Source organism: Pholis gunnellus, assembly GCF_910591455.1.
Source record: "Pholis gunnellus genome assembly, chromosome: 3".
Taxonomy (NCBI): Eukaryota; Metazoa; Chordata; class Actinopteri; order Perciformes; family Pholidae; genus Pholis; species Pholis gunnellus.
Window position 1 is genome coordinate 15,076,531 of NC_136529.1, and position 270,788 is coordinate 15,347,318.

The following is a 270,788-nucleotide window of genomic DNA, read 5'->3' on the forward strand; positions in this document are numbered from 1 at the left end:
AGTTTTCTCATCTGCAGGAATCTATCTCTGCCTGCAGGCTGCTCTCTCCCACCGGACCTTCATTGCATCGCATGAAGCAGAATATGTAATGTCCTGGCTTTGCAGCCAAAGCTATATGACGTGAGGTATAGAGGCTGTTAAAATCTGCCAGAGAGGTGGAGGGAATTCCTCTCTCCTGCATGAGTCACTGCTGCGCTTTCTGTTGTGATCTGATCTCATCCAGAGGCTCTTACCTTGATCTTCACTATCTTACTGGCTTCTAACTTGACACTACCTTCTGTACCTTTCATCTGTCGGCTGTCTGGTGGTATAGCCCCCTGTTGTGGTTGATTACCAGAAATCCTGGCATGTCTCTGTGGACTTCTCTCTTGAATTCATGTGCGTTCTCTATTTCAGGACTTTCCTAAGTCATGTGGGCTCTGTACCGTTACCCCTGAGGGGGGTAAATTATTGCACATATTAGCACATCTACACATTGTTGCCTTATAGACGTTAACCTGCACAACCTGAAACTTGTGACACCAGGAGACACTGCCCTAGGCCCCATAATCTCAGTTGAGATTGTGAGCGTTAAAGCATATTGTAGGAGTTACCTGCTCCTGCTGAAAATGTGTCAGTGGGGTTTCTTTCTTTACTTCTGAGAGACAAAGCAGAACCTCAGTGTCGCTGCACAATTGAATGTATCATTTATATGGTGAAACTGTAAAAAGATACAGCAATCACTTTTGTATCACAAACCTTTTGTATCACAAAATATGAGGACTTTATTTTGGTAAAATGTGAAAAATGTGAGAATATTTAGAACATTTTCTGTGAACTTCTTTAATAGCACATTTAATAGGTACTGTTTTGCACTTTTCCATTTCACCACCAGAGGGAGTCTCTGAAACAAGAGTGCTTTGTAAAGTCAGACCATCGGTTTTAAACAAGTGACTGGTTGTCAGTGTCTTTGGCATGAGTGAGGACCAGTTTGCTCTGTGTTTGGGTGGAAAATTCCAGGGCTTTCTTCTGCTATTAATAGTGTGGTTGCTTCCCATGTAACAGAAGAAGTGTGTCACTTTTGGAAAAGGGATTTTGGAGGACTTTCAAGGCCTTGCAAGCTGTGTCACCAACAGGTGGGCATGTTGTTGTTGGGGCAAGTAGATAACCAGCAGAGCCACAAAACATTTTAATCGTCACCACAACATACGCACACACGCACACATCAGCAGCGAGACTCATCATGCCATTGGACACACTCACTGGGTTGATTTGCAGGCTGACAGACAGACAGTGTTTATGCAAATAATTATGATGGTTTGTATTTCATTGCTCAAGTACAGTTAAGTGTGCTGCTTTGGTCTGTCTCTGCTCTCCGTATTGGCTGCTAATAAAGATCCATTTTCATTTGAACCACCTCACTGAACACAGATGAACCAGTGTCAGCTGATGGTTGGTCCCTATTTATTGTCCTGTGACCTCAGTGAGTCAGTGAATCACAGGCCCACCTCTCCCCTGGTCACTTAATGAGCTCCACTAATGCATCGTGAAAAGATGCAAACAATCATCACAGTTTACTGATCATCCGTGAGTTTTGAGTCACATGTTTTTGGAGAGTGGGGGTGAGATGTGGGCTTTAAATCAACAGATGATACAAATTGTCACTTCTTAAGTTTCCATTGGTTCAGTCAGGCAGTTTCTGTCCACTTTGAAATGATCAATTGTTAAACTGTTTTTTATTGTTTGATATCAAGCGATATCAAGCAGCAAATTCTTTCTGTCATTGCATTTGCATTTTTGCATTACTGTGCGTGTCAGACCACTAAAATAAGCTCTCCTAATAAAGCTTCTGTCAAGAGCTGAAATGAATAATCGATTGACTGAAAATAGATCAGCAGTTATTATAAAATTATAAAAGCAGTCATTTTTCATTCAGCATCTGGTTCCGGCTTCTCAATTATGAGGCTTTTCTCTATTGTATATCAATGTAAATGAAATATTTTTGGTTCTCAAACTGTTGGTCGAACAAAACAACTTTGACTTTGCATATCCAGAACGATTAATCAATGAATTTATACAGACTTTCTGTCGACTATTGAGCATTTATAACATTCTGTCATCGCAGTTTTACCAAACAAAATAAACAAATAAATCAAAACAAGAATGGTGAGTGTCCCAAAGTAGAGATATCAGTAATAAATTGTGTGCATGCACATGTGAATATCTATCTTTAAGTGCATAGAAACAGGTCATGTGTTCCTCACTTAACCATCTCTGTGAAGCTACACTCTTTTTTATTACCTTTAGCTTTGATCCCTGACTCACCTTTGGTCACAGGAATGGGAAATTAACCTCTCAGTGGGTTCGAGCAGTGCTAAGTAGAGTCTGCTACATGTACATGTATGCATGTGTATATGGGAGTATATGATCAGTGCTTTTGTGTATTTGCCGTGTGATGGGGCTGCAGAGAGGATTTTTTGTTTTGAGAACTTTCCTGATGGACTTAGGTAGAGAGATACACCGCATCAGTCTGAATGCTAAGAGGCCATGAGGACTTTGTTTGAATGTTTGTCCTGTTTTATTCCCATGGGAATTTCTGTGCAGGGTCAGAGATTAGGTTTGCTTGACAACGGCCTTATCAATAATGGCAGCTCTTCTCTCCTCTGGGAGAAAGGGAGTCAAAAGCGGTGTACAGCTACTCCCCCGTGGTCCGTTGATTAGTGTCTTGGGAACAGAACAGGATGTGTGGAAACAACAGAGGTAATAGCAGGGAAGCTCAAGCTGGGGCTAAAAATGACACCAAACCACAGGCTGTTTTCAAGAAATGTTGTTTTAAGAAAGAAAGTGGATATGCACATTGTCTAGCTTTTGTCAGAAAACTTCCCAGCTTGCTCTGATTTTATTGCTGTAAGCCAGCAATGTTATCAATGGCAAAACACATACTCCTCCTCCTCCTCCTCCTCATCATTTACCCGAAACAAGGGATGACGTTTCAATTTGTAAGCTCAGAGCAGAAAGTCAAAGATAGAAAATTGCCTCAAGCTAGTACAAGATCACAGAAATGTGTTGCATGAGAAATCCCTACAAGCACTATAGCATACAATGCATTCTCTTCTTTGAGAGTACATAACTGTTCTAGGTTAGTTAGTTAGCTAGGATCTCACAGCTATGTTTAAGCTTTGCACTCTCAAAAATATATACCTCCACCACCACAGGTATGCCTGGAATGAGGACACGTTTCTTTGCTTTATCCAAGTCTGGAGCAAAGTACCTCTAGGCTTACACAATTCTTATTTATTCATGATTTGTGTGTTTTTTATGAAATATGTGAACGAGTACTTGAACCAACTATCTTGCACAAATCAAGTTAATCTTTTGTGTTTTATCTCCAAGATGTATCAAATGTAAATGTAAATCAGCATATTCACATTCACTAATATTGTTCATATTTAAGATGAATGCAAAGGTGGCAAAATATATTTTTAGCTTTGTAAAACTTTGAATCACATGTTTACTCGCTGTATTAAAAACCCAGGCCCATGATTGGTGATGAGTAGGTGTTGATTGTGGTTAGTATCTATGATAATTCTAGGATGTGGAGGTAAAGTTTCTTCTTCTGTTAAAATTCATGTAAAATCTTAGTCAATCGTGCAAACATGCAACTTTGAAATGAGGAGGAGAGGAGATCTGACATTTAAGACACTGGTAGGCACAAAGACTCTCAACCTCTCTGCCGGTCAAACTGGTTACTATTGAGTTGGGAGGAAAGATGAAAAACAAACACTGTCATCGTAGTTTCCTCCGAGTCTTGTGTACTGTATATTGTTGGCTGGATTTTCTTTCCAGCTGGATGCTTTTGTATGCGATGTTATTGCATAAATGTAGGATCTGTTCAGAATTCCGTACCATGGTGTTGTTTGTGTTTTGTGTGTCTTTCATGCAGATGTTTATGTCTGTGTGTCTGTGTGCCTATATTAGTCTGACCTTCATCTGGAGAATTCCTTGATGATCTTAATTTAACATAAAAAGATTTTTTATACACAGTGAAATACAGCAGACAGGCCTCCCTTGTTCCGTACAGACAGCAGTCATGTGAGAGAGGAAGGAAACACCCTCCCCTGGCATCATGTGATCGGTGCAGAAAGTAACACGTCATGCAGCATGTCGATGAGCTCACTTGCATGTACACACAATCTTATATTCACATACCTAAGCTCAGTCATACTAGTATTGACCTCACAAACACAAGTGAGCACACTGAAGACATTCAATTCAAACATCTGATAATCGCATTCAAATGATTGAAAGCATAACAAAAAGTCCCGTCAAGTTCAATTTATTTGGCTACATGCGAAATGTGACTCGCTGCATGGTCGCATCAACACAGACTCAACAACAGCAAGCGGAATAAAAAGTATCTGCACGTAATGGCAGTAAAATATAAAGTCACAGCAATAAGCCAATTAGAACAGATGCAATTAATAAGTAAGAGCAACTTATCAAGAAATCCACAAGCCAAATCTCATATTACAGTGCTACAGTGTTGGTAAATACATATGAGGCAAATAAATAGTTAGAACGCAAATTAAGTGTTTTTATTACATATACTAAGAAAGAATGTTTGAATCCATGTGTAACAAAACGGGCCATTTAAATGGACATGTAATAATTGCTTTTAAGTACTGTTATGCATAACATGATTTAAAGGTTCGCACTCAGGATGATTGAAGTGGTGCATCATGAATAAGAAGTGGGAGGTAGAAAAGAAGTGGAAGTGGCCAGGGATGCGTGGCCTCCTCCATTTTACAGCACAATAGAGCCTAAAGTGGTTCACCCCAGTCCCTCCCCTTTTCTGCCACGTGGTATGTTCCAACTCAGTATTTAAATCCGGGAGCTTGAAGGCTGTGCTATTCATGCAATGAAAACCGGTGTAATCCAGGAAGCAGCTGAGAGGCAGAGGCAGAGAGAGATAGAGAATCAGAGGAAAGAGGGGGAAAAAAAATGCTTCAGCAGCACATTTGAGGCGGCGACAGTTAAAACAGGAGAAGCGGAGAGAAAAAGAGTGGGTATTGTAAGATCCTAGTGTTAGAGCAGCTTGTGTTTAGGAGGTAGCGTATGCTGTCTCTCTCTCCTCTCTCTCTGCTGTCATTCTCTCTGCTCCACTGTGCCAGCGGGGGGAGGGTGCATCGGTCGTCCCAGGCCTAGTTACATGTCCCAGCATCCCGCAAGAGCTCACACAAGGCCACTGCGACCGTAACCGAGACTGTGAGAAAAGGACAAGACAGTGAGATAGAGGTACTGTAATCTGCGAGCTTAATGATGGACAGTATCATATGCTGTAGAGAATGTTAATGTTAATACGGTCTTGCTAGAAGTTACTGCAGTTCTGTGTGAGGCATGGCACTTATCACTCTGTCATTAAACACAGTTGCTGTGTACTGGAATAAGATGACCGCATGTAGAAAAGCAGTGTGAGGAAATATAGAAATGAGGAGGGGGGGGGGGGGGGAGTTGTCTTAAAGAAAGAAAGAGAGAGAGAAATACGTCATGCATCTGTTAGGTTGGTCGGTTGCGTTGATGCTGATATTCGGGAAGCTGGATGTGTGCCGTAGTTTATTGCAGAGTGTGGCTGTTGCAGTGAGTGAACATTTGGGGCATCTAGTCCCTGCTGGTGTCTGCTACAGTCCTGCATGATGCAGTAATATTGCCCGGTGGATTGATCACTGAAATCCTTGTGAGTGTTCAGACACAAACAAAACATAATACAGCATATGGAGCTGTAAGAGTGGGCAATAAATCAGGCGGTTGCAGCAGTTTCAGTTGCTGATAAGGTGCCAGGGATGCTGGAAGAAAATGAGTATCTGATTCAGAACTGCATCTTCATCAACACTGTACTCTTCAGACAGATACTGTAAACTGCTGGAGTCTCAGTTTTTAATAGTCCACCTGAATATGTTTGTTGACCTTCCTGATGTTTGTAAGTGTCTTTGTGAGAACAGCTGACATCTGTTTTGTGTGTTGGTGTACGTGGCAATGACGAGTCAGATCGTTCTCGTCTTAAAGGCTGTTTATGTTATAGAAAGCTGCGGAGTAGCTGTCAAGGTAGATGTCTCTCACCACTGCACTGAGAATTATCTTCTATTTTCTGCATGTATTGAAATGTATTTTTGTCTCTCCGGCGGTCCTTCATTAGGTGAAAAAATAGAAAGAAAATAAAGTGAATTTTGCAGGCAATAGTTTTTAGCTGGCAAATTCCATCACCAATGTTGGTTCCCTTGTACTGATCTCTGCTACTTATAATATATTTAAAAAAACAAGACCCAAAGTAAAGGTTTATTCTCATCTGTGGTTGCTAAGAAACATCTGAAGTGGTGTCATCATCACTCTTCCTCTCAGGGTATAAAGTCAAATCTCTTTCAAAACACTGGAGCCACAATCGCATTAGACCAAAAAGTAAACTAAAACACATTTCTATGGGACACTATGGCATATTTATTATGCAATCAACAGATTCTCTTATTCTGAGATGCCCATCATTTGTTGCTGCTGTCCATGACTTTTACCGTAGTAGCAGACAACAGGCTCCCTCGTGTTTGTATAAGTATTTAATATCACTACAAATATAAGTAGACAGCCTTTATTTAGATACTTTTGCTGTTGTGTTGAAGTTTATATGGGTGAATAATTAGGGAACAAACACATGTTCAGCTGTGTAACAATAAGAAGAAGGAATGGGCAATATTTCAACATTATTTGTTAATTGATTTTCAGCAGAATTATATTGTAATGACACAATATTTACGTTATTATTCTACGACTTTCTATCGTCAAAGCTAATGATTTGGAGCTAACTGTAATTAATAAGTATGTTTTTGGTGTTAACTTTTGAGACGTACGAAGTCTGGTGTCATGTAATGACAATCTAAACATCGGCTAGATTATATTTCCTGTGATTTTGAACGAATTTGCCATGTCATGATGTAAAGTTGTGAATATTGCGATAATGATATCAACTATATTGCCTTTCTATTCTATTCTCGCCGTACTCGCCATACCTTAATCGAAGCATTGAAGATGAGTAGCATAAATATTTTTGACAACTTGGCCACTGGTGGGTGGCCCCATCATGTCGGGGCAAAAGAGGACGGCCACAACATGTCCGCTGCTGCTCCGTGTGCTTGACGAGTTGATATCCGTGCAGAAGAGGCAGTGCAAGGCCAGATGTATTCACCAAAATGCCAGTAACCTTGGGTCTTGTTATTGTGTTGACGACGTTGCACTGATAATAGTTGTGTAACATCTGTCATCTCTACAGGGGCTGCCAAATCTCATTAGTTCTCTGTGATATAATGTTTATCATGATGGGAAGCTTTCATACCAATGTGGGGCTTATGGGACTGGATAGTCGTTGCATACAAAGTAGTATTATTGTCAAAATCCACTTACATCATATTACACAACCTAAAAGTTGTCAGATTGTGATAGACTAGTGCAGTACCCATTCGTGGGCGTGGACATTCGGAGCGCACGCTCACTATCGCTGGTTCATTCAAAGTTTATTAATGTTGTTGCATGTCCAAATTGAACCAACTTCGGTACTGCATGTCCTTCGGTCCCCCAGCAATTCACCCGCCAACTGTGAAGTTACCCGCATGGACAGTTCTCGAGATATGTGATCCCTTATATATCCCTTACATAGAGATCCCTTGCTTTATAGTAAGATTGATCTGGTCATGGAATATTTTTAAGGGCATAACTGTACACTGTTTTGGTTGACTACTGCCAAAACTAGTTTACTGCTACTTCCGTCCTGCATGATTGGGAGGATGAGACGCGCTGCAAACATTGTATTGATCCTCAGAGAGCGGAGGCAGCTCCACAGATTCTAGATGACTGTCTCTCTGGAAGGGTTCAAAAGAACAAGTAGCGCATGTGGGCGGTGTGCAGACTCAGGTCCCAGGGATGTGAGAGAAAGCTGAGATGGAGAGCTTTGTCAATATTACTCACTGGTCCAAGAAATTGTCTCACAATGACTACATGGAGATAGATGGGTTGACTCATTCTAAAATAGAAGAGACGCCCTCACAAAGTATACAGCGTGTTTGAGGTGAGGCTAGAGCCTGGGTTTGTTTGCCAGCTTGTCTGCCAAAATTCATTCGCATGCAATCTGGATCTGCACAGTGGTTTGGGAAAAAAACAAAACGGTGCCTGTGTCGAGGCGTCAAAGAAATACTACCAATAAAAAGGAAATGAGGGTGTTTTTTTTCCCGTGTTGATCCACACTCTCCCTAATGAGATGCACAGTTTGAGAATTTGTTCCAAGGACAAGCCCACAGTCAACAGCCTACATTTTTATAATTGTTGGAGTCCACCATGGCATTTATCTTTATTGACCGTTTAAATCTAATTTTGGTTATATAACACTGTCAAGAAAAATTTAACAGTACCCTTTTTCATTTACCTGTCTAGTTACTGTTTGAACATCTGTTTTTAAATTAACTATTAACTGAATGAATCATACAGGCCTTTATGACTGATACGCGTTTGATGAAGTTTCATATCAGAATTGGGCCTCTGCTGTTGTTTATATGTTTATGTTTTATGTCTCTCCTGGCTGTGTTTTTGTTTGTTTTGCATGTCGGTAGTGATTTTTGAAAGAGGTTTCACATTGCAGAGCAGAATATGAGCCAAAAAACAAAGTTTCATTGTTCTGCTTTTCTTTGTTATTGATTTTGTAGTCTGGTGAGTTTCTCTCAGTCTGTTTGTATTTACTTGTATAGATGTGTTTTGTGTTGTTTGTGCTCCCTACTACCAGTCAAGTCAGTTTTATATATATAGCCCAGTTTCACAAATCACAATCAATCGCGATCATTTGTCTCTGAGGGCTTTACAAACTGTACAGCATACGACATGCTCTATCCTTAGACCTCTACTACCATGATGTCACTGAGATAAATAGAGTTGGGGGTGCTGTGGTTATTTGTGGGTGACAGGCCGGGGGATTACATGAATACTATGCTGGGGTTTACTCTGTTTGTGTGTTTGTTCATGTGAAGATATCCACACACGTCTGTGCACTGTGCATGTAGACTGATATATTGGCCAGGCTGATATTAGTTTATCTCAGAAATATTTGGTGGCCATTATGTTGGTAGCAAGGAAGCAATTTCAGTACAGATATGACAAAGATATAACAGAGTTAATTTAGAAAGTGTTGCCAAAGTTTATTTAACGGTCTCAGTACATATTGTGGTCGCATTTCTTTAAAAAACAAATTTATGTCATCTTTTACATTTTTTTATTTCTTTTAAACTTTCATATCTACCTCAAAAATACAGTATTGGTTGAGCTATGATATTGCATGTTCTATGTTTAAACTCTTTTAATGCCCTTGAGCGTATGATTGTCAGCGGATCGTATCAAAGCGGTAACTCACATCCTGTTAAACTTCTATGTGCCATATTGAAATGTTTGACTATGTCATGCTACTACAGTATACTGTGGAGAGGTACCCGCTCTGTCCATTCCTGACTTCACGGCCTTGGAGGCAGACAGCAGATGGCAACAACTAATTGTCCCAGGCCAGACACAGTACCGACAATGCCACCAATTATAGAGGAGAGTGAATGCACCACTCCAAAATTCACAGACTTGTTATGAGTGAGTGAGTTACTGTGTGTGCACATAACTGTGGTTCTCTTTAAACTGTGGTTCTCTTAAAGTGAAATGTATGGCTTTTTTTTTTTTTAGAAAGTACACAGGAATTAGTACATTTGATGTTCCTCATTGTCCCTCAGTCTTTGGAGAGAAAGGTATTTGGTCTTTTGGTGGTTTTCCTCTCTTGCCTTTGATTTATTCTGGAGTGGAGCAGGCATCATCTGTTTCCTGCAGGTCTAGAGTGGGGAAGGCCCCTCTATGCCATTCACAGGTGCTTGTACGCATGTGTCAGTGTGTAAGGTAATTCTTTACAAGTGTGTGTGCATGCCTGTGTGTGATTGAAGTGACACAGTATATATTGGTACAGCTGACGATTCTGTTCTTGGACATAGCACAAGGATTTTCCTGCAGACACAGCCGCTGTCACCGGAGCTTCATAGGTAATCATGGTGATGCACTATCTGCATTCGTTTAACTTCTGGCTAACTGTTCGCAACTGTCTTTGTGTTTGATGTCTTCGGTGTAGATACTAATGGGCTAATGTGTCCATATAACTGAAGGAAGGAAACAAAGGAAGTTCTCTTGGCCAAAGATTGCTCAATCTTGAAAACTATTGTTAGGCTGTATTTTGTTGCGTCTTGTGTTACAGCAACTACTGCAGTAACTGGTGGAAGATGTAAATGATGTAAGTGACTGATATTCTAGTTCTACATAAAATGAATTGATAACAGCGGTTGTTTGTATTAGCTGTTTGTCCAAAGTCTATAGTTTTTAATTAAATTAATGTGAAGTTATATTGCACGCTGTCGTGTGCACATAGTCTGAGCCAACTCTGTGCTTTCTAAAATCATAGGTCTCCCCTCTCAATCCACCATGCGTTCCAATCTTTGGTAAACCAAGTGTAAATTATTGTTGTTTTTTGTCTGTGATGGTACTAGTCAGCTTTGTCTGTTTCTACATATTTGTCTGTCTCTATTTTACTTTTTTTTTATATTCATAGTGAAATTGGCATCATTGCGATTGAATTAGTTCTGAGCCGGCAAAGCACCCAGAGGAGCCATGTCTATCTGAACCCGAACGAGTTCTGTCAATTGCTTCGCACATGACGCTGGATGCAGTTGGCTGTATGCTATGAGTAATTGAACACTGAAGAGTCCACGTTATATGTGTGTGTGTGTGTTTGGAGAGGAGTCCTGTGGATTGAAAATCCTTTTCCGTCAAAGCTTTTTCAATAATAAACATTGACATGGTAAAGTACAGGCCTTATCAATCTAACAATGACTCCTTTGCATAATCACACATAACACATAGTATTTTGAAAGCCTGTATGCAGGTCAAATTGATACGGCTCTTTCCCACAGACAATATGCTTCATACAGAGGTGGAAAGTATACATTTGTCCACTGAAGGTACAGTGACTTTACTGACTCTGGCTTACCGAAGCAAGTCGCCACGTTACTCAGCAGAAAAGAGGGTTTGTGTCTCCAGATGCAGCAAATTAAACCTAGCTCTATAGGATTCAGTAGACAGTATAACTTTTATTTTGCTGACATTTTACATAGCTTAGGAAATGTGCATTGATTTCACAAATGTCAAACCCTGTCTCTGTCTGCTTACAGACCTGTGTGGTGCATCTGGGCCCAAGCCCCTCAAGCCCCAGAGATCACTTCCAGGGACGCCTGTTTCTCTCACACACTACCCAATCGACCTGCGAACATCCATGGACGAAAAATACAAAGAGATTGCTGAGGTAAGAATTCAAATCCACACTAATTACATTAGAGCTTTTAAGTACAGCTAAGCTAAATAATCTTAGCATCCATGCACCAGCTTTCCAGCCATTCAGATATTTGAATTAGCTATTACTGGTATTTGTTTGTATGTGGAAATTGACAGTTATGAAAATACATGTTAGCTTTGAATTCTAAATAATAATAATAAATATGTAAAAATTAATAACGGGATATTGTCTAGCTGGCTTCTGCTTGAAGTATGATTTCAGCTTCTACTATCTTACCAGTTTAACACTAGAAGATTATGTTGTGTTCCTTTTATTGAATGAACCGCCAAATAATCAAAATTAAGAATATAGCAAAACACATTAGAAATGTTTCAAGTTCATCAAAGTTTTCTTATTTTGTCCAGTTCAATATCTGCCTTGGCTGTTTATGGCTTTATTTGAAGGTAAATAAAGCAGGGGGGGAGGGGGGGGGGGGGGTGTGTGAGCCCAGAGTCCACAGGTGCATGGAAGTGGACCTGTTTTCCTGTTTTATGACACCATATAACATATGTTTGCACAAAGGAGCTGTTCACACGCAGCATGGCAGAGAGTGACATGCGAAGCGCACCGTATGAGTTTCCGGAGGACAGTCCCATCGAACAGCTCGAAGAGCGACGGCACCGCCTGGAGAGGCAAATCAGCCAGGACATTAAGTGAGGAAACGCAAACACACTGCACACACAAAGCCAGTTAAATAAACTCTTAACATAATCTCTGACAGACAGAGCTCTCCCACACCTCCACCTTTTACACACAGTCTTGCTTTCACCCATGCACACATGCTTATCGGCTTCCAACAGACCAGTTTGTGGGCTAACTAACCTCAGCAATCGGCTAACAGGGCTAGCCAGCACATTGCACCTGCTCTGGTCTTCAATCTTCTTCTATGCAAAACTTTTATGAGGAGGTGGGTTCTGTCTCGGTTGCCGGGGTTGAAGCTATCTGCACCAATAAGACGACCGTGCAACCTGCAAGCCCCTGTTTACCAATCAGGGTGTACAACTACTACCTTATGATATTTTTCTGTTGGTGCCAATCCCCTTGATCACTTAATACCTTATGCTTTGTATGTATATGTATATATGTAAATGTGTATGTGTGTGAGAGAGAGCTTGTTTGATTGTGTGTGCATATATCTGGTCTCTCTGCCTTTGTGTGCTTAATTTCTTCTTACTGCCTCTGATGCCAATCTGCCCCTGCCTTGCCCACGCTATCCTGCGCCGCTGCATATCACCCCAAGGCATGAGCCAGAGATTTTGCTCCGTGCCAAACAGGACTTCATGAAAATCGACAGTGCTGCAGACCTAGAGTGAGTGAGATCTGCTTCAGTATGTATGATTTGTGTCGTGATTTTGTCTTTGATTGTTGATTTTCTTTCAATTCATCTCTATTCAGCTTGTATTCTTAGAAATGTGCATGGCAACTACTTGCCTGAATTCTTTATTATTCATAATCACTGTAAACTTATCGCTGTCTAGTCTAAAAGTATTTAGGAATTGTTGGTTGAAAGTGCTTTTCTCCAGAACCGCTGACAGATTATCAGCATATTGGATCACATCTTCCCCCTGCTGGTGACTAGATGTACAAATCCGTACTTTGTTCTTTTGCTTTTTGCTCTCTAAAGACAGCAAGTCTCTCAAGTTTGAAAGTCTATACTCTGTATGTGCATTTTCTATTGATCTTGATTTGACTTCCTTTGTTTTCTTGATAATTAAATGTCCGGTGAACCCTGAGAAATCTTACAGTTCGGTCACTGTAGGTTCATTATTAATTCAAAATAAACTGCACTAATGCTGCCATTACAAATGTATACATTCTATAACATCTGGATTATCTTCTCCATCATTCACTTTTCTGCTGCTGCTTATATCCACATATTCTCCATCTGGTATGCTTTTGCCTACATTTCTCTAGTTTTAAACTCTCCTTCTTACTGTCCGTATCCTTGCAGGTTATTGAATGAGACGAGTTGGGACACTGTTGATGATGGCTTTAGGGAAAGGGCATTGCCACTGGAGAGAGAATACCAGCGGGTGTCAATATCTGGAGAGGAAAAGTGTGGGGTGAGGAGCTTTTTTCAAGTGATTTTTTAATGTGTTTTTATCAGCAATTAAACTTAATCTCTTGTAAGGTAATCCCATTTTCATTGCTGTAAATTGATATCTTCCCAGGTGCCATTCATTGACCTCGTTGATGCTGCAAAGTGTGTGGTGAAGGCATTATTCATACGGGAGAAGTACATAAAGCGATCCATGCAATCCTTTTGTAAGACCACAGCTCATGCCCTGCAGGACCTCGGGATGAAGCCTCTGGATCTGACAGACTATGACGATATAGCAGAGACCCCTGTAGATGCTGGTATCTCATGCACACACCAAACATGTTCTATTACCGTTAGAAATAGCCATGAGTGTTTTGTTGAATTTCACAGAGATGACCATTGTATCCGTTTTACAAGGAGGCAGTAGGGGCCGAGCTATACACTTTGAAACTGTAGCCAAGATGCGGTGACAGAGCAGTTTTGGTTACTCCATGTACAGTAGCAAAGGAGAAACCTTTAGTTTGGCTTCCTGTTTTGTGCTGGGAATACCTGTCAACAGAAAGGCTCCAGGCATTTAACAAATACCTGGCCCTGTTCTGCAGGGGAGTCTTGTTTATTTTCATATTATTATACCCCAGAATACCAGAACCGATTCAGCATCATCAGCAGGCATCAAGGGCTTTTTATAATCATGTGGTGTCAGGGGTAAAAGGGAGAATTGCAGTGTAAAGAATATTTGATTAGTCAATCGACAAAAGAATAATCAGGATTCAGGATTTTCTGCTTTTCTTTGTCTTGATAGAAAACTGAATATCTTTGCCTTTTGGTTGGCTAGTCAGACAAAATAAATCATTTTAAATCAGGGGCAAAGTTGTTTCAGCAAAGCCAAGATGTTGCAATGTGACATGACGTGAAGCACCTAATGGGCGTAGGTTTCATTTCAACACATTAAGTAGAGGGTCTGCGATTCATTTCCTGCATTCTGGTGAATTTTGAAAGGAATTTTTGAAAGGACTTTATTTATGTAATGGAAAACACAAAATTCAATCACCAGGTGACCATCTTATAAAGTAATGGAATTTAATGCAGTAAAGCTCTTGAGCATTCTGTATTGCTTTCAATTTATTCCACGAGATCAACTGTTTTCATTTAATGTTATTCCTGCTGAGTCAACGCACATGTCGGCATGATTTACTCTTCTTTCCTTTCTGTTAGTTGAAATAACCTTTTTAAATGTGCCTTTTCACCTGAAACATTGATTCATTTTAATGAACGCACGTGCACTTGGACTTGAAGAGTGCATATATGTTTCAGCAAGATTTCTGCTCATGTTCAAAACTTTCTGTGCATTTAAAACATATTCCACGTATCTGTGTTTTCTGAGAAGTCACACCTGGCATATAATCTGCTGTTCATTACTTTATTGTTCTGGTGATGTGATAGTGTTCCCTTCAGACCGTCTGACAAACACAGTAACGTTTGTGACTCTCTGGATGAGACAAAGTTTAGAGAAGCGGCTGTGCACTGCTCTTCATCGGAGGTGAAAAACTAAAACTAACAGAAAACTAGCTGTTTGTGATTCTTCCAAAATGCTTCCATCACACACTGTCGAACATCATGGAGGAACACATTTTCCCAAGGAAAGATTTGTTGAGCACAAATGGTACATTTTAAGGCAATACAACTGTTTCTTTAAAAGAACTGATCCCATGAATGGTACCTGACATTTTACTGACAAAACTATTAATGGTTTCATTCAGAGAATAATCTGCAGATTAATCGATTGGTTAGAAAATAATAGTTAGCCGCAGCTCCAAATGCAGCATTTGCTCCTATGAACCAAACAGTTGAGTATTTTTCCAGTGGACTGTAGTCTTTCTACTCTTCACGGTTTCCCTCTTTATGAAAACAATAGTTACTTATTAGCAAAGTGTTTCAGCTCTCTGCAAGCTTGTCTCATGATATAACTAGGGCTAAGGTAACATCCCACGTTTTGTCCAAAGAGGTTTTCCAGGACCATAACTAATGGGCGTGTTCAAGCTTGAAAAAGCTTGACAGTCTTTAAGATGAGGCAGGCAACTCATAACTGGGTATGTACTGTATATGTATATTGATATTGTGAGAGCTAGGAAATTCCAGAAATAAAGTGAAGAACTTGCTAAAATAATCTCCCCCTTAACACCCTGAACTATGTGGGCAAAACAATTAAGAAACAAGACACACTCCCTCAACAGCTGTTTTTTAAATTTGCCTAATTTAGTTGTGATTCTTCAATGAAAACACAGTATTCGCTCAGGATCAATAATACAAACTCCCACACTGTGTCTCATTTATCTGAGCAGTTACCAAGTCATTGTTTATCATTTGAAGCACATTTTTGTATCATGGATAAACGACAAAATTAATATAAATTTCCTGTTTTTCCCAGATGCCCCCGTTCACCCTCCTGTCTCAAAGACACACCCCTATGACATGGACCCCAAGAATATGCCGGCAGACACAGGATATGGTTGCAAGATGGAGGGTGGACTCGTCCACGTCTACAACAAGAAAACCAACATGGACAAGTATGTTTTTGTCCCTGACAACAAGTTAATTAGAAAAAAAAAGGTTGCGTGTTCGTTTTACTTTTATACTGTTCTCCTTTTCAGAAGCACAGAACTGGACCTGCCCTATCCTGACCTGACGGAGTATATTGAGGACATGAATGTTATGATGGCCCTCATTATCAACGGCCCAGTGTGAGTGTTTCTTTGATACAATCATTCTACAAATGTCAATGTTAAAATGTTGTGTTTATTTTAAATGACGTGTCCCCGTGTTTCCTCTGTATGGTGTTAACAGGAAGTCTTTCTGCTACCGCCGCCTGCAGTACCTGAGCTCTAAATTCCAGATGCACATCCTGCTGAATGAGATGAAGGAGCTGGCAGCGCAGAAGAAAGTTCCACATAGAGACTTCTACAACATACGAAAGGCAAGTGCCAACCACAGTCAATCCATCGCTACTATTTTGATATCATCCAGTGATTGTTGTTAGTTGACAACATTCTCAAACTACAAAAATGGGACTTCAACTCGACAAGGACTGAACCTAAGGCTAAGATCAAAGGTCATATCTGCCTCTCACATATTCTGCTCTGCCCTAACTACAGGTGGACACACACATACATGCATCCTCCTGCATGAATCAGAAGCACCTGCTGCGATTCATCAAGAGATCCATGAAGATAAACCCAGAGGAGATCGTTCACATTGAGCGTGGCCGTGGTCAGACCCTCAAGCAGGTGTTTGAGAGCATGAACTTGACGGCCTTTGACCTGAGTGTAGACACTCTCGACATGCACGCGGTGAGACATTGTTGTATGTTGTGTTTGTGCTTCATACCATGTGATCAAGGTCCTGTGCCATATAATAAAGAAAGAAAAACAGGAATGGGAGCAGCTCTATCCAACTAAAGTTGTGCTAAATATTTCTGACGGACTGTGTACAAAGGAATACTGTGTAATACATTTGATATAGATAAAAATGAGGTTTGACAGGTTGTGGTTCACTTATCAGGACCGTAACACGTTCCATCGGTTTGACAAGTTCAACGCCAAATACAACCCCATTGGAGAATCCATCCTGAGAGAGATCTTCATCAAGACTGACAACTGCATTGAAGGAAAATACTTTGCACACATAGTCAAGGTGTGAAGTAATTCATATGTAAAGTATTTATATTCCTCATTCAAACATTTTATCAATGCATACACAAACTGATGCATTGATATCTGCTGTCACTATTTGTCCAGGAGGTGATGTTTGACCTGGAGGAGAGTAAGTACCAGAACTCTGAGCTGCGCCTGTCCATCTACGGTCGCTCCAGGGACGAATGGGAGAAGCTGGCTCAGTGGGCCCTCAAACATCGCGTGTACTCTGATAATGTACGCTGGCTTATCCAGGTGCCCCGTCTCTTGTAAGTACTCCATCCACTTTGCTTTTACCTTGAAGCTGTACTGTTGTCAGGGGTGGTCAAAAATGTGGTTGTAATGAGAGCACGAACCAAAAGAAATGAATTGTTCTAATTTCTGAGGTTATGTCCTTGTATGAGAGACTAGATGCTCCTCAACTAGTGTAGACATGGGTTACCTCTTCTGGCCTCTACAATTAAACCTATATTTGTAATGTATTGTGCTTTTAAAAAAACAATAATCATCTCTATGATGTCACTGTTCGATCACTACCTCTCCAGTGATGTTTACCGAACAAAGAAGCAGCTGGCAAATTTCCAGGAGATGTTGGAGAATATCTTCATGCCTCTGTTTGAAGCCACGATCAACCCGCGCAGTCATCCTGAGCTGCATCTCTTCCTGGAGCATGTGAGTATCACTTCACAAGAAAACCAAGCTATCCTGATGATTCTGCCGGTTGTTTCTATCCCGTTTGTTGCATGTGTGTCCACAGGTGGTGGGCTTTGACAGCGTGGACGATGAGTCTAAACCTGAGCAACACATCTTCAATCTTGACAGTCCGCTGCCAGAAAACTGGACAGAAGAAGACAACCCACCTTATTCCTACTACCTCTACTACACCTATGCCAACATGACTGTGCTCAACCACCTGCGAAGGTATGGCCCAGCTGGAATCATTTATAACACACAAGAATCAAGAGTTAAGTTTTAATGTTGTTTTTGTAAATATATTTGACTGACACAGGCAGAGAGGCTTTCGCATGTTTGTGCTGCGACCTCACTGTGGGGAGGCGGGGCCGATCCACCACCTGGTGTCAGGTTTCATGTTGTCAGAGAACATCTCCCACGGACTGCTGCTCAGAAAGGTCAGGAGAGGTCGTCCTGGACTGCTTCTAAAAGACTGCTATGGAAATGTTCAGTTTGACCATGTTGAAATAACATTGTTGTGCTGGCTGTGTTCTAAAACTAATTTGGAAAGCTTGCTTAAAGATTTCATCTGTGTTGAATTTCCCCTTCTTGCAAACCTGATGGCATCAGAAAGCTTAATTACATTTTTTGTAACTATTGGATTGGACTGCTATATGATTTGGGAAGCACAAAGAGATTTACAAACTATTGGGCCTTACATACATATAGATTCAAGATTACATTTGTCTCTCATGCTCTCTCTATATTTGATATCCATCAGGCCCCGGTGCTGCAATATCTTTACTACCTGGCTCAGATTGGCATCGCCATGTCCCCACTGAGTAACAACAGCCTGTTTCTCAGTTACCATCGCAACCCGCTGCCAGAGTACCTGTCCAGAGGCCTCATTATCTCTCTGTCCACTGATGATCCTCTTCAGTTCCACTTCACCAAGGTCAGTGTGAAGGAGGTTTGTCTGACTCTACACATGCCCTACATTTAAGGTAGACCATGTAAAACGATGGTCAGAAGTGATGAGGCTCTGTGTGGTTTTTCCGGATCCAGGAGCCTCTGATGGAGGAGTACAGCATCGCTACTCAGGTGTGGAAACTAAGTTCCTGTGACATGTGTGAGCTGGCGAGAAACAGCGTCCTAATGAGTGGGTTTTCACACAAGGTAAACTAGTTTGTAACTCTTCTCATTTTGTGTATTTAAACAGGTGCAATTCAATACAACCGCTCTGCCATTAACTCATCCTATTATGAAATTGAAAATGTTCAATTCCATGTTTTGTTAAATGTGGTGTTCTACTGGACTACATTAAAATAAGAGATCTTTCTAATTGTTAGTCCTCCCTATTTATAAACAAGACGGTGAAATGCCGCCAACCCATATGAAGGGCAGATGAGGTGGTTTGCTTCAGAAAACTTAAAGAGGGAATGTCTTTCTGTGTTTTACTAGTATCTGAGCCTCCACCTCATGTAGCTTCTCTTAATTCCAGGCCAAAAGCTACTGGCTGGGCCCCAATTATTCAAAGGAGGGTCCTACGAGCAACGACATCCGTCGTACCAACGTCCCTGATATCCGCGTGGCGTACCGCAGCGAGACGCTCTCTGAGGAGCTTCAGCTCATCACTCAAGCTGTGCGCACTGAAGAGCTGGACACCATCAATGAGGAGGACTCTCTGTCCATGGGCCCTCTCTCGGGACAGCGCTGAAGTCGCAATATCCAGGACTTGTCCTGTGAACCCTCAACCCTGTGGTCCACCCAGCATGACACTGAAGAGACGTGGCGTGAGAGTAATTCACCACCAACCATCACTATAGAAGTATGCCGCACACACAGCTACACAGCTCCCCAAAAGCCAAGGATACAGAGCTTTCCAGAGCACTTCAGCTTCTACATTCTTCCTTTTCTTGTGTTTGAATCATTTTTAGGTTTCAGGAAAGGACTTTAACCCCATATCGTTAAAGTTCCAAATACATAGTCAGTGTTTTCCCCAACCTTTGTTTCTGCTTTTCTTTGTGGCACGTTCAGTCTCAGTCAGCGTAAGGAAGGTTAGCAGAGAAGACCACCACCAGTGATTCTTGTGAATGAAAAGCAGAGAAACACTCGCCAGAGACGCTTTAGGGCAATGTTGTCTTTATTTCTTTGTCCATGACCAGCCTGTCCTTCCAAAGTCTATCAGATGATCCCTGTGAGCGACATGTTGTATTTCACCTGACACATTACATAGCATGTAATGGATCTGTGTACTACAGATACACTGACAACCAGCACATTTAAACTCTCTTCACTGCAAACTTGCTCTGAACGTTTCTTATCTTCCACTATGCAGTCATGCTGCTTAACTGAACCCAGTGCATCGATCATCTTTATTATACAACCGTACAATGAAGCGTTACGGATGTAGTTTTAATGAAATAATAAAGGTCAGGGTTGGACGCACAAAACAAACTTTGACAGGTTTCATGTTTTAAGCTACTTCACGGTTGCGCAAAGCTTGAAGATGTACAGTAACTGAATCAGAGAGAAGAGAATGTAGCTTCTGTCTGAATGCTGCAGTTCTAGATATCAGCCATGCATTGTGCTTAGTGTGGTTTCAGATCATTTATTTGCCAAATGCACACAAAGAATCGTTCTTCCGTGATTTTAATGAGCTCAGAAAGTGACATCTAAGGGAGAAAGCCCTTCGAGTCAGTACTAGAAGCAGACTTCCTGGTGGTCGACTGCAGACATTCCACGAAGCAAACAGTCGTCTTTAGCTACAAATGAATCCGGTAAATGATGAAAATCATCTTTGTTTTATGGTGTATTTCTACCAACTTCCGATGTAGAAGATATAAAAGGGGGGAATGGGCATAATAGATTGGAACCACAGCACAAATAAGTTTGATGGATTCAGCATTGTCTAAGAGTTACTAAGAGTTAGGTACCTCACGATGTCTATGAATATATGGACCCTAGCTTTCCTCCTTTTGTCCCTGATTTCATTCATTCCTTGTGGACAAACCAGAAAGTCATGGATTTGTTTCCCCCCTTTGCATGCAGTGCACTGTACATGCACTAAGCCAAAACTTCACAGTGCCTTTTCATTTTTTAGCTTTGCCCAGTTTTGGTCACCTGGATTGCATATGTTTTCCTCAGTCATGTACAGTAGGCCTCTACGCTGTTGTAATATCCGCACCGATGGAACTGAAACCACCTCGCTGCATGCTCGGTGTAAAATAGCTTTTTACCGTGGCCTTCGTTTGACATGGAAAATGTACTTGTTTGTAGTACTCTGCTCGTGTTTTTGTTTTTTTTGTTGCGCATGGCTGCATGAGTAATGGATGGCAGGAAATAATGAGTTGTTTACAGCGAGCTGTAACGTAAAGCATCTTAACTAATTCAGGGCTGCCGACCAGCTTTTCGAGTAAAAAGTGTGTTTGCAGTAAACAGATTTAAATTCGGCGTTGTTCACCATGTGGAAAGGAGCAAACCATGCTGGGACATGGTTAAGAAGGTTGCATGGTTCTTGTAGCATTTAGCTGTTTTAAACCCGCCCCAAATGTGATCAAAGCTGGGATCACATATTGTATGGAACAGCACCCCCATCTTCATGTTATCGCACCGCTCTACCTGCCGCTGGACACGGTCCAGCGTCCCATCAAACTGTGAGCATTCTTCTCAAACCTAGATGCTGCTGTTGAGTAATCAGAAAACGTCAGCCTTGTTATTTGAATAACCAGTATCAGTACCTCCACATGTTTTGCTTTATAGATGATTAGGGTGAAAGATGAGAACCTGCATTTGTTCAGCAAGAATACAGCAGCTGTGTGTTCAAGGGTTGCACCCGCGTTGTGCGCTGAACATGGTGAGATGTGCTTGTTTGTTGGATTTCATGTATAAAGTGTATTTTTTTAAGGGGGATATAGAGATAAGAAATTTTATATTCACACTATATTGATGTCAAGGTTTACCACTTAGTTTTGATGCCGTTGATCATTGTGAATTCACATTATGTCATGAAAATAGTTATACGGCTTCATTGTTGTTCGTCTTTTTCATTTCGTAATCAGACACAGTGTTTGAATGTCTGTCCCGTCTGTTATTATTTTACAGTCGCTTCTTCACACTTTGTTTTTTATTCCTGATCATTCTCAGTTCATTATTCATTAATGTTCAGTAGGTACATGACAGATACCTATAGATACCATGATAGATAGCCATTCCAACACCAACCTACACACGCACATTAAAACTACCCCTCATTTTTATGTCACTTCAATAGAGTTGTCTTTTTCTGATTGGGGGATTTTTGGTTGGAAAGTCTCATTGCAACCATTGATCTCCACTGACTTGTCCAATAGCATCAGTCCATAGCACAAAGGATTGTTATGTTCAAGTATTGCAGCTTCGTTCTGTTAGTGGCCTTTCTTAGTTTGAATGTTTAGCAGCCATATCTTTGACTACTCTCCAACATGTTGTGAGGTAGTTATGGGAATAAGTGTTTGATGACAACGCTTTATCACTGAGAGACGATTATAATCTGACCTAAACCTTTTCCATTCATTCATCTTTACAGCTGGTTGTTTATACTGTGTTTGTGTCCCCTTCATGGCTTCATATGGTCTTTAAATTTACCACAGAGCCACTTGTCTGCACTCACGACATAGTGCAGTCTACCTCACAAATATGAATCTCTGATAGTTGTCATGCTGGTGCTCTGTGTTGTCCTTAGTAACAGCACACCACAACTCATGATTATTTTCTTGGGCCGTCCTCGACCAAAGACATTCTTTAGTCGACTAACAGTCATATGATTTTATCAACTCATTGATTAGTTGATTTAATTTAATCCACAGATCTGTAAAACTGAGTTCTTCCTTAAAGAATCAGAGAAAAGCACCACTTTGACTCTTTTGTTTCCCAGAGATGTGCTTATAAGTACCTTGGAGATAATTGATTTAACATAAAGAGGCGTAGAAAAATGGCTAATCAACTCAAGAAATGTTAGTCAACTAAACCAAAATGACTGATTAGTTGACTAATCAACTAAGAGGGGTCAGCCCTATTTTTTTTTCCATTCATTCATTATTTGTATTGTTTTGTCTGTAAAATAGAGAAAACTATGAAAAATGGTAATCATAATTCTGTGTGATGAAGTATTCAAATTGTTTATTTCAGTTCAGCAGTCCACTATCATAGACAACTATAGAGAAAGCAACACATGTAATCTCACATTTGAGAAGCTTGAACCAGTACATTGGTCATTTTTACTTATTTGATCATCACAATTGTTGCTTATTATTTTTTTGACGATCAACTAATCGATGAATCCCAGGAGATGATGGCGCATGAGAAGTGATTCACAAGAGATAAAAAGCTGAGACCATTTAAAGATACCGTTTTCTCTGAGAAGTCACAGTGATTTTTTTGGATGTCAACACAAAAACTAACCAGTTATATTTATAGTTCACATTGATTTATTTCTATTTAGCTTCATCGTGCATTAATTACCAAATACAAGGTATTCTGATGCTCACACTTGAGATATTTCTTTTTGTTCAGCTGATATTTTTCTCATAAAGTATCTTTGTTTTTACATAATCTAGTCACTTTCTGACCAGGATTTTGACTTTTTCCTCATTTTATGTCCATTGATCTGTAGCCATATTATTGCCTGAAATGGATTGCCAGTGTTTAGCAGATACTTCTGATAAGGTTCATGTGTAATGTCTGAACAATGAAATAAAGCATGTTTATTCACTAAAGCGCTGTGTCCGATAACTTTTATTTACAGGTTAAATTACGAATTAAATTAGACTTTTTGTGTTACATAATGTGGGCACTTTGCTAAATGTCTTACTATACACAGTTATCATAGTATTGCTGGATACATTGTCTAAATGCACTTTAACACTTATCATCTAATAACTTGATTTAAGGACATTTTTAAATGACAACTTGACTAATATACATTTCAAAATGACATTTAAATTATTTGATACAAGGTTTCTGAGTATAATATATTGTGCCAAACAAGCTGTAAACATAACCTCACTTTTAATTGCTTAATATTATCTGAAAGCTCACAGTATTTGGTGACATTGGTGACTTGTTTCGGACCATGATGATTTCTTATTCTCCTCTGATGTTCTCTTGTTGGTCTCTTTTTAAATGGCAACCTACAGTGTTGAAACACAAAAGAGTCAGAGGGGTTTGTTCACACCAGAGTGGACTGGAGACAAATGAAGCTGCACTGTGTGAGTCACTTACAGCCATGGCAGACTTGACCGCTTGTAACTGGAAGAAGACTCGCCCCCCTTCTTCTAGACACACGGTCTTCAGTTCCTCTCTGGTCATCCCCAGCAGCATAGAGCCGCTCAGCCCGCCCAGACAGCGAACAGTGCTGCAAGAGATAAGTAATATTGATCTGTTTATAATCAATTCTGGGGTTCATTCTAGCAGGAGAGGTACTGTATACTTAACAAAAATGAAGCTGTTTTAAGTTGCCACTGAAGTAAATTTGAAAAAAAAACAACAGCAAAGTATTTAGTATTGCACCACAAAGTTGTAATATCAACTGTAAAACCCAAAGCAGAAGAGGTCAACATACATTTTTGTCCCTAATAAGGCTCCCAAAACACTGTATCCTACATTTCCCATAATGCAACTCAATAGTGTCTTTCACTAAACCCACCTGCATCATAAATGCCTACTTATTTCTAACCACAAACCTCGAGTTTGCAATATAGGCTTTATGTTCAAGTCAATCAGTAAAGTTAGTCATAGACCCAACCTCCAATGATGCATTTACATACAGCTATACATATTTACAGTTGTTTACATTTGGGTATAATTGAGTATACTTTTTGTGAGAGACAGTGCCTCATAGCTTTGAGCAGGTTTTATTTATCAAATGTAATTAATCAGTCAAATATAGCTTTACTGTAAATGTTAATTCAATACTAAATTGAATGACTGTATGTACTTACATTTTACTAAAGCCCTTGTCTTCCAGCCAGGCTTTCACTTCTGCAGGCTTGGACTTCTTTGTGAGGACAGGAGAACCTCCAGTATGCTGAGAAAATGTAATGATAATGCAATGTGATATACTGTTTGAGAAGAAGTGTGACCTGAGGGCAGTGAAGTTGCCGCTTTCCTTCACCGTCATTCCCAGGATCCCCCAGTGACTTTGGCTTCCTTTAATAGCGAGTTTAAAGTTACCTGTGGTGTGTTAGCCTCGATAGGTTGCTTGTCATGAGCCTCCATGACATTATTGGGTACAAAGCCCTCCTCCCCTCCCCTGTTCCTCACTTTCCACCACTGCTTCGACGTGTCCAGCAGCTGTGGGTGGACAAAGAAAAGACTAGCTGCGGTCTTGAATAAATATGTGCATGTTGTTTTCTCTTTTGCCACCAATGCCACTATGAGGGAACATAAAGAGCAGTTGCTTCATGTCCCTAACTCACCTCAACTATTTCTCCTTTTCTGACGGTGAGCTCTCTGTGGTTTCTTGCGATGAAGTCATTCGTAACGCACATGCAACGCAGTTTTGACTCACCTGAGCTGAAAAACACAAAGGGCATCAAAAATGTAAAACATTCACATGATATTGAGTTTTGCTTTATGTGCTTGGGCGTACCGTGTCTTTTGTGAGGGGAGAGGTGGTGGTGTCCACTTGGTGGAAGTCTACACAGAGAGAGGACATGGTCTTGTTATGTTTTTCATCTTTCTCCCGCTTCTCTCCAAACTAGCCGTCTATCAGCGCTGGTGTCATACTGAATGTCTGATGTGAAGGTTTACCTGGCTGGGTGCAGGTTGTTGATGCTCCTGCCTCCTCATAGGTCCACTGGGTTCAGGTGCTGCAGTCACCTCAGTAGGCTGCCAGCCATCAGAGAACTCCAGAGTGTATGTTGGGATGTCCTCGTCGTCTTCTGGCCATTTGGTGCTGGTGATATTGTCAAAATCAAAACTGATTATCATCCTTCCACACAGCAGTCTGATATATTTGACTAAACCTTAAGTGTATAAGCAGTAGTCCATTGGTTGAAGAAGTACTCAAATACGTAAAAGTACTTCAATAAAAGTACCAATGCAACAACGTCAGGAATATTACATGTACAAGTCTGGCATTCAAAATCCTGCTTCAGTAAACTAATAGCTTTTGAAGTTAAAGTTCTCATTCCACAGAAAATTAGCCCAAGCAGAATTGTAGTGTGGTAGCCAGTGAACCCATTTTTTACTTATTTATGTCCAGTTAGTTTAGTCCATTGTTTGTCCTCCAAAGAGTCACAAGTTCTGCTACACAAATTAATATTAATTTTATGGATTTTTCTAAAATCTTTACTATTTGAAATGGGCCTTGCACAGTTGATTTAAATTAGAAGTTTAAAGGGGAAATTTCTCTTTAGTGGGAACGCTAACATCTGAAATGTTGACATGGGGCCCCAATTACACAAAATAATAGGAACCACTGGTTTAGTATCTAACAATAAGTAGTAAGTTTACTCTTATTGTATGTTTTTGTATCTCTTTAACTGCCAAATGAATGTAATGCAGTCAAAAGTACATTTTCCTCAGAAATATAGTTGAATAGAAATATAAAGTAGCATAAAATGGAAACACTAGAGTAAAGTACAAATACGTCTAAACTGTTCTTAAGTACTTGTACTAAGTTTCCCCCACTGCAGATGTGGAGTGAGGTGAAGCTTAGATTTTGGTCCAACACTGTCCAGTGTCTCACCTGGGGATGTTCCAGGCGTCTCCTAGAGACTGCCACAGCTGGTCCTCCTCTGCAGAGGCTTCTTCACTCAGGAGAAGGATACACTGAGGCGTCAGCAGCGGTGCGACGGTGGTCTGAGGCAGCTCCTCAGCGCAGTGAGATGCCACCTGTAGAAGAAAAGCATAACTCACTTTGTTGTGCAGTAGTCATGTAATTAGGCCAAGTGCACAGAGGGTGTCTGCACACTGGATTACAGCTCCCACAATGCAGACACAACTGTCTACTAATCAAGCAAATAAACCGGATAGGTTGATCCAGCACATGCATAGCTAATTTTACCAACATAGATATCATAGAAAATTATTTAAATATAAAGTAAAAATATATAATAATGAAGTGACATTAATTTAACAAGAAGGGTGTAGATAATACATGTTAAAGGCTGAGCTAATCACACATAACATAATGCATTCAGGGTTTTAGGTGTATTTCTAAAAATCTTTTTAACAAGGATCATAAATTCTAAAAATACAATATATGTGTTGAAGTTCAATTTTAAGAGATATAGTCACTTACGAATGCTAATGCAGAGAATAAGGAGTGAACAAATTCAGGAGCGCTGGGATTATTAATCATTCCATTGAGCTCCCCCTGTCAAGGGAAACATTTTACTGTTACACGTACTGTGCGCTTCAGAGTGAACAGGAATAACATTCACTGTGATGATAGTCTGCAAATGAAGGACACATACCACAAGGTTGAAACCACATTTGATCTTATGGAAACACACTTTAAATTCTGCTGCAGGGGGCATACCGTCCATGGCTAAAGAACCAAAATAAATACATAATGAAGACTCACAACTAATTGATTTTTTTTATAGAATTCACATTTTAAAACAGAATATTCCATTACAAATGATCTTCCTTCATTTTCTGCATTAAATTACCTTTTCCCTTCTTCTTTTTCTTCTTTTTCTTTGCATTTTTAGCTACTATTGCAGCTACTTTTCCCATGAAGACTTCTATATCACTCAAAATATGATTCAAGATATCCTGTAAAGAAAGAAAGAAGAAGAAAGTAATTTACACATTCCTTTGCTTTTAAATGTTACTAAAATGTACTAATAACCAATTATGTCACAGGTACACTCACTACATTCTTGTCCACTTCTGTGTATGGGCGTGGGGTAGACAGAGGTTCTTCTTCGTTGGTTGAGTGCTGCGGGGATGGCACCTCCTCCCTGGGAGTGGGGGCCTTCTCCTCCTCCTTCTCCTCCTCCTCCTCCTCCTCCTCCTCCTGAGGTACAACCAGTTCAGGCTCAGGGACGTCATCATCTTCTGTATGGACAAAGAAGAAGGAAGGTATATGTTGATTTTGACGATATCATTTATAATCATATCAACAGTTGTATATCTCCTGTCACTGACTCACCATAGTCAGGAGCCATCCATGGGGGCTCTGAGTCAACTGCAGGCTTCTGCTCTTCAGGTTCATTGTACTTTGCAGCGTTGGGAAGGTTTTTCATTCCCTGATGTCCTGCCAGTAGTCCTGCATTGCTGTTTCAAAAAGTGTGAGAGGCATTGTGAGGAATAAAATGAAAGAATGAACTTTCAGGTATTTGTTCTCACTGACTTTAAGTTCTTACTTGATGCTTGAATCATGTCTCCCGCGTGACAAAGCTCCTGAGAGATCCCTTTGAACATGGTCAGCCTGTGAACAACAACAACAAATATTAACTCATTTACTTAATTTAACAGTCACAGTTAGATTGATTTCTATGGGTTTGTCCTCACCCTGACATCCTCACACTGAAACATGAAGACAGTGGTGGTGTGTTTTCTCCCGGGCCGGACCGACACTGTGAGCAGGGATTTAAACACTCCAGCGTCAAGCACAGCCTGCAGATCCAGGATGTCGCCGAAAGCCATGGACTCCAGCTCCTCCTGAGAAAACAGAACACGTCGATACACATAAAACCACGTCGTAGACCTCTGCACATACATTTATTATAAAGGAGAAACCAGCATAAAGTATCTTCAAGTTCAGGTTTATTATCATTTGTATGGGAACCACTGTAATCTATACAATTACAAAAAAACTGAATATTAGTTCAGTGTTCTGCCACCATGAACCTCTTCAATGCTCCTTGGCTCCAGATCCTAAAAGTCTATATTTGAAATGATCAATCAACACCATTCTACCAAAAGATATTTCTTAATTTAATCTACTTACTCATAATACATCTTAGATAGAGTATTTTTATACCCAAAGGTGGTATACAATGTGCTTCACAAAGAATCAAAATGATATAAGTAAATAAATCACAGTTAAGTCCTACTGTGGGTATGGTAATCTATGGCTAACGTTTTTAATCATAAGCAAGTTTGAAAAGATAAGCTTTAAATTTTCTCTAATATTTTCTAATATCTGTTCGCAAATGTTCAAAACTACTTTTGTTTTGTCCTGTTTTAACAGAAGAACATTTGAACCCCTCCTAATTTTCAAAATGCAATTAATCTCAAATATAGAGTTGTGTATTTTCTGCGTAGAAGCAGATGTTTTGTTTGAAGATAATATAACCAAATGGCAGCATGTACATACAGAAAGGACTGGGGCCCAGGAATGAACCTTGGAGTACACCATAAGTAGGGAACCAAAGAAGTCTTGACCTGTTAGGTGAGACCTAAACCAGTCTAGACGGGTGTCGGAGAGCTCAATTCACATTTCTACTTTCATGACTGTGGTATTCAATTGAGTTGAGATCTGTTGACTGTGAAGGCAATAACATAACGTGACGTAACATAACACAAGCTTTTGTCATGCTCATCTGACTATTCACTGATCCTTTAATCCCTGGGTGGGGTCATTGTCATCCTGTAACAGACGAATCCCATCAGATTTGAATTAAAACTTGTCACCTGTCTGTAGGCCTCGCATGCTGCTCACCTTGGTTTCAATGTCTGTGAGCAGCAGGTTGGCACCTCGCACCTCCAGCAGCATGTTCTGACCCCACACACGACCCATCCCGTCCAGCACTTTCAGCCGCTCCACACAGTCTTCTACGCTTCTCAAGCCCTTCCCATCCAGGTCACAAGTGAACAAGTGCTGCAGCAGCAGAGAGACATTAAAACACCACATTAAACATGGCATGATTCAGAAATGGTCATATATATATATATATGGATAATGTTATACCTCCACTCTGTATTGAAATTTGTTCATCATCTTGTTTACTGATACTGCATACTCCCTCCTTTGCACTGTTAATCATAAACGAGAGCTCAGTGTTAGTCCTGAAGAGGAACAGAACATCCATAGGTGTAACCACTGCACATGTTGAGTACAGGGGTGTTGACTTACAGTAAATTGACTTTGCACTGGGCCTCGACAGATTTGACACCTGCGATGACACCTCATCTATAGAGAAACCACTGTCACAACAAATGCAAGCAAGTTACAACATTGATCATCTGAGATGAACAAAGTAATGAATGAAACTATCAATTGATGCGTCAACAACATAAACTTGTGAAAGCCATACTTGGACTGGATTGATCCTGTGAAGCTGCTGGTGTCGTTGCCAAAGGGACTGTTACTCCTGAACATGTTCAGCACTGACCTAACACACCTGCCATGTCATACATGATATGAGTTATACACACCATAAATCTGTAATGTCAGTGGTATGAGCTGTGTCAGCAAACTACGTCTGCAATAAATCTATAAATCGTTTCTCTTGGGAAGTGTGACGGCCATCAGTGTTTATTCAAAGCTGACAGAAGCTTAAAAAACTCAAGTTTTGTTCAGTTTTAATTGAGAAAAACACAACTTTTACGAATGTCAAAAGCAAAATGAGCCTTTGCTCAAACAACACCTTGATTATTAGCAATAAATAAATAAAATACATCTTGATAGTCATCAACAGTCACCTAGCAACACAGCCCTGTGATCCACCTAACAACGACATCTTTATGGTGCTGTTGGGATGTTTCAAGGGTTTGTATATTTTAAAGACTGTGTCTAACACAAGTGAAGATAGAAATAGTTAACACTATATAAAAACAAAAAGGTAAATTATCTCTTTCAATACAATAAAACAAACACTAAAGCTGTATGAATGGTTAAGTTCATTTTACAGTAAGTCAGAAAAGTACAAAAAAATTGTTTGAATTCAATCTGTTTTCAAAATCCTATATAATAAAGGTCCTTTAGACCGAAAGCTAAAAATAAAGTGTTCATCTTAATGTTCTCCGCATTTAAGTGTGCGGGTATCTGTTCTACCAGTTTGAGCTTTTTTGACACTTCCAGCACCTTATTTAAGATCAAGCCGGGTGAAGCAGTGGTTATCCTGCATTCACTATAAGGAATAAAAGGAAGATCATGGTGACGTAGAGTTCGTTTGAATTGCGTTAAATGAAATGCGAACACGCAGCAGGCATCAAGTACAGATCACGTACACATACAACAAAGACATATCCAGTTTATTGTGGAGATTCAAAGTCAAAAGCTCTTACCTTTGATATCTGGTAGATGAATACTGTTGTATTATTTAGAAGAAATACAACTCATATTTTAACCCTGTACCTCAGTCAACGACAAACACCCAAGACTTCCTCATAAAGGAGAAGCACAAAGTCCACTGTCAGTAGCCAAGTGATCTGTGGGATTCTGAGTTGACTCAGTTAAGGGCGTGAGACCTTTAGTGCGGCATCCCGTCTGAGCAAAGGTTAACAGATATGGAGCTAATTCTCCTGGAAAAGCTTAAAGGTCTCCCGGTCTATAAATAGATTTTGGGGCCCTATCAGCATTTTGTCATTTTTCCATCTTACAATGTTGTGTGATTACAAGATTTGAGCTGCAATGCTCCTACTCCTCTTTTGATTCTTCTTCCTCATTAAAAACACACAATGTGTGCATCCTATCATAGATAACTGCCTTCAACTCATCAGGTTCACCTTACAGTGAATTGAAATACCTACAGAGAAAGAAGAGAAAAAGTGCATTGCAGTATTTATATTTACTCTTACTAACTTCTGTACCGAAGGTGTCATATCTTTGTAACTCTACCATTTTATTGTACTTCAGTTATATAAATGTAAAGGACAATCTACTGAAATCAGGTTTATTTATATTCAAAATCCAGTTTTTAAATGCTTCCATGTGTCTTCCCAAATAACCACTTCTTCATATATTATAAATGTGGGGCCATTAGGGAATTTGAAAGGGAATTTCCTCAGTGTTGTCAAGTTGTAGCACTTCACATCTCTGTCAGTACTGTGTCCATCCACTTGGCAGACTGGCTCCACAATAAAACCCCAATCTCTTGATTTGTAATGTCACAGTACCAAACATTAACCAGAACACATTCCTTAGTGATGTAATGAACCCAGTAAACAACATCTATCAATCTTTCATCTTTTTTTATTGACAATTCAGGATTTTTTTCTCAACAACTTCCATCTAATGGGACCCAGTGACTGCATTTTTCCATAAAATATATTTATACATATATATTTTATATATATAATATCACTTTGCATGGTTCAACTTAGGATGTCACATTTTTGCGTGGCAACTCAAAAATACCGGTCACAGCCGACGGGTTGTTGCATTCTTGTATAAGAGGGGTCTAAAGCACGTCTGACGCACTTTTTGGCGATTGCTGTTCCCACACCAAAATATAGGGCTACGCTGTGGCTCACCTTGAGTACCTGTAGACAACACCATTATTGAACTATTCTACCCAGCCACTGGCCTTAAATTGTAGAATATGATAAATAACAGCAGCAATCCAGGATGTTTTATGTCATGCATTAATCTAGAAGTACATTCATTTCCCTGCACCTGCCCCAATGACCTGTCACTCATACTCTATATTGGTCACTCTAATGATATACTTGGCAATCATCAGATGGCTGAAAATCAAATGATTGTAAAGAAACAAACAACCTCACTTGGAGGTTCAAGCCCTTTACTGACGCTGACACAAAGTAGCAAAACTGTTTTAAAGTGTGACCATTTTTGTGTGTTATGTTTGTAGTGCATAGCTTCTATATATGATGATTTTAATGTAAAGTGGCTTTGAGTACTCTGAAAAGCGCTATATAAATAAAATGTATTATTATTAAAACACATTACTCAATGTTGTACTCATCCCAGGCCTGCTGTTGTTAACCTAAACCACTGGAAGTCAGCAACGCTGCATTAACTCATTCAGAAGGTGCAAAGCTGCAGTTAACTCACAAAGCAGTCAACCTGCAGCTGGAGCACAAAAGTAAACAAACACTGTTTGTACAAGAACGCATTGCACAAAGCCGACTCTTCTCTGCCCAGAAACCAGTTTACCATGATAACAGTCATTCATAAACTCCCATGTTATTTGTGCTTTTTTTATTGATAAAATAAACATACAATCACAGGATGAATTCTACTAGATGTAAAACATAATTCAGCACCTCAATGTGCAGTGGCATCCATATTAAAATAGATCCAAAATAGCTGAATGTTCAGTGACTTCCTGGATACAATGAATGACCTAACAATCAAAGATGTGAATACAAAAATGTAGATGGAAAAACAAAATCCACTGAAGACAAAACTGCTGGCCAGGTGACCAGAAAACTGATTGCAAACTGAGTAAAGATGTGCTGTTAAGGCATAAATGAATAGAAAAAAGCAAGCCGTACTTTATTTCATATTTGGCTATATTCTATCCAACATATAAAAATCCCACGTGAGTTGTGTTGCTTCAAAACAATATATATATATATATATATATATATATATATATATATATATATATATATATATATATGAGGTCAAAAGATAAAAAAGGTATTCGGCACAGTTTCTCGAGTGGTAATCACTGACCAGTTTTGGATAAATAAGGCCCAGGGCAATTCCTGTAACTCATTAACTATGTTAAATGTTCCATTGCAGCAAGCAGGACTTTGGCCCATGCAGTCGCCATATCTGCCTTTGGTACCTGCACACACAATGCAGAGTGATGCAGGATTGAAGGCACTACTTTATATACAATAAAAAAGCCTTGTCACATAACATTACTAGAGAAAAGCACAAGAATCCTACAGTATAGTGTGCACACTTCTAAATATGATTACGCATTAAGTCATTATTTGCCAACGGTAGGTAACTCCCAGTAGCAGTGTGAAACATACAGTGATATATGTTGTATGTTAGTTCACAGTGCGCGCTGCTTCACTGTGCCTGCAGAGCCTGGACGATGTTCAAGGCTGGGCCGGTGGGCAACGCCCAGCCGTCCTGGCCCTGGTGGTTCTGCAGCAGGCAGTACAGCTGCTTTAGATGGGTCACTATGTTGTCTTTGATATCCGGGATTGAGATCTGCAGACGAACGCTGCCGCTGTCAAAGGACCGCGTGTTGTCGCCAGAAAACATCTCGCTTATCATGCGGGCCACCACTGGAATGATCTGTAGGACAGAGGACCAGCATGAGCCTCACAGTCAGAGACTCTGAAAAGAGTGCAGCTAATTGTCTTGTAGTTTACATGTTTACCCAGATAAATAGCTATTATCAGTATGAAAAGACAAAATATAAGTGTTAAGAACGGCAGCGGAAGTTATATTGAACAGCTTTTAGTTCCTTTAAATAATAGAAATAAATGTTTAAATAAGACTGGATTTTCTGGTTGTGCCATTTATAGAAGATAATCAACATGCTAAATATTTTTTCAGCATTGAAATATTTCCATGCAGATTACTATTCTTCCAACTGTAAACAGAGATAACGTTTGTTCATGCACAGGTATGAAGTGAAGCTGATTACTGGACTCTATTGTCCCATGATGACCACAAACATTCATTAATTCTTGTTACAAACAACGATTCTCACCTGAACCATGATAAGTTTCCTCTCTATGGGTCTACCATCAGGCCACTCCTCTCCAAAACACAGGTTGATTTCAAACTTAGGAGGGATTGGTGTCTGGCCACGCTGGTGTGCTATCACTCCTGTACACCACACAAACAGTTCAAAGTTATTACTATTAGAATTCCATCTAAGAGATTATTACATTTTTTAAGAGCCCCAAAGACCAAAATCCTAATAGAATCTGCATTTAACTCAAGTTGTTTTACAAATTTTCCCAATAAAAGTGAGAATTCTACTTACCACCGAGAAACGACTCCAGGCAGAAGAGCTTGATCTTCCTCTGGCGCTCTATAAGATTTGGAGCAGCTGGATTTGGAGCACAGGGACCAGACCAGTAAACCTTGCACTGGCAGAGACGCACTGCGTAGATATCGTGACCGCTGACCTCCAGGATCAGGCCTCTGTCCATCACATCCAGCAGGCGGTTAGTGAAAACCCGTTGCTTGTCATTGGTAATGTGCTCTGTGGTCGGAAAGCGCAGCTGCTCCAGGTTCACCGGCCCGAACAGCTCCTCCTGATTGACCATTGGGCCGAGGTCTCCGTAGAACAGCCTGCAGCCCTGCGGGTTACTGATGTTCGCTGTGGGACACATCTCCTTCCCTCTGTAATGGAACTGCACCTCCAGGTCTGTCACTGGGTCAGAGAGAAATGTAGAAACAGGTTAAAACCATGTTTGAAGTACGACTGAAAATATGCTTTAAAAACAGGGACGGTTCACCCAAACAACATACACTTACAATTTTCTGACTGACAGTGAATTGAGTATTGGCTGTGTGGCATAGACCTCAATTATTGTCATCAATAAGACACATTATTCCACATTATGATGAACATGTGCGTTGTAGTAACAAAAACTACAATGCCCAGTTGTTTTAGGAAAATACAGACTGTGTTGAGCCATAGTAGCTATCCCCAATGCTACAGCAGGTGTCCCCACATTGCATCAGCCTGTTGCACTAAATCTATCTGAATCCACTGACTGGAAAACAGGAAAAAAACAACACGGTGGTCTGTCTCTTTAATGATGTTCAACAACACTAGAAGAAGTGCTTACTCGGGAGGGAACTGATCCACATTTCTGGAGAGGCAAAAAAGGCGTCGGGTAGAGGAGGGTGCTGCATCGGGTGATCGGGCAGGGGAGCAGGGGGCAACAGGGGAGTTGGTTGCATCTCCACATCCACAGGCTCCTCTTTAGGCCAGATTTTAACCGACTCCTCTTTGAGCCAGGCCTCATTTGAAGGGGGACAACTGGAAGGCTGCGACTCTGAGCTAGGAGACCACATAATATGGGGAGAGGGACTGGTGCCTAAATGAGGAAAGAGAAAAGAATGAATTAGCTGAATTATCAAAAAACAAAATTGACCACTTTACTTTTTTTGGATGTACTGCCAGGAAATAGGCGTAATGTGCGAGGAGAAATCCTTCACCATTGGATGGGTATGGAGGGAGAGACTCTGGGGTATCTGGCATATCTTCCTCACCACCATCGTCCTCATGTGGAGTCCAAGAACCAGCGTCTGAGGAGGCTGTGGGGAAAGTATTACAACATGAAGTGAAGTGAAGGACAAATAGTAATCGAGGATGAACGAAGTCTCCGGCTCTTATTTACCTTGGTTAATGGGGGGCGGTGGGATGTCGCAGACATCATATATCTTCAAAGGATTCATGGGAACCTCTTTGGTGCCATCGAAGACCAGGTTGAATTCTCTGCTTTTGTTCAGGGCACATCGAAGCTGAGCTTTCCATTTTGCAGGATCAGGTTCATCAACTCCCTCTTGAAATTTCCCAGTCTCCACGGCCCACGCCTGGGGGAACATTTGAACATACAGGGGTATCAATATCACAGTCCTGTTATACATTATTTCAGATTCCTGCACAGGATCCACATAATTATACCTTTTTTGTGAGGTATCTGTCCAAAGAAATATCCAAGATAATAGACAATGATGTCATCGTGTACATTAATGTGCATGACACATGGTTATGAATGTATTTATTTAGCTATACCAATAAATGTAGAAAATGTAAGAGACTCATCTTCATCATGAAGCATCTGTACAATGCGTCACCCATGTATGTGCTCAGTACCAAGAGGTTCTGGTTTTACTAACATTACACCAAAACACTACAATTTCACTTTCCCATCTAGTTTGGCGTGTCCACAGGGACGAAGACAATGCAATGCACTCATACAAGGAATGTACACAGTCCATGAATAACTGCATATAATCTCATAGCAAAACAAGAGCAAGAAGTTCCAACATCGCCGTCTCTGATCTTTAATTGCAGCGACACAAATACAGACCCAATGCTAGTTGTCCTCTCTACTACTCAACCATTATGTCCTTTAGCTTACCTACATTACACCAGGGCTTTCCTAATGTTAGAGGCTCGACAGAGGTAAAACCAGATGCTGCTCCAGAGACATGCAAAGTTTCTTTTTTAAAGCATATTTAGCAGGTAAGAACCAGTATAGGCCTTGCAAAATATTGACATGTGAACTATTTACAAGTTGTCTGCCTCGGGGTGAACAAACACGCCACTATACGTTCCTCTTTTAGCGGACTTTTTTTTTTTTATTATCTTGACATCTGGTGTATTTTAAGAGCCATTAACCTTAAATATGGTGTCCTCGTCCTCGTGCTGGGGTGTGTGTCGTGTGGCGTGTTTCCATGGGATCCTGAAGCGCATGGCCTCACGGTCAATCCACCCCAGACCTGGGTATCTCCCGCAGTCCACCTGAGCGACCAGCCAGGGCTTCAGACGGACCCGTCGAGGAGTGACCGACATCCTGGCTCAAAAGACAACACAAACCGGTGAGTCCCGCGGTGGATTGCTCCTGTGAGTCATTTTTTTTAACAGACAGAGAGCTTTACTAAACTCAGTGACAGACAATGACGCGCAGCGGTGTTCACACGTCCGGGATATTCCAAACATTTTAAAACGGCCACACTTTGACAGGCGGAATGACCTTTGACTTATTTAGTTATTTGTCATATAACCATAGCTGCTTACAGGTTAGACTGTGTGTGGTAGGTCAGCATATCTTTAAATGTGAATATGCAGTGAAATAGATCCAAAACTAAAATAGACAAAGCGACAAAACGCGATACTATCAAACGACACACATACCTGTGGCAAACCAGGAAGTTGGCGAAGTCTGTCCTCGTCGGCCTGCTAACCAGCAGCCGGAGATAAAACCGCGTTTCCTCTGTAAACCTGCTGCGGATTCCCTTAAAAGAAAAAAAAAACCTCACTGATATGAACTCGGACGAAGGCGGGTGCGAATAACAACAAGTTAATCTCGGAGGACTCCGAAGAGCTGTTGTCGTTCACTCCGGCTCAGCCCGTCCCCTCTCCTCACCGAAACTCAGGTACGTGCGTGACGTCACGCCGGTGACACGCCTTTTTTTGAGCAGCTGAGTGGATAGCTTTTTGTGGAGCACGTGGACTGGACACTTTATTTTTTCCATCTGAGCATCATTTTTTATAAATGCTTTTTGGTCCATATATACGAGCATATATCATAAAGGCCTAATGCACACAGACATTTAAGAAACACTTTTTTCCCTCAAGGGAACTAACTTACCGAATAGTTATTTCACAAGAAGGATTGGGAGGTTTTAGGGCCGTCTTTTTTTTTCACTGATATTTATGCAATTCCTTTTTTTTTTCAACGGACATGTTTATATTTTTCTGCATACTTTTTTGCTTTGAATAGTGTGAGAAAAAAAACACACTGTTTTATCCTAAAAACACACTGTTTTATCCTACGGGTTTACTATGAGGGACCTACGTACGTAGAGCAAAACACTGCACACTGGCAGACAATAGTAATGACTCAGCCGACAGGCAGAGTGGGAGTTTCCACATAAAATAACAGTCCATTCATTGAGAACGTGGTACAGGACGGTGGACGGTTGATGATGATCTTGTCACTAATAGAAGACAAAACAGCCAGACAATAACAAGCCACTCCCTGAAACTACTCACGGGTTTCTCTGAGTGCGTGTGTCCGACATCCAGCTGCACACATTTGCCTTTGGGCTTCCTGGTTTCGACATAATATCCACAATGAGCCTGTCGCCATGTGTGTGATGCTAATTGTTTGCATTCTGAAGTAGATGGCTTTCTGGATAGTGGCTGGGTGTGTTGAGTTGTTTTGGGTCCAAGTGCCAGCTGTAGCATCCCAAAGGATGAAGGACTCCCTGCAACAATGTGTTAATAGTTCAGCATCCCATAAAGTCTCAACATAAATGTAACATAAAGGGGACTGTAGAGGGGTCACCAGATAAAACAAAGAAAACACCCCACACAATGAAGTACATTTAATCAGACTTTCCTTACATTTTTGCCATCTTGTTGTACTCATCTCTCTTCGGGTTACTGAAAATGAGTCAAATGAAAAAGGCAAAAACTACCAGACTGTCCACATTAATGTCATTGCCTGTGATGAGGGGAGATATTACTTGATTTTAAGTCACAAAATACCTAAATGTTTCGTAACCAGCTACAACCAAGTCATCAAACACTTGTGGAGGACTCTATGGGAATTCTTCCAGTCAGTCTGTCAGTCAAAGACAGTTAGTTAGTACCTGTGATCAATTTGAAAGGACAACTTAAGGGAAACAATTGGAAACACACATAACTTAAAACAAACAGTCAAAATCCAAATGGAAAAGGATTCAGACTAGCGGCTGATTAAAGAGGAAAGGCACATGATTTTGATGAATGTACTTTTATTGTTTATTGTAAAATATACATCAGAGCTACTGTAAATCTACAGTGTAGTGTATGTGGTAGTAGTAGCAGCAGGTAGTGTTTTGCATCTAGTTCATTCAAAGCATAAAACTGCTCCACAAAAATACCTGAAAAAAAGTACGTGCTGCACTTTGACAATGACCCAGAGATTGGCCCACATCCGTTAGTCCGTTAGTCCTGATGATTTGTGGGTTATCCTGAACCCACCTATTCAGCTGTGGCACAGTTGTATACAAAAATGTATTGGGGTCCATACAGTTGGAAGTATTAGATGTTGGTCCTCATCTCCCCTTGAATTTGTTGGACAATGTGTGTGAGGTCCAAACTCTCTGTTAGTGTCGTCAGCAGCATGCTGTCATTTTGAACCCCCTCCATGAACTCTTCAAAGGAAAGTTCCCCTGGAAAAAAACAAACACACACTCTGAACTTAAATCCCCTCTGCTGGTGATAACAGAGATTCATATTTCGTCGATAATTTGCCAGGATTGAAGATATTCAGTTTTTTTTCCGTCCACTCCTCCAACCCAGTTGGTGCTCATTTTCTGACTGAAGATTTTGCCCTTGGGCCTTACCATCTCCATTGATGTCAATCTTGTCAAACACCATGTTGGTAAAGTCCTCCGACGACACCTTACTAGGAATCCCATTGATTGCACGGATGGACTAAACATAACACAAAGAGAGGAGATCAGGTTAAAAACTGAGACATGTAATTGTTGCCTACGTTTCTTCAACCAGTAGATGTCAGCTAAGTGTCAGCTTTTTGTCTCTGCACCTTGTATCACGGCAGTATGTTCTACTCTCCTCTAAGCCGGAGGTGTGATTTCTGTGCCATATCTCAGTCAGACCCGAGAGGTCCGAGCCGGTGGTTTCAGGATAGTTCTTGGGATTTACTTGGATCTGTTACAAAGCCATGTGTCACGTTTCAACATGAAGGCTCATGCCCACCTTAATTATCTGAAGCAGCTCCTCACGGTCGATGTATCCACTCCTATCTACATCAAACAGTTTAAAGTACCAGCGAAGCTTCTGCTGCACTCCTCCCTTCAGCACCAGGCTCAGAGCAGCTACATACTCCATAAAATCAATGAAGCCATCCGACAAAAGAGAAGGGCATTATGGACATTGTCATGAGCAGAGCAGTGTGGCATTCAAGGTATACTCCTGCCTTATTCAAGTCTGTGCAAAAAACTGTCAAATTGTGGAATCAAGGTCTCTTGCCCACCCATTTTATGACTTCTTTAAATGTAATGCACACGGATCTACACCTCCATGAAGAAGAGGCTGCAGCTGTCTTGTTTTCAGGTTAGCGTCAATGGGATAAGCCCCCTCTCTAATAGAAGTGTCTCTCAGTCAGATTTCTATTGGCAGAAACAATCTCGTGATGAAAAACACAGTCACTGTTTTTGAAAATTGAGATGAACATGACCCAGATTCTTTGCTCTTACAGTTTGCCATAATGAATGAATAGACATGAAATAGATGTAGTAGGTGGAAATAAAGTACATGCAAACAAATATCAATCTTTGTGGGTTTTCTGATGAGGATGTTGATGATCATTTTAATCCTTGTCTTTTGGTAATAGTAGAAGCAGATAATCAAGATGATAGGTATATTATATATATGATCTGGATTATGAAATAATTGCAGGATTATCAAATATATAAATAAAGGTAATGAGAACTAAACTTCTGTCTTTTTGTGCAAAGGATGCTTTTAAAAAACATTTGACCGTCAATCCTATTCGGTAAGGATGAAAAGCAACTAACGATGACCATACTTAAAGATTCAGCTTTACTTAACATTAAAATGTATATATTACCCAGCCAGGAGATTATAAATCTACTTACATTATTCATATCAAACGTTGAAAACATGGTCTCAACATAGGCGTTGGATGTATCCGACAGGTTCCTCAGACCAAAGAACTGTTTGAACTCGTAATAGGTGAGACGTCCCGATGGGCAGTCGGTCATGAATTTTCTGTACCACTGATGACTCTCACAAGCTTGTAGTTCCTCCACAGCCGACCCAGTGTAGTTTCCCATGTCTGTTTATCTAAAAAAACTAAAAAAGGGATATAAGAAATCCTGTAAAAACCATAACCAGAATGTATCGCACCCACCGAACATCCGTGCACGGCCGGTATGCAGACTAAAAACAAGTAGCAGGATGCAGAGTGTGTGTGAGCCAATCATCCCTCTGTGATGTTGAAGGCTCAGAAGTTGTAATCCACTTTGCTTGCCAGCAAAGATTTAACAAAACACAACAACCTGGGAGCAGAAATACGTCCTATTGTACAAGATCACACCAGCTGCAAAAATGATATCAATATGAATATATATTAGATACATTCATATATGAATACATATGAACGTTTGTATTCATCATTATTACTCAACTATGTGTTCAACTGTCCAACAAAGTCTTCCATATTTAGTTTGATGTGTATCTTTTGGGATAGATAACTATTAATCTTTCCGTGTGTAAGATTATCCAACATGTCTCTCCTTAGCAATTATTTCGGTTGTTAGTGGCCAATAATAAGCCTACTAAGCAAATGTTTTCTGTATTTGTGAATGTATTTAAATATTTATCCCCCCTTGTTGCTGTTTTTTGAAGGCTTCTTTTTGTTCCATCCCTGTTTTGTATTATTTACATGCTGAGGTAGCTGTATACTCAGGGATTTGTGTTTCTTAATTTGATTTGATGCATGCTAACATGCTTACGATGATGATACGTATGTTTAGCATGTATAATGTTTTCCCTTTGCACTGTGTTGGTGTACTGTGTTATCTAACATTCACTAATTAGCACTAAATAGGAAGTACCATAAATACAAAAGTAGGACTTATTGTATGTGGATGTTCACCTGCTTTACTGGCCCTCTCCTTCACTGGGTTGTGTTCTTTAATGTCAATGTGCTGTCATTGTCTCGCAGGTGAAATGGGAAAATGGGAGCGAGGAACATGGACGAATGATTTTCAGAGGGCCTGGGAGTGAAGAATTCGGTCAATCAACTCAACACTGTGAATGTGTTACACCTCTCTAACTGCAGACACTGACATGAACTCAACCTCACAGCGAGCGGGTCATCGACACATAGGAGACAAGAGAACGTAAACTCTGAGGTACGTATGGGTAAGTAAACAAGGAAGCCAACCATAAAATGCAGCATTAAACATTTTTTTAAATACACATACATACAGTGTGTTTGGACATTAAGTTATTAAAGCTCTTTGGGGCAAAGATCAGTTTAAAAACATTTAGCCATATTCATAAACCTTCTTTCCTTTAGACTTCTTACAGTGATCTCTCAGCTTACCCTCGCTTCATTGGGTTGATGGCTCTGTGTCACCGTGTTGCTTCTGACCCTCTTAAAGCGCCTCCATCTGCTGTCAGTTACACTAATGCGGCTGCTGGTTTGTTTGACTGAACCAGGATGTCAACAAACTGTGAACATCCCTTTCTACTGAACACATTTGATTTTATGGTCCTAAGAAAAAAGAGATTTTGTTACAGCAAGATGTTACAGCATGCTCAAGGTTCAGGTCACTTAAATTATATAATTTTTTGGAAGTAAATTGTCTTATTTGCCTTGATTTGAATATGTCTGCTTCCACCAATCAATTGAGGTTAATACAATTTTGCTTTACTGCTTTATTTTTTGCTTTGTTTTTTTTTAATAGAGATAAGTGAATCTGTTGTCCCCGGACATATTTGACATAGAATGGTGCAGGAATGAGTCCTAAAATCCAGAAATGATGTAATATTTCTGTACTTACGGTTCCTTGTCTCAAAGTCAATGGTTTTTTTAAATAGGTTTTTGGTTAGATACCTGAAATAAGGTCTGTGGTTAACACAAGTGTAGAATATTTTTATGTTTTTTCAATGATATAAAATATGTCAGTAAAAACCCCTCTCATGAATGTGGAAGCTGTTGAGTGTCTTTAAAAGGAGGGTTTCTAACAAGAGGCTAAATAAGACTACTGAATGGCATCACACCGAATAATCAGCCTTCCTAGCCTCGTTGTGTTTACTCGCACTCATGCAACTGTGGTGTAGTTTGTCTATAGCCTCACGTTAGCTTTTTACTTCTGCTGATTGCATTCAAGCTTCAAAAATCATAAAAGTGGTGTTCAATTGTTGATTATCTTGCTGCACGAGATTGGTTTCTTTGCCACAGAGCTTATTTTCTGCAATAATCCAAAATGGAAATATCTTATTGGCTTTTTGTAGAGGGGACCAGTGCGACGCTAACTAGGGGTTGGCCTACAGAAATAGTCACCCTATATAGATAAGAAATAAACACACAGAGCAATAATTAATTAATAATAATGTTGTTAAACACAATGTAATGCAATATATTAAAGGTACAGGTACAAATGTAAACATGCATACGACACATACAGTCCATAGAGCAAACAACACATACATAAACAAACATAAATCTATGCTCACAGACCTCACTGTGAACAGTTTTCATTGGAAATACTCTCTTCAGAAGGAATACTGCTGACAAAAATGAAGAGATCTTTATAGAGATCTGTAAAGATGAAACGCACTGTAACTGCTGTCATCTTAGTAACTGCACAAATTCTTCCACACAATGAATCTGGTTCTGGTATCATCTCTAGTTTCGTTTCCATTTATGACTGATTTATATCTCGTCATGATAGAATGCAAAATATGTATGGTCTTCACTTCCTTTAACGTCAGTGTCTTTAAACCAATAATGTCTGCTGACTTTGTACTCACTTTGGATTCTTATTGCACAGGCCAGGGCCTGTATGATTTATGGATACAAAGGCAAGTAGTAGTTGTAACAAGTAACAAATGTTGTATAGTGGTGCATGTATTAGTATTGTCTGGCACCAAGGCACAGACATGTTTTCTATAAAACATGACGTACCGTTTCTATCAACTGTGTTCATATGCAACTAAAAGTCTGCCATTAATGAATGAGCATAATGTGTCAATAAATAACTGAATAAATGGCCCAAAGAGCTCATGATGTGCATTTCACAATGTTCTTGGTGGAGTTGAACTTTACAATATGTTCAGCACTGGGAAGCAGCTAAAGCGCCAAAGGCTCTTGCCAGCACATTCTTCACATTTCAGCCGGCATCAGTCAGCATGACGAATTCCCCCTGAGGACGGAGGAACTGGATGGACCGGTCTGGTTGTCTCCAGGGCAACTGAAGGTGCGACATACAGAAGTGACAGAAACACTGAGGGAAGGAAAGGATTGACTGGTTCTCTGGACAGATGATTATTTTATAACCCACTATCACGTAATTAGAGCACAAGGCCAAAACTGAACTAAATACAGATTATTAACTTAATAACACGGATATTTAAATGGAGGTATGTCATATGTCATATTGACATAAATCTGATGAAGAAAATAGATCAATTGGCTTTACTGGTTTATTACTAGTAAGATTCATGGATCCGTGCAAACCATAGTCTATGATGAAAAGGAGAGCATTCAGATCCTTTACTTAGGTTAAAATAGTTTCAGCTAAATTCACCAAATACTTACTTGACACAATTGTCTTACTTAACTGTACTAAGTAAAATAAACAGTGAATACATGGTTTAAACTTTTGACAAATAAAATAAATTAACTCACGGTCCAATTACTATCTTTACATATTTGTATTCTGTTATACTGTGTTCTTATAGTGCCAACATATAGTTCCCATATTTGAAATAATTTATATTTTAAGGTATTTAGACCTTGACAGATTGAATCAGATCTTCATATTTTCTTCCTTGACATTACATATATAAGTGTGGAGTAAGACGTTTTAGGTAGTCTATTAAATATATTTAGTTTCATGTACTAAATGCTAATATACGATATGTAATACATAAGTGTACATGCATAAGTAACTAGTAACATACAAGTAGTGAAGTAAAATGTACTATATATCCCTCTGAAATGTAGGGGAGTTGAAGCAGAAAACTGAAATGATCATGTGAAGTAAAAAAAACTCTAGGTTATACTAATATAGAATAAGTAAATGTACTTAGTTACCGTGTGTTACTGGTCATATCTTTGTGTAACAAAGATCTTCATTTACAGTCGGTGGGTGCTGCTGTAGGTTCGCTGTCATGGGTCAGCTCAGTCTGAGCTTTAGAGGAGTCTTGATCCTCTTTAACATCAACTTCACAGTTAACCTGCTTATGTCGGTCACATGCTTCACTTTCCTTCAGTAAATAATGCCACAGAATCTGTTTCAGTAAACTGACACAGATTTATGCAGAAAGGGGGATTCATAACAAAAACTTAACGTTTCAACCATAATGAATGAATAACTGAGCAAACACCCAGAGGGATAAATAGCATAACACTAACTGTAAGGCTAATAAGGCTTCTGACAAACTCTACTTAAAAAAGAATCAGTCACAGGTAAAAGACATCACACATTAAATCTTTTTTAAGTAAACACATAAATATTATCAACAAATTGTACTTAAAGAATCAAAAATACTCATTCTGCGGCCCTGTCAGTGTTATGTTAGTATGTTATTATGATTATTATTATTGATGCATTACATGTAAGCAATACCTAATGTGTTAGCTGGTTGAAGTGGATTTTATTGCTTCATATACGTTTGGGTAGTTTAATAATAATAATGCATTATATGTTATAAACTGATCATAGGTTTTGTATTTCAAATCTTGATCATCAGACTATCGCTGTAAATAAAACAAAATACAATGTTTCCTTCTGAAATGTGGTGGAGTCTAGAAGTGTAGATTATGATGGAAATACTCAAGCACATTTAAGTTGTATTTAAGTAAAGTATTTGTACTTTAGTTAGCTACTTACTTTCCATCTGGATCACTGCATAATACTGACTTCGACAATCGTTATAGAAATGAAGTAGAATAAAGTTTAGACTACTTACTTATGACCAGAATGATTATGACACATAATAGATACATAGACACATTAAAAGCAGAATATCCATTTTATTTCCCAACATCTTACTTCCTGTAGAAAGAACCTTGGTGAACCATACAAAACAAAACAAAAACATAAAAACTTAATGTGCTGCAAAGTTGAAACTGTGTTCCTAATCATGTTTATCATGGGCTGCCTTATCAAATTGGCCTGATGTCTCGACAAAATGACTAAACGACAAAACTGTGACAAGTCAGCACATACCACAGTACTTTGAAGGCTAGCTGAGTGCACGAGCAGTTAGTCAGTGCGCAGGTGAGATTTGTTCTGGAATGAGAAAAGGAGAGTCCAGGCCTCACCTGTTGGGAGTGTATAGATACAGGGAGGTGCGGTGAAAGAAGAGTGGGCGGGGTTAACTCATTTTTTTTCTGTATGGCCCAAATAGTTTGCACCAAATTATTGGAGTCGAGTTTACCTGGTGCGCGGTGGTGCACCTGTCGCGAAACTAGCTCAGCTGCGCTTTACCTCGGATTTACCTGTCGATTCAAAATGCGCCAGTAATCCTGCCGTCCAGTCGTATCTACACGACAACTAATCAATAATCATGAAGAGGGGAAAGTTGAATTTTCTGGGTCGAAAGACCCAGTCTCTTTTCGACACCAATATTAAAATCAAGGACATGGGTGAGTAGCCAACACTGCCTACAGGGCTCATTGGTTATAATCGAAAATAAGCATTCAATTTAACGATTCACTGAAGAATAACACGACCTTTGTACTTGATGTTGACATGGACAGAAGTGTTAAAGCCACAGAGCTCCAATATGTAGACTTAATGGGCTGCCTGTTGATCCTAAAGCAAATCTCAACAGTATTGTATTATGTTTAATGACATGTCCTGATGTTCATGTAGCTGCAGGTGCCGTCAATGTGATTCATCCATGAAAAACCTGTTCTCAAATGTTAAAGTCCATTTTTCTTGGTATATCTTTGACCTTGCATGTCTGGCTTCACGCTGACCTGTCGTCCGGCAATTCTGTTCACTTAGTGTGAGTCAGTGTTGCCTCAACAATACTTGAAACAAGGAATTTTGTGGGAATATCTAGAATCTCCAACCAAGGAAAATTGGAGGAACTGAATGTAGCCAAGATATCATACTCTGTAATTGGGATTGTGTCTAAAACAGCTGCATTCAATGTGTATGTGTCACTGTTTAGACACCGTCTGAGATTAGTTTATGTGAGTATGAGTCAGCTTTAATCATCTCAAAATGATATCCAGTGGTGATCGTGGTATCACCTACACTTATTGTAAGTGAAAGATCCTGAAGGTGGTGATGATACAGATGATCTAAAAAAAATCACATCACTTTTGTTTAAATACCTTGAGGGATTGGAACATGTATTAGTACTTTAAGAACATATAACAGCATACTATATACATACCATTACAAATGCGTCCATCTCCCTTTGCTGAGGAAGACCATGAGATGCGGTTAAAAACTCTAGAAAAAGATATTAAGTGGACCTTGAGTTCATTGTTTATTGCCAAACTATAAAAGCAAAGTGTGAAATGATAACCATGTATTTATACAATTATATTGCTTAGCATTTGAGACCAGGATAAGACATCTGAAAAGGTACACCATTATATTAGGGTAACACCAGACAATATGCACTCTCATGTTGAGATCAGTTTACAGAAATACTAACCAGGTGTCTGTGGCATTACTTTCATTTGATTGCAAGAGCAGGAAACAAGAGGGATTGCTATGCAAAGCCGCAACTTGAGAGAGACTATTTGTCTATTTAAATGAAGCAGGTGCACAATGAGGAAACTAATAATTAAGTTAGACTGGTTCAACACCAATGGCAATTCTTTCAATAGTTGTTCGTACTGAGTTAATTCCACAGTTGTATTTGGATTGTAACATGATGGTTATACTAAATGTGTAAAGGAAACACATTTTGCGTTCCTTCTTTGTTCATAATATGAAGCCTTTTGGTCTCTCTCCATTGAAAGATGGTGTTATTGAAGGCTGACAGAACATGCAGACTAAGTGCCTCTCAGTGTCAAGTTTCTTTCCTCCGTCACTTATGCACGATGACTGGAATGAACAGAGAAGGAATGAGCTGAAATGTTTTTCTCTCCAACAAACCTCAGTTTAGCAGAGTGGTGTCTCATTCTTTCACTTATAAAGTTGGATATGTTAAGCGATTGTGTCTTTGTCTCAGTGCTCATTCAACTCATCTTTACCTTTTGCCTAATGGGGCTTTGAACTGAGATTTTTTGACCACGTCTACAAAACATTGATGAAATGTTATAGAAATAGAAATACCTCTTCGCCACTTTGACTTCAAAATACTTCGTTATAAAAAAAATCTGTAAATGCTAAATTTATCCCTAGAAACTTTCAAATCCTGAGATCAATTTGCAAAGTGTTGCAAGCAACAAATGATATCTCAATTTGGAAATAGGATTAATTATTAATTAATTATTGCGTCTTATGCTGCAAGTTGTGTTGTTGTAAATGGACTTCAGGGACCAGCATAATTCAACTTTCACTTCAACACAATGGTGGAGTATAAACAAAGATCTTTTCAGCTTCCTTTAACTATTTAGTTGTCAACAACAAAACGGCCTTTAACAGCACATGAGATCTCACAGTAGATTGTTAAGTTCAATGACAACAACTAAGAGGCCGCTTTGGTATCTCATTACCTGCCAAATGACCAGAATGTACTAATCCTCACCAGAGAGAAGAACAATAGACAGATGGACACGGTGCAGTTTTGGATGGTGAAATGTACTAGAGGCTTTCTGAATTTTACAAATTTCAAACACTGAAAAATGTATTTCTGGAAAAATATTCATGAATACTGCATACTGTCAGTAATGATGTGAATTTATTGTTCTTTTAAATCAAAAAATATCTGCCCGTGTTAAACCGTGTCTCACACCAACCACATTGTCCTCTGGCCAAACCATTCTCAGAGCTTTGAGCAGAAATGAAATGGCTAAAAGCATGAAGAGGATACAAATCTTTTGCATTTTATTTCCTCAGAAAATGCAGAACTGGTGCTGGAGTCATCAGCGATCCCCGAGTCAGGAACTGCCAGTGTGCGGGCCAGACCAACTGTCAACCATCACACTGTGAGTATCTCAGTAAAGCTTCATGGTGCATGGACTGAACATATTCTCATTTAACACTCAGTGTCAGACATTGGAAAACCATTAGATATACGTCACTCTGAGCTGACTCCCCCCTGTCGCTTACATGCAATGGAAGGATTACTTCATCTTGTACTCTGTATCTACAGAGCTGCACAGATGCAAATGAACTGATAAAAGACAGTTTAGTGCTTGACTGTGTTTGAATCTGGGTCAGCTTAAACAAGCACAAGGACAGGACATGTAAATCAAGTGTTTGTTAATTAATAATTTGTAATTTTGCCAGTTGAGCATTGACGCCAGTTGAGTTTCTGTCCGTATGTGTTTGTTTGGTGAGAGTCACTTTTAGTTCTAATAACCATAATATATCCTCATGCGTGTGTGTGTGTGTGTGCTAACACTGACACTGTTCTTTAAACCATATGCCGTAGGCTGTGAAAGATGGCATAACTCACAATGTGATATCAACAGCTTGTGGCTCCTTATAAAAATCACTTTTTAACACTTAACACTCACAGGGACCATTCTGCAGCATAATAAGAACTTTAGCTTTTGATAATCAAAGAACATTTAGCTGATAATAGTTTTCTATGTTTACTTAAGTAGACTTCTACTTGTGATAAAGTATTTTTATAGGTACTTTTACTGAATAAAAGATCCCATGGCTGTCAGGCCTCCCATTATTTTATCATGGCACAGATATAAATAAAGAGCTCCTTGTTGCTCTGGTTCCCACACCTCAAAGTTTGGGAGTGTTCTGTGAATGTGGCATGTGTGGCATGTGTTGGACATGGCACACCTTGCAGCACATGGGCAGGACTGCTGAGACGGCTCCGACAGATGAAAGTGAGTCATAGTACAGGAAACAAACAGACAAAATAAAACTGGATCATATACGCCACCTTTACTGACACGCCCTCAACCTGTGTTTTGTAGCGTTCTTAATTTTCCAAAAAGCTACTCAAGTGTCCTGTGGGTTATTAGACAAGAGAGACATGTGTCACTTGAGGCGTGACATCAGGCAGATTTCCAATTTTTTTTAGTCTGGAATACAAGCATAAAGCAGTATTCCAGCAACTTTTAGATCCTAAGTCATTACCAACCTTATTAATAATACATTTTTTAAGTGTAACTGGTGCGAGCTTGTTGCTTTATTGCATCACATTAACATCAAGTGGTACAGCAGTGAAAATATGTTTTGTGTTGCTGGAATGATTTATTTGTTTTGCCCTTTCGAAGGGCATACAGCCTGTTAACTCTCATGGACATGTATTGTGTCAACACAGTCTGTGTTTATTTTTGGAGGTGTTTGGGCCATGACGAGAACAGCAAATCTCACTCACGCACGCACGTACAAGCACACAGGTTTCTAAGTGACAGCCTGCAATTTTCTCAGCCAGGCCCACATTAACACAATGTGATGAATAAAAGGTGTATCCTACAGCATGAATCACTGAGTGCTCCTCATAAATGAAGTATGCAGTGTACGAAAATGATCCTTTCGAAATCTCCGTCTCCGGTTTAGTCATTGCAAACCTAAGAATAGCCTAAAAAAAGCACTTATTTGGAAACAGACATTACAAATTCATACTTGTTGTAAAGGAATGATTTTTACATTGTATTATATTCACTAAAAATCATTATATATATATTTAAATTGATTTAACTTGAAATTATTTGCAAATACAGCTATACATTAGGTTCTTCATAATACCAAGACCTGAGAGCCACTAAAGTTATCACTGACTTGTTGATGCCAATAATGTAGCAAGTATTGGACACGCTCCTCTGTTTTCAAGGTACAGTGAGCTCTGCAATAGTTGAGAACTGGTTTATTCACTCTTGGAGTGAATACTTTCCAGCGCCTCTTAACACGATGTAGACTTCATGTCATGTATACTGCTGTTCTTGAACTAAGCTTTTTTTCTTAAGTCTCAGATGTTGAAATGTCAACATTTTGATGTTTTTTTTGTTTTCACAGTCCGCAATCGACAGCTTTCAAGGTTTTGCCGTCCCGATACCCAAAGTCCCCCTCCTCCCCCCTCTCAACGGTCCAAAGATCAACGGTTCAGGTGAGCGTCTACCTATCGCAAATATGTACTTTAAGTTTAGCTTGGAAAACACGAGAATTTCATCATTTACACTCTGAAGGACCCAGATCATTTGCAATGTGCCTTTACTCTGACTCACTTGATGGATCACAGCAATCAAAATGTCTCCGCAAAGGGTTGAAAATGCAGGGCAGGTAAATGTTTGTTCAGGTTGTTGCTCAATAACCCTCCTGAATGTGTCCAAACCGCCACACCAGATGGCGAGCATATTTACAGAATGGGAGTGTTGGCATTAACAGAGTGGATATCATTTGTCTAATTTTAGCTGTGAGTAATTCTAAATGTAAGTGATATTACTCTATCACTTGTTTATCTGACTTTAAACTCATTCCTTTCAGCTTGGGCCGGGCCATAATTCAAAGCTTTTGACAGTTTATCGTCTTTCATTGGAATCATACTGTGATGAAATCATACAGTATATCAAGATATTGTGACACACAATTATGTTATTTAAATTGATAATAACAAGCACATACTTACTCAAATTGATCAGAAAGTCTGGTTATTTTCCACTTAAGTTCTTATTAAATGAGGAAAAACTCATTTGTCAAGTGTTTAATTCACACAAGAGAATGCAAAACCATGTGGCTATTTCATAAAGACCTTTTATTTATTGAATTACCAGAAAACATGCTAAATCATGATATATATCGTTATCGAGATATGAAGTGACCTTGATTGGAATAGAAGATTTTGGCCGTTTCGCCCAGACTTGATTTCAGCAGTAAACATTGTTGATTCTTTATGATCTATCTTATTTCTACTTTTAAAAGATTCAGACTAAGGGGGTGAGCTAGGCTCCGATATTCGACTACTCTAGTTATTGCTTATAATTATTTTTGTTTAATAAACAACATAAAACAAATCTGGACTAGGCATGGACTGTTTGAACGCTTCACACAGTTGGGCGCCTACTTAGCCTTTGAGCGTCTTTTTTCAGGAGTCGCTACTTAACATTTCTCAATTACTTGAAATATGATAAATATTGTAGTTTCTCCTCCTTCACAATGTACAAAAGTGCTAAACTTTTCTCAGTTATTCTCTCTTTTCTTTCTTCCCTTAGTTGGTGGAAATCACTTGTCCAACGGATCTGTTACATCTGTGCCTGACCTCGAAGAGGAAGGAATTGCTGTTCCTCCTCCTCCTGCCATGGCTCCTCCACCCCCTCCAGGGACTTTTATCCCTCCTCCACTAGACTTCATGGGTGACCTGAACAGTCTTAATGTGGCACCATTTCCCTCTCTATCCATGCCCGATCCAAAACCGACCTCACTGGCACCATTCATAGAGGGGAAAGACTTAACCTTCATGAAACCGCCACCAATGGCTCCGCCAAAGCCTCCATCTACTTACTCCAATGGCTCTGCATCACCCGTCCCCATTTCCAGTCCACCACCAGCCAAAGTTCCTGAGCGTCCGATGTTCTCCCCACCACTGCCTCCTTCTGAAAGGCAAAACAAGACTCATAAGAAGCCACCTCCAAAACCCATTAGACTGTCCTCTATATCCAACTTTGACTCCCCACCAGGGACTCCTGCCCCACCTCCCCCTGTGCAGACATCCACACTGTCCACGTTCAATCCTCAAAACACAGCAAAGCTTTACTATGTTCCTCAGACCTCAATTCTCAGTGGGTATGAAGAGCACGACAAAAGACGAAAGCAGATGTTGCTCCTGGAAGATTCTGCGTCCGTTGACTCTGCCCCAGTTCTTGTCCAGGTGGATGGGAAAGCCCCTAAAGTGGCTACACCGTATAAACCTGCTCCCAAAGATGTACAGGAGCTGAAGGAGAACTTACAAATTACCCAACCCTCTCCATCACCTGGACCAGTTCTTGTCCAGGTGGATGGGAAAGCCCCTAAAGTGGCTACACCGTATAAACCAGCTCCCAAAGATGTACAGGAGCTGAAGGAGAACTTACAAATTACCCAACCCTCTCCATCACCGCCTCCTGAGCCAAAGAAGGAGATTAAAAAAGAGATAGTTTCAGTACAGCCTGAAATAGACAAACCGCGCCAGACTCCACATCAGATGTCACCACAGCTGCCGAAACTAAACGGTACTCGGGTGAATTCAGAGCCCATTAATGACAAATTTGTAGAATCTCCAAGTAAAATTCGTAAATTCAGTCCGTTAATAGATCGTAAACTACGCAACCTGAAGGGTAGTGAAACCCACGGGGCACGAGATGGACCTGCAGCGTCCCCACTGGCTCTTTTAATGGCGGCTAAAGAAAGAGACAAACATAAATCGAGTCACCCTCCGTCGCGGGAAAACAGCACCAAGAAGATTGAGCAGCCAAGTGCAAGCATTCACCCGAGTGACACCAGTCCCAATTCATTTGTTGTCACCCCAAGGTCCAGCTCATCCTCTACTCTAACAGCTCTGGAAAGAATACAGGAGAGTCTAAAGTCTGTCAGTCCTGCTGCACGTACGCAAACCATTCAGACTCCAGTCAAATCCAGAAGTCCTGCTCTGGTCGAGGATCCGATGCCATCCACCCGTTCAGCTCCCAGTAGGACGGCAGCATCCCCAAGTGCGACCCACCTGGTTGAGCAGAGGCTAAACGTAGTGCAAAGCCCCTCAAATTCTCAAAACACACGGCCTGAGGTGTCAAGTATGCCATTACTCCCTCCGCCACCAGAGTTTGGTGATTTTGACGGGTTTATGGAACCGCCTCCTTCCGTCCCTCCACCTGACCCTCCCATGAAAAAGGCGCCAACACCAACTGAAATCCCTCTCCCTCCGTCTCATGTTCCACCTCCTCCACCAAAACCCCAACCCCAACCCCCAGCAGCTCCAAAACTCCCACCTCTTGACATCGACGTCAAACCAAAGTTTCAACCCCAGCAGAGACCCAAGGCGGCCCCTGCTCCGCCCCCATCCACTCTTTCACCCAGCCAGGCCACGCTCTTGAGCATCCTTCAAAAGAAGATGTTGGAAATGGACCACAAAATGGCCCCAGTGAACGAGGCAGAGTCCACTTCTGATGACTGGGGCGGCCCCCTGTCCGATGAGGACAATAAGGTCCCTGTTGTCCAGAGAGCCGCACCACAGAGCAAGAATTACCCCGCGGTCAACAAAGCAGCAACACTGAACATGCAGGAGCTGGAGAGTAAATTGGTCAAACATTATCAGGAACCCTCTTCAGTGAAAGTTCCCACCAGGTAAGAGTGCTCAAAATGACGTCTTCACTTTTCTGAGACAAAAAGCCCAGCGTCTGTGTACAGAATCAACTCATATTCATGAATTGTGTTTTTCTTTTCAGCAACGGGACGCAGTCAAAACATCAGTATGGTATGACCTTTACTGTTCGGCCTGGAACCAAGCAGCCCATTACTCTTGTCAGAAAAGGGGATCCGTAATGAGACGTGTTAAAGAGGTGTTCTTCTGTTTAGCACACATCGCACGTGATTGGATCATGTGTTTTTGCATCAGAAGAAATTTGTACATTGGAGGGGAAAAGCACTTTGAACAAATGCTACTAGCAAGTATGTTAAGAATGTCTTATAGCAGTGGTCTGCCGAGTTCTGAATGTATTTCGCAATCTTTGGAGAACACATTATCACTGTCAAATCGTGTTTTCTGTTTTGTATTTTACTTCTGAAGTTTCTGGTTGACCTTTTTTTAAAATTCTATTTTTTTTTACTGCAGATTTTTATTTAGTGTATAGGTTCATGTTTGATATGTTGCCTTTTTAACCAAAGCTTTTTTTATCAGCCTTAATGCCACATGGGTTTATATTCATACGAAAAATAATATTCAAAGTTATTCATGGCTGGTAAGAGTATGGTGAGTGAATCTACATTACTCTCAACAAATTCCTGACAAAGGTTTTGACGGATAAATCTGTAAACCTAATTCTAAAATACAATAACGTACAATGCAACTATTGTGGTCCATGCTGTAGTTATATGGCCCATAACTGAAATATTCTTTCACTGTTACACATACATGATGTAGGTCCACTAGAACAAAGCCAACAGTTAATTCAGACAAGTGTGTTTATCCCTCAGTAGGATTGTTTCTCATATTTATTGATCTTGGAAAAGCATTGCCATCTGTATAATTAATTTACTGCAGTAAACTTTCATGCTGTACATATCCGTTTCTATAAGATTACAAAAGTACCTAGATATTGTAAGATGTAGTTTATGTACCCTTCATTTTGTATAATCAAAATATTTAGAATGTTGGTTGTAAAGTATTTAAGCAGAAATTTGCATCTACACCAAATGTCCAAGAACTAATCTGAAAATAAATCCAAGCAGTAATTACATCTCCTTGAGTTTTTTTGTGCTCAGTATTTAAGAATGTGTGTTAGCGTCAAGACATCTTAGTCGAGAAAAGACAAAATTGCAGATGACATGGTGCTTTTGGGTGTGCATATGAAAAATAACTGGAATGACAGCTGCACTGTGGCACCAACAAAGATTTTGATCAGCAATACCTTGAATAAACTGGGCTTTTGGGCTAAACAAATTCACGTGTTGCAAATCTCACTCTGTTTTCGACCCCTTTGTGAAATTAATCTCATTTAGTAAGGCATTACATAACACAGTAATTATACATATAGCGATATTGAGAATAGTTACACCTCTGGCATTTCATCATACTATTTAAAATGGTACAGAAAGTGCTGGTGAAGTCAAAAGTCAGTTTTTAAATGAATACATTAAAGTAAATAAGTTGGTTCAGAATTTAAGGACCAATATTATTCCCACTATATACCAGCATGGCACTAAGTGTTGTAAGGTATTTTACTGAGATGTGTGCTTATTTTATTCCTGCTAAGCAAAGTGTCTCTCACCCTATGCATCATACAAGAGCATCAGTAGCTAACGCAACAACGGAGGAGTAGAAGTGATTCGTGAGTTAAAGTGTGCGGGCAACAGAGTGCTCCTGATTTCAACAGGTAAACTCACCATAAACTAAATCCACAATATTAGTACACTTGCGTAGAGTCATAGTTCGTAGCAGGAACATGCAGACACATTCAATCTGACCGTAGCTGAAAAATATTGCGTACGGTTAGCTTCTATGATTGCCTTGATCAAAATAATTCTACTAGCTAAACTAAAAGACAGCGCGGCGTCTTTCTATGTGAGCTAACATAAGATTAATAAACATTTATATGTTTGGTAATACATTATTGACTGAATTGGGAGAATATTTATAGCAACGCTTTATGGCTACATGATTTAGTGTGTGGATTATAGCAGCCATTCTCAACCACTGGGCTCCTCCGAGCATAACGTCGTGGGCCGTGGAGGTACTGTCAAATGGTTAGAATAAATCCATGGACCACCTTATTTCAGACAAAATAGGGATAAAAATAGATTTCTTCTCATCCCCTATACTTTCAAATGTTCTTAAGAGTCCAGGGAACACAACGAAATGTCAAAATGCTCTTGCCATCAACATTAAGTTACCTTTAATGTAAAATTATGCCATACAAATGGGTTGCCTTAAGTGTAATTACACATGGAAATGCTATACAGAATGAAGGAAGTGGATAGAAAGAGAACGTAATCGTAGCAATGCACTGAGGCCAGGACTGGGAGCGCCAAAGTATTCTGCACATATGTGGAGTACTAAATGACAATGAAACACTTCAATCCATATTTCCTGACTGACAGATTCAACTTTTTAGATATTATGGATGCCCCTCAAAAATAGGGGGGGAAAGTAGTCATCTTAAGCATCTGTGGGTCTAAGAGGACGAGTTGGGAGCTTCAGCAGCTGGATCCACCGTATGGTGAAGCACAAGGTGATCCCAGCCTACGGTTGTGAGGGTGTTGGAGCCACCATGGAGCCAGCACACACCTTTGACAAAGTCCTGGTGTCGCTGATCTTTGAGTCTGCAGAAGAAGAATATATGATTAGTATTTTTGTTTAATGGTAGAGGACTTTAACCTGGTGTTTAGTATTTAAGTGCAAAGACTCACATTTCTTGCAGATCAGAGTTCAAAACAACGAGTGAACAATCATCACTTATGGAGGCGAGCAAGGAGGCACTGGGGGGGTAAGAAAAAAAAAGAGTTTAAATGCTGTAGCGCAATAAAAGAGCTTATGATACTATGCTAGAATTTATGTTTACCTGTGTGAAGAGAAGGCGAGCCCATTGACTCTACGGCTGTGGGCGTTCTCTACCCGGGCCGGCTCTGTTCCCAGGAAGTCCTTCACCGTCACTCGGCCCAACTCATCACCTAAGGCCCAATAAACATAATCAGAAACGAAGGGACTGACAATTTAATGTCTCCGTCAATCAATAATCTGCTGCTGGGCCTTACCAAAAGCAATGGTGCTTCTGTGGTGGGGGTGCCAGGCTACAGTGGTAGGGGAGCAGCTGGACTCCACATCTGAGACAAACACAAAGACGACGATGGAATATGCATAATCATAAATTAAAAAAAAGGTTGCGTCTTGACAAGATGTACTATTACATTCTGGGAACAATAGTCAAGGCTTGTATCAGACAGACAAAGAACCACCACGCGCTGATTATACGCTCATCTGTCAGCGAAACTAATTACCATTTTAACAACATTAATTCCAGCACTTTCCTGCAGAAATGTCTGGACCTGGTTGTTTAGGCTGGGAACATGTTGCTCACCTATTCTTGAGGCCGGTTTGTTTGGCTTTCTCCTGTCCCACATCAGCACACGGCCATCCTGATAGATAGAGGACAACAGGTTGAGTTTGATGAAGACAAGTATAGTTTTACAGTTCTTGGTCTGCTCTTTATTACTTCTAGACAGAATTTATTGTAGCTTTCTTGTGTTGCACGAAAAGAGGTTCATCCTTATTAATATGCACGTTTATGCTGCAAGTTGCTCCGAAATGTAGTTCAGGCAGTTACCGAATTGTTGAATGTTGTGTTTTTAAACTATGCATAACAACTGGTATTCTGTGTCTTACTTGGCCACAGGAGATGAAGAGAGACTCTTCTGTAGGACTGCAAGCAACACAGCTGACTGGCTGCGTGTGCGCTGGAGGAAGAAACAAAGTTAAGAGACATATCGTCAGTTATGTTTCTTACCATCTTTATAAATTAGCTTTTATATAACTACTGACATGTCAAACTCAAATTATTTAAATGGAGCCATTTATTATGCAATCATTATTTGTAAATCACTCAATCTGCATTAAAAAGCACATAACAGGCAGTTATAGGACACATGCTGAATACTCTTAATTTAAGTAGTTAATGAGAAAATGAAAAGTTTCAAAAGATGACCATGTCAGTTTTAGCAAATAAATAAAAAAAAGAAATCTTGGATCTGAACCAAAAGAAAATCAGTTCTTTAAACCCATGGCTGAATTAAACCAGATCAAATGTTATTATAGTTTGTTCAAGGCTTTAGAAGATGTTGTGCAAAGAAACAGAAGAGATACAAATTCTTATTAGGGTTCTTATGTTTTACAAAGTGATTTATCTCTACTTGACTTTAGTAAAAAAAGATTTAGACTCTAAAACTTAAACTGAATATAATTTGATTGATTTTAAAAACAACACTTTCTCTTACTACTATCTAGATATTCTGAGAGCAGTCGTGAGATGTTCCCTCACCATTGTAGGTAGTGACAGCAGTCTCCTGACTGAGATCCCAGACTTTAATTCTGTTGTGAAGAAAGGGAAAGTGCATTTTGATGAGAAAATGTGTGAACCCAAAATCCCAATACCTAAGTTTAACACACAAACAATCAACATGCTTCTGTTCGGCAACCGCGCATGTATATGTGAAGAATGGTGTCTCACCGACAGTCCATGCTGCCAGTGACGGCACTGTTTGCTCCAGCAACTGGGCTCACTGTGGTGACAATGTGGTCGTGCTCATGTTTGGTGAAGCGGTTCACCAGTAGACGTTCATCCTCCGCCAGTTCCCAGAGCTCCAAGGCACCTGCACAGAAACCAGTCCAAAAAAAACCCACATTTAACATTCAGGTCTCAAGACCAGTGGTTTGATTCATAAACGATATGAATCTGCTTCTTACCTGAGTCTGACGCAACAAGAATACCCTTTTCTGATACCCATTTGACATCTGTGACTCCGGTCTCAGTCTGCACACCAGCTTTGCAGAGTTCCTCATTGGGGGCCTGCTTAGAGTCACTGTAGATCCAAACTGATCCCTGCCAGCTCCTGCCAGTGAGGCTGGAGGCACCGAGCAGCAGAGTACCATCTGTGAACAGGAAAATAAACCAACAACGTTTAAAACAGCTATATTAAAAAAAAAAAACTGAATTATTAACAGTCCCTCTCTAATTCGGCTATCATCCAATTTACAAAGTAGCTGCTTTTAAGGCTGCGAAATGCAATTTGTTTTTTTAATAACTAGCCAAATGCAACACACTAGAGAAGCTGGGCTGCTATGCTCGTGCACAACTTTTATAAATATAGATCTTTTTTAATTTAACATATTGACGGATTGTATATACGCCAAATGACCAGAGGACCCCTGCACACCAGTACATCAGTGAATACACTCAGGCGTATAATAAATAACTAGCTGCACCACGTGTCTACCTGTGTAACCTCCAGCTAGCTTGCTTTGTGTGACCTACCTGCTCTGTATTGCGCCGCGCTCAGATGCTTCTCCATGCATGCGGGAGCATTGGGGGGTACGTTCCACCGGTTCTCCTTGATCATGCTAGTATCCACCGCACTTTTCATGAAGACTTAACGTACGTGATCAATGGCTACAGATGAACTTCTCCAAACAACTTTAGCGCGATTCTTACGTTAGCTAGCTAGCTGTTACTGGCCGTCTGCAGGAACACCGCAGCTTTCGTCTTTGGTTTATTTGGGAAAGAAAGCTAACACGTTAGCCAAAGTTATCGTTTCAAGAATGAATGAGCAGCATCACATGGGGCATGGAGGGGGCCGATGTGAACAGACACTTCCTGCTCCGGGTCTCTTCTTCTGCGTCTTCTTCTTCTTCTTCGTTTTTTAGGCGGATTGCAAAACCAGCTGTTAGGTGCATACCGCCAACAACCACAGCGGAGTGTGTGGAACATGATCAGTTTACATTACATTACTGTAAAATAAATAAATCGATTATTCTATTAAACAATCCTGTGTCCGAGATGGCGCATTGCTTAACACTTCTGGAGTTAACGAGGCTATTTAATTTATGTGATTTATTTAATTTGATAATATCATAAACAACATCATACACATGATACTCTTGTGCAGCTGTTTGCAAAAAAAGGAAATAAAAAACACAGATTAATAAAAAATAAGTAATATATAATATTACTTCTACTGGATAATCTTCTGGCCGAGATGAAATCTCTTCCAAACCTTGTACCAAGAAAACACAAGACTCTCTGTCCTATCTATTTAGAAATATGCTCTGTAGGTCAGTAAGTTGTGGTCTCGTTATTCGTTTTTTATTTGAACATCTATATAATTAATGTTTATTGCAGTGTCACTCACCGGTCTTCACCATTTACTTTATGTAGTTGTATATATATATATATATATATATATATAGACTTTATAATTGATCTTCACCAAGAAAAGACACGTCTTCAAAAACAGAGTTGTATCTCTAGGCCTGCTGAGGCTAAATGTCTTTGGCCAATTCCAGTAGCTTGTTCTCCTCGGCCTGCTTTACATGAATGCATCAAAGGCACATGTATTATGATCGGAACATCAGACAGCATCAACCTTGTTTCAAACACCTCTGTAAGTACAATTTCCAATTAACCATATATATGAATGTCACCAAATGACTCATCAACTCGTCCTCTCAAAATAGTAAGTTATATTTCTTGTTATACAAATTGAATGACACTGAGCATCATTTGCTTTTCTTGGAATACAACTAGATTGGTTTCGACCTAACCTCGGGGATTTTCAGGATGTTAGATGGCACTACAGTTCATTATTATGTTGCCTGTTTATTGTGATGTTCTGACAGGCTATTATTTTGTCCTCATTGATACAATTGGTCATCTCTCAAAAATGTGGTATGACCACATTGTAGGAGTGGCAATTGTGAATCATTTTTAAGGGTTTGCATGAAAGAGTTAAAAGAAAATTCCTCTCATTGTTTGTGAACCCACAAGCAGAACATCTACAAAACATACAGTACCACATTTTGAAAAGAGATCTGTAAATGTAGCAAGTATCTTAGTAATACAATAAAGTTACCAATAGGCTACTTGAATAAAAAAATTAAAAAAAATCTGACATTCAGAATAACATAACAGGAGTTCACGAGATGTGTTTTGTTCAGTCGAAACGCAGAGATTTAATGGCGAGTTGTAAAGTTGAAGTCAACTAACTGAACAGGAAGTCTGATGCGCTCATTGCGCAATAAGCAACGTCGTAACGCACACGTTTAATTTTTTTTAAATTGTGCCCTATGGTTTCTAAATTCTCAAGTGGTCCCTGTTATGCGACCTACATATCAAACTATACCAACATTAAACAGAGAAAGGGGGAAATAATCATCACCATCTTGTAAAACCACAATATAACACACTAATACGAGTCCGTACACGCTTTTATTCTGAAGGTGAACAAACGGAAGTGGCAGTTAATTTGCTGCTACCTTCACACTTCTGTTTCTCGGTCTAAAATCGATAAGTGATTGGCTTTTCTTGATTATTAAAGATTTTTGGAAGTCTAGTAACGGGCTCCCAGAAGGTAAGCGCACAACTATTTCCAGGGGTTAAAAAAAAATATGTCCCATCATGTGTCGTAGCCTCACTTAACGTTAGCTTTGTAACGTTAGACGTTGGTACAGTGATGCCTTTGTCTCGTCTCTAACTAGCGTTAGATGATGTTGAAGGCTAACCGTGAAGTGTAGCTAACTGTTAGCGCCTCTGTGGTCAGTACCTGTCCGCACTTGAGTGACAGGTAGGTGGACAGCTGCCCGGTTTGTGTGCTAGCTTACTGCTGATGTGTGCACTCTGGACGGCAGTCTGTACGCAGCTGGAGGACATTAGGCAGAGCGGTTAATGTTGAAACCTCCAGACAGACAGCATCATAGGTGTCCGTTGATAAATGTCATTCTAAGTGATAATAATGAGCTGGAGTGGTTGTCACCCTTTTATACTCGGACTATAATGCGCATTAATAAACCTTCAAGTAGATCGGAGGGCCTGTTGACAAAACACCGTTGAATTGCTTATTTCTGTTGCCATCTTATTTGAGAATGTATCCAAATGTAACACTCATGAGCAGTTGTCTCAAGTATAAGATTTAATTAGGGGTCAAAGTTAATTTGGGGTGACATGAAATCACTCATCATGGATGACATGTGGCGGTGCTTCCAACACACACATGTAAGCATTTATAAGGTATATTCTGTGACTTCAACAAAATAACAATATAAACTGTAACTCAAATATTCCTACATTTTAATTTTAAAGTTTAATACCATCTTGACAATTTGTTTCATGTTTCGTCAGAGGCACCCCTCCATCTCCCCCCTTTATAAAGAACAAAATGTAAAAGTGAAGCTGTAGAACATAAATGGGTCAATGAAAAGCACAATACAAATATGGAAACAGCTTAGAAATGTGTCTCGATCTTATTCTGTTCCTCCAAATGTGTAGGCTTTGCCTTGTCATAGCTCCGCTACCTACTATTACATTATTAATATTAAATGTAGAGACAGAGACACGATCAGCTCCAATAGGCCTTTTTTAACCGAAGTGCAAATCATGAAATAGATGATGACCGAGTCCTATTTAGGGGATTCAGTTTCAGGGTCCTAGTATGTGCATGCTGGTTTACGCTCACACAGCTCTATTGTGGTGCTACACGTGAATAGAACGGTTGTCTCACCAGTAAGGCCGGTGCTTTTCCTGCCACAACAGATCAAAATGTGTCGAATTAAACATCTGCTCAGCTCTTCAGTATTGGTAATCATAGCTTCTCATTCACAGCAGTAGTCTGTTGCATTTGATAGGAGAGGGGTGTGTCATGAAGGGGAAGAGGCCATTTAAAATGTGATGTTTAGTCTGTTTTAATATAGAAAATAGCAAACAATATCAGGATGACCGTATATCCAGTGTCCCTCATTGAGATGATTCACTCAGTCTGCATAGTGTACACATTGTTTATATACTGTAATGTTTATAGCTCTTGTCTGCATGCAGTGACACTTGTTACTTTGCTGGTTTTTTACCTCAGGGGTCGTCATGGCCTTGAAAAGGAGAAGGGCGACGTCCCCCTCTAGCAGTGTGAGTGGAGGAGATTTTGACGATAGCCAGACTTCATCGTTAGTGTCTTCAATTGGGAGAAAGAGGAGAAGGACCTCAAACATTCCAACTGTGGATCCTGTAATTTTTTACAAATTTCAGTTTCAGTTTTTCTTTGAACACACTTGTCAGAATTTATGCTACCACACCGATTGACTGGTTGGCATGGGAAAGGAGGCAGATATGTTTCAATGTTTCATCCTTTGAATTGCAGATTGCCGTGTGTCATGAACTGTATAATACAATCAGAGATTACAAGGATGATCAGGGCAGGATGTTGTGTGAGCTGTTCATCAGAGCCCCCAAACGAAGGTAAGGAAAGGGATGAGTGGTCATTGGATACGTGCACATGATTGCACCCTGGAATTCCTTAAATATCAGTCAAGGTATTTAACACAAACATTAGATGCAGAACAATTACAGGACTCATTTTCTTACAGGAATCAACCGGATTATTATCATGTGGTGTCTCAGCCCATTGACATGATGAAGATCCAGCAGAAATTAAAGATGGAGGAGTATGATGATGTTGAACAACTCACTTGTGACTTTCAACTGTTATTCAACAATGCAAAAACATATTACAAGGTTAAAAAAAAGAAAAACAACTTATTATAAGATACAAATTATTTACAACTCTGTCCGCAGTAAATGAAATTATGATATTTACCAACATGAATATGAATTGCTTGTATCTGTCTAGTCTGACAGTCCAGAGTACAGAGCAGCCTGTAAACTTTGGGATCTTTACCTGCGAACCAAAAATGAATTTGTTCAGCGAGGCGATTATGACGACGATGATGAAGAAGTTTACGATGCACACGACAACCCCGGAGGGTCTACTGAGGATGAGGTGACACTCACTCACATTACTGATAACATAGATTTACTATGACTCTTCATTCAATACACACCGCTAACAAACATTCATCTGACGGTTAGAATCAAAGGGCCTCACGCAAGAACCACTTGTACAAACCGATTTGTTCTTAAATGGCTAGAACTTGCCGTATTCACCAATTTTCTCTTATCGAGTTTTTCACTAATGGATTGTATATTTCATTACTTTGAAGCAGTTCTGCGTTAGAAAATCATATATAAATTGCACTTCATAATTATGATGACATTATCCTGTTTGACTCTGCAAATCATATTATAATATAATTCAAAATTGGCTATTGGTGCCACTGTATAAAACTACAATATCACTACTGACACCTCAAGCTCCAAAACAACTTCAACGATGCACTAATTGATGGTTAATTGGTCTCTGTATATAATAAGGTCAGTGTTAACTCTAACCAGGCACGTCATGACTAGTTTACTTAAATTGGATGACTTAGTGCGTCAGGCAGATGGATGGTTCTTCACATGCAGGTCTATGAAAGTTGCCGTCCAGGGGAACGTCCTCCGTTGCAATGCCTGATAGCACAACACCATCTACAATGGAGCGTATTCTTTTCATCCCATTGACACCCTCTCGTTGCAATCAGTAATTGTCTTGCTGTGGCTAGATGTTTGTTTTTAAGTAATTTTGATATTGAACAATTTCGTGTGCTATTATTATGATTATGTCGTTAGTTATGCTAATTTACAATTATCATGAAGCCCCACTTATTTACTCACAGGTTGAGTTGATCATGTTTACGCTGGTCATTCACACAGTTATCTGAGGTTAGGAGCGTTTGATGAATATGACGTGGCACACCACCGTACAAAACAAAAGTAAGAAAGTTAAGATAACAATATGAAAATGTTTTTGCATGAGGCCCATTGTTTCTAATCTGTTGAACCATTCCAACCAATATGTCTACTATGATGGTGTTTTTAAATTTGATACCTGCAACTCAGATTTACCTAAGGATGAAGTGGTCTGGTACATAAACTTTGAAGGATTTTGCTTTAATTTGGAATAGTATACTGCATATCATTAAGGGTGATGTAGAATTCCCTTATCTAATCCGTGTGCCCCCTTGTGTATGACAGAGTGCACCTACCTGCTTGAAAGAAGTCCTCGAGCAGCTCCTTGACGCCGTGGTCTCTTACACTGAGCCCACTGGCCGTCTGGTCAGCGAGCTGTTTCAGAAGCTTCCCTCCAAAATGGTACGAGCACCTTCAGTATGACTTTAGTTATTATCAGTCAAATTAGTGATTTGGCTTTAATGTGTAGCTTGCCTTTTTCTTTTAGCAATACCCGGATTATTACGCCATCATTAAGGAACCAATAGATCTGAAAATCGTTGCTCAAAAGATTCAGGTATGCTATTACACCTCCTGCATCAAATATGCACTATAATGTTTAAAAAATATATTTATGTCCAAAAATGTGTTTGCCTTCTAGTTGAGCCACTACAGGAGTGTTAGTGCCATGGCTAAAGATGTAGATTTGCTGGTCAAGAATGCCAAAACGTACAATGAGCCTGGATCGCAAGTGTTTAAGGTGAGCGTGTCAATGAGAATATGACACATATTAAAATACCATTAGCGGTGTTTGACATGCAGACCACATGACCTGCTCGTGTGTTACAGGATGCAAACACCATCAAAAAGATTTTTGCACAAAAGAAGTCTGAGATGGAACATGGAGAACCAATCAAGTCCAGCATTCGTATAAGGTGAATAGGAGACAACACTGGAATCAAGTCGTGTTAGCTTTTGCTTTTAACTCTGTCGCCCTTGTTCTGTCTTTCTCTGTCAGGAATAGAAGGTCTGCCCAGGGAGACCGCCTCTCAGCTATCACCATGGCTCTTCAGTATGAAAGCGATGAGGAAGGCATACTCTCGGGTACCTCTTTACGTCATTGGCTTTGGTGCCTTGTGCAATATATTGTTGTAATTGATGGGTGTGTCATTATTTATTATCTTCTCCTGTGTTTGTCAGGTTCTGTCCACTATGATGAGGGTGAGTCTGAAGCAGAGAGTATGAACATGGACATGAGTAATCCCATCTTCCAGCTGTTTGAGGCTGTGCGAGGAGCCAGGAACAGCCAGGGCCAGTTGATCTCTGAGCCTTTCCTGCAGCTGCCCTCCAGGAAGGATTACCCCGACTACTACCACCAGATCAGTCAACCCCTCTGCCTCCTTCAGATCAAGTATGACAGAGCTAGTACTGATCTGATGTCTGTGCGTCTTTCATCTTTGATGTTCAACATTCAACATGTTCAACATTGAAATATATCTTCTTTTTTTTTTCCACCCTGAGTGATGTCACCACCTGAATTTAACACAGATTTGAAATGTTGTGACAATTTATTGTACGTTAAAGTGGATTGTTTTTTTATTTAGATCCCTTTTGAAAGTTAATTAAAAGAGCCCATTGGTGAAACATAGCCTCTTAGAAAGTAAAGCATTCAGTATTGATTTGAGGGATTTATATCAATTTAAGGTTAATATTTTCAAGTCATTTAAAATTAATTAGCATAAAAAACATCTTTTATTGTCTCGTGTAACATTTTGGCATAGTTTGCATCTGTTTATCAAGTGAATTTTAGTTACCCTGAAAAAGTTTTAGAAATGTTAATTAGGTATTGTTTATCAGTGTTTATCAGTGTCTTAATAGATGCTGTGAATTCAGTATCAGATAACAAATCTACCAGAAAAATGTAATATGTCCTACAACAAGTGGTTTCCATTTATTGTCAAGGAAAAGGTTAGTGGCAATAATACAAACATTTGTCTTTTTATACAAGCAGAAATGTCTCTGAATCATCAAACACTACTTGAGTTTACACCCACCCAGTTTCTAATCCATGTTTCATCATTGATTTGTTTTTATTTTGTTTCACCAACATTCTGTCTTTTTTATTTTCTACCCCTACGGCATCACACACTCACTATACAGTACAGTATTTTCTGTGCCCTCCTTTCCAAATGTGAGAGCCCGTAATTCCCCACAGGAACAAGATGAAGAACAATGAATATGAGAGTGTTGAGCAAATTGACTCTGATCTGATGCGGATGTTTGAGAATGCCAAACGCTACAATGTTCCTCACTCGTCCATCTACAAACGAGCACTCAAACTCCAACACATTCAGCAGGTCAGTCCCAACTTAGACTTTTTTGCCAGCTTTGGGGTATTTTAAGAGGCATTGCAGCGATTAGATGTATGTTACCTGTTATCTCTGTAGATGAAGAGAAAGGAGCTGTTACAGAGAGATGATGACGACGGAGACAGCATGCTCTCCTCTGCCACGTCTGACACCAGCAGCACAAAAAGAAAAAGGTTTGCACTTTTACTTACTCAATTCTCTGAAGCTTTTTGTTTAAATGTGCGTGAAAGTAGAGCGACAGTTGATCTGCATTTGGTTTCCAGTCACAAGAAGAATACAAAGAAAAACCGAATGAAAGTTCTCTTTGCTGCTGTGGCTGAGGCGCGAGAAGCTGGTACTGGTCGGAGGCTGTGTGACCTCTTCATGGTCAAGCCCTCGAAGAAGGACTATCCAGACTACTACAAGGTCATCCTGGAACCAATGGACCTCAGGACCGTTGAGCACAACATCCGCTCAGACAAGTACATGACCGAAGATGCAATGGTGGAGGAAATGAAGCTGATGTTTCGCAATGCTCGACACTACAATGAAGAAGGCTCCCAGGTAAGATCTGTTTGGTATTTCTAATTAACTGTGAGTCTAATTTAGCCTGAGGAAAAAAACTGTTTCTAGGAACCAGGAGCTTCCCATGACAAACTTTCTTTGTTGTGTTCAAGGTTTACAACGATGCTGACATTCTAGAGAAGATCATGAAAGACAGACGCAAGGATCTTGGGCCAGTGACCGATGATGATGACATATTGTCCCCAAAGTTGAAAATAAGTACTTAACTTTGTCAGTACCTTGTCAGTTTAATGAATTAAAGCTAGATGTGTGTGAGTTGGTTATCATTAACACACACATACACTTTATTTGACTGCAGGAAAGAACAGCATTACACTGAAGAAGTCAAAGTACTTAACACCCTTACAGCAGAAGCTGAATGAGCTTTATGAGGCCGTCAAGAACTTCACAGATAAACGGGGTCGTCGCCTCAGCACTATCTTCCTGCGGCTGCCTTCTCGTGCCGAGCTTCCTGACTACTACATTGCCATCAAGAAACCTGTGGACATGGAGAAGATCAAGACCCACATGTTGGCTAACAAGTACCAGGATGTTGACGCGCTGGTGGAGGACTTGGTGCTCATGTTCAACAATGCCTGTACTTACAACGAGCCCGAGTCTCTGATATACCGCGACGCCCTCATGCTGCACAGGGTGCTGTTAGAGACGAGGCGTGACCTGGAGGGAGGAGATGATGCTCACGTACCTGATGTGCCCCGCCTCATCCAGGAACTAATCCGCAGCCTCTTTGTCTCCGTGCTCGGCCACCAAGATGACGAGGGCCGCTGCTACAGTGATTCACTCGCTGAGATTCCCGCCCTAGATCCCTCAAATCCTGAGAAGCCACCACTCAACTTTGAGATCATCAGGACTAATGTAGATCGAGGCTGTTATAAGAGGCTGGATGTGTTTCAGGACCACATGTTTGAAGTGCTGGAAAAGGCTAGACGGCTGAATAGGTGAGGTGCTGTTGAACATCCTGTACAAAATCAGTCGTCTAATCACCGTTTATTCGTTGATGTTGAAGGATTATTGTATTAAAGAAAGCTAAAGTTGTGTTGCACCATATGTCTATTACAGGACCGATTCTGAGATCTTTGAAGATGCTGTGGAACTGCAGCAGTTCTTCATCCGAATCAGAGACGAGCTGTGTAAGAACGGAGAGATCTTGATGTCTCCTGCTCTCAGCTACACCTCCAAACATCTGCATAGTGATGTAGAAAAGGAGAAGAAAGGGAAGCTCCCCAAGGAGTTTGAGGAGGACAAAATCAAAAGGGAGGAGGAAAAAAGGGGTATTTTGATAAATATATAATAACGGTCACAGTACATAGAAGTTCTGTCATACGTTGTCTCAGCACATACTGTGGCAATGATTCACCGAGTCACTTGTGAATTCCCAGAAGCTGAGAAGAGAGAGGACTCTGTTGGAGGATCATGGCAGTCTAACCTCCAGCGCACATACAGTCAGGACTGCAGCTTCAAAGACAGCATGTACCACGTGGGAGACTACGTATATGTGGAGCCTGCAGAGCCAAATCTCCAGCCTCATATCATCTACATCGAACGCCTTTGGCAAGACGATACTGGTAAGTCAATAATTTGTATTTTTTGTAAGAAAAGCATAATGATATTTTATTCCGATTTTTATAAGGTGCAGTTTCTTCAGTTAGCAGTTCTAATTCATTCAGTTTTTCTCCCACCTCCAATGAATGCAGGTGAGAAGTGGCTGTATGGCAGCTGGTTCTACAGGCCAAATGAAACGTTTCATCTCGCCACAAGGAAGTTCTTGGAGAAGGAGGTTTTTAAAAGCGACTATTACAACAAAGCTCCTGTCAGCAAGATTCTGGGCAAATGTGTGGTCATGTTTGTCAAGGTAAACGCTGTGTTTCTCCTGCATGTTTTGTCTGTTTCACCTGTATCTTTGTTAGGTGTAGGTTTTGTTTTGAAGCATTGGCCGTTTGAATGTGTATTGAGTGTTGACCCAAACATTTATGGTGTGTGGAATTCAAGGAGTACTTCAAACTTCATCCAGAAGGCTTCAGAGCTGAGGATGTCTACGTCTGTGAATCGCGCTACTCTGCCAAGTCCAAGTCTTTCAAGAAGATCAAGTTATGGGCCATGCCCTTGAGCTCGGTTCGGTTTCTCCCCAGAGAGGTCCCCCTACCTGTCGTCCGTGTAGCATCAATGTTTGCCCCCAAACAAGAGGAGAAACCGCCAGAGATGGTGGATGAAATCAAAATGATAGATGGTAATGTAGACAAGGTAAATGCCAGTTGCTTTTTTTCCATGAGAAATGACAGAATACACGTAAAATAACGCAGACTACTGTCAAGACAACTGTTTGTGTCTCCAGGAGAGGGAGGATGTTCCAATGGAAATGACCAATGGGGAGCCAGCATGTCAGTACTATGAGCAGCTCTGCTACAACAACCTGTGGCTGAAAGTGGGAGACTGTGTTTACATAGGCTCACATGGACTTGTGCGCCACCGAGTGGGCAGGTAGAGAACATACAGTTCTTTTCAGCTGACCATGGGGCACCTCCTTCCCTTCAATCGCTAACACGGGAACTCTATATTGTGTTATGGTTGGAAAATATGGAACACAGGGAGCTTGGCGTAATGGCAAAGTGATTTGTTGGTAATGTGTGTGTTTGTAAATATACAAATGTCTGATTTCCAATGTATCTAATGCAGCTCTTTTATCTAAAACAGAATTGAGAAAATGTGGATGAGAGATGGAGCAGGCTACTTCTTTGGTCCAATCTTCATCCATCCAGAGGAAACAGAGCATGAGCCCACTAAGATGTTCTACAAGAAGGAAGTGTTCCTGAGCAACCTTGAGGAGACTTGCCCTATGACCTGCATCATCGGTACCCTCCTTACTGTACATGTTGAATAAATGTATAAAGTTTCATGTGTGTAGTTAATAGAAATCATTACACATTCACTGAGTCGGTCTTCTTGTTTCACAGGGAAGTGTGTGGTGTCGTCCTTCAAAGACTACCTGTCATGTCGGCCAACTGAAGTGCCTGAAGAGAACGTTCTACTCTGCGAGAGCCGCTATATCGAGAGTGAGAAGCAGATGAAGAAGTTTAAGGGTCTTAAGCGCTTTTCACTCTCTGGGAAAGTGGTGGAGGATGAAACTTACTATTTTAGGTAAAAAAAACTTTAACATACTGAATTATCTGTTAATGTTACTGTGTGGCAGCAGGAAAGGAAAGACTCAAATCTTTGTTAAAGAACTACACTAATCAGAACAAGCCTTTTACCGTCCTGTGTAGGCTGCATTATGTCCCTTGTTGTGTTTCTTCGTGATTTTTTACGGGTGTTTTCCAGGTTAATGAAAGATTAGGGCCAATTTGAACGGTGGATATATTGCACAGTTTCTTTTTCTTATTGTCTTAATCAGGAAGCTCATAGTACCCCAGAAGGAGCCATCCCCTCTGCTGGACAAGAAAATTGAGGTACTGGAGGCCAAGTTTGCTGATATGACAGATGAGGAGCTAGAGGATCTTGGGGATGATGATGGCGAGCAAGGGGACCGGTCTCACCCTCGGATGCAACCTTCCATGTCTAGTGACATGGAAGTCATGCCTTACACTCCCCCGCAGGTCAGGGTGGAAAAGTATTCACTCACAAATGTAAATTTCCTCTGCAAAGTAACAAGGAATTAAGTGACTTTTAGCATTCTCGTTAATGCACTCCTGTGTTTTGGTTGCAGTCCACACAAAAACCCATTAAGGGCCTTTCAAAGAAGGAGGGCTCGAAGCGAAAGATCAACATGAGTGGCTACATCCTGTTCAGCAGTGAGATGCGAGCGGTCATCAAAGCCCAGCACCCGGACTTCTCCTTTGGGGAGCTGAGTCGCCTCGTTGGCACTGAGTGGAGAAACCTGGAGGGTTCCAAGAAAGCAGAATATGAAGGTGAGCAGAACTTTTTGGGATTCTAGTCTTCACCCAGTTGTGAACCACATGGAATTAAGACCTTTTGCTCGTCTTTATTGCTTTGCAGAGCGAGCAGCTAAAGTGGCAGAGCAGCAGGAGCGCGACAGGGCCCAGCATCAGACGTCCCCTAGAACAGGTACCCCAGTAGGGGCACTGATGTGGGTGGTGCCTCCCCCAATCCCCATGGGGATGCTAAATCCCAGCATGACGCCTGCGTCAGGTAACCCCTCATAGATGCAGATGGATCCCCAGTGTACATTAGAAGGCTGACTGGAAGAAGAAGCTGAACTGCTCGATGCATTCACATTTTAAGTTTCCTAATCTCACCCACGTCCGCATGTTTGTGATGTTGCAGTGTTGTGATTTAATTTTATGTTGCATCTAACATTATTTCACTTTCCTGATTAGCCCAAACCTTGCTTGTTGTAGAGTACCCTTTATTCTTTACATCATGGTTGACTCCACATATTTGAATGCAGAGCTTGAAGTGTAAAAGTTGCTGTACACCATTGAGGATTGGGACTGAAAAGTTAATCAGCACTTAGCAGTAGTGCATGTGCACTAAATTGTTTTCATTGTGCGTTTTTCATCCGTTCATATCCATCATAATGATCTGGTGATTAAATAAAAACATACATATTAACATGTTTCTGCATGCCAAGTAGAGCAAGTAGTTGATGCATGTTTGACTGACGCATGTCGCTGTCTTGTGTTGCTGCTGTCCCTTCCTAAGAGGGTATGGTGGGTGCATATAGGTCAGCTATGATGCCCCCGTGGGGCCACGGTGAAGGCATGGTTAGTATGACTGGCATGCCACCACATCTCATGGAGGTGCCTGTCTTTCCTCAACATCTCCTGCCTGTTATGCCTGGCTTCCCTGGAATGCCGTACTTTGGTAAGAGTGCTGTCATAACCTCCCCACTTGCCACGCAGTTGCTTCCTGTCTGCCAATCTGACTTGCTGGAGGGGCTACCTGTACCAATAGGCTGAGGTCCTTAAATTGAGCACAGAGCCTTAACTGGGACTCGGTTATTCATTCTCCTCATTACCACTAGACTTGTAGGTAATTATGTCATGGAGAGAAAGTCGGTGTCTCCAAAAAATATACCAGATTTTTTTATTTTAAAAGTTCATAATTGGCATTCCTAAGTGTTCTAATATCGATTCAAATTACACGGGTTGATTTCAGAAACGGACTTTGAATTTATTATTTGTAATACAAACCAATATTGAGTGGCCTGCTGAACGTTTTGACTGTTTCTTGATGTTGAATATCCGCAGGTGTTAATGGCATGGGAGGTGGTCCTGGAGCAGGAAATATTCATGGATCCCAGGTAATCTATACGGCTCTGTAATCATCTGTAATCTATGTGTTCAGAGAAGGATATGAGACTCTTGGAAAACATTAAGAAATTCTTTAGGCTGTGTTCTCCATGAAGCTATTCTAAAACATTTTCAGAAATGAGAGTGAAATCTAGTGTCTGTGGGTTTTTTTTTTTTCAGCCTTTCACAAAGTTGAACAGCAGGCAGAATATTTATGAAACATCCAGTCCATCATATGTGACAGTCATATGATGGACTGCAGGTGTAGCGAGTAAAAAGATACATATCGCAGTACATCTGCTCTGCGAACCATCCGCATCCTTTATGTCTTTAATGTAGCCTAGCTGCAGGATTAGCAGAACAGATTGTAGTTTCAAATCGACCACACTAAACTAGTTTCTTAGTTATGGTCACACTTGCAAACAGACAAACGGACACACATGTATTTTTTTACTCTGTGTATCTCAATTACGCCTGTGTAATTAATTAATTAATCAGTTAACATCAAGCTAAATACAAGTTAATGTCCAGTTATAAATGTCATCTTTTCTGCATTTACACACCTGTGCACCCAGATTGTGTTACTTTTTCCCACTTTGTAGTTGTTTTGCTCTTGTAGACTGTAGCACAGTGTCCCTAAAAGATGCCTTTAAGAAACATGACACACATTACTTATTATTACTTATTTTGCTAATTACATATCGAACTAATTTATGTCAAGCTGAACACATTCACTTAGTGTTTTGAAAATCAATTGAAAAGACTAAATTACCAACTTCCCTAAAACAGTAAAGCAAACTGAAGGTCAAGGGGCCCCTTGAAGGGGTTCCAGACAGACAACATTGTAGGGCCAGCACAATGCCACCAGAATACAGACGGATTTGCTTCTAGATAGGTTGATGCGTGATCTTATGGTCTCCTTAATGGGGCACTTTACTTGTGTTGGCCGCCCCATTCCTTAAATAGTAAACCATGTACTTGAAGCCAACATGTGCCACAACTATGTGACACCTGTGAAGTTTGTCACACACACCAGTTGCAGATTGGGGCTTCAATTATCTTAAGATGTTGATGAAATGCTGTATAAACTTCAATCTAAATCACAGAAATAATAGATTTCTTATACTATTTTCATTAAATGGGACAACAGGCTCCACCACCGTACCCGGGCCAGATGGGACAACCTGCACACCAGCAGCCCTCCACTCCGATGTTTGTGTCCCCACCAGCCAAGTCTCAAAGGCTGCTCCACTCTGAGGCATACCTCAGATACATCGAGGGCTTAACTGCAGAGTCCTCTACCATTAGCAAGTGGGATCAAGCTCTCTCAGGTGTTTGTTTTTTATTTTTTATTGCAAGTGATTAAAGTTAAATAAAATGACGATTACACTGGCGAGCATAGCTTGGGAGAGCAACAAAAAAGAAAAACTCCTCTTAGGATGCAACACACACGCATTGAAATATATTTTTTACAAACCTATAAATGAATATCACATATTAACACAACATTCACTTATCCTAAAAGATTATTAACAAATGAATGTAGACTGGTGAATATCCTAATTTTAATGTTTTATTTCTGCACTTTCAGTTCAAAAACAAGATGTGCGCCTCACAAAAGAGCAAGAGAGCAGACTACCATCGCACTGGCTGAAGAGTAAGGGCGCCCACAAGACGATGGCAGATGCACTTTGGCGCCTCCGTGACCTGATGCTGCGAGACACTCTTAACATTCGTCAGACGCACAACCTGTAACTGCTTGTATTCTGAGCCTCTGTTCCCACCGTTTCTGTGTGACAGGAAGAGGGTCAAGCTCACTAATAGTGTTCAATTTGTGTTGTCGTTTAAACATGTGTTTGTAGTTATAAAAGCTGCTTTCTGTGTTGAAGCTGGTTTTTGTTTTACATTGCAGATATATTGTTCTAAGTGCATTATTGTCAATGGCTGTCGTTTTGTGATGAATGCCTTCATGCTTTCACAATTAAAATGTGACGAGCTCAGTTTGCCTGTCTTCATTTACCTTGTCGGTCAGGACCTACTGTATATTACCATTAGAGATGCATCACTTGAAGAATAGTACAATACCTGCCACTTGTAAGGAATGTTCAAATGTCTCAGATTTAATTTAGGCATCTGCTAAAAGTGAAAGTAGAAAAGACATTTCAAGTTAACTATATAGCTGAATGACCTTTCAATATTGAATGATAATTTAAGGTAAGCAAGGGGCGTGCCTTGCCGCTTTCGTCTGTCATCTGCGCCTGCGCAGTATACCGACCGCGCAGTTCCTTTTCCTCTAGACGTTTGAAAGCTGGCACGGCGAGCACGTCTGTGTGGTTTGTAGTGGCTCCCCATCCCGGCTGAAATATACTGTAACGGTAAGCCACCCTAATGCTTTAACAGTTAATATATCCAGTAATACGGGATTCAAACCTGACAATTGGTTCAGAGTCCCAACATCTTACGTGTAGTGCGTAATGTTTGAAAATTAGCTAACTTTATGGTTAGCACAACACATTAGCTAGCGCTAGCATTAGCTTGGAGTAGACCAGCTTCTGGATCAGTCTATTCACTGGAAAGTGGATATAGCTGTCCATGCTGCTTTAGATAATATTAAACGTAATGTTTTGGTGTAAGACGGTGTATTAAGATATTAATTATTTTTAAATATAACTATATAAGATCAGGTTCTTGCGATATAACGACCGCCATGTGCTTATATTTCAACTTTGAGAAGACGAGAAAACCTGTAAACTGCTAGCTTAGACGTTGGACTGCTTAAACTGATCTGGAGTCAGCGGGGCCAACTGACCTAATGCCAGATTGAGGCTAAGTAGCCTAGCTATGTTAGCTGCTAGCAAGCTAAAGTCAATGGCAAACTAGAACTATGACTGGAACTAGCAGACAGTCGGTAAACTTTGGTTACGTTATCAGGAATTGCATTGACTTGTTAAATCAGTGGAACTCACGTTTTAATCACAACATGGATTATTTCAACAGTTACATTTGGCACACATTTCCTAACTTTTAATCACGTTAACACGAATTTACAGGAACAAATATACACGTTTTAGTAACCTTCCGTTAAGTTTGTGTACAGGATTAATCAGCATTAACTAATCCATGTGTAGTAAGGTAATTAGCCTCTTAACCAAATGAAATTGGTTTATGTCTTTCACTCATCCACTCGTTGGTTTTATCGCCTTTAGTCACGAGCATGGAACTGAATGATGCTAACCTACAACGCCTCACCGAGTTCCTCAGGAAAACACTGGACCCAGACCCTTCAGTCAGACGTCCAGGTAACGCGCCTCAATGCCACAGCATGAGCTTGCATATCTTCATTGTGAAGTCTCTGCTTCGCAACACCTGATTTCTATTTATTGTTTTTCTTTCTTAGCTGAAAAGTTCCTTGAATCTGTGGAGGGAAACCTGAACTACCCCTTATTACTACTCACTTTGCTGGAGAAGTCCCAAGACACAGTGATTCGCGTCTGTGCTGCTGTTACCTTCAAGAACTACATCAAAAGAAACTGGCGCATTGTGAGTCTCACTAAATAACATCAAGTGTACATGTTGTTGACTCTAGTGTCTTGTATTTAGAAACAGTGTTAGACTGTATGGAACAAACCGTATATATAGTAGCATTTAGTACAAAGTCCAGATGGAGCCATTGTTGTTATTATTGTTGAACTGTGCACCGAGTTGATTTTTCTGCTTTTGTGCCATGTTTCCCAAAGGTTGAAGATGAACCAAACAAAGTCTCTGATCCAGACCGAACAGCAATTAAAGCAAATATAATAAATTTGATGCTAAGCAGCCCAGAACAGATTCAAAAACAGGTACATCCTCAGATGTTGCATTACCTTTTAAAGGATCTGATTCACAGGTGTAAAGGAAGAAGCCCCTGTTAATCCATTGCATTTCCACAGCTGAGTGATGCCATCAGTATCATAGGAAGGGAGGATTTCCCTCAGAAATGGCCTGACTTACTAACTGAGATGGTGACCCGCTTCAGAAGTGGAGACTTCCACATCATCAATGGAGTGCTTCGTACTGCGCATTCCCTCTTCAAGAGGTAGAGCTGACTTCTTAATGGTTTCAAATGTTTTAATGATTACATTTGAACTGAATTGTTTATCCCCTCCCTTATTTTCTTTCAAGGTACCGCCACGAGTTCAAGTCAAATGAGCTTTGGACAGAGATCAAACTAGTACTGGACACATTCGCCCTACCTCTGACGGAGCTGTTCAAGGTTGTGATGACTTACAGTTCAATTACCACAACGCATACCAGTAGGGCTGCCTCCTCTTAGTCGAATAATTGGTCGTTTTGGTCTTAGTCGACTAAGATTGCTTTTGTCAATAAGTCATTTGTATGGTTATTTCATGCTTAATTACTTATTTTCAAGAAACGTCTTCTCCTCCGCAGACTAAGCGTGAGCTCTGAGCATGAACACGTTCATACTGTATGCGCTGTTTGTTATATTATTCTCCAAAACGCCAGAGAGGGTACAAACTAAATCAACAGTAAAGAATCAAAAAGACAACACGTGTAACACATAAATATGCCCATATAATGTATGTGTAACCGGTAAAAAGCCATAAACAAACCTCCATAATGCCGAGGAGGGATTGTAATTATCTGTACACTCATATTCATGGACAAATGTATTGCCTTTGTACAAGCCCTGTAAATACACAAGTTAAGTATTGCATGCATTATAAAGAAACAAAGGTTGAATATCCTGTAAACAATTTGATTTGGCTGCAAAATATTTACTCTGATGGAGATTTTTTAAGACCTTTCTAAAGCATCTCAAAACGAATTGACCTATTTTGTATAATCACTCCAAATGTGAATAGTGTTTTTATCAGTTTACTGTATGTGACAGTTTCGAAATGGTCCGCAAAGTTACAAAAACTCAAGAGGTACACGACCAAGTGCCACGACCACGTCTACGTCTGTGGTGATAAATACTTGCTTGGGTCGAGGACAGCCCTACTTATGAGTTGTTGTATAACATCTGATAAATGTTGACATGGATATGATGACATTCCAATATGAAGTTGTATTTGTAGTTAATTATCTCTCTTCTTTGCTGTAGGCCACTATTGAGTTGTGTCAGACTCACGCTACAGACGTCAATGCCTTGAAGGTCCTCTTCTCTTCCCTCACACTTATCTCCAAGCTGTTCTACAGTCTTAACTTCCAGGTCAGTTCAAGTTTGCATTGTTCTTGAAGGCTTTGCTCTTTTGGACAGTTGCATTGTTTCTTTTGTAGCTAAAGTAAATAAACGCTTGATAGCCAATCACAACACTGAAGTGTGATACATTTGCTCCACGTAGAGTTTAAGTCAGCTTCTTTTAGTAATCATGGACACTTTCATCAGAGATGTGCCTTCAAATGTCCTCTGTACTATTACACAGGACCTTCCAGAGTTCTTTGAAGACAACATGGAAACCTGGATGACCAATTTCCACGGCCTTTTGACTTTGGATAATAAACTTTTACAAACGGCTGTGAGTTATTTTTTCTCCTTTTTTTTCCATTCATGCAATACATTTTCAACTGTTGCACTGTGTTTCAAACTATGTTTGTCTCTTATGACGACTCCATAGGATGAGGAGGAAGCCGGTCTCCTGGAGCTGCTGAAGTCTCAGATCTGTGACAATGCGGCTCTCTACGCTCAGAAGTACGATGAAGAATTCCAGCCGTATCTGCCGCGCTTCGTCACTGCGATATGGAACCTTTTAGTTTCTACTGGCCAGGAAGTCAAATACGACCTGGTGAGAGTACCGATCCACGGCTGTGTTTCTGTGTTCTGGTCTTTTGAAGTTCACTTTTACTAACTGTACACCGTGTCTTTGTTGCAGCTCGTAAGCAATGCCATCCAGTTCTTGGCATCAGTCTGCGAAAGGCCACATTACAAGCATCTATTTGAGGACCAGAATACACTCACTAGCATCTGTGAGAAGGTCATTGTGCCCAACATGGAGTTCAGAAGTAAGTAAATGCTTTATTCTCATCAAATTGCACCTGGAAATGTCCTATGTGGTTGGCTGAGTCGGGGCTCTGCTTGCTTGGACACAAACATTCACTTGTGTGCTGTGTGATACCGACCAGATTGCTTGTTGTGCCTAATTAGGTGCTGATGAGGAGGCCTTTGAAGATAACTCAGAGGAGTACATCCGGAGGGACCTTGAAGGATCTGGTAAAGATTTAGATCATTGCTTCTCACCTCCCCGAATGTAAATTATTGACATAAATACACAAAAGAATATGTAGTTCCTCCTCTCATTTTGAGTTTGACTGTTGTTTGGGTGTCTCTCCTGGCAATCATCATTAGCTGGACTCCATATGCTCTTTAGTTACATAATCAATTGGTTACACTTAAAACATTAAGTTTCAATAGAAGGTTTCCACATAAAATAACTGGACAGGTAACATAACCATGTCCCCCATTGGTAACATTGTTCCTCATTGTTTCTCAGACATTGACACTCGTCGTAGGGCGGCATGTGACTTGGTGAGGGGCCTTTGTAAATTTTTCGAGGCCCCCGTCACAGCAATCTTCTCCGGCTATGTGAACTCAATGCTGGGAGAGTACGCCAAGAACCCCGGGGAGAACTGGAAACACAAAGATGCCGCCATCTATTTGGTCACATCACTGGCATCTAAAGCACAGACACAGAAGGTAGTGTTGACTTGAGTATTGAATTTAAAGCTGACAATACAATGAACATTTATAACCACTGTTTATATGTTCTGAGTGATTGGCTCAGTACTTGCGTTGTCCTTTTTTCATCAGCATGGAATAACACAAGCCAATGAGTTGGTGAATCTGAATGAGTTCTTTGTGAACCACATTCTCTCAGACTTGAAATCCCCCAACGGTAAGAATACCATTTATAAATATGATGTAGAATTACAAAAAGTATTATGTACTACAACAGCTGGCTCACTTTAGGTTTGGCTCAGTGAGCTGTGGTGTAATTCCTTAGTCTGACCCGTCATGTCCCGCTTCACTATATAATGATACAAAATATTGTCTAATGTATACACATGTATTAACATCACATACTTGTTGTCATTGTAGTTAATGAGTTCCCAGTGCTCAAGGCAGATGCCATCAAGTATGTCATGATCTTCAGAAGCCAGGTATGAACTATTACTTTCTCTGCAATATTTTAAAATTTCAAAATGCAAAATGAATACATTAGAGAGCTTCTTCTCCATCATCTTCCTTCAGCTTCCTAAGGAGCAGCTGCTGCAGGCAGTTCCTCTGCTGATAAGTCACCTGCAGGCGGAGAGCACAGTGGAGCACACCTACGCTGCTCATGCTCTGGAGAGGCTGTTCACCATGAGAGGCCCCAACAACACCACACTGTAAATATGGAGCGATGTCGAAAAATAGACTGATATTTGTGTGAACCAAAACAATTTGTGAATATTGCTCACGGGCATTAGGTCATAGTGAGCACTTTCTCCATTTGTAATATTTATTAGGATGTGTGAAGTAATCAACAATTTCTCAAATTGGGAACATTGCGAATTAGTTTAGCTTTACTCCAGAGCTTTACGTTCCCCTTACAGCAATAATAAGTACGGAAAGTCTTGGTCCATCTGTAGAGCTACTAAACCCATTACTTTAGCCAATCGTCCTCTGTATGTTTTTCAGCATCACGCCAGCAGAAATGGCACCGTTCACTGAACAGCTGCTCAACAACTTGTTCAAAGCTCTGGTTCTTCCTGGTTCTGCTGAAAATGAATACATCATGAAAGGTAAACCTGACTCTGTGTCATCTAAATGCTCCTCGTGATTGTTTCCGTTATTTTAAGTAGCCTCATCATTTCTTTCTTTCTTTTACTCTTACAGCCATCATGCGCAGCTTCTCCCTGCTGCAGGAGTCCATTGTCCCCTATGTTCCCACTCTGATTGGTCAGCTCACTCATAAGCTCCTCTTAGTCAGCAAGGTAATGCACACTTTGTTACCATTTATGGACACATAGATTCACCAAGATCCTGGTTTGTTCAGGGGGATACACGCGTCAACTCAAATCTCTTCCTTCCATTCTCAGAATCCCAGCAAGCCGCACTTTAACCACTACTTGTTTGAGTCCCTGTGCCTGTCTGTCCGGATCACCTGCAAGGCCAACCCCACCACGGTCAGCAGCTTCGAGGAAGCACTCTTCCCCGTCTTCACTGAGATCCTTCAGAACGATGTCCAGGGTGCGTCACATTTGCCTATAGAATTTATTTACGTGTGTAGATGATGTGCTCATAAACCCGGATGGTGGCTGAACAACTCGCACTCATCCTCCTTTTTGTCTTCTGTTGCAGAGTTTCTTCCATACGTGTTCCAGGTGATGTCTCTCCTCCTAGAGATCCACTCCAACTCTATTCCCTCTTCCTACATGGCTCTGTTCCCTCACCTGCTGCAGCCTGCGCTATGGGAACGGACAGGAAACATCCCCCCTCTGGTGCGCCTGCTTCAGGCTTACCTGGAGAAGGGAGGTGCCTCTATTGCCGGCTCTGCTGCAGATAAAATAGTAAGTGACGGCAGACCGTGTTGTGTACAACAGAACATTTTTTTATTCGCAGTTGTTAACGGTGATTGTTTCCCGGTTGGTTTTATTCGTAACATTGATGTATTGTAATATTTATAGATTATATTGTCTCTTGAATCTCATCATGCTCATCTTTCCCTTTCAGCCGGGCTTGCTTGGAGTTTTCCAAAAGCTTATAGCCTCCAAAGCCAATGACCACCAAGGTTTTTACCTTCTCAACAGCATCATAGAGCACATGCCCCCGTGAGTTGACTATAGTTGTGTTTTCAGTGGATCGTCTTTAAAATATTGCACCTGGTGAAATGTATCTTGGTTAAAGTCATGACATGTTTTGTTAACTTGAGCTGTTGTTGTTTTTTTGCCAGAGAATCTATCATTCAGTACAGGAAACAGATCTTCATTCTGCTGTTCCAGAGGCTCCAAAGCTCCAAAACCACCAAGTTCATCAAGAGTTAGTACAATCATCTCGTAACCAACGTTCATGTTCTGTTCCGAGCTGTTGAGATCTCGAACGTTGTCGTTGACAGAGCATTTAACTGGTGATATCAGCCATCATAGTGAAAATGAATCGTCTTATGATGCCGTTATTCTGTCTTTCTCACAGGTTTCTTGGTGTTTATCAACTTGTATGGTGTCAAATACGGAGCCATTGCACTTCAGGAGATTTTTGACAGCATCCAGCCAAAGTAAGTGTATTTTTAATAGAAGCCACAAGATGTTGACAGAAACACAATTATGAGTAATAGTTGCCTGAAATCTCACCATGTGATGATGCTGGTGTCTTTCTCCCGCCTGCAGTAGAGTAAATATTTCCTGATCCCAATGCTTTTGTAGGTCTCTAGTGTATCTTACGTTTGTAAGGGCAGAAGACCAGTGGTGAAATGTACAGTTTTAATCCTGATTGCCTTTTTGTGTTGCAGAATGTTTGGTATGGTGTTGGAGAAAATAATTATTCCAGAGGTACAGAAGGTGTCTGGACCAGTTGAGAAGAAGATCTGCGCTGTTGGCATCACAAAAGTCCTGACTGAATGTCCTCCAATGATGGACACAGAGTACACGAAACTCTGGTAAGAGTCAGCCTGAAGGAAACACAACCATTGTTTTCCTCTTTTTCATGAAGTTACTTGGTTAAAACCCCCCACACGCCTCTTATCACGACAGTGTGGGACACTGTACACCTGTGTTTGATTAGATTTGGTGTCCCCAAAATGTTGCCTACAGCTACATGGCAGAAACGCTCTCCTGATACATACTGGATGTGTTATTTTTTTTTTGTCCTCAGTAAACTTTAAGCAATGATTTTGGTTTTAATGCGTCTGTTCAGGACCCCTCTGCTCCAGGCGCTCATCGGTCTGTTTGAGTTGCCAGAAGACGACAGCATCCCGGATGACGAGCACTTCGTCGACATTGAAGACACACCAGGCTATCAGACGGCATTCTCGCAACTGGCCTTTGCCGGGAAGAAGGAGCACGACCCGATAGGAGACTCTGTCGGCAATCCCAAGATCCTGCTGGCTCAGTCACTCTACAAGCTCTCTACTGCCTGCCCGGGAAGGGTATGTTAGACATGTGGGGAATATTTAGCACATTTTGCCATTAGACATGTTCTGTGATTATTTTCTTTCATTAAAGTCATAATGTTTTCTTTGGAATATGAGACATGTTAGGATTATTGCGTAGCTGCTGTGCTCTGGTGCAGATGATGCAGAAAGCAAATGAGTGATTCCTGCTTCTTCTCTTGTCTCCATGTTTATTTTTTTTGGTGCAGGTTCCCTCGATGCTGAGCACCAGTCTGAACGCAGAGGCCCTCCAATATCTGCAGGGGTACTTGCTGGCAGCCACTGTGCAGTTGGTTTGAAACGGCTGTGATGGTATTCACCTAATCAGGAGCCCACAATACACTGCAGGAGACCTCAGGTCACATGACGGATCCTGCTTCAGCTGAATGTGAATCTTAACAGATTTGGTTTGACTTGACAGTTTATGATGGATTTTTAAGGGTTTTTAAAGATGTGACCAACACTTGACCTGAAAGGATTTGGATATCAAGTTCCAATACAATTGTCAGTTTATTTCATAAATAGCAGCAGAGGTATATTTCAACAGTATTGTGGAACAGCTGAACATCACAATCAAATGGGAGGGATTTCTTTAGCGCTTCTTTTTGTATGTTTGAATTCCTTTTTATGCTTCTGGAGACTGCAGTCTGTGGCTCAGACATAATGGATCATATTTTTTCTGTTGCATGTTATTGTCTAGTCTTTGTTTCTTCTTTGTTTGTTATTGTGAATAAAAAGAGGCACTTGTATAGATCTGTTATCATCACAGCCTCTTTTATATGAGCAATATTAGAATAATGAATCTTGGCTCTTTGGCCTTCAGTTGGCCTTATTGATGAACAAGAAGGAGGAATTGGCTTTTCACGTAGCAAAAAGCCTGACTGCCCTCCAGATCCAGTTATGGTTCTTTGTAACCAACCATACTGGGCTCCACCTTCACATAACAAATTAATATATTAAGATAATACAGTGTGAACCTTTTGACATCTGCATCGGTCCATAAAGTTAAAAGACAGCCTGACAGAGGTCTTAGGATTTGATGTGGCCGTTGGCGCTCTTCAGTTCAACATTCTTGATGAAGGGTAGCATGCATTTGTCACCTCCCATGAAGCGATATGTTGCCAAATTTGCCTCCCAAGGAAGTAATCTACAGAAGGGAAGGAAGGAAAACAAAATAAGTCTAAAGTTGATTTATTTGTCTTGGTCCCAAAATATTTCTCTAAATATTTTTTTCCTCATCAATAATGTCCGTAGCAGTCGCTCTATAATATACTCACGCTCTTGTCAGGAAGGGGATGTACATAATGCGAGGAATGCAGATCATTTGCTGTTCAGCTAAAATGGCTTTCATGGACTGCTGTACGGTGTAGAGAGGATCCAGAGGTGGAATTAGACTCCGAAGCTCCTTCCTGGTAGGTTTCAAACAAAAAGTGCAGACTATAGAACCTATTTTTCCTGTTTTTAATAACCACAAAAGTTGAAATGATGAATGGTGACTTCTCACCTGATTTCACAGCCTGCAAACATCCCAGTGTCGACAATATAAGGGCAGACTAAAGTGGTTTTGATGCCGTCTATGTCTTCTGCCAGCAGCTCGTGCGTCAGTGACTCGTGGAAACCGACGGCTCCAAATTTACTGGCACAGTAATCCTGAAAGAGTAAATACCAGCATTTCTGTTCTTTAGAATGCGTTGTAGGATTTGTGTGTTCAGTTTGTGGTTGAAGTCATTAATCACGTCTCCTACCTCTACACACGCAGTGCTGAATAGTCCAAGAGCACTGGCAATGGTTACAATGTGACCGTGGTTCTTTACTTTCATCTGAGGCAGGAAGGCCTTTGTCATCTGTTGGATTATGAAAGTTGATTTCATTAAAACAGAAATAAAGTTTTGATAAACTGATCGACATCAACCTGAGGCAAGCCCTTCAAACACATAGCAGCCTGCCACAAAACAACCACAAAAATACAAAAGATGCCAGATACACCGTTCCCACAGGTCCTTGATATCATTGAAGGTTTGAGGGGACAAAATCAAGGCCCTGAAAATGGGTAGAAAATGGTTTATTGAAGGTGCTTCAATTTATATATTGTGTGCGAGAATAGAAAAGTGTTTTTTCAGCTTCTGTAAAGCCAGCTAGTTCTCTCTATACTAAATGCTCAGTGTTCTAACAGTAATTAACCTTGAGCTGTGTCTCAAACTATGCTGTTGGTTCCTTGAATTTAAAGGAATTGGGCCAGGAAAGTCATTTAAAGGTCCTTGAAGTTGATGTTTAAGAAGGTGTGGCAACCCTGCAAATATTACAGAAGAACCTCAACAACAGGACGCAACATTAATGTTACTTAACCGTTATGGTATCAGAAGCATTTTATGGGGTGACCCAGTGTTATCGAAGCCAAATATCGAGACGTATTCCAGCATATCTGGAAAAAACAGCTACTTCATCTGCAGAGAAGTATATTTGGCCACAGGTGCGCCTTATTGTCAATAAGTTTGCTTTATTTTGCTTAATATCCATAACTACATTTTAGATTATACAGTCATTCTTCTTAGGAAGAATTGCACCAATTTTGCCATTCATGTGTTTGCCTATTAATTTAAGATATCCACAATTAACTTTCTGACATCTAGAATGAACATTTTGGACATCTGCAACATAATTGTTACTCGAAAAAACTTTTTCAAACATTTCAGATATCGACAATCAAATTGTTAGTCATAACTGAAGTAAGCAATTTTGGCATATTATGTTTTTGGATATCCAGAACAAATATCCACAATTAATTTGTAAATATAAATACAATGTAATTGCATTGTTTCTAGTCAAAATACTGATTGTAAATATCTGAAATGTCATTTTTAATACAATGTATTTTGTAAATTACATTATGGATATCTTTTTTTCAATCTGGATATCTGAAATTAAATTATGACTGGTAACACTTAAATTGTAGATGAGATTTTAGTATTATTGCAGGTATCTATATAAAACTATAATGTAAATATGAAATTGAAAACCCAATACACATGATTTGCAAAAGATATGTACATTTTCCAGGGAAGAATGACAATTGTGGATTAGATTAATATCCCTGTGAATATTTTACAAGTTAGATTTTTACTACAGGAATAAATGTACTGGAGATGTCTCCAATACATATCCAGTAATCTATTACATGTTAAAACAGGTTGCCCGCTGACTGCCATGTCAATAATATTGAGTTTACAATAAGTGTGTTTGAATGTTGCCCATTGTCAATTGTGGAAAACCCTGTTTTTATTACCAGTGTCTTATTTGTAAAACCACAAAGTGATCCACAACATGAACCTGTGGCCTCATAAAGCTAGATTACCAAGCGGGCAACTGTTGAACACTGCATGTCTGTCGCTGATATCTGATGCTTGGTGCTAATGAGCTTACCCGTGTATTGTATGAGCACGGGACTGAGGCCTAAAGAGGATCAAGGGCGGGGGTCACATGATGTCTTTAACTCTGGTGGGCTCGCGTGGGCTCCTTTGATTCTGATGATGAGTGTTTGGGGTTACTGCCACCTACTAGTAACCTCCTGTTAACCTGAACACATTCAACTGTCATTAGTGTAGTGACATAGTGTAGCTCTGCGGCGGCACAGGCTGCTCTGTTCCCTTCACACCTCAGTGCACAAATACAGACCTGGGCCAGCGGGGAGGACTACAATGAATACATGTTACGTAAGTCGTGACAGGATGGATGATGTTTACTGTGTCGAGCTAAGGTGGAGTTTTACGGTTTCAATTGTGCGTAAAAGGTGCGTGCGTCAAAGTCTCACCCAAAACAGCGCGTGGCAGTTCACCAGCAGAGTCCTCTCCAACAGCTCGTCGGGACAGTCCAGCAGCCTGCGTCCTGCCACCACGCCTGCGTTGTTGACCAGAATGGAGACGTCCCCGACCTCCGCTCTCACCCTGTCCGCAGCCACGTAGATACCCTGACGCTTGGACAAGTCCACCGTGTACGTGTGCACCTGAACTCCCAGCTCCCGCGCCAGCTTGGCGGTCTGCTCGTTGGCAGCCGTGTTGCAGTCCCACAGCACCAGATGCGACCCCTCTTTGGCAAACTCCAGGGCGAACAGTCGACCCAGCGCGCCCCCGGCCCCCGTTATCAGACAGAGCTCTCCATCAATGCACTTCAGCCTCGGGCGTAGGAAAGTCTGGATGATGGCATTCAGGATGGAGTAGGTCAGGTCAATGAGCATCAGCACCAGGTCCACTATAAAAATCATGACGGTCCAGTCCTGTAAAAGAGCCAAACAAGCAGACCTCCGAGCGTTGGAGGAGTTGATTTTCTCTCTGTGACGCGGGATAGGACGGTCATTTTATATAACTTGTGTGTGCCCGGATTAGGACGCCGACGGATGGTGGCCACCAATAGAAAAGGCTTTTTGTCTGATGACCAAGGAGCTTCGTCCGACTAACCCGTGCACATTCATGACAAGCTCATAAACAGTGGCCGAGGCAGGGATTAAGTGAACACTCAAATCCAGAGTCAAAGCAGCATGCAACGCCATATGTTAAATCATTAAACTGAGGGAGATGTATACATTTACCAGCATACTAACATTCAAGGTTTGTTTTTTTCTTCAGTATCTGGACCCTGTGGTTAGCAAACCATAATATAACTTAACATATTTTTTTATTTTACCAATAGCTTGTTATCGGAAAGTCAGTTCAGATAAATGTTTGGCACAAACACCTTTAGCAAAAGCAGCGGCCTTCTCCTGTGGCCTGTTTAACATTCAAAAGCCTAATCATAATGGTGAGAAACAAATGAACAAAGGACTCAGTTCAAATGTATTTTCTGTGTTTAGTGTCAGGTGGCTGTAACTGAATAGGTATATAGATACTTTAAATGATAGTAATTTTAAAATAAAGACTGTCCTTTGGATTTAAGGAACACATTTGTTAGTCAAGTGAAATGTTTTAAATATTAATAATTAATATTTTTTTATGAAGAACTAGTGTCTTATAACTATATTTTGATTTGGGTAAGGCATCTACAGCTTTTGGAAAGAGCTGACAATAGGGTTAACTTCTTTTTCATTTTTTTCCCTCAAACATGTCTTTTAGTAAGAGTAAAGATCACATTGAATGGTGTATTATGTAAAAGGTAACTCATAACTTAACGTACTCTTAGCTGTGTTTGACTTGTAATGTAAGATCTTCACCCCAGCAACAATTGACGACAGCAAACTAATTTGCACAAGCATATGTTCAGTATTTTATCCATGACTGGTCACCTCTTATGTAGACATTCCTTTCATCTAAAGAAAGTTATTCCTGATCCATGATGTGAGGTGGATTATCCAACTCAGAGTAAAATGTTAAGGTGATAAACTGCTTGGCACGTGTGCAGAAATCCCTAATACAGTAACATGCTTCTCACATTATATAAGTACTCTTCTTCTCCTGGTTACATTATTAACTATTCATCACAAATATTTCACTTCTTAATTTCAAGTCGCATCCGTGACAGAGTAAAAACAAATGTCATACAAACAAGTCCCGATGAACTGTGTCAGAAATCAAGGAGCAGAAGAAAGGAGATACATCAGCTGCACTGAAGAAGCTGCAGGTGTGTCTGCGGCCGCAAGAGGGCGGAGCTTCACGACCAGACAGGTGACACTCCGGAAATGATTGATTACCGGTCATAGGCCAGGGCCACCTCAAGCACAATCAAATTTAGGTTCACATATGGGTTGTGGTTATAACACGCGTTATTGTACCTGGCCGTATTAAAAATACAATATAATGATGGAACACCCCTTTCAGTCGACTGGATTCGTTATACTGGGACTAGAGAGGTCGACTGGACTCGTTATACTGGGACTAGAGAGGACTAGAGAGGTCGACTGGACTGGCTATATTATGCTTTGAGAATGAACGAGTTGACAAGTTGAAACAGGAGCAGACTGTGGAGGACCTCGCTGTGCCAAAAGACTTGCAGGCTACCATTCAGGTGAGTGCACAACACACTGCTACGTCAACAACCGCTGCGTTGCGGCAACGAGGTTACCAAGCAACGTAGTTGCGTGTGCGCGCTACGCGGTGTTTAAAAACGTTGCCGTGTCTCCTTTGCTGTAATATGTGTGTTAGTGGCTTTCTCTGTGGATCATTTACATGTCCTCGTTGTGTGCTTTGGTGATGTTTTATTCTACTGTTGGTTCTAAAAGAAGTTGTGTTGTGTCTATAGTTCGTTTTGTTGTTGTTAATCATTTTTGTCTGAGTTTTGTCTTTCTTCTGGTTAATTCTGTGAGGCTATACGCGGAGGAAAGCATGTTTCTAATTGATGAGCAGTTGTATGCACAGACTGCCCGTCTGTTGGTTTGGACATCGGGAGGCTCGTTGCTGATGTTCCACTTGTGTAGAAGTTGACATTTAATGAAATCTATTTTGTAGCCGACTCCATAATTTAACCATATCATATCATCATTCATTTACTCAAAATCAATTTTAACTTAACTACTTTTTGCTTTTACCGAAGTACATTTTTACCCAAGTATTTTTACTTGAGTAAAGTTTCTTTAAAGTAACAGTACTTTTACTTGAGTACAATATTGTAGTACCTTGACCACCTCTTGAGGTCAAACGCATGATGGAAACAGCATATTGTACATTTTGTCACAAACTTTATATTGCATCGCAATAGTAGGAAATGCTGACAAGGCAGCTAAAAAATGACAGAAAATCATTTAAGTCATTTATCCAGGAGCTAAAGATGCAAAACATTTGCTGGCTCCAGTTTACTAAATGTCATTTCTGCGTCTGTATGTTTATATAACTGGAAGTTGAATAGGCTATTTTGGGGTTTTGGACAGTTGGTCGGTCAAAATAAAACATTGTAAAATGTCACTTTTGCACATGGGAAATGGTGGTGGACATTTATTTGACATTTTCCTGGAAAAATAATTGATAAGAGAAATTGATAATAAAAATATGTTTTAACTGCAGCCCGTAACGTCACACTAGAGGGTGCTGTTGTACAAGAGTTCCATCACAAACCACACGCTCAGTCATTGTTGCACAATCTCACTGCTCCCTCTCATTTATATTTCAATTTATTAAATTTCCTCTTGTGTATTCAGCGTTTTTTTTTTATAGAAACACATTTCAGTTAACAAAGTGAGTCAACAACACTGGATTATTTTCTTTTATTAAGCATCAGTCAGTAAAAGGAGAAAATAGCTTCAAGGATGCTGATCATAGACATTTTCATATAGCTTCTTCCATGATATTTACAAGTTCTGTGAGTCAAAGTTTAACAGCGCTACATGCATTGAACAACAGGAAACCACAAAGATAGGATTCTACAAAGTCAACCAGTACAAAGTATGACATTTTACAAAACCACTTCCCCACACACAGTAAGGGCAGCATACGGACCTCTGTGAGCTGAACAGAGGTGATTAGTTCCATGAAGAAGGGGGAAGATTCGGAAAACTAAATTATGTGTCTGTATTTGGCTTAAACCTCTAGTGTGGCTTATTGTGCTTGAGGAAAATGAGATTGATACTTAATGATATTATACCTTGTGCATATAGAAAGTGTTTGAAACTTTGTATGTTGACATTTTATTTGCATGGATACTAGAAAGCAGAGGATTTAATACAGAAAAATCAATAAAGTGCAGATCAGAAAAAAGGAAATATCTAAAAAGCAATCTTGACATTGTTAACATTCATCCGACAAAGGACAGACTTGTGGCCATTTAAATAGACTATGGCTTGTTTGGAAGTTAGTCCACCATGACGCATGTTGTGACTGTTGTGTGATGAATGTTAATGAATCTTTACGCCCGCCCTTTTTATCTATCTAGTAATTTTTGTGTTTCTCATGCCTTCATTAGTGAAAGTTATACGAGCATTTGTCATTTTGACATTTTGATATCATTACCATGCAGTGTTAAGGGCTTGGCTGTTACAAATCCCACACACCAGTGACTGTTTGTATAGTTTCCCGTAAGCTTCCATAGCCCCCCTTTTACCAGAGTCATGGATCTGTTCCTCCACGACTCTGGTGTAACTGAAACTTTCCTTCTGCCCCAGGCTCTTCTTTTGCATGCCCAGGATGATATTTATAGATTAACAGAAATGAACACATCCTCAAAAGGATGTTGCAACCCAACGTCATTATGCACAAAAGACTCAACCACAATGCTGGTGCTGGTAATGGAAAAACACACCCCAGTGCATGAGCGTGCATGGTCTGGCTGCGTAACTTTCTCACAAAGCGTGATGACGATTGTCCTGTCTGAAGGAATGCTTTAAAAGAGACAGCCCACAGACAATGTTTTGAATGATCATCCTGTGTGTATTAAAGATTTAGGCTGAAGCTGAATTTGAGGTGAAGAAGCAAAGCGCTACAGCAATCATTGGGGATGTCAGTTGTAATCAGGCTATTATCTGCTATCAGCGCAGTCTGACAGCATAATGACCCAGTTCTCTGTGTGTTTATTTTCTGTACAGTTTGTCTAATAGTCATTTGGGCTCCATTAGACAGTGATTCAGTGTGTGGGTCAGGCGTATGTTAAAAGCAAAGGCACGGAAATATATATCTGGCATTATGTCTAATGATTGCAAACAACCATACAGCATAAATACTTCTATTTCTTTAAGCATAAAGTTCCACCACTAAAAATAGATGCTTTGTAGCATGCTCGCATGTTATGTTGTAAAGTTAATAATGCTATAAAACCATGCTTGCAAAGAGCACGAGAGCACCAGATGATCAACACCCAGGTCGGGTGCATACAGAAAAGCTGGAACAGGATTTCTGGTTGAACTACAGCGGCCTACAGACATATGAGGTACCTCCATGCTGTTTGTGTGCTTGAGCTTTATGTTTTCTAAGAGATGTCATGTGAACTCGTATGAGCGTAATGTTTTGGATCCCTGGAAGCAAACATCTTGCCAAGATTCACAGTGTGTAAATAATCAAATTAGCTTTCGGGATGGATGTAAAAGTGCTGTGTTCCCTCTTCATTTACCGTCCAGACTCTCTTTTCATTCCCCGTCAACAGCTTTCCTCTGAAGAGGCCAGTCCTCTCATCTGCATACATGTTTGTACCCGATTGAGCAAGCATGGTTCCCTGAAATATGTCAGATCTAAAAAAGGAATGCTTAAATTTCCTACATTTTTGAGAGAAAGCAGTAAAATGTACCATCATCCGTACGAGTTATCAGAAAGAACAATTCTTTGGTTCTTCACATTGCACAAAGGATAGAGGGACATACATTTACAAGGAGACAGTGGCAAACAATACAAAGTCGTCTACTACAGTATATTATCTCACAAATGCAACTCCATCAAAAATAATGCAGTACACGTATTGAAATTCAAAACTACGAGATTAGCACAATATATTTGTCTCAAAGTCCATTATTTTAGAAATATATCATAAAAATATACATTTTCATTCTTTTCCTTGTACAATAAATGTGTGCTTTTTGTAATATTCTGCTTGTGTAGTTGTACATGTACAATAATCACACTCCTACAAAACTGGAGGTTCAACAGTGCTGTCCTTCCAGCTATAGTGATGCTCATTTTATGTGAAGTTCAGTCTATCAGCTACAACAGGAAGGATGACACCTTTTGAGAAAGTTTTGCAATAACACATTAAGACTTTTAGATTTTCTCCAGATTAAAACTGATTACACCAATACAAAGAAGGATAAAGAGTTGTTTTTTTTCTGTGTTCACAATAAAGATACTTATCATGTTAAGGTGCTCTCTCTTGCCAGCCGTCGGGCACAATGGGGACAAGAAGGAACTCAATGGATGCAGCCTCACAGTGTCTCTCTGAGTCTAAATGTGTTCTGTGCAGTAAAGAATATAGACCAGCAAGACAATAAACTTAGACACAAATACTTTCTCCTCAAGGTCACTCTTAAGAGATCAAGAACGCTACATAACAATAAATATACTGTGAATATATATTTATATATGTATGTATGTATGTATATGTATGTATGTGCTGTCTGTGGCTCTTTCTCCCTCATACAAAACACAACATAAACTAAGGCCAGTTTTGAGGATGGAAGTTAAAGGAAGCAAACTGTACATTTATCCAACACACTGTTGCTTTTGTAATGCCATAATTATACACTTATACATTAACTAATAACTTAAAGAGACACGTAAGTTCCCTCTTCACACGACAACAAAGTTCTATGAACTACAGCTGAATGAGTTTCCCATCTTGCAGTGCCATGTTTCAATGCTTTCTCTGGTTTGCTACGAATTGGACAGCTTTTGCTATAGTTGCTTTATCCAGTGATGTCAGAAAATAGGATTTTGCTTATAAAAATGATATCCTTTACTCTTACAACTAGGCTGTAATTATTATATGTCTATCTGGACTAAAATAAATGTATAAATAGTAAAAACTATCAGACGGGCATTCCTTGCCATTTCCTTGAGTCTTCTGCTAAATTGATTAATTCAGGAGTCTTAGAAAAAGCTTGAGAGTAAAGGACAAACATCTTTCCCATTGTCCACAGGTATTTCCACGACAGAAGCATTTTTTAATGAAATTCTTCAAATGTTCCCGCAAATGTTTTCAGTGCCTTTTCATATTTTTGGGAAGTTCAGTTTTGCTAAATTCCCTGTGCTTCTTAAATTTCCCTTTCTGCTTCCTCATCTCCTGTTCGTATCTTTAAGTGTTAGAGTGACCCTTCTCTCCCTGAAGTGGTTGTAGTTCCTGAGCCACATGGTTCTCCTGCCCTTCTACCGGCAGTGTGCTGTTCCCCAGCTTCGTCTGCAGGCCCTCCAAGGCCCCTTGCTGGAAGCTGGGGTGAAACCTGGGGCTTGCTCTTTTCAGGAGTCTTTGGGAGGGATTGATGCCTGAACCATCATGCAGGTGCTCCTCCTCATCTGTGTCAGCGTCGATGAATTTATTGATGGATGCATCATGGAATGTGAAGAGGCTGCTGGGCAGTAAATTCTCCGGGCTCTTGCTGGGTGTCCTACTTCTGGCAGTTGTATAGACGGACTCCTCAGGGCTCTGGACTGACGAGCTGTCTGAGAGGGCCCCTGTCCCTAAATCCTCCCCATCTCTGAAGTTGACCTTGAGAGAGTGGCTTTTAAGTGGGTTGTTGAAGCGCAGAGCCCTGGTACTGTCAGCATACGGGCCGAGCTTGGTGCCTCGTCCTGTCTGGGGTGTATTGGTACCCTGGGATCCTTCATGCTCATTCTCCAAAGTGGGCTCCAGGCTGGGGTGAGTGCTGACCTTCCCTGGCATGCTGCTGATGGGGCTGTGGGAAAAGCGAAAGCTCTCAGGGAGGTCAGTGGTGCAGCTGATGAAGCTGTCAATGCTGGACATGCTTCTCATGTCTGCAACGGTTTCTGCTTTGCTTGTGATGGCTTCAGCGGTGATGCTTCCCATCTCTATTTCTGCTCTCTGCCTAACCGCTTTGGACGACGGCCCCTTTTCCTTGCTGTTGAGGTTGGTATGTGACTGGGCCTTGGCCATGTTATTGTACATCTCCTCCAGTTTCTGTGCGCTAAGATGCTGAGGGCTGCTGGAGGGCTTGGCCTGCTCCTGGTAGCTTGATTCGAGGGTCTTGGTGGGGCTGCTGGGGCTCATCTGTGACCTGAGTTTGGGTGTCCTTTTCTGCACACTAGGAGTCACGTGGTTATCATGCATCTTCTCCGTTTTTTCATCAGTTTTTTCCACCATTATATCCATGAGCTCTTCATTGCGGCCAAATGCATCTTTCATGTTCATTGAAACAATGCTGCCATTTCTCTTAGCCCTCTCCAGAGCCTCCCTTCTTTTGATGGCTTTCTCCTGCCTCTTTTGCTCTTTGTAGAACTCAGAGAAGTTATTCACAATAATGGGGATAGGCAGGGCTATCACCAGTACTCCGGCAATGCAGCACAATCCTCCAACTATCTTTCCCAGGAGAGTTTTTGGGTAGATATCGCCATAGCCTACTGTTGTCATAGTAATGGTAGCCCACCAGAAAGAAGCTGGGATGCTTTTGAACTTGGTGTCCTCTTCATCCTTTTCGGCAAAGAACACCAGACTGGAGAAGATCATGATGCCCATGGCCAAGAAAAGGATAAGCAGGCCCAGCTCATTGTAACTCCTCCTGAGAGTGAAGCCCAGAGACTGAAGACCTGTGGAGTGACGAGCCAGCTTCAGAATACGCAAGATCCGCATGATCCGGAAAATCTGAACCACACGCCGGACGTTCTGAAATTGCAGTACACTCTTGTTGGATTCTGTCAAAAAGATGGTGACATAGTAGGGCAAGATGGCCAACAAGTCGATGATATTCAGCGGACCCTTAAAGAACTTCCACTTGTTGGGGGAGGAGAGGAAGCGAAGCAGGTACTCCATAGTAAACCAGGCAATACACACAGCTTCCACATGGGCCAGTTGCGGATTGTCTGTGGATTGACCAAACTCATCTGTGTCCTGCAGCTCTGGAAGGGTGTTCAGAGACAAAGCGATGGTAGACAACACAATGAAGAGGATGGAGATAATTGCCAGGATCTGGAAAATAAAAAACAGAAGAAAACAGTGAAAAATACTGATGAATACATAGTAATGTCTAAGGAATATACCCCGGTGCTGTATACCCTTCTTTTTCCTAGGGGTAGGAATGCCTGTCAATCTAAACTGAAATATCACAACAAATATTGGATGGATTATCATGACATTTTGTGCACATGTTTAAGGTCCTCAGAGGATAAATCCTGCAGACTTTGGTGATCCCCTGATTTTTCATTTAGTACCATCATCAGGTCAATATTTTAATTTGCGCAATACTTTTATTGCACATACCAGTAAATGAAGCCTAAATGAAGACGGGGGACATGGTAATGATTACCTGCTGAACATCAGCATGTTAGCATTATCACTGTAAGCATGTTAGCATTTAGTTCAAAGTATCACTGTGCCTCACTGCCAGCAAGGCTGTAGACACAGTCCTGTTCAGTAATTTGTAGTTTATAAAGTTCTCTTGAGGGTCACCTTGAAAAACAGCTCGATTTATAAAATTTGAGTGTGTGTTGGTTAGGTGACAAATACAAAGAACGTATGTGCATACAACATATGGATGGCTTCAGACGAATTGCTTGTTCAATCTTTTAATCTTTGTGAAACAAGCAGCAAACGCTTCATCATCAGTACATCGCTGCACTGATGATGGTCGAGACTGAAACGATCAAAAGACCGCACTGAACGTGCAATAACTCTGAAGCCATCTGTTTGTTTTTGTGAGAGGTTCCGTCTCATAACCTTCAATCCGTAGTTTGTACAACACTTTAAACTTTCATTTTGACAATTATACTTACAACAAACAAGGAAAAATAGTTCCTGGTGGTATTTCCACACCATGCATCACTCACTTGGCCTCTTTTTAATTTGCAATGTTAAAAGGTATATCAAAGGCCCGGATGTGACGGTGACCAGTGGAGCTAAAGTTAGCAGTTGCCCCTGAACTACATGCTGAAAGTTAAAACGCTCCATCAAAGTGAAATAGTGCTTTAACAATGTCCGAGGAAGAAGGTCAGTGTGAGAAACGCCATTTCAATGTGTCAAAGCGGGGCGAATCCATTTGAGACAATAAATTGCATTTCAGAAACGACTAAAATATCCCAACTAGCGATGGCATTTACTGATGATATTTGTTCACGGCCCATTTCACTTTCTGGCTACTTTCTCCGAAGTCTTCATGAAATGTCATGTCAGCATTTCGAAAAAGAAATGGGGTCAGAGCTACTTCGATCTCTGGGGCAGATGTTTTTGTTCTTTCTCTTCAGGTCATGACATGCATTACAGAGAGAGACAGTGAAGGAGGGAGACGAGAGAGTTTGAGATTGAATTGCTACATTTTTAAAACCTCTGTCACACTTCACCGTCTCTCCATTTCTATACAGTGTGCTTCAATCCTTCAACGCTCAAGGCTACAAGAAGACCACAATGTATTACTTGTTTTACAGAGCACACCATGCATGGTCAATGAGCCTGTCTGAGAGACAACTGGAGACCTCTGAAGCATTGAGCCACTGAAGATATAATCTGCTGAGTACAATAGGGTCTCATCATAGTCCTGGCGATTAAGAAGGCTGCACAGTTGTGGGTGTGTAGGTGTGCCACACCTATTATTCCTGTCCCAGAGTCGGTGTAAAATCCATCACAAGGTCACTGTGGAGGCTGTGTCCCAGGCCAGTGGTGAGCAGGATTATTCCCTGTAGCCAATCAGCGGCCATAAACCTTGAATTAATCTTGACAGGTGACTGCTTGCACGCCTACCTTGGCCTTTGAGGAGAGAGGGACTAAAAGCAGAGACGCCCTGCTGTGGTGGAGGTAAGAGAGGGCAGGAGACAGGCCAGAGGAAAGGCATTTCAACTTCAGCAGCCAAATAATTCAGCTGTAAGAGCGTAGTAAATTAAAGGGCAAACGAAAAATGTAAACTCTTATCAGAGCAATCCCTGAAATAGCCTGCCTCCCGGTCTAGATCCCTTGAGACCAAAGTGATGGATGAAAACTCTTAAATACAAGCCATTAGCGGTAAATGTCTTGTTAATAACATTACCATCAGTAAAGTTGAGGATGTAGAGGTCAGATTATCAGACACCGCAAAGTCTGCAGAGGTTGGAAAAGGAAATTGTACCATTGATTAAGCAGCAACATTTCTAAAGACTACTTTCATTGACTACTGAGCCTCAGATCTAAAATGGACCATCTAGTGGAAACCACACTCGTCAGATCAACAAAAATCTATGTTGATGCACTGACTCGGCCTGAGCTTCGCTAATAAATCATGCTGAATACAAAAGACAGCGTTTGAAACTGAACTTAGGTCTGTAGTGTGTTTGGAGAACAACCAAAGCATGACCAGCGCAACCTCCCATCAAATTATTTCTCTTACTCACCTTTTTCCCTCCCACACAGGGAGTGCTCCAAACCAGGGTCATCCAGAGAGAAGATTATAGGGATGTGACCTCACCACAGAGATACAGAGGGAGAGAGAAGCGTCTGCTGAGGACACTCGGCACTGTGACAAATCTGTGACACAGAGGGAATGTGGCAAACCAGTCTAAGCCTTGCTGCAGAAACTTGTGAGTTTCCTTAGTTAGTCAATGTGATGCGAGTGTGTATGTATGATTTGGGTACGCGACAATGACACTGTTTTACAAATGAGGAAATTTAATATGAATGTCTTCTTGTAGCTGCCAGACAGAGTTGAGCAGAAAGAGAGAAGTCTATTCTCGCGGTGCGGATAAAGGCAATGAAGCTAAAATGCATTTGGGTTAATATATTTCCCTATGCAGCAGGGATATTAGGACGCAGATGCAGTGTTAAAGAGGGATATGTTAAGTGTTGTTTTACCTCATTCTTCTTAATGACAAGTCTGAACAAGACTGCTGCTACGTCAACACAACCCTGACACACACTCATGCATAACAAACAAAACCCACATGCATAATATACACACACCCATTTTCACTCCCAGTTCAGTAATTATCCCCAGGTCTCCCTACCCCACAGGCCAAGAGGCAAGGGGCTGCATATTTAATATCCTCCTGGAGTGCAACTGTGCAAGCTACCCTGTCCTGGAAAAGGTGTGCGTGAGTGGGTGCACACAGGGCCATGGCGGTTTGCAGATCCAGAGAGGTAGCCTAGTTTTCACACTGCTTTCTCCACATAAGGTTAGTTCTGCTTCATGCTCGACCAAGGAAGGGATGGACAGGGGAAGGAGATGCAACACGAGAATCCTCGGGGAGTGTACCAAATGATTAGTAGTTCAACAATCACCTGGTGTGTAGCCAGGTCGCGCTTGTTTCATGATTTCCGATGTCAATGTCATGGCAATGTAGAGACATTTCACTTAAAGACACTAATGTTCACCTGTCAGTCAGAAGATCGCCAAAGTCAATAGTATGCATCCTCTGAGGACTCTGATTTAACACAATATCACGACAGTCCATGCAGATGTTTAGATATTACAATTTTTGGCCAAAATCACATTTTGGCCAACATATGGCTAAATATAAGGTTTCTCTCCTTCACCTCAACAATGACCCTGTAAAGCTCTAAACAACAGTAGAGCACTAGTCTCACTCATTGGCTTACTTTTAAATGGTTTACTGCATCAACTCCAGCACTCGTAGGATCACATTCTCACTTTCAAAATAAATCCAAATAAATTACTCAAAATAACTGATATATATAGCTGATATTATTAGTGTCCAGTGTTTTTCTGTATGAAATTAAAGTTGCTGCTAAAATATAGTCAGAGTAGTGTTATCCGATGGCCGTTAGAGTGAATAGGTTCTCAGAGATATTGACATACAGTCACATACTGGAGGCGTGTAAGGAAAGAATGAAAACAGAAATACAAGAAATACACACGGGTGACATTTGGGTCTGAGAACAGACGACATGAACAATGTGGCATTGTAATTGCCAGCGGAAATCTTTCTAACTGGTATAAAGGGCTTTCTCTTGCGTCATGCTGTGTGAAATGTTGTTGTACTTCTGGTTCTTCCTCATCTTTACTGGGTTTGCCCTTTTCAACACTATGATCTGAATCAATGGAGGTATTGTTACACTTAGTGACTCACTCACTTTATTTTCTCTTGGCATGTTGAGTGCAAGGTGGCATCTCTAATCCTGTTATTGTATTACCACTTCTGTGATTGGCCAATAAATGTTTTCTGACAGTTGACCTTTCCTCCCACAGTCTGTTGTGGTTCTGCTGTAGTTCCCTCTGTGAGATACAGTGTCAGTGTTTTGGTTTTAAGCTAATACTTCAATGGAAAGGATGGATAGAATTACGCTGCCAGTAAACAAAGTTGAGAAGCCCTTTGCAGCTGCAAACACTCCCTCCCCAGGGTTACTATCACCTTCTTGGAAAGTTCCACACAGGAACCGAGGTGCAATGATTCTCACCTGCTGCCCTTTTATATAAACTAATAACAATTAACTCCTTAGCATACAGTTTCCCCTTACGTAGTATTAGGGCGGCCTTGTGAACTAGTGTAACAATATAATTCAGTTATGTGTTTTAAATAGTTTTTTATTTTAGTTTTATTCCGTTTTAGTTTTGTAAAGCATTTTATCATTTAGTAACTTATACACGCATTGTTCACAGATGTTGAGCCTAAATGAGAGCGCTTGAAAAAGATCAAATTGATATGAAAAGATGACAAATATACAACAATAAAGAGGAACAATGAATAAGTAGGAGCAATGATAACGTGCCTTTTTAAAAATGATTACTTTACATTACAGTCCGTTTGAGAAGCAATGAGAGGTTTCTAGTTATATAAGTGTCCCCGGTACAACTTTCCCATCTGTTTTTTAAAGCAGACAAAGCATCTCCCAAATTGACTAGACTCCCTGTGTCCCACACAGATGTGCCCGCCGCCTCATCTGCCTCATATCACCTTGGCTGCCAAGCTTTTCTGATCCACCTTTAAGCCTATATGTATATATATATATATCAGGGAGCATGTGCCTAACCTGTGCTGAGGAGGAGACGGGGAGATGGATGACTGAGCTTGCGGCTATGCACAGGATGTGTCCTTTCAGAAGTGTGAAGGTGGTGTTAAAATGATGAGGCACACAGACGCAGAGCATTGTGTGTGCACTGCTGTATGTCTTCTTTGTTATTAGCAAACAAGGATTTTAATGATTGCTTTTAAGAGTAAGGGAATACATCTAATTCAATAAAAGGTTCCTTAACTAGTTAGTAAGGTACATAAATAATAATTACAGTGGTGGAAAGTAAGTACATTTACACAAACACAGTATTTAAGAACACTTTTCAGGTACGTTTTTATTACTTTATACATATATTCCACTAAAATTAAAATGGAAATACATTTTCGTAATTTATCTGACAGCTGTAGTTACCAGTTACTTTTCAGTTTAAAAAAAATGTACCTCAAGAAAAACACACAAGATTATGAAATACAACATATTGTTTGGCTTGTAACCCGACAAAAAATTCTTCCACCACTGCACTCAAGCTCATCATTACGGCTGGCTGGTGTCCACTAAGGGCATGGACCAGTTTTTTTTTTATTTCGGCATGAATGACAGAGTAAATGAGCGGATGAGAAAAGGAACAACATGAAAAATGAAGTCATAATATAAAAGTGACAGAGTGAGAAAGTGATATGAGACATTGCTCCCCTGTGGCTGATGTACAAAGCAATGCTGACGCTGAGAGTCAGTTCCCCCTGATAAAACATCTGTGCTATCGCCACCAGCCTTTTCACCTGGAACAGAAAACCTTGACTCTGAAACATCTGGAACAGCTGGGTTATCAGGTGTACATCGACGAATACGTGCCAAGATTCCCTCCTGTATCCGTTAGATTATGTTTTACAATATTTTAGAGAATACAGCAGCAAAAGTATGCTTTACTGGGCTGCTGCAGATCCCTTCCTTCCTTGAGTCATTTCGTAAGGCATATAAGTTTGAGCATGTAATGAATAACTGATTCAAGATTATTCAGTAATGAAATACCAGACAGGAGCTTCTCTACTGGCAGAGCCAAAGAGGCTTATCGATCACCATCATGATGTAAGACTATTGATTTCAAACAATAAATTGTTCCCTGATCCCCAGAAATCGCCCTGCCTCCTCCTGCTGTCACAGTCCATGTGATGAAAAGGTATTATTTATTATTTTAATAAGGGTGTTTGAGCCCTTCTGCAATGGAAATGTCATTCCATATCTGCAGATCTACAGTAATTCTGTCCTTTGATTGAACTGTTCATCCGATTGACTCCACACGTTTTGAATGGGCACTGCAGTAGTGACAAAAAATTAAAGTATTTTCCAGTTATTACCACTTCCCTGTATATTTTAAAATGTACTAATATTTATTTAGTCTATATGTGTATGTCATACATATAGTTTACATCTCAATATAAGATGAATGTGTAACAAATCTGTTAGTTAAATATGAATTGATTATATTATTTACCTGTATTATTCATCTCGTAACTTTATTACACTTCATTTCAACACCATGTGCTGCTCAAAGAGTGTCTCTTCTAATGTGGAGGCCGTATTAGATTAGTTATAAGATAATATTTATTTGACAAACATTGCATTATATGTTTTATCAGAAATATATGAATTGTTTTGTTGACTTGAAGGTTGTTGTTTTTTTGGGACTTGTTTGAAAATGTATTTGTAGCATTGTGAACTTGGCTTGTGTACATTTGTGGCATATTAAATATATACTTTTTAATAAAATGCATTACATTTTTATTGACTGGGTTTACCACTAAATGCTTCACACGCAAGAGCAAATTTGTTTCCATCCCATCAACAATGTTTTAGATGAGGTGAATTGTGACGAACCTTTATTAATGAATGTGAGCCGTCCCCCTCTGGACTCTCTGCTGACTCTGAGGTCTTCTTCACAGCATGTGCCGGTCTGTCTATTTAAACTGTGGGAACATTAGGCTGGGGAGTCTCCTCCAGGCTGCAGAAAAATAACACACAGCCTGCACAGCTGAGCCCTACTAATGGAATAAGTATGGCATCTGTGATCCCGACATCTACAATGCTGGTATACAGTGGGTGTTTTTGTGTGGGCCTGAAATGCAGCACACCCGAAAGACTCATGGCTCGCAGCGCAATCACATCTCCACTCAGCAAAGACGCATCACACTCAGCTGAAAATGACAAGTACTCAAAATCTGTCTTTGTTCTCGATACTTGTTTTGTGCAGGCTGGAGCTCCAGCTGTCTCTAGTTGCTATGGTCTTTTCTCACTCTGAAACAAGGCAGCAGTGTTGGCAGGCGAGTGCACAAAAAAAAAAAGAGAACAGAATATATCATGCTGAATCACCACCAACTCTGTGAAAATGGACCATTTGGCAGCATAGTGCACATCAAAATCATTGTTTTATTTTTCATCTTTTATTACGGACGTGTTGGTGTGGTCATTACACAACAGGATGAGTACCAGTAGAGGAAGCTGCCGGGTTACCGCGGCGTAATTAATATGTCAATCAGTCTCGTCAAATTGGGTTTAATTGCAATTAGAGCAACTAATCAACATCAGGGGACAGACAGGCCGCTTAAAGAGAAGCAGTGGCCATAAAACGATCTTTAATGCAGATTATGACCGGGATTCAAACCGAGGTAAGGAGACTACATCAGACCAGGAAATTCATGACGTCTCAGAGAGAAAGTGATTTCTCAGGAAGAATGAATGAATAAAAGCAAATGATTGAGTAAGTTCCAGTGAAAGCACAGAAAGTACACATCATTACACCATTCTGATGAAGAGCAATATGTTTTTCCTGCCGTCAAGCTCTGCTGTTTACTCGCCCGCCATATCTCTGTGGCTACAGAGTGCAAAAGCCTCATTATATGATACGGGAGGATTTCCAACCTGAAGCTTGATATGAGTCAACACAGAGGCCGATAAGATGCCTGAACTGAGCTGGTGTCTGCTGACAGCTAAGTAATGCTCACTAAATTTCCTGTCTCCGGTGACCTGCCGCTGTTCTGTGTTTACCATTAAAAGCAGATAACAATTGGTTCCTGTGACATGATTGGGTGTCAGCACTGAGTGGAGAGACTTACCTGCTGCGTACAGTGAACACCACCTGAAACCGGAGAGGCCTGGTCGCTGCACATACTCCTATATGATACCATATCGGCTTCACACTACAGTTTCAGTGCGAGACATTTGATGACATTTAAGACTGATAAGGCTGATGATCAGGTGTAAACGCATTATACGGTACTGTACCGTATGGTAGAGGAATAGTTTGACATGTTAGCAAATATGCTTTTTCGCTTTCTTGCCAAGAGGTAGATGAGAAGACCAACAGTGCTCTCGTATATCCATTAAGCATGAAATTCCAGCGAGGAGCTTAGCTCAGCATAGTTATCATAAGTCTTCAAACAGGGAGAGATGGCTAGTCTGCCTACATTGAGCTCAAACAAAGACAAAAAAGGGACATTTTGGGTAGTATGGTGATCTGTATGGGATATATGAAGCTCCAGCCAGTTGGTTCAGGTTATCATGAAGACCAGAAACAGCTAGCTCTGCTCTGTCTGTTTTATATCTACAAAAACATTGGTGTTTCGTGGAGGATGAGACAAAGAAGATGTTTCCAATTTTTATGCTAAGCGAACCAGCAGAAATAGGTGTACGACCTGAATCTCTTTCTGCAACTTTTCTCTCGCTATTACTTTTCGTCTCTATTAAAGCATGTGTGGCGCCAGTGGCGGTCATCTCCCTCTCTGTCTGAAGAGAAAGATATTTCTCTGTAAGCGTCTGATGATTGTAAATGGTAAGTCGTAACTTCAGATTACACCCACACTGTGCCCCATTCAACATCGTCTGCTTTGTATAAAAATCTGTGATGAGAAAACAGAATGCACACATACAGAAATGGCCCTGAGCACCAAATACCCAAAGTCAGTGTAACAGCATGGCAACTTTAGGTTCAGCCTTTCCAGATCTTTTTTTTTTTGGCAAAAGGAAATTGTCCAAATTGTTTCTTTAGAAAACGTCATGCAAATCACATCTTAGAATACTCCTCTTGCACACTTAATACAGATGCAGAAGTGTAACATAAAACCATCTATTTTTCATTCTGAAGAAGTGAAACACCCACCGTGAACTGAGATTCCTCTTAAATGATTCAGTAGGAGTGGAACGGAAGATCAAAAAACGTCCTGCCTGACGGGCACTGACGACCATAGCTCTCTGCATGTGTGTGTGTGTGTGTGTGTGTGTGTGTGTGTGTGTGTGTCTGTCTGTACAGTATGTCTCTAGCCTGATATCTCCTACAACAGCGTCAGTCCGCTAAATATCTCCCGGTCCTGCTCATTTATGCCCAACTGTACTGTACTCTGGAGGCCAAGGCACTCTGAGACCTGCTCATCGTCAGTAGTAAAGCGAGGTCAGAGATACATAATGCAAAAAGAGACCAAGAGAAGAAAGCTGTTTGAAGTGCAGCATATAGTGTATAATGTATGCAGCTGGGATGTGCAAGCACTAAAGGGCCCTCAGGCAACAGGCAGAAAAAGAAACTTCAGAAGTGACCTACTTTCTAAAACACCTTAATGAAATGCTTAAAACAAAGTTAATAATGTTGATCAATGTCTGAAATAGAGTAATAAAACACAATTGGTTGTTTGTCCTTCAACTTGACCAAGTAAGAAAGAAAGAAAGTAAATAAGAAAGACACTGAGAGTCTGACATTTACAACAAGAACAGTTTAGAGGAACCTAACCTTTAAAAAAATGAACATTCACTCTGATCTTAGAAGCCTGAGATACAAAAATAAAACCTTCATTATAACTGCCTTTGGTGACGGAGCCTTTCAATGCAGGCAAAAACGAACATGAGGGCAGAATGGGAACATACTATACAACACATTGTGTTTACAGTGAAATGTAAGAACGGGGTATTTACAGCAAACGTCTGGGCCACCGGGCCTCTCAGTCATGCTGTAATAAGAGTGGACAGAGATTATAATGAAAAAAAAGCATGCACAGCTGTCTGTCACAACATATGCCAAATGTACACAATGGCAGGCAGCTGCGTGCGATCTGCGTGAATGACAGGATTTGCACACTGAGGATCAAAAACAGGGCTGGCTCCATCAATGCAGAATGCAGTGGGATTAATTGTCATGTTGTAATGATGGAGGAGGAAAGACAACACAGGCTTAACCTCTCTGTCTTCTTTTTCCTCTCTCACACATTCATTTTTTCACTCTTACACCAGGTACAAGTACACAAACACATATGAACCGGCAGACAGCAGCACATGGTGTACGCAGATCTCCTCAAAGGGATACTGCCGTGGCATACCGCTCAGCTGATAGTTTCCATGGTGACGTGAGGCTTTTTAGCATTTGCATAACAGATGCTGTGTAAGGCATTCACAAAAAACGGACACAGAAAACAGAGGCAAGCAATCATGTGATGATCATGCTGAACCACACAGTGGAAAAAAGTTCCTGCATTTCTCAGCCGGCACAGCTCTCTGATTTAATTTCTCATAATTTAATACTTAGTAGTTGGTAGCGAAAAAGTTCAAGCTCCTGCCACAAATTCCAATAAGACTATTCACACTAGAGCTGAAAGGATTTGTCGATTAATCGGTTTTGTAAACTGACAGAAATAAATTGGATTCTGTTTGTCATTTTTCAAGCAGAAGTGTCAAACATAACCAATGTGAGAATTTGCTACTTTCCTTTGTCTTATGCAATTATAAATGACGTGTTTTGAGGTTTTAGGCTGTTGATCAGACAAAAAGGCAGCTGAAGGCGTCGCATTGAGTCTAAGGAAACTGTCAACAGCATCTTTTTAATTCACTATTTTCTGAAATTTTGTAGACTTAATAATTAATTACAAAATAATTGGCTCATTCATTGATAAAGAATATATTGTTAGTTGCAGCTCTAAACCACACAAGTGCACACACACACACACACACACACACACACACACACACACACACACACACACACACACACACACACACACACACACACACACACACACACACACACACACACACACACACAGAAATGTGTATTCATAAACATGGGTGCCTCAGGGAAATTTAGTTTTTCATGGTGTCAGCAGGATCAGTCCCACTGCAATTCTGAAGCAAGCTGCAATTACGACTACTGGTACAAAACAAGATCAGCTCCTCAAAGTTTATTTATACAACTCTAAATAATCAGTGTTAACGAGCTTCACGCTTGTGTTGGTGTCAAGCTTCCAGGACGGCACCCTTGCTTTTAGCTCATATACCACTTCAGACTTTGACACGCACAATAATGATCCAAACACCTGTCTTTTAGTGAGGTGATTGCTGCCAAAATCATACAGCCAATGCAGAGATAACAAATATGGGTTACAGTATATGGGTTAGCAGCTGCAGTTGTGTTATTATTTGCTGTTGAAATGAGAATGATTCAGCGCGAGTATCGACTGTAGAAGACTTTCGTTCTGCAAAGGCCGAACATCCCAGTTGTATAAAGTGAGAATGACAGTGACCATGATTTGCAAGTGGAACAAAACCTTTAATTGTAGAAGTATGTGTTTAATGCTGCTGCCATCATCGGGGTCCTGAAGCTGAGACATTAGGCAGAGAGAAAGACACAAGTGGTCAGAATTCGGTAGGTGCAATCAAACTGTGCCAGACAAAATCATGATTTAAAATGTCTAATTATGTGCTCTCGTTCTAGTTTCCCAGGTATGGAGCTCGAGTGGAGAGCTACACTCACTGCTAAACACATGTCAGACTGGTGCCTGATGCTCCACACACTACCTGTATCCATCCAGGCCTGCTGTAAACTGTCCGACAGTCAAGCACGCTGGCCCGGCCAATCACTGCCATACATGGAGTCGCTGACCACAGATTAAAACACACTTAGCCGTTCTCCCTCTGCTTCTCTTGACCCTTCTCCTCAACAGTTTCACCTCCATTACCGCCCATTTGAGATGACCCTCAGTTCACCTAATCTGATCTCACTTCCAGTTCCTCGCCACATGCAGCCCCTGTTACGAATCAATTAGAAATCAATCAAGGAGCCGTTTTTATACTGCAGCTGTTATCCTTCCCGCTAATCTACTAATCTGACTCGTCTGCTGCTCGTGCTACTACTACTGGAATGTTTAATGCATCAAAGAGAGGCTGCACGGTGTCCTGTCGGTTACAGACACAATCTTTTTTCATTTTGACAAGTATCTGCCCTGCTGTTGCTGTGACGTTTATATGGGCTGCAAGTGAAAAGACAATCCAGAAGGGATCAGTAAAGTGGCACAATCACATTTCTTATCCTCTTGGGACATTGATTTATCGTTCCTAAAAGTATAAGAGAAGCTGTCGCTGACACTCAGACACATCTCAGTGACACTGCAAACACAAACACACTCCTACAGTATATTTCTTCATGGCCTTTTAACCAGCCATCTCCTCCCTCTCTTCCTGACGTTAAAATCACTTAATGCATCTCCTTCACTTTCCTTGGTCACTTCCACCCCATTTGAGTGCAATTAATTCTGGTTTCATGGTTATTCTTAAATCATTAAAGCAATCTTTATTTCCTATTCCTCCCCAGGCCCCTCCCAAACCAATGTGAACCTTCCTGTCTAATGTACATACTGAGCACGCGATATGCTCATCATTCTCTTTCAGTGCTCAGGACCTCAGCTCTCATCTAACTTACACAAAATCATCTGCACCGTCTCTTAGTTCACAAACTTCCTGAATTACTTCATCTTTAATGTTCAGGTTGGGCTCTCCTATTTGAGCTATGTACATTGATTGATACACCTTTAACCATTACATATTCTTGATTGTATCCTTGTCACCTTTTATATGATCCCATCATATAAAATGAATGACTTGTTCTATTAGCAAAGTGTTTCATACTCTGTAATATATTTATGTTCGAGGCAAAAAGGTGTTTCATTTACAAATCCTATTAGAAATGCAATATAACAATTGACCAAATGTCTTTCTCTGTGAAAAATCCTTGATGTTCACAGGGAGTATGTTTCACAACAAGAATTGCAAGCATTTCTGTAATCACTTGGCATTAGACACTGAGAGCGAGAGATCACACTTGGATTAGAAAGCAAATCCGTACAGATTTGGCTGTTGTTGGCATTATCCACAGAGCCAAGTTCTCCATGGGATAGCCCCCGGGACTTCCGTCTAATACTGATTTTGATCTGGGCAGAGGCTTTATGAAGAGTCTCTAATGAGCAGCCTTCTCCTCTCATCTTCTCAAAGCTCTGCCCTGCTGCAAAACCCACTGTGCGGACCACGAGAGGAAGTTCATCACATAAAGTCGCAAATTAGATAAAAATTACTTGGACATGCTGTCGTCTTCACCACTCTGGAAAAGATAAAGGACGATATCTGTCAATGTTGATTACAAGTCCTATTTACATAACATATAACACATGGTAGTGTCTATTATAATGATGAGTTATTTTAGTTATTTCTTTAGCAGTATGTAAGTATTAACAGTACGGCGTGCCTGGCACAGTTTGTATTTCTCTGCATGCTGAAGCGTTGTTCATTGAGCTGCAGTAATGGTGGAATTTGGAGGATGATGTCTTATTTTTCAGCCTTTCCAAAATAAAAACAAAACAGAAGCAAAAGTCCAAGAAACAAAGTTTCTTTGTTCAAACATAACCTGCAAATCATTGGCATGTGTGGCTTACTAGTTTAGCCGACAACTTTAAGTAACTGAGCGTCACTTCCAAGGACAACTACATTGTTTTGTGGGGTTACAGGTTACATGAAAAAAAATCCCTGCTCACAACTCACACATCCACCATGTAGTTTTACCACTGTTTCGAAGCCTTTGTCATTTCCATGTCTTATTATGGATAATTTCTTTTACCTGGGAATTATTAGCTTAGTCTCAGTCTTTTAGCACAATATAATGTAGCCATTGATTGCATATTTAAGGACCCTTTTACACAATTCATGTTGTAAAATGAGCTGAAAACATTCAAAGGTCAGCTGGAGACGTCGTTTTCAACCAATTCATCGAGCTGATGTTAGCTGAATTAGTTAGCTAGCTACAGCTTATAAAATCCGACAGCAACAGTTGTCATTTCAGCCAACAAATATCAACAGCTGCCGGCTAGCTTGACAGGCGTGATAGTAATTAAGATGGCACGGCTTAGCGAACGGTCAATTAAACAATTCATCAATTCATCCAGCAGCCAGTGAATGCAACACTTCATCGTCTCACTCCTCGGCCTCGGCCCTTGGCACACTCACACAGTGAGACTTTCCAAACTGTCCCAGTTGAGTCTGTGTTTCTGTCCTCAGAGCTGCATCTGGAACCACAAAATGTGTTAATGTAACGACACGGGAGTCAAGTTTCCCACAGATCACCAACCCTTTCAATTTACATCGCGCTGCTCAGTTTACACAGAACCCATGGACTCTCGGCTTCTGTTCTCGTGGGAGATGGAGTTGCCTGAGGTGGTTTGTTTGAGAGATGGATGTCACAGACAGGATGAGGCAGCCAGGCGATGGTTTTCCAACAATTATGAGCTGAAACCCGCAGCTTTAGAGGCGTATCATCTGACTCCGCGCCACTGGTGTTCATTACTACATCAACTAATTTTAGAGAAGGATTATATGGGAGCAAAATATAGTGGTGAGAGTACAGGACCTTCAACACACAGGAGCAGGAAACATGGCACGCATGAACACAACACCAGAGTAACAGACCACGAACAGTATGTCATTTTGCACCTCTGGTCTCTATGCTCACTAACCTTCCATAATTTCATAACCTTCAACCTGTGACCCACATCCTCTTCTCACCTTTCCTGCTTGGCCCAGTTAAGACCTACATGCCTGTATACCTCTGTGGCCTATGTCTCACACCAGACAAAGGTAAGGTGATGTGCTTGTGACCGGTGTCTGGTAGGCGGAGGAAGGAGCGAGAGAAATGAGAGCAGCGAGTAGGCTGAGGCTCTGGCAGCAGACTGGGGAGAACGGGGCCTCCTGGGACTGCTGCCTGGAGATTAGTGGGATAGTGATTGAAACTCACACAATCCACCCACTCTGCACTGCCAGACTATCAGCTACACTGGCTCTTAGTGTAACGCAGTGCGGTATGCTAAGAACAGCATTTGTATTCAGAGAAATGCTTTGGACCTTTCTGGGATTCTTCATAATAAGAAACACCTGCGGTCTAAGGTGAGCTACCTGAGGAGGTGGACTGCTTTCAGCTGCTCCTGAGGGACTACACCTCTGTGGTGACATCCTGGCAGACGGAGTCATGTGCCACTAAGGTGATCTCCTACGTCTCGTATGGCTCGTCTACAGTTCTCTGAAACACCACTCCAGAATGTAATTACAACGAATGAGCATTAGTTCCTCCTCAGTCAGCACACCACAGGAGTCTCGCATAATTACCAGCAACAAATGCTGCAAGGATGTGGCCTTTGATCTTCTCTCACATCCCCATGCGTTCACACTGGATTCTACATATTTCAAAGACTTTTGCTTTCCTCACTTATTAAATGCATACATCACTCTGCGGGCTACTGACAGTGTGTCTGTCGTCCCTTTACAAAACTTACGAGTAAACTTTGCGACCTGACAGATGAAATTCACGGTTGACTACACAATACACCGTCTTCCTCCATAACAGCAAACATTTTAAAAGTATGGCCTTGAATTCAGTTTTAAATAGAAGCAAAATCCGCTGCAATTCTTCACTGTGTTGACCCAGAAAAGCTCTCTCTCTCTCTCTCGCTCACTCAGATGAGAAAGATAAATATAGACACCTACATACAGTATGTGGTACTGTAAATACAGTGCACACCAACATTTATACAACACAGTGTATCATGCAGACATGTGGTAATCTGTCTGTGTATTTCTATTTTAAGTGTGGGATCTTTAGCCATGTAGAGAATCTATTATTCTTTTGCTGACGAGGAGCCTATTATTCATTCTACTCTCTTCTAATAACTGCAGTCAAGTTTGTTGATGTAAGCACAGCAGCACTGCCTCTTTAGGTCTATAACCTCCTCTTACCGTCTACTCTTTGGTACTTCAGTGGGTTTTCTGTGGAAAATTGTTTCTGAGATTCTTCAGAGTCTATTGGTTCTGTGCCATTAAGTGCAAATGAAACACCCAATAGGAACCAATTACAGCAGGCATTAGGTAACAACAAACAAGCCCTGTACTCTTGGATAAAATGCACACAAAACAAATATTCATCTACCAACACCTCTAAAGCTCAGTAATTAGTAAAGGGTACTAGTTTGGCCAGGGTCAGAGTTGCCAGTCCAAGAGCGGCAACTCGAGAAAGTTGCCGCACCCCTCGGCCAAGAAATATTACCTTGCACTGCAGCAAGGGCAATCAAAACAAAAATCCACCTGGTCAGGTTAGAAGTGCTGCTTTTGTGTCTGGACCGCCAGTGTCCGAACCAATCAGAGAACCAATCAGCGACACAGAGAGGCGACTGTTGGTTCAAAACCACGATGGCGGTTCCTGAAAAAGGTAGGGTAGATGCTGCAATGGCATCAGTTATATCAGAACTGGAAAGTTTTTCTTCAAAGAAAAAGCAAAGAACGAGTTTGATGGACAGATGGTTCATCCAATCACCTGCCAAGTCATTTTTTAAAGTGTCTGCCCTTTTCCAAACAGTTTCTGATCACTGCTTCTCAGATTGGTCAGGTTACAACAAAAAAACATAAAACAGCTCATTTTAATTCATACACTTGTACAAACAAGCTTTAACATGTTAATTAGTGAGCTTTATCGAACTCTAGACAAGAAAGGGACTAGCACATTTCTGTGCTTACCATTACTAATGAATATTAAAATACTGTATCTGGCAGCACTTACAGCTATATTGAGGGGTACTGAGTGCACTGTAAAACCACAACATTCAGTGACGTGCCAGTCTATCCAACACTAAACCTCTCTATCTCACTCACGCGCTCACACTCCCTCTTTCTGTCTCCCTATGTGTGAAAGGAAACCTTTGCAGTACCCTCCTCTGATTTATAAAAGAAACATACTTGTGAATCCGACAGTCTGCTGTTGGAAAATAAGACGACTGCCAAACAGTTTGATGTAGTCCAATGAAAAGGTTCCAGTCTGCCACAAACACAATCAACACAATTACAACATCAATGTATCTATTTAAAGATGTGTGTGTGTGTGTGTGTGTGTGTGTGTGTGTGTGTGTGTGTTTCATGGGGAGAATGAAGAGGAAAATAACTAAAAAAGAAAAGGTGTTTCAATAAAAGCACGAGAAAGGTTAGGAAAATGTGCAATTTATGTGCATGAATGTGTGTCTGTGTGTGTGTACGTGTGTGACAGCGTATTTATTTATAGAGGCCCCTTGGGAGAAGAGTGTCATTACTGTGCTAAAGTAGAAACTCTGGCGGAGCTGTGCGAGATGTCACACTAAGGTGGCTTCATCACTCCCCGCAGGCTGGGCCTCATTAGGTTGGGCAACACCCTGTATAATATTAACAAGCACACCTCTTCTGCATTGTCCTTCTAAAACCCCATTAAAACAAAACACCACAATGTCTCTGTGGATAGTGTTTTTTTAAATGACCACAATGTCACAGTTTCCTCTGTCAATTCATGCTGGGGTTCTTATTTTTCGTACAAAATTCATCAAATAGTAAAGAGAAACATACGCTATCTTCAGTTTTTATGCGTTATGAAGCTAGCGTAAGTTCATGCAGGACACGGAAGTTATACGCCCCAGCTGTAACCGGCTGACAGCCAGCCGATTGAATCATAGCTTCCAATCGGCCACGCACCAATCACAGCTCACTCTCACTTCAAGGAGGTTTATTTAAATATGGCTTCCTCCTCACTGATTCATGCTACATCTACGCTGTTACAGACCGCGCTGCTGGCGAAGCTTCGCCTCCTCCACCCCAGCCTCCACCTCTTTGTTAGTTCATCTTCTGGCAAATGGTTGAAATGTATTTAAAAAATGTACCTCTGTCCTGTAAACCCAGGGGGGTTATTGCTCGGTGCTCCCAGTCTTAGCTCAGTAGCTGCTGGCTAATCCGGGGAGCATTCAAAGAGCGGAGCCATTATCGCCAAGCTTAACTGTATTCCATTTGTTGCAATAAATGGTTAAAATCTATAACGAGAGTGTCCCTGACTGGACTGTCATTATTGATTGCCTTGGTTTGAGTTATTCTGTTGCACATGAATTAAAGAGAGTAGGTGGACACATTGATCCAGAGATGGACATGAACTCCCCATGACTGTTTCTCCCTGCTCTGGTCATGCCTAATGCAACAGGTGGTCCACACAGGTGAAAGGTGAGAGGTTCACAACAAAGTGAAGGAAAGATCTAATCTCCCTGTGCTGGCTTAATCTGTAACGATCACCAGGGAAACCTCTCTCCTCCCACTCAAACCAACCCGACTTCAAGAGCTGCATTATCTCTACAAACCTTGCAGGGGCTTTCCCCAGAAACCATTAATCACAAGCTCCGTGTGGGGGCTTGATGGACTCAATATTTTTGAATTGTGCACCAGTCACACAACTGTATCTAAAGCTAATTTGTCTATTGCGCGTGAATGCGCACATCTCGGTCTAAATGTGAGCTGCATGTAAAATGAGAACAGCAGATGACGGTATTTAAACAAAGCTTCCCTGTTTGCTTTTCGTTCTCACTCTATTTGCTAAAGAGCATTAGCTATTGAGACGTGTCTGGAGAACAATAGCTATTTCTCTCACATATCTGCCTCTCTATTCCTGCTGACATCTTCACTCAGTCACATAATGGGTGCAGACCTTAGATAAACCCATTGGACTTTAATGTTTACTGCACAGTAAATGTGTCACCAGCTTCGTTCCTAACGATGCAAGGCGATATGCTATTGCTGTAACCTGACGCTTTGTTTAATTTAGCCTGTCTACCATGGCAGACGTGCTGCTCCACAGTGAGAGACTGGTGGTGATCTTGTGTTAATTGAACTCTGTTGTTGACTGTTCGTCCATGTAGCTTTCAGGTGTTGGGTTCTGTATCAAGTTCAGGTAATACTTACTGTTGCTCAGTCTGGCAGCCGCTGTGAGCGGCAGTTCACACGTGGATCTCCTCCTGCCTTCGTAGAGAGGAGAGACTTCAAACACCGCTACATTTTAAATCCAAGAAAATGTTGTCTGTTGGTGTTTGAACATCAACATGCTGTCTTGTACTGGTGGTGTATTTGTCGAATCACTTTTTGTTGTGTGTGTTGTTTGTAAAAACAATCAGGTACTACCTTCATTTAAACACTTTCTTGACTTTCTTTTATTAAAGAAGCACTTCTCTGCACACACAACAATACGCTAATGGACCTAAAAGGAAGAATGAGGCTGGTTTGAATATGTGTGCTTAACCTTATCTACCCCTGAGTGTCATGTGACCAGTCCCATTTAAAATAGGAAGCCTACGGTAGATGGCCATGATTCAAAAGATGCTCATAACCGTTACAGTGAAACTGTGAATACAGTATATATTTTTTTTTAATTTTCTTTCCCTGAGAATAAATCATGCTCAGTCATTCAGAAACAGCTTTTTGGAGAAATTCTATGCAAGAGAGAAGCAATTTTCCTGGCAGGGAACTGCTTCAATATAACTTCAATCTTTACTTCAACCAGAGTCAGCTACGCTTAAACAAGACTGAGCTTTCTCCTTTAACCGTCTCACATGACCAAAGGATGATTAAGGAGCAAAGACAAGGGGTAGATGCAAGTATAGGAAAATCAGTTGAGCTCTGGTACTGTAGCCAAACAAAAGGACAAAGCTCTGAACTTCCTCAGATACAGTGTGCTTCATTACTATCTTTGACGCTTAAGTGACCCTGGATGAGGTGTACATGACAAAGGAAAATGATTAAAAATGCATGAGCCATCTTTTTGTTCCGCTATCCGCATTTGATGACATGGAGAGTGAAGCACATGGAGCACTTGAGTTTGGGTAAAAAGCCAGAAGAGCAACATTAGAGAGCAGTGTCATGTAAAGCAAAAAGCTAAGAGATGGATTACATAGATTGAGGCTCCACAGAAAAGAAATCTGCTGTCAGAAAATGCATTGTACTGACTACAGAATTTCATTGCATTATTCAGTCATGCCTGTCATTCCTGTACGGGGGGCTGAAACTGACCTTTTCAGTCTCAGCCTGCAGAGTGAGCGATGAAAACCTTGGTGTGGTCTGCAACTGTAGCTCAGGGAGTAGTTTTAGCACATTGCTTTGGGTTCTAATGTCTAACTCTCTGGAAAGTGTTTTCCTCTGCGGGTGACCATGCGGCCCCACACCACTCTGTGTCTTCTTCAGTGATGTTCTCTCGCTGACAGGCCCATCTGAATAATGAATGAAGTTCTGCAGCAAAGTAGTCATGTCTCCGTCTCCTTGCAATTGACCTCTAAACTTTTTAAATGTCAGTGTCAAACCCTGTTTCACCAATGTGTGCGGACTATAAGGAAAGTCAGATAAGGCATTGTGCTCAAAATAAAGCATGGATTTTTTTATAGGTCTGTCAAACAGAGATATGCAGTCGGAGTCTGTGTGTGTCAGTGTGTGCATGTGTAGCATACTGTGTTGCCCCAGCTGGCTTGAGCGATAAGCTAATACTAGATCACCTCTCTCCATGAAAACTGCAGGGCAATGGAGGGGCTACAGTAGCGTACCTCTTCCTGAAAGCATGAAGCATCTAAAGGTCCAGTTGTCAAACGTATATGAAACTGGCTCCAATGCAATGTGGAAGCTCTGATTACAACACGAGTCTTTGAAGCCTCTGAGAAATCGTTTCAGCTTAGCAAATAAGATGTGGAACACACTCTCACCAACACACAAACAATGTAATCCTCCTCTCTGCAGTTGGGCAGATATTCTCTATCGATTAGGAACCACTGGGGTGGGACATGTTACTTCCTTATAGGTGAATTTCTATTCATGTGTTCCCACACACTGCTCAGGCGGCATCAAAAGCATGTTTTAAATCAACAATACTAATGTCTCTCTCAGTGTAGAATAGAGCTTCTTGGTTGCGACTGCACAATGAAGAACTTCATGTGCAGCCCCAAAACAAAAAAATATAGATATCATGACTTAAAGCTTAGCAGAAACAAAAATGGGAAAGCATGCAAGCACTTTGCGGTTCCAACCAAAGCCTCTCAACGTGCCAACTTTTACATCTGTCACTGTAACTGGTGTCAACAGACTCCAAAGTGAAAAAAAGAGTATGGACATTAAAAACATCAACAGTATATGGATGGTTTGTGTGTTGAGTGGATTCAAACTTTAAGTAGTGTATTTATTATTACTTGTTTCTGTGACTATTGTTGCTCAATACAACTCTTTGGTACATCCATGTATGTAGTCGGTCTGAGAGCTGACTTTAAAATTATAGAAAAATAATTTTCCATGAGTGTTGTTATGATGATATAGCTATTATCTCTATGCGATCAAGAGTTTTCAAAGTCGGAGACTGCGGGCCTCATTATGATAACTAATGTAATATTTTTTCACTTCCATTCACTGAGCCTGCCCCCCCTTTGAAAACCTCTAACTTAGATGAATAAAACAAATATATTTATAGAGTTCTTTCTATGTTTAGAATTCATACAATAATGAGAGCTTTAACGCTGTTACTTGGACTTGAATAATGAGGAGAGTACAATAGAAGAAAACTGAAACAGGGAGATGAGGTGATAAGAGAGCAAGGAAGAGACGGAGAGACTCTGATTACCTCCGACCCTTTTGTGAAACTGTCCTTGAGACTCTGTATAAGCCCACTTGACGATACATTGCACTGCAGTCAGTCTGGCAGCTGGGAAACTGTCTGCCATTGATTTGATTTATGGCTATTCAAAACTCACCCAAGCACAATGGAAGAGTTGCCGTCACCCGGCAACAACCCTTGAAAACAACTTGTGAAATACACTCGGATGGATAGCATGCATGCCTGGCTACTAGCATAAACACACACACACAAATACACACACACACAAATACAATAGGAGAACAGTGGGGAGGAAAGGAGAGACAGAAACACATGGTCACAGACAAGACTCTCAGCTCCGTTGCTTCAGAGCCGCTGCTGACAATAACAGAGACCATAAAATCATAGTGACTGCTGCGTCTCCTCTGGTCCCAACGCTGCGAGACAGCGCTGGAGGTTAGAACGAGTGACTGCACTCCGGCCTCATACAGAGCTATCAGCAGGCAGTGGTCTCTGGGAAGTCACATGACTGAGTCCCTCTCTATTGGCTGGTCAGGGTGTGTCCCCCCACTCAACCCAGCTTGCCTTACATCTTAAGGTGTTTGCCATCGATTTCCCCCTCTAGCCATTGCCAGGGTGCACAGAGTTCCCTTCACAAACAGCAAAGCAAAGTGCTTGCAGTGAAGTCAATCAGGCATATCTGATGTGTGGCAAGAAGTGCAGTTAACTGCCTCTAGTCATGGCTGTCTTTGGCTCACTGAGACGTTTCCATGCAATTAGTTCAAACAGCTTCTGCTGAGGCGCAATAACTAAGTGTCAGTTTTTATAGCTCGGTATCCTGTTCTGGACCAAAGCTTCAGCGGGAATAGAGAACGCTGCAAGGCTTTTGGGAGACAAGAACCCAAATTCCCAGAGTGCAGAAGTGTCAAAAGACTTTTAAGTGGAAACTCAACAGGAAATGAATAAGAACTTGCTCCTTTCCTGTTTGTAAGTTACCATTAGGCTCAGTTAACTTAACAACTACTATATATTTATGAGCTTTAGAGTTTATTTTACAATATGGATTTTGAAACGCAGTAATTTGTGTTTTCAATATCTCACAGCACCCTCCATCTCATCCAACGCCAGGAATGGATTATCAATCCAATTTAGTTTGTTAGTGTTTTTAATTGTCTCTGTTGCTTCTCTTTGACATGTTGAATCTTTTTGTTTTATTCTGTGTCAGCCTCCACGTTGATTAAATGTAAATACAATCAATAATTTAAAAAAATCACACAATATAACTGTTTATTTTCTCATCTTTCTAAGCTCTGAGATGTTGCTCATACCTACAATGTTAAAACAAAACCAAAGGGTTAAAAGAGTTATAATATAATTCTAACCGATTCATACTGACTCCACAAAACAAAAGCTAATTTTGATCTACATTCTTGATGCCTTGACCGTGCGAGAGATGTGAGGTAAACTACGAGGCATATTTCTTGGAATAATCCGGTAATAATTTATTCAAATTTTGTAATTCAACTCTTTAAACAAATATTAAGACCGTCACCTGTGAAAGGTAATGTGATATTATACTGCAGCATACCATTTTTGAAACTGCCTTCTCTTATATGGATAAATTCACACATGTCTAAAGCACCCGAAACCATGGTTTGAAATCTTATAACAGAATATTTGTGACTAAATAAGTAACTAAAATATTTCATCCGATTTGATTGATTTTGATGAGTTGACTGACCACCTCAAAACTGTAATCACATGATTCACGTTTTGCTAAATCCTGATTGGTGCATCTCCTTTTCTCAACGGAGCCCCGCCCTTTTCAAAACCAACGAGATGAGCACAGACAAAACCGAACAGGCCGAAATCTCCCGTGAAAGAACCAAAACGGCTCTGACTGATGCAGAAAATGTTTGTGTTCATGTATACGACTCCATCGCCGTAGTAAGCTGATTGAGAAAACCTCGAGCTGCTGGCCTTTAAATACAGCCACTTTCAGATGCCAAACCTCTGGGAGCGTGATTTATAGGGCGGCTGTGATCCCTTCCAAGACTGAGCTGCATCTCAGGGAGTATTAAACAACAGCAGCATGCTTAGACATGCTGTGTTACATAGACTGGTTTCACTCACAACCCACTTACCCTTTCCTCCCACTCGGATATACGCTAAAAATGACAACATGGGCATTCAGCACACACTGCAAGAGCTTATCATTTTTTGATGAAATGATTACCTGCACGTTTTCCCAGAGTTTCCAGGAGTCCATATTGTTATGATGAATAATTTAGTGGGCAGACCCATGGTGGAAATGCAGACTCAAGTGTGTCTAAAACTGTTCAGTAACACCTCAACAATCCCAAGCAGAAAGACAGACTATCAAATACTGCACACATGCTGTCCTTCACCTCTGCTTTTGACATGTCCGAGAGAGTGCTGGTGCCCATGTGTATTTTTGGGGAGGTTATAACTCCCAAAGGTTGATGATGAGGTGACATCTGGAGCTGTAGATATTCTGGATCACACCTTCTCTCTCCGGCATTAAGTCAAGCGTTATTAATGTGCAATTAAAATTTAATTTCAGCACTGAAAAATAAATGAGGCAGAATGTGTGTTTGGGAGCAAGCCATTTCACCGATGCAACTCTTCAATTAAGCCTCAGAAATAAGACTGCATTTAAAGGCTGTCATTTAACTTCAATGTGGCATTTTAAAAATCAGTTTTCTGTCTCATATGGGAAAAGTAAACCACGAGGAAACGGCCCTATTTGTCACTTCGCTTTCTTTTGTTCAAAAGTTGCTGGGGCCCTGAACTGTGCAGCACTTGTTTGTGTTTAGCTGATAGGAGTTCATGCCAGAACATTTTCCGAGGTCGGCCAAAAAGGTAGAATGATAGGGATGTCTGATGACAGGCCAATCTTCATCATTATGTCTCTCACATTAATTATAATCTCTCCCCATCACCGTAGACCATATCAAGTTATGAATAAGCAACATGAGAGTATACATTACTTTAACTCCATCAAATCAACTAAGGATATGACAGTCAATTGTATAATCATTTTACTATTTTCAAAGAAAACAAACTATATTTTCTTTCTACCAGGCCACATGTAAGTTTAAATGAGTTGCATTTCATTACTGTTATATGTTTGTATAGCAAGAAAAGTAAGTTATAATTATTATAAATAGTTATAACAGTTATAGTTATTACTATTATTATGGATAATTATGTTATCGATTTACACTCGCAATAATAGAGGACCCAGAGTATACCCTTGAGGAACCCCACAGGCAATTTTAAGAAAGGGTAGTTTGATATCAGCAACAATAACCTGAGGTATTAGATGAAATAAAACATATTTTTATCGAAATCAACAAATTTGACTTATTATATAAAAAATCATGCCCATCAATATCAAAAGCCTTCAAGGGAGGTGGATACGGTAAAGCTTGGAAGATGTTTGCATCTTAAATATGAGGCCAAACCAACATAAAGTGACAATGAATAGCTTCAGCTACATTCTTTGTCTTGGAGCTCGGAGTTGTTTCATAGATAAATGTGTGGAAAATGTATTAACATTACAGTTTGACAGAAAGGACTTTCTTTTCCCATTTCCTTTTTCAGACTTTCCTTTCTTGTTAACTTAACACGGATTTCCTCTGATGCCAGGATGTCTGCCAGTCAACGTGAATCAATTCCTTTCGCCTACAAAACTGCATTCCCATACAACTAACTGCTCAATTATGTTTTTGGGGGAAACGTATTTTCTCTGTTGCAGTTCTAACACCCCACCCCAAACTCCTTCCTACGTGGACTACGCAGTTTCATTTGAAACTTATTCGTGATACATCACAAGCAAACGTAATACACAACAAAATACGTTCACTCAAATGTAATTCACAATGTTTTGTTGTATGAGGACATCATTTTTAGGGGACAGGGCTGGCATTATTACCAAAGGACCTGGTGTTTGTCTGTGTGGTTAATGAGAGAACCAAGGGGCCCTGAGTGTCATAAATGTAACATGTCCTTAAGCAATGTGATTGCATATTTAAGAATTAAGAAATAATGAAGGCTTCAGTAATTAAAGGTCAGAGATAGATGAGCTGAATAAATTCCGCAGGAACGCGATCGTAATGACTTGACCATGATATCTTACATATTTCTGTGCACACATAAGTTTAAACCAACGACACATGGTGAAAATATTCTAATTTGAATCAGAAAATAAAAGCTTGACGCTGTCTGGTAAATGTAGAGTGACTGAAAAGAGCAACATCTCTAAATGTGCAGATTCCCCAAAGAGTTATCGTCGTGGTAAAATGCAATCGGGCAGTTATTTAACATTTGTGATTGAATATTGACCCAGTCACGTCAGTTCACTTAAAATGCTATTAACATGTCATGGCATCATTGATCCAGCAAAGTGAAGTACTCTTGTTCCTGAAGTGGGAGCTATGAGCCTGTTAATGAGCTGGATGATTGAACACTGGACTGGGGGTGGCTAATGAAGCTAAGAGGGGGTCTAAAAATATATATTCTGAGCAGGAGAGTCTCTTGCAGTCGTGATATGGATTACACTCTAACACTCATTGTCATTCTTGTCATCCTCTGTGGTGTTGCCATTGAAAAACAAACATTCAATAATTACCCCAGGAGACCAGCATGCAGGCAATACACGTCTCAGGAACAGTTATCTGACTGAAACCAATAAAGGGAGTCAATGAAGGCTGTTATGTCTTCACCAACAAAAAAGGCTTTTAATTAACTCACCAGTAAAAACAACACCTTTTCTTCTCAGGATAGTACACCTAGATACGATTATTGATTTAAGTGGAGTAACAGTTTCCAAAGTTATACTATTCTTCAATACACACTGATGAATAGGCTAAAATTTGCTGACAGCTTTGACATTCACCTCTGAGTACAACATCTATTTCTCATTCTCCCTCTCTCATGCACTCCAGCTGCTCAAAGTGACAGATTAAAAGCACTGGATCGGATTTAAATAAAGTCAGACATCAGATCAAACCAGTCTCAGAGAGCCTCTGGATATTGAACTACATTTCTTATGTTCCCTCTTTTCTCGTTTTGAAACTGCTTTTCTAAATTTACACCCTTTTCATTAGGACCAAACTCTACCCAGCAACCTTCCCTTCACCTCTTGATAGATACATCTTTATTAAAAACTTAATTAATATAGACCTGTTGGTCGTATGTCAATGCTATCCTCTCTCATGGTGGCTGTGTAGGACATTACCTTAGCAGCAAATGATGAGCTTGGTTTCTCCAAGAGGTCCCAGAGCTTCTTCCTCTTCTCGGAACAACATGTGGTTGTAAACTCCTCTCCGACCCTCTCTACCATATTCTCGGCCTCTCTCTTCAGCTCCTCGTTCATCTGCTCCTTTTTCTGGTGGTACCTGGCCTGGCAGCAGGACTCCAGGTAGATCTCGTCGATGCCCCAGAAGTCCAGCTCTTGACTGAACGAGAGGGCGCACATTTCTTCCATCATGTGCAACTTCCCGGTGCGGTAGAAGTTCAGAATGGAGGTGAAAGCGCCGGGGTGTCTGTCGAAAAAGTACTCGCTGTCATCCAGGCTGTAGTCGTCGCATACCTCCATGATCGAGTCGTGGGTGTTGCAGTCCCTCAGTTTGCCCAGTCTTGTGCGGGGCAGCCTATCCAGCGTTCTCCACAGGACTTCGTGGAGAAGGCCCCCGACGTTGAGTCTCACTCGCCGGGTGTGGGTCTTGTTGCGGATAATGTCCACGGTATCCGGTGGCAGCAAGGTGGCCGACGGAGGCTCCGTTTTGATCATCTTCACTCAAGTCACTCAAGTCTCTCTGTCTCTTGATAAGACTGGAAGATAAAATCCAGCAGATTAAGAAGACATGGTCCTGTAGATGACCACATCAGGGCCCCCCTCGTTTCTTCTTGTGGCTGTAATACAAAAAAAAAAAAATGATTGAAACGCTGTTGAACAGCCAGTGCCAGTGTCCTACAGTAGCAATGTCAGGTGGTTTATCCACTCATCAGAGAACCAAATAGATATTTTAATCAGCTTTGAGAGGCACAGCCGCTTTTCTTGCTGACAAGGGTGGCAGTGGGGGGTTGAGAGCCGGACCAATGATAAACTGGACTCCACTTGTGAGCGCTGTCCGGTGCTGAAACGCCTGTCTGTCACTCTGCAGACCCTGTCTGTCGCTGTCCGCGGACTGTGGTGCTGAAACGCCTCAGCTCGGTATGGGACAGCGATCAATCCCGATTCAAAGTCGGAGCAGTCGCGAAGTACTCATGCGAATGTGTTGTTATTATTATTACCATACTTCACATTAAGATGGACTGATACGAAAACCGATTATCAACTTTGATTTACAGCCCATAAAACATTATATCCACTCATGAGAGTCTGTACTCGAGTTTCAATTGACAAACAATTATAGCAGTTCTTAAAGTTGATATAATGATATAAAAATGATATAATAGCTACATTATTTCGCGAACATTATAGTCATGCAAAACAACTGCATTTTCGGAAAACATATGAATATTCCTTGGCCTACATGAGCTGGAAATCAAAGTAGTAAATATTGTAATGGTGGTCAGCAACGCCAAATAGAGACAGGGCATACAATATCAAAGTGAAACCAAGTGGGCTATAGCCTATCAAAAGGAAATCTGACATGAACACAATGAAGAAATAATTATACATACGTGTCTCCCGTTCATCCCGATTCATCTCATTGACGGAAATCAGCATTTCAAGTGTAAACGCGTAAAAACGTGCTATGTCCGTGCAGGTGTCCGGTGCTCCGCTGGGAGCTGGTGGAGCCATCATGAGCTACGTGGCGACACGTTGTAAAATATAACTGTGTATCGCCGTGTCCAGTCCACCCTTTTCAGCCCCTCCTGGAGCGATTCAACAAGTAGACTATTAAGAATAGCCGGGAATACTCTCGGTACCTCTCCTCTACCTGCTCACAGTGTGAGTGAGCGCTGGCCGGCGCCTGTGACTGTGAGCGGGATCCTGCAGGGGGCTGATTTCACTCATGCTCCTCCAGCGGCTGCAGCCTGTGTGAGTTTAACCCTAACAGGGCCAGTGAGCCACAGCTCAGTGCATCGACATGGTGTTTCTGCTTTGTGGAGCCGTTTTATAGGCCAGTAAACAATATTAGGAACTCAGATCTTTGGCCAGAACTTTTTCAAAAATGATTTAAAGAAGGTACTATACATCCACAACGATTACTGCAAAACAGTAATCCTATGTAGATTATTATAGACATTTTAAATGTATTATTTAACATTATAACATGACTTGTATAACATCAGTTATGTAATGTTTGTAAAATTGCTATTTTCCACTCGTAGTTGCTGGGCACGTATAGTTAGATTAATAAACTAGTACAAAGAAGAGTAGCCAATAAAAGAGTACCGAATACAGTACTAAGGTAGTCAAAAGTATCAAACACCCCCAAGTAAGGCCACTAAACACACCATATATCCCTATGGGCCACACATTCAGCCTACTATTAGAGACAGACCTACTGTCGTGTCATGGTGATCTTATTCTTCCCTGGATGGTAGCCTGTAAATGCTTCCTAAACTGGAAAGCAATAAGGAATACAATATCTGAAATCAGACTGCGCAACAGTCAAATCAGTCTTGGCAGAGACAACCCAACTGGCACACAGTCAGGCTCAGTGGGAAACATAGTAGTTGATCCACACAAAAGGGCTCAACACACACATGATCGTGCCCCGACTTTTTACATGTTTTTCATTCTTGAACATGATGTAACTAAAATATGAGTATAGAAATAAGAGCATGCTCTTTGTTGTTTCACTGCAAACTAGCACTGTACCTTACAGTCTGTGGCCCAATGATCTGCTTCTTCTAGTAAGTGATCAGTTTCCTTCCAAACGACATATAAATCTAAACTTTCCACTCAGCTTCACTGTGCAAACAGCAGGCATGTGTCAGTGTGACAGATGTGTGGCCGGCTCTGTTTACAGTACAGGCAGTCCGCTCATTACGCTCATGCTCTGTATTTAACAAACGAAACCGTCCTCCAAAGCTGAACTTCTTACAGCTCCTAAAATTGCCACCTTGTGAAGACAAATGTCATCGTTTTATTATTAGTTTGACTCACTAAATATTAATGTGGGGTGCAGGACAAATGTTTTTATGACTGTAATGGACTCACCAATTTATTTACCCAAATACTCTTCAAAAACTTGACAACACAATATTATACACAATGTATTTTCTTACATTTATTGATAAATAACAAAATAATGACATACTATAATATAAATATAGAATACATATTGACATATTGACACTATAAACAATGTGCATGTGTTGAAACGTGCATAACTGACATGTGTAGTTGCTTGTTTTTAAACACCTAGTTTGTATTCCTAGGTTTGTATCGGACAAGCAAGTCCCCCTCCGGTTGTAGCATCCCAAATCCATAACGACTGGCATTTACCTCTGGCATTTCAGCATTTGGGTCACACAGCTCCAAATCATAGTTCGTCAACACCATGTAAACAAACCTGAAGAGTAAACACAGATGAAACATGAAATTAGAAAATTCAAACCAAAATATAACAAACTCCTCCAGTGTAGAACATTTTGAGGCCTTGACCGATTGTAAAGTTACGTGGTGCACTAATTCTAGGACACTCACTGTCTGATTGTATTGATGGCAAACTGCTTTCCCACACAGCCATTGGTCCCTGCGCCCCATGGCATGGTGTAATATTTCAGCAGCCTCCCTCCTTTATAAAAATCTCTCTTCACTGATCCATCCTGATTCAGGAACCGATCGTACTTGTATTTCTGGAAAAGAAAACACATTTAGAGATGCAAGCAATTAGAAAATGTATTCATGAAACTTAGCTTAATCAAACAGTTTAATGTCTGTTTGTTTGTCTAAGCTCGAGTGGACAAGAGTTACTTAATGCAGCCTAACTGCAAAGTCCTTCCCACGCCTATTAGCCGTGTTTCTGTTCCCGTGCTCAGCTAATCCCTCAATGGTCCACTGGGTTTGACCTCTCACTTAGTAACACAGGGCCAGCTTTGTGTAGGCGTCAATTGCACCAAACATAAACAACTACGCTAATTACATCTAAGTCTGCCTCCAACTAGTCACAAAGACAATTACTACTACTACTGCTGGCAGGACAGGAAAACAAACCTGTGGCTCGTGGTGAATCTCAGGGTCCATTTGAGGGCTGTTGAAGGGGAACAAACAAACCCTGTCTCCTTTCCGTAGCAGGTACTCTTGGCCATCAGCCATGTGGAGGCACTTTTCCTGCACCACCTCTCTGGTAATGAAGGGGGCAGCAGTGAGTCTAAGTGTCTCTTCCAAGACGCTATCTGGAGAGGGGCAGAAAGAAATGTTGTTAATAACAGCAAAAGAGCAGCAGCTTTTGCCCTCATTTGCAAGATTTCTCTTATTTTTCTGCACTATATATGTACATGATGTGTAATATTCAAGATTTCTTGAAATGTGAATGCAGACTTTAGTTTCCACCTCATCTTACTGACAAAGAAGCTGTTAAAGAAGCTGGGATCAAGCCCTCACCAAACACAGGTGTGTCCACAGGTCTGTCCAGCGATGAGGTCTCTGAGGTTTCCATCGTTGAGATCCCGCTGAACTCCCTTTTCACCGCTGCCAGAGCTTCAGGATTTGTCAATAAGTAGCCCAAGAGCCAAAATGCAGCAGGACCAACATTACCCTGAAAACAAACAGAGACTCTCATGAAGACAATGATAAGGTTGTCTCTCTCACTCTGGCGTTGCATAGTGACGGCGCAGGTGGTTATTTGTTAATAGCAAATGAGAACGTCAGAAGACAACCATACTGCTCACATATGTTAGAGTTGCAACAAAGCATATATTTCAATAAAAGTTTACTTCAATTAAATAAAAAGGTTGAATTAATCTTAAATGCTGGCGAGGTAAAAAAAAAAAAGAACAGCTTCCTTTTGTGTGTCTGGGATGAGAGCAGCCATGCTCTGGGTAGTCTCACTACTGGCAAAGTGCAGTAATGGTTTACTTAATAAGGAAAGCCATTGGAAACCTGAGGTCCGCTGCCATCCGTCTGCGTCCAAAGGAAGGACAAGCTATGAAGCTATTTAGTTGTACAGCCAACTGAGGCGCTATTTGCCAAGAGTAGACCCAAGAGTGGAAATTTAACACAGTGAATCTATTACCATAGAATTGCCTCTTAAGTCACTGCAAATGCACCACAAAGTGTAATGAACGCTTACTTTAAAATACATAAACACATTGCTGATGATAGAACTTGTAAAATATGCGTCACAAGAACAAGACATTATCCAAACTTTTGGCAGATGTATCACAGACCTGAGTGTGGGACAGCTTCTAAATAATAATGTTTAAACTTAATAATACTATATTGACTGTGATTACAATACTGTTTGTCATTACCGCAATAACTGTCCAAGAGATCCTCTGTATGCCATGAAAACACATGTTAAATGCTCTTGCTAAACTTTTAGGGAAATGTAAACAGTGACTCCGTGACTACGAAAAGTTATGACTCAAAACTTGTAATCAAATGGAAATGAACAACGGTGACAAGTGCAAAGAAAAGGATGAGTAAGCAGCCTGCAGCGTAAGTCAAATGTTGATGTAAACGTCTGATTAATGCCGTTGATGCAATAAACCCCTCCAGCAGGGCTGTAGGCAAGACTGTGTGAGTAAGAAGTCTAGACCAGTTCAAATCGATCTATGGGGAAACACTGTAAAGTGTGAGTAATGTAGTGACTGTGAAAACAATCATTTAAGTTCATTTCCCTTTTATTGACGCAATAAATAGTCTTGACAAGATTCAGCCTTTTGAAGTCCATCACATTGAAACATTGTGCTCCATTACAATCGTCTATATTTTGTTCCTGGAGAGCTTTCATGGTTTTCCCAATCAAAGGCAGAATAACTGCTGTGAGAGCAGAAGTGAACAGCACACCCGTGTGCTGAGTACGAGTACTGCACCGAGGTGGAAGAAGTAGGCCTACACAGACTTTTTACTTAAAGGAACAGTGCGTAACATATAGGGGTGTTTATTGGCAGATATTGAATATAAAATTCATAACTATGTTTTAATCAGTGCACAACAATCCAAAACTAAGAATCGTTGTGGTTTCCTTAGCTTAGAAAAAGCCATTTATATCTATGTAGGGAGCGGGTCGTCCGCCATCTTGTACCGCCATGTTTCTACAGCAGCCCAGAACGGACACTAACGAAACACTGGCTCCAGCGAAAGCCCTTCTAAATAAGCCCTGATGTTACAGGTGCTTTTTATTAGTACTTTTTAATGTCGTTTATCATCAGCTGCAGCGCGCATCTGCTCTGCTCTCTCTGGATGAGCTACTCCAACTACACTCATTCTTTATCAATGTTTTTTATTTTTATTTTATATGCCTGTCATTTTGATTTAGTTAAAATTTGCATCTGCAAAGTACCCAGTAACTGCAGCTGTCATGTAAAAGTGGTGGAGTAAAAAGAAAATTGAAATAGTCATGTGAAGTACCTCAAACGGTGCAACTTGAGCAAATCTACTTCACGACACTAGGGACACCACAGAGACTCAGTTGCACAACGTTAATCCAAGCAGACGACTTTCCTAATCTATAGATAATCTATCATCTGAAATTCTTGCTTTGCATACAAAGAATGCTTCTTCTGACGTCTAACTCACCTGCGTGGCCCAAAGTTGCATCAGCACAGCTTTCTTCTGCGTCTCTTCATCGGCCCCCTCCTCCTGCAGGAGCCGCCTGTAGTCGTGGAGCCAAGGGCTCGACCCCGAGTCCTCAGTCAGACCCGCTGGAGCCAGAAGCTCCCACAGCCTCTGCCGAACACTCTGGGCCGTCCTCTTCTCCTCTGTCACACAAGATAAACATCACACATAAATCATCGAGTGAGTCACAGGCAGAACCAGTTGAACTCAATGTGAAGCAAAGCACAGATACATAAGATATCATTGTGCAGAGGAACATTATTTCAGGTAAGACAAGCAGCACTGGAGGAGGCGTGCATAGTATTGTAATTGGCTGACTTTCCCGTGAAGTATGGGAGGAACAAATGAAATTTAATGATACAGCACACAATGAATAATGAGGCCAGATGAAAATAATGTGTATTCAGTGAGCTAATAGTACAAGAAACATCACAGTCTGTAAAAGACTTTGATGATGAATTGGGAGTTTTTTCTTAAAATGCTACTAGACGCTTTGTAATCAACTGAGTAAGTGAAACTCGTCATGGCAACTGCAAAACAAATCTCAGGGAGCATCCATCAATGATGTCAGAGCACGTTGGTAACAAATGTAAATAGGGAAAACACAGATCACGCCTTCTCCTGACTCTTGACCTGTAATGCTGATGATCCAAATCTACGCACGATGTGCCGCAGGCACAGGCAGAACTGTTTCGTCATTCAATACGTCACAATGCTTTCAGGCTGCCTGACTGAAACGTCTGATAAACTCATGAAGAATATCAGTGGGCACGAGAAGTTTTGAAGCATTTTATAGTGAGAGTCGTTACCTGGCTTTAGTGTGCCCCTCGCCATTTTGGTTAGGAGACCATCAAACTTCTTGTACTCTTCATAGACACTCGAAGGGTCTGTGCTGTTGTTGTTCTGTTCTCCTCCAAACAGCGTCAGGTACCCCGCCCTGTAGAGAAAGGAGATTAGTTTTGCCTTGATGGAAAGATAACCAGCCCCCACAGTTTTTCCCGTTTGAAAGAGACAGAAGCGATCCCCTTTCAACTGGTATTTTTCCACACAAGGTGCAGCATGTCCTTCTGCGGGATGTCGCCATGTCACAGGAAACATTAGCCCCATATACTGTTTCACATTCCAGATAACTGCTCTCCTCTTTGTTTGCTCGTGATATATTCAACATCATGAAAGACAGCTACATTTGGATTCACATCCGCTCTGCGAAAAGGTTCGACCGGAAAGGTGACCTCGAACATTTGTGTGAAAGAGTCAGCCTACATTTTTCTTGCTGTGTTTACAAACAGAGTAATGACTGGTGTGTAAACTGTTTATATGAAAGCTTTTGACATGAATGCTTCTTTTAACATAGTTAGGAGTGTGAGTGCGTGTGTGTGTGTGTGTGCGTGTGTGGGAGGGGGGGGGGAGTACGTACTTGAAGAGTAAGCTGTAAGAAAAGTCAAACAGTCCCTCCTCTTTCCAGTCTTTCTGGTTCTGAGTCATCTCAGCTTTCAGCGAGGCCTGCAGGTGTCTGCTCATGGTGCTGTTCAGGGCGGCAAAATTCATTCCCAGGAAGTGCCTGCGGACACAAAACGTGGTGGTGAAGAAGTAAGAAGGTTAACTGCTGTACGATGGGAGTATAATCCTGTAATCGTATCACACTGATGACATGGTGTTGACACACATCAAAGCTACTTCTTGGCTTGGCTGCTTTACATTACCTAAGGTAATATAACTTAGGTTTTATTTTTAGCAAATTTGGGTCAAGTGGTAGCATGATGAGCAAAGAAAAGAGGGGAAAACTGCACACGTATAACTCAGATGCAACCGAAAGAAGGCAGTGTGCCCAAACGCTGATCCTTATAACGAGTAAGATTGCATCACGTGTTTGGGTTTTCCCTCCTTTCTGTGATGTGTGCCAGTATTTTATTAAAACAGGTGTCTGAGCAATAGCAAAACAAGAAGTCCTAAAAATAGATTTCCTAAAATAGGAAGGGTGTTTTTCAAATATATCCACAGCCATACTATTCACGAGATTCGAGTGGGAGTATTTCCACAAACTATTTTCGCTTCTACATTTATATGAAATGAAATTGAAAACATACACTACAAGCTTTCAGTATGGAGTATAGACTAATAAGGGCATACTTCTTCATCAACGCATTGGCTTTAGCCGGCTGGTGATGTGGGAGCCGCAGGTTGAAGATCCTCTCCATGAGCACCTTTGCATAGCGAGTAAAGTCCAGGGAGTCGGAGTCATTGATGACTGTGTCGTACGAGTGCGGATCCAGCAGCACCGTCACATAACGTCCAGCAACACGCACCTGTACATCATCAGAGCCAAAGTGAGAAACGTATGAGATATAAACAGCTATAACTCTCTCTGCAAGCATTTCTGAGTGCTTAACTGTTTTATAAAATGCAGTAAACACAGTTATACTATCTTATACCACAATAGTTTTATGTCTCTTATATCTTAACTGTGTTGTCAGTTTATAAGCGAATCATATTCACCCTAGTTTATTTGATATCTGTTGAAATGCAATATTCTTTTACTCTTTAAAGAATATGTAAATAAACTTGGGATCACATTTCTTAGAAAATAATTTGATAGTACCACTTACATCAAACTTTGTATTTTGTTTCAGGATCAAGTCAAGCATATCCTGATATCATGTTACTGTATCGGTAACATGCTGTTACATGAATATCAACATTGTTCATTCTTTAAAAAGTATTCGACAGTAATATTCGGACAGGTACGTTTAAACTCTTCCAGATTAGATTCGTAAGATAAAAACAAGCACAAAAGTCAGATTTCTCTAATTCACTGCCCATGACTTCACTTTTCTCCTCTAAACTTTGCATTAAAACTGACGACCAAGCATTTGATAATAATAATGAAAATAATATATCATCAGAAAGTCATACAATTTTGGAAACAGTTGACAAAACAATCTGACTTCAAAGTCCATTTAGTAGCTGATCTATCACATTATCTTGAATTGGGAATTGTAAATTTCCATTTTTTTTCTGAGCAGTTTATTAAGGACTTTAAAGCTAAACTTTTACACAAATATGAAGTCCTCAAAAGTACTCATAACAAATGAACATTTAAGTATCTACAGAGGAGACCAATGAATGTGCAACATCTTTAGGTTTTCTTCTACTCACAGTGAAAATGTCCCCGTGTTTCAGCTTCATTCGGTTTAAGAACTTGAAAGCATCTTTTCCAAACTCAAGTGCATGGCCTAACCATGGGATGACTCCTTTATCTAGAGGGGGATCGCTCTTGGATCTAAGAAAGAAAAGAGAGAAAAGTTAACAAGAAAAGTTAAACTGATTGCGTATTTGATGCTCATCAGTTTATTTGGCACTTTATCTTTACTGACATGACCGTTTTAAAGGTGGGGTCACAACTAAACAACACAGTGATTCTATCTCATTGGACACAGGCATATCCTTTGATATAACAGTATGTTGTGTGAGTGCAGTCTGTGTGTATTATTAAGTTGTATTATGAGATGATGGGTTTAGAGGTAAAGCTCAACTCAACAATAGGTTAGTTTAAAAAAAATCCGATTGCTATTGTAATTTGTAATTGCTTTCAAGGAAAACAAAAACCAGTAGCGCTTCACGAAAGAGACACATTAACGCTGTAGTTGAACCACATTCCTCAGGCTGGTGAATGAACCTGTTAAACGAATACAGTAAATCACAATGTTACTAGCGATACAATCCCGAGACGTAGCCTCAAATGGATTTTAAGTCATCCATGAATTTACTTCAAAATTGACAGCAGTTATTACGAGAAAATAATTGACAAGAGCCCAACCGGTTCGGTGGCAAAGGGAGTATTTACGCAGCGTTCCCTTGTTGTGGCAAATATTACAGTATTTACAACATGTACACAGGGCAATACAAGTGAATCAAACAGGAGCTCACCTCGATCTGTGTGTGAGAATAAAATAAAGTAGGACAGCTTGGCCAAGCAGAAAAATGGTCCAGATCATCTTGTGTGTTTACGTTCCTCGCTGCGCAGAGTCTCTGAAGTCTCCACAGCTCTCACATGGCTTTTATGAGCTCACAATTACGTCAGTGTTGTGCCTCTGTCATCATCTGCAGACTGCTCATCCAACTCAGATATAGTTGGGTGTAGGCCTACTCGCTGACACCATGACGGTAGCCATGGCACGTTGACTTTGATTTGACACAAGAAAATAAAAGGATATTAATTGAATTCTTCTTGACGTACGTTCTACGGGCTGCTTTGTTCCCGTACCAGAATATATTAGGTGGTGACCATGAAGTGTCACCACCTTATATCTGCCTGACTTTGAAAAAATGTTCGTGCTCAAACTACCAATAATAGGCTATAAATTCGGTTTACATATTTAAAACATGGCATTATTGTCCCATGTTATAGTTCATTATCAAGACCCGATTAAAATACATCAAATTCACCGCAAAACCCGTGTCCGTCTTTGTTCAACAGTTTCATGGCGGTTTATTTTTTTAAATTTGCATTAGCCATAACTGATTAGAATCGTATTCTCCCTGTTTGGGAAAAGTTGTTCATTTAGGCAATGGTTTACTGAAAGGCTAAAGGAAGTATAACCCTACATGCAAATGTTCACGCACACCGCAAGTTATTACTGTAAGTAATTACCCTACTTCCCTTTTGGCTTAATATCAAATATCATGACGTGTATCATGACGTGTCCCGTCCTGTTGTGTGTTCAGGTCAGCACGTCATATATGGAGGAAAGAAGGAAAAAAACAGGTTCTAGAGATGTGCTGGCTCGCAGGTAGACCTAAAGGACGGGCTCATTGTGTGAGGCTTTCACCTACTGTCTTCTCTGTAATATCTAAAATAATAGTAATCATAACACATGATAATGCCAACATTAATAATAATGGTACCCTTTCCTGTACCTTCTTTGTTGTAAATGTATCGCTGTCAGACAACATGTATGTATGATGGAATGAATATTTACATCAGCTGTAAATTTGTTTGAATCTTTATTAATCAGAACAATATGGCAATGTGCAGTTCCTGTAAAGTGGATGCAGCGGGTCTGAGGAGTACACGGAAACCATTTTCAGCAGGTTTCTGAACAGCAATGTGACAAATGAACTGCCTCAGTCAAACAGAGAGAGAACTAAGCAACTGCTGCTGAACATGAAAATATATGTTCTCTTTCCAGTTAGCCATTTATCACATTAATTAAACTTTTTAATCCAAAATGAGAAATACAAAAAAAATGATTCACAAAAGCTGCTAAGAGAACCTGAATGAACAAAAAAAAAAGTGAATTATTAAAGAGAATATAAATAATGTTGATCCTACATGGCCTCAAATATAAACTCAGAACTTAAACGCAGGAAGTGAATTAAGAGAGCTCCTTGTCGCCCTTCTCATCCCCCTGAGCATTAACCGTCCCTCTTGATTCATGGATATCCTCCGGAGTTTGGCCAAACACGGCCCCGGTCCGCTTGAGGAGGTAGACTCCAGCATGTAAACCCCCGACATTGACCCAAACAGTGTGCAGCCTCCTCCACAGTCCTCCCATCCTCGAGATAGCCTGGGGAAGACATCAATCTCATGAGGGCAAACTATCAAATGAGACATTTGTTTTGTATAAAACAAGAACTCTGAGCTTGGACAAATACAGCTGGTTCAAGTCTTTTTCCATGACTCAGACTTAGCGGAGTTAAACCTGCATCCTTCAAACTGTGGGAGGATTATTTAGAGAGGGTAAATTGATTCTGCACAGGCTTTTAAGTAGAGTACCACATTAAGATGTTTAAACTTGATGGGGAGCTGCATAAACATAAAAAAAAAAATACTGGCATTTAAAAATGATGAACTGATGGATTGTGGTAGAAGAAACTAAAACCAACACTGGTCCCTTCCACTTCACAATAATATCCTTTATTTGAGTTTGACCAAATCTGGGAAAGCCCATATACCACTAAAGTCAACAGTAAACGCATCATTTACTAACATTTGTGCGACCCATGACCCCATTTGTAGGTCAAAAGGTTTTCACAGCACACTTTCTTCATCTGATTTACCATTTTACTCGGCTGATTGTAACATTCTTTCATGCATGATGAACATTAGACCTGTTTATCATTATTGTCGTGTCTGAGAACAGCCTCAGAGAGCCGCTAGCATGGCGATAACAGATGTTCATGACATAATACACTGGACAGCTTACTTTACTAAAATGCCCTATAGGTATGTGTCATGAGGTGTAAACAACAGATGTTCAGTCTCACGAGGCATGACTGGTTACAGAGCAAAAACTCCAACTACCTTAAGAGATGTGCTTACAGTATATTGTTGACAGGTAGAGTGGTCTTAATGCACATTAAACACTTATACAGATGTGACAGGATTGCTTTGATGAGCAAAACTCTTTGTAACAGTTTGGGAAAATGGTGTATCGGGACACTTTTTCAGCAGTTTCACCATAAATGTAAATCAGGGAGAAATGTACAGCAAGTTTAACTGCAGGAATTAATAACAACAAAAGTGATCCTTGTTTTACGTCACTATGACGTCGTTACGTTATACTTGCTAAGAGCGGCGCGTTTATTCCCTCCCTGGTTCGGCCCATCCTGACTACTGAGAAATGATGAAACATTACACCATCATATGGTCAGTGTGTGTTCCACTTCAAAGCCATTCATTTCTGCTGTGTTCATAGCAAAGGATGTTCCACATTTTGGCACCCACTATTTCATCTGTTGGTAAAGTTTGTAAATGCAATAAAACATATTTAATTCATCGATACACACATAGAATATCCTGTTCTGATCTGGTATCAAAAGAGCAACAAGAGACTGTGATCAGTCAGTTAGTGAGGCTTACAAGATGTCCACTACTGGCTGGGAACTTTACAAAAAAGCAACTTTGTTTAAATGAATTGTTCTCCGAATTACTTTCATGACAACAGGTTTTATACTTGTACACACAGTGTACTATTTAGTTAGTAATCTTGACACGCCTTCATCTCAAACTCACTGATGTGTGGAGAAAGCAGAACTATTGCTAATACAAGGGTGGAGATAAAAACAAAGTTGTTTTTGGGTGGAACATGGTATTTAAATTGTGTATTGTCTTACTGTATACAGAACACGCGTCTAATCAACACAGATGGCGGAGCATCAGAGGGCGCGATGTGCCGTACTGCTGAGCAGGTCCATCTACCGGTTCACATCCCAGTGTAATGTTGTCGACTCCCGAGGACTAATCATGTTTACAAAATGATGCAACTAGTGACAATATGAACTATATTGCCTCAGTTTTTGTTGATGCACCCACTTTCACATTTCTGTGTTGTCTAAGGTTTCAGGACTTTAAGGTCGTTATTTGTTTATTGGTGTGAGTTAGGTGCTGCTTTATGAATAAAAGGCTACTGGTAAAGGCAGTTGTTGTATTTGTATACGGCAGTTTGCTGCATGCAACAGGCATGCAGCCAAATTAACATTTTGATTAAGCGATCAAACTATCAGGAAGTCGTTGGCAGGACAGGACTTGTTGCACTGCGACTTATTTGAAAGTTCCAATGTAACGCAATCTTATTTGCTTGGAAAATTTTCATCAACGTCTTAGCTGGAAACCCGGTTATCTGCTTGAGTGTAAGGTTACCTTGGTAAAACACTTCTTGTCCTGTGTCAACAAGACAGCCTTCCCTGTGCCTGGTGTGCACACTCGGGCCATTTCTCTCAGACAGGAGGGGTACAGGTCCCAGTTATTCTTCCTTGAGCCCATTCTTCAGGAAGACAACAGAAAGATTTTAACTCATAGTTGGGGTGAAAGTGCTGAAAGATATTTCAAAATTAAATTTTCAAACAGTTAAAGCACCGTGGTTATGCTAGAGTCAGCTTAGGCCGTGGTACCTAAGTATTCAAAACATTGACTTATTCAGCATCATTTCTACATACTATTTAATCAGCCATGTACTGTACACCGCTGTTATTATGGTACCTCTTCCCAAAGGGCATGTCAGTGATGACAATGTCCACAGAGCCAGTCCTTAGGGGTAAATTGCAAAGATCCCACTGCACCGTGTCGATGGGCAATCCAGATACACTGTTTGAAATGAGCCAAAAGGGGATTTTAAATCATTATGACGATCAACTACACAAAATTGCAAATTAAAACTACCTCCTCATGAGATGTCCAGCTGTGCAGCCTCTCACCTGCCCTTGTCTGCCCTCCGTTTCTGGATGTGCCATATATTATTCACTGTGCGGTTAACGGCCATGTCATTGTTGTCACCGGCAAGGTAGAATGAGCTGTTAAATTCAATGGCCCCCTGGTGAAGAAAAGCAAAATACACATTTTATTTGATAAAACACACAAGAAAAAGTGTGTATTCATCAGTACACACTCTGATCATTTGACACTTGAAGTCTTCAGTCTGTAGTTCGCTCATGAAATTAATTCTTTGTGGGTCATCAGAAGACTTGATCAGTAGCAGTGGTGCAGTAATGATGCGTTTCGCAGTGTGAGGTGCTGGGCATATGACACTGTACTGTAGAATGTGAGAGCGGTTTAATAACACACGGTGTCGATTTTGAGCACTATTTTTAGCACACAATAGTCGTTCAGGTACAGCAAGTCTCACCTCCAATGGTATAGCTCCAGTCCCGCACATTGGATCAAGTATTATATCTGATGCCTCAGGTTTACAAAGCCTGTCAACAGACAATAGAGTAGGATTAGTTTTGCAACATGATAGGTTTTATTATCATATGGACTCGTTTTATATTCTCATACATGTCAATATAGCATCCACCAGTTCTGCTGCTCTAAATCATTAGATTAACTGCAGATTTACGTTACACATACATTTCTACTCACCCCTCATGCTGTCTTAACACTAGAATATGTAAAGACTGCTTTCACTTGATTTTACTGACTTTTATTGCAAAGTGAGAAATACAGTCATTGACAGCAGATCGAACGCAATTCGCACCAACAGAAACGCTAAACACGACTCTCATAAAATTGTTCAATTACTGAGAAATACTACCCTATGACATCATCAAACCCAACTGCACCTTTCCTCCCTCAACATTATCTGTATCTGAAGCATTCACCGCTTTACTAGAACAAATACAAAATGGAACAAGTAGAATGGCTAAATGTTAAAACGCTTGAATTTCATCACATATTTATAGTTCTTTGGTTAGCACTGCATTACATTGTCGTGATTTGTATTTCTTTGCTCTCATTCATTTATATTACATTTACATTCATTTGTACTCATCTGGAATGTGCACAAAAGGTGTTTCTGTGTAATGACCAATTATTATTATTTATTTTTGGCTCATATACTGAATGTACCTCTGAAGAAACAGTAACTGCAGCATGACCTATTAACAGTGATTTGCATATTCAACTTTAAACAGATAATACACCACTTGCGTGTGTCTATTAAAGTGACGACTCATAAATACAAACCATCATGTCCTTCCTCCACGATGCCTGAAATGATTAAAGGCATTGAACACGGTCAACAATCTTATTCAGCCTCTCATCTAAGAGGTAATGTGGACTTAAATGAACCACAAGTGCTACTCTGTTTTCGGCGTACTAAATCGTTTGGACAAATTGGTGTTTCAAAAGAATGCATTTTAACTTGTCACATACTGTTTATTTATGTGCTAATCTTTAGAAAACATGTTGCTTAGCAGCGGTGTTGATTGTCTACAGTATTTTGTTACGCCTTAAAATCAACACTAAGTTGTGACTTGCAACTTTATCTCCAGAGAAGAGTTGTTCTTGGCCAGTATGATAGTGTTGGAGCGGCCTGCACTCAGTCAGGGCAAGCACTGAGTCATGTCGACCATCAGATGGAAGGATTGTTGCATTATTCACTCTCCTGCTGATGGGAATGTAGTCTGTGTGCCCCTAGTCTTTGTCTGTTAGCACTATTTTCTTCATGCGTGTCTATTTGTGTGAATGGAAGTAGGCAATCACAATGAGATCTGCTGTAACTGTAGGTGAGAGTCTGCGGGTGCAGCTTGCAGTACTTTTGTCACCAACTCTTCCTCTGTAACATTGGCAGATGTCCCAAGTTGATTTCACCGGTCATCACGAATGTCTTTATGACTAAACACAACCTTCATTAAGTGAACCAAAATCATCAGCCGATTAGAATTTTTGTATACCTTATTTAAATTATATACATCTTAACAAGAACCTTACTACCTCCCCGTGACATTCAAAAACAGAGCTCAAACCGTGTTGTAGTCTTACCTGAGCATGCCGTAACACAAGGTGGACCGCAGAGTGGTGGGTCCAAAGTGACTGATGTTTCTCCTGTGAAGACTCTCCTCTGTGAGTGCAATGCCGATCACCACCTCGTCGTTGTGTATGTTTAGTAACACCTACAGTTCGGGAACACACAGTGCATGATTAGAAAGCAATAATCAATGTAACCACGCACACATTTATATATTCTATGGAGCTGAAACAATCATCAGGAAAAGTAACTATTTTGATGTAGATTAAGTGTTGCTTTAGCAGCCTAATATTCGTGTCTATTTAGTAAACTGAAAGGTGCAAGCACAAAGCAAACATTTAGAATTTACTAATTATTTCTACATCTACCTGAACACTGCATTTAAATATCAGCTCACCCAGAATAGGCACTAAAACTGAATTTAGTCTGTGAACAAACTGCAGTGTTAGTAGTCAAGTTACACACAACTGGCAACTGCTGCCAAGAATTAAAAGACTTTCCTACAAAATGTAGATGGCCACAACATGTTATCACGTTGAAAACACTTTTTAAAACTAATTAAAAGCACATCACCTCCATCATATAATACAATGACGCATATTTCACCTTTTCACATCTGAACAGCTCATGTTCTCGGAATATGTTACTCAACAGAGTTGTTATTTTTTTCTTTTTGTTACTCCTCAAACTAAACATTAGATCATGCCTCGCAAATCCATCTGCACCGGCAGGGGTTTGTCTTGGCCCGTGTGATGAATGTATTCACTTTGCATTGGTCCCGTCTGAACAAGGACGCCTACCTCTATGTCAAACTTTGTCATGTCAGCTTTCCACTGGAAAAATTCTTGCACAGCCCCACCAAAGTCTCTGGCTGCCTCGTTAGAGGTAAAGCTGTGTTTATCACCAGCCCTGTTGCACGTCACACGAAACTTGATGACTTTGGCCTCGGGTTCTGCCTCTTCGGAGTCCTGTGCGCTGGTCTCCGCCTCCACCTCAGCCGGGCTCTCTGCCTTCGTCTGGCTTTCAGCAGCAGACTCCGCCTGAGGTAGCTCTTGCTGCTCAGCGTCAGCGACAGTTGCGACAGTTGCATCAGTGGCCTCGCGATTAGATTTTACTTTGGTGCCATTTCCTCCTTTCCGGTAGCCTTTCCTCTTTTTTAGGGTGCCGTTTTGTTTCCAAACCTCTAAGGCATTAGTCCAGGGGAGGGTGGTTGCAAGCTGCATCATCTCCATCAATGTCTCCTCCTGCACAAACACAGTGTTTATTTCCCCTGACAATAAATATCAGCTATAACAGAATAATGCTGGTTTTATGTTACCTTTGATTCTTTGAATGGGTAAAGATGATATTCCTCAACCACAACAAACAGGTTGTCCACAGACTTCAGAAGATGGACCTAGAGAGTCAAAGAACGGACAGACAAACATTTTAGACGGAGGTTTTATGTTCACCCAGGAAAATTAAACACCTTGGAGGAAAAAGGCATGCATTGATTTTAGGTTTCCTACCTGGAAAAGCTCGTCAGTGGTTATTGGAAAGTAGATGCGACCACGATCTTTGCTGATTCGTGCATCAACCCCAATTTTCTCCTTGACCTCTTCTGCAGCAGTGAGCTCAAATCCTGTAGGCACGGTTGCTCCAATGGTGACAGTGATGACGTCCCCGGTGATAGCGTCATTGTTAGTAGAGGAAGAGGTAGATGGTCCCACTGTGTTAGGGCCCGGCTCTGCAGCCCCACCTTCCTGGGAGGACATGCTGTATTTGTGGGCTGCACCTCACCAGACTCAGAGGTATAAACTGAGGATATGTAACCCAGCTGGTGCCAAGCTCAGAGGCTCACATGTAACCCTGGGAGGGGAATAGAGGGAGGGGGTATTCAAACTGTTAATACTGCACATTTTGCAGACATGAGTCATTTGCAAGAGAGCAACGTGTTATAAAGACATATTGTGTACTCGTATCAGTCATACGTTAGCATAGAATACGGTAGAATTAAATAGAGTAAATAAACCTGTAACGTTATTGCTGGAGTAGCAATGCTACCGGGGTTAACTTAGCTGGCTAATGTTAGCTTTGAGGTGCTAAAAAGTTGTTACGACTAAGAAACAAGCTAACGTTAGCCACAGATACGGCTTTTCTTTTAAGCATCACGGCACGTGTTTATGTGATCGGCCCCGGTTGAACTGTAGCCGCAAATGAAACTAGTTTAAGAGTTAATTATATTAAACTTGCTAACTGGAGTCAAACCAACCTGTCAAACACGAGGCGACAATATACGTTTTCACTCAGCAGCAACAACACCAGGACTTCCGGCGGATATCCTACAAAATAAAATCTTATTTTTAATTAATATTTTTCAGTATCTAAATTGTTAAATACATTTTAAAATTACGTGACAAAAAAAACAAAACAATTAAATATCAAATTACAGCAGTAGTTAAGTTAGACATTCGAGTTATTGATTTTTTTTCATAATTGTCACCATTGTTGATATGGCCTTCATTAAGTGGTTATGGTGCTTACATTATAATCCAAATTATTAAAACTATCATAGCTCTACATCTTAAAAACGTTGGTTTGTTTTGAAAGCCAGAGGCCTAAACAGGAAATGTAGTTTGCGTTAGCTTGTTTGATCTTCATCGTGTGTTTCCATTCACTGGCTACTACTTCCGGGTACAGCTTTCCAATATGTAGTCGACAGAGGGCGCCATGATATAATCTTTTGAGCATAGTTTGAGAACCAAAACCATTCAAACAACAAACAATAAAGAAGCAGAATAAGAGAGATAGTACATGAAGAGAGAGACCACGAAGTGAAGTAAACAGGATAATAGAAATACAAAAGACAACTAAACAACTTTAGGAGTTTAGAGGGAGAGAATAGAGAAATACAAATATTTTTCCTTACAATTCTGTCAGTACGTATGGGTTGTTGTTCACCAGTGATTGTAATCCATTGTATAGACATTAGGTTGACAGATACAACAGTTTTCTAGACATGTGTTCAAAATAACCTAGTCACTAAGAAATGTAACATACATAATATTATCAACAATGAGTATTCAGTTGAATCAAAGGCATATCACACTAGTTACTCATAGTAACAATATGCCTGCTAGATCTGGGGCTTTTTAGTGGTTTACGATAGCATAGCCAAAAACACTACCATTGATTTAAAAATATAAATGTCTCCCATGGCCAAGCCAGGCACCGTAGTCGTTTGAAGGTCTCCCATAATCTGCATGTAGACGTGATACGAATAACTGTCTTCTCTTCTGTGTCACACTTCCTTGTGTGATTAATTGAACCTCTGGGCAGTGGAAGTACAAGCTTTAATTTAGTGAGATAATTCTCTGTTTATTAACAAACACCTTTGGGAGAAAATAAAGTGCAGCTCTTTTTATATTTGCTGTACCTGTTTTATAATTGAAGTTAGGTTTAAAACATTTAATTAGGAATAAAGTATCATTCCTAAATGTCTTGTCTGCAGGACATATCATAGCTTGTTCCATGTCTCTCTACATACAGCTTGTTTATTGAACAACATGTTTTTTTGTTTTTCTAACTGATTATTTAAGGTCAAGCTTATTCTTTCCAACTGATTAGTAAGTGTGAAGTCTGAGAGACGAGTGTTCATGCCAGGGAACGAAAAGTCCTGCACAACAGATGGCCAGTGTTGCACAGAGTACAATAAGACAACATTTGCTAACTAAATTATCTTAGAAACACATTAGCAACACACATTTTCCTTATTCTCTGCTAAGAGAATTATCAAAAAGTGTCTCACAGTGAAAAGAAACTGAGTAAAAAAGTAGTGCAGCTCCAGGGTTTGAAGCTTGGACAGAAGATCAGACAGATACAGCCCTGTTTGACGTTGTGTGTAATTCAGGTTTATTCAGGTGAGATGCTCCTCACCTATAACTCAGCTGCAATAACATGCAATGTGAAGAAAAAAACGTGCAAGAACGAGGGAATATCCTCAAAGCAGTCAGGTATGATATATCCTGTGGAATTTTACACTGGCATTGTCTCCCAATTGAGGAGGACACTCGGTGAGATTAATCTTCAGCTCCTTCTCTCAGTGTGGTATTACATGACAAAGTAAGATTAGCAGAGATATAAGCCTGCTTCTCAGGGAAGAATATGGCATATCAAGTAGACATCCCTCAGCATAAGTGCTTAATGATTGATTGATGACAGTGTAAAACGATGGAGGTTGTCAGTGGCTTCCATTACAATCAGTTCTAACAAAAGACAGAAGTCAGAGCCTCTCTATCCTTTAACTGACTGGAAAGAAAATATAATAGTCAACACAACATCAACAATCAACTTCATATTTGCTTAGAGATATGTGCCGGATGGAAACCATTAAAACATTTAAAGATTTTCTGATGCTGTCAATACATTTATCAGAACAGCTGAGAGACAGTAGGCAGCAGCAGGGCAGATTATTTCTTAAAAACACTATACACCTTTATATTTGTTGTATTTTTAATCAACCTCATCATTTCTAAATTATATGTGTAAGAAATTATACTTCCAAATTCAGACAGATTTCATATTTTACAGGTTATTGTTTTGATCGAGCAGCCTGACAACAACAGGTTGTTCTTTAGGATTCATGTGAAAATGTATTTGCTGATAATAATCTACTGCTTTCACTAAAATATTTATGAAATGTATTTGGCAGAAGTGTATATTCTAAATTCTCGAAGTTTCCTGGCTTCTTTATTTATAGATTAAACAAAAGTTAATGGCACATAAAGTGCATCTGAACATAACTGAAGCTAGTAAGCAAAGTTATTTAATCAGAGGTGACTATACCTCGTGCTTAATAAATCCATACAGATTTGTATTATTATTAGTGTAACAAAATCATCATACAGTTTGTCAAAAGTAAGAAGGAGCTAAAATATACAAATATATAGTGAATCCAAAATACAAAAAAACGGATGGATGTAGATGCTGTTGACCCCGACTCAACAAAACACAAGCAAAGAGCAGCGCACAAAACCTGCACTCACATTACATTGAAACATTTACTGCAGATTATTCACTTCAGGCTCCGTGCTGCATATCTGGCAGTGCGGTAGATTCATAACAGTGAAACCTGTTACATCACATGCTGCCTATTTCAAGATTCCCACGGTGCAAAGATCTTTTCAATTCAATGAGGTTCAATTATGAGTGATATGAGATCCAACTCAAATCCGAACAAAGATTCATCTGGATGAAGAAGAGGGAACATATTAGGAAGAAGCAGCCCTAAAGGCTTATCTGCTGTCTGCTTTTCCAAAAATGTGAAGATCACTCCACACTTTAGTTGAGCACCTTCACATTAAGTCTCATTAATGGGTTTTTTTTCTCAGCATGTGAACTATTCTTTTGATATTTTTGAGATGCAAGTGGGGATTTATAAAGTAAAACATGTACTCTAGTTTTTTTTGGGCCCACATTGTCACTTTTATTTGATGTTCAGTACCTGCAAGTGATCGGATGTATAGGAGTCATACAATGTCCGGTTGACAGAGTGGTTTAAGAGGCCGAACCGTGATTTCTACAATCAAATGATTTAATTAATGTAAAATCAATAATCTTTAAAAATCAAGTAAGCAATAACATTTCTGACAAATCAAATCTGATAAGTTCATCATTATTAGAAACATTAGATTTGTTCCATTCGTTGGGTTAGGGTTAAAAAGAAAAACAATTGTCTCTACGCGTTTACAAATTCACTGAGATATTTTTTAGCAGCCAAAAGAATGTGTATGCCTTAACACATAGAAATGATTATCTTTCACAGCATTCAGACTCTATCTCAGAATGGCATTTTTTCACATGTTGGATAGAGAGCCCAGAGCAGTTCCCACTCTTGTTCTATAGAAAGAAATAGTAAAAGGATATCACAATGGATCGTTGTGCCCAAAAAAACAGTGAAGTCACAGTTTCCCAGGCTTCCCCCCTGAGATGCCTGATGAGAGAGGTAGGGGTGAGGAACAGAGGGATGGTGGGAGGGATGAAGGGGCTGCGGAAAGGTTACCTCCACTGACTTCTCTGTGGTAAACACAAACAAAAGCAGAATCCACCCTGCTGTCACTGTGGCCCTCCAGCAGGCCTCTCCATCACAGCTGATGTGTCTGCTCTCTCAGGGCTCCACTCCTCAGACGTGTGGGTGATACATAAGGCCTGACTAACAAATTAGACTCACCACAGGAACTGCAAAGACACAAAACACAGCGTGATGCAGTGAGAAACATAACACAGTAAGACGCCCTTTCTCCGTCTCTCTGTCGTATCTAGACTTGCTGAACACAGGCACAGATACACACACGTACACTGCCAGAGGCCATTTCAATTCCTCAGGATCTTTTCCTCCGGCAAAGAGGGTTGTGCGTGCCGTGTTCAACGGCCAGAAAATATCTTTTCACATCACAAGGCCGGCAAGGAATCCAAACATTATTTCTCAAGTCGTCACTGGTGGGAAAGCAGGAGTACGCCAACATTTGTGTCAATGGATATTCTTTGGGTGAGAGGAACACCCTCTAGTCTAGGCGACTAATTGTTCCACTTCATTTTCACAATTACATATCTTCATATTTCATATTACATTGTCTTTTAAGTTGGTGTTACTGGCTACCAACATGAGCTATAGCTTACTGTAATGTGCTTTACACAGATATGCCCTTTTTGGAACACAGACGTTTGTTTTTTCAGCTACGTCCTCGTACAAATATAAGGGACCATATCACACCGATCGGCCTTGCTGCCCTTCACTGATCACTTCTGAGTTTTATAATTTTTGTTAAAAGATTTCACTGCTTGTTTTTAAAGCCTTGAATGGTCAGGCTCCTGCCTACATCTGTGATCTGCAAACAGCCGCTATGTGCCTGATCGCTGCTTAAGATCCTCCAGCAGGGCCCTGAGAATGGCTCCAAAACCACGGATGGATTTAATATTGTTTTTATTGTAAAGCACTTTGTAACTTTGTTTTGAAAGGTGCTATATACATAAAATTGAATTAAGTTAAAGTTAATAATAATAATAATAATAATGTAGGATTTCGCCCTCTCTTTTTGATAATGATTCAGTTTTATACGTGGGTAGTAAGTAGTGTTTATTTATGAGTCAGTGGTACGATTTTTGGGATGGATTTTTTACTGCAAAATCCTTTCCATCTGTTTCATTTCAAAATGGGGCAAAATGTTATTAAACTACTATCTGTAAAAAAAATGTCCTCCCACCTGTCAGCTTAAAATATGCATTGAAGCCTGTGTGGTGCAGATGGAAATGAAATTCAGAGGACTTCTACAGTGTGGCAGTTTGCAGGTTTCAGCTCATTGTGAGTCAACAGCCTGTTCCCTCCTGAACTGAGAAAAGCGAAGGTGACAGACAACAAAGCGAGTTCCTTGGACTGTTAAAAACACAGTGAAGCACTCAGATGACAGTATCTGTCAGGAAACACACTCAGTCCCTGTCACTATACAATGCTTTGAAAAAAACATCTTTCTTCATGATGTGAATTCAAATATTCTTTTCTCCATACAAGAAACACATGACTCCCATCACAGAGGCACAGAGGAATGAGGAATTCATTGGAACACACAAAAAAATATTTGAACCAAATCGGGGAAGTTTTGTGTTCCTTTCCTTTCAACATGTTAAGAATATTAAGATGTATTATAATGTGTTCTTGGTTCTGCTCAGCCATATTTCATGTTTAGTTTTTGGAACAGTTTGTAAGATGACTTGTTACACGCGTGTAAGTTGAAAGCTATTTCTGTCACTGACATTCTTGCAATCACATTCATCTTTTAATTATCAGCCTCATCTCTGCCAACAGAGAAGAACAGGTGGGGTAATCAATGGGTACAACGAGGGCATGTCGATACACCTGTTTGCAACAATGGAGGGTGGTGTCCCGTTTTGAAGGATAATGGTTTGTCTGCATTTACGGTTACCACAGCAGCAGTGCCTTCATGATTACACCCCACCGGGCCTCTCACTTCACAGAGTCTCTGCTCAGTGTGTGTGTGTGTGTGTGTGTGTGTGTGTGTGTGTGTGTGTGTGTGTGTGTGTGTGTGTGTGAGAGAGTGAGTGAGAGAGAGTGAGAGAGAGAGAGAGGGAGGGAGGGAGGGAGGGGGTGGGGGGAAGGATGTGTGGCTGACAATATGAGGAGGCTCACGTGACGATCTTTTAAATTCCTGTTCCCCTGCAACGCAATTTCTCAGAGTACGAATGCCGTGTGCCTGGCTCGCTGCTCTTACGCACGTCTGTTCATTTTGGGGCACAGAAGCCACAACAAGGACTTGACCGCTTGAAAACCTTCAAGCGACGCTCCGCTCTCTTCATCATGTTGTTATTACAGTTTTGAGCTCGCTTGTGTGTTTTGGTTTTCCTGCTGAAGCGTCTGAGTTGCCTGGTACCAGCGACAGGAGGAGGAGGAGGAGGAGGAGAAGGAGGAGAGGAAAACCGAGCCGAAAAAGAGAAGAATGCAACGTTTGACTGCTGCTCGTGCGTTATTTCTGCACCGATAGGGTGATTCAAACTGCGCGGACTGCGGGAATACAACACATTTTAAGCTTTTGTTCTGTTCAATGCACGGCCACTAGAAAGGAAAGGAGGAAGGCGCTGCTACGTTGCAAGTCCGGGATCATCACCTATAAAGACCCAAGACAGTCCACGACCTGCAGGGTATATCACCCTAAAAGCCCGAGGGACGATGTCATCTACGAAAGTCAAGAAGGATAAGGAGATCATAGCGGACTATGAGACCCAAGTGAAAGGTGCGGTGTGAATGTGATGAGCTGTGTGCATTGTCCGTTTTTTTTTAGCCTGTCTGTGCTTTTCTTTGTATTCGTGTATCATAGGTTAGTGCAGTGTCCCTCTTTAGATTTGACTGTATATGGTGTTCAAACAGAGAGCATTGACAGCCCCCCCCCCCCCCCCCCCCTTCATGGCAGGTAAACCGTGACAGTCAATCCAATGACAGAGCATCAGAGCATTTATTTTCCTCTCTCTCGTGTGCAAAGGTTTCTTAGATTAATTCATCAACAACTAGAGGGGTTTCTGTGTGCTGAATTATGATTTGTCATAATGTGGTTAGGCTCGTGGTTGTGCAGCTTCATGGGTAAAATGATCCCTGTGTGGAAATCAGTGCAGGATGGAGGACTGGCTGTATTATTGCACCTCATTCTTTCACATTTTGGGGCCTGTGTTTGGTTTACTGTGGCTGGTGTGGTGAGATATGTTGATCAATGCATTCAATACATATTCTTTGTACATATTCAGTGTCTTATAATGTCAAGGTGGCTTCAGCTTCAACCCACAGAGCTGATCACTCAATGCTCACCTTCTGCCTTTGATTCATAGTCAGTTTGACTGTTTGACACTCTGTGGCTTAATGTCATCTTTTTTTAAAATCCTTTTCCATACTCCAACGTAACTTCACCTTTGGTATGATTTTTGCTTACTATTTTAGAATCCTAATTATCTCAAACCAGAGGGTAGATTATAGACTGATGGGAGAGTTTCATTAGTGAATGATGAAACTGTGGATACAGTGTTTGCCGTAAGAACATTAGACATGCGGCCAACTTGACTGTATTGGTTACAGAGTCAGTCAATGATGATGACTGTGTTGATTATTTAAAAATATTCAAGCTTTGTGAAAAAACAAGATGATAAATAATATATTCAAAGTATTTGTAGGCAGCAACCTATTAAATACAGGCCACCCAAATAAACAACCACTTAATACATAAAGTGACAGTTTATTCTGCTGTGTGGTGTAAAAATGACGGACGCATACTGTACATACAAGCAGAGTAGACTGGTTATGGGCAGACAGTTCCCTAAGTGGAGCTGGGGTTCAGTTTCAAGGCCCTGGACCCATTACTGGCACTCTCACTCTCAGTGGTTTTACTAATGTTACGCCTCAGGGGCTTCAGCTGATCATCCCCCGAGTCTTGTACAAGTCCAGACCTTTGGCTGTGTGAGCTGTTGAATTTGCAGGATTCACATTCTTCTTTGTGTTGATTGTTGTGATTCAGCTGATGGTCCTACCAAATAGACTTTCTGTGCCTCTGTTGTCTCTTGGCATGTGCTGGTCATTCAGAAAATTGCATTTCTTGTTTCTGCCAATATCTTATTCTGCTGCTCTCGACTTTACTCCAGGCCATTTTTTTTTGGTAATTCAGACATCAATTATTCATCTTAGATCTCACTGAGCCATGGGAGAATTACTCTTGTTTCATAGAGCCGGGCCCTGTGTGCTGCCTCTTTGCATTAGACGGGGCCCTTGAACTGTGGGGGTACGAAGCAAATGTTAATTTATGGTGAATGCTCCTTGTTTCTCATTCACAGCTGGTGTGTTGCATTGCCTACAGACACGGAGGGCTCTGCTCCCGACATCCACAACCTCGCATCAATGGCAATGTTGTGAATCGAAGCAGGCAGTGAGCGAAGCGTAATGAAATTCAAATTGGAAATTGCACCTGTCTTACTCTGAGTTATTGCTTTATGGTTAATGTGTACATGGCAGAAGGGGCCAAATCATCAGTGTGTCATTGATTGGTCCATAACAAGATCGCAGGGTTTCTTTATTATGTATGAGGTCTAATAAAAAAACAAAAATCACTTGGTTTCAGCAGTAGTTCAACAACAAAGAAGAATGCTGCCAGTACTTTGGCGTTGGTGAATTATTGTTTCCTTAAATATACTGGCTGCAAGTGTTATAATATAGAATTTACTTCCTCTATTGCAGTGTAAGAAACCACTCTGCTAAAATCTTAACCCACGGTCATTAAAACCCTTGAGGCTCGCTCCCAAAGCCGAGGTCTCTGAAGAACCTTCGGAGATGGTGTTCACTTTATTCAAGCGGTTCAGCCGGCAGATCCAGCATTAGCATGTCAATGGAGAGGGTTCACAAGCTGAACAGAGAGAGGCTGACTGAGGAGCTCGAGCTCTGTTTTGGAGCTTACCACCGTGTGTTTGCTGGACAGCAGCTCTCCCTCCTCCTGTTTGCCAGTTTAAGAGGCAGCTTGTGAAGTGTTCTTCCCCGGGCTCAGCCATCAGCAGCTGTTTGACATTTACGCTCCAGGTTTGAGACTGAAATATAGCTGCAGTATAAACTTCCACATCCGTAGGACGAGGATGAACTGAACCATCAGTCTTTATTATATAAAACTGGATGCTTTAAAAGTCCAGTGATTATAGGTTAACTAGCTGGCTTAGCATAGAAAGGGAGGATGATAGCAGATATAGGATGAGAGAGGCAGTAATTATACTATATATGAACATAAGAAGAAGCTTTGAAACCAGAACCTGAACCCTTAAATGACACAAGTAAAAGTCAAGACATCCATTGTCTTCCTCACAGTTCTGTTTTATTAAACTGGTTTTGTGTTTACATCTATTTGCGTATACAGTACTTTGACTCGAGAGACAGCAGGTGGCCTGTTCAGTTGGCTGTGTTCCTTGCAACACATTTCTGATTCATTGTACTTGAAGTGCAGCACAGTTTTACCCCACTCTCATTTTCTTACATACTGGAACCTTAGTGTTTGTATTTTTCCTGCAGTATAGGAAATAAAAGTCAGTGTGATCATTGCTTCAACTAGTCTTTTCCAAATGTAACTATTGTCTAACTCAGACACGACCGCGACAATCATTACCCGCACTGACACCAATACACCCACGCACAAAGACGAGCATACAGAAAGACAGGCACATTGTGTTTGAGAGGAGGATCAGTTTTAATGTGATGGAATTCACACAAGGCTTCATTTGCTTTTACTTATTTTTCCTGTAGGCAGAAGGAAATGAAGGCATCTGCTCTTGGAAATTGTTCAGTGTCCTCCAGATGTACTCATTAAGGTCCAGCCCTGCCAGCCACACACATACACAAACACACTTGAGGTGATACTGAGAAGGAAGCCGGGGTTTTTCACCTCTGGGTTCAGGTTTCTTTTTGTTGCGAGCTCCTTTCTGCCAGACGAAATGCAAACAAGTTTAACCTCTCAAGCAGACCAAATAAAATCCTGAAAGTAATTTGATCAACATTCATTTCCAACAGGAGTGTATGTCACAGGCTCTGCATGTATTTTCCCCAATGCAAACCAAAGTGTCTTTTGTGCAGTTACAGTAGATAGAACGTGATCACGCACACCTTTTTATATTTTAAATGATTTCATCATGTTACGTTCTTTGCAGCTGTACATGTCAATCATTAGCTTGCAGTATGCCTAGTGTCAGGAACCACACTTCTCACCCCTTATATGAAAATTAAACTACAGTATGTCTGATAGAATGATCCTAATAATGACCTGAAAAGGTGAGTCAGTTCAGTGAAATGCTGATGATAATTGTGTGAGACACTAGGTGTGTCTGCGTGTTTGTTGTTGCTCCAGGCTACAGACAGCTCTGCTGAGGGAGATAAACGTTAAAATGTAGAAACGTGTCCGTCAATTGATGCTGGTAATTTTGTCAAGATCAGAGCTTGTTACCATCATGGTGGGATTTGGTCAGTTAGCTATCGACATTCTGCTGGGCAACATGAAGCTGGCTGTGTAGGAACTGACATGTTGGGAGTTGGGAGAGAAATGGTCGCATTGACTCACCGGCAGCTTGTTTGGCAAACCTGCTGCTGACTGAGAGAACATTTGCAAATAAGAAAAAAACATCTACTTGCTATTCAGACATAATAATCTTTAGTGGGGCAGCTTGTGTATTCTTTGGTCCAATAGATTTTGGGTTTCATTAAGGGTTGGTTTGTTTGTGCTGTGGAAGTGACTAGTCAAACAAACGGGCAGCTCAAATTGCTCTGTTGCTGAGTTAAGATGGTGTGATTTCATTCTATAAATAGACACTGAAGTGAAGTTAATAGAAAAGTTTGACACTTCAGGAAATATGCCTATTCACTTTCTTATCAAGAGTTAAGAGTAGAAGATTGATACTGCTCTTGTGTGTGTAAGATAAGTATGAAGCTACCTCCAACAGCCAGTTAGCTTAGCATAAAGACTGAATACAGAAGGAAACAGGTAGCCTGTTCCTGACCTACCAGCATCTCTAAAAGTCACTAATTCACACATCTCGTTTAATCCATAGACTGTATTTAATATGGACATAGTCATCGTGACTTGGCCTGAAAGCTTTCTGAAGAGCCGTTGTGAAGCTCGTGGCTCCGGCTATCGCTACAGTTTATCTGGGTCTATGCGGGTGTCGCAGCAGAGGAAACATCTAGTGGCGAACGACTTGAGACGGCACCCACCTGTCACTCAAAGCAGCCACGCCCTTCATTGTGCGTACATTTAAGCCTTAATGTACTTTAAACAGATGAGTTGTATAAAAATCCCCCCTTTTCATGAATAGGAATATAAGCTATAGAGACCTAAACTGTTTTTTGTACCAGCTGCAAAGTTGTGAATGAATGCATGAGGGTCGATGGGGATTGACTCGCTGTTGGAGTCAGCCTCAAGTGGCCATTTGAGGAAAGCAGTTTTTGACACTTCCATGTTAGCTTCATTTGTCAACAACGGAGGTTGCTGCTTGATTTAATCCACACACAAAAATGTAAATTATTGTGTGTGTTCTTGCTAGTTTTTTTTTCTCTCTTCCGGTCTTTATGCTAAGCTAAGTTAGCCGAAGATCGCTTCATACTTAATGCACAGACATAAGAGTGGTATCTATCCTCCTATTTAAGGCAGGAAAGTAAATAATTGTGTTTGCACACGTGTACTTTTCTTTTAAAGTTTTCTAATCGCATTTTATTAACAAAACTTCAGAGGAAAGCAGAAGTTTGACAAAATGTGTCTTTGTTATGGCGGTAAAAGAGGCAACATGTCTCAGACTAAGTGTGACAAAGATCTGCCGTCAGAGTTCTCTCAACTCTGGTGATCTGCTCTGGTCTCTGTAAACTCATGAGCTCACGAATGCAGCTGCTACTTGATAAATTGAGAGTTTGTTCTGTCTGTTTCACAAGGATTTGATAGATAATCAGCTTTTCATGAAACTGGTGATCTGCCAGGCGTAGATTATCATTAAGACAGTCTCTGAATTTTTTTTTTTTTCTGGTTTGTATGCTGGCCTTGATAAAGTAGACAAAGGGTCATTTAAACAGAAACACATTCATTTTCTTGGCTATTTGGTGCCAGTCAGTGCATGAATTCACATCTCCTTTTATTCAGTTGTGTATGCTGAATGAATCTTAATCGAGACTGTCTGGAGAAGTGTAGCTGTCAACACCATGATTGTATTAAAAGTCCAGTAATGCACTGCTGTTCGCTGGAGGACTGAAACCTAGTTACAGGGCTGTTACACTTACATTTAATTCAAATCAAGAGTGATCCGACTGACATAACAAGCATGCATTGAATTTGTAAATTTTCAAAATGAACAGTTATTAAATGAATGGATATGTTTTTGATATACAAACCTTATTTTCGGAACCAAAATAGCAAAACTTTAAATGTGAATTGAAATGGTCTGTTGAATTTTCACTTGAGCTTTGAAGATACACAGACTTTGACACTAAAGGCACTAAAACTAAAACTAAAACTCTACAAGCTCCGGTCGAAGTGATAAGAGTGTTTCGGTTCAGTCCTCAGTAACTTTATAATGTGACATTATGTAGTAAAATAGTATATAGTGTCAGCGTGCGCTCTGTACATTCAAAACGTTTTAATGGATTTTGACTATGTTTGAAGTTGTTTTCTTACTAAAAGCCACAATTTTAAACTGTTATTATTTTATCAATAAACAAAAACGTTTTTTTTTATCGTCTCAAAAGCCCCACAGTGTGACAGATTAACCGGCAGTTGAGTTGCTCCCTTTATTGCCTGGCAAATTACAGGAAAATTACAGGAAATTATGAAATGATTTGTCTTTATTACCCAACAAGTATCCATGGTGAGATGAAGCAATAGTTGATACAAAAAAAATGAATTCATCAACAAACTTCCTGCTGAGAGACCGTAACCTTAGAAACAGAGAAAACAGGGCAGTTGTGTAAAAATAACTCCCCAACGAGAGTTTGAAAAAGTGACTATGTGGTGAAGTAATTAGTTAAGTTCTTCTAGTGCAGGCTTGGGACCTGCTAAATTAACTTTATTAGGCACCGGTGAAGTGCAGTTCCCACTATAGACTTTAGATAATTAAAGAGTCTACCTATTTGCAGCTCACAAATCCCTCTCACCCACTGTTGGTAGAAATAGAAGCAGAAATGGCACAGGCTCAGTATTAGTAGGAGCACACAACTGTGGCATTTTATTTTATCTGCTTTAAGTATTCATTTACTGTAAGGCTGCTAATGATTATTTGAAGTTTATTTATTTAAAACCACAATTTTCCTCAAAGCCCAAGGGTGTGTCTTTAAATTGCTAGTTTTGTCTATCCATCAGTCCAAAACCTGAAAGATATTCAGTTTATTGTCACATAAAGCTGCCAATCGTATATGCTATGTAGCTGTTACAGTTTACTGTAATTGTATGATGTCAGAATGTGCAGAATATGAGGAGCTCCTTTGGAGTCTTTAAAACTAAACTTTGCTCTCTGTTTCACCTACTTGAGCCGATGAAGAGACGTCCTTGGTTCAGAGGTCCACCCGCTCTTCTTTTTATAAATGCATTTAAAACTTCCAGTGCATTTGTAAATACCATATGCTGTGGGAGTATTTATTTTAATTTGAGGCAACCAGAAGGAAATAGTGAAATTAGTTTGAGTGCTTTGATCAGTGAACACTGTTGTCAGCTTTACAAATGTATACCACGTCTCAGTGCATATATATCCCTACGTGCAGCCTCACTCTACGCTGCCACCCGTCCACATCCATCAGACTCCACCACTCCTCCAATAAGCTGCTCCCCGGGGACTGGTGCACGCCTGTGTTGCCATGGAGACACCTCTCAGTCTGGTCCTGCCGTCCTGGATCCTGGATACAGCAGTGATGGGCAGCTAGACTCTGAAAGGGCGTGTTTCCGCTTGGAGTTTTACACGCTCGGGCTTCTCTGAAGCGGCAGACTCATGTAACGTGATGACGATGCAGCCGATACAGAGGAAGTCTGGGACGAATTTCCTCTACTTGCATTGTGAAGCAGAGAAAATATTTTTTATTTTATTGTCATCAGGAGTGTTTTTTTTTCCTTCAAAGCAGTGCGGTTTAAGGTTTATTACAGTTTACGAGATTCAATCAGCTGTTTATCATCTAGCTTATTATCACTGACAGGAAGCAGTTGCCTCATGGCGTTCATTTTCAATAAGAGACTAGAAGTTATTGGAAATATTGCTTGAGACAAGCTCATTTGATTGATTCTTAGGTTGACAGAACATCCAGTGGAAAATCCGATAAACCAGCAGATAATTAGGAAGGAGGATTAGGAGTGAGGGACGACCCAGAGACTGGCAGCTGACATCTTGCTGTAGGACGCTCCGTCGGTTCACCTCTGCTCTGCCATTGATTGATCTCAGCTCCTGTTGTCTTATCTTTGAGTACATGTGCTGCAGCAGCCGGGCCTAATGAGGGAACAGGAGAGAGACAGAAAGAGAAGAACCTGCACTGACATCAGAAGTATGCCCTCATGAATCCAAAATTGCATTAATCATTAGGGATTTAAAAAAAAGAACAGAGAAGTAGGGGGATTAGTTCAACGACTGGAACTTGTATTATAAGACTCAGTGCAAGAGAGAGAGAGAGAGAGAGAGAGAGAGAGAGAGAGAGAGAGAGAGAGAGAGAGAGAGAGAGAGAGAGAGAGAGAGAGAGAGAGAGAGAGAGAGAGAGAGAGAGAGAGAGAGAGAGAGAGAGAGAGAGAGAGAGAGAGAGAGAGAGAGAGAGAGAGAGAGAATTAAGGTCTGGATAAGGGCTGCGTTTGTCTGTGTGTCTGCTTTTCTTGTGAATTTGGCTCTGCAGTGTAGAGCCCAGATACTGCAGAGCTGACTTGGGGATTAGGTTCGTGAAATTTGGCTCAGAGTGGCTTTTGTCTGGTGTGTGTGTGTCTACACACAGTATGTGTGTCTTACTGCATGGTGATGTGAACGCCTAAAGATGTCATTTTCAAAGTGTTTAATACCTTCTGAGGCTGGTTATGATTTATAATTTATCCCCATTACACAGAGACATGTAGTTCTTTCCTCCACAGTCATTGCACCAGTATCCAAAAACATGAAGTGGAATCTGTACTTCTCATAGATTCAGTGAAACACTGACATGCATGCTAAACGTGCCTGCAAAATCTGTAGAGCAGACACATATACTGTCAAACCCATCAATATGTAAGATCAAATGTTAGCCTTATTGCCCCGCAGTGAAGTGATCCATCCCTCCTGTTCCTTCTCTGGCAGCCTGCTGCCCTGTACAGCCCGACTTCCCCTGCTGCCCTCATAATGCTTTGCAGAAAATCCCTCTCATTCACTCAAATTGTATCGCTACTTCATTGCGTCAACATGTCACATGGCCTTCTTAACCACCAGACTTGCATTAAAATGCTGCACCAGTGCATCGCCACTGTTGTCCTGAATTAAGTTCAGAGGGGGGGGGGGGGTGCAGGTTGCAGGTTCATTTTTACGAGAAATGTCTTTTTCTAAGCCCATAAATGTATCCATAATACATCAGAGTCAATGATACCAAGTGCTGAGGAAAGGTGAACAGTCCTTTTTTAGTGAGGATCAGTTTTACATCTGTAGGGGAAGTTGTTGACAAGTTTTTGCACGAAGCTGCATTTTGCACTGAGGGAGACAAAAACACCAAACTTTACAGATATTGCGAGTTCTGTTTAACAGAGCAACTCTCCCCAACAGAGGCTGAATTCAGCTCGAGCAACAATGGATTTTTACAGTCAGTAGAAACTTTTCAAACCTCACTTACTGCATTATCAGTCTCTCTGATGTCCATCTGTATTTTCCAAACACTCAAACATATTTTTGACATGTCACAGATCTCTAAATATAACACCTTGCATGGCAATTGAGATGGAGGCTCTCATTGGATGCATTTGGTCTCCAAAACTTTGTACTGACAATTTGCACGAGGTGTGTGTTCAGTTCACAAACAAGTTTGGGAGGAGTGCAACTCCAGTAGACAGTTCAGTTCATTCAACCTTTGCTAGAAACATCACCATACTGTGCTTTAACACAGCTGCCAACACAGGGTTTTGTCTGTGAGGGTCAAAGGTCAGGAGTCTTCAACATCCCACTATTGTTTTCAGAGGGCTTCCTGTGTGTCCACTGTGCTTTCAATTCCTGTCCTTTTTAAACGCTGAAGGGGAGATTATGTTGTGGAGCAGGTGTCCAGTGGAAGGGGACGGGCTCTTCATGATGACATATACTGTCTGCTCTCATAATATGTCATATACAGAATATGTCATACTGAACATTGTGATTTAAAGAGCGGCAGCAATGCAGGCAATGTTTCATTGCATGTAACTGAACTGGTAGCAAAAATGGCAGAGCAGGAATCTAATTGTATTGTACTGTCACAAGGTCCTCCAATATAGGCTGTATAAAATTATCCTTCAAACAAATAGTTTTGGCCTTAATATCAGCCATCAAGGGTTTGACCATATTCCAGCTGCTCCAGCCCCCTCCCCCGCCCCCCCTTTCTCTATCAGCCTTTTTGTCTGAAGTTAACCCCACCTCCCTTCTTCTTCTTCAAAAAAAAGAATGAAAATAAGCAGATGGCTTCATCTCTAAATAGAAAGTCATAGAGGCAAAACACATATCTGGCACAGACTACATCTGCATGCTAAATCAAGCAGCAACATTCAAGGTTTGACTTGCTCACTTTAAAATGTAAAATAAATGTGTTTTTGGTTGGCTGCCCACCTGCTTGCCCATCCTTAAATCTAGTAACAGTGCAGTTGAAATACATGGTCAGCAACTTCAAATCAGGCCATGTTTAAATTCATTGACTAAGTATAGTTTGCTAAGCGCGTAGAGAGATGCATATATGCCGAGCACCTCCTGAATAATGTTACTACGCACCTGCACCGCAGACGTTTTGATTGGACATCAGAGCTGGGAAATTAATTTTATGGACAAGTACTGTCACATCCTGTTACAACAACAACACCTTCATTAAATCTAAGCGCAAGAGCTCCTCCTCATCATCCAACTCTTCCATATTTCTTTCCAGCTGTGGAGTTTTGTTGGGCCAAACTTAAATGGAATTACGTTTATCACATAAATCAATGACCACCTGACAAAGGATTTGAAAACCACGAGTCCAAACCAAAAAGAAATAACATGCTAAACACATTCCACTGCGGTACTGTGTGTGCCTGCCGTGTGTGAGAGGTGCCGGCACATAACACATAGACGCACAGCCGCAGGAGTATAAATCAAGCTGAAAGTGGGGCATCCATGTTTAGCATCTTTACACAGAAATGTGTGGGTTTAAAGCCTTGGTACATGTCAGAGAGGGATGGAGGTATGAGGTGGTGGCTGTATACTGAGGTTATGTATTACATAGATGTGAGCTCTCTAATATCATACATACATCTTTTTAAAAGCACTTGATGCATTTGAACCAGTTATCATTCTTGAAAGCAATTAAGGCATGTTGTGTGTCAAACTACTCGCTGTGTGTTTTATCTACGCTGTGAACGCTGGTCTGTTTTTCTTCTTCACTTCATGGTAGCAAATCAGAGCAGAATCAAATACGGACATCAGAAGGATTTCTTTAGTCAAGGAGTGTAATAATAGTGCACAGGACTTATGTTGGTGGTATTTAAAAAAGAGAAACAATCATTTTCACTTTAGCGTCAGGCCTACATTTACATTCTCCTCAGATTGAAAAGAACCACAGAGGGGTCCCTCACTTTGTGTAAACCGCAGCCAGTGAAGCAACTCAAAGAGCTGGGAATACTTAGGGAATAATTCTCCAATTGCTCATGGTTTCTGAGAGGGAAGGGCACACTACTGGTGTGCGTGACCTATTTTTCCAAACCCATCTGACAAATGTAGCGCTGCAGCTGCTGGTTCAGAGTTCCCTTTTTGTGAAAGACTGTTTTCAAAAGTCCTCCCTGTCGCTCATGCACATCGGTGTCACATTTTCCTGGGGCACTTCTCTCGGCTCGCCTGCTTTGGCAATGTTTTTCTCTTTTAAAGAAAAACAACATAGAACAAAAAAAAACAAAAAAAAACACTGCATGCAGGCAACATAACTGCATGTCTGCGACAGCCAGTCATTCCTGTCAGGACTGAAGCAGTTAAGTGGTATCCCTCCCTGAGCTCTGGTTCCGGGCTCCCACTAAAAACGGAGTTTTAAGCTGTCAGCGCTGGAAGGGAGAGGGAGGCCCCTGGATGAAGTGGAGGGCTGGGACAATGGTTAACCACAGAGTGAAGCATGCCGCTCGAGGCTGAGGCCAGGCGGCACGACATCACAGGGAGAGAGAAGGCTCGCCCCCAAGACATCACTGCTTCAGTTCTAAATGGCAAGCTTCCCCATGCAGTGAGAGCCTGCATAGATCCACAAGGAGGGCTTGGCTGACCAAATTACACCCTCAACAGCATGGAAACACAGTCTGTGTCACTGCAGCGGTTTCACCATTCAGTCAGCAGTTCATCTGCCATGGCTCAGATATGTATAAAATCCATCCTTAGCCCATATTTTTTTTAGGGTTATAGCTCGCAATGACTCACGATGTTGTAACTCAAGATGTTACAACATGCAGTGACTTACATTAAGGAAGTTACTTTTTTCCATCGCTGAGTTCAAGTGCTTTAACACGCAGACCTTTTGAAGACAGAAGTAAACACATAAATACAAAAAGTCCTTTTGAGTGGAAGAAAAGCTTGATAAGCTGGTACATAAATTCTGTGCAAAGCTTCATGTGATAGATTGTGTATTCGTTTTTATTTAACGCTTTAAATAAAGTAATTCAACATTTTCCAAAGAAACCTAAGACAAAGGACGCTTTTATTTTTCCATCACACTGTTAGTTTGATGAATTGCTAAAGATAACACTAAAGAAAACACTGAAAGCAAGACCCATGATGAAACCAGCTTTGGATGTGCTGTAATCTTGAATTCTTGTCATTTAATTCTGCTGCAAGACTTGACTCAGGAACTACACTGAGGCAAATCGTGTTTGTATGGGACAATAAAGCGTCTTTAATATGAGATGATCAAACAACATTTTGGTTTCTAATAAAAGATGCTCATTAGTTCAGGAGCTTTCTTTCCTCTTGAGAAGTGACACCACTCATCCTGTTTGCAATAGCTTCTTCCATCAGGTTGTGTTTCTGTTCTGCTAAATAGGCCTTTCTCTGTTCCTGAGCAGAGGCATTATTGTTGCTGATGACAGCACTACAAAGAGGAATCAGGTTTCTCTCATGGGTTCCCACTGGCATGAAGGATCTGTAGTCTGCCTGGCAGCATCAGGTTCCTCTCAAGGAGAAATGCTACTCCTGTACTCGCTCCAAGTGGGAGAGTGCATTAGCTTCTCATTAAAGCAGTTTTATCTCACAGTAGGTCCACAGTGTAGATGCCTATCATACAACATGGGTCATCTTACAGCTTGGCATGGAGCCTCACTGGTTCTTCCCAAAAAATGTGATATACCATAAGATTATTGATGATTGATTTACCAGCCCTGCTTGGTTTTTCTCTATGTGACTGTGACATGTAGCATGTTGTGCTATGATGCATCTCAGGTAACGTAAGACCAGCTCAAGCTCTTCACATATTTCCCATAGGATAGTGCTCACTGCATCAGTCCCATCTTGGAGGGTTGATCAAAACTTTTTCCTAAAGTATTTTAAAGGTGCTACAAATAATATGTTATTTCAATTGATTATTACTGTGTCAATATTTAGGCAGCATTTGTCTCAAGATTGGCATTTGCTACAGAAGTCATTACACAGCATTTTGTTGCATGCTGAGTCACCATGACAGATTTTGAGGAAAACATGCTTCACAGTGTTCACAAGTGTTTCTTGAGTATTTTCTTATTTTTCTGTTAGTGGCTGATTGATCAATCTAAATTGTCTTATTATGTGTCAAACCTGCACGTTTTCATGAAGTGTCAAAGCAGAAAACCATCCTTCAACATGAAATGAAAAATGTTCTTCAAGGGCAAATAATGATAATACACTTCATAATATGCTTGACAGGTTGTTTATGACCAAGGCATGCTGTAACAGCCAGCATAAACAGATGACTCACACCATGTTTGTTTTCTGTTTTGATGGACAGAGATCCGTAACCAGCTGGTGGAGCAGTTCAAATGCTTGGAGCAACAGTCTGAGTCTCGTATCCAGCTGCTGCAGGACCTGCAGGAGTTCTTCCGCCGCAAAGCAGAGATTGAACTGGAATATTCACGCAGCTTAGAGAAATTGGCCGAGAGGTTCTCCTCTAAGATCCGCAGCTCCAGGGAACACCAACAGTTCAAGTGAGTTTCCCTCGCTGCCGTTCAGCCACTTGCTGATGAAACGGTGTCTGTGCATCAGACAGGTTGTGTGAAAAGCCATCGGTTTGGTTACATATCTTTATTTATGCTTTCCAAATGATTGCTAGTCTAGTGACAAATCTGGAATGCTGACCTGATTTGCATCTCCTCCTATTTGCACCTTCACTAAAATCTGCTGTTCTTTACTGCTGTATATTGGCTATTTGATCGATATTCAACTATAGCACATTTTTATTGAAAAAACAGAGTGTAAAAATATTTTAAAAATGTAAAAATATTTTCTCAGCCCTGAGTAATGACTTGCAGGCTTCCTCACAGAACCCAGGGCAAAATATAGCCCACAAATGACTCACCACTGCTCGATAAGCTTATTGCCATTGGCACATTAATAACTAAAGGCAACTCGGCAGCATATCAACGACTGGACAGTAAGAAGGCATTGTTTAGTTTAAGTTTAAGTGAGTAAATCTAACTGAGGCAATAAAAGTAATGGGGAATTAGATTTTGGGAAAATGAGGGGGACATGTGTACTTCATCCTCTGTGGAAATTAGGCCCTCGTTTGCGTGTTGTAGCTTGAAAGCATATTAGTTTTCCTAAGTGTTGTTTACTTTAACTAAACTGTTTTTTTGTTCGGTTTAAATGTATTTTTGTAAAGCTACTGTCCCCTTTTCCTTTCAAGGTGTACCAGACCACATGGATGTGTATGCCAAGTGACTTTATCCTCCTCTAAACACTCACTATTTATAACCTGACTGTAAGACCCAGCCCTGCTGCTAATCACAGTGCCTTGTTTGATTACAGTGCAGAACTACACAACAAAACTCTCCAATATGATTATGTACTGTAAGAAAATATATGTTATTACAATTAAGATCTCTATGAGATCTTCAAAGGTCGACTGGTTCTGCCACGCTGATAAGGATGCAGTTCATTAAAGAAGTTAAATACTGTTGAGGGCTGCACATCACAAATCAAATGCACCCAGTGATGTAATCTCACACTTCACTTTATAGAAGGAAGCTTTGAGTGAAGCTTTGTGCTTCGTTATGTTTTAGAATTGCATCCATTATGTACAAATATAGCATAGTCTGTATCAGACAGAAACCTGTGGAGGTGGATATTAATTGTGTTTGCTTGACTGTTGGTGAGATGGATCTTTGTATTTGTAGGTATCACTGTATTACTGTAATGTTAAGGACTAACTAGGATGAACTAGTTGTCATGGATTACAATGTTTTTAAGAGTGCTCAATGTAGCAACAGTTTATTGTACTAAATCTTGTAAAATGATTTTGGAGAATTATGTATAGTTATAGTATATAGTAAATAATTTCCTATTACTTTTACTTGATTTGATTATTTAACTTGTACTATTTTAATGAAAGAAACTCTGAGTCTGTTGAGAGAAATGTAAAGCCAATGGTACAAAGGCCAAAGCATAAATGGATCTCAGGAGTGAAGGTAACAATAATTAAGTCCATTAAATGTCATCAGCTCAAAATCAGCTCACTCGTAGCCTTGACCCATTTAGATTTGCAGCTCGGGAAACACTGAAGAAAAAGAGAGATTGTCTGCACAGAAACCACCACGATCACATTGGTACATGACTCACACAAGGCATGAAATTAAGCTCTGCCACTCCTAAAATCAAGCACCTCGGGCGAAGAGGCGAGTTTGATTCAGTCTGGAAACTAACAGAGCTGTGATCTGGCAGCAGATCTCCAACATTAATCTACACCAACATGTAGTCTTAACTCCAGCTCTGATTCTTGCAAATGGAAACTGCAGGATTGCAATTCTAACATTTTCATATTTTGAATCTTGAAATGCCTAATATGAAGAGGCCTGTCTGACTCTTAAATGCTCACTGGCCTGCTGCATGACAATGTTTTGACTTGCCCACTGGCAGGACCTGGTTAATGATCATGTGATCCACATAAACAGATATACTTACGCATCATCCACGAGAAGCCAATTCACCGTATTGAATGATGATTCAAATTGAAGAGAAGTGAGTTTAGCTATGCAGATTATTAAATGTGATTTATAAATGCCATCTTAAGTGGGTTACAGTTATTTTTACAAACCTGGTTTGAAGTTTGGAGACATGTGCCTCCCAATTCACTGTTCATTTGTAAATAAAAAGTCACTGTCGGCTCATCAAAGTACTTTTACTTGAGTAACACGTTTTGGACTTCTTGACCGTAGACATAGAATAAGATCATGTAGAAGTGTGTGGATAGGATGTACACTAACTGTATGTAGGAGAACAATGTGTGTGTGTGTGTGTGTGTGTGTGAAGTGATGAGGATTTGACTGCATAATTGAGTCCAGATGTGTTAGAGGAGGTGTGCTTCACTGTGGCGTCTAAGACTTGGATGATAGTAGAAAAAACTGTGCTGCTGCTGCGACACAGTGGCTTAACCTTTGGACTGTACAGTTGATCTTATCCACACAGCGAGGAACAGGTGTTAGGAAAAAAACAGCTAATCCTCACGACGCGTGTTCTAATAATATTACACTTTACACTGCCGAGATCATAGCAGGCTGCAGACAGCAGTGCAGTGACTTGACAAAGGCCACACACACACACACACACACACACACACACACACACACACATCCACAGTACAGTGACCTAAATGGACAACAATGTATCACACTTTTAATGATTGTCTTTTTATGCGACGCCCTGTATATTGAACTTAATTCAGCATAAAGAAATTATTTGAAATATATTAAATCACATAATGTTTAAAAATAGGAAACAGTTCAACAATGTGAGCTGAAGAGCCAAACTGAAGCAGTGACAGACCACAGAGGAAGTGTGGGTGGGTGGCTACTACACTTGCTTGACATGTCATACTGTAAGTCTGTGTTACATGCCATCAATACCACGCACACACTCTCTTATGTATCAGAATGAAAACTTTTATACTTTTTCCTGCTTAAAGCGTATACAGGCTACATTAAATGTAAACTGGCGACTATTTTGTCCAAAATGAGTTTTTTAAGCACAGACATGATTGCACCATGTGCCTATAACTCCAGGCAACCACTCATCCTGGTAATCAGCTGTGACATGCTCTGTACTGTGCCTGGCCTCCCACTTCAGTGCAGTTATATTTTAGATAGTTGCTTTTGATTTTGTCTGAGTTATCTCTCACTCTGTATTTCATACCATGTAGCAAATCTGAACTATATCATTTTCCTGTGACGGTCATTCATTGCAGTAATGGTTATGCTCTGTGAACTCTGTGTTGCACTGCCTGATTTATACCTTTATCGTTTTAAGGGACATCCATAACAGAGCAATACGATCTTGACCAGGACAGACTTCCATATGTGCTGGATCACAGCCTACAGTCTGCTGGCTGAACCCTCCCAGTGCAGATTCATTAGCAAGCTGAATGCCACAGTGATTTACAGCTACTGCAGCTACAGCTGCACCGCAGCAACCCGACCAAGGATCATTTTGCTTTTCCACTTTACCTCATTTGCCTCAGTGAAAAGACACACTGAAGGGTTACTGAGATGCTCCATGCTGCAGTTGCTGTGCGAGATAGTGCACCACTTCCTTTCTCTTACTGGTCCACAGTTCCTGAGAGACAACAGCTAACTTGATTATAATTATGGAGCAGACATTTCAAGGTATATCATGGATGTGATTTATAATGTACCACATCAAATTAGAGTGGATTGGTATCATCTGTCTGTCATACAGACATATTCAGACGTAACATAGCACAATTAAAAAGGCAACTCGTGCAATATTGATATGGAGAATAACCTGTTTGGGAGAGATAAGACAGGGCTTGTGCTGATGTCCAAATTGGTCCGTGTGTGTGTGTGTGTGTGTGTGTGTGTGTGTGTGTGTGTGTGTGTGTGTGTGTGTTCATCTCTTTGTGTGTGTATCCGAGCGATTGGTTTGGCATGAACTGGGGGAGAAAATTGTTTGGTATCTTTACTGCACCAGATCTTCGTGCAGTATATGAGAGTTATTTCAGTTTTGAAGCTGCTTTTGCTCATTTCCATGTGATGACTTTGTTCACTTCGTGGTCAGCATGGCACAGCTTTGAAAATGTATCATTGGATATTCCAGCGTGTTTCTTTTAAGAGCGGTGTGAGGCTGCCTTTAGCATCAATACGTTTGTCTTCAAAAGAAATTAAACAAGTGTGATGCAATGCTCTATTTATGATATTAATGTGACGAATGATGTCTGCTACATAGTATCAGGTGCTTGGTGCTATGTGCACTGGCAGCAAACTACAACTGTAAATTTAGTCCCATAACCATGGCTGCTCTCAGGAGCTTCGAGGGGCAAAGGGTAAAAGGTTAAACTATTTCTCTTTAGGCTGGGTTTGTTTGAACACAGTGGTCCATTCCCTGATTGTGTCAGGTTGACAAGTCCAGCTGGTGGAAGACAGCATGTGCAACATCAAACGATTAGCTGGTTTGCAGTTTTTTTTTCAGATCTTGTCAAACCCTTCCTTGGCTATTCACTGTGCTGCACTCTGATCTGGCCACTATTTCTGTGCAGCTGTGCATTATTAAATGTTGGCAGTGTGTCTGCTCACGAAAAAATAGAAAAAACATGTTAAATGATGTGCAGATCAGCACTGTAGCATATTGAAGCCCTGCTTGAAAACGGGGGCAAAATGAATTTTAATGGCAAAGCTGGCTGCATGTGCCCACGTTCCCCTTGTCTTTTGAAACTGTGTTTGGCTCCTTCTCCTTTTCTTTGGCTGTTTCATTGATAAGCAGCAGGCAGGCAGGGTGGAGGGGATTAAAGGCCTCCACAGAGCCGAGTCCTGGTTTGATAAACACACACTTCCTTCTGGAAATCCTGGCTCAGACACATCATAGGCCCTGGGTGATGGTGGCATCCAGTGCAGCCATGACTAAAGCATGTGCACTGTTCTATATAATGCTTACTTGTTTAGGGTATGCACATTATGGAGACAGCTTGCCATCAGTTTATCCTTAAATCAAAGGATTATTGCAATATTCTCCAACCATACACTCTTTCTCTGTTCCTACATTTTCAACTGTCTCTGGGTCTGATCTTCTTCACACTCCTCCGTGCATTCACAGATTACACTGCATGTCTGTGTCTGCTTCATAGAGACAGTGAAGCAGTGCAGAACTTGTAAAAACCATGGAGACAGCCAGGCAGTGCTTTACAGGATGAGACAGATGTAATAGGATGCCAGAAAGCTGCACTCGTCTCTCCTCCTCTTCCTTCTCACTTCTCTAGAGACTCTCAGAGCTCATTGTTTGCCTTCTGCATGTTAATGATATCCTGTGTATAAATACTGAGGGCATGGAGCCATCCAAAAGCAACCCTTTTGAAGGCTTCTAGATTAATTGACCCGCAGGCTCTTAACCGATACTCAGCCTTTTAGGGGAAATCAGCCAGGAGAAGTCGGTACAGAGTAGACATGAATGAGTTTTACTGCATGCTGAAGTCGATCCTTTGTGATGGATAAGCCTCTGTCTCAGAGCCGGTATAGAACAGGTAGCGTCTCTTTCCCGTAAAACAGGTCGAGGAGCTACATTTATTACTGTGTTAAAATACTTCCAGAGATGCTGCTGGTACACAGGCCTCATTATCAACCTTCTGCTCCTAATTCCTGTGAAATGAGGACAGCAACTGGGAAAAAAAGATCTTGTCTCCTTTTTCTGTTTCTCTTTTCAAGACTTTAATCCTAAGCATTAAGAATATATACCTTGCCACTTTTAGACCAATTACTAATGACTAATTATTAAAACTAATAACATTCCCATCATTCTCAGCTGTACTTTGTGTTTACTGCTAATCAGGAAGTGTTAGCATGCTCAAACGTTGAACTAAGATGGGGAACATGACAAACATTATACATTATATAACCTCAGCATGTTAGCGTTGTTATTGTGATTTGTTTAGCTCATGGCATGGCTATGCTTAACTGAAGTCCTAACACATCTCCAGAGGCATATCGTATCTAAAAGGAGTGACTTAAAGTTACTGTGATGACCTTTTAACTGGTTATGAAACTGTCTCAAATTATTACTGATGCCTCCATATGACCTACTTAGGTAAACATCAGCGAGAAGATTGGCTATTTCTATATTTTTTTATGCTTGTTTTCGGTGCCATTGGGTCAGATTCCGGGCAAAATCAGATGAAATCATGCAGGTTCACCGGAGCTCCTTCAGCTCAGACTCCGGCAGCCACCAGCCCACTGCAGACAGACCCAGATCCGGCTTCTCTACCGCTGCCGACCTGCAGTCGGAAGCTCCGATGGGAGGTGGAGAGCTCTGGAGAGCAGCTCCTACTCCGGCCAGGAGCTGAGCTTTGAACCTGAACCAAAACTGCGCAGGGCAGACCGTGAGACCCGGCTGCAGTAAAATTAGAGGTTTTCTAAAGGGCTTCTGGTGCTCAGAAACACTAGCCTACTGCTTTTGTCCACAGGGACCGCCAACATCAACACAAAGTGAAAGTTTCTGGAAGTAGCTTTAAGCAGCAGATTTAGCACTAGTATTACATTGGGGACTTCAAACACCTTTCACCATCAGTAGAGGGCCAAGGATTTACCTGAACAGTGTTTGGATGGAAAGCTAAGGAGGATAAAAAAGGGACTAAAATGGGCCTGGTTGTGTTTAGGGATGTGATGAAGCATCTCTGACCACTTTTAGGGATTAGCAGAGAGTCAAGGTGCTTATCCGTAAACCTCTCAACCACAAACCACAATTATACACCGAAGAGCTGCATCCCTTACAGGCAGATAAGTTAGTCAAGCAGAACTGGTACAAAATGAGGGATGGTGACTGAGACGGTAGAAATAGGCCATCCCAGAGGAGTGAAGGAGAATATGCTCTACATCAGTGTTGTTAGTAAAAGCTAAATCCTACCCATTTTTTGCATAGTCTGTCATCTGGGTTCATCTCACTTTTAAACAGTAAATTAATGTTCAATTTAATCATTTTATTATTACCTCTTGATTGCAAGACTGAAATGTGGCGTGAATTTATGGCTGGATTATCTCGGCTCTTTCAAATTACCATTAGGTTTTGGTAATAGCAAATTAATTGACTCGCTTTATGACAGTGCATCTCAGGACACCATTCTCAATGTAACGTTAAAGAAGCGGGCCTTGTAATAAATAGATGGATTAAGTTTTCTACACATGCCATCCTGTTTTCTGCCCCTCACTGATGCCGTGATAACAATGTGCTGGTGTTTGTGCCCTGTCAGCCTGATGTAAGTGTGTTTAGCGGCTGAGTTAAGTAAAGGAATAATGGGGAAAGCACTCTGGAGTAGCTAGATATCAACTTCATTAGATGTGATTAGCATAATGGAAGCTCTCTGAAGGAGGGCTCTTTGATGTTGGTGCTGCTCATCTCTTTTGCTCTACTAGTGAAACCCTATCCCCTACCCTGCTCTGGCTCTCTCCCTCCTTTGCTCTCATTTCCCCTTCTCTCTGTGTCTCCTCCTCCTCGGGGTTGATTGATTGATTAATACTCAGATAGGATCCAGACAAGGGTATGGGTTTGAGGGGATTGTGTGTGTGTGTTGGTGGTTCTATGTCTTTGCGCCTTGGTCTTTCTATTTGAGATCACCCGAGGCGGAGACAGTTTAAACTGATTATGCAGCAATCAGGGCCCATGACTCTGTGCATGTGGTCGCCAGCGTTATACATTTACAACAGTTGATGCCTAACACACTGTACTAAGATGGTAAACACGGTTAAAATTACACTTGCTACACATCAGCATCCTAGCATTGTCAAAGTTTCAAAGCACTGCTGTGCCTAAGTATAGCCTCACAGAGTGGCTGTTGACTCTTAGTCCTGTTTAAATTAGCTTTTTTGCTATTATGCTTTATAAAACTGAGAATTGAAAGCAAATGACCATTGAAATGCATCACCAGCTAATATTATGACATTCTAACAGCCCTGTACTTTTCTTGCTTTTTCAGGAAAGACCAGCACCTGCTGTCTTCAGTAAACTGCTGGTACCTGGTGCTGAACCAGACGAGGCGAGAGAGCCGTGACCATGCCACCATCAGCGACATCTACACCAACAATGTCATCGTCCGCTTGGCCCAGATCAGCGAAGACATCATCCGCCTGTTCAAGAAGGTCAGTGAAACTATCATCCTTCCCTCTTTGTTTACTGCTACTCTCTTATCACTCGTGCACAAACTGTCAGAGTTAGAAGGACTAAACAAATACCAAGCAATGAGCTTGAAGCTTTCATCTGCTGAACTTTGTTATGCCTTGGCGTTGCTATAAAGTTGAACTTGCAAGGTACAAGTTGCAGCAGCTAAAGTGAAAGCTACCTCTCTGCTTTTTGGCTTTATTTTGGCCTCAGCATATTCAGTGATGCTAGCTTAAAGAAATGTAGTACCCCTCGCCCCTGCAAGTGTGAGCAACATCTGGCTCACTGTCAGCACATAGCAGAGACGACTGAGGTCTTATCCAAACATCAGAACCCTGTTTTCACCTCGCAGGCCTTCCTGTAGGCGAGCTGCAATCTGCTTAATAGGCTCCATTCAGATATTACTCTGTTTGTGTGTATGTGTTTGTACATGTGCATCTGTGTGTTTGTATACTTGTGTGGATGCAAGCCAGGCCAATGTTTGTCTGAAACTCTGCCAGAGCTGAAAAGAGAGAAGCACTCCGACCTTTTTAAGTCATGTGCCCTCAGGTAGTTGATTCTATATTTGAAAGTATGAATGGATGTCTCTGCTGCTGCTTGCTGCCAGACATATTGGGAGGCATTAAATAATACATCAAAATGTCATGGAAGTCATGACACATGCACATGAACGAGCATCGGATGATTGACTGTTGGACATGACAAGGTGATCAAGCTGTCGTTTAGTATATCAATGACAAACAAAACTGTGACTTATAGTGGGAATGCTTCATATTAATGATATATTGTAATTATGAAGTTATGGTCAGTATGTTATGATGCCTTACATGTTTAGATGGTGTATGGTATTCTGTTCTTCTGTCTCAAATAATGCAGGTATAGTAGTTAAGAGTGTTACATTTGAATGTGCAGAAGGCACTGTTTCTGTTTAAATGAATTACAAAGAGAATAAATTAATACATAGATGGTTGTAGGGAATGGTTCAATCCCCGGTTCCTACTGGCTAATGCAGAGGTCAAATTTCATGTACGTATGTGATGATTATAATAAACGTCTACATTTTTAAACTACAGCAGGTACAACATTGCTACTTCTTTCCTGATATGAAGGGAATATGTTAAGAATGAATCCTACTAACAGGTTTCTCAAAACACTGCTACAATACGACCCGCCACATCTCTTACAGTGTGTTGCATCACAGTGGTTCACTCGCTGGTTGAATCCTCCCGCCGCCTCTGCAGTGTACATGCTGCAGTCTGTCTCACTTCAGAGCCACTGATGCATACAGATGCCATTCACCAGCTGCTGGAGGCCTCTGTGGATATTTCCCATTTATCACATTCAGTCCAGTTCTTGTTTGAGCAGGACGTACTGCCTGCCTGCACACCAGATACAAAGTAATAACAACAAATCCCACCTTATTTCCTGAGGTTATCATTTTTTTCTTCTTTGATGAATAGTTTTGTTTCTGACTCACCAGTAGCAAGTTCTTTTAAGCACAGTTAGCCGATTAGGGCGTGGACAAACATGTTAACTTGGATAGGTGTGGTTTTTGTGTGTGTGTGTGTGTGTGTGTCAGGGAATTGCATTAATACTCGCCTTGTCCCTAACTGTATTGCTGCAGTGAGGTTTTCTTTCAACACAGTTGTTCGTTGTTACATTGATCTGACAGAAAATGACACTCATATGTGAAATGACAATTATGCATCTTGCTGAGTCATTATGATGTACCAGCATTAATGAGTCAGCTTCAAAGAAAGGTAGACCGCACAGAACGTTTTGTACTAGTTTAAACATTTTTGCCGTCTTTAAAAGCACATGACAGACTTTCGTATGCAGCATGTGACTCATCAGCTATAGTTAGCTGCATACCAACAGCCCACCTATCTAGCATAATTAGCTGACTGCTTCAATCTCCATCTGACAAGAACTGTCAGACTGTCAGAACTTGTTTTGCTAAATGCAGTGCATTTCAGATGACCAAATCTCACTCATTACAGCAACCAGGCTTTGTGAAGGATTGTAGTTTGAAGCCTCAAAATGTATTGCAAACATTCAATCGAAACCATCAAACTTACCTAAAGCCTATTTTACTTGATGTTTTATGTAGCTAGGGTTAGCAGGATAGCTAGCAAGCTAATCATTGTGTTACACAGATTTCGGTCCCCTGGCAGATAGAAGAAATCCTAAAAATAAATAGATAAAAGAAAACCTAAATATCCACTCTATCAAACTTATCAATTAATTCAATTAATTAAACCCTAATGTTGTGATACAAAACTGTGAGTTTCATGATCCCACCACGACATGGTAACATTAAAGACCTATTAAATGACAAATATGAATGTAATAGAAGACTAATTATAGTCACATTGTGGAGAGTAGCCCAACCAGCATCCTATTTGTGATCGTTACTGACGACGTTGGTTTTTCTATCAACCGTCCTCCACAACTTAGCTCTGTGAAGTTAGAGTTAGAGGTGTTTGTTCCGTTTTTTAGAAGGTGTCATGTCATCACACTCTAACATCCTGGTGCTGTTGCATTGTATCACCTTTTTTGTCTTCAGATAAAGTCGTTATGCTTTTCCCCCACACAAACACACAACATTATTAGATTAACAGTCATTTATTTCTCCAGTCCAGGTGTGTCACATGTTTTTGATCACAAGGCATGCTGTGTGGCGATATGACTGTGAAAACGTACAGCTGCATGTGTGTTAAAAGCTATGAGAAGAAATAACTGTGTCTTCATGAGGTGTTCACTGAACCCCTGACAGTTTCTTCCAAACAAAACATATTAAATTGGCGTCAGTAAGAGATCATAGCTCAAGAAAAATCTTCACCACTAATAATCACAGGAAATGAAACGTGCATGTGGCATTCCTCGTCTTGGCTATTGAACACCAAGTAGAGTGGTACAGTAAGTAAGTGTGTCAAGTAAATGTGTACATTAGAGGTACTACTAATACATTCAAAGCACAAGAACACTGTGATTGTTTGTACACTGTACAATAGATTTGTGAGCCTCAGTATTATTTTCATTTTTGTGAGCAGTGTCCTCCATATTTTCATTAATTTCCTCATCCAACTGGAAGAAAGAGCTGGTGGGATGGAGGAAGTGGGAAAATAGTTTTAGTTTTAAACTTTAGATAATATCATTTGAATTGAATTAATCACACTTAATAGAAAATGTATGACAAACTAAAACAACTATTCTCAGTCAGGGCATCTGGTGTTGTAATACTCGTAACACGCCAGAAATCCAGATTGTTGGAAGGAGAAAGGCCTAAATTGACGAGGTTTATCGTTTGATGGGCATTGAAGTGTCATTTCAGAGGAATCGTTTCACAAACTCAAGTGTTGCACAAGTGGAAATTCTGACCTGACAGTGGCGCTTGAGGAAAAAATCAGGGAGTCATTAGGATTCATCCTCTGATGTCCTTGAATATGTCCCAAATTCAGTGGCAATCCATTCAGTAGCTGTAGAGATATTCACTATGACTCACCAAAGTCATTGTGTCAGCATAACCGACCAACGGGTCACAGCTGAAGGCTCCAACATTATTTGTTGTCTCACCCCCGCTATTTTTGCTCACTGTGTTTCAGAGCAAGGACATTGGGATCCAGATGCACGAGGAGCTGGTGAAGGTGACGAATGAACTCTACACTGTAAGTGATACACAGTGTCTGCTGCTGATCGATGCCTCACACCTTATCTCATCTCCAAGCTCATCCACTTCTTTTTCCTCTCTCTGGCCTTCTGACATTTTCTTTCATGTTCTCTCTTTTTTAATTATCTTTTATTACCTTGCTTTCTTCTTTGTGCATTTTGAACTACGTGTGCTTTCCCCGCACAGAGTATAAAAGATCCAAACGTTTCCTCGTCACGATTCCACGTCATGTCCGTACGAGAGTCCTTGCGGAACCTGAAACCGAGGCTTAAGACGACTGCCGTCAGCTCACCTTTGCGTAATATACACTCCGTTGCCATTTTTAATAGATACAGCTTACTAAAACTAATGCAGTCAAATGCACAAAATATATCCGACAGTACCTTCATGAATATTATACGGTTTGTTTTCCAAAGTGTCGATTCAACCTCACGGTCGTTTTGGAGGATGTAATTTGTGGTGCTGTTGAGTTGTATTGCATTATACTGAGGGGAGAAGCTAATGAGAATGGGTTACATAAAGGCTTTCAAATTGATGTTGCATTAGAGAGACTTTGTGTTCTTCTCCACCTTAGCACAACTGTGGTTATGATGATGATTGATTATGAGAAGTGAGAGAAAGAAAGGGGCTGTTGTGATGAAATGATGGAACTCAATGTTTCTCTCTAAGTCGTATAGTTTCTGGGCTTCAATCACTTTCACATATGTTGGTTCCCTCAGCTCTGGTCCTCTTCAGGGGTCACATCACTGGTTGTCTCTGTGAAATACCTCCCTGCACAGCCCAAACAGTCTTGTTTTTTTTATTTCCTTTTTTTTTTTTTAGCAGCCAACTCTTGGGCATCTTGCATCTGCTTCACATACATGTCACTGTAAAAAAGGAGCTGAATGGATGCATGGTTGGAAGTGTCCTGTCATACTTTATAGCCACGATGTTTGGTTTTCAAGAATTGGTGCAACACAATTAGAGGGCAGTATTAACGGCAGTATTAACGGTATTTAAAGTGTCAGCACACAGACTGTGTTGTTACAACACTTTCAGATAACACAAGTTAAGTAAGTTAACTTGTGTTAACTAAGAGTTTTTGTCTTCACCATTTCTTCGACCACTTTTGTATTCAATTTATTCTTTGATAATTGGTTGGGACTAAGAAACTACATTGTTGATAAGGGATTTGTTTACCCTGCAGATAGATGAACGTATGTCAGGGATGAGGACATACTGCACTGGTGCTGCACTGAGCACTCTGGTGAGTTCTTATTGAGGGAGGCATAGTGCCCAAACCTGGACGAGCTCCAGGCAACTTCAGCAGTCTTCTCCCCCCTGCGCTGAAACTGAAGAGATGGCAGAGCTGCCTTATATAGTATGACTTATGTATTTGTGCAATGTGATGAAAGTCAAACTATCAAAGGGCAGTGCTGGCAACTCTCCCTGATCTTGCCATCTGTACATTTGGATGCTGCAAAAGATCCCCATTATGGAGAGCAAGTGATGATCAAAAGTGTGTGCATGTTCATTCCATCATTTGCATCTTGAAAGGACTCTGTAATTGGCAAATACTTTTAAAGACTGGACATAGTTGCTATACCCTTCACTTTATGTCTCTATGTTAATAAATTAAAATGCAATTATTGGTGCAAAAGGTTGTACCAGATTATATTGTATTGCCAGATTGGTTCAGCGTGTATTTCAGGTTCATTAAAACACATGGAAACATTATACTTGTTGGACAATGCTGCCTGATAAAACTCAGATGGTTCCTCTTCTCATTTTCTACTTGGCCTCAGCTGCAGTCTGGCAGAAAATTTGAAATCCAAATGTTGACGTCTTGCCTCGTTCTTTCTGTACATGAGGATTGTAGGAGTTGTGTGAACATTCTCAGCGAAGGTTAATAAATTGATTATTGTTGCAATAACACAAATATCTCTTCCTATGAAATTAAAGATTTCATGTTAGATATTAAACACATACCTTTCCATACTAATTCATTGTTTTCTGACTCTTACTATCCATTGCATCGTGACCATATTTGAAGGGGGTTCTCTGTTTTGTTATTTCTTCTTGACTCCTTCCTTTTTTCTTTAAAGGTGTCAATCATTAATTAAGGGATTGCCTCCACACTACTCTCAACATGGAGACGGCTGAGCCAGCGGCTAGCAGCTAATCAGTCTAACAGCACAAACAGAGCTAACAGTATTTACCTGAGAGGTAAATGTAGGGTGGGCGATATGCTTCCACCACAATGCTGTGGGTCGGAGGTTTGACAATGCACACGCAAGTTATTTCACAAATGACACTCAGGCAGCTGTAATGTTGTCTGTTGGAGGAAAAGAAAAACGTTTTTTCATGACCTTGTTAGTATTTGATTGTACAGAAATAGCTAAATCAATAGCGTGGCCACATGGTGATGGCCTTGTGGTGTTTTGAAACAGTTTTCGCTGGCCAATTTTCCTGAAATAAAACTCTGAAATTCCCATTTGGGTCCCTGGCTGCTCAGTGAGTGGTAAGACTGTGGGCTGTAGCTATTGTTCAAATATTGTTTAAAGTATGACGCTGCAGCATGAGTATTACTGAGAGAGAAGAACCTGTTGTCATTCTGGTGGCTTTGTCATCTATACCAAACCTGAAATGAGAAATAGGAGCAGAAGCCAGGATGTACCAGGATGTGCATTCACTTCCTGCTCTCGGCAACATGTCTTTGTGAAATTCAGTTTTCTTAGCTTTTACCCGTTTTTAATTTCCTGCTGCACTGACTTAATATCCCCCCTGAGATCAATAAAGCTTATCTTATCTGTCTGATCTACCACCTTGTGTCTGATGTCTGCTCTTCAGTCTCATACACGGTTATTCTTTTGTTAACAACATCGACAATATCTCCTTCAGACCTGGGTGCTGGTTCTATTCATTTACGCATTTGTAGTTCAGTCATTGTTTTCTCAACATGTACTCACTGCTTGTTAGTGCTAAAAAAAGAAATATAAAAATATCATAGCTGCTGTATAATTTATTTTGATTCATTTATGTGTATATATGTATATTTATTTATATGTATATGTATGTATAAGAGCCTTTTGAAAGAGATGTGTTGCATCTCACTTGCCCTTTTCTGCAAACAGTAACCTTCATTTTTTGGTTTGACTTTGTGACACTTTTCATAATGTTTCCATGATATCGTTAAGAGCCTGTTTTCACTCTTCACAGCAGATGTTTCAAAGTGGTCAGAGAGGTGAATATTTTAACGGGCGATAAAGAGGGAAAGAAAGAAACATAGGTCCTCAGTCAGAGTAAAACCAGGGGTGTTGTGGTTAGTCAGGGGCTTAAATGCCAAGAATATTTAGATGTACGTTGAAAAGCAGTATCTACTTCTCACCTTGCATTCATGAAAACTCCAGCCATTATCTTACTGTTGGGTTTGTTTCACCAGCTCAGAGATTGCAGGATTTAAATGGCCCATGGCTGTCGTCAGATGACTCAACTAAACACACACCTCCTGTAGACACAGCTGAAGCTCAGTCTTCCTGCAAATGAGTTTGTGTCTTTAGCTGCAGGTCCTGTAGTCAGATGGTTCAAAGTTGGCTGCGCGGAAATGTAGCACGTTTTCAGAGGAATTGGAAAGGAAACGGGTTGACCGCCTGGGGAGAAACAGTGTTAGCCTAGTTTCTCTCTTCGTGGAGTAGCAACATCGAAGTCAAGCTTTGTCTCTGAGAATAGACTAGTGACTTTTATTCTATCGATTTATTTTACTTTCAGGTGTTTTTCCTGCAGCTTTTTGTTGCTCTGTTGTCGTAGTTTTTATAAGAGTTCCTACACTGCCTGGAGAGGAGTACTATTTACTCAGAGCACAGGGAATAAATAGAGCCACTTCAAGTTGCATCACTGGTGAATATTACTATCACAGGGTTGGAGGTCATTGGATGATTATAGTGTGACCCAACGTCAAACATGTGATTTAATGAGTAGCACTTGTAGAGATAAAAGGAACCCCACTGCTTTAGTTCAGCAACAAGTGAGCATTACTTACTCGATCCCAGGAAACAAAGAAATGACTGTTTATGTTGACGGTCTAACATCCTGAGGTGTTCGTAGCTATTTCTATATGCTCGAGGTGTTTGAAGACGCTGCTCACATCTGGACCTTCCTTTACGAGGCTTAAGAATGGGCTTTCAAGAGGACAGACTCTCCCATTGAGCGTCTGGGACGAGTTAAAGACGCAGGATGCTTCTGTCTTGTCTAACGAGGCTTTTCTGTCACTACAGTCTTGTCAAAAGTGTCAAAAGTGTCAAAAGTTTGAGTGTCTAAGTAGAAATCAAAGTGAAGAGGTAAATGCAGAGAACAATGTTGTCACTGCTGCTCAAAAGAGCTGAAAAGTGCTGCGTGATGAAGAGTTACTGTAGAAGTGATGAGGCTGGGAAAGCCCCAGTTATTGGGGGTGAGGGAGTGAGTTGAAGATTTGACAGCCAAGGCTAAACCACACACAACCCTGGGCCCCTGGATTCACTTGAAATATTCCACATGTAGTGACATCTTTGTTACAACTGCATTGACTCCTAAATTGATCCTCCATGCCGCCATGAAAAAGCTCAAATCAAACCAAATTTTGGAAGGAAAGGACACGGAGGATCAATTTAGGAGTCAATCTTGGAGGGAATATGGCAGCATCAAGACAACAGTAATGCTGTTGTACGTCAGTGTACAGGTGTTGATTGTTGTGTGTGAAGAGTATATACGCACACAAGCAAATATGAGGCTTTCTGGTTTGGCCTACAAAGAAGCTTGTTAAACCATTTATATCACTTTTCAGTCGACCCACCTTAAAGTGTCTGTGTGTTGTGGTATCCATGACAATTTGCAAACTGAATCAGGGCTTGTTTACGTGTCCGTTTACAATTCCCAGCAGTGGCTGCTACTACATATTTATGGCTCGATAACTGAAAACACTAAGGATGCCATCAACTTCTACATCACTGCAGAGAGCACTAGTCTACTCACTATGTATTATTGTCTATAGGACCTATTCAATTAATATAGTGATATTTTTTTTCGATTCATTGTTTATCCTATAAAATGTAAAAATCTGACATAGAATAGCAACAAATCCTCACATTTGAGGAGCAGAAACCATGGAATATTTAGCATTTTTGAAGCAATTAATCAATTATCAAAATAGTTGCCAATACATTTTCTGTTCATCGACTAAATTAATAATCACCGTATCGCTGCAGCTCTAGTTTTGTTTAAAGCATTGATATAACACCTATTTGCTCCTCTGTCTGTGGGCTACTGTACTTACTATCCTCTGATTTGTCACTTTTTCATAGTTTGACAGCATCTGTGAAGCATCTTTAAATCTTGTCATTCCAGATTATAATAACCTATATTGGTAACATGTGATGATGATGATAATAAGCATCATTAATTGTCAATGTTTTGAATATCTGTCATATTCCTGCTGCAGGTGATGAAAACATACCACATGTACCACACTGAGAGCATCAGTGCAGAGGGAAAGTTGAAGGATGCTGAGAAGCAGGAGGAGAAGCAGTTCAGCAAGTCCGGAGATCTCAACGTCAACCTCCTGCGCCACGAGGACCGCCAACCTAGACGCAGCTTCGTCAGGAAAATTGAGAAGATGAAAGAGAAGGTGAGTATGAGGGATGGATAGCGTTGTGTATGTTTACTTATATAGAGCCATTCAGCTTCAAATCCCAAACCATCAGTTGAGTTTTTAGGCCAGCTTAGACATTAAAGCTGCTATTATCAGTATTTGTATAATTGCTATGTTCAATGTTAAAGGGGTCGCTCGTAGGGGAACCCACAAAGAATTAACACTGAAACCTGCAGTTCCTTTTCAGCTCATCTGAGCTTTGTAGCTTCTTTGAGCTTATTGTTTTGGTTTTGAGCTTTCAACTCTGTTTTTTATGTTTGGTGAACTCTAACCAATGTCATAACGTCATTTTTGGTCACAGCAGGCAGCTGTATTGATAAACCCACTGTGTACAGTGGCACATTACGTATTTCCCTCAGGAGTTAGTAAAGACCAAGAACAGAGCTAATAGGAGAGTGAATATTTGACTTACATCTGTCAGGTGGTCAGAAATTTGATCTGTCTGATCATGTCTGTGAAAAGTTTTGCCAACAAGTTCACCATACCAACCAAAGAAGCTAAGTGTAATATTCACAGTTATTGCAGGTTAAGCAGCTTCTCCTCAAAGCTGAATGAGTCATTTTGAAGTAACTGGAGGACCAGCTCTACTTGTTGGGTTCACATGGAGAGAGTGAGAGAGGGATAGACCAGCAGACAAGCAGCAATATAATGTCAGAAAGTCTCAGGAGAATACTGTGGGTCTGCAGCCAGATACTCACTGAGCAAACAGCAGTACTCCCTGCCAACAACCCGACTCACTTTCCATCTTATGCAGATTTCTTCTTTGTACAAAGTCTTCTCTGCCAGCAGTCTAGGGTTGGTGGTCTCTGGAGCACCATGTACTTTAGAAGCACCCATGCATTTTTTATTCTGGATCTTCTTCTGGAATTTCTACTCTCAAATGAAACTCCCATTATCTCTCAGGTGCGAGAAATCAAAAGGCCGTCAGAATGACAGCCTCCTCAGGCTGGTATCCTCAGAGATGCTGCTTTTCTTGGGAACTGAACACTATTTATAACACCGCATGCCAATGAGTTCTCCCCCTGCTTCTTGTTTCTGAGCTTTTGTCTCATTACTCTGCCTGCTAACAGGCTAGAGGAAGAAGAGGAAGACACAAAAGTTAATCTCTTTTCCTCTAAGCCACTGCAGAAATTTGGCATTATAATGGCTTTGTGAAATTGGGAGTGAAATGTTCATGTATAGTGAAATTTACAAACGAACTATTCAAATAATGGGCAAAATGTCTCTGCTTTAGAATTATGATGCTTTTGTCTTGTTTCAAACAGCAGTAATGCCTTTCTGAGTCGTGTCTGAATCATTGAGTTGCTAGAGTGAAACTACTTCACAAGCACAAGTTTGCAAAATCAACGTGTTTTGATTTTTCAGCACATGTGTCACATGTGTCACAAATGTCCCTTGATGGAAAATGTTATTTCATCTATATTATTTAGATTCTAGTAGAATTGCATGTATTGATCTGAATTCACACTGGAGATAAAGGCCCACAGATTGCCGACCATCAAGTTAAACTTGATCACATAAAGACAAGTCTGTGTAAATACTTTAAATGTTCTATTTGAAGGAATCATTTTACATTTTGGGAAATACACACTTTCTTGCTGGGAGTTAGATGAGAAAAATTATATCCTTTTCATGTCTGTATAGTAAATATGTAGCCGAAACCAGCAGCCAGTTAGTTTAGCTTAGCATAAAGACTGGAAACAGGGGGAAATGAGCCTGGCTCTGTCCAAAGGTATCAAAATCTGCTTACTTGTGCAGTGAATTTTACAGATGCTAGTAGTTGGATTTTGTTACCTTTTGGTTTCCAGTGTTTATGCTAAGCTAAGCTAACCCGCTGCTGGCCCCGGCTTTGTATTTACTACACAGACTCAATCTTCTCATCAAAATATCTGCCTGAAAGTGAATTAGCATAGACACCAACATGTCAGAATGTTCCTTTGATGCTATATCAATAACCTCCGCTACTGAAGTGTTTAGAGACAGAATATGTATATAATATACATAAAGCCTGGCTGTGTCACTTAACACATTACTATCTAGAAGCAGCTTCTCTACAGCCTGAATCAACAAACGTACCTGCCGTCTCTACCTGTCCCAAAGCTGCCACTGCCTGAGCGCACACTCAAACCCTCCCTGCTGCTTCATTTCCCTGCACTGATGTTTTTTGTCCTCATGTACTCTGTCTCTTCTCTCCTCCCCAGAGGCAAGCCAAGTACTCAGAGAATAAGCTGAAATGCACAAAAGCCCGGAATGACTATTTGTTGAACCTGGCAGCAACAAATGCAGTTGTGGCAAAGTATTACATCCATGACGTCTCTGATATGATTGATGTAAGTATGCACTAGGCACATGTGTTTGTTTATGTCTCTCAGCTGGGATTTCTGATGTTGATTTTACTCTGCAGCACTGTCGCTTTTCTCACCATCTGTTCCGGAGTTTCATTCACTCTCAGCCTGTTAGCTGTTTGTTTTTAAGCTGCTCTGTTGGCCCCAATGAATGTATTTGCCATCATTTGTTTCATTATTAATCTCTGCACAGCAAACTTAACACTGATATGCTGGTAACTGATTGCTGTTGACATGAGTGTTAGTTCAGCGTTCTGCAGTATTACGCAGCTACAGAAGGATACTTTTGTCTGATTTTCTCAAGTGTTGACTCCTCTGTCTCGTCCTCATTCATTTGTTTTAATTGATGCTGCTTTTGGGACCTTTGCTGGGACGAACACAGCATGTACTTGTGATTATCTGCCTCAAACTGTCACCAAGTAAAAGACATGAAGCCAGACACATGCCGACTCTCTCGCTGCTGTCTATATTCTGTCCTTATGTGGTCTCTCCTTTAATTGGTCAGAGTAGAGGAAGCAGCCTTTCTAACTCTGACACTATAATATTCCCTTTATTATAACCGAGAATAATATCCCCATTTTGTACAGTATGTGCACCAAACCTACATCAAACACTTTGATATGAAGTCACTTTTATTCAAATTATGAACCAGTAGCACTGCTGGAAAGTCTGATTGCCACAGTTTAAAATGACTGACTTTGTTCAGCAAACCACTAATGGTTGGAAGATGATCAAAGTCAGCTGGTGAACAGAGGCTGTGCTTATGCAGGCATGAATGCAGTTAATGTGGTTGGCACTGGGCTCTAAGCCACGGGTGACCTGCTACCAGTCACCCTGCAGACAACCAGACAAACATTGAGATGAGGAGGCCTTTATTGACATCTTAGACAAAATCTTTCAAAATCTTCTGTATCTACAACTTTTAGATGTGAACACTTCAGGAAGGTGTGACTTCTTTGAGACTCAGAGTTTTTTCATCCAGTTCCACTATTATGTGATACACACACACACACACACACACACTGCCTTTATAACAATAATCAAAACACATTATGAAGCATTTTAGAAGGTCCAGTATCATAATACATCATAATTGCTGGTCACTGACATCTTTTGCAAGGATCATAGTGTATATAGTTATACATACAAATTATAATCACATTATGATGCATTATAATATTATATAGAGTTTAAGTGACAAATGGTAGTGAATGTGGGCTTTGTGGCTGTTAAAAACTTCAATATTAAGATTTCTATCACTGATGTTAACCTGTCAGCCCTTCAATGTGCCTGTTTCTTCCTCTGTGTTAATGGCCTGGTTGTCACATTTTTGCTTGAGGCCTGACCACCATACGGCCCTACATTAGTCACAGCGATAGTACATTTTCCAGGTCAGGCGTGATAAGATATGATTTCAGGGAGATTTCTATAACATAACAAACCATTACATTATTTTACACAATTGCAGTTGAACTAGCATGACGAGCATGTATCTGCTATATGCAGTGTGATGGTGAGATGTTGGTGGTAGCTTGACATATTAATAACCCGATTCATGCCTATCCCTGCCTCTTTCATGGACCCAGTGTCTTGAAACTGAAATGTCCATGTCATCCCAAATCCTGCTGAGCTGCAGGGTGTGGGGTTGTGAGCTTGACTGGTTTGGCTGCCACAAGCGGGGCAGGGGAGGAAGAAGGGTCCGTTTGTCAAGTCAGAGTAAATGTACACCACGCATCAAACCAGATGCTCACGCTGCAAGAAGTCAGCTTTGTCAGTTAGCATCACCGGCTTTAAACTGTTGAAGAGTAATTCTGAACAACATGTTGAGTTTATTCTACGCTGCCATGAATGCTGGGATTAGTGAGGTTGGTCAGTGGTGTCCGCATGATTAAGCATTAAAACTTGTACTTTGAAGATAACTTTAATTACCTCCGTGGAGAAATGTAATCCTTGCAGCAGCAAATAGTAAGCTGTAGCATACAGTGCAAAAGACAAAAAACAATAATTCAGTACATGGTAGTTAATGCATACATTGGATACATCTATTGTGGTGATTACATGCGACCAAATTGAAATGTAAGCATTTTAAAGTGATTGTGTGAGGTATTGTTGCTGTGGGTAAAAACTTGAGTAGACCTTAATCAAACGAGTGAAATGCAGCCTATGTACACATGCACATATTCAAAATTAAATGAGTGGCATATGAAATACATATATAAATGTTAATATGCAGTACTCACCTAAAATATGTTTGCACAGCTCTAATGGGAAAGATATGAAACACATGGAATTGTGTGATTCGTGTTTCGACAGCGTATCTAATCTTCCTTCGCCGATAATCTGCTTCCTTCAGGCTGCTGCTGCATATATGAATGTGTTTTCACTCAGTTCGCTTGTTTAAAAAGAAGCAAATGTGCTCCCTTTAGTCTTTAATCTATTGAGCCACTTTGACCGAGTGGCGCAAATGAGGCTTGTGCACCAAAGTAGAAAGAGTACTTCCTCAGTGCTAAAGAGTGTTAAAGAGTGTTTACATAGTGATTCACAGAGCTGTCAGCTGCCTCAAGCTCCCTCTGAACCTTCTCACTACCATCCTCTGCTTAATTAGGTTACTTCATCCAGCTCTCTATGATAAGACTCTGTAATTATCCCTGGTGTCCTACTGTGCTAGCTCCTGAGATTCTGTGAACTCTACTTCTATTTCTGAAAGGTAACACGTAGCAGGATGCACTCTGGGATTTATTCCATTAAATAGGTCTGAACATGCTAGAAGGTCATCAAACTAACCAACTTTACTGAAACTTGCACATTCCTCCATATTCCCTGATAAATATATATTAATTTGTCAAATTAAAGAGCAACGTAACACCAGTTCAAAATCCATTGCAAGTTTTTGGTCACTTTCAGTGGCCTAACTTCGCACGTTGCTGCAGCAGTGATGTAGACGTGTACTCCAGGGAGTGGCCAGTACATCATGACATCACTGTTGTGTGTGGTAACAGGTGCAACTTAAAACACGTTTTTTTCTCCGCAGTGCTGTGACCTGGGCTACCATGCTAGCTTGGCACGCACCCTCAGGACCTACTTATCTGCCGAGTATAACTTGGAGACATCCCGCCACGAGGGACTGGATATCATCGAGAATGCGGTGGACAACCTGGATTCCCGCAGTGACAAGCACAAGATAATGGATATGCATAACCAGGTGTTCTGCCCTCCAATGCGCTTTGAGTACCTGCCACACATGGGAGATGAGGTGAGATGCTTAAAATGCTGCAGATTTAACATTGATGTCACTTAATGAAGAATGTTTATTTTTTACAAAGTAACTATTTAAGCTTCAGATGGATCTTTTTTTGTCTGTTGTAACCCATGTGTCCTCCTCCGCCTCCTCAGGTGTGCCAGGTCAGCGCCCAGCAGCCTGTCCAGACTGAACTCCTGATGCGCTACCACCAACTGCAGTCCCGCTTAGCTACGCTAAAGATTGAGAATGAGGAGGTGAGGATTTATGATGGGCCTGTGTCTGTCCAGCAACCCCTCCACCACCACCTTCAGCCTCACCCCCCCCAAAAACAGAAAGCCCTGTCTCATTTACCCCGGAGCCAAGTAGGAGGGCCACATCACCATCTGTTCTCATTGCAATTACACTCCAATGACCCTTTCTCTGCAGGAGGCGAGAATATATTAAGATTGTCACGGCACCAGCGTTATGTTTTTCGATGATGTTATATATGAAATTGTCTATTTTGTGATGAAGAGAGGACTTTCTCATTAAGTGCCGCAGACACAAAAGTGCAAATGGAGGTTATAATAACCAGGGCCTGTTAGACTCTCCTCTGCCAATGGCTCTGCCTCTTCCCTGTCTCCCTGTGTCTTGTGCTCTGCAGGATAATGGACGAGCCCTGCCATTACTGGAAATGAGCTTTATCAATCTCAGCCCTAAAGAAAAAGCCTTCTTCAGTAATTTACACATACAATTTGTTTCTTTGCCAGACACTCTTCACTTTCATGTCTTAGTCTGATGTATGCCTGATGTGCAGGTTGCTCTGGACTGATATTTCAATGCTGCACAATATAATTTCTGTGTAATTCAAGGTCATTTATTGTTCAGCTTGTGCTGTAAATCACTCTCATGCCCTTGAAAATCTCATCAGTTACTTTGGTTCCATCAAGGCCCGGAAAAAGACTGCCACACAAAAATAAAATATGAGAAAAGACTGAGTACGATGTGATGTTTCATTAGTCATCTTCTTTCCTTTCTATTTCCCCCCATCTGTGCAGGTGAGAAAGACCTTGGATGCCACCATGCAAACGCTGCAGGACATGCTGACAGTAGAGGACTTTGACATGTCGGATGCCTTTCACCACAGCCGCTCCACTGAATCTATTAAGTCCGTGGCCTCCGAGTTCTACATGAGCAAGCTGAACGTAGCCAAGAGGAGGTCGAACCAACAGGAGACTGAGATGTTTTACTTTTCGGTGAGTTCTTGTCAATTCTGATCTTGTCTATCCTTCCAAAATGTTAATGGCTATACTGGCCTGCTATGAAGTCCCGCGTTGCTCTGCTTTTCAAAATCAAACCATCAGTCATCATTTCCACATGCTCTGCCAATATAAATTAAATTAAACCAGAACAGATTGAATTTATGCTGATTTGAGCAACACTGAATCATTTGACTGGGCTCATGTTACATTGGATTAGTGCTGCTGCTCACTCATTGTTGCCTTCATCTCTCTGTGTGTAGAAATTCAAGGAGTACCTGAATGGCAGTAACCTCATCATTAAGCTGCAGGCCAAGCATGACTTACTGAAGCAGACACTGGGCGAAGGTAAGGAGTCGATTCTCTTTGTCTGTCTTCATCTATGACCCAGAATATCTCTGCCCTCGGGTTATAATGGTGCTGGTCTTATCTAATAGGCAACAAGCAATGAGGTAAAGGAGACTACAAACACAACCATTTTTTAAGGAAGCAGGAAGTAATGAGGTCTGATATTCAAGTAGAAAAACTATCACACTAAAAGCAGACCACATCTACTTTGAAGCATCCATTCCCCATTCTGCTTATCTCCATTGGTTAAATCATTATCTGGTTAGTCTCTATATGGGGAAGCCGCAGGGAAGGTTTCTATTTCCAGGCTGTAAGAGAAGCGCTTCCCTCGGCCCCTCCCTTCCCCAGGGGTCCCCTTGTCACCTCAGCCGTGAACAGTTTACGCCCAATCAATCAGCAGGACCAGACCCAGGCCCATTTCTACAGCTGCTCCTGCATCAGGGGTTCACCTCATAGAAAAGGGCATCAGGCACAGACAGCTGAGGCCTTGCAACACACATGAATATTTCCTCATTTCACACTTCGGATTCATTCATTCATTCAAGTCTTTACTTAAAATTGTATTTTGCCCAAGCTTTCAGGACCGCTTTTGCTATCAGCTGCATGCTTTTGCACTCATAAACACTCACAATATAGTTCATATCACTCTCTGGACAGAGCCGTTTGTGTGTCAACGGCATATGGCGTCTCCAGGTACCACCCATGTTTAATTATTCAGGTGATCAATCAGGCTTGCGTAATGCTCATTAGCCCGTTGATTCACGCCCAAAATAGCGTGTTTGTGGTTGTTTGTGAGCGTGACAGAGGGAACAAGATGAGACTGGTGAGTGCCACATGGCGTTTGCATCTTGCTGCATGTATTAATAAAAACATAATGTCGAGCACTGGCATCAGACAAGATGGTGCTAGGATATCTGCCAGCCCTTGTTTCCCAGATAAGGAGTCACCAATTCCCTTGTTCAGTGAATCTGATTTGTACTCGTCTCTTTTTATCTTTATATAATACATATCCCTCTATCAATGAGGGACTCTGGCACTTTTCGAATGAATTTAGGGAAAAATCAACGTAGACTTTTTCGCTCACGCTTGAGAAAGTCTGTAATTTTGAGGTTGGTTGGTCAGAGGTAGACAGAGGCTATCACTCAGAGGAATGGCGTCTGGGAAATGTGCTGTTGTTTCTTCACATGAATGCTCCAGAGACCCTGTCCATCTGCCAGAATGATGTGTTGAGAAATGGGTTAGCCTTTGCTCTTTCTGTCCATTGTTATATGGAGTAAAGAAATAATGTTGAAATACTTTCAGGGGGGGAGGTTGTATATAGACTGCCTTCCAGTTGATATTCCAGTCACTGGCAGACAAAGACACAATCTCAGTTGATAAAAAAAATCTGGGTCATCTTTAAATTAACTTACTGAAGTATGTGTGTTATCAGTTAAATTAGTCAAAAACAGTATAGCTGAGTTGAATGGTGACTTTGCATGTTTTCTCCATGCATATGCCTTTTACATATGCGTGTGTTGTTGGAAACCCATGACAAAAGGCTCAGTGAACCAGCACAGACATCTCCAACATAATATACACACTGCAGCCTTCACCCCCCTTTTCTTTGCTCTGCGAGGGGGCCTATAACCCAACAGGGTCCTCTGGGTCCCCTGTGGTTTCAGCGACGACTGCTCAATAGCTTTTTTTCTGAATGGTGTACGAACTGCTCCATTCATCTCTCCCTCAATAGTCATGTTGTGTCTCATCAAACCCTTCAGTGACACTGGAGTCTGTATAATATGTACCACAAAGATTTAACATGTCCCTTTTGTGTTTTTTTTGTTTACGCAGGGGAAAGGGCTGAATGTGGAACTACAAGGTATGATGTCATTTGCCTTTCAGCCATGAAACATTTGCCTACAGCATTTTTTCAAATCGTTAGAATGTCTTTGGGAAAAGAAGAAAAAAGCATATTGGTTGTTGTTTGAATACCCAAACAGATAAATACATATCTAAATAATTTAATTATTGTTTTATATATTAGTTCTATTTTAATACATTGCATGGCAGCATTGCACTAAATGAAAAGCACTGTCTAAACAAAGACCATGCTCAGTATATAGGCATAAAATGGATATTAAATATATTAAAGTTGGCATGGAGTGGCCATGGTTTTGCAGTTGCCATTGTGTTCTCCAAAAATGACACATCTGCTTGCACATACAACATAATGCTTTTGTGGTTTCTTTCAAAAAGGATTGTTATAAAAAATAACTTGTTGATGATTGTATTGGCCTTGTTAGTCATGCTCATTAATCTGTGCTGTGTCTTTAGTAAGTCAAGTGTTTTACTGAAGATCCACACCTAGTTTTACAACACAACCCCTCAGGGGTAATTAAAAGGCTGACTTTCATCATGCGTCAGTGATTAAAGATCTCGCTTTGGGTTTTTCTCAACTATTACAATTTTTTAATTTTTAAAAATGTAACTTTACTTTACTTAAACAGATGTTTTTTTCCTGATCTATTTTAGAGGCTGTTTTCTTTCATTCATACCTGCTTTTGAGCCTCCATGTTTGGTTCTACAGTTTTCACAGAATATGGTGTTTTTGTATCATTTGTCCATCATTTCACAGGCCCCCCACCCTTCCCCCCAAACCACAGAAAATGCGGAAGCCTAGGCCACGCTCCGTGTATAACCATAAGCTGTTTAACGGCAATATGGAGACCTTCATCAAGGTACCTCTGGTGGTGTATGACTGAGCGGCCCCTGTGGAGCAGGAGGGGAAGGCAGCTAGAGCCTTCGCTCTCATTCTCTTCGTCACTTTGGCCTTCTGTTCCTCCCTCTTCCAGCTGCCCTTGAACGTGATATAACGCCTCTGTTTAACCTCTAATCCTCCTCCTCCCTTCCATGGTTCTGCTGGTGCAGACAGAGCAACAGTCAGCTGTCTCTTTATTCCCCTCGAGAACAATTTACTATCTCTGGCTTTATTTCTAAACCCACTCTTTCAACGATTGAGAGACAGCAGTGGACCTGCTTTGTCCCTCACTGCACCCAACCCTTCACTGCATTTCTGTAGCTTTCCTATTGCCAGTCCTTGTGCTTAGCCTGCTTTAACCTCCAGACGGGTGATACGTCATCTGAGCTTTTCTAACTTTGTGCTTCTGTGCCCTCTCTTCCGCTGCTACTCTGTGCTTTGCGGCTTTCTGTCCCAGAGGAAGAAGGAATGCCCGTACCCGTGTTCAGGTATCTGTTGTTGGAGACTATAGTTCAGGGCACAAGGGCACTAACCTTCTAGACGAATAGTAGAAATAAACTGGCTACTGCTCGGGCTACACTTGCATGCTGCTACTTAATATTTGCATGTTGTTGTCTGTTTTACACCACTCATGAAATTTGCTTAATAAAATGTTTCTGAGGGATTAGTTTTGTGATAATAATTAATATGCATAATCTTTGCATATTGATAAGATAATCTTTATTTATTTATTAAGACATTGTAAACTGTTATAGTTACTAGTTAATAATGGTGCTGTACAAATGTTACTCTTTTAGTAATGTGTTTATTTTTTGCTATTTTTTGTCCGGCCTTGTCTGTATTTATTTATTTTTTTACATAATTTCATTTCAGGATTCAGGTCAACCAATCCCACTTGTTGTGGAAAGCTGTGTCAGACACATCAATCTATACGGTAAGCCTCACACCATGTTGCTGTGACTACTACCTCTGAGCGAAAGGGCAGAAAAAAGAAAGCAAACTATGGAGTCCTTTGAAAACTCCTTCAGCCTCATAAGAAGTGACAGCAGCCATTGGACGAGGCAATCTATTTCCACAAATAACCTTAGGTGCTGACCTGCTCTGCTCTGCACCTCGAGTCTCTGAGGCGCACAGCTGCCTGCCAGTGATTTGACAAGCTCATAACAATAGATCACACACACACAGAGTTTTGAAAGTCCCATTGGTCTTGGTTTAGTCAGTTTAGCCCCCCCCCCCCCCCCCCCCAAAACGTGTTTATAACTCCTCCCTGTCTACCTTCACATCTGTCTTCAGCTCATTGCTGTAGCCTGCAGGCCTTTCCTCTGGATCTGGACCTAATGAAACTCCCGAAAACTGATTAGGAGCCCTCTAACTGAAACCATATGTTGCAGCCTCACTAAGGGGCCCTCTCATGGAAAAATACGCATCTCCCTTTATGACTAGATTACATTTCCTGCTCTGTGTTTTGTGTTTCCAATGGGCTTTCATGAAGCTGGCACTGGGGTTTGGTGATAATAGTAGCTAGTTTAACTCTGAATCTCTGAATCCTGGGTTGTATTTTTCTTTCAGGCTTGCAGCAGCAAGGCATATTTCGCGTGCCGGGATCACAGGTCGAAGTCAATGATATTAAGAACTCATTTGAGAGAGGTGAGTCAAAGACAGATGCCGTTTTATTCCCCCTTTTCATGTCACAAATACTAACAGGATAAACCCATCAAATGTCACCACTGAAAGCACACATATATCTCTTCATCAGGAGAAGATCCCCTGATTGATGACCAGAATGAGCATGATATCAACTCAGTGGCAGGGGTGCTGAAGCTGTACTTCAGAGGACTGGAGAACCCCATCTTCCCAAAGGAGCGCTTCCTGGACTTCATCTCTACCATCAGTGAGTCACGCACAACACAAAAGCCATCGCAGTCACGAGTGAACTGGTTGAATAGAAAAGAGAAAACACACCTTGCAGTTTCTTAGAAACTCTGTTTTACTGAAGAAGAGAAAGGCATGCGCTGCAGCATATGGAATCAATCCCAACAACAGGGCTCTCTGCCTGATGTTTAACAGAAAACCAGTAGGAAGAGGGGAGTGTAGGCCACATCAGTCTGCTGTGTGCAAGCTCACCACAGAATAATTTCCCCGCTGTTTCTACAGTAATAGTTTGATCACTCAGTGGGCCTTAGGAGTCTGGTGAAAGGCAGAAGGGGGCATCTATTAAAGTGTCAAATAACAGTTTTCAGAATCTCTTCTGCCTTTTGCTTTCGCTCACTTTGGTCAATGCTCCTCTCTAGCGTCTGGTATATATTATATTTCAGTGGACTGTTGTTAAAAGCTTGGTGCCCATATTTATATAAAAGTTTAAAAGCTATATTTATCCCGTTTATTGCGGTACAAGCCACTGTTGTTCCACTTGTCAATGTATGTCCTTTGTGTTTCAGAGCTGGAGTCTGGAGCTGAGAGAGCGCATCACATCCAGCAGATTACTGTGACTCTTTCTCGCGCCATCATTATCGTCATGAGATACCTTTTTGCTTTTCTCAATCAGTGAGTTTGCACTGATTCAAATTGCACTCTAAGCCACAGGTCCTGGTGCATACAGACAAGCATGTAGAGATTACTTTATTCTTTGCACAAACATTAGTGAGGTAATTGAATCTTGAACTTAACTCACATTTGAATGTGATTCTGATGGGGAAAATCCATGTTGAACAAACACAAAATAGTTACAGTCAAGTGAATAGAGAAGATCGGGGGAAAAAAACACCTGCTATTTATTGCTACATCTGTCTGCAGTGTTTTAGGAGTTATTTATGGTCCCGGAAACTCATGCCTCCGCTAAAGCAGAATACCTGTCCTCTTATAATGGACGTTATTAATGCCCCTTTTACTGGGTTTGCCTGCAGAACATAGAGTTTGATTTCATACCCCAGGTTTTATTCTGCTCTTCTATACCCCCTTCATTGTTGCAGCTGTGGTTTCACTGCTTAGCCTCAGCTTGCTGATATTGTGCAAGGACTGATTATGACTTCCTCTTGTACCACTGAATGATTTGGCCACCACTGAGTGCTTTTTAAGCAGATGTCTAACTAAGCTGCGCAATGCAGCATGTAATACTGTATGTCAAAGCTGTATTGAGTTGAATTTTTAACAATGGACCACATGACTACTATTATGTGAACAGGGTCATAAATAGTGATGAACCCACACAAAATGATCACACCTAGTTCCCCTCAGTAAGCTACGTTGGTGAACATAGTGGATTATTTAGCAGCTGTAGAGCCAGTTGTTTCTTACATTCACCAGGCAGCAACATGACTCCAAAAGAATGATAATGTTGCTCCTCACCTGCTGGATGTATTAAGTTGCTGTTTTGTTCGTCATATGGACTTAAAAGGAGATAATATGTCAGTATTGGGTGCACAGCTTGTTTCCACTGTCCCTAAGTGGCCAAGAAAGTCTGGCATTGCAGGTTTATTATGGTAATAACCAGTCTAATAATGTATGACATAATATGTCCCCCAAAGTAAACAAAAGGAAAGCCCTAGCACTAAAAACATTACTGACTACCACTAGACAACAACTTATACGTACAGTTTTTATGTTACCTGATGTTGTTAAAGGTTGCTTACATCTTTAAACACACGATGCTGCCCTGTCCCGTCCCTCAGTGTCTCCCAGTACAGTGACGAGAACATGATGGATCCATACAATTTGGCTATCTGCTTTGGCCCAACCCTGATGCCCATTCCAGACGGACAGGATCCTGTATTGTGCCAGGCTCAAGTTAATGAGGTCATCAAGACCATCATCATCCACAATGAACTCATCTTTCCCAATCAACGTGAGCTGGACGGCCCAGTGTACGAAAAGTGCATGACTGGGGGGGAGGAGTACTGGTGAGTATTGGCGGTTAGCAAAGAACAGTTATGTTGAGACTACAGTTGTCGTGGGTCAGAGGAAAGTGTTTCATTTTATGCTCATAAAACAAATATTTGTAATGTTGCAATTTCTATATAGTGGTGACTTTTCACTTTCCATTTGCTCACACAGCGACAGCCCACACAGTGAACCAGGAACTATTGACGAGGCTGACAATGGAACTGAACCACACACCAGTGATGAAGGTTAGTACATCATTTTCCAAGAAGAGGCGTTGTTATTACCCAGGTATATCCCCAGGGATGGCAATGTTGATCTGTTGGTCTGTTTGTCAGTCAGGTCCAGAATGAAATATCTCAACAACTATTGGATGGATTGCCATGACATTTGGTTCTGACATTCATGATGCCCTGAGAATGAAGTGACATTGGTGATCTTTTGACTTTGAATCTAGTGCCACCAGCATGATGACATTTGTGGTTTTGAGTGAAATTTCTTCACGATTGGTCAGATTGCCACTAAAGTTGGTACAGATATTTATGTTCCCCTCAGGAACAACTTCGGTGATTCCCCGACTTTTTCTTATGTCAGTTTTTTACTTTTGCTTTATGACCAAATACTTGTAAATGCTAATTAGCAACAGTTAGCATGCTAACACGCTGTGTGTAGTCAATATCAGAACTAGCTTAAAATACTATTTTCTGATAATACAGCTTACATTTAGACGTGTGACCATTTTGTACTTTGCATACAAAAAATCGAAGTGAAGTTCACATCTTGGCAAACAGTATTACATGGTTTTCACATGAGAATATTTGCAATGTAATTTGAGTAGTCCTTGTGGATAAGATAGCTGTATAGATTGACCTTTTTCATTTAGTGCTTTTGACTGAGAGATGAGTTGGGAGGTTTGTGCTGCAACAGCTTATGATTGCAAAGGCCTTTGTGATGTTTGAAGTTGAGTAAACAGTGTTGGCATGCAGTGCTGCGTCTTTGATCTGTCTTTCTGTGTGTGTGTGTGTGTGTGTGTGTGTGTGTGTGTGTGTGTGTGTGTGTGTGTGTGTGTGAGAGAGAGAGTCCCTCTCCTCTCTCTACCCCCTCTCCCTCTTCCCCCACTTGCTCTTTGTTCAGTGTTAGTCAGCAATTCTCCGGAGACTTTCTCCTTTGTGCAGTATTTCCCCAATTCTCTTCTGAGCTTTGAATGCATAACTGGGCCAGGCACAAAAGCCAAAACACGGGTAATGCACAGAATAATATCTCCGGTGTCGCATGTGAAGAGTCAGTGGACAGGTCCAAGTACTTGTGTGTATATCAAGTGTGTGAGTTCAGACTGGGGTAACCCTGTCTTTGAGCGTAATTTGTGCTGTTGGCTGCATTTGTAATGAGGGCTGCTGACACTTTCTTTCTTTTCTTACTCTTACTTGAAATAGACAACTTAGACTGTTTGTCAGTTAAGTTATAATGAAAGAAAAATAATTTAGTTTCAGAACTAAGCAACCAGGCTTTACTTACTTTACTTTGGAATTGAAACCAAATTTGAACAAAACTGCTTTTTTATCTTTATTCACTCTCAACTAAGACTGACCCCTCTCACATCTTTGCACCCCTCGGTTAGGTTTTTTTGTCTTGGTCAGAGCTGAGTGCTGTTAACAGTTAACTCTGGCTGACCCCTGCTGGCTGGCATGGTAAAATACACTGCAGACAAGACAAGGTTTTCTTTTTTAATTTAGGCAAAATCCTCTTTATTCATCAGACTCATTGTGACCTATAATAGTTATTTCTCATACAGCATGTTTTAACAGAAGTGTCTGTTTGTCATGCAATCACTAGTTTAATAGTTATTGCTGAATAATTTCTCCATATATATGTTTGTTGTATTTCAGCTTTGTACTTCTTTAGTATGTTTGAGGGATTTACAATGTAAACTGAGTGATCCTGACTTAAACTTTTTGGAGATAATATTGTATACTGAATCATAACAATAATGTGAATGCAGCAAAGATTGAATGAGAAGCACATAGTCCAAGATCTCTTGTTTTTTTATTATCGTTTGTTTTATCACTGTATATACGTTTTTTTTATCTGTGTTAGGGTCTATTTAGAAGTTGATAAAGCTTTTTGTATATAAATAATGTATATGTATATTTATGTTTTCAGAGGTTGAACAGATTGAGGCCATTGCTAAGTTTGACTACGTGGGACGTACTCCCAGGGAGCTGTCCTTCAAAAAGGGAGCCTCTCTGCTTCTGTATCACAGAGCATCTGAAGACTGGTGGGAGGGACGTCACAATGGTGTGGATGGCCTCATCCCACATCAGTACATTGTAGTACAAGACCTGTGAGTAACAGCACTTTATCTTGTGTCATGTAATTCTCTCACTTACATTTCAAATCCGCATCAGTAAAGCTGACAATATTACTAAACTGTTGGGTTGGGCAATGTTACACTGAAGGTATAAAGTACATGTACTTCTTGTGTGTGTTTTATGCTCACCATCAGTGCCTCTGCTCTTTCAGGGATGATGCTTTCTCAGATAACCTCAGCCAGAAAGCAGATAGTGAAGCGAGCAGTGGACCATTGCTGGATGATAAGGGTTCATCCAAAAATGATGCCCCATCACCATGTGAACAGTCACCTGATTACAACTTTGGAGGAGTCCTGGGGAGGTGGAAACACATAAGAATAACACATTTCTTGTTATAGAAGTTCTAGTGAGTGCTACTGAGGAGTTTTCCCATTTGACTGTTGGTCTGATCTGATCCCTGTCTGCAGGGTAAGGCTACGGTCCGACGGAGCTGCGATCCCTCGTCGTCGGAGTGGTAAAGACACACACAGCCCAACCAGAGTAGCTGACACTCCGCCGAGGGCCGCAGCCTGTCCCAGCAGCCCACACAAGGTGTCCATCAGCAAGGGTCATATGGAGAGCCCAGAAAAGAGGCGCATTGGCACCTTTGGCAGTGCAGGAAGTATCAACTACCCAGACAGGAAGACCTATCCTGAGGGTCACCCTCTGAGACCGGTGCCGGGGGCCACTCGTCACAGCAGCCTCGGGGACCACAAATCACTGGAGACCGAAGCTCTAGCTGATGTAAGTTGGGAAATTTGATACAGAGAAACCTACTCTTTTGTTATAGTTTGTTTATATGTTTGTTTGCACTCTGGTCTCAGTACCAAAAATTATATAAAATGTCAGGCAATTGCTGCATATAAGAGGATTTGGACGGTTTGGAAAGAGCCAGGCCCCCTGATGTAGCTGTCAATCTGAAAGCAGCAGCTGAGACCTGGAGTAAATGTCAGGGCCAGACTGCAGCTGACAGACAGACACACGTCAAGGACACAGAGGCATGGAACTGAACATCAACCTAAAGAGCACTGAAATTTTGGCACCAAATTCTCCTCATGAGCTAATCGCTGCAGCCATTAGATCCAAACACGTTCAAAACATAAAATGTTCATGGCATACTAACTTGACTCAAACTGACGGGCTTTGATGGGTCATTTCAAAATGATATGCAGTACATTGAATGCAGCCATTTGATTGTGTTTAAAAAAACACACACACAAATAACAATTCATCTAAAATCTCACAATTTAATAAACAATAAAAGGTTTAAGTGATGAAGTATCCCTAATAAAAAATACTACCATACTAGTAATGTTAGCCAGCTGCCGTGTTTTAGAAATGAGGATGTGTTGTTTTTTTTACATTCCATGCACCCAAAGTTGTGCATTTGTTTCCGTAGGAACTACATTAACATGCAGCAATAATGAAAGATTGCAGACTTAAAATTGACTATGATTGATTACACAACACAACAAGTTTGAAGTTTGCAGAAATGAATGGGAAACTAAGTGGTTCCTCTAAATGTAGGAAACTGTAGGCAGTTTATTCAGAACTGTGCTGCTAGACTTTTGACCAAAACAAAGAAGAGAGAACATACTACCCCTGTACCCCTGTTTAAGTTACACTCCATTGACTCCCAGTATCTTTTAGATTAGACTTTAAGGTTCTTTTAATTGTTTTTAAAGCGCTTGGTTTTGAACCGGCCTACATTGCATACTCTATCAGTCTCTATAAGACTTTATAAGCCTTCACAAGCTCTCAGATCCTCTACTGCTAGGCTTTTAAATACATACAATTATAAGTATTGCATCTTTTTTTTTAACTTTAATTATTGTTTTGTCCTCCTCATCTTCATCCTTCCTCAACCAGGACATAGAGAAGACGATGACTACAGCGCTCCATGAGCTCCGAGAGCTGGAGCGACAGAACACCGTGAAGCAGGCTCCCGACGTGGTGTTGGATACTCTGGAGCCCATGAAGAACCCAGTTAGCTCTGAGCCTGGCAGTCCTCTGCATACCATCATGATCCGTGACCCGGATGCAGCCATGCGCCGCAGTAGCAGCTCTACCTCTGAGATGATGACCACCTTCAAACCCGCTCTCTCTGCCCGGCTGGCTGGGGCTCAGCTACGCCCTCCACCCATGAGGCCAGTGCGCCCTCCTCCGACTCAGCATCGCTCGAGCAGCTCCAGCTCTTCAGGGGTCGGCAGCCCTGCTGTAACTCCCACTGAGAAGATGTTTCCAAGTAACAGTACAGCTGCTGCTTCTAACATGAATACATCCAGTGATGCTGGAGATAAGTCTGGTACCATGTAGCAGAGGTGGGAAGGTTGTAAAGCTTCCTAAGTGAGGGGAAAGCTTATGGAAATTAGTGCTGATATGTGAGAAGCAGATATGGATATTTTCTGTTTTCTGCCTGACTTAATTCATATATTCAGGAAGCTCTTGAAGCGAGCCTACAATATGTACCATGGTGATAAAACGGTGGGAGAAGCTGTAGAGGTGCGATAGCGTAGAGCTCCACTCTCTTTGAAACTTGATTTAATTAAAAAATATGTGTATAAGAATACATATATTTCAGATTTACCTCAGTTTCAACAAAAAAATATATATATCTGTAACCATGTTCTCGTTCCAGAGATACGATGAATGCAAGTAAAGCAATACTTGTGTGACATTTAGTATTAGTTTCCACACAGCACACGTTGTCCAGCTGATGTTTCAGTCACTCCTGCTGATGTGTATGAAACACCTCGTCTGGACGGGTGACATTCAGGCTTAAATACCATGTCTGGTTACCATTTAGGTCGCAGGCCTTAAGGCTGTACATACAAACTTACTTGAAGTCGCCATGCTTTCTGTTTGTACTATAATACAGTGTATGTTGAGCAAAGTAACAACTTAGTGACATTATATACTTCTGCATGCGGGGTTCGGATAAAATGAGGAAAACAATAAAGACTTGCATCATTGAGAGATGATGATGTGGGATTTTCTCATATCATCAAGATATTAGTCTGAAACCTAATTTTCTTGAATCAAGTTTCAGATGTCCGAATATTTGACAAAGTAATATGTGGGGATCTTACAGTATTTTATTTTAAATCTGCCATCTGTGTGGTACTTTAGATATTGCACTTGCAGTCATCCTGTTCACAGCGAAAGATAAAAACATCCTGGCATGAAGACGATCTCTGGAGTCTGAGACATACTAACCAGAACTTAGCAAAGCAAGTTGTCCCCCACCCTCATGTACGGTTGGACTGTGGGCAGACCTAACTAATGCATCAACTAACGTACTGTAGGAATCCTATGGTAACCTTGTACATAATATATAGCTAGTCATTTTTGAAGTGTTAATCTTGTACAGGCTGATACAAAAAAAAGGCAAAGGGTTGTTTGTGAATGGCACTTAGAGTAAAGATCATTAATCACCTTCTTATCATATTCAGTAAACTACAAACATTCTTTTTAACTGTGTGAAAAAAGGTAAAAAAGTTTACCTTGTGCTGGGAGCTTAGAATGCATTTGGTAATTGTACTGTAGAAAACCTGATTGCTGTTGAACGAACAAAGCCTGAATATATGTTTCCTTCATTATGTTTTTGACACTCTCGCCTATTTTCACCCTCAGTTTGCAAAACTTGAACTGCTGCCACTTCGGGTCTAATTCGGGTGATTTTATCATTGCAAAAGATACATGGAAAAATACCCTCTGACAGTTCCTCTCTCAAATTTAAAATGTGATACTCACCCAGAGAAACCTGAGCAGTAGATGTTGTGACACACTGTTATCACAGCTATCACAGTTTCCTTCCTTCCTGCCTTTTTCTTATCCTTGTTGATGAATACAGTTATGCTCTGGCTGTAGACTTATTTCTTTTGTTGGAAGAAAAACTAAATAGAGAACATTTCAGTGTTTATATGTACTGCACCTCTTGTCATTCTGACAGCTCTAGTCCAGAGACCTTGATATCCGCATCCCAAAAAGCCTGCTCTGTTCTGCATGCTTTGCGCTGTAATGTCTGACTCATATTCTGCGGCAGTTAAACAATGGCTGTATGTGGTGCCTTGCCTTGGTAAAACGCACAAATTAATTCAATATTGGAATTTTTTTTATTTTTATGAAATGGGTCTTTGGGAATGAGGAATTTAGCTGCTTGTAGCAGTTGCTAAAATAAAAGTGAAAGAGAGTAATGCTTGATTGAGTGAAATCAACTTAAATATTAGCATGTAAACCAGATTCCACTGTCAACTGCAGTCAGTCCGTACATTCTGCAGTGTTAACTGAGATACATGTGAGCTGACTATATTTGCTTGTTGTCAATGGATTGATTCACACACAGAGCTCCTACAGCCAGAAAAAGGCAATACAGTATTTAAAGTCAAACAGTGCACTCACATCCTCTGCTGGTTCCTGCTGGTATTACTTCTTCTTGTGACAAACCAGTGGATACCATCACCTTTAAGAGGGAGTTATGATCTGGAGATAATATTACAATCACTAAGCTTCTCCATATAGTTCTATTTGTCTGTCCTGGTTACAGTTTTGCACCGGTGGAAATCTATGAAGATAATGTTACAAAGAAAAGCATATGTTTATTAAAATACGAAGAAAGCACACAAGTTCAAAAGGTGAAATTATCATCATAATATTTAACAATAATATTTTGGTTTTTATTTATAGACACTGTGTAAGTGGAGCAGACGATTTGAGTGCCTTTTGTGCACAACATCAATTTTTATTGGACTTTTATATTTACTTTTTTTACTGTAATATGTTCTCTATTAGTTGTTTATTATAAACTGATGTTGCTTTTTAGCTTTACTTTCTACTGCTACTCAGTTGTCAAACCACCACAAGGAATACATTGTGTAAAGATATCCCTCTCATGAATTACAGAAGAATCATCATGAAAGGCTCGTCTGTGTTTGGGCTGATCACTGAAGACTAATGTATACCCGATCTACTGGGGAGGTTCAGTAGAATCATCTCAGAATATTTTTCCGATTTTTTTTGTTTTCCGTGTGAACTGCCTGTGCTGTGGTTGAGCCGTAACTTGTCATTTAGCTCCTCCCCTTCATTACAGTATTGTTGGAAACAGAGAGACTGATATGGACCGTCCTCTTGCAGAGGTTATAAGGCACTCTGTGCGCTCTCCTTCTCCCTAAATGTGATGATAACAGACATGTTCTTTTCTGGAATATATGCTGAAATTTGTAACACTGTTAGTCTGCTGACACGAGAAGACAAAAAGTTAATATTCAAAAAGGACATCACAGTAAGAGAGCAGACTGCCATGTTGTGGGGACCGGAGTGTGACTTGCTGTCGCACTGTTTACCTTCTCTTTAATTGTTTGTCTAGTGATGCTGTTTGTTGATGAGTGTCTGGTTGGTTGAAACCCTGTGATGTAATGTACACCATACCACTGACTGGATGTAGAAAACCCCTGCATCCAAATAAAATCATTATTGCTCTGTGATCTGGATATTATATATATGAGTGAATCGTTTTTTAATTAGTGGTGCCAAAACACCCATCTGGAGTTGTGAAAGAAAGATGAATCACATCATCTAAAAGATAACAGATAATGTTATGGAAGCATTTTTTCTGTTGTTACTTCGATGTACCATACTTTAAAGTATTGTAAAAAAAAAACACCCTACAATAAGAATTGTTGAAAAGCTCAGGTTGACTGACAGCGTCAGGAAAAATAAGCAATCAATTTGATACATTTTACAACATTCTGATAAATGTTGCAGATTGGTGCTTGGAGGTACATGGTGACAAGGATCACCTTTTTCCAACTGAGCCTCACCAACTTCAAATAAGTGAGAAAAGGACAGTATAATGCAGAAATCTCTCATGTGAAATAATCAAAGCTGTTCTCACTTTGGCATAAAATTGTGTGTTTGTGTACGACCCCTTTGACATAGTAAGAAGTTGATCGAGAAAATGGGTTTTCAGGACCTTTAAATACATTTGCAATACCAAAATGGCTTGTTTCCACCTAAACCAGGATTCAAATTGGCATTATTGTTGACGCATTTTGTGGCAGATATAGCCACTTTAGACATTTAGACATTCTTACTAATATGATATTCCATTTCTGACAATAGATCCTCCTAAATGTTACTCACTGCACCTTTAAAACGAAGAGACTGCAAGTGCAGAGTAATAAACAGCAGAAACAACAACAGCACATTTATATAATGATACTTTTTAAAGGAAGTTAAATGTGAAAAAGTTATGTTTGCATTTGTGAGTAATAGGTTGGATGGGAGCTTATCAAAAAAAGAAGAAGAGAAATATTTGAAAGACCAGGCATTAGCTAATACTATATAAACAGACTCGATACAAAACACAGTCTGTAGTTCATTCTGTTGCCACATGATGGAGAAACTGCAGCGGATAAAGTGTTTGATGAACATTCGGTTTACATGTGGAGTGTGTTGTCAGCACACCGTTGATTACCCGTAAAGGATTAGGAACGAGCGTTGTAGTGATGGCTACACAGAGAACAAAGTTTTGCATAAATTAGATGATTACATCTCCCTTTGAAATTGGCTTTCTAGTTCACTGGTCAAAGTGTTACACCACCAGCTCACACTGACGAAGCATAAACAAAATTCAATTTGTTCCGCCTCAGAAACCCCTGTTCAACAAGAACATGTCAAACAAGCAATCGTGTTCTCAGTTTTCATGAGCCTGCAAGAGGATACCACTTACTAACAAGTTAAGATCCGCTGGAAGAGTTCTGCGTTTAGGCTCGTCGATATAACACATTGAGTTATGAATCAAACGGGGATCTCAATGTGTTGAGGTAGGTCTTTAATTCATAACTAAGTGTTTTGCGATATATTGGTATGGATGATAGCTGTGATATTTTAAAAATGAAATATTGATATCATTTTAATATACACATATGGGAATAAAGTACAGTAGCTGCAGTACCTGCTCCCTACAAGTGTTTTCGTTTCAGTTGGCAATGACCTTGTATTGATGGCAGACGTTAGGCCATGTGGATTTTTTGTTTATCAGTTCATCTGGTTGTTTTTGTACAGCTGGGTTACAGACTTTCTCTCCACCTCCTTCACTCATATTTTAAGTGTAATTCATTGCCAAAAAAAAGACAAAATACACAATAACCAAAGTTTAAGATGGATTTGACTGGTAGCATTGTTATTATTATTTTAGTTTCTAAGGGTATTGCTATAATAGTTATAGTGGGTTGGGCCATAATAATTGTGTAGCAAAAATCTGATATCCTGACAGCCCTAGTCCTAATGATACATTGAATATTGTCTTTAATTAGGATCTAAGAAGGAAAGGAATACATATGGTCTATTAGAAAGGAAGTAATTATGATGGTATAAGTAAATATATTGCACTAATTTACTGAACGAAAACACACACATTAATGTGTCTGTCTGCAGAGAGTGATGTGTATATCCGTATCAGTTAGCATAATTATCACGTCATGCTATAAGTACATTCTTGAATTCTCTCGTTTGGTGACTATGCATGATATACATTTAGGTTTTACGTGTTAAGTGATTTTGTCCCTTTTTTCATATTCAAAAACATTGTCACTGTGGTACACGTTCCTGCAGACTTGAGGCTCTGTAGAACCAGGATGGCAAAACCCAGGACATAAATGTTTGTGTGTTTGGTTTTAGTCATGAAAAGTGGATTTAGTACAAAGATAAACCAGCAAGTGACCTTATAAATTACTCAAGAAAAGAAACCAACAAACAGTTAGTTCTGCTGGCATGGAAAAGTATGAGGTATGCCTCATCAATGAAGAACAGATGCTATAGCTGGTTTGAAAAATAAGTTGCGTAAACCCGCTCCAGTGACTTAATTTGGCGTATCTCCCATTATGATTAATACCCAAATGAGAGCAAACTTGCATAATAATCTCTTCGTAAGAGTCACAGCAAACAAAATGATCATAACTTCTGGTTTCAACCTTAACCTTCCCTGCCTCCAGCTTAGTGACGTCAAAGTAATTCATTGTGAAACAGTTACATTCCTCAATTAAAACCCCTAAACGACCTTAACGAACGAACGATGAGCTGTGGATCATTCATTTTCATAATCGGAACAAAACAACGTGAACAAATGGTTTTGTTTGTTCCAAGTGTTTCCATTATTGATGTCCACTATTTTATAGCGAAAATAGCAGGAAGTGCACTCATGATAAACAAAAAGTGACATGACATATGACGACAAACACACTTAGTGTCATAGGGCGTTCCATTCAAATGAAATTTTATTTCTATTTTATAAGCCAAGACAATTGTCTGTTAATCTTAATTGTCTGCGAATTTGACCAAAATGAGAGATAATTTGTTATATTTATACTGAGCAATAGTTTGGCACTTTTAGTTATTGTTAATGGAACAAAGATACATATATTACTAACCTGAGTAATCATGTTTTCCATATCTGTTGTTGAAGATGGCATGCCACATTATCATCTGCTCTTCCTTAATGTGACAACTTATCACAGCATGGCTTCATTCAGCAGAGACTACAATTTTACGAGTTATATTTCAGCATTTCCAACACTTACTTCTAATAATGAGTAAGCCGGGATTTAGTGCCTTGCTCAAGGATGGCATGATACATAAATGTTGTTGGGATCAAACCAGAGACCTTCAAGCTGAGAGACAGCCTAGACAAGATCAAGGCTGACAAAAAACATGAAGCCTTTTTATTTTTCATATTTGTTCTTGTCTCAGTGGATCAAGCAGACGTCAGAGTGCAACAGAGATCCCTCAAATACTTAATACTTTATACTGAAGGTTAATCAATAATTTTACTTTGATGCATTTCCAGAAACATTTCTGACCTCACTTGGAAATCAGAACGTCTTCTCAGACTTCATTAAGCATGAACAGAAAGGAACTTGAACGATCATCACACTTTTAAGGATATTGTGGATGGCAACACCTCTGAATTCAGTGACATTACCAACTGTGTCTTTGATGTGCAGGGATGTAGTGGGGTAGTGCATACATAGCATACTAAACTAAGCCCAAAAACACATAGGAAGTCGGTTGTTTTCATTGTTATAGCACACCCTCTTATGAATTACACCAAAGAATGCATGACTTGCTGCACACATATACACAAAAGATCAATTCACTCCTGATGATACAAGAAACACATGCACATGGATTGCATATTGAAGCTCTGAGATCTTATCGTTGCTTCTTTATATTTATGATGTTTTTGCTTTGGCATGCCAAATGTGGCTTTGTAGTTATGATGGAACTTTGAACTGAAGCTTTTGAAGAAGAAAGATCCCAACGCAAAAGACAGAGGCAAAGGTGGTCCTGCATTGCCAATCACTCTTTTATAGCATGTGTGTTCATTTGAAGCGAGCGAAAACAACGACCCCAATAATAGCTTTCATCTTACAGCTATTTGTGGGTGAGGTAGTGGGTTTCAGATTGTATTTGTTGTTAATGTACCTGTGATTAAAAGGCTTTTTGATTCTTCAGGTTAATGTACAATTTAAAATTTAAAATGATCTTAACCCAGTTATTCATGAGTTTATTAACCCAATTCAGGTAAATGTCTTTGTGAGTCTTTGTGCTGTGCTATGTGGCTTTTGTATGCATAAATATTTCTATAATGTGTAGCTTTTGAAATTCAGATTCAGTGTCCTTGTGACCTTAGAAGGATAAGGTACATGAACTTACAACAGACATTGCAGTCTGCGTCACAGTAACCCCTCTCTCTTTGATCCTTTCTGTCTCCAGTCACTGTGTACTTTCACAAACATTCATGGCCTAGACACTTGTGTATCTTATGAAAATAAAACCTAAGAAATGTGGCATTTAAACCAACAATAAAATTCATCCATGAACTACTGATTGGGAAACTAATATGATGATAGTTGTTGGTTGTCGAGTAAATATCCTGTCTAGTCTAATCACGATCTACGGTGAACAACAAATTAAAGCAATTCATTAAAAACATTTTTTTAATCAAGTGCACCTGCACCTACAAAGGACATGGCTGCAGAACTATCAGCTCAATAATGGAGCGGACCTCTGGGCAGAATATTCACGTAAGATGTATAATACATTATGTAAATGTGGAATTTCTGATGAGAATATTAGCTCCTGTCAATAACAGTCTCCGTGTTACAGGTAAGTAATTCAAGTTCAATTTAATTCAACTGCAGATTGCTTTTCACATCACGTGTAATGAGCATTGTGAGCAAAGTAGTCCTGATAACTGCATAGAAGACCCAAGTAAACAATGTCTGAACCACAATAATAAGGAAGGGAAAGTCATAATATTTTAATCCCGGCCCACGGTCTTTACAAATTCTCTCCAGTGCATTTGTTGAGCCAAAAGGCTAAAACTGTTATTGCTGCCATTTGCCTCCTGCTAAATGAAATTGAAGCACAATTCTTTAAACAATGTACTGTTGAAGCAAAACACATTAAACACACTAAAACAGAACTCTGTCATAAGCATCTTCAAAGACAAAGCTATCTGCTGCGTTCAACACTAGAAACAATCTGTCTGCTCTCATTTTCCACAGCTCCAGTCATTGTTACGATCCCAGACAGGTCCGGCCCAGGGCTATAACACAGGGCTGGATGACTCACTTGCTAAGGGCCTCATTAGATAGAGACATACATGTGGAAAATAGATAACAGTATAGCACTGATAAGGCAAAGCACAAGACAGTCCTTTGACACCATAGTGCAGATGTTTCAGACAAAATGCCATTAGGGATCACACAGTTGATGTATACATGTGAACCAGAGCTTTACCTCAGCCTCTTGACTGAATGTTAAACCTTGCAGTCTTACATCCCAGGATTTATGTTGACATGCAACTATTTTGCATTAGCAAAAGACTAAAACATAATGCTGCCTGGATTTCTCATGAATGCCCATATTTCACATGGCATGAGAAAGTTAAGGAATCTGCAGTCATCTGGTGTGTTCATTAAACTTGCTTTAGGTGCACATTTAAGTGAAACAAGATTTTCTGTCTGAAGCAGCATAGTCTTGTCTTTTGAACCATATTTCAACAGGAACAAGTCACGACAAAGCTCCATAAATTCCCATAATTAAAACCTCAGTTACAGTTTCCTTAATGAATTTCACATTTGTGATAATTGTTTTAATCCACATTAACTAGTCTGACTGGCTCTAATTGATCGCCTTTCAAGAAATGCCCTTGAAAAACCTTTTAAAAAGTAATAATCAATTAAACTTTCAATATTGAGACATTTTTAATTTTTCTTCTGTTGACTCAAGTTGACACGAGTAGGCTCCAGATACATCAGCTCTCTTTGTAAATAATTATGGAAATTCATGCCTCACCAAAACATTTGCTTGACTTATTGGTATCATGATAATGTTTTCTCCATGTGAGAGTTAGAAAGACGCCCTGAGTAATGAAGGAATAATAAAAACCCGGCAGGTTTAGTCTAACAAAATATCATAAAACGTTTAATGTGCTGTAGACAGCATTAGTATTACAACTATGCACTCAAAAGAGCATTAAGAAATCCCAAAATGAAATAGACCCAACATAAAAGACCTGGTAATTAGCTTATTTTGTAATACAAACCTGAAACAGAGAATCTCACAGGCATTCGGTACATCATGTCATCTTGCTAATACAAGCATATAACTACCACTTGGCTACTGACTTGACTGACTGAATACTTGACACTGATTAAATATTCTCATTTTCCAAACTCATCAGAATGTCTCAGCAGGGTGTTTGAAAAAGGACAGCAGTTAGGGTGTGTTATTTATCTATTCTGCATTAGTATTTATTGTATAGTCGTTCAACATTTGTGGTGTTTTAAAGCAGCTCAGTGTCCTTTATCCATTCTGTCTACAGAATTCAATGCGTGGGCCAATTGCCTTTTGTGATTTTACTAAGTACAAATGAATGAAGAGATAGAATAACAAACACACAAAACACACTCAAAGAACTGAAGGAATTGTTTCAGTACAAAGACTTTAATCAGGAAAAGATCAAGTAGAACTGCATAATGTCATATTTGGCTGAATGAATTCAATTAATCAGACCTAACACAATAATTGAAACAGAAAGGACTAACCATGACATTTACAGTTTCATTGACCCCTGAAACATTTGGACTTTCTTCCAAGGTGTGACACTGTTCACAAAAGAAAGAATAAATAGTGAAAACATTATTTTATAACTTTCCTCAAAAAAACAGATGATAACAGACAGCGGCCTGTTACAAAGAGGTGTCATTTTCTGTAGAACTGTACAAATGAAAGTGGTCTCATCCTCCTCTGCAGGGGACCATGTGGAAAGTATTGTCAATGCTTTGGCAACAGTGTGCAATTATTTAACTTGCCGAATGCTCTGGGGGTTGCATCCTCCAAACCACTGAGAACAATTTAATTACTGCACATAAATGCCTGTGGATATTCATTTGACTGAATAATTACATTCAAGCATGCATGTAACATAGTCAAACATAAATGCAGTTGCATTATAATGTCTTGTTCTCTGGTTTTGGAGTTTCATATACATATACAGTACATCTCACAATTACATAACTGAATACCTGTAATTAATATGCTCCAAATATTACTGATTGGAATGTGTAGCTCATTACTATCTGCAAAGCATTTACTTTGTAGTTCTTGTCTGTTTGAAGGATTCTAATCTTATTTTGAAATTAAGGTTGTCTAAAATGAGAGACATTTTGTTTTGAATGTTGGTACAGCAGGCTACATCTATTTAGGGTAAAGATAAACACAATCTGAAAATGAAATGGCTGTGTTGGCAAAACACTTTTATCAATTTAAATAGCATGTCACAAAGGGAGCTAAACATTAACTACCTTGTTTAAATGCATTAAATCAAGGCTATAAACCTGCCAACATTCTAGAATAATGTAAAATACAGTCATGGCAAACACTAAGTTCCCAGTCATTTTTTATAATTGTTAGGAGTGAGTATATATAGAGAGCTCCTCACACGATGTGTAATGAGTAGGATATTTTATCCTTGCTTACACCACCATCACCGTATTTTTTAAAATGGTACAACTATGCAAAATGAGAGATTAAATTATATTTAATTATAAGGCATCCTTATACAAACTGAAAAAATACAAATGCTGATATGCCTCAAAGGCCATATCAAAGAAAGTACAGTGTATTATTGTTATTGTACAAGTAGGTACCCTACAATAACAATAATATTTTTTAACATAGGCTATCATTTAAACATAGAAAAGCTACAGACAGAATCTGAACGAAGTTTGTGGTAAGTCAATTACTTGTGGTTGTGCGTCCATTGAACCGGATCTAGAACTTTTATTTCTTTGTTTATGAATCTGGACCTCCAACTCAGCGGAAGTCGTCAAATGACGTAGGTGGCGTCCTGCAACAACATGAGCGGGACTTTGAGTTTTGATTACTGAAACAAAAGTTTTGTGATTTTCTCTAAGAGCTGCTCTTTTGTTTCCCAGACATGGCTCTAAAGATTGAAGCGGATTCACCACCTGGCTTTGCATGTCTGAAAGTAAGTTGTATATTTATTGTAAAACGTGTTGCTAACATGGCAGCTATTAACGCTTAGCTAAATGAAACCCCCACAGCTAACGTTACAGGACGTTACATCTATGGGATGCCAACTAACGTTACCTCACGAGTAACGTTTACGTTACAAATATAAAGACATTTAGTTGAATACATATAACTTAATCATCCAGTTCTTTGATCTACAGTTGTAGTACTTACTAAACAGATGCTAACGTTACATTAGCTTCCCTTATAGCTGACGTACAATGCAACAAACTCATTTCTGATTTAACGCCAACTGAGGTTAACGTTATACTAATGAAGTAAATAACCAACGTTACAGTTAACATTCATCTCGATCATAAAACTACTGTTAACAGCCAACCCTGTCCATACAGAATATCTAACGTTAACGTTAATCGGTTAACTTACGTTATCGCTAAAACGAAACACAAAAAGTATTGATGCTAACGTCATCCTGCCAAAACATAGAAATACCAAAAACATACTTGGCACGGGGTCACATAAATTGACGCTGACTTATGTCGGCTGTCCACTATGTACTATGACAGTGAGACACACCACAATAACGTTAGACATATGACGACATGACGTGAGTTGGCTGTTAATTAAATCATAAACCGTTGATGCGTTTGAAGTGACTGTCCAGAGAACATAGACTTGTGCAGTAAGTTATGCTGTCGGTGTGGAAGGCTTCCAGATGAAGTTCTGCATGAATGTGTTTGAAACTCCTCGCAGACTTCAAGCCCAATCTCCTTAAAGGGAAATCACCGACTTTGATTTGTAGCATTCCAGCCTGCTATGTTTCCTATAGATGTAAAATGTATTGTTGACAGTTTTTTTTGTATCATTTTTGGTTACTGGTAAATAACTAATAGTTGAGCTGTTTTATTAGTGTTCCCTGTGGGTTTATTAGTGTTCACTGTGGTTTTTTTCTCATCTGCAGAATGTTGATGCCCTGCTTCGATGTCCCATTTGCTTCGACTTTCTAAATATTTCAATGATGACTAAATGCTCTCACAACTGTAAGTAACAAGTAGAGCAGCTTCTAAGATAGCTATGGTGATTATTATTTTAATTAGAAGCAAATCATTTACAACAAATTCCTTTTGAAAAAAAATTGTCCTTCTGAAAGTAATTTCAAAGCAGTAAGAGGTGAACATTTGAATGAGAATTGGTGTCTTTTCAAATGAATGGCATGTTTTTGCTGTGTGTGTTTGTGTCTTACTTCTACAGATATAGTGTATGTAATCTTTGGTATTGTTTTTATGATGAGCAAAAGAATCATTCAGTAGTCATCATGACTTTCTGTCCCTCTGGATTCTGCTGTTGTCTTGACAGTAATAACAAAGAGTGAGTTCCCTGCTTAAGCTTAAGTTATTTTAGGTGAATCCATCTTTGTCTGCATTTATTTGTGTCCAAAGACGTGGCATTCTCATTTGCTCCATAATTTAGCTCTGTGATGTATGTGAGTGCACCATCAGACTCCTCAAATGTGGATTGAATACAGTTGTGCACTACAGAGAACCTTTTTATGTGTATTGTTCAGACCAAATTATCACTGAAAAAAGTAATTCCTCTACCTGTTGGCTAACAAAATGATGTATAACATGCATTTTGTTTGCGTTTCATTTTACAGTTTGCTCCTTGTGCATCAGAAAATTTCTTTGCTATAAATTGCAGTGTCCAGTTTGCAATACAGTAAGTATAAACTTGACTTGAATGTGTAATCATGCCCCCAAGTAATTTGCATAATCATCAGGGTCATTACCTCAATATAGATGACTCAATTACAGGTCATTGTCTTTCACAATTGCATGTTATCGTCTGTAATTAATTGTATTAATTTGATAAAGGAGACAGGATCCTTCATACCTCGCCTCTCTTTCTTTCAGCAAGCAACTGAACAAGAGTTAAGAACCAACCGTTTATTGGATGACTTGGTCGTAAACTTTCAAGCTGCAAGGTAACCACACAATGCATTATAAATGGTTACCAGTAAACAAAACCTGCTTTGGTATTGGTTTTGAATTCAGGGTACTGCCATCATGACGAGCAGTGAAGATTTAAAACAGAATACTGTCCTTACCACATGTGTCCATATTAACAAATCACGAGTCAATAAGTTACTGTTTATTTGGTCCTTAGTGAGCAATGGCACTTATTTATCGTGTTTTTCTGGCCTTCTCCACACCAGCTCAGATGCAGAACAAAGATATAAGCAATTTATTTTAATACACCCATATACAGCAAACATTTAGTGTAATTATTTTGCCCACAGACAGAATTATGAAAATGGCAGATCAGGAAATACATCTTACTCTACAATCCACATAAAAGCTCTTTACCAAGGGCACAGGTGCCTCTCCTGAGCATCCCTCCAGTTTGTATCGGCACGGTTCTAAGAACTGACAAGAAAAACGATTATTAAACGATTTCAAGAGATCCTATTGTTATTGAAAAGTTTACAGTATGTCCACAAGGGAACCAATTTCAGTTTTTAGCAATTTATCAGCATTAGGGAAACAATTGTAATTGCCTTCTAGTAATCTACTTTTTATTTAAGGATTTTCTGTAAATCAAATGGGGATTTTGTTTTCATCAGCTAAGGTCATTCACGGTCATCCTTATATTGCACTTGTACGTGTGTTGTGTAGCTCTGGGGCTGATCTTTTTTCATTACGGCAGGATGAGGGCCTAAGTGGCCAAAGCCGGTCTCAAGGAAATGAATTGGTCCTTTTTACATTTTCGTTTTTTCCTCCAGTGACAATTATCACAGTGTAGGAAAACAATTCCTTTAACTTGAACACATGGTGCAACTAGTCACATGCTTGCACTATTTGGTTTGTCTGAGGCAGACTGATAAATGTTGATAAATGTGCAATATCAGTATCAGAAGGTCACCCCAACCCCTGGGATTATTTATCCCTGCTGGTCTAGGGTCATACTCTCTTTCTCATCCTGTAATCCTCACTCTGTACCCATGTTACTCTCTTTATTTTCCAGTGAAAAGATAACACAAAAGACATCTCCTTAAGGAGGTCTTGTCTATGAACAGAGTTTTATGAGTGATCCATGTTTTTGTGTGCGTTATAGCATCTGTTGAGGTAAAAAAAAAGCTGAAAATAAGCCTGTTTGACAAACCGGCTCCTTTTCTGTTCATCAGTGGGCATTGCCCCTGAAAAAAAACAAAAGAAACAACTCGAGCTAAAATTGACAGAATTGACCGAGCTAATCTCGTTATAATGTCTGAATGCTGTTATCGGTCAGTAAGTTCCTCCTTTCCATCAATCATGTCAATGTTATCATCTGTGAAAGGTCTCTCTTCGAACTGTAGACCTTCTGATTGTCTGATTGTCGTCACTGTTATAAATGAGTCGCTTACGCAGCTGCTCTTTCCTTTGGGTTTTAATTTCCTGTTGTGTAGCATTGAGCGTCTGAAAAATGGGATCCCTTGACGTTGCCTGAGAACGTTGTAGCTATATCGCAATACACCTGTCTCGACCAATTTAGGAATAGTTTATTTGCTCTGGAATAAATGTACCACATTTAAAGACCATTTCTTTCACATATTTGGCTTTTGCACAAACTCATACAGGGAAGAATGTGTAGATTTCTCTAGCATCTGTCCATGTCGTTGCTATGTTTTCTGCTTCAGAAGGGTTTTTGGATAGCTTCTTTCATTGGACCACTTACATTTTTCATTGTGAAACGTACTGGAAAACTGCATTGGGTGGCTTTTTGCCAATGGCTTTAATTTAGTGCAATTCAACTAGAGGCCTATTTCTATAGCCAACCACAGCGATTATTGCAGTGCCACACGTCTACTGAATGTTATCACAGTAACAAGCTACCTCGTAGTCTCTCCTCTGACTCAATGAACTCATTTAATGAGGTAGAAGTGAAGGTTGTACTTTAGCATCAGACACTGTTATTTCATTTATTTACTCACCAAAAGCACAATTGCCTTACAGTACATGTTGTTTCCTTGAACTCAGCAGTTTTCCTTTTGTAATGGGCCAGTGTCTTCATACTTCTGAACAGCTGTGCAGTCTATGGCTCTTTTTGTTTGACTCCATTTGTTGTCATTCAAATACTGCATATTTAAATTACATTTTTAAAATTATTATTGAGATATTGTGAGAAATTTGGACAAATTAATCACATGGAATTGTAATTGGAGGAGGGTGTTGAGAGGAGTGGGGGTCAACAATCGTTTGTGTTTAAGGTCACTAACATCTGGTGCAAACTGCCCTCGTAGGCAGCTATCTTTGCACTTACAACCCAGTTGTAATTGTAACAGATTATTCTTCACGTTGTAGAGGAAATCAATATGATAGGCCAATTTAAGTTCAATTAAGTGTGTGTAAATTAAGTAGATGGTATTGACCTGCTTTGGTTACTACAGGTTTAGACCGGGAAGATCAATGTAGTTTCAAGCAAAATGCCTAAACGCCTGTGCCTCTCAAATAGTGAATATTGATGTTTTTCTGATCTTTATATTTTTTGTAACCAATTTTACATGATTATTTTTGTGCCCTTACTCTACCAACCTTTAAAAGCCTCGGTTTGCAGTCACTGAAAACACTTCCGTATCTATGTCATCCTCACTCACAGAAACAATGGAATAGGTACTCGAATCTGTTAAATGTTTCTATTGATTTTTACATAATCTGCCTAGTATCAGGCAGATAATGTTATTTAAAGATTTCTTCTTATTTACTGCTGGACGAAAAGTAACTTTTAAACTACTTGAAATTGAATTACTTTGGTGACGAATGAGTCCCGTTGTAACTATGATGTAATGTGTGCTACTGATTTTAAATATGTACTGAATCTCTCACATAGCTCTTCTGGCAGGTGTCTTCTCTATGGCAACAGCCTGTAAACTGCTGAGCTACAGTAGTATTTAGAACCATTTGAGGAAAAACCTGTTTGCTCAAATGAGGCAGAAACAGTTGGGGCAGAAACTAATGGCTCTAATGTGAAGGGATGATAGTACATTTGTACTCCAAATAGTGTTTAACAGCCTACCGTCTCTAAATATACTACAAAACATTTGCTGCAATACAAAATCCAAATTCAAGTTGAGGGCTGTGTGCTGTGTTACAAACCGAATGGAGCATATATCCTCCAGATCTTTGCAGGGAGAAAGAGGAGGTGTTTCCATGTGAGATTTGTGCAAAGCGGCTTTGGCAAGTGTGTGCACCTGCTCTAATGGGGACAGCAAGCACAAATTAGTTCTAGATATGGAAAGCGGAACATTACACACCTCATTGGTTCCCTGTTTTATTGCCAAGTAATGGCCCAGCCGAAATTTGTTTGCTTTCTACATTTCCAAGACTGTAGCCAAAGTGCCTACTTTTTCTCGCTCCGCAGAAAAGGAGCGAGATAATTGAGCAGGTGCAGTTTAACGTCAAAGGGCTCACTTTACTGTCTACAGTATTTATTGACTCTTCTCTCTTTAATGGGCTCGACATGTTTTTTTTAAAGAGGTCCACAAGTCCTTTACACGACATAATATACTTTATGTAAGTATACTGTACATTTGTGTTTTTGACACACGTTTTAATTCACATGCCCTTTTTTCTTTTTCCAGGCAGCAGTTGTCAAAAGAACATTTTGAAACTCCTCCAATATCGCCAAGGACCCCAGCTTCAGCTGTCAAATGCAAAACTCCCAGAGAGATGGGCCAGAAGTGTAATAGCTCAGTTTTGAGTCACTTTTTCCAAAAGAAGCCAAAAACATCTCCCACTAAGGAAACCCAGCGAGACAGTTCTGTAGCTCAGTGTGCTCAGCGGAGGAAAATACAGACTGCACACACCCACAATGCAAATGACGCTGACCTACATTCAGCAACTGATCAACATCCAGTGGTTGTGAAGGAAGAGCCGATGGATGTGGAGGAGGCATCTATCCAGGGTTTGATGTCAGTCAAACGGGAAGCCGGAGTCTCGCACAGTATGAGCACCGGGGTTGAGTTGGCGCATTCCTCATCACCATCAAAAGACGTGAAGCCCGTAATCAAAGGTGAAGCCCTTCTACCTGTAGGTTAATAACGCTGAATCCATCCATTAGCTCACTGATTCATGTTCACAAGGTGACAGAATGGGTCACATTCATCTGTCACATGTTAGCTTTTGAAAATTGCGTAGGGCAATCTCTTTCTATTAGTCTATGAAGCAGGCACAACCTTAAGCTTTTCGGGCAATTTAAAAGAAGAGTATCATCTTCAGTATGTATCGTCCTTTTGGTATCTCGATGTCTTAAAGATGCAAAATTCTAAATTCAGAACATTAATATAGCAGCAAACATGTGTTTGCTATGTAATGATGTCTTGAGCAGAGAATGAAGTCGCTCTTCCTCTGTGTGTGTTGTGATCCCAGCAGAAATCTGTTTAGGACCTTCTCTTGTGTCCCCAAACTTAACAGAAAGACACCCTGAAAGGATGCATGATGAAACTCTAAAACTGTTTTAAACATCTAGAAGTTAGCTTGGTATGGGAAATCCATTACACTGTGAACAATAAGCCACCTTTATTGTTGTGTAAAAGTCATTTTTATGTTGTGTGTTGTGAGAGGAAACTGTTGTAAAAACGTCCTGCTGGGACATTCAAGGACGTTCTCATATTACCAAGTCTATGCATGATCTGACACGAGCTGAAACATGAAAATGTTCGGTATACTTTTCACAGTAGTCCGTGAACATATTGTCTTTAAGCAAAAGATTGTTTTACTTCTTGCTGTTGGTCAGTAAGTGTTGCTGATTTTAGATTGTGGGTATTTTGTTTAGGATCAGCTCTTTATTTGTACTGTTTCCTATTAAGTGCATTGAGGGGAATGGTATGGTTTGGCACGGAAATGTAATGTGACATAGGACCAAAAATGTATTATTTTCAAGTAAGCAGCAAATAATACCTTGTGCATTTTTTTTTTTTTGCAGTGGAGTGCCCTGTGTGTTCTGTCAGTGTACCACAGCAGTTCATCAACAAGCATCTGGACACGTGTCTTACCAGAGGAGAGAAGAAGGAAAGCTTGAGGAGGTAAAATACCAACTTAGCTGATCACTTAAATAAAGGCTGCTTGCTCAATAATGCTCTATAGGGAAGTGAGGTATAAGTAAAACTAAAAGACACTTTATAGATTTCCTAATCATTGGATTCAAATCTATTAATTAACAAAAAACGGTTAATAATTGTCAATCTATGGGGCATGTGACTGTTTGGACTGGATTTAGTTTTTTCAGGGTTGATTTTTTTCTGGCTTCTAGTATTTGTGAGAGGTGTGTGTCGGATGCACCATCAGTTGACTTTATATGCACACCTTTCCTGCTATCTGTCCTTTCCACCGTCTGAGAAGAGAGTTTCCTCTGAAAGTGCCCGTGTATTATTTTTACTTGGAAACTTGAAGTCATTTACTCTGTTATTGCACTTTTGTTTGCTTAAAATGACAGAATTACTGAAACTATACAATTGCACTTATTACTGTATTTGTAGTATTACCATCAACCTGGCTCCTCCTCTTTCTGAAGACCGGTTCTGTGACATAACTCGAGAGACTGATCCTCTCTCGCAAATATGATGTTCTGTTAAGGATTGGTCATTTTTGTAGCTGGGCAAAATACTTAATCTGAAGTACACCCTGACGTCATAATGATAAATTCAGAGGTTTTAATATTCTGGCCTTATGTAGTCAGCCTGCATGGAGAGGATTGCTCTTGCTACCAACCTTAATAATTTACACTTAATGTCTTATATTGAAGACAAAGTATGCAATATAATATAACACATTTGACGGCCTTGTATGAATATGAAAGAACCTCAGAGCGTGTTCCTCCACCAAGCTGACAAATGGCAACTCCCATCGGTTATATATCATTAATCAATCATCTGCTTATGATGTCCCAGACTCGCATGTTGAATAGTTTTAGAAGTTTATTACGGCTGAGCACAAAAATGCCCCACGTTATATCAGGTGATTACTGAAATATTCTGTTCAACATCTCTGTTGCAGCTCCATTGGCAATGCGAGGCGTCCAATGACGAAGCTTGTGTACAACCTGCTTTCAATGCAGGAGCTGAAGAGGAGGCTGAAGGAGTGCCATCTCTCAATGCAGGGTTCCCGAGACCAGCTGATCAAAAGACACCAGGAGTTTGTCCACACATACAATGCCCAGTGTGATTCCCTGGTCCCCAAATCAGGTACGGGCATTTGGTCCATTACACCATAGGGGCGATACTGTATTTAAAGTCTGGGTAAAATCAAATCTGAGATTTGTTTCTAAACACATTTTTAAACATTAAACACAAATTTCTAAAATGATGAAGACATTTTGGATTGGCTTTTGGACAGACATGAATGTAAAGGGCCTCTTAACTTGTTGGTGGAGGCATACATCCTATTTTTATGAGACAAGAACATATGTTGATGATGTATGTAGACATTTGGTATCACAGGTTGTGGTTTTCTTTGACTGGTATTTCCAAGATTTGCCTCAAAACCCTTTTTGTTCAATTGCAGAATTTAATGGGCAATATTTGTGATCTTAAGACAAATAAAGACTTTTTTTCCTTGTCAACAGCTGAAGATATTGCCAAAGAGTTGGAGGCCAATGAGAAGATAAGGAATCGACTGCAGGAGAAAGCCAAACCCGTGTGTAGTAACAGCTTAATGGGATATATTGTGGGCTTGAATTGTGCAGCCCCAAACGCACTGAAAGTGATAAATGTAGCGTCTCATTTCACGCACCTCAATTGATGCTCCCGTTTCCTGTTTCAGATTTGAAATGCCGATACCACAGGAGCAGCAATATTTTAGGAAACGGTTGCTGTTTAGGCAAGGTTCTATATATTACAGATACCCCTTAATACGTTATCTTTTCAATCATTGATCTGGAAAGAGTGAACGTTTAACTAGAAAATGTGAAATTGGCGTCACACGATCGTCTAGATGGAAGACTTATCACTTTGGAGTTTTTGGGAATACAAAAACTCTTAGTCCACTCGCTGTTGTACAGTGGTGTTACAGAGTGACGCTTCTCTTACCTCATAAACAATCCCTGGCTGAGTACAGACACTGTCCTGCAGAGAGCACACAAACCAGCGATCAAGTCACAAATGGTGTTAACGTTAAGCGGTGGTAGCTGATGGGACCGACCGCCAGTGTCGTTTGTCATTTGAACCAGCGAAAGCGACAGTAGCAGTATTATTAATAATGAATACAGTTTTCTTTTTTCACAAAATATCGTCCTCTGGGGAGAAATCTTTAGCATTTTCTTCCTTTCAGCTCTCCCCTGAAAGATTTGCGGCTGCAGAAAAAACCCAGCTTTAATCGCTTGGTCTTCATTTGACTCTCCAAAATTGAAACAAGGTTGGATTAGGTGCATGGCCATTTAAAACAATAGGTGTACTTCAAAACGTGCACGTCGGACGCTTTCAGTGCGTTTGGGCCTCATGATACTTTTTCCTCTCAAATGTACCCTGAGGAGTTTTAATAAATATATATATATATATATATATGGTTAATGCTAATGAATGTTTTTGTCAATTCAAAGGTCATGGTTTTCGCAAAGAATCAGTCTGAAAAGGAGATTGATGAGGTGCATTCAAATTATAGTAAGTGAATTTTTTTACTTTGAATCTGTTGACACCTCAGGGTTTGACTCGTCAAGCTGGCAGCTTAAAATCTGTGAACAAAGTTCAACTGCTTTGCATGATTTTACATGTTCTGTTAAAATATGCATGTACGTTCTGGGGCTGCATGTAAGGAATGGTTAAAAAATATCAAGTGCAATATAATATCACTACGACTCTGCCAAGTGTACAGAAAGTGCAAACTAAATTCAACAGACCTAGAGTAAATAAACAAAATAATTTATTACATTATCCCAAATTACAACATATTAAACTAAATGCTGTCAGTGAAATTGCAACATTATGTAAAATGTTCCCTCTTCTCTATGCATAGCCAGGGTACTCACTAATATCATATTGTCTGAGGATACATACGTTTTAAAGCCAACATTGTTTACTATTGGAAAACAAATTTTATGATGATCAACTTTGTTTGATAAAAACTGTTTAAATCTTTTGGCATTCATCTCATCTCTGAGGAAAACGTGTATCGATGATACTATGACTTCCAGTGCCTAGTAGCCGTGTGGCCCAACTGTGTGGTTCAGTTACACAAATATATGAATGCTGTCTTCTGTAGAAAAAGACGCATCAGACAAAAAAAGGCAAAATGTTATCTCAGAGAGACAGACCACCTTTTTCCAAAGTATGAATTTGTTTTGAACTCGATATGAATTGACCAATTTAGTTTTCACTGAAATGATTTGTAATGTTTCTTTCTCCTTTTTAACTGACAGTTATTTTTTCGCACTTAAGAAAACTAATGCTGAAAAACATTTTGGTCTGGGTTGGTAATCTTCTTCAAAAACATTTTTTGCCATTACATACCGACAGCCATCAATAAATAGAGTGCTCTGCCACAAAAAATAAAAGGTCAGGTATCTGTGGCCGTCGCAGGACTATAATAAGCCTGCCTGTCTACCCGCCTGTCTACCTGCCTGTCTACCTGCCTGTCTACCTGCCTGTGCACTTATTGCGCGTCACCCAAGTCTTCCACAAGCTGCTATCTTGACGGCTATGAGTACTAACAATAGTTATGTTCATTGTATACGTTCATATTGATAATTGTGGGGGAGTGGCTTTTGAGGGATAAAGGGATGGGATTTCAGTGTTGCTGATTTGGTGACTTTCTCACTAGATTTATTGACTTTCGGCGCTATTGCTGCAAGATACTTTCACTGGAAAAGAGTTTGCAACACTGGGACTTGGTTTTTCGGTTGGATAATTAAAGAAAATTACATTTGCTAGCTTTTTAAGCTTAAGCTTACCAACCCTAGCTTTAGGAGGTCTACTCTATTGAGTTCTCCTGTTGGAGCTGTGAATCATATTGAGTTCACCACTTTTAAAGATAAGGCTGGTCAATATAAGCAGGCAATGCAACACATCTATTTATCAATAAGGTCAGGACAGCATTGCTAGAACAATACCTTTTGTTATACAGTTTATCTCGATATTGACTCATTTCAAAGAGGGATATTTCATACAGAACTTTAATAAGGACTGTATTAAAGTAATCAGATATACAGAATCACAGTGCATGCACAAACGTTGCATCATTCAAAATGAATCATCTATTGCACTAACTCCATCTACCTATTGCAACTTCTTTGAAACTACAAGCACTATATATTTTCCTCTTCATTACCTTATGTTTATTCTATGTCTTATGCAGGGCTCTGTTTCTGTGTTTGATATGTTATACGAGGTGTTATACGAATAAACCTTGCTCATGAGACAATAACAGGAATTCAAGGCAGTTTCTTAGATTTGATCAGAGTTTCCCTCGGGAGATTTCTTGACAAAGGTTTTATTATAATACTTCCTTTTTTCTACTTATCTGAAGGTTATTTTTTATTCTATAAAAGTGTATTCATTTTTTGTACCTTGGCGAAGGTGGTCTTTAATTCAGGTTGGGTTACGCCACATCTGCTTTGAAATGCTGTCGTTAATCCTTTTTGATGATTTGAATCTTCTGTAAGAATACCTCAAACTATCAAATGGCAAAACTCGAAGGCTGAAGAGATCAAAGCTTTGAAGCTTCATTCATAACTTTGACGTTTGAGTTCCAAATCAACATTTGAATTCTGCGCAGCTTCTTATTATTTTTCATGTCTTTTTGTTCTGGTTGAACCCAAGATTTCTCCACATTTGCAGATAAAAGTCAGCCTCCACTAACATTAATAGTATTTCCAACTTATGTGATCCAAACATTATAAATAACTAGAGCGTTGTAAAGGTCCGAAAGTCAAAATTGATAGATGTAATAATTTATTTATTTTTAAACGTTTTTAAAAAAAAGTGTTCTGCTTCCATCCATATTCGTTGGCACTTGCTGCACTCAAAGGGAGACACCCACCTATATTTAACACGGTGCTCTGGCAGCAATCTAACAGCACCATCAATTACATTTATGTAACCACAATAACAAAAATCCATAATTTAGGTTGTAAAATATGTTGAACTATAGAGGAACCCTTTATTTGAAAACCCTAACAGAAGATGTTCAGTACAACCCTACAATGCAGGACACAAGCTTGATCTAGGAAGGATTTAGAGGTCTTGTCGGTAGAAAATGCCTAAAGATTAGATATGCTTTGGGCATCTTAATGACAGCTTATAATGACAATTTCCAAAGCAAAGGCTTTTAGACCATTCAATGCATTTATTTTTTCCATCTCTCGGCTGCCAATTCAGTAGAAAATCCGTTTGAGATCTAAATCCATCTGCATGAGATCATTTTTGTCTAATCTTTGTTATTGTTGCGTGGTTAAGCAGTGGAGAAGTTGACACTGTTCTTTTGGAAACTGTAAAAGTAATATTTACAAGTCTCCAACAAAGTCATTACGATTTTGCATATTCAAGGTGTCGCCCAGCGGTAATATCAAACTTACTTTATTCTGTCTAGAAGCCAGCCACTACCAGCTCGCCCTGTATACCTTTCACAACACATTACCAGCAACAGAAACAAGCAGCGCTGCGTCTCCAGTCAGTAATTTAGCAGCAAGGGGCGGAATGGAAATATTAAAAATTGATGAGATTTTTGCCTGAGTGAAACTGTTTCTGAAGACATTTTTGTCATATGATATGTAGGGTTACGCGGCTATTTAAGTGTCCATCTAAGATTTTGTTATTCCATTCGATATGAGCTCATACTGTAGATAATCACTCAATCACTCATACAGACATAAGAAGGCTCAGAAGTCCACTGTAGACCAGGTCTGTGTTTTTATCTTAAAGGGCAGAGGTCAAGCAAAAACAGCAGCATTAGGGAACATTATCCAAAGTGGTGTTGTCAGGGTTGAACGAGATAAAAAGCTTGTTGGAAATAACTCTGCAATGCTAACTTTAAAATTGGTTGAAAAAGGGTTGTGACTCACAGTAGGTAGGGTCTATAAATAGCTGCACTGCTGTGATAACCTCTTGATTTATCAGGGGAGGATGTGGATGACTCACTCCGGCAGCATTGAAAATGGTGAATGAGCAGACAAGAAGGTGAAAGGAGCACACACCGAATCCACCGGTGGCTTGCAGCCTTTAATATGACATATTCTTTTGTTAATAATACAATCAGCAGCTGGTTATTGAGAAAAAAATCTTAGAACCCAGAATAGCAGCAAAGGGAAAATCCTAGAAATCCTGCTTTGGGAGACCAGCCCGAGAGGTTTGTTATAGTTTATCCACTATCTGGCAATGTTAAAAATGCAATGTTAACCCTTTGCATTTTGCAATGCCTGATGGAGTCCACTGTAAAGCTGTGTGTACTAGTGTTGCTGAATTCCCTCATGTCTGTAAAATTAACCTGGTGCATGAAATGTTACCATAACTTGTAACCCACAAAATGCACAACTGTCTAATTCTTACAAGCCTGTAAACAAAAAAAAAAAACAATACTACATATGTACTGTGTATTAGGAGCCACACACGGGTAAAGCTTTGCAAATGAATTGGCTAATTTCTGTGTGAGAATAAAGTACTCCTTTTGCTCCTGAAGATATCAGTGACAAGTCTGAGGTAGTAGAGTTGTTCCTTGTGTAGATCACACGAGTGTTAATTGCAGTATTCTCTGTTCTCCTGTCTTTGTTTATATGAACATCACGGATGTGCAGATGCTTATGTAGGAAGTGATTCAATTCTTCTTTTTGCCTGCGTCTGTTCACAGGCAGTTATAACGTGTTTTCCGTGACTGTTTGGCCTACACCAATGTAATTTAGGGATTTTGTTGCCACAGACATCTTGGACCTTGCATCTGTGGTGGTACGCTTTAAATACAGAATAAAACCTTGTATTTCTCAAATAGATTCAACCTTTCAAGGTTGTAACTTGTCATTTCCAAGTCAAAGTATGAGTGATCGGCCTGATGCGTTACAGATGTTGTCTCACAAAGAAAAATGAGTCCGCATTCAATATACATTTTAATTCATGGTAATCCCAAACAACATTTTCCACAGTAGCCTATTTGTGGCTAGTTATTTCTTTGTATTATTTTCTTTAATTCACGACTAGGTGGGCTGTCAGCTCAACATTTTTAATGACCCTGACCATAAATGATGAGATAGTGTTGCATTAAGATCATTGACTAGCCCTCTGTACCTCAGATACTGCTGCATAATTAAAAATGATGTCCTTTTATTTAAAACTATTCCATCATATATTCTATTTTGCCTGCAGGGAAGAAGCACAACAGTGAGTTTTCCCGCCTGATTGCCCATGTTCGGTGTCGTCTAGAAACCCCCGGGCAGACTCGTGTCAAACACAAAGTCATTGTGGAAGACGAGGATGCACAGAAAACACACTCTGCAGGTACTGCAGCACTCCATACCTTTCTCAAGGAGTAAAATGTACTCTAGCCACAGGAGATGTTAAAATATGTCTAGTATTCTTTAGCATAAGTCACCTGAACCCCATGGTAACGGCATCGCTTACTCTGTGGAAAATGTGTTCATTCTTAACAAAATGAATCATGGGATGCAGCTTAATGGGGTTATCGTGACACCCTGCTGGTTATGGGCAAGGGTGGATGAAGATGTGTCAATAACGGTAATCAATGTTCGAGTCATTTCATGTGTTTTGGGAACAAGTTGAGAACAATTAACCAAATGTTACAGAGGAAGTGCAGAGAAGGAATGATAGATGGGAAAAGTTGGGGACAGTTTTTGGATTATTTCATGTGTTGGTAACAGCACTTTATATTCAACTTAAAAGGTGATATGTCAACTTGTTTCCACTGTGCCCTACTGGCCAACGTTATTGCAGATTTTAAATAAGTGGGACTAACCTATTTAATTAATATATACTATGCTATATACAAATTGGAAAAAGGCACAACAAATTCCATGACAGGTGTGCGAGGCTACAGATATGTAATAGTACCAACAAGACCTTAAATCTACTTCTGATTTTATGCACACCCCTTTTGACAGGTAATTTCTCCACCGTTTAATTCTCCATGAGCAGAGTCTGACACAATGATGGACTATGTATGTGTGCCTCCTCTAGATCAAGCTGCAGAACCAAAAAGCTGCTCAGTGATGAAGGTAGAAGACAGTGAATCTGACGCGGAGCCATCTGCGAGAAGGATTGAATTGTCATCCAGCCCCACCTATAGTGACGTGTCCATCAGCAGGTGAGCCCGAGATAATGGACACATCCTGATTCACTTACTGGAGGTCACACCCTCAACGCTTCTTGTCAAGGTTTGGTCTTTTTCATGCTACAGATGAGTCGGATCCTTATTTTTTACTACTTTTCTACAGTTTGAATGTATCCAACTGTAATTTCACAGTGACAATGTGTGTGGCAATCTGCTTTTAACTCTACTGTTGTTTTGTATGATGGTGCAACACCTTGTTATATTTGCTGGAGTTTTAAGTGTTTTTATCCAGTGCAGTTTGTCTATTTTAGTCCCCATTCCAATGAATTTCTCATTCTTTTGGCAGCAAACTCGTGTCTTGTCACCATTTGTGACGACGTATGAATAAATTATGTCTTTACACGTCTTTTAAAAGCAGAATTAATTTAATTTCCTTTCATCTTTCACTTAGAAATGCACAGAAACTGTCATTTTATTGGCATTTCTGTCCTATGTTGCAAGATTGCTAGCCAGCAATAGCCCATGAACCTTGGTATACAGAGGTGATTGTAACAAGAGAACTCCAGCCATAAGCTATATGTTTTTGCCAGGGTAGTTTGAACCATCTGAACAGTCTACACGAGTTTGTATATGAAATAAAAAGAAAGCTACAGAACAACTTTGTCATGTTGTTACCTGTAGTGTATTGACAGCAATGAGACCAGCTTTACAGTAAATGGGCCAAATCATTTCAGCACAGCATCATGTTGTGTAATTGAGGCATAGGGAAAGAACAATGTTTGTTTTCTATGAGGAACAAAATAAAAACGATGACAAAAGTTTGATTCGGTTCCAGCCGTCTGTCAGCGTTTACATACTTGCTTTGTGTTTTCTTGTGGACGCTGTTTTGCAGATGCACTCTTGGTCTCATTTTAGTAGCCAAATTGTATTAACAAAGATTTGGCGGACATGTCCTCCCTGACAGCCTCATGTCTCCTGCATTCACTTTCAAGGAGTGGTTGGGAAGGGAAGAGTATCAAACAGTATCAAAACGAGTTCAATTATTGGTCGCATTAAAAGCAGGAGGTTTACCATCAAATCACAGTAATGATGTTAACAAATATATTAACACACAGGCAGTAGAAATAAAGTCTGCAGGTTTCTTTTTGATGGGGACCGAGATAAGACCTTCAAAAAGTGCTCTTGAGACCAAGACCGTTCTCGAGTACGACAACTCTGCCTCAATCAACTAAAGCCTCTTGGTAGTGTGAACAATCATATCTCATTTTTACTCACTTTGAAGTAACATCTCTGACCATGTTTTCGGTGGTATGTTTATCTAGTCCATGGCAGGCTGACAGTTTGGTCTACACAAAGTGTAATACAGTGAAAACACCTGCTCAAAACAAACAAGTTGAAAGAAAATTGGTACCACTCATAGTTTTCAGAGCATCACCGTATAATTAGAAATATCTCACTTTTATGGCTGTTACTTGGGACTAAACTAATGCAATATGATGTTTATTGAAACAGAAAATACTCTATATCAGTACAACTTTGTTAATGACCTTCTTTTCTTCTTTTCACTCCCTCTTTTCCATTGCAGTTCTATTTCAGACATCTTTGGTCCAGAGCCTGCCAGACACCCCGAGTAAGTGGTTCTGCTGTCATTTTCTACGATCAAGAAACGTTTTGTGATTTCAGTTTTTACTGTGCCAGCCACTAATGCTACAAATGCTACGTAATCTTTTTGCCATTACAAGTAATTGCACATTTGTATTTATGCACAGATTGGATGTCAGCACACTGTTGTCAGGATTGTCTTGACACACAGAAAATTCACACCTTGAGTTACATTAGTTTTACATTTAGAAAACGATAACAAGCGGAACTGCAAATACTTGAGTATTGCCTTTAAAAAATGTATTTTCTAATGACTATGTTTATTGTTTTTTTTAGTTGTTTGGTGTGTACAATGTCAGAAAATGTTGTTCAGTGTTTCCCACAATTCAAAGTTATTCAGTCTACTGTCTTAGAGGAGTAAAGAAACAGAAACTATTCACATTTAAGAAGCTGGAATCAGAGAATTTTCCTAAAATAATTCTCAAACCAATTAATCGATTATCAAAATATTTGATTATTAATTAAAAAGTTGACAACTAATCAGTAATCGATCAACCGTTGCAGCTCTAGTGAGGAGCATAGTATTTGAAACCAGTTTGTCCATGAAGAATGTTAAAACTCCCTGCGACCTGACATTGTCAGTACTGTGTTTATAGGAGTCCAGAGAGCAGAGGTAATGAGGCAGAGTAGAGCGATATAGATAAATAACATGCCATGCCCTTCTATCAGTTAAGAATGAAAATCCTACCTTTTTAAAATCCCTCTTCTACAACAACAAGAAGAGCAGCTAAGCCGCTGTACTGCGGCTGAGCCTCTCACTCAGCTTAAGGTTGGACAGGTTACTCTCCTCTGTGTAATATGATGCTTGTCCTTGAATTTGGGATCTTCACTTGTTATCAGAGGCAGCAAGATAGCACTCTTGTCAACAAATTGTTGGCAAATAGCGGATATTTATTCTAGTCCCTGAGCTATTGGTGATTGTTTGGACAACTTAACATGCCAGGAAAGATGATTTTATCCAATTATACGGTATGTCAGCAACAGATGTTTATTGTCCAGGGTCAGTGGTGGTCATATTTCAAACCAATTATTGCAGTGACAAGTATTCTGAATATTGAGATTAGTATTGGGAAGGCTGCTTTCTGTATTCAGTTGTATCCTCTTTTCTTTTTCTCGAGTATTTACTGCCACATACTGGGCTGTTGCTGCTGTCATTATTTTGACAGTGCAATAAGACAAACGGCACATATCTCTTCACCCCAGAGGACTCGCATAAACAACTGTAGTGACCTGATTCTCATTTACTTGCGAACTGCTCACAAAGACAGTGAAGCATTCCGGTGTCACATTGCCTACGTAGCATTGCGTCTTCTCTCCCTCTCCTTTTTGCTGGTGGCGTCGCCTTGTGCTACTAAACTAGCCCTTGTCTTTGGTGAGACAAGTACAAATAACAAACTAATGTGAATGATTCTAAATGTGTTTTAGTATTCCCAACCAGTTGACACTGTGTGTGCTCTTCTGGTATCTTCTGTGCTTGTAAAAAGTATGAAACAAAATGTTCTTTCCATCAGGTGAGGCTGTATCTCCATCCACCAGCCTTTTTTAGACTCTGGCAGTGATGGCAGTGTAACTGTTGATTGTTTTAGTCCTGATCCACACGTTGCACAGAGGCCAATTGCCTGTTTATAAGTAATCCCTAGCCTCCCCACATGTGGACTTCTGACCCAAATTCCATTGTTGGAATTTTGTTTTTCCTCTCCATCTAGTCGAGATGAAAAGCCAGAGGACCTTGTCGCTGGCTGGAGGGTAATATATATATATATATATATATCTGTAGTATAATCAGCCAAAGAGAGCCCTTCATGTGAAGCTGTAAGTGGTTCCACATGGAAGATACTGTGGGTTCATGTTATCTGAACACTTCTTATGGAGAGATCGCCACCAAAACTACATAATGAGCTGTGGAGCCCACCAGAGCTAACACTGTAGCAAGACATATTGATTTGGCAGAAAGTAATCCATAATGGGGGGAAAAAGCATATGTTGTGTTCCTCTGACAACAGTGAGGGTTCTGTCAGAACAAAAACAGAATTGTTTAGTGTTTCTGAAGGAAAAGCACAGATTAGATTGTCCTGATTGAAAATTGTGTTTACTTTAAAGGTGCTAAATGTGAAAGTAGTTGTTTTCTTAAATTCAAGACTTAAATTCAAACAAACTCCTTCCCAAGACTTCCTTTCACCTGGGCAGCCATTTTCAATGAGGCACCAGCAGAGACTGAAGTGAGCTTGTTTTTAATATTGCCGCAGTACGTTTGTACTTTACATGTTGTGTCCGAGTGACCTTTTAAGGGAAGAAACAAAGTGGCAAAGCAGGAGCCGGCCCTATAAACGCTAATGCCCGTCACTGCTTTACAATGCTTAACATGTGCCACAGTGTTTCGGCCTGGAAAGCCGGCAAGTTAATCATTGGTAATGTATTCTGATGCTTTTATATAGTTTTGTATCACCAGTTTTTGAACATGTGTGCCGTCTTGTACTACGTTTACACTGGTAAAATGTAAGCATATAAAGTAGTAGTAGTAAATATTTTTAATAAACCTACACCACTGACCTTTAGTACATTGACCATACATGGTCCAGGGCAGTACACATGTATGTGTGTGCACATATGCCTCATATTGAGCCAGGAAAACTCTCGTCTGCCCATCTTAAGTCGAGCTAGTTAGACCTAACAATTGACTTTGCACTTGTACAAGGGAGAGTGAGTCCCAAAATAGAATAGTGTTTCCTGTCTCTGTGCTGGGTGGACTAAGAGCTTTGTGTTGATTTGTCCTTTTTTAATTGGACACACAATGTTTTATCTACGGGATTTTTTTTCTGGTGTAATGCATTTGCTGGAGGGGTGTCAAGCAGCCTGTTGAGTCAAAATAAATTTACTCTCACTTCAGCAGCATGATAATCAAGTACGAATGCACTCAGGCTATGCACCTGCCTCCATTCCCGTCAGATGATTGCAGTCTGCATGTAGTATCTCAAAGTCAAGGGGCTTGTTAATTGACTGTATAAACTGCTAGTTACATAGAGGCAACTAGTGGAAAACAGTCATACATTGTATTTTCTCATTTACCACATACATTATGACTATTGTGGTAGACTTGATCCAGCGAGATCGTAATAGTTTAAGTAACCATGTAGACTAGAAAAAAAAAAGAAATCTTAGTTGTGATTAAATCCTAAGCTTTTCCCTACCGTCTCAAATGTTTTCTCAAGATATACACCAAGGATGGCAGGAGGGAGGAAGGCAATTTTAATAAGACTATTGATGATAATAACGTGTGGTCTTTATGGCTCTGGGGCCCAAAACTCATGCATATTCCAGAAATGAGCATCGTAGTCGGTAGATAATTAACTGCTGGAATCTTCTTCTTTTTTTTGGTTTGGTTGTTTGTGTGTAGATACCAAGCAGCTAGTGTACGGCAAAATGTTAAGCAGAAGTTAGCCAATGATAACGCCTTAATCACCGTAACCTTAGTTTTGCACATTTCTGATATTCTCCATTCTCAAAAGACTAAAAGGTCATCTCTGAAATTGATCTTTCATAGAGACACAGAGAAGACCTCAGTCCAAACGCGAACATCCAGCATGAAGAGAGACAAAACGGCTTCATCACTCGTCAGTGGAAAACGACGGCGCAAGACGTAAGGATTGATGGAGGGAAAGGGAAGATAGAGAGAGTAAGATCTCTTACCAACCAGATCCATACCAATAAACTGACTTCTGAAGTTCAAGCATAACAAGAAGTGATCTTTATGCACATTCCTGTCCAGCATTTCTTTTTCTGAAGTTGTACTTTGCAATATGTGTCATGGTTGGAATACATTTAGTATTTTAAAATACTTTGTGGTCTTGTCGTCCATGATGAGCTGTGAACCCCAACATTTCTTCATGTTACTCGAAGAGTATGGAGGCTATAACATCAATACTGGAATTTATTCAAACACTATTAAATGTCGTAAAGATTTAGTTTCTGCGTGTAAAAATTTGATACATTTTTACTTTTTGTTTATAGACATAAGCAGAAGTTAACATCATTTCTACTTGTAACCAGTGTTCCCGTCACTATATAGTATTCTATTGTAATTTTAATTCACATTCTATTGTTTTTCTTTTCTTAATCTTATTTTTTTTCTTCTTCTTCTTTATACCGTGTTATATGGTCCAATGTAATATTCTGTTTAAACTGAAATAAACCTGTAACAGCATTTAATAGATTTGTATTTGAACACTCTTTTGGTTACATAATTGACTTATCTTCCAACATTAGCTGCGCATGTCATCATAAATAGATTTTGGCACTTTGTACATGTGTGCAAAGCTACACTTTTATACTTTGTGGTTGTGCTGGAACATCTATTGAAACCCAAAAATTCACCTATTTTTTTTTTTCTTGATGTCTGTCCGACTGCTAACCTATCACCTCCATCTTCAAATTTTCCCTCAGATATTTTGGCCGACTCAGATTAGGAACTCGGTTGCGTCGGTTTTCTCTGTCATTTGCAATTTCTAAGCATTCAACAAATCTGTAGCTTTCAAATTGATTTGTTTTCTTTGAAAGAAAAGTAACCGGGGTCGGTTTAATTCAGGAAACCCAATGCTTGTGGAAACCCCAGGTCAAAGCAGCCAAAGTGTAAACACTGAAGGGGGGGGGCGGGGTGGTGGTGTTGTTTATGTATACGTGTATGGGAGAGTGAGCAGGAACACGTTTGGGAGCAGACCTTTATTGAAAACAGAGCTCGCCTTCAGTCCGAAACATGGTGCTTCTGACTCTGTTGCCTCTCCTCTCAGACAAAGCAGGGACACACTGACGGACATTGCTGGATTCATAACAACTTGACATGCTTATGCATCCTTACTTATTTTTTACTATCCAATGATTCTGTTTGTCTCTGGTTTAATCAGCGGGGACTTCTGCCTGAAACTACAGGAGAGGTTTGAGTGCCTCCTGATCCTTGCCTTGATTTGGGATGCAGTGAAGCAGGCAATGATATCACTGATTCCATACACACACCAAAACCACAGGGACTGCACCCTTTCAATAGAAATCCCAGTCACCTTATTTGTCCGTGTCTGGGTGGCTGTTGAAGGGTATATTTATCATCTGTCTAACTCAAGGTGAAACAGAATTTGGATCTCATAATTCATGACGGCCCTTTCACCCTGGTCCTCACCTACATTTACTCATATTCCAAATGCCCCGTACAGCCGTGACAGCCTTTTGAAACTGTCCAAACCGCCCAAGAAAGGATGTCAAATGTGAATGTCACGGTGAGAAATCAGAAGTCAGAGTTTCAGACCTACAAGACTCGCCCTCAGGGCCGAGTGTTCCGCATGAACTACTCCCCTGCCCCTGACAACAGCTCTCATTAGGCTCAGCCTCGAGGACGAAATAGCAGCAATGTTAACAGCTCTCTTGTGGTTCAAATAATTTTGGTCCCCCTTTAAACAGTTGCCAATGGAGTGACTAATTTCTCTTCATCCGGGAATTAGCCGGAGGCAAGCTTGAAGGGGTGCCCACACTAATGGGGAAATAGGGTTGGATGTCTTTCTGGTGGAGGAGAGGTTCCGTTTGACCGTCGACTTTTTAAAATGTATTTCAGGGAAAACGGCAGCACACTAAAGACACACATTTTTGTAGTCTGCTTCATTTTCAGTTGATTATTATAGTCTGTAATTATAGGAATAATGATAAAATGAAAAGCTTCTGTCGTAGCAGTGGATTGTAGTTTATATTTTGATTAATTTTGTTGAGCAAAACAATGAGACGGATAACACAAATGAATGAAACCCTTGGGGACTTGTAGATTATCCCACAAAAAGGCAATCCTTTGACGGTATTTAAGTTTTGTAATTTAAACTGACATCAAAGCAAACCCATAACACAACTTTTCTGTAGTTTGGAGTCTATTTTGTCTTTTCCTTACAAAGTAGCACTTCTATCAATGCACAGCATCGATGCTTCTTACTTTTTTTGTACATCTGTCAAATTTTCACATCTGCAGCTCAAAAACATCTGTTCGTGCTTTGGTTGATCAATTTGGCTGCAAACACGCCGCGCTTGTAATGACACTTTGGCTTTAGAAATGTTTTTATTTTTGGACAACTCAACACAAGGGCCACTTACTTTGGGTCTCTGAAGCTTTTAGCCACGTCTCGTAACTATTCAGCGGGTGGAGTTTTTCATTTGACTAAACCATGACTTTTGCAGCACCCTTTAGTAAATACTTGAACTCTCAGGTCTGTTGTAATTTTGTGATTGATTCATAATTAGCTTTGAGCTGAGCCTAGTATATAGAACAACTGTCTTGGATGTGTACTGTTTAGTGATACAACGTGCTTTGCAAAGCATTGTACAGGTACAGGGACATGGGTTTGTCCTGTAACAATAAGCTGATCTGGTTAGAATTCTAGCTGTATTGGACTCTATTGTAACGTTGTGGCCATGTCCTCAGACCCCAGCAATTATATTTGTGATAACTATAATGTTAGATAGGAATGATGACCTAAACTACAAATAACAAGATCCAGGCTGCGAAATGAAATGAATTTTCCATTTAGAGATTCATTTTCAGGTTGCTGATTACATTAGTGCTGCAGTATCACTTTTTAAACCTTCACTTTGTAGAAAGATGTAATCCGGTCAAGATGAGGGCCCGTGTCTCTTTTGTTTTTTCAAACTCATTGAACTTCGGTTGAATAATAATAATTTAGTTTAGTATGAAATATGATTTAATTTGTGTGGTTAAATTAAAGCAGTAGTTCCCAACTACGGAGCTGTGATTGTTTTCTTCCTTGCAATCAAAAAGAAAACGATTAAGACCAAAGACAAAAGAATGTTCGCTACCTGGTCTGATGACTGATCAGCAGCACCGGAGGGATCCTAATGGACTTTATGGAGTTCATAGAGATGAGCCAACCTCTAACTAAATGTCCCCAGACAGTATGTGTCCATAATGAACACTAGCAGGCTTATTTAGAAGAGTGAATTGATTTGTTTACATTCCTGTTTTCTCATGTATTTTTATATTGTAATATTTTGGAAGGACCCACAGTACCTTTAGTGTGCTTCTTGGCTGCTTCCAGCATCCTTGGGGACTTCCCAAAAAATGTTGAAGATTGTTTTTAATATTAAAATATCATTGATGTTCAGGACACTTTCACGCTTAACTTGAGTAAAACCTGCTTCAGTTTTTGCCATCTGTAGGTTTAATGAATGTCGCTGAAAGGATGGAAAGTAATGAAAGACCTTAGTAACACTCCTGAGAGTGATTTTGCTTTAGTTATAAGTGTGAGCGGTTTGATAGAGAGACGCAAGTCCTGTTCAATCCCTCATTATCTTGAACAACAACAGCAGGCTTAAGTTTAAAGAATAAAAAGACTGACAGACTAAATTACAGTCATTTACAGTATGAAATCGTTTCTGTCAGACAGACATATTCTTCAACATAATAAACTATACATTCAGTGCAGGGTTATTTGCAACTGCAATTATCATTTGCCACAAGCTGCAAAGGATAAAAAAAGATTAGAAGCTTGTTTTTTTTGTAGCTTTTTGAAATAGAAGTTATATAAACGTCTATCTGTGCGGCAGACATACATAAATGTGTACTTTTATTGTCTTTTTGCCAAAGCTCAAGAAGCTACTCTGTTCTGAGTGTGATTTTTGATTTAATTCCACTTCATGGTATGTTCATCTTTGCAAGACATCTAAATGGTGTATTGCATTAAGATACAGGTTAGAGAATCTGAGAACATTTTGGTCAAAGTGAGTCCGCACAGCCTTGTAATCTTTCGACATGGTCACTTATTGACAGATCTGGCTTTTTGAAGATCCTTTCATCAGTTGAATTTCATCTTTACAGTTTGATATAAAACAGTCTTTGCAACTTGAATCTATGCATTTCATTACCTCACCAGATGGGTGCATGGTAATTTGGTTAATTATACGCTAGGTAAGAAGAGAATGCCATCAGTGGTGCAGTTGCAATGCACGTTGAATGATTAAATGTCGGCGGACAGATGCTGGATTCAAATAAAAATGCTGAGCAGATACATAATATGTCCACGATACGGTGAATTTCAGCAGTGTCTGTTAGCATAAAATATCATAATGCCATACTCTCAACTATACACGGCAAAAACAGACGTATGCTCCACAGAGTGTAGACACCTGACTTAAATGGAACAAACATTTAGATCTACTTTAATTTTCCTGTATCAATAGCCAATGCCATGTTTAGAGCATTTTGGGGGCGTTGCATCAAAATGGCTGTTGTAACACTGAAGTATTTAGCCTCTGAAACAGAAATTGTCATGAATACACGAGAGGATCCTTCATACTAAAGTGTGATTATGCAGTGTTACGCTAAAACAACATCCTAGATGTTCAGTGAGATCCTGTCGATAAACTTGAATGATCTTTTGCCTTTCTGCTTATCCTAAACGGGGATTCGTTCAGCATTAGACATCAGTATATTTTGAAAAAGGCTTCGTCATACAAAAGTTAGTTCAGCACAAGGATAGAGCAGTGATTTATTAGGATTTGGGTACGTCACTGAATGCCAAAACTGTGCTCACAGTGACATGACATAACCCAGCTCATATTAATTTTGTAAAATAGAATTATGACATTGACATCATCAAAGTGTTTTGTTGGCAAATAACCCTTGCGGTTTCTCCGAGCCCTGCGGGTATAGTTTTGGAGGCAATGTACTGGATCTGCTGAATAGTTCTATGATCGTTCTTTTTTATTTTTCCTCTGGGAGAAGTCAAAGTTTGATGACTTGAATTACAAAGCCATATTTTACTTTATGGCTTCTTTGACTTTGAGAGACGTGAATGGGTCGCTCAGCAGCAGGCTGTGAATTGACTTGAGAGACCTCTTTCTTTGGCTCGAAAAGTGAACGCAAAACATCCAGCAGCACTCAAGTGTCATGAACCACCCTGCAGAGAAAAGCAAGCAAACGGAGAGATTGTATCAACACAGATCACCTCCCTTTGATATATGTATGCCTGGAGTGTTGAAGCAGTATGGCATGACCCCGCAGTTAAACCCACACTGTGGGTTTTTGTGGTTTTAAAAGTTGCAACAATTCTTCTACCTGAAGAATATGTATCTATATATTTGTCTTTACGTTACATATTTTCGTCTAGGACAGCTGCTCTCTATCAGCGCTTGTTACCATGTTTAATATCACGTGGAGAGACTTCAGCAGAAGAAGGCATGACATCGGCTAATGAGGCAGATGAGGGGTTCATAAGAGGTGACAAAGAGCTTCATCAAGGTTTTATTTTAATCACTGAAACTTCATCAGTTTGTACCCCTTATAATCAGAAATAATTTTGAAATGAGCTCCCCTCATTAATTGAATCTTACAGTACATGAATCCCTATCTGCTTTCAGATTAGTGCAATCAAAGCTCTTAATTGAGACGTTGCTGTCCTGTGAAAACACACTCCAAGCATCTTTTCATTAGCCATGTTTTTAAGGGTTTATTTATCTTAACGGGGAACTCCATTGATATCAGAGTCTTGGGTAGTACTACTGCTTATGTGAAAATACATAAGTCCCATAAAGCCTTTGTTTGGCTCCAGAGGGATCCATGATGAATATGATGAATTATCTCAAGAGATGTCCCTTGAGTCAGCGTCGGTTGCGGGTGAAGAATACAAGCTTGAAAAGGGAAAGATTCTGGGGGTGTGGAGTTAGAAAGAAGAAAGCTTACCAAACCTCTGCTGCCGGCTCCTCACCTTTGCTTGAGGCTAATGGCCCGAGGCAATATTAGCTGCTGCTTGCATAAGACATCCAAATCTCGGATCAAACTGTTGGTGGTTGGGTTGCATTGTGGGTCATTTAGACAGCTGGAAGAAAAATGTGTGGGAAATTTTTTTTTTGTATCTCGTCTTCTCTTCTGCTGCATTGATATTGATCTTTTTTTGGTTTGAATTGTCCATTGGGAGTCTGACAGTGTTATAGGAGCAATGTTAAAGCCCTAGAGTACTCTCTTAAGAAGTCTTAGAACATTCTCAACCCATAAAGGAAGACTTTACCCTTCACTTCATCCCAAAACAATCACCACATTTTAGTATTTGGTTATTATTTTATTCTGATTGTTCCAGTGGCTGGTTCAAAACAGTTTGAGAGCAAGGGAAATAACCAAAGAAAATAGATGATAATAATAATAATAATAAACTTCATTTATGCAGCATCTTTCTTAACTGGGTTACAACATGCTTTTTGAATAAAAGACTCATCTCTATGTCTTAATTGTGAGCTATTACAGCACTCTTGAATTAATTTGTGAATCTGGATAGTGCTCCAATAAAGCACCAAAGAAATGTGCTTTTCAATGTGTGAACCATATGTAGACTTCTACAGTATGTCATGTGCATTACTGTATAGTGTGGTGTGACAGAACAGGCCATACATGGGTTGTTCTGAATTTGCAGTGTTGATACTCCAGATGCGCTGGGACCTGCAGTGCATCTCCCTTTCATCAAAATCAAGCTCAACTCACTTTATGTAATAGTAACAGCTGTCTCTGCTACGTCTGTACTAGTCCAGTTTAGTATGGTAATATTATACACCCCTGTACCACCATGTGGAAATATGCATAAAATCTGGATTAACATGCTTCAAATGTGTGGCCAACCTCAAATCTATCTTCATATCTGGAGTGAAATTCAATTATATTTGTATTGTCCTGGGTCAAAGCACATCCTGGTCATTGGAGCCGGTTATTTAAGTTATTTTGATAGCAACTTGGAACACGGTGTACAGAGAGCCATAAAAGGAAGTGAAGTGAGTCTGCACAATTTCTCATGTTAAATTCTTGAGGTCTTATCTCACCAACAGTGAAAACATCTACAAAGGAGGTTAACGAGCGAACTGTCCCACAGTAAAACAAAATCACCCCTATTATATTGTTTTTTCAAGTTCTCCAGCCATCAGAATTAGATAAGCTCTGTGAAATAATATGTCTTTATAGTATGTCAATAAATGACATCAGCACAGGACTCTGGCCCTGATGGTTCTGCAAATGCATTCATTGATTGTTCATATAAAAACAAAACATGTATTTGTGTTTTACTCCAAACGACCAGGTTTAGCTGTAAGTATGCAGTTGAGTGGCTTGAAGGTTTATCATTAATGCTCCTTGAGCTCCTGAAAGAACACACCACATCATTACGGACTGCTGTAACATCTGCCTGCAAATGTCTCTCAGCCACTTCTGGTTCTAGCGACTGTAATTAGTTTAAAAAAGACTGAGGAATTAGACAATTTCATTCATATCTCTGCCTTGCAGGTCTCTGTTTCAGAGACATCTCCTGGCGTACATTCAACTGTCTCTCAGCAAACATGCCTCTGCTAGCGCTTCGCTAATGTACGTTTTTGCATATATTTAAGTTTATCTTTCTCCTTTTCTCTCCTGCTCTCACATGAACATGTTTTCAATTCTTTTGTTTGCTGTCAGAGCCTGTTATGCAAAGGTCAAGTAGAAATAGAGGTTAAATGAAAATAAATATTGGGGAAACAGCAGGAAATTGAAAACACCGGACCAACCATGCCTGCCCTCCAGTGCTGAACGCCTTTTAGGTGAATTTCATTGGATCATTTTTGTCTCTCAATTCACTGACTGACTTAACCAATGTCCACCTTGCCTCCTGAAGTTTCCTCAGTGTACGGATACACAGTTACAAACACAAAAACGAGATTTCATGAACACATAAAAGCATCCCCTTGTGTGTAGGATGAGCTATCAATTGGTATTTATGAATTAAATCATTTTCCATATCCGTTTCTATTATTGCCGGCATCTTGGTGCTGATAACCTGTGTGACACTGTGCTATTTCTGTTTTCCACCTCTCAAAGATCACTTCACCGTTTGACTCCACACAGTGTGAGGAGTCTTTGTTCTTGGATTTTCTTTTCCTGATGACTTTATCTCTGACATTTGTCAGGCATGGCGGATACTGCTGCTCATAACAACAACTCAGCTATTTGTATTGATTCTGAACCAACTGTTGTTGCAGGTGTGCAATAGTTTGAAGCAGTGTGTTTCAAACCATAAAAAAATCGGTATGTGTCACTTTATCGACCATCTAATGAGAGCAACTTAACAATAGCATTTAAGAATGGCATGGATTATTCCTCTTCTTCAATGAGTTACTTTGGAAATGAAGGTTTGGAACCTGAATGGGGGAGACTTAACAGCTTGTGTTTTTGATAAGTGTAAAAGCTGAATGTCTCGCCGTGTTGTTATAGTTTCGGCTAAAGAACCACCATGCTACTTTAAACTGAAGCCATTTAATGAAGTTTCTGCAGTGGTGACTCATCTTTAATGTTGCGATCATGTCAGTAATGATGAATAAGCTTTGATAAACTTCAATTTAAATGTAAAAACATGACATATGTTTGAAGGCATGTGATTTGCCACAGTCTGTGTTGTTAAAAGTCAGAGAGGCCATTTATTGTAGAGGAGAGAAAGTTCCCTATGGGGTCAGATCAGTCTCAATAATTGCAAATGCACACAGAAAGACTCGCAAATGCAAACAGAAAGATTCACAAATGCGCACAGAACAATTCGCAAATATAATCGATTTACAAATGCACACAGAAGGATTTACAAATATATTCGATTTACAAATGCACGCAGAACAATTCACAAATACATTCCAATGCACAAATAAATAAATTACGATTTATATAAATGTAAAAAAGAAATCACAAATATATTTCTGCATTTGTAAGTATTTGTTTGTGGATTTGTATGTATTTGTTTGTGGATTTGTATGCATTTATTTGCAAATCGCTTCACATTCATTTACGGATTTTTGAGACTGTTCTGCCGTCGCTGGATTCACAAATGCGTTTTTTTCAACATAGACCTGTCTGTAGCCAATCAGATGTCAGCCTCATTTTCAACCAATCACATGAGCGCAGCTTCCCCCACCCCTCCCCACGAGACTGTCAGCTGTGTTGAATCAGAAAATACATATTGTAGCCGTCTGTGTTCACCCAGAGCTCTACGATACCTCATATCAGTAGAGACCGGACCAAACTATGTGTGTGTAAACCATATGGTACAAACAATGAGGCCACTAGGCTGCTAGCGTAATGCTGCGGTTCACACCAAACACGATTCGCGCCGCGTTAATCGCGCCGCCGGTCTCGCCGGGGGACTATTTGTGTTCATTCGCGTGAATCGGTGAATCGCGCTGGACACGCCGGTGAGGGAGCGCGGCTTATCGCCCTGATAGCCGTTCAACTGTGGAAAAAATAACCTCTATTTCTGCTTAGTATGTGTTGTGGAAGTCCCAGATATCACGGGGAACCAAACGCCGTCATGTCTGGTTCATAACATAGTCCGGAGGAGCTCCGTGGATTTCATCGAACTGTATTCACTGTGTCTAGCAAGCCACACGTCGGCTGTTTACCATAGCTGTATGAACACAACATAAACTGATTTGGCTATGATTTAACGGCAATAAACCAACAAAAAGGAACTCCGAAATAACATTTATACACAGTTTGGTCCGGTCTCTACTGCTGCGCTCATGTGATTGGTTGAAAATGAGGCTGACATCTGATTGGCTACAGACAGGTCTATGTTGAAAAAAACGCATTTGTGAATCCAGCGACGGCAGAACAGTCTCAAAAATCCGTAAATGAATGTGAAGCGATTTGCAAATAAATGCAGTGCGATCCACAAATAAATACATACAAATCCACAAACAAATACTTACAAATGCAGAAATATATTTGTGATTTCTTTTTTACATTTATATAAATCGTAATTTATTTATTTGTGAATTGTTCTGCGTGCATTTGTAAATCGAATATATTTGTAAATCCTTCTGTGTGCATTTGTAAATCGATTATATTTGCGAATTGTTCTGTGCGCATTTGTGAATCTTTCTGTTTGCATTTGCGAGTCTTTCTGTGTGCATTTGCAATTATTGAGACTGATCTGACCCCATAGTTCCCCACTGGATGTTTTTTATGAGGTTCTTTCTTGTCGTCCCAATACTTTTGTTCGTTTTTCTTATATACTCCCACAGCGTAATCCCTGTCAATCACATTGTTGTAGGTGAGGCATCCTATGCCGAGGTGTCCTTGCATTTCAAAGACACCACAAAGGCAGCTTTGCTGTAGCAAGACACGCAGCTGGCCTTCCAGAGGGTAATATTGAGTTTGCTTTCAGCTCATCTGTCGATAAACCACCAAACAATGTTGTTACTGTTGCCATTCGGTGGAGGCTCAGCAGGGTGCAGGAGTGATCTATCTCTTAGTGGCTGTGAATAAAACTCCACACAACGTTGAGATTCGGAAATTAAGTGCGAATGCTTGCGAGGGGTTTTCCAACAGGCGAAAGACAGATTGGGAGAGTGAGTAAGAGAGTGGACATAAGCTGCTCAGTGTTTTTCTAGACTGCACTAGACATTTGGCCTGAGTTGATTTTATTAACTTGTGCATTTCATTCATTTCAATGAATCTTCGTGTGTTTCACCCTGACGTGTCCCCGACTGATTTCTGTCAGAGCATGAAATAGAGAGAGAATAAAATGGGTTTTGATAGAGCCGGATCACAGCACTTTCTGTTGTCAGGGGGATCGTAAATTATACGATGGGGGGGGGTCTACTCTGCGCTAATATGTTCAGAACATTGTGCATGTAATCTTTTTGACGGCTTGTGAATGAAATGGTTCCTTGGAGACGGCACACTGTTCATGTTGTCAAATGTATTATCTTAAAGAGGCTTGTCACCGGGGAGCGACGACATAATGTGATCTGTCCACATTGTGTTGTTGACTTCACTCTCTGTGCCATCTACTGTGCCTCATCATGCTGTAGGAACAAGGAAGACACTTTTAACATTTAATATTCTCTACTTCCTGCAGTGACAGATGCTTCAGGGTGACAGATGTCATTTATAGCCACAAAATTCTACCCCTAACTGCTTTAAACTGAATATTATATTTATATATGTCTGATAATATATTCCCTATCCACCATTTTCTCTGTGCTACATCAGCCTCAACCTTTGCAGTGCATACATAATGCAAGGTTGTGAGATATAGAGTTACTGTTGATTTGCCTTCTGCTGCTTATCAAGCATTATTTGCTTTCAAACTTCATTAAAATGTATGAACGACATCCTCATTTATCTGTGAGGATCTGTGAGCGATTGTTATTCCTTTACTTTCCTAAAACTGATATCCTGCATCAAGCTCAATTTGCTTTCTAAGATGTAATTCCTTCAAACCAGGGCTACAGCAGCTGCCTTTGAGTTGGTTGGCTGTAACTTTTCGGTTAAGGTGCAGTGGAATGCCATGTTGTGGGATTTCTGGATGGACAATTTATTTTCTGTTCCTACTCTGCAATCTGTTCCAAGGGGCCTCTGCACTGAGAGACTCTGTGTGGATAGAAAGGAGTCAGCAGATACACCGTTTCCCAAACAATTCAGGATTGGAAGAGGATAGTGGTTTGTGTAAACTTAAACTTACTAACCCTCATCTTACCAACATATGTAACATACAAGGGCTACTGCCAGGGGAACTCAAGGAGGAACTACGATAGAAAGCAAACATCACGCAAAATGTTAACTTGTTTCCTCTCAAAACATTATTAGTTAAGTAATATAATGTCATCTGAAGAAAAGAAGAAAAAAACTGATTATTACTATTTAGACATGAGGAAATAAATGTTTGCCGCATCTGAGTCTGTCTCCTTCAAAATGACTGACAGTGTGCCCCTACCCTCCTGATAGTGTGCTTTACTTTCAATTAGGATCCACGGCAAACATTTGATCTAGCTCTTCTATTTCATATTTTTAAACGGCATAGACTGCAATTGGTTGATTTTCATAGGGTTCATCACATACATCCGTGCAGCAGTAATTTTTAGTTTAGTCAGTGTCAAGTTGTGCTTTTGAGTGAGTTTAAAACTTTGACAAAGAACAGAGTTTGGAATCTATCTAATGTTTTACAGATGCTGTCAGTTGTCTTCAACTTGTTTGGCTAATGTAATATTTTGAAAATAGAGTTCTGAAAATTGAATATGTTTTAAACAGTTTTGGGAGAGTTTCATGAATGCAGAATGTAAAAAAAAATGAAAGGCTAAGAATAATTCCACTCCATTTAGAGCCGGAAGAATAATGATTTTGAATCCTGCCGTCTGCTCTCCACACCAGATCGTATCTTAACCTTGGTGGAACAAATCAGGACCGCATTATCCTTGCCTGGAAGTATTTCAATTCCCAGGTGGCAATTCCTAAGCAAATCAGCATGTCAACACATATATACAACACAACCAAGACAGCCAGAGCCCGGAACCCCACTGACTCAGACACAGCCCAGGACAATGTCTTACTTTTGCACATCTTTTCTCTTTTAATATACACGCGACACTTTATAATATACTTGTTTTAACGTACTCTTGTTTGTTTACAATCATATTTTCTATTTTAAATGATGTCATACTATTGCACTGTGTTTTACTCACCAATCACCAGTGTGTAACGCACTTGGACACAAACACTTTCTGATTCTGATTTGTATGTTGTGCCTTATTATTCTCATTCATTTTTCCACATATCTGAAAGATGCATTTCAGAGACATGATTACAGTGTTCCTGGAATTAATTATCACACAATTTAATAATATGTAATCTTATTTGAGCCATAGTTCCATCGTTTCTACAGTGACTTGATTTAAGTAACAAGCCACAAATCAGATAAAAGATCAAGATGTTTTATGAAATCATTAGGAAGAAATCTACTTTGTGGTTTCCCCTGGGCCTCTCCTCTAATATAGTTAGTTGAAAAATATGGAGACCGTCTGATGATAGCGGCTGAGATCGCACCTCTGCATGAAACGAGGCCTAAAATGCTTTAAGGTTAAGATGGGAAAACACTGCTCCAATCAAACTCTGTGGAACATTTGTCAGTGGGTCATGCTGTGATGGAAATCTCTGTCGTGGCCAATGTGTTCACTGCCGTCCCTGATTTCCTCCAGTCAACTTGTGTTGTTTTTAAATTAGTTAGACTCATATTATTGGCGATAATTATAGCCAGTCCAGTGATGTATGTTCATTGTGGCTGCAGCTGAGATCAGACATCGTTTTTAATGATACTTAGCATGGATAAGACAGGAAATTATCTAACAAATCAAATCAAATCCAGTTACTGTTCTGTGTTCCAGAAGCAGGATACATCCATCAGTCAGCATGAGAAAATCTACAAACTTGAATCAGCAGAGACCTTGAATTTGTCCATGAGCCAGACCACCAAAATGAGTTTGTCGTGCCAATTTGGAGGAGCCGTGTCTCATAGGAATTGGAAAACGCATGATAGCATTGCAGCAGTGGTAGCTTTATGTGCTATCCCTGTTTTCATCTCATTTTCTTTCTTTTCTATTTTACACAAAAAGCCAGTCATAAAGGGGATAACCTACACAGATTATTATGAAGTTTAATATATATATATATATATATATATATAGGCCAAGATTATTTCATACTATTTTAGATTATTTCATACTATTTTAGATTATTTCATACTATTTTAGATTATTTCATACTATTTTAGATTATTTCATACTATGTTGTTTTTAGGGGTTACATGTTAAAAAAAGCACAGCCACTAGGTTGGTTTCCATTCAAATGTAGAGCAAATAGTAATTGAATTCCGGGAAAATCAGCAAACAATGTAGAAAACTGGACATGTTGCTGCATTTATGCCATATTTCAACCAGCCAATCTGTTTCCATTGCACAATGCCACATTTTGTTTTTATCGATATGCCAACTTTTTCACAAAAACTATTTCAAATTTTTGTGGTAATTTTTTGGCATTTCTGCTTCGTTTTTTTATGCACAGATTGAAAATGTGCATGAAAACAGGTGGATAGAAACACACTGTGTAGTATTCCGCCACTGTTCAGAAGCCAGTCCTCGCTGCTCTCAGAGCCTAAGCTAACATTAGCTGCACTGTTCTGCTCTATTGGAGTTCACACTCCAGCAACCAGCCAAACTCAAAATCCGAGATAATGTGATGGGTCAGTCCTTTTCATTCTGTTGCAAGTCAGTTGCAGAAAGCATTTCCCACCATCTCATGAAGCTGATGTTAGAAAGTGCGAAATGGCCCCAAATCTTTGAAAGAGTGAACATGCAACAGCAAGCTGAGAGGTGGATTCAGCTCTAAAGTAGTTCTCAGTTAGCCATGAGCAGATGAGTCTGCTACAGTAACTATCCTCACCCAAGTAATGATGTCATTTACATCCGTCTATTAATTAACTGACAAATGGTAATGATCCAGGTTGACTTTTCTCTCATGCAGTTCATACTTTGTATTTTCACATCTGCAATAGAAGATAATGGTCGGGATAGAATGATGTGAAATTCATCACAGGCGCACTGGACCCTTGGTTATTTGGACTTGAAGAAAACCCGACGCTAATGCAGAGTGAGCATAATCCCTCCTAATGGGGTGATAGAGGACTGACTAATGAGCTCAATTTCACTTGTTAAGAGGCTTATTTTTTGTTTCAACTAAATGGGATTATTTAACACTGCTCTTTCGTGTTAGGCAAGATCATGAGCAGAAGTTCACTTTCATGATTGTCACCTGCTGTCTAACAATAACTCCATTATACTCAGACTAACAGTTGAAGCATTACATTGGAAACCTGGATGAATAGTTTGTGCAGTACTACACACTCTTTGTGACACTTTTACATAACCATCAACATAAATTGAATGCAACCCTATTATTACCTGCTAAATCTCAAATCAATAGTCTGCTGTATTTGAGGAGTTTTGCCAGATAATTTGTGAAAATGTTTCATTTTATTGCGACCTCTTTGAATGGTGCAATACAGTATACAGTACAGTAACATGTCCAGGACTGTAAACCTTCTTGTCCCTTATCTGGCACATTGGTGATTGTTCCTGCCCTATACAAAGAATACTGTTTGAGAAAGGATGGGACGCTTTATGTCTTTATACCTATGTAAACAAGTGTTCAAGTTAAAGCTGCGCTAATCACATTTTTTAGATCTACAATGGATCATCATGTGCAAAGTGAAAGGGGTCGCTAATATTGACGAAACCATTGAGAATGATTACCAAACTCTGCAGTTTCTCTTTATATTGTTAGCATCTTTTAGCTCACTGTTTTGGTTTATGATCCAAATTGCAGCCAAAGCGACTGCTGAACAATGAACAATGGAGCATTTAGCAGCGAAACTGTCAGATATTATTCTCAGAAATTGATGGACAGGTAGCCAGGAAACACAACTCCAAATATATATACACCACATGAGTCAACAACGATGGGCAACGAAGCCCACACCACAACATAGATTTTCTTTTTGTAATGAAAAGCCATACCACCCCTGAGCAGTGATGCGTACTGACCCGTCAGGCAGTGAAAGATATGTCTTTTATAGCAGAGTCTTACAGTCAATTTTTGCAAAACAATATCGCTATTTCTCTGTGGGTGTGTGAACTCATTTCAGGAAATGACTCTCGAAACTGTTGATAGTGCATTCTAGCTTCACAAGCTTGACTCTAAATCAGAGATGACAATGGTGCGAAATCACCTTTCACCATTTCATATTTGACCAGTCAGACCAGTCCGTTTCAATTGATATTAGTTTTCTAACTTTATTTCATCCTATTACTCTGAACATAAGCCTGTAAAAAAAAATTCTCTCAATATATATATCTTAATGTAGGGCATGTAAAGGTTTGAATCACTGGCTTCAAGATTTGACCAAATTGCGATCCTCATATCGCATCCTCAGTTTTCTATTTTTCATCAATTAATAGAAGCAGTCAAATAAATATGAACTCTATTTTTATGTAGAAAATGATTTAAAGAATCAGACTACAACAATGTATAATATAAATACTGCCTATTTCCAATACCAGTGTCTGTGTAACACTCCTCAGAACATTAACATTAGAAAAACAAAACATAAATCCTGCTGTGCATTGTTTTTTTTTAATTTACAAATATAAGGTTTTCACATAGGAACTCAAAGACAGGGCACTTCCTGAATGTTTGTGACATTTTACGCTGCATGAATTAGTCCAGTGGCTTGTGGACTTTTCATTACTCATTGATCTTGTGCAAAGCTTTGCCTTCGGTGAAACACAGAGAACAGACGAGAGGAGAGGAACTAGCACGACAGTATGACAGGAAACACACAGTAAAGACTCTGCAATCAAACAAGGGCACATAAGGGAATAAGTGATGTCAAACAAGGCAAAGCATAATTCTTTCCAATTTACAAATAGTGTACCAGTGCAGTGTGTACCCATACATACCTATAGTGACAAGGGAGCAGGATGTAAAGTTAGGGAATAATATTCTGTGAATTTAAAGAGCGTTTATACTGTATAAATATTGAATATTCTAATATTCCAATATTTTTCATTACACAACAGTGACTGTAAATTGGGAAGAATTGCGCTGTATGCTGCGGGGCATAATCTATTCTAAAGCATTACAGAATATTAGTAGAAAGATTGCAGTTAAGTTGTACATTTGAAAATGTATTTTAAGATCTGTGCCGCATTACATAATCATTTTCAAAAGTTAAACTAATCAGGACACAAAGGCTAACACAGACCCTGTAGAGTTAGTACTTGGATGTTGTGATGTGGATGTGCAGGTTAAAGATTTCCTTCCGGGCAATGGGGTTTCATGTTATGTAACTTACTATTTGCAAGTATTTCATCAGGTGGCTGTATTATCCATTTATAACTTTACTTCATTGTTCTTCAAACTGTAATAGAAATGTTCTTTCTGTAAGAAGAGATGGGTCCAAATTCTTATTGAAGATATGCAGGAGCTTGAACATTTTAGATTTACCATTGGTGGAGGAAGTAGCACGGATCCAACACTTCACTTAGAAATGCACAAGCACATTCTCAAGACATGAGCAGGTCGGGTTTACTGCTTTCTAAGTGGTTTTTGAAATCACTGTGACATTGTGTCTGGTGGCAGAATTAATCTGACATGAATTACAATTGGAATGAGAGCCACAGGCGTGCTACTGGACAGATATTAGAGTCAGGGAGGCAGGTTTTCAGGTGCATGTAATAGTACCATAGACTCAAAGCCCCCAGAGCTCATGCCCATGGCAACACACACACACACACACACATAACAAACGGTCCAATGGCCAGAAGCTAACAGGTGTATTTGGAGTTAATGGTCCGAGAGGAGCCGAGCTACTGATATTTCAAAGAGCTCAGATTGTCCTCCCTCATGCACAGCTGTGTGCCATGTCTGCTTGTCGTGATAAAATTCAAAGTCCAATGAGCGAGTGTCCCTTATCATTCTGCGTCTGAGGTAGAATGATTACTTTAAAAGTAACACTTGGTCCATTTCTAAGGCCTTTTAATGTTGCAAACAGATGATATCAAACTAGTTTTTCAAGTCCTTTGCACAGAAATTCAAGTAGCTAGTGTTTCAATCATATATTCACGTACGATTTGCTCGTTGCTCATTTTCTGCCATTATGAATCCACAGCAGGTGAATTCTTTGTAAGTCAAATTACTGTCTTTGTTGCACAAATATGTTGCAAAGGCCGGATTTTCTTTTTTAACAGAACTTCAGCATTAATAAAACATGTAATACAACCGTAGAGCAAATAAGTACTCTGCAGCCAGAGACACAGTGGGGAAAACCATAGATTGTATGTCTATGGGGGAAAACAGTTTGCCCAATTTCTTTGTTTGGCTATCAGCTAACATGTGCTGTGGAAATAATATCCTGGCAACACTTTTTTTTCTTCATCTTTTCTTAAGTCACAACACTGTATGTGAAAATGGATCAACTGTTTTTTTTTCTCATTTGCCTCTCAATGTTACATTGTGCTTTTTAATTTAATATTTGAATAAATACTTTTTCAGCTCAGTCTTCTGGTCAAAGATGTATGAACCAGGTGAAGCAGTTTCACATCTCTTTCCGGTACTTGTTTTGTTTGCTTAGTGCATGCTAGCTGCTTCAGCACACGGTATACATGCAATAAAAGCTGCAAGCACCTCAGTGCACGATTTGTGAGGCAAGCATGTTTACTGATAGCATGGCAGGTGCATTTGTGAGGTCAGAATGCTTTAGAGGAGTGAGTCTGACTCTGCCTCTTGCGCCATACACCAATGAGAGAGCTTAATGTCGCATCTCTGTGTTCACTGCTTTTACGATGATGTCCTTGGCTTTGGTGCATCTCAACTATTCAACAAACTGCTGCCTCTTAGCCAATATCACATGTCTTTGGATTACCATTTGTTTCAAGGTCACAGTAGAAATGGTTGTGTTCTGTACATGTTTTTGTCTTTAGTGAACCTTACTTGTTGCACTGGATTGACATTGCATCAAATGCTTGCCCATTTCTGAGGAGGAAAAGTAAAATAAATGTACGTGAAACATCTAATGCTTTAGCAAATTGTTGCAGAATATGATGCAGAATAGTCACAAACTGTATCTTAATCCATCCAGTATTTATATTTTTATTTCACTGTGCACCATGACCAAACAGAGCAACAGACAGACCTACATTTCAATCCTTACAGAGCCACGCTGCTTGCATGGCCTAAAATAAGGTTCAAACAACGCACCTCTGCAGTTGTGTCATAAAATCATATATCATATCCCTACAATTTGTTGACTTATCAAGTCACCACTCTGCATTAGACATCACACCATAGCTACAGTAATCAGCACAGCATGTTGTGTTCATATCATGGAAAGGAGAGTATGATGGAGAAGTGTTATTCATAAGACAGCGCTGATTTATCACACCAATAAAGGCAACAGGAAGAGAAATATAGTTGACTGTTCATAACAAATGATAAGCCCAATGTAATTGCTTTTATAGACTAAATAAATTGCGAATGTGGAAAACCCAGTTACGTTTCCCTGAAATCACCGCAGCTTGTAATAAAAATCGGTTCATAATAATAAAAACATCTAATCACTATGTTCTACCAAGTTTTCAATCTTCTCCCCTTTGTGGCATGAGTCATCTGTAGCCATCCGTTTATTATCCATTTATTATCCGTTTATTATCCGTTTCTTTTCTCTTTTTCTTTACAGCAAACAAGCCAAATATGAGGTATTGGTTGGCACACTGGCTCAAACAATGTGTTCTGTCCCTCAAATATAAAAAGGCTATTAGTTAAGGGGCATTGTTGAGTTGTTTGCTTTATGTCCATTCAGAGTGGGCAAACCCACTCATAAACAACTTTTCCAGATGCACCAGTAAGCCTTATCCTGTTATTGTTTTGGAAGCAGATGTCTTAGATCCTGACTTAAAAAAATAAAGCCCAAACAGAATCTCAGGAAGCTCCTGTAATGAACCAAGGCATTCTCTCAGAAGTGAGCCCCACCTGAAGATCGCGGCATGCAATAGTGTTTAACAAGTTTGAAAGTTACAACTCCATGCTTGAGTGAGATATGTCTCGAGCTGGTGTGATGTATGACTTAATTAACCTTGTTTACACTCGCTTCAATCATACAAGCCTCTGAAACATGTGGCTATAATCTCAGAAATCTCCAACACCCTTTCCTCTAGGAGGCCAATAACTCAACGCAGTGCTTTATGTGACGTTGGCATGCAGAATATATCATGCACCCACTGAGCCAGGAGTGACAGCAACCCTTTGCACCCGACTGTGCTGGTCTGCTTTTTTCATGCGCTTCATGACACAATATCACCCAGAGGAAAATGGTCGGCTGAGAACCTTATGCACCGAGTGATTACATAAGGAGCAGGAGCCGAAAGTATTAGCGCGCAGATCCTTTGTATCTTACTTCATCAGGGGCTTGGGCCTGAACCTTGTCTCTAATTAGATCTGTCAACTCAAAGCCCAATATCTGTGGGAATGGCACAGAGTACTGCTGAACAACTGGAATCCGCCAGGGGTGAGTGGGGGAGGGTAGATGGGCTGCCCAGGTTTCCATGAAGAAAAGAGACGAACAGGAACATGTTAATTTATTATTATAATAGTGCATGTGATCACCAGCAAAGCACAACAAAGTCGTCAGTGTTTAAAAGCAGTGTTTAGCTATTGCTACTGTCCAAAACTATGAATTAATTCAACACCTCTCGTTTTCACAGCAGCTGTCCCAGTGCTATATCAGCTTGATGACTAGATAAACAACAAACATCCGTCAACGCCGCATAGTAGCTTTTCCTAAACTGGGACGTATGCCTTGTAGGCATTGGTTGCGACGAAGAGGAAGTTTTCCGTCATGTCTTTTGTATTTTAAAGGTGCTAAGTTTGAAATTCAGAGCGTTAGCGCCACGCTGCTCTCGTAATGGCATTACGACTCCACAACGACACCGAGGATTGAGAGACAGAGTTTAAAAAACAGATAAAGAACAATTCGTAAGAAATAAAATAAGAAATTAGAGGTTACATGAAAAACTTTATACAGTGTATATACATTACTATACTTATATAGGTAAATTCTGAAAATATGTCTGCAAAAGTAGTGCAACTCCAGCAGAGAATACATGGTAGATATATATATATATAGCACAATAACAGCTAAATAATACTGTTACAGTGATATCAGTAAAATGATACAATGTAAAATAGAGTTGTGAGTTGAGGTTACATATAAACCTGAGACCACAAGGCTATGTATGATGTTCACTGGAGTCATATTGAATTATAAAATGACATGTCTGTAGACTCAATTTTCCATCTTCTGCCTCATCACTCTGAGCTGGACCTGACATTTCATTAATCCCCTTCAATATGTTTGAAGATTTTCTCAGGCAATGTCTTTAATATCAAACCTAGCGTCGTTCCTTTCATTTTTTCCATGTGTAATCTTTCTTACTTTCACTCTATTTCCATGACAGCTTACACTCACCACAAATAACCTGGACTTCTCTCAGCCTTGTCATCTTAATTTGTTCTCATCATGGAAAAAAAGGAGCTCTCTGCCATACTCCCCTCTACTTTGGCATTCAAGTCTACTATAGGCTTCTACTGCTGCAGCCTCCTGTCCTTTTAATCCGTCATCGGAAAACTTCAAGTCAGACCTCATGCTGTTTACCCGTTCACCTGAATTCTCAATGCCTCACATGCGAGTTGCATCCATCAGCAGCCTTTGTAACTTTTTTGATGACCCCATTATTAGGTTTGTAAATCGCACCCTAATCTGACACTATACCTGTGTCCGCTTTCAGAGGCTCCTCCTCCCCAACTGAGAGACTCTAAAGTGATCCCCACAGAGATCTGAGTGTTCAGGTGTTCCTCATCCACTCCTAAAATCACACACTCTTAGGTCTATCACCAGGAATTTGCCCTTAAAAACAGACCGATTTATAATGATGGAAATTGGCAAATTGTGTACCAGATTAATCATAAATACCATTAGATTTTCTTCAGTGAGGACCCACATTAACAACATATCAAGGCTTTCAACAATAGCAAATGCTCTGCCTCCATTATTCACATCTTGCTGTAGGTTTTCCCTGATTTTGTTACTGTATGTATTTACCAGTGACTCACCACCTGAGCTTGAATACTTGCTAAACATGCATGCTCACCTAATAATTGTGGACATTGCGAGTTGATGGAGAACATCACGTATTCCATTAATTAATGTAGCAGCATACCGTGTATTGTGGGATACTTAGGGCTGCAAAGTAAACATTGCAGAGGTTGTGCGCTCCAAAGTCAGACTGTACAGTATTTCTCGGCTACATTAAGGAATCCTTGAAATGGGACAGACCTTGCCAACTTGTTATGACATTTAGTCTAGGACTGCAGACAATAACATCTTGCACGTTGTGTACATCTTCCATCATATGCGCACTTCACGCTAACTTAGGAAGTCTAAACTCCGATACACAAAGATGACTTGACTTCAGTCTTACCATATAATCAAAATGGTCCCAGTGAACCTTCTCTGACAAAGCCCCATTAAAGCTTTGCAGCACTAATTGGCTCTTTTCTTCTTTTGGTCATGAAACCACATCACTTTATTCCACATCTACGACTTCCACAAAATGGACTCATCAATCAAATAGTGTTTTCTGCTGAGCGGTAGCAATGTTCTGTCTTAAACAAACTTCCCAATTTTCAGTGCTGACTTTGTTTCATTGATGTGATTGCATTTGTAATGTTGTTGTTATTGTTGTTTTCATACTATATCCAGATTCATTGCTCACATGCTGGCTCATTTCATTTGGCTCACCAAAAACACAAGCGAGGAAGTGAGGTCATTAAATGTTTTCCATCCAAATTCACAAGTCAAGTCGTTAGATTTAATGGATCATTATTCTTCTTTTTTCTTGTCCGTTTCATTTCCAGCCAGCGCTAAATCTTCAGTTTTTCACTGCATTTAAATTCCAGTAGATCTGCAATTTTTCCGAAACCCAAAGCCACAAAAAGGGGGAGCAACTCTCTGCCGTGGGTATAGAGAAGGACCAGAGGCCTTTTCCCGCAGGGTTGGCAGCTGCTGGAAATTGAAAGAGCTGCACAGTAGCAGACAAATCTCATTTTTCAGTACTTCTGACTGTTTGTATTGGTGTCACTGTGTTTAATAAATCATATAATCCAGCATTTTCTTGAATTTTCAACAAGATGTGTTAACAAATCAGTGTTTGACTTTTCTACTTATTAATGGCCATGATCTACAAAGTGTTTGGTTTTTACATATCTTACAGCATGCTGTATATTATTTCTCTTCCACAAGATTTTGAAATTTGGGCAGCCGAATGACAGGCAATTCATATTTTAAAAAGGGATTAATACAAATCCTACTTTTGTAGTTTTTGTTATACTTTTATAGTAACAAACTCATTCATCTGCTAAATTTAATTCATTTACAAAATACAGTTCTACGTTAAGCTTTCTACATTCATGTATCTTGGTTTTCATATTGTTCAAATTCTTGTGTAATTATGGTAAATCATCAATTAAGTACTAATATTAATGATAAATGATAATCACCTTCATTTTAGTCCCCGAAATCCAATGCAGCATGGTGACACATATGGGAAGAAGGAAGAAATATGTGTTCAGGGGGGGAATCGCTGGAATGTAGCACATGGACATTAACATGGGCGTTGCGCAACATGGCCATTAGAATTTAACAGCGCATGTTTGTTTTTTCCCCATGTCTATAACAGGTCATTGTTACATTGTCACTTCGTTTTTTTTCTGTTTTTTTTTTACAATAACCCGATGACCATCAGTCCAATATAATAACTGTTTTAATCCTCGGTACATCATCAAGGTGTCCCCAAAGCTTAAAGCAACCGAGTCACGTAGTCTACGATGTCTTCTGATACGGACAATAAGAAACACATGTTGACAGCAGAGTGTGAGAACATAGAACGTGTGTGCGGAGCTTTCTCTGGTGTTAGTGCCTCTCCTGAAAAGGTTTATCATCAAATATTTTAACTAACAACAAACTCATCCTCCGATTAATAATCGGTAGATCAGATGGTGTTGCCTTGATGACGTCACACTGTTAACCCCATTTAATTTGAAATCCTGGTTTAGTATAACGGTTAGCAAGTCTTTGTTTTTCTTATATGTGGGGGTCCATGGTCTGAAGAGGGTTGTGGCTCCGAGCTGCAGAGCATGACTGGGTGGGTACTAATGAATGGCTCACATCGCTCCCTTGTGGCGGTGATGGGTAAGACTGTTTCCTGTTCTCACTGAACCGGGGACAGATATAACAAGGGCTTGAGTGCTGTAGAGCTGGCCATTCCCATTCTTACCAGTGATGATGTTGGAGCTTTCAATTTCTGCTGCATTTTTTCTCGCAATATTTACATTTCCGGAGTTTCATTTTGATTTTTAAAGTAAATATACAGATTTTTCTTCTCGGATTCTGGTTTTGGAGAATTTGCCCAGGTGTACTACTCATTTTAGACCACAGTTTTACTGTTTTGAAAGTCCACATTGTAGATTTCTGCATCTTAACTCTACTTTCTTTGGCACCAACATTTTGTCACATATTTCATATTACAGGTGGAAATATTTTCAAGCGTCTTCAGTTTTTGGAAAGCTTGGGAGATTGCTGTTCAAGAAATCCTTGTTTATCACTTAAGTAACATGTTCTGAGCCTCATCATACCTCACCATTCGTCTTGACACCTGAGAGGACACAAGGAAGACTTTTTCACTTAAGACCCTGTGACTGTTTGAGCGATTGCATGACTGCACAAACCTGACGCATTTTGCAGAGGACACGACTGCGGCAATGGAGAGTATTTCAAATGAAAGTGACTTTTGGCAATTTAACGAATCCTGGCGGAACTCAAGTGTCGTTAACGGCACAGGTTGGTTGAATCAGACAAACCCTCTTAAGCGGAATGAAGAAGTGGCGAAGGTGGAGGTGGCCGTTCTCGCACTGGTGCTGTTTCTGGCGCTGACGGGGAACCTGTGCGTCCTGCTGGCCATCCACACCACCAAGCACAGTCAGTCTCGCATGTATTACTTCATGAAGCACCTGAGCATCGCCGATCTAGTTGTGGCGATATTTCAAGTTCTCCCTCAACTTATCTGGGACATTACATTTCGTTTCTATGGACCAGACATTTTGTGCAGGTTGGTGAAATACCTACAGGTCGTCGGAATGTTCGCCTCCACGTACATGTTAGTATTGATGTCTGTAGACAGGTGTTTGGCAATTTGTCAGCCTCTTCGTTCGTTGCACAGGAGAAAAGACCGTTTCTATGTCATATGTTCCTGGGTCCTGAGCCTGCTCTTCAGCATCCCGCAGATGTTCATTTTCTCCCTGATCGAGGTTGGCTCTGCCGGATCAAGAGTGTATGACTGCTGGGGCGACTTCGTGAAGCCTTGGGGAGCCAAAGCTTACATCACATGGATCAGTCTCACTATATATATCATTCCAGTGGCGATACTGAGCATTTGCTACGGGTTGATAAGCTTCAAAATATGGCAAAACTTTAAACTGAAAACTAGGCGCGAGCAGTGTATAAGCCTGACGCCCAAAACCTCCAAATGCAACACACTGGCCCGCGTGAGCAGCGTTAAACTCATCTCCAAGGCGAAGATAACTACAGTGAAAATGACTTTTGTGATCGTCGTGGCTTATATCGTCTGTTGGACCCCCTTTTTCTCTGTTCAGATGTGGTCTGCGTGGGATCCAGCAGCGCCCCGTGAGGGTAGGTTGAATTTTAAAGTTGAATATTGTATTGAGTGCGATTGAAACACTTACAAACACATCTTTTTCCATTCCTTTGCACATTTGTCGTATGTTGCCACGTGGGAATGAATGGAGATTTGATTGGTAACTGTCGCATCCCTCCAGCTGCGCGCATCAGTGCTCTTTACGCACGAGGATGCCATGGTTTGCTTATCAAGTTGGAGCAAACTAAGACAACAAAAACACCCGTTTAAGATTCATTTATTCTGTTTAACTCATTGAGGTGGGTCTGGCACTGGGGTTATGGCTGAGTGAGAGCCGGGTCCTGTTGTTTGGGTAAATAAACGCAGCCCGAGTGCAGTGCGATGACGGAGTTTAGTGACTGGGCTGAAGCTCTGACCGATCACTGACCATTTCAAAAGTCTGTTAAAATCACAAGTGCTTGGACTTGCTTATACGACCGTGTATGTTACATTTCACTATTACTGACATTCATCAATTTTAATGGGAAAAATAAATAATATTAAAATAATAATCGGTCTTTCTCACAACGAGTTACTTGTTAATCTGTTCTGATGCAGTTTGTTTACATCAGGAATGCAGGAAAACAGACCGATATTTAGGTTTTCTAATATGTCAAATGCTTAGATGATCTATTTGGTACATTCGTTGTGTGGTAAGAAAAACCGTCATAAGGCCTTTAAAGTGCAAAATCTGTACACAGAATTTTCCTCTGGCCTCACGCTGCAGAGACCGACTGCTAATCATTAATCAAATTAGTGTTCGCCAACACGCGCCAAGCAGCTTTTATTTGCGCCTGTAGGGCACGTTGAAGTGCGTCGTTGACATTTAGCCACAATAGGACACTAAGCAGCCATCTAATGTATGCGGTCCCTCTATCCATCGATCTTGTTCGTAATGGCCACACCCATATTACAACAGAACGTTTAATATGCCAACTCAACTTCACATTTGTACTGTGCCTCTGTGTTCCTTCCATGATTTAATTACATTAAATAGAGTAAGTGAAAAGCACAATGTAAGCATTGTATAAAGTAATTATGTGTTTGATATGAAAGGGGCTTTAATTATGGGATTTAAGGGCATTTGTGAACTGGAAAAATGAAGAGTAAATTTAATTACAGCTATTAATATGAAGACTGGAGAATAATATGTCTGCATTTCCTCAAAGACGATACAAATGTAGTTTTCCAAGTGTTTTCCATCCCTTATAAGTTTACTGCTTTAGTGTTTCCTCACACAAAAAGAAAGAAGAGAAACGTCTTCTGCAAAAACAGACTAAAATTAAATAAACTGTACACAGCTAAAATAAGACATTGCTTTTCTTGATGAGTAGAGTGCAAACAGACGTTGGTGTTTCAGGCCTTGGGTATTTAGTTTTTTTCCCCAGCTGACTGATTGTGTGTCACTGTCATTCTCCTCAAGCTGCATTTTTCACACAAGCTATTTACACTTTGGAGTTAAACAGTTGCACAATACACTACTGAGGAGGTATATTTGGCTCTGATGCTGCGCCTCACAGTTATATTCCAAGTTACAGTTGCCAGAAAAAGAGCAACAAAAGGGCTCGAGCCTGTGAATGAAAAAGAAAGTGATTAGTTCATTTTCTGTTGCAGAGCATTGCTCAGTACAGGGAGGAGGCTGATGGCTGTCCTCCACGTGAACAGTGCTCAGAAAGGCCAGAATTGGCAGTGACACGTGACAGTGTTTATGTACAAAAGATAGGCTGGAGTGTCACCTGTGTGTGTTTGCAGATAAAGTGCCCATTAGAGTGAGCAAAGTGAGCAAAGATGCCACAGCTTAGATAAAAAGGCTTACTATGGAAAGAACCTATACATTGCAAACATGTGTTTCAGACACTCATTATTTAAACAAACCAGTTTCAGAAAACACCAGATTATTAAGTATAATTTTGTGGTTGTAGTAAATTGTAGTTAATGTTGTCAATTTGTAAGAGACACCAGGTTTGTAATAATGTGTTTTCAATTTTGAGTTGTGGTGCGAATGAATCAGGGTCTGTACCTTTAAAACAGTTTGTGTTGTAGTGGGAAAAACAAATAACAGCCAGTAAGGAACATACTGAACAAACGCAATATTCATTATTAATGTGAAATCATTGCTTATGAGGTAACCTGCAGACTTATAGCAAATATTTAGATAGCAGCTAATCTCAAACAAAGATTGTGATATTACATAATTCATTCCATATAATCACCTCTTTTATTCTACTATATAATGTATCCATAACATGTTGTATGAAACTTGAGTAAAACGAAACCTTACGAGAGGACTAAAGTCATGGTTGTTTTTCCATGGTGCAGAAAAAAAGTGCATTGTTTCAGCATATTTGTGATTGGCACCATTATGGAAAATAAAAAATCTATGAAAGACATCTTTTGAATTTTCACCGTCAAACAACTTGACGTTTCAACAAAAGAGAAGGATTACTACTTAAAGTTCGCTGTCTGATTTTGAAGGGCCACTCTCAGTAGAAACAGGAAGTACAAGTAGAATGCAGGCTGCCACTTTTTCTCCACCCTAGTGCCCCATTACCAAGTAATTATGTCTTCTTCAGTAAATGATTTGGTAATTCTCTGGGACAATCAAAACATAATGCATCGTTTTTTCCAAGTTCATAGTTTGACATTTTGGAAAATATGGTTATTGGCTTTCCGGTCAAGATTTAGATGAGAATGTATGTATGACTCAGTTTTTTGCATCTCTCTTAATGTGCTTACATAGAAATAAAAATAACATCAAGTGTTCCACCTCATTTGCTCATTGAGGACTACCAATGGAAACAACAACGCTTCCGATGCCAAAATGGTGTCCTGCTGCGTATACTGATTCTGTCTTCATATGCAGAATCTGTTTATAGAGATGAGATGGAATGAGATGGGTGTTGCACAAGCCAATGTAAACTATAAAGTGCTCTTTGACCATGTGAAATTATTTAAACTGATCTGCACTTTGATGTCTTGTAATAACCTTGAAATTATAATCTTTTTAAAAACTATTTGAGACAGCTATAGCATCATGCTCACTTGCATTGGGCGCAAACCTGCCTCTATAGTGTATTAAGTCCCACAGTGGTGCATTAATTATATTTAAGTTCAGCCATGGCTACATGAGATGCTCCTATATAAATAGCCTAGAAATTATTTAATGAGCAAAGGTGTAGGTGCACTGCATGAACAAGTCTCATTGATTAATTTGTTCCATGACAGCTAGACTTTTCAGTATGGCACCAGGAGTCAAGATATGGTTCTACTGTCACTTTGAAAGAGAATAATCTTATTCAGATATCAGTTTGTCAGAAAGGCTGTTTAATAAAATCCAAAAATTGAGAAAGAAGTGGAAGAGAGGACAGGTAGGCTGGGCTTTTGCTTTCTCTTTGAATCATATGGAAACATTTAAGTTGTGGCCTCAGATGTTCAGACACTAGCTATAAAAATATTGCAGTCTTTTAAAAATCTCGCCAATAACATATATCTCTATTGTCTGTGTCTGTAATAAGGTTGGTCTGCCTTGGAAAATTGATTGGTTTACCAAAACAGTTTGCATGCATTTTCTTGTGATTGTTCTAGTTTGAGGTACGTAAACCCTAAATGAGAAAAATGAAAAATAAGTAGGTGGTCAAGTATGTGTGTGTGTTTCTGCCATTCAACATTTTAACTTTTATTTTATGTGTTCTGAAAACACACATCGTTTTTCACTTGGTAGACACTACAGCCTTCCCTGCTGATTAAACTTTTAGCAATGTTATAGATGTGCATTATAAAGCAGCTTTTTCTAGTTGTCCTGGATGAATATCAAAATGTTTTCACGTTGTTGTTGTTGAGCAGCAATTACATTGGAATTTATGCATATCTGTGATTTTGTTCAGTTCCTTGGGTGCATGTTTCCCATCTGTTATTTCCCGTCTCAATTCAAGGAGGCGGGTCTGACATAATCAGGTTCGGCCAAAAGTGATGTTGCTATTGTTTTCCACATCATCCACTGTTGCTTCCATCCACACCACTCCAAAAACATCAGGAGAATGCATTTGCTGATTACAATTATAGGCTCAACACGCAGAGAAATGCTGTCGCTTTAGAGGTGCTGGTAGGCAAATTTTTGAAGTTTGTAGCGAGCGAGGCTTGCTGTTTCCCACTGCTGTTTGAGCTTCATACAGCACAGCTGTGAGTGCTTATTGATCCTGCCTTTTTTCTTTAACCATGACCTAAATTTCTTGCAAACTTTAGCTAAGCAGTTTTAGTTAACCAAACCAATGAGCTGGCAGAACATAAGAGTAATGTTTAGTTTATTTTTGAAACCACTGATAAACAGCTTTTTTTTTCAACTTTTCACCTTTTGTTGTTTAAAAGTAGAGGAACTTGTAATCTGATAGAACAAATGTATAAATATATAAAATAGCAGATTCTTGAAAAACGAGTCCAGTATAGACCCAACATACAACATAAATGTCATTGTTCATCATCTGATATATTGAATTTTGTTCTGTTCTTCAAATTGCAACTATTGAACCGGCAAGCACTTTGAGTGACACTGCAATAAAATGGGCAAAAAATATTTGTAATGATGATAACTTAGGAAAATATGAAAGTTACGTCCAGTCAGAAAGAGTAATATAACATTACAGTCATGGGATATTACTTACCCTAACGTTACCTACACGTTAAACCCTGTCACTAAAAATCTCAACCTGACCAAAAGTCAGACAACGTGCACAGCAGGACATGTGAAAAACGTTATCACTATGATATCAGTCTACAAGTTAACTCCGTTACCAATATCGGCATTTCTGTGTCTCTATTTCAGAGTGACTTCGGTCTGTAATTGGTATTAACCTTTAGCCGTTAATATTTTAGTGTCCGTTTGAATAAAGTGCCTTTTAACGTCACCTTAACATTATAGCCTTGTTACAGTCCTTCGCCTGATTTGTATTACTGACTCGTTTTAATTAGTAATATGTGGGATGCTGGCTAATGGAAAAAATAGCTAAAGTTAGTTGATAATTATTACAACATGTGCAAGTTGGCTGGCTAGCTGACTGGACAACGTTGGAGCGTTGGACTTATTGGATTTGACAATCAATGTAATCAATAATGGTGTGACACGATATCAACTGCACTCATAAAACATGTGCATACACTGATAACGGGCAGTTTATACTGTATAAAATGAGAACAGATGTAACTGTAACCGTTACAATCACGTTACAATACAGGCTGCAGGTTACTCTGAGTTAAGATGGCCGACAGCAGTCCTGTGTCACTTCCGCTTCTGAACGATTCCATTTCCCGAAATGTATATATAAACCAATATCATACATTTTAACTAATTGAATCTTGCTATATGTGCCATTTACAAAATGTTTTAACTGATTAAATGTAATTATTTTCAAAATTAACAGATTCATGCTGATTTTAAGGAATTTGAATAAATATATTTTTAAAAATGAAATCAAATGAAATAGATGTAAATACTTAATAATAAACTATGCCTTGATTTTGAGTGTAGGAGCAAGGACAACAAAGCCGGACAGATAAAGGTAAAAAAAAGGACTGTTATGTACACAGGTAGTAAAAAGAAATAGTGTTAATATAAATATCATGTAAATAAGAAGCACAAATGACCAACAATATAATATGAAATAACACACCTATATAAGTTAAGCATTCTGTAAGTTGTAAACAATACAAATAGTGCAAAGAAATGACTACTGAATGGATTTACATAGACTGGATAATTATGTTTAGTGTGTAAATGTTTGTATGGTCAAGTGTTGACAAGCGCATCATATTTACTGTACAGATGTGGGAATGGTATCAATCTTCTTTACTAACTCTCATCAAAAAATCCATACGCATATTTTCCTAAAATTGTAAACTATTCCGTTAGCCAAAATTGGACCAGTGGTGTAGCACACCCACTGTGTAAAAATGTCCGCATTGAACCAATTAGTGTACGTTTTAAAGCGTGAACAATGAGCCAAATTGCTTCATCACTCGAAGTTTCCCCAAAACCGTGATTTACTGTAAAGGACCCTGTAGTGTTCACTTATTGGAAGTTTACCCTTTTTTGCACGCCATTAGGCTTATTAATATGATTTTTGGAAACGTCAGTGACGCCTTCCTCTTAGCTTTGTGACATCAGTGGCATCTGTGATTTCATATTAAAGAGCCAGACAGATTTCATTATGTAAATGAAAAGGACAGAAACATTTTAAGGTCAAACCCTGACTCAGATTCCAAAAAATCTGTGAACACAAACTGCTGAGCGTGGTGACCTCAGATGCTGACTCACACTCTGTGTGTTATAGATCAGCATTAAGCCTAGTGTTTAATCTCCAAGTGTTACTTTTCAGTGTCTATACAATGTCCTTACACGGAGTGAGAAAAGGAAGGCATTGTCATACATACAGAAAGCCCTCTCAAATACAATGAAAAAGAGATTACTGTAACGCTTGTTTACCTTCAGGGAACAAGAATCAGCACTAAGTGTTCTCGTGAATGACTTGCTGAAGAGTCTTTCGGGGCATCAGCACTGACAGTCAGACAGATGTACCACCCATGGGGATGATCATTCAGATACTGCCTTTGCATTCGCTGTGTGATTCTTCCTTCTAAAGGCACCGTGAGCTAATTAATTTAAGACTGTTGCTTGATAGTTCCCCTTGTTATTCAAATTACATCCAGGCTCTGCTCTCATCTGTCCTGATAAGATTGCTTGATAACCACCAGTTGGTCTTTTGCAGCGTCTCCAAAGAAGCGTATTCCTCCATCCATGTCGGCAGCATTATAGTCTACATAGAGCAGGTTGATGCATGGCTCAATATGTTTGTTGTACAATTGTGTAATAGCCAGTAAATTAACATGTTTCGTGGTTGCAGAGTTTGTAGAATGTTTTAGAGATTTTCATTTTATTGTTTGGTGTAAAATATAGTTTCTACATTTTTCTGCCATTTTCATTTGTATACATTTGAAAGATTACAACGCAGCGCTTACCCAAAGGTAGATTATAAAGCATATGACACGATAGTAAAAGGGTAATTGAATGATCTGCACTCATTTGAACTCAAGTTTTAGTCTCAAAAATCAAACCGTTAAAAGCTGATGATCAATTCTTATTAGTCATGCGTGTGACTTTCTTGCCCTTACAGAGATCATTTACGCTGAGCAATTTTGTTCGAGCTCGGGGACTGTCATTAGAGACAGCTTGACAATAGCAGGAGCACAGACCGATTAGCGATCAGTAAAAAGAGGTTAACTAAGCGAAACAAGCCAATTACATGGATTCAAACCTCATTTGCCAAATGTCAGTTCGATAGTAGAGTTGACGAGCAGAAATGTCATCCACCGTGCCACAGTAGGTTGCCTATAACCCCGATGATGTGTGAGGAACATTTCTGCCTCTCCCATTTTGATCTTGAAAAGGCTTTTGCAGGAATTTGCTTTGTTTTAGAATATCAGGGCTTTCTTGCTTGTTTAAACAGGTTTATTTCTATAGAGCTACAAGTATTATGAAACACTTTCCTCCCTCGATCTCTGATTTCAGAGACTGAGAATCCCTCCAGCTATAATCAGTATATTTAGTTATAACATATAATTTCACTGATTCTACATTGGCAGAAAATGGCAAATTGGGAAAGGAAACAAGACTATACCAGTCTACAGCCATGCCAGCTGCTCTGTGAGGCTAGAGTCTACTGCATGTGAGCATGCTGAACTGACGTCAGCATGCTGATATCTAGCAAGTAATGTTGCATGTTAACCATCATACTTCAGCCAGTGAGAGTTCAGAAAGGAGTCGGCACTCTGAGAGTCAGTTCCCTGTATCTGTGTCGTGGGTTTCATCACTGCCCCGCCCCTTTAGGAAGTTAACGGCAGCTCCTGAGGCCTATCGATTATGACCGATTCTTTCATCGGGTAGCTTGTATTGCGTCCTTTTTACTATAGACCATATTTGCTTTTTGAGTATGCTAACATTTGTTAATTACATCTAAACACAAAGCTGAGGCTGATGGTAAAATTAGCTATCATTGTTAATTTTTCACATTTTTGGTCATAAACCAAAGTACTGGACAATTTGAAGTTATGACCTGATAGTTTTTCTAGATTAAAAGTAGGGAGTTACCAAAATTGCTACAATTCATCCTTAAGTCGGTCATGCATTTGCAAATTTGAAGCCATCGCTCAAAAGCTGTCGTGATATTTCGCTCAAAAATCACAAATGTCAACCGTGTGGCTGTGCTAGATGAAAAGTCAGCTAATCGCCAAAGTTATTGAGGTTCATTCTTCGGAGTGCATGGATATCTCTACCAAAATGTATGGCAATCCATTTAATATTTTGAGGTATTGCAGTATGGACTATATTGGTATACCGACTGATCATCCAACATTGACATCACTACAACCACGTCTCGATCATGGATAAACCTTGTAAATAATCACAAGTAAAACAAAATGTGTGTGTGTGTACTACTGGTGAATTATGATAAGAACAACAGCACAGTAACTTTCCTCTCTCTCTCTCATCTCCTGCAGCGATGCCCTTCATCATCTCCATGCTGCTGGCCAGCCTCAACAGCTGCTGTAACCCCTGGATCTACATGTGCTTCGCTGGGCATCTGTTCCAGGATCTTAGGCAGAGCTTTCTGTGCTGTTCCACCCGCTACCTCAAGTCATCCCAGTGCAGATGTGAGCGCGACTTTGACTCCAGTCACAAGAGCAACTCCTCAACCTTTGCCATTAAAAGCACTAGCAGTCAGAGGAGCATCACGCAGACTTCCACCACATAAGCACTCGTCCTCCCTTGCCTTCTCTTTCTCGAGCTGCCCACCCTGCCTTTCACCAATGCAGTCGCCCATTAAACATCCAGCAGTTCAACTCCTTCAGTTACCTCTCGCCCCGGGGCTTGCTGTTCAAGCTCTGACGGGGAAAAAACAACAAAAATTGTAATTATTTTTTGCTTTACAGTACCTTACAGTGTCATATGGATATGTAATTGTTAACTAGAAAGATGTACAGAATATAATTAAATGTGTGATATTTTATTCTCGAAGATAGACCAAGCTGAGCAATCACCTGAATCTTTTTGTTTTTTACATTATTCTTGTTTGAGATGTACAGTATATATTTACATATTTGCAGTGCATAGAAAGTCAAGAAAAGCTAATATTTTTTAAACACTTTCAACCGTGGCCAACGTCATTACTGATTCAGTTGTTGTCACCAGCAAAGCTTGTGGATCCTGTTTGTCCGTGTTATGATGAAATTGCTCACTGGTTATATACTGTGTACCATATTGTTCACATTCTTAAATTTGCAATGAATTGCATATATGTAAACTGTTATTGAGATATTGTTAGATGTGAGATGTCATGGCTGTCCCTGGTAAAGATTTTAAAAAATGCTTGAAAAAATAAATAAAGAGCAAAAGCAGCACAAATGCACTGACGGCCCTATTATTTTCAACTAGCCGATGCTCATTAGAGCTCCTATTGCCTCCTGAAATCCTTGGCAAGGTTGCTGGGAAAGTTCCAGAGGGATGTTTGTCTGCGGTAAATCAATAACGTCACTGAGTTCCTGTTAAATTCTGGCAGCACATTGAAACTTTGAACTTCCTGTTCAGCCTCAGCCCAAAAATGCACTATTGGGTTGAGACGTGGAGACTCTGCAGACCACTGGAGTAAGCTAAAGTTACTCATGTTTCTGAAGATATCTCGCGGCAACAATGGTTGCAATATATATGGTGCAATATCCCACAGGAAGGGACAATATAGGTAAACTGTGGCCTTGAATTGCCCATAGCATTCTTTGTAGCAAAGCCAATTAAGTCTGAGGCTGTTTTAAGTCAGTTGTGTTTATGTTCTTTGTAAAAGATTCAAGTATAAGATCCATCTTATATGAACCATTGTTATTATAATTACAGCAAATCAATTTTCATTGTCAATAATGAAGAGTGACCTAAATATATGCAAAAGCAATAACAACTTATCCCGATATCTTGTCTCTCTCCCATCTTGCACTTTACTTTACTTAGAATATGTAATATAAAACAACACCACAAGCCTCAACTATTACTAGAGAACTATCGTTACAAGCTTTATACAGGTTAGTTACACTGCACAGGTGTTGCTATAATTGTATTACTGTGTGGATGGCAGGATTAGATTATCAATCAAAATTATCATCATTTTAAAGTAATATTTATATTTAGGGGGAGTTAACTTCCCTTATAGCCTTGATAATGTGACCTTGTGTAAAATAAATATGCATCACTGTCAAATATTATATTTGGAGAAATGATGTAGAATATAGAATATGTGAATATAAATATGTTAAAGGTGACAGTTGGCTTTAAAGACTTAACAGAGTGACTTTGCCATGCATTTTATGATCAGAGATTATTAGTAATTGTTCCATTTCTAGAGATCAATAAGTGTGCAGGGTAATTTGTGAAATACAGTATGTCTGTAGTTACACAACTTTAATCAATCATTTTAAGAAGGCAAACAATAGATACATTTGCTGTATTGGTTGTAGTTTTATCCTGCACATTGATTACCTTTGTAGGTTTTGGGAAATCAATCGCTCTTGCTCCTTAATTGCACAGGTTAAAACAGTTCATTAATCAGCTCAATGATTTCTGCTCATATACATTTTAACTGTGCATTTTCTAGCATAATAAAGGACAAATGAGTCGGCCAGACAGAAACACACTGCAGTGATGAACAAAGAAGGGTGTGGTGACATTGAATCATCAATAATGGATCTCAGACACAAAAGAGAAGCAAATGAGAGACACAACAGCAGCCTCTAGTGGGTCACAGCTCCCAGGCCGACTCAAATAGACCAAAATATCACTGAAACACAGTTAAGATGTTTGGTGACTCTTAAAAATGCCTCTCAGAATTAATTGAAATAACACACGTAATATACTTTCAATCATGCACTGAACCAGTGGTGCTTATTATAGGGACGGTTTCATCAATTGTAAAGAATTCAGAATAGTTTCAGCCCATGTTTAATTAGCCGTTCTTTACTGCAGGTGCGCAATAGGTTTTATACTTTTCTACATAATTAGAATAACACTGTGGGATATTCCAATGGGTCTCATGGAAAATGTTGTGCTTTACTCCTTCAGTAGTCAGGTCCAGACTTGTTTACACCTACTTGACTGAAATGTGCAGGCATTAACTGATCACGCTTTGATAAAAGGAAGTAAATTATCTGCGTGGTTGGTTCCAAACATATTTCTTTCATCTGCAATCAACACAAACTGTGGAGTAATGACAAATTACTAAATCATTTTGAAGAGAAAACATTTCAAATTCCTTTGTTTTTGTTCGAGCTTATCAAATAAGGTTACATATATGAATGTCAAATCCTATTCAATCAATAGAAAGTTAATTACCAGACACAGCAACATACAGCCTCGAAAGAACTTTTAAGAATGGCTAAATGTAATGTAATGCATACAGGCAGCATTGTCCACAGGTGCAGGTGTGTTAGGGAGTTTTCATTTCATTTCATCTGTTGTGATTGAGTAGCTATTGTCTTTGGCTTATGTGATACAAATAAATGAGAGCAGACAGATCCTCATCATGGCAGGCGGTCCTCTTCTCCCTCAATGAGGAGCACTGAGCCCTCCAGGAGTGCCAGAGCTGTCACAGAACCACGCTGCCTGCTGCAGCTGTCACAGAGCGTCTGGTGGCAAAAGGCAAACCGGGCATGTCAGGACAGAGCTTGAGGATGGGTGGGTGGGGAACAGTATGTTATAAAAAGAGAAGGAGGAGTATCAGGAAGTAAGCAAGATGCCAGGGCTGAGCTTCTGGTGTATAAAAAGATACACTTCATCCAATCATATCATACTATAAACGCTACTTTGCCAGTTCTTTAGACTTCTTTGCGCAGTGCAACGCGCACACTGCTGAAGATCTTTCCCAGGGCTTCGAAGAAGGGATCACAGAAGGTCTGGATGCAGAGAGAGTAGATGCGGCTGATGCACTGTGACTCAATCAGACAGCTCTTGATGCAGGGAACCACAGCCCAGATGTGGCAGAAGGAGATGCATGCGAACAGGAAGCCCCAGAGCAGAGCAATAGGGATGCCAAAGACAGCAGACAAGATGCGGTAGCACCAGTACTTGGACACAGTAAAGGTGGTGTAGCTGAGCTTCCACACCCCATCCAGGCTGTGTGTACCATCAGGCTCTGCAATGACATCCTCAAAGTCCACCTAATAGGACATTTAAAAGAGAGGTTGATTACTACACATCCCCGAGTGCACACGGCTTTTATCCATCTCCCTCTACCAGACCTCTGTGGGCTGTGAGTAATATGCACATGCCAATGTCAAGTATAAAGAGTAAGCCTGTGAAAGCTGCAAAATGTCCAAATTATGCAGAGAAACCAATTATGTGTTGCACATTATAGAAAAGAAAAACGTACAAAAGAAGTTGTGGAGTGGCTTTTAATGCTGGATCCAAATCATTCTCAAAGCTAAGTTCACCTCATGTAAAATACAACAACAGAGCAACTGTACAATGGTCCAGTCTGTTTCTTTGGAAAATCTCTTCCAAATTGTAAGCTATAAAATGACATCATGACAGGTAGCCGCACTGCACATCTATAGCCTTTCTTTTCTTCCAGACCACTGGATGCTATCAGTATGTAAGTAACGAGTCGCTGTCCTTTTCCCGTAGAGATAGCAGCCTGAGATCATCCTTCGAATGAATGGCTGGACATGCACTGTTTGATATTTTCTCTGCAAGATCCGGCCCCTTTCAGCTCGAGAGGGATTGCTGTCGTCAAATTCAGCTTTAGAAACAATAGATGGTCACCAAAAGCTGGTAAATCTGATACGATTCCCTGACTAATTAGGGAGAATGTTTCAATTGATATGAATTCATTTTACTGGTAAGGCCAGAAAAGATAAGTTATGTTTGTAGAAAATGACTAAATTAAAATGTAAATGCTACACTACCACTCACTGTAACTCCTGGACCAGACCATCGGGATTAAGGTTAAACAACTTACACTTTAACAGACGTAGGCAGACGTGTAAATCATTTGAAAACTGAGCCTGTAGACACTAAACATATGCTCTCCTCATAACTTTTGATTTACCATCTTCATTGACCATGTTTACATCAACCCAATGTCGTCAAACAAAATGTATTCTAAATGTGTACTCGGTCCTGTCCTTCGAGAAATATTTTGTAACGTTAGCATGGCAACAATCACAGGATGAACCTAAATAAATCCCAGCAGCACAGTGTATCAGTTTCACACTCTTCTACCCCATTCCCAAAATAAACTTTGTGTTCTGCACAGGCAACAGGAATAGCTCTTGGTCTATTTAAGGATTTCCCAGACAGTATGATAACTGTTCTCCTGTCTTTTTTCCTATTAACCACATTTTTTATTCTCTCCCTAAGTTTCAAAGACAGTGATTATGTTCTTAGGCTGCACAAACCTTCACCACGTCCTCATTGATCTGCTTGGGATCTCTGTTAATTAGATCAATCTCCTTGTTGTGGCTGTCCTTCACAAACTTCTCCTCATTAGCGTTGAACTGGTACTGATCCGCCATGGTGGGGCTGCAGGTCCTGGACGGGCAGAAGACGGTGAGAGGAACCTTCCTGGATCAAACTGCACAGAGCCGCTTCGGTTCACTTCTGAACCCCTGTATCACCACTGTGACGCTCCCTGTTGCATGCCAGTGGACAGCTGCTGCAGCCGTCCTGGTAAAAATGGAAAAATGGACCCCCACCCTTCACACACATGAACACACACACACACACACACACACACACACACACACACAATGTAATGCACACATACAGAAAAGGCATGCCTTAAAGGAGAACCCAGGGTTGTGTCACATTTCACACAGGGTTGTGGGGCTAACTGGGCTGGGTTTACACGTTGGCACGAACTTCCACCACAGAGTGAGGCAGCAAGCACAGACGCACCCTCCTGCTCTGGCGGTAGTTGGGATACTGTTTTGCTTATTTTGAAAAGAAAAAAAACATTTTTGTTTAAAGCTAAACTGCACAACAGAAGAGAGACAATATACTCAATGTGGCCAGGATTACAGTACTCCCTAATGTTAACGTTAAGGATTACTGTAATTTGTCATTCAGAAAGAGTGATTCACATTGAAAAACACTTCACAGAAGTAAAATTCATCAGCTCATCACCTTCGTTATACTTCATACTGTAAGTCAGGTGGTAAGGTTGTTAGAAGATATCACCTTTCTGTTGACATTATGCCAGTTTAGAAAACTCTACTGTACTTCTTCTGTCACTGTAACTCTACAGTTGAGACTCTGTAGAGTAGAATTACTGTGCTGCACTGAGAAATGTAGTTATCTGAGTTTTTCTGATGGATTGGTTTTATTCTTTAATTTGAGCCTGGGTTATTTTGTAGTTTGATTTGGAGGACTTGTTTGGAGAGATTTGCTTATATTGCATGCTAACTATATTTGCAAATGCCAATGTTTCTTAGCAGAACATGTAAAAGAGCTGAGTGGACATTAAAGAAAATGTGAAATCTAATGAACCCGTTTGCTTTCATAATCACAATCATAAAAATAAAGTGGTTAAATGTTAATTGTGCGCAATAGCGCGAGTTCACCCAAGTGGGGCCTGAGCCTCTTGTTCAAGATATTTCTGATTTTAGCAAAGCCATAGATAAAATCCAGTAGTCCCCAAAAATAAACTCTGACTAGTCGTCCTTAAGCTGTGCAGTTGTTGCTATCAGTCATAGCTTTCTATATCAGCAGGTCGCATAAACATACAGTGTGGTGCTGCCAAAAAGAGGGGGAAGAGGAGGAGGCACCTATGAAAGCTCTCACAGCATCCCAAGCACTCTGTTGCTATTTATCTCAGTCAGTAGGGTGCAACAGAACAGGAAGCGTGACTTCAGTGCATGGATTTCTTGCCCCGGTTCCCTGGTGGAAAAGACAGGGACGGAGGGAGGGAGGGAGGGGTGGAATGGGATCCGAGTGCATGTGATAGAGAGACAACCCAATTAGAGGAGTATGGAGAGAGTTGAGGCCAGTTAGGCATGGAGGCAGAGGGACAGAAATAGATCAGCAAAGAGTCATGGTTGGCATACCTCTGCCTCTATGGGCGTCAATGCACTTAGCTGAGACTGCATTGGCTCCTGCCTTTCATTTAATGTAGACAGACACACCAGGCTCAGACCTATATTTAGAGTCATATAGAATGCAATGGTAAGATTGGGTATCAACTCGGGGTGGTTTATAAAACA

At 40.2% G+C, this 270,788-nt stretch overlaps 16 protein-coding genes across 19 annotated transcripts; 7 read left to right on the plus strand and 9 right to left on the minus strand.

Annotated features, from left to right (window-relative positions):
• Positions 1-4,929: 4,929 nt before the first annotated feature.
• Positions 4,930-23,435, plus strand: ampd2a (adenosine monophosphate deaminase 2a). Of its 2 annotated transcripts, XM_079156829.1 has the most exons (18): positions 4,930-5,274; positions 11,256-11,386; positions 11,939-12,069; positions 12,657-12,725; positions 13,368-13,479; positions 13,588-13,774; positions 15,886-16,024; positions 16,109-16,198; positions 16,302-16,431; positions 16,610-16,804; positions 17,016-17,147; positions 17,252-17,415; positions 17,692-17,818; positions 17,904-18,067; positions 18,156-18,276; positions 18,600-18,773; positions 18,884-18,994; positions 19,320-23,435. In XM_079156829.1, exons 2-18 carry the CDS (start codon positions 11,357-11,359, stop codon positions 19,533-19,535), a joined length of 2,292 nt encoding a protein of 763 aa, XP_079012955.1. In that variant the 5' UTR covers positions 4,930-5,274; positions 11,256-11,356; the 3' UTR covers positions 19,536-23,435. The 2 variants fall into 2 exon arrangements, with proteins under 2 accessions (XP_079012955.1, XP_079012956.1); XM_079156830.1 differs by lacking the exon at positions 12,657-12,725.
• A 142-nt stretch (positions 23,436-23,577) lies between these two features.
• On the minus strand, positions 23,578-31,183 carry eps8l3a (EPS8 signaling adaptor L3a). Its single transcript, XM_079156831.1, has 20 exons — positions 31,046-31,183; positions 30,073-30,159; positions 29,892-29,962; positions 29,727-29,791; positions 29,478-29,636; positions 28,325-28,474; positions 28,177-28,241; positions 27,963-28,087; positions 27,684-27,868; positions 27,478-27,583; positions 27,280-27,353; positions 27,105-27,179; positions 26,550-26,695; positions 25,610-25,754; positions 25,449-25,495; positions 25,276-25,372; positions 25,031-25,150; positions 24,799-24,884; positions 24,080-24,212; positions 23,578-23,988 (listed from the first exon to the last, which is right to left on the minus strand). The coding sequence occupies exons 2-20, from the start codon at positions 30,135-30,137 to the stop codon at positions 23,977-23,979; spliced, it is 1,926 nt and encodes a 641-aa protein (XP_079012957.1). The 5' UTR covers positions 30,138-30,159; positions 31,046-31,183; the 3' UTR covers positions 23,578-23,976.
• A 1,723-nt stretch (positions 31,184-32,906) lies between these two features.
• On the minus strand, positions 32,907-37,794 carry irf6 (interferon regulatory factor 6). The gene is made up of 8 exons (XM_079157016.1): positions 37,573-37,794; positions 37,057-37,231; positions 36,050-36,245; positions 35,868-35,966; positions 35,495-35,746; positions 34,681-35,073; positions 34,402-34,520; positions 32,907-33,980 (listed from the first exon to the last, which is right to left on the minus strand). Exons 2-8 carry the CDS (start codon positions 37,228-37,230, stop codon positions 33,750-33,752), a joined length of 1,464 nt encoding a protein of 487 aa, XP_079013142.1. The 5' UTR covers position 37,231; positions 37,573-37,794; the 3' UTR covers positions 32,907-33,749.
• Positions 37,795-39,468: 1,674 nt separating this feature from the next.
• guca1ab.2 (guanylate cyclase activator 1Ab.2) lies at positions 39,469-41,249 on the minus strand (the record flags this gene model as incomplete). Its single annotated transcript, XM_079156619.1, has 4 exons — positions 39,469-39,599; positions 39,774-39,864; positions 40,150-40,299; positions 41,052-41,249. 4 exons carry the CDS (start codon positions 41,247-41,249, stop codon positions 39,469-39,471), a joined length of 570 nt encoding a protein of 189 aa, XP_079012745.1.
• Positions 41,250-46,592: 5,343 nt separating this feature from the next.
• On the plus strand, positions 46,593-55,881 carry LOC306694258 (uncharacterized protein). Its single transcript, XM_079157032.1, has 5 exons — positions 46,593-46,801; positions 49,182-49,270; positions 51,270-51,360; positions 52,463-54,566; positions 54,668-55,881. Exons 1-5 carry the CDS (start codon positions 46,723-46,725, stop codon positions 54,762-54,764), a joined length of 2,460 nt encoding a protein of 819 aa, XP_079013158.1. The 5' UTR covers positions 46,593-46,722; the 3' UTR covers positions 54,765-55,881.
• Positions 55,882-56,755: 874 nt separating this feature from the next.
• On the minus strand, positions 56,756-60,300 carry wdr77 (WD repeat domain 77). The gene is made up of 10 exons (XM_079156919.1): positions 59,966-60,300; positions 59,398-59,583; positions 59,162-59,303; positions 58,973-59,022; positions 58,321-58,391; positions 58,016-58,073; positions 57,693-57,761; positions 57,500-57,608; positions 57,348-57,416; positions 56,756-57,260 (listed from the first exon to the last, which is right to left on the minus strand). The coding sequence occupies exons 1-10, from the start codon at positions 60,072-60,074 to the stop codon at positions 57,113-57,115; spliced, it is 1,011 nt and encodes a 336-aa protein (XP_079013045.1). The 5' UTR covers positions 60,075-60,300; the 3' UTR covers positions 56,756-57,112.
• A 1,668-nt stretch (positions 60,301-61,968) lies between these two features.
• LOC306716022 (protein polybromo-1-like) lies at positions 61,969-75,430 on the plus strand. 3 transcript variants are annotated; one of them, XM_079186551.1, is made up of 30 exons: positions 61,969-62,057; positions 63,552-63,700; positions 63,834-63,931; positions 64,060-64,207; positions 64,323-64,472; positions 65,606-65,722; positions 65,808-65,876; positions 65,961-66,059; positions 66,149-66,234; positions 66,318-66,403; positions 66,500-66,710; positions 67,515-67,656; positions 67,747-67,841; positions 67,932-68,211; positions 68,325-68,430; positions 68,531-69,170; positions 69,292-69,503; positions 69,612-69,797; positions 69,927-70,084; positions 70,222-70,473; positions 70,565-70,710; positions 70,924-71,081; positions 71,184-71,367; positions 71,621-71,822; positions 71,933-72,134; positions 72,223-72,375; positions 72,889-73,050; positions 73,437-73,489; positions 74,629-74,809; positions 75,070-75,430. In XM_079186551.1, exons 2-30 carry the CDS (start codon positions 63,560-63,562, stop codon positions 75,231-75,233), a joined length of 4,881 nt encoding a protein of 1,626 aa, XP_079042677.1. In that variant the 5' UTR covers positions 61,969-62,057; positions 63,552-63,559; the 3' UTR covers positions 75,234-75,430. The 3 variants fall into 3 exon arrangements, with proteins under 3 accessions (XP_079042677.1, XP_079042678.1, XP_079042676.1); XM_079186552.1 differs by having other exon boundaries at positions 67,747-68,211; positions 71,621-71,852; positions 72,223-72,291; XM_079186550.1 differs by having other exon boundaries at positions 67,747-68,211.
• Positions 75,431-75,764: 334 nt separating this feature from the next.
• Positions 75,765-84,356, plus strand: cse1l (CSE1 chromosome segregation 1-like (yeast)). The gene is made up of 25 exons (XM_079183560.1): positions 75,765-75,853; positions 76,685-76,777; positions 76,876-77,018; positions 77,216-77,317; positions 77,408-77,553; positions 77,640-77,730; positions 78,583-78,690; positions 78,905-78,997; positions 79,097-79,264; positions 79,352-79,481; positions 79,624-79,689; positions 79,970-80,172; positions 80,287-80,371; positions 80,575-80,636; positions 80,728-80,864; positions 81,157-81,260; positions 81,355-81,452; positions 81,558-81,708; positions 81,820-82,028; positions 82,192-82,289; positions 82,412-82,497; positions 82,651-82,732; positions 82,967-83,113; positions 83,371-83,602; positions 83,815-84,356. Exons 2-25 carry the CDS (start codon positions 76,693-76,695, stop codon positions 83,902-83,904), a joined length of 2,916 nt encoding a protein of 971 aa, XP_079039686.1. The 5' UTR covers positions 75,765-75,853; positions 76,685-76,692; the 3' UTR covers positions 83,905-84,356.
• A 278-nt stretch (positions 84,357-84,634) lies between these two features.
• On the minus strand, positions 84,635-87,863 carry LOC306714738 (retinol dehydrogenase 10-like; the record flags this gene model as incomplete). The annotated part of the gene is made up of 5 exons (XM_079184860.1): positions 84,635-84,752; positions 84,883-85,014; positions 85,110-85,255; positions 85,351-85,449; positions 87,414-87,863. The coding sequence occupies 5 exons, from the start codon at positions 87,861-87,863 to the stop codon at positions 84,635-84,637; spliced, it is 945 nt and encodes a 314-aa protein (XP_079040986.1).
• A 6,431-nt stretch (positions 87,864-94,294) lies between these two features.
• Positions 94,295-123,660, minus strand: LOC306715849 (potassium voltage-gated channel subfamily B member 1-like; the record flags this gene model as incomplete). The annotated part of the gene is made up of 2 exons (XM_079186328.1): positions 94,295-96,139; positions 123,106-123,660. The coding sequence occupies 2 exons, from the start codon at positions 123,658-123,660 to the stop codon at positions 94,295-94,297; spliced, it is 2,400 nt and encodes a 799-aa protein (XP_079042454.1).
• Positions 123,661-126,143: 2,483 nt separating this feature from the next.
• LOC306694346 (prostacyclin synthase-like) lies at positions 126,144-133,644 on the minus strand. The gene is made up of 10 exons (XM_079157149.1): positions 133,540-133,644; positions 132,769-132,892; positions 131,743-131,918; positions 131,030-131,173; positions 130,422-130,549; positions 129,574-129,755; positions 127,435-127,588; positions 127,045-127,226; positions 126,535-126,686; positions 126,144-126,400 (listed from the first exon to the last, which is right to left on the minus strand). Exons 1-10 carry the CDS (start codon positions 133,605-133,607, stop codon positions 126,250-126,252), a joined length of 1,461 nt encoding a protein of 486 aa, XP_079013275.1. The 5' UTR covers positions 133,608-133,644; the 3' UTR covers positions 126,144-126,249.
• Positions 133,645-134,637: 993 nt separating this feature from the next.
• Positions 134,638-142,142, minus strand: thumpd3 (THUMP domain containing 3). The gene is made up of 10 exons (XM_079186110.1): positions 142,111-142,142; positions 141,368-141,707; positions 141,178-141,255; positions 140,660-141,103; positions 139,874-140,004; positions 138,237-138,306; positions 137,809-137,924; positions 137,594-137,698; positions 137,255-137,378; positions 134,638-135,179 (listed from the first exon to the last, which is right to left on the minus strand). Exons 2-10 carry the CDS (start codon positions 141,611-141,613, stop codon positions 134,988-134,990), a joined length of 1,506 nt encoding a protein of 501 aa, XP_079042236.1. The 5' UTR covers positions 141,614-141,707; positions 142,111-142,142; the 3' UTR covers positions 134,638-134,987.
• A 5,975-nt stretch (positions 142,143-148,117) lies between these two features.
• Positions 148,118-201,350, plus strand: srgap3 (SLIT-ROBO Rho GTPase activating protein 3). Its single transcript, XM_079156624.1, has 22 exons — positions 148,118-148,642; positions 162,043-162,238; positions 170,218-170,380; positions 174,005-174,067; positions 179,522-179,707; positions 181,933-182,061; positions 185,108-185,329; positions 185,470-185,571; positions 186,355-186,552; positions 186,819-186,903; positions 188,737-188,764; positions 189,521-189,623; positions 190,517-190,577; positions 191,213-191,290; positions 191,400-191,534; positions 192,082-192,187; positions 193,312-193,539; positions 193,694-193,767; positions 195,680-195,860; positions 196,040-196,189; positions 196,296-196,611; positions 197,737-201,350. Exons 1-22 carry the CDS (start codon positions 148,579-148,581, stop codon positions 198,181-198,183), a joined length of 3,315 nt encoding a protein of 1,104 aa, XP_079012750.1. The 5' UTR covers positions 148,118-148,578; the 3' UTR covers positions 198,184-201,350.
• Positions 201,351-209,307: 7,957 nt separating this feature from the next.
• On the plus strand, positions 209,308-230,466 carry rad18 (RAD18 E3 ubiquitin protein ligase). The gene is made up of 13 exons (XM_079185926.1): positions 209,308-209,425; positions 210,392-210,470; positions 211,085-211,146; positions 211,341-211,411; positions 215,045-215,475; positions 216,388-216,487; positions 217,458-217,645; positions 218,026-218,096; positions 218,998-219,058; positions 223,745-223,876; positions 224,573-224,699; positions 226,252-226,296; positions 229,870-230,466. Exons 1-13 carry the CDS (start codon positions 209,375-209,377, stop codon positions 229,967-229,969), a joined length of 1,518 nt encoding a protein of 505 aa, XP_079042052.1. The 5' UTR covers positions 209,308-209,374; the 3' UTR covers positions 229,970-230,466.
• Positions 230,467-254,571: 24,105 nt separating this feature from the next.
• Positions 254,572-264,304, plus strand: oxtra (oxytocin receptor a; the record flags this gene model as incomplete). The annotated part of the gene is made up of 2 exons (XM_079186709.1): positions 254,572-255,499; positions 264,051-264,304. The coding sequence occupies 2 exons, from the start codon at positions 254,572-254,574 to the stop codon at positions 264,302-264,304; spliced, it is 1,182 nt and encodes a 393-aa protein (XP_079042835.1).
• Positions 264,305-265,969: 1,665 nt separating this feature from the next.
• Positions 265,970-269,337, minus strand: cav3 (caveolin 3). The gene is made up of 2 exons (XM_079186447.1): positions 268,986-269,337; positions 265,970-267,746 (listed from the first exon to the last, which is right to left on the minus strand). Exons 1-2 carry the CDS (start codon positions 269,100-269,102, stop codon positions 267,405-267,407), a joined length of 459 nt encoding a protein of 152 aa, XP_079042573.1. The 5' UTR covers positions 269,103-269,337; the 3' UTR covers positions 265,970-267,404.
• Between the last annotated feature and the right edge of the window lie 1,451 nt (positions 269,338-270,788).

Bases quoted from the DNA above. Each gene is read 5' to 3' on its own strand.
- ampd2a (XM_079156829.1), top strand. From the start codon at position 11,357: ATGGACGAAAAATACAAAGAGATTGCTGAG. The intron at 12,726-13,367 runs GTGAGTGAGATC...GTATCCTTGCAG, and splicing joins GACAGTGCTGCAGACCTAGA to GTTATTGAATGAGACGAGTT. The intron at 16,805-17,015 runs GTGAGACATTGT...TTCACTTATCAG, and splicing joins ACACTCTCGACATGCACGCG to GACCGTAACACGTTCCATCG.
- eps8l3a (XM_079156831.1), bottom strand. From the start codon at position 30,137: ATGTTCAGGAGTAACAGTCCCTTTGGCAACGACACCAGCAGCTTCACA. The intron at 27,354-27,477 runs GTAATTTAATGC...TTGGTTCTTTAG, and splicing joins GAAAAAGAAGAAGGGAAAAG to CCATGGACGGTATGCCCCCT. The intron at 25,373-25,448 runs GTACGCCCAAGC...TGTGTTTTTCAG, and splicing joins CTCCCCTCACAAAAGACACG to CTCAGGTGAGTCAAAACTGC.
- irf6 (XM_079157016.1), bottom strand. From the start codon at position 37,230: ATGTCGGTCACTCCTCGACGGGTCCGTCTGAAGCCCTGGCTGGTCGCT. The intron at 36,246-37,056 runs GTTAATGGCTCT...ATGTTCCCCCAG, and splicing joins ACGAGGACACCATATTTAAG to GCGTGGGCCGTGGAGACTGG. The intron at 33,981-34,401 runs GTGAGAATCGTT...TCTGTCCTACAG, and splicing joins GGAAACTTATCATGGTTCAG to ATCATTCCAGTGGTGGCCCG.
- LOC306694258 (XM_079157032.1), top strand. From the start codon at position 46,723: ATGAAGAGGGGAAAGTTGAATTTTCTGGGTCGAAAGACCCAGTCTCTT. The intron at 49,271-51,269 runs GTGAGTATCTCA...TTGTTTTCACAG, and splicing joins CAACTGTCAACCATCACACT to TCCGCAATCGACAGCTTTCA. The intron at 54,567-54,667 runs GTAAGAGTGCTC...TTTTCTTTTCAG, and splicing joins TCAGTGAAAGTTCCCACCAG to CAACGGGACGCAGTCAAAAC.
- wdr77 (XM_079156919.1), bottom strand. From the start codon at position 60,074: ATGAAAAGTGCGGTGGATACTAGCATGATCAAGGAGAACCGGTGGAAC. The intron at 59,023-59,161 runs GTGAGACACCAT...TCTTCACAACAG, and splicing joins ACTGGCAGCATGGACTGTCG to AATTAAAGTCTGGGATCTCA. The intron at 58,392-58,972 runs GTGAGGGAACAT...TTCTTCCTCCAG, and splicing joins TGCTGTCACTACCTACAATG to CGCACACGCAGCCAGTCAGC.
- LOC306716022 (XM_079186550.1), top strand. From the start codon at position 63,560: ATGGCCTTGAAAAGGAGAAGGGCGACGTCCCCCTCTAGCAGTGTGAGT. The intron at 63,701-63,833 runs GTAATTTTTTAC...TTTGAATTGCAG, and splicing joins ACATTCCAACTGTGGATCCT to ATTGCCGTGTGTCATGAACT. The intron at 67,657-67,746 runs GTCAGTCCCAAC...TTATCTCTGTAG, and splicing joins AACTCCAACACATTCAGCAG to ATGAAGAGAAAGGAGCTGTT.
- cse1l (XM_079183560.1), top strand. From the start codon at position 76,693: ATGGAACTGAATGATGCTAACCTACAACGCCTCACCGAGTTCCTCAGG. The intron at 78,998-79,096 runs GTGAGTTATTTT...ACGACTCCATAG, and splicing joins ATAAACTTTTACAAACGGCT to GATGAGGAGGAAGCCGGTCT. The intron at 83,114-83,370 runs GTAAGAGTCAGC...GCGTCTGTTCAG, and splicing joins ACAGAGTACACGAAACTCTG to GACCCCTCTGCTCCAGGCGC.
- LOC306694346 (XM_079157149.1), bottom strand. From the start codon at position 133,607: ATGATCTGGACCATTTTTCTGCTTGGCCAAGCTGTCCTACTTTATTTT. The intron at 131,919-132,768 runs GTGAGTAGAAGA...GATGATGTACAG, and splicing joins AACACGGGGACATTTTCACT to GTGCGTGTTGCTGGACGTTA. The intron at 131,174-131,742 runs GTATGCCCTTAT...TTGTGTCCGCAG, and splicing joins GCCAATGCGTTGATGAAGAA to GCACTTCCTGGGAATGAATT.
- thumpd3 (XM_079186110.1), bottom strand. From the start codon at position 141,613: ATGTCCTCCCAGGAAGGTGGGGCTGCAGAGCCGGGCCCTAACACAGTG. The intron at 141,104-141,177 runs GTAACATAAAAC...GTGTTTGTGCAG, and splicing joins ACCCATTCAAAGAATCAAAG to GAGGAGACATTGATGGAGAT. The intron at 140,005-140,659 runs GTAGGCGTCCTT...CCCGAACTGTAG, and splicing joins TGACAAAGTTTGACATAGAG to GTGTTACTAAACATACACAA.
- srgap3 (XM_079156624.1), top strand. From the start codon at position 148,579: ATGTCATCTACGAAAGTCAAGAAGGATAAGGAGATCATAGCGGACTAT. The intron at 182,062-185,107 runs GTAAGTATGCAC...TTTTCTCCGCAG, and splicing joins ACGTCTCTGATATGATTGAT to TGCTGTGACCTGGGCTACCA. The intron at 191,291-191,399 runs GTGAGTCAAAGA...TCTCTTCATCAG, and splicing joins TAAGAACTCATTTGAGAGAG to GAGAAGATCCCCTGATTGAT.
- rad18 (XM_079185926.1), top strand. From the start codon at position 209,375: ATGGCTCTAAAGATTGAAGCGGATTCACCACCTGGCTTTGCATGTCTG. The intron at 211,412-215,044 runs GTAACCACACAA...TTCTTTTTCCAG, and splicing joins GTAAACTTTCAAGCTGCAAG to GCAGCAGTTGTCAAAAGAAC. The intron at 219,059-223,744 runs GTAAGTGAATTT...TTTTGCCTGCAG, and splicing joins TGAGGTGCATTCAAATTATA to GGAAGAAGCACAACAGTGAG.
- cav3 (XM_079186447.1), bottom strand. From the start codon at position 269,102: ATGGCGGATCAGTACCAGTTCAACGCTAATGAGGAGAAGTTTGTGAAG. The intron at 267,747-268,985 runs GTTTGTGCAGCC...ATGTCCTATTAG, and splicing joins TCAATGAGGACGTGGTGAAG to GTGGACTTTGAGGATGTCAT.